A 288358-nucleotide genomic window follows, 5' to 3' on the forward strand; every position below is an offset into this window, starting at 1 on the left:
ACAACTGCCAAAATAGCTGTTGACATCTCAGAACCATCCTAAAAATAGGTCAGATGGGCAAACAAATAAGTGAAGTTAGACAAACACGTGTCAGCGAGCTGACCTTTAAAGCTTCTGAGGAATATTTGCATTATCATTTCATAAAGATTACATATTACTGTACAATACAGTCAATCACTCACCACAAGTCACAAGTAATTTCACTGTACAATTACAGACACCATGACTGGATGTTCATTGTTTATTGGTTTGATTCAGAACTACTATATTTTTAGAGAAAAATTGGTCTTGCCCATACACTGGGCCCAAATATAGCAACAAATTATGTTCCAGATGTGGCACCCACTTATGGCCATGACATAGCCATATCTCAGCCAACTGCATGACCATAGCTGGCTCTATTCTGGCCCTGTGTTGGAAAAGTTTCAGCACTCTATTTTGGTTTTTGGCAGTGTAAAGTCAAAGGTTTACTTGAAGCTGACATCTGGAACCAGTGCTGAAACTTGTCTGGTCCAGCTGGCCAGAATAGGGTCAGCTACGGTCATACAGTTGGCTGAGATATGGCAATATCATGGGCCATAAGTGGCCCACATGTGGACCATAATTCATTGATAATAATGTATCTGGGCTAAGTGTGAGTGGGCTGTCACTGGGCCAGACCAATTTTGCCATGTGAGCCAAAACAGTGGCCACGTCATTCCTTCTCTCCTGACAGAGCCATGAGCTTGAGCCCCGACCAAACGAGTGGTTGCATGCTCTGCCCTCAGTGGCCATTTCAGACCTGTACCCGGAATTGCCCCAACCCATGCCATGGTAGCAGTGGCATCAGCAAAAGGCCCTGACCCCAGGAGAGGTCCCAGCCATGCACCTGGAGGTGGCAGCAGGCCCAGGAATCTATTGCAAGGAAGCCAAAATAGCGGTAATACTTTCAAACTTGTTGGAGTTATACAAAAGATCCAGTCCAGCAAATAATGAGAAACAGCAATCTAACTGAGCATAAATCAGGGATTATGCATCTTGATGTTGGGAACTTTGTCAACAGGGATAAGATACACATCTCCAACATGTTTTTATCATTATGTGTACATTTATTCACACCTATTAACCAAAATAAGATGTACAATATGCACCCTGTGCAATCTGTTACAACGAGGGCCAAACACCATCTCAAGCCCACAATAAAGCTAATCACAGTCTTTGAAATGAGTGTTTATCCTCATGTGGCCACTTCCAGATTGTACTGTCTTACAGGGCATCTTCATTTGGCCTGGTTTGATTTGGTCAGTGAATCTGGGAAGCACTGCTAAAGAACCTTACATATCTTGCACCTCCTGTAACACTGAGGAGAGAACGCCCCAGAGAGCTGCTCCAGATGTACTTCTTTAATTGAACCCGGTACAGCTCACTGTGTCACATGTCGTCTTGGAGAGACTTGTGTGAAATCTCATGAATTTCTTAGCTCTGGGGAAATCAATGATGTTCCTTCTCATCTTCTTCAAGAAAATGTCTCAGCAATACGTCTCTGAAGCAGTTCATCAACCCGGATGGTTCAATTGCTACTTTACCGTTGGCACGTACGATACGTCTCAGCGTCTTTCCTCCTTTATTCCTTCTTAATCTCCTTCACCAAGTCTGCTCTGTACGAGGTAGTATTCAATTTAAATGCAACATGCTGTGTAATGTCTGTGCGCTGCTGGCATTTCTATTCAGGTTCTCTGAACTTCACATCAGCCAACAGATGACGGTGCTCCATCTTTATTCATGTGTCTTGCCACCAATTTGGCCCCCCTACCGCTCTGCCACCCACCCTCTCCTCTTACTCCTCCTCCCGCTGCCTGTTATGTGTCTGAGACAAAAGGTTGTGACCTTTTCAAATCATCAAGACTTCCTGTGAGCCTGTTTTTATAGCTCATCAGACGAGCAATACAGAGATCACTTTCCCTCTCACCGCACTCGGTTACGTTTCTCAGCAGGAGAACCAGCTCCAATGAGTAATGTTAAAATGAATGTTTGTCCTTGAGATGCTGTAATTCCTCAAAGACATTTTCCTTGCAGAGTTAATTAATGGAGCATGTTAGTGATTAAAGTGTCAATGTTGCTTCATTAACCCTTTCAGGCTTAATTTGTGTACAGTAAATCATCGTAATAACTGCAGTAACACTGAAGGCTCTGACCCCCACAGAATGCTGCCTGGTGTGAGGAGGGACCAGGAGGCCGTGTTTTCATCATTTTCCACATTGATTTCTTTCACATATTTACCCACTGAGATAGCAGGTATCAAGTTTTTCTGGTATTCAAATACAATATGTTACTGTCATTTAGTAAATCATTGTCCCATTCAGAGTAAGATAGAATATAAAGCAGGGTATGCTTTAGGGCGTGGCTACCTTGTGATTGACAGGTCATTCTCAGTGAGTCTGTCAAACTGTCAAACTAGGCAGTGCTGATCAAATATGGATCCAGATTCTGTTACTGCTCAAATCTTTTCACAAACACATGTTAGTGTACCGTTAATAATGTGTGATATGATAGGTTGACACTTGGTCTCTACCAACTCCTGAGGGAAATATCTGTCTCTTCCTGATAAATGCTCCACTCTGTTCACCAAGTAGTGTCAACTGTGTCCGTCTGCAGTTATTTGCTTTAACTTACTGCTCTTAACACAGAAGAGAGGAAGAGGAAGGCCAGAGAGGTTCAACAGTTTTAAGGTGGTAAAACAAAGTATGTATCCAGAAAGAAAATCACAAGAGGACCTTTGACTCAACAGTTAAATCATTTAGAAATATTTATAGCAGATGCAGTTTGGGCACTGATGATTCAGCCTCTTTGGGGCTCTTTTCAGTGCCTCATGTTGCTGTCTGAACTCAAAGTGCTGATTGCCAGACCTCTTTCATTGCTGACAAATACTGCTAATTGGCAATCAGAAGCACCTACAGCTCAAGGGTTATTTAAAGTTCTTTTCCATTAGGTGTATTCTTTCGGCTTCAGCTATTTTCACAACTCAAACCTGGAAAAATCAGATGGATGAGGAAATATAAAGTAAGATCCTGTCTAAAGAAAACAAATTACTCCCTCTGGAGTCCAGCTGTCACTGACAGCTGATTCTCATCATTTTTAGCCATGTGTGCCTTTAGAAATGGCAATGTCGGCCAGTCTATTGGGCGGTCCACCACTTTGGTCGCAACTGCATTACCTCAACAACTATTATTTCTCCATGCTAAGATGCTGACATATAGCACTGAACTAAAAGCACTGCTGTGCCTGGATAACAACTTATCGACTGATAAACACACAAAATGCTGATTTTTTTCCCCTTAAGGTCCAGTGTGTGGGATTTGATTATAAGCAGTGAGATTGCAGATGGAGACCAACTTGTCTCACTCTCCCCTTCCAAGCTGGTAGGAGAAACTATGGTAGCTGCAAAATTGTGTATTGGCAAGAATATGGCGATAAGAAATGTATCAAGATATGATATACTGTGATACTCTACAGCGATATATTGAGATTTATTTATTTTTAATCTAAAATTAATTCTCACAGTAATTGTCTTAGAAAAAACTTTTTTATGCAACCAGAAAAGTAGGATTTTTATTTATAACATTCGCTGTAACATCCAACATCACTTCCCTTAGTTTACAAAAAATTATTTGAAAAAATTGCAATACGATATTTTTTCAATATTTTCTTACACATTTGCTGCAAAACTTATAAAAAACATGAAAGGCCCAATCTAGAGCTAGTGTTTGATTTGTCCCTTCTAGGCTACTGTAGAAACATTATCGATTCTTATTGAAAACATAACTATGAATATTATATTCCATTTCTGCCAATAGATCCTCCTAAATGTTACACACGGGACCTTTAAAGAATACAACAGAGAGCTGCACAGTCATTCTGTGGCACCAGCATTCCACTTCCAAAATAGAATGCATAATGGATATTACTGTATCATACATATTTAATATACAAAATCTGTTATGACACTAACAATTGATAGCACCATCTGTAAAGAGGAGGAGGAGGAGGAGAACAGTACAGAGACACAGAAGCTCAGGTTGTCTCCAAGTTTTTAATTAATAGTCAGGCAAGCAGGGTTTAACTCAGGAGACTCCAGCAATAATAATTTGGTAACTTCGAACTGTAAGACTCCACTGAAGTATTACCTCTAAAAATTCAAAGATACAATTTCTTTGTAATGCCATTGCCTGTCAAGCAGGATATGTTAAGACTACTCAGTCTGTGAAGAGAGCCAAGTGTTTAGAGAAGTTGTTATAGAGGTGAGACGAGAGCTCCAGAGCGTGACATAGGATCAGCACCTTGAATAATGCTCGTGACTGCGTCTTAGTAATCTTCCACCCTTGTATGCACATGTACATTTACAAAGTACAATCGGATCACTAAACACAAAAGCAAATAAGAAAATAAACATGAGAGACTGGTGATTTCTGCATAGCTATTAGTCAGTTATGGATTGTAACAGCAAGCTTCTTAATACAAATTAAAACAAGAATTGAAACTAATAAAAACTGAACTAAACTAAAAGTCAACATTCTTAAACAATAACAAACTATACTGAAACCAGCAAAGTAACTCTGGAAACTAAAATGAACAGCAAAACTATAATAACTTTATAAATTAAATTAGTGGTAGAACAACATGGACGTTCTCTCACTAAAATGATGATAAGTGATGAGTAGGATGATCTCTTTAGAAATTTAAAAACAGCGGCACTTGAGCAGGTAACAGAAACCCAGAGGGGCCACAAATGGAGCGAGGCCTGAGAGCTAGTTCAGGCAGTCAACTCGAGCTGCGCTGATATACACACATGACCTGCCTCACTCCATAATCACTAACCAAGCGCACCCTTCCAATCTGGCGGTCTATTTAAACTGCACAATTTCCCTCTGCTCTGTCAATGCAGCTGTTGCCCTGCATCTGTATTGCTGCCTACAGCGCTGTAATCCCCACCACCACCCCAGCATCCACCTGTAGGCTCCGACTGGGGGTTAAGGTATTTGCTCATCACTCCCCAATATCTCTATGGAAACATATCTGTGGAGAGTGATGAGGTCGGAGTCTAGACACCAAAATCTAAATATGCTATACTGCTGTAATAAACATTTCAAACAGGAGGTGTCAGACTGAACTAAGCGAATGGAACAATTAACTCATAATAAATTGCAGGTTTAGGAATCTAGCTTATTTGTTTGTTTCGGTGAGATGGAACAGGATACACAAAACAAATCTTTTAATTTAAGCATTAAAAAACCTTTACCTTTATTGGCAGGGTGGCTAAGTGGTTAGCACGGGTTCTCTGGTTTTCCCCACCATCAAAACATGTACATAAAAACAAAGATTCTTTTAACAGGACCTAGAGCAGAGAGAGACACAATCAATGCTGGGTGACCTTACCTAAAACATTAAAATGAACTTGGGTGTGATTTTAAATTCTGATTTAAATTTAAATTCTCATTTTAGCAAAGTATTTAATTAATTGTTAATTAATTTTTTCATCTTAGGAGTATTGCCAAAGTCAGACCTTTTTTTAGTCAGAAGGATGCTGAAACACTCACTCATGTTATTATCACCAATCGTTTAGATTACTGTACTTTTTAAGGGGTTATCTAAAAGGTCCATAAGAAAACTACAGCTAGTTCAGAACGCTATAAAGTATAAAAGTACTGGTTTGAGTGCCTTCTGTTTTTATGCCCCTAAACTGTGGAACTCACTGTCTCTGGATATTAGAATCAGTGTTTTTAAAATGAAATGAAAAACCTTTTTTAAAAAGCTTTTCAATCTGGTTTTTTTTTCTTACTTTGGAGTAATGTTCGTTTTAGGTTTTAATGTATGTTTTTTATTTATTTTATTGGTAACACTTTATAATGAGTACACACTATTAAGCATTAGTTAAGCATTAATAAATACTGAATTCATCATTTAGAACGCATTTTTCTGACATGAATACACATAAGTATGTAGTTTATAAACAGTTAAAAATGTTTATTCATCATTGATAAGCACATTAGTTATGGATTAGTAAATACTGAATTCATCATTTATAAAGCATGATTCTGCTGTAAATAGTCATTACTATGTGGTTTATAATCACAGTTATAAATGTTTTACATATAAATATGTTCTATATCCCTTTGTGTTGTGTCTCTCCTTCGTCTGTTAAGATAACTGAACATGTTGTGAGTCTTGAGGCATTGCCAGCCTTTAAATCTCATTTGTAAATGCTTAATAAGCCATAGATAGTGCTCACTTTAGATGAGCTTACACAAAATACTTAATTAACAAGTAGTAAGTGCTTCGTAACTGCCTCAATTCATGAATTCCTGCATTAATAACTGTTTGTAGGACATCCATTGGAAATGAATTTGTGAGTTTTTTATGGAACATCTGCTAACACAGTCACTAATCATTAATACATGTCTGAATAGTGGATGTGGAAGTGCATGCAGAAATGTACATCTAAATAGTTTGTTCATCATTTACATACACTTTCTAAATGATATTACAAACCACTGACAAATCCTAAATAACTAGTTAGTAAGTGATGTAATACTTGATTTAGAAATGCTGAATACATCATATATAAAATATGAAAATGCAATCATTAGCACGTTATAGATGAGCTTATTAATGAAGAGTAAAACATTTATAACTGTGATTATAGACGACATACTAATGTGTATTCATGTCAGAAAAATGCGTTCTAAATGATGAATTCAGTATTTATTAATGCTTAACTAATGCTTAATAGTGTGTACTCATTATAAAGTGTTACCATTTTATTTTGTTATTTTAAAGATGTTTTACATTTTATTGTTTTTATTGTATACATTTTTTACCTTGCACAATTTTATTCATGCTTGTTTATATTGTTTTTATGCGTTGTTTTAATTTTTTATGTGAAGAGCTTTGGGCTGCATGTTTGTATGAAAGATACTATATAAATACATTTGAGTTGAGTTAAGTTGAGTAAGTTAAATGTAAATTAAATATTTTACTATACGTTGTACTGTGCATGATTGTATATGTGATAATAAAGTTGATTTTTCTATTCTTCTATTGTTACTTATTATTCACTTTCAGGAGAAGGGATTGTTGGGTGGGGTGGGAGGGATATACAGTAGTTTTGGGCCGTTGAAGTTGTTTGGGAAGTAACTACTGTAAGAGGTCACAAAATAAAGTAACAAATAAATAAATATAAACAAAATACAGAGTTACAAAAATAACTGAGAATGGAGCCAAACACAGAGACTGGTCCTGGTCCCTTACTGTGCTCTGTAGTTAACTAATACAGCCAATCCTTCATACCTTCATACCAACGTTTATTAAACAGCTCAGTGCATCCTCCAGAGACACTACATGCATCCGCACTAAATTATTCAAAGCACTGGTTTTACAGCATATGGCCAACGCAGTTTTTCCCACCATCCCTCTGTCCTATTTTCTATTGCTGTTTCTTTATGTGTTGGACCTGAGTGTGCTGCTAATTGAAATAAATCAACTCAATTTAGTTCAGCTCTACCACACCAGTCCATGGAGTTGGTTGGACATTATGGAGCTGAAGGGAGAGTGACAGAGAGTGTGTGTGTGTGTGTGTGTGTGTGTGTGTGTGTGTGTGTGTGTGTGTGTGTGTGTGTGTGTTAATGAATAAATGAATCAGAAGGGGCCCGGACAGTTGCTAAGAGCCAAGATTGGAAATCACTCCCTCATAAATCATGCAGCTGTTTCATTCTGGTGACAGGCACTGGACGCCTGTTAGCCCACATCACACCCTCACTCAAAGCTCAGACCTTCGCTGTTCTTACTAAACTCAGGAAAAGGTGGGAGAATAAAAGTGGTTTGAAGACCACATTTAAAAGAGTTTACAGCCATGTCAACAAAAACACTTTATTTTATGGTTCCCATAGTTTCCTAAAATGTCCTAGTGAGGAACTGATATTCAACTGTAAATTCATGGAAAGGTTTCTGGAAAGGACTATATAAGTTGGGTCTAATTTAAGAAAGTCAGTGTTCAATTGGTTTCTCCTAAATAATTCATTCAAATTAACAGCTGGTGTAACCCGTTGTTGGCCGGTGTACAGCAGACCAGCTGAGCATGCAAAATGTAGTTTGTGTACAGGCAAGCAGGCTATTTTTAACAGATTTGACTGAAGATCTGGAAAGACAACTTTTTTGGGACTCAAAACACAAGGTTTAGGACTTGTTCTTACCCTCTGTTTGAGTGCATGTAAACTAGAGAGAACCGATACTTTGGTTTCAAGTCGATGCAGAATTGCTGAAAACGTGATGGTAGCCTACTGGTTTTTCTACAGTACTGCAGGTACCAGGGATTCATGATTTGCTTGCCATACTAGCAGCTTCCTAGAAACAAAGGGATAAAAAAGGAGTAATGTGAAAATAAGAATGTTTCTCCTAAAGTAACTTTTTAATTGGTGACTCAAGGATTAATAAAATAATCTGTGGACCAACTTCTGCAGGTGTGCAGAGTAGTAAAAGTATCATGGTAATGGAAATGAAATATGTCCAAAATAAAACTGTAAGAAATCTTCCCCTTCAGAGTGTGAGCTTGGAACAGCCAGCTGACATTACTCTGAGGACCTTGAAGGCTTGAGGAATCATCTCATCATTAATATATGATGGAGCTGTGCCATGTGGTACTGTATATGTGATGAGAAGGATTTTAAAATAAATCCTGAATTTGAACAGAAGCCAAATATGAAATCCAAGACTAATAAGGGCTCATTTTGAAATGCAATTAGAACAACTTACATTGCCATTTAGTTTGGAGGACTTGTGTTTTTGACCGGATGCATTGCTATGTCTAATGATATGTAGTTTTATATTTTCATCCTGCCATGCTGTTGCCACAGTGATATGTTCTTTCTCTGAAGTCTCTGGAGTGTGAACCTATAGTGATGTCACCCATTGGTTTGTGGACTACAATTTTAAAGCCTTGAGTTCAGCATCAGTTTGCCCTCGTCTGTAGCAGGAAACAAATGGCGACTTTCTTGGTCACACACATTCTCATATTACAAAAAACAGTACACTAAAATATGTTTCTAATTATGTACTGTCAGTGGTTATAAACCTGGTTAAGTGTGTACATTGACAAAAAAGCCGCTCTGAATCTGCCCTCATGAAGACATTTATTTGTGGAAATCAGGTTTCTCTAATTCCCTACCCCAGTTTTGGAAGCTGGGTTTCTCATTTGCATGATATTTAAGAGAATAGGTTACTGCAGAACGCTGACCGTAACGGGTATTGAAGAGCTTTGTTTGTTTCTTTCCCAACTACGTCCAAAAACACAAACAGCTCTTATCATATTACTAGACTTACCACACAACACTGTTCAATAACTTTTTAACTCTGAGCCTAATCTTAATCCTCCTAATTCTGATATAAAACTCTAAAGTGCTCATCCTAGCTCTGTAAGAATGTCCTCACATTACAGTATTGTCTAATCCATGTGATGACATTTTGTCCCCACAAGGAAAAAAAGGACAGACGCATATGTTTCCAGTGATCGCTCCTACCCGTGTCCGCCTGCCTGCCTACCCTCTACAGTAATTACATCGAGTCAGAGCAAACTCAGAGGGAATCTTGGCTGGGAAAAGAAGAAGCTGTTTGAGTTTTCCATTTCAAGGTCAGCCAGTGAGGGCTGAGTGAAAATCGAGGCAGTCTTGCAGAGAAGTACTGTGGGGGAAAGAGAGCAGGTGACCCTCTGAGCACTGGGACCACTTAGTAATGAAACACTGCGTGCCTTCGAGGCCCATTTCAGCTGGGAGTCATCCAAGCTTAGCAGCAGAGGTGTTACATTGAAGGATTCTCTGCATAACTGTCTGTATTCGTATTTGGAGCAGATCTGATGAAGGTGTGGGTGTGCAGCAGCATGCTTTTCTGCTACTGAAAGTGTGTGTGATGGCCATGTGACTGCTCAGGCCACCCAGACTACCTCATATTGGGCACTTTATGGACTGTCTCAAAGAGTGTCCCCAGCCATGCATGAAATAGAGACAGCTGCTGACAAAGCAGAAAGAGTGAAGATGGAGCCTTGTTACATTTTCTGATTGAAATAATTCAACAGAGGAGAGAATATAAGTTTGTTTGGCTTCAAGAGGTGAGGATGATGTTCAGCTCTGCACAAGCACAAACAACATTGGGTTTCTGAGGCTTTGTCAGAGTGCAGAGCAGCAGTTTGCTACTTAACAGCAGCAGATTTCTGCCATCACATCCAACTATTGATTCAATTCTCCCTGTTTTCTGCATACTCTTTTGTGCTTTGGACATGGAAATGGCCACAGCATAAATAACTGAATTTCAAGTAGATTCATAAGGATTAATCAAAATCTATCATTTCTTTCCTACTTCTCTCAATGATGACCAAAGTTTGATTCCTCCAGTCCCAGGCCAACTATTATCCTATTATTAAGACTCTTATAACTTCAAACACAGTAAAAATGATGAGATATTTGTAGAGCTGGCCTCTAATAGTTGACTTAACCGTAAGTCGATGAACTGTTCATTAGTTGGATAGTCGCAAAAAACAAAAATGTCAAAAATAGTTACCAGAACTTCAGTATCAGGAGGTTACTTACCTACTGTCACTAGCTACATAGTGGTCCTATTAGCTGACTGTGCCTGGACTGGGAGCTGGAAGGACAGGGGGAGTTTAAACACTACTAGCGTAGGAGTGAGGGACCCAGCGGCTCCGACCAGGACTCTGACTGTGGGGATGAAGACACGGTGGATTCAGGCAGGGTCAGGAGAGGCATAAAACAGAGGAAGAGGGGTCAGTTTGTAGCAAGTAAAGTTGTAAGTAACTTAACTTTATACAAAGTTATTTATTGTGTGTGAACAAAAAGACTTGTGTGACATTACACTGTGTTGAAATAAATTAACTAACTAACTCCTTGCTGGTTGTTCTGACACATTCAGAATCATTACTGCTTTTTCTGTTAGTATTTAACAGGCAGCTGTCCACAAAAAAAGTATAATTTCCACATTAAAAGCCTTAATAAGTCATCTCCTCCTACCTCATTAAAACTTCCACAATATCTGAATATGCAAATGTTGTTCATTTCATGCACACTGTACAAGTTGCATACTGGACCAGGACTGACTTCCTAACTATTGTGATGTCACAATTCATGCTGGTAGTCCCCGCCCCTTAAAATCAGATTTTCAATGAGCACAGAGAAACTTTCCACTTTCAGCAGAAATATGTGAAAAAACAAATTTGAGAACTTTGTAGGAGTAAAGGTTCAACGCCTTGGACTATTATTTACAGCAGAATCATAAACAATGAATAACAGGGGCAGTCTTCCTTACTTTATACCCACATGATGACTGAATCACTATAGCAACAAGAAAGGATGCAGAACTCATAAGGAGTAAGGATGTAGGTTGACGGTAATATACATCATCAGTTCATGCAGAGGTTTGACTCAAACAGTGTGAACAAGGGAATGATTGAGAGATAAACAAGTGAGGGCAGAGCAGGATTATATGACTGAAATAGCTTTAACTCTTCATTGTTTTTGGCATTAAAATATCATGGATTAATGTGTCTATTTAAATTCTATATTCCTGGTTTTGCTGGTGAATCAGAGGCATGCAGTGGTGGGTGGCAGCTGTTGTGCCTACACTTGTGGAAACAAAACAATGAGACTAAGCAGAAAGCTGTCACAACATCATTGTGAACTGGAGAAGTCTGTCAGTCAGTGTCACTTTGTTACTTTATTTATTTATTCAGCATACACTGATTAACGTCACATGTGCCAGATTTAGCCTAAAGGCTGATTTACATCTGCAGTTGAAAACAGACAAAACAACATCAAAGCACACGGCATTAATGAACAACAGCTTAATAAAAGCTCTTGTATAACAGCACATGTGATAACTGTGATTTTACACCAGATGAGACTGAACATCACAAAGGCATTCACACAAACAAATTATATATTGTCTTTGTTGATGCAACTTTTGACAAGCTTAAAAGTGTTTGTGCGCATTCAAGTTGCATAAAACAGAAACAGCTTTTATTGATATTATTGCTATTACTATTAGTCATACTATTATCTATGTCTATTATGTGTTTAAACTGTGAAATCTTAACTTAAGGTGGAGAATTCAAAAAGTCCTCCTGGGTTTTCTGCCTCTCCCCGCATTGTATACTATTTGTTATTGTTGTCATTTCTATGTATTTTTGAAACTGCAATGAATAAATGAATACAATGTTCTATTGATTGTGACATTTTCAGGATGACAAAATAAACACAAGTTAGCTTTGGATACAGTTTTGAACCAACCATAAAGATACTGGATATTGACAACATAAAATCTGCCCCCATGACCATGTATGGATGTCATTTGAACCATCATTACATATGGACTGACTTTGAACGGTGCAGATTCACTTAACATCCAAGCCAAGACATGGCTGTCCTCTTATTCTCCTTCACTGAGAATTACTATATTTTCCTCATCAGATTTTATTGTCTCACCTGGTAACTTAAAGCCCTGTTATGTAACTTTTCTATCTTAAAATAAGAGCTTCACTATGATTTTGATGCTACACTGAGTTGTGACAGGGTGAGTGGTGCCTCTGTTATTCCCACTGTTCTTGCATTGATTTCACCCACTTACTAAAGTATTTTAATTTTATCTTGAGCCCTGTTTAAGCGGCATAAGAAAGCCGTATGTGTCACGCTGGGAACACACAGGCCAGACACAGGCAGCAGAAAAAAGCCCCTCCCTGCAGATCCTTTTCAACAACACTGTTGCAGAAGATCCATGAACACATAATTCATGTTATTATAAAGATCAGCTGTATGTGTGACCACAAATGAGCCGAGGAGGAGAAACCCTTGTTGACTGGTGTGAAGAAATGCACTTCAGATATACACAACCAAGCTCGACAGTTCGCCCTGATGCGCAAATTAACAAAGAATGGGGCAGGAAAAATCTGCTCCGTGCTCCATCCAAAATCCTCATGCTCCATTCCAGTCACATGCTCTCCTGCAGACAGAAGGCGAGCTGGTCTTCTTGCTGTTGAACCATTCAGTAATATTAACCACTTTCTATGTCTGCTGTTGTTGCACTTGCTTGATGTTGGTTGGCTGTGTTAGCAAAGTTGTTAAGTAGTTTTTGATCATAAGTAGTGCTGTCAAACGATTAAAATATTTAATCACAATTAATCACACATATTTATCTATTCTAAATGTCCCTTGATTTCTTTTTGTCCCATTATTTTTTCTCATTTTAATGCTCTTATCTACATGGAAAAGTGGATCGGCTTGCTTTGTGCAAATGTTGTTTTTATTGAAAAATCATCCATTGTCGCCTGGCTTTGACGAGGGGGCGGATAATTCGCATCAGCTGTGTGTTTGGCCATCAAGTGGTATTTCAGACTGGACGTGCTGCGATGATAGCTCAGTTCACAATGACATAACACACAGATCACTTTGGTCTTGTCAATGGAACCATTTGGCAACTTTTTAAAAGTAAACTTTCCATTCAGAATATTATTGGCATCCATTTCGGCGTCTCGCGCTCGCCATCCACTCAAAACGTAACGTCTACTACTCTTAAACAAGTGTGTGCGGTGTGCCCGTTGTTTTGTTTCTGGTCTAGCTAGATCCGGTGTGGTTTTGAAGTTTTTCTAACATTACTAGTTGTTGCAACAGCATGTGAAAAAAACTACAAAGTGTGCTAGGCCAAAAAGAACGTTAATCTCTATCTAAAAAAAATTGACGCTGTTGAAATGGGTTTGCGTTAACGCCGTTAATAACGCATTTAACTGACAGCACTAATCATAAGTAAAGTAATCATAACAAACATAGAGCTGTCCATATTCACCACAGTGGGATTACACTCTAAAACCGAGGGGCACCAAATCCAACAAATGCCAAATCTTACATAATGTTGCTTTAAAACAGCCTGCCCCCACCAACAATGTGCTGAGTTGCAGGGCTGTTTTCAGTGGTTCTTAATACTCAATAGTGTCTGACTTCCTCATTCTCTCTGTGGTTCTCTGCTCCAAGCCCCACATGAGAATCTTTAAAAATGACACACCGATATATAGTTTCATTTAAAAAAGAGGCTCAGTCAATTTTTTAAACAGTTGGACATTTTTCTGCAAACTTCGCTGGAATGAGGGGAAAACGCGCACTTATGGTGCTATCCATTTGTCTCGTGAACTCAGAACCCGAGTTGGAAAGTGTAAATCTCGCAGCTATCTCGCGACATTTCACCGAGACACACCCCCTTTTGGTCGGAATATCAGCTTGGGGTACCTCAGGGTACCCTGAGCTGGACAGCTCGACGGGGTACGGGGCACGTACGACCCGCAAAACAAAGATGGCAGCGCCCATATTGAGATGTATTTTCTTTGTATTTGTACTACGTTGGTTGTTTTAATGTTGATTTTAAATACTCCTACACACTTGTTTACATTGCTGCTTTAGTCCGGTCACCAATGTATGCATTGCACGGTGTTGTTGTGCGTGCAATACAATGTAAAGTTTTGTTTTCGAGCTGGTTTGCTAAATAGGCTAACGTAGCTAACAATAACACTAGCCTGCCACTGCCCCTGGTGGCCCCTGGTGGCCCCTGGTGGCTCGAGAAAAACACAGCCACAGCACTTTTGAAAACACAATTGAAATAGGCGAAAATGGCAATAATGGACTTACTTGCAATGTTAGTGTTTCTGTAGAAAAACATTATTATTTCACATTGAGCTTGTTTAGAAGAGCCACAAACAATAACAACACAGCACACGACTCGTAATGCCCAAAGACAAACTGGAACGCTATAAGTGGTACAAGCCAGGCAATGACGTCACGTTCTCGCGGCAGAACAACTCGGGCTCCGAGTTCACAAGACAAATGGATAGCACCATTAGTATTGGGACTATTTTCAGCGGAGGATTAATATAACAGAGCTCTATGCCATAGAAAAATAGGCCATAACAGGCTTTGGATACACAGACAACACAATACTCAGTAGGATCGACTCATCCATTCAATCAGGTCTGATTTCAGTATTCCACCAACCTGCCTGCTGATGGACAGCGAACAAAGAAAATAACGCAGTTACTCATGACTTTGAAATTGAAATTAATTCTCTTGTATGCAGAATTCTTGAAGAGAACAAGATCATTTCAGAGGGAATTAAATAAAACAGACAGCTGTCAACCTGGAGACATGGTGGACAGTGAAGAAACACACCTCTTATTAAATATTCAGTGTATTTCAGTACAGGGTATAAGTTGAATACATTAGAATTAATATGGCATGATTTCATGGAGGCTCAGGTGGAGATGCCCCGCTACGCTCTGACACCGTGTTTTCTGGATTGAACCCTGAAGAAATCTGAGCTTGCAAATATTTGATTAGATTCATGCATGTAATGATTATGTTGTCTTCACCCTTGACCCTCATCCTACTGACTGAGGTACCCGCAGACCACAGAGGTATTAGTTTTTGTCCCATCTCACATGTGCTTTATTCTATCGTTCCATCATTCCAATGTTTCATGACTTTGTCTATCAATTTGTTCCTAATGACTTCATATCATTTATACTATCATTCAGAAGCACCCAATTCTGCCTATGCAGTTTTAATAGATAGAATAGATTTATTTCAATTCAATTTCAATTCAGTTTTATTTGTGTAGCGCCAATTGATAACAAAAGTTATCTCAGGACACTTTTCAAATAGAGCCAGTCTACACTGTACTCCTTATAAAATTATTCACAGAGACCCAACAGTTCCCACATTGAGCAAGCACTTGAAGTGGTGGCAAGGAAAAACTTCCTTTTTATTGAGTTCATGTTTGCCATAGGTCCTCATTTAAAGTATTACACACTATCAAGGATAGGGGTACTGTGTCAGTCATTTTGAAAGAGGCAGACAGATTTCCTCATGCTCTGTCAACAACCCTAAATACTACTCTTCCTGAGGTAATACAAAGTCAGAAATACAATACATCATTTCAGAAAAAAATGTATGACTATCAAATTCAATGTTTCTGTTCTAATTTCCAAGATAAGACTGTAAAATAGTGTGTCATGCATATGATTGACATGCAGTCATAGCATGATGAGGAGACAAACTTACAAATCCAACTATACTCCTACTCTGCCTCTGATCGGCTTTCCCTGATATTCTGACCTCAACCTATAGACTATATATTTAAAAATGAATAGTTCTGGCCGTCGTGATCTTGGCAGTCCTGACCCCGCCGGCTCCCGTTTAATGCAGACATGGGCAAAGACGTTGGGCATGGGCAGATGAGCGATTGGCTGATTGAAGTCTGGTTACTGGAAACAACTGGCTGTGAAGGCGCACCTGTCACTCAAAGTGGCCATGTCCTTAAATGTGCATAACTTTAAACATTAATATAATTTAAATGTGGGAATTCTATAAAAATTAACACCTTGTACAGTTTTCATTAACAGAGTATTTCGCTACGGAGACCAAAAGTTTTTTTTGCACTAGGTTGTAAACATGTTTATTTCTGCTGTAAAGTTCGGCATGTTAATATAGGGCCTTACAGAGATTGACTCACTGCTGGAGCCAGCCTCAAGTGGCTGTTAGATGAACTGCAGGTTTTGTTATTTCATGTTGGCTTCATTTGCCAGTCATTGAGAATGCTGCTTGCCCTAATTAATGTTACTCCTCATACCTAAACCTAACCAACCCAACAAAGACACAGAGTACTAGCCAATCAGAGGCGGAATAGGGCAAGTCAAGCCTTCACCGTTTAAGGATTCATAATGTTATAATCAGGATATGGTGCAAGTGTGGAGAAAAGCACAAATGCAACCATTGTTGAGGCTACAGAGGGACAGAATAGTAATATTGTGTTTTTTTCCAGAAAACATTCTTCACTTAACTAATAAAAGTGTGTGTTTAACATTTTGCTATGGTAATCAGTTGGTAGTCCTTGTATGTTAAATATGTTGGTTGGATAAGGGTTCAATTAGTAATCTTTGCGTGTCCACCTACAGTACTATTAGTTATAATAATGGCATTCAGTGATTGGATGTTAAGAAATTCATTCAAGATTCATTCATCATTCAAGATCAATGGTTTACATGCCTGATGAGACTTGCCAAGGGAAACTGGACAAACATAAGATACAGTAAAGATGAATATAGATGAACTGGCCTTCTTCCAGTTCATGAATCTTTTCCCAGTTCTCAGCAATTAATTGAGTACAATATTATTATTAATGCTAGTAAAAAAAAAAGACAAGAGTTGTAATAATTTGGGAATCCTCTTTTAAGTGGATCATTTATCATTCTATTAAATTTGGTCCTTTATTGAGTGGCTTAGGATGTTTCTCTCTTTACTAACACCTTAATTCTGCAGGATCTCCATGTTATGTGAGTGCTGGAGTTATGAATTATTGTAAAAGGCCTCCGAAAGGCCACCTAAACACTCCAGTGGGAGCTGGATCCCGAGGAGCTCAGAGGTGCTGCTGCTTTCTCCCTTTTCTTGCTGTCTGCACAAATTAAACCATTCAGACATGCCTTATTAAAAAGCTATTTCTGTTCCAGCCTCCTCTACTCTGCCACTTGAAATATTCACTAATTTCTTGTACGGCGGGGGACATCCTTCCTCCAGACAATTTTCATATCAGCCACAACTGCAGACATGACAGAACAAAGTGATGAAAAATATAGAAATAGACAATATTGTATATTTAAACAACACATCCACCAGTTAAGTAGTTACAGCCCAGACTCACGCAAAAGTTTGTGATAGTCGATCCACTAGAGTTTCACATTTTGCATGAAAGAGGTGAAAACTACACACATAGGAGGTGCAAAATAAAGAGCAACAAAGTCCATGTATGGAGGGGAAGAGGGTGGACGGATGGGGCAAACAAACAGGACTTTCACCAAGGAGACTGCTGTTTGAGTTCATTTAAGAAACGTACTTAACATAAGGTAGGAAGGCGAGTGGTGTTCAGTTTGTTTCAATCTACAAACTCACTGTTATATAGGGCTGCCCCCTAATTGTCAACTTAACCGCTGATAAGAGTCTTTGTCAACTCAACGCCCTTCCTTTAGTCGGATAGTCGCAGAAAAAAACATAACCATGTTACACTCCGTTTGTGTTCATTTTAAAGTTGGAAGTTATTTATTCTGTGTTTTGAACAACAAGACTGTGTGATGATTTAACAGGTGACTGTTTAAATATATAAATTAAAATAATTAAATTAATATCATAAATGTGTAACAGCTAGTCGACTATTGGCTTTAACTGCTAGTCCACTAGGTAAATCTTTAGTCGGGGACAGCCCTAGTTGGAAGCCACTAAATCCTACACACTGGATCTTTAATGTATGTGGAGAGTGGGAGAGATTTAAGATATGGTCTTGGGGGAGAGGGAGCACCTTGGCTGCATTTAGCTCAGTATTTTAGTTTGACATCAGCTGTATCAAAATCCTCTTTCCACCCACTTTCCCTCCGCCTGCAATTAGCACTGTCAAAGTTAGTGACTGTGGATGACCATGTCTTGGCGGGCCCTTTGGGTAACTACAATTCACCTGTGTCTTAAAGGTAAATGTACTATGCATTCATTATCTATGTATTCATTATCTATGTGTATGCAATTCAGCCTGTTCAAAATATGAAGGTTTTATTTACAAACGGATATATCCATTTTTTTTTTTTTTAACTGATGTTTTTCTGTGCACTACTAGTAATATCTATCAGATATAAATGTTGGGTTTGTTCTGATATCTGTTGGTGTTGGTTTATTTATTTCAAAAATGGCTTTCACCTGTTTTTGCAAATAAACTCTTTAAATATACACAGACACAGAAGCTTGCTAAACACCTACACACCTACACATGTTGGGTGTGAGATTGATTACAAAGCAATTAGAGTTTGAATGAGTGTTTAATGACACCGTTAATGACACATGATTTATTCACCGTTATTAGGCGTTATCTTGTGGGGGGCAGTAGGATATGAGACCAGCCTGAACTCCAGTGCAGACTGGGGAAATTACAAAACCAACCACAACAGCAAGCATTCAGCTCCTCCCAAAGACAACTCAACTGATCCTCAAACTTCACATCATGACTGAGGTGCAATAATAGCCAACTATTGTTAGAATATAACATAACATATTAACATAGCTGCCTCTAGGGAAAGTAAGTGCCTCAAAAACTGAATGAAATGACCGTGAATTTGATAAAATTTACATTCAGTGTCAGGTCTGCCATTTCTCAATTTCTAGCCAACATTTCTGTATGTTTGGGCATACTACACAGACTTCTTCCAAAAACAATGCAACATATAATCCTTTGCATTCACACAATTTAGTTAACATTTTGCGCATGGTACTATAATGTGTATTAGCTTACTGAACTCCTCTGGCACGATGATATCGGCAATTTCTCCCAATATGACTTGACACAAATGCCAGTATGAGGGTGCGTGAGCCGGAGATGATGTCACCATGCCTGTGAGCCCAAATGAGGGACAAGCATGGATGCAATAGATAGCAAAGTTGCTGTCTGCAAAAAAAAAAAAGAAACAGGTGCCAGTGAAAACTACTCATGATAAAACCCTTAAAATAGGTTAACTCCAACATAGGAAACACCTGGGGGTGGCTGTGGCTCAGGAGGTAGAGGTTGGTGGTTCAGTCCCCGGTTCCTCCCGCTGCACATTGAAGTGTCCTTGAACCCCAAAAAAAGTATAAGTTTCTATTTGTGATGGTTGAAAGTGAAGAGTGCTATGTAAGTGCAGTCCATTTACCCAATGTTCTCTGCAATTAGGCTGAGAAAATACAGTATGTGCATATATCAGCATCAGCCAAAATTAGCTGGAAAATATCAGCAAAAATCCAAGTCCAGCCCACAGGAAGTGGAATATCAGCAAAAATCCAAGTCCAGCCCACAGGAAGTGGAAGAAACTGAAAGACAGACAGAAGAAGGGCAGAACTTAACAAATCCTCAAAAATCTTTTTGTTTGGCTCTGTTATAATTAGCTGAAAATCATCTTTCTTTATAGATCATTTCTTTTGATAGGTTGATTATGTTTTCATATGCTTAAGTTTGTTAGATGTTTGACTTTATTGCTGGTCTACTTTCCCCTCGTGTTGTACTACAGCTTGTCTATGTGTGTACTTAACCCCTATATATGTCATTTGGAAGACGGATCTGTTTAGTTATGCTGTGTGAGGCTGAAGCCTTCGTTTTTTTACTGCTTAGTTGACCTCATTTAACTTTTGTTGCTTCTATTTTCTAGTTTCTTTAGATTTATCTTCTTTTGTCATTTTGTTCTACTTTATTAAAATAACTTTTCCTATTTACACCTTTGTCCTTCTGCCCTTTTCTGCTTTTTCTGTCCTTGACAGTTACATAACTTTCTAACAAACAATATATGCACCTTGTGTTTAGGGTGCATGGAGAAATTTAAAACATTTTAGTCCTATTTAGAACACTTGACCCCCGGGCTTCCGTAGATTTTATATTCTTCTATGTAATTGCTAGCATCAGTTTAAGATTTTTCAGATGTCTCATTAGTAATTTATGATATTTCTCTGTTGCCAGTATTCAGTTTTACAATCTGTTGTGGCTACTCAACAGTAACTTTATGTTTTGTAACACACTCAAACCATATTTTCCACACCAAGCCTGGCAGGGTTTGTCAGCAAGTATGGAAAAACACTCGACAGTGGTCATTATTGCCAGTTTATGTCTTAATGGTAAAAAGTAACAAGTATTCACTCACTCGCTCAGCACTGCAGAATGTGTACCTGATACTGATCCCGTAGATGTATTATCTTTTAACCTGCTTCTAGTCAACTGTCCGGCGAGACAGAGGAGCAATGAACTGTTTATCTACCCCACTCACACATATTACTACAGCATTTTTCATATTTTCCATCATCCAGTCACAAGAGGCCTTTCTCTGGAGGATGCTTACACACTCTGAAGAGCGCCGACACACACACCCAGCCATTCTGCATCTGTCTCAGAAATGCTGAGTTGTCCTTTCCCTTCCAGTGGTGTGTATGTGTGTGAGGGCAGAGGGTTAATCTTGTTGGCTGTGAATGCTACTGCTGCCCCCCCCCCGGGACGAGCTGCCAGGCATGACAGCAAAGACCGTGTGTGTGTGTGTGTGTGTGTGTGTGTGTGAGTTGTTTGAGAGCGACTGCAAGACACAGAGTTCAATTTGAACTCAGTCATTGCTTTGCAGTAAATGGGAGGCAATCCATGAACTGCTGGTTTTATCAGTTTTTCTTCGCAGTTAGTCCTAGGGGTGAAAGCAGATTGAAGTTCTTGCCGGTACTATTAAACACTTCATATTGTTCTCTTCTCACCCCCAGCTTCATACATCCCTGAATACACATGTTTCACAACACCTCTATGGTGCAGAAAGAAATTAGAAACACTTGACAACATGTACGGCTGATTTAGGCCTATTTAAATGGTTTAAGTGCCACACCCTTATGGGAACAACGAATCAAACGCGCCCTTCAGAGCACTGTGTGTGTTTAGGAAGTAAAGAGACACATATGCACCGTTAGTATGCCAGAGTTAAAGCCACTGAAGCTGCATTGCTCGTTTGACCCGCTGTCTGAGTAGTTGGAATAAAACTGAAGATCATGAAACATCACAACTTATTCAGAATCTAATAAAAGCATATTGTGATTATTTAGATAGATAGATAGATAGATAGATAGATAGATAGATAGATAGATAGATAGATAGATAGATAGATAGATAGATAGATAGATAGATAGATAGATAGATAGATAGATAGATAGACTTTATTAATCCCTGAAGGGAAATTGGGTCGTCATAGCAGCCAGGTACATTTAAATACAATAAAATACAATAGAATAAAATACAACAATAGAATACAATTTTTAGACAGAAAAGATTTTTAAAAAAAAGATAAATAGTTAGGTAAGGTGCAAAGAAGTTGTAGTTGCAAGATTGTGGTAATCAGAATCAGAATCAGATATACTTTAATAATCCCGTGGGGAAATTACTTGTGGGGGGAACAGTACTGATGATAGTGTTATTGTTAATAACAGTATATAATAATAATAATAATAATAATAATAATAATAATATGTATATATAATATGATGTCTGAACAGATGTACATGTATACACATAGATATTATACAATAGTATTGATATAATGTAAACATGTGTCATATATTCAGCCTGTGCAAGGTGTGCATACATACATACTGTAATATAATAATAATATAAGTTCACATATATATATACACAAGATATGATATGATATAAAGCATATGTATAATAGATACTTGACTATACGAGAAGATATACATACAATAGATAATATATTATATATTGTAATATAATAATAATGTAATATAATAATAACAATATAATTATTGTTAATATAATAATAATAGATTGTATAAATATTATATATAATATCAACATGGTTTATATTGACACATATTACATATGAGTATATGTTCCACAGGTAGATTTAGTCCAGTTCTGTGATAGTGGATCAAACAGAGGCAGATGAGTTATACAGTCTTATAACAGTGGGGAGGAACGATCTCCTGTATCGTTCCTTAGAGCAGCGTGGTTGAATGAGTCTGTTGCTGAAGCTGCTCTTTAGCTTGTCCAGTGTTGTGTGGAGGGGGTGGGAGGGATTGCCAGCAGTTTTGCCAGCATCCTCTCCTCCACAACCTCCTCCAGGGTGACAAGCTTAGAGCCAACAACAGACTCAGCCTTTTTGATGAGTTTGTTCAGTCTTTTGGCGTCCTTTGCCTTGATGCCCGCACCCCAGGACACCGCAGCAAAGAAGATGGTGCTCGCCACAACAGACTGATAGAACATCTGTAGCATCCTGTTTTTGACAGAGACTGCGATTGCGATATGATCATTTTTGCAATCACAATTTTAATTTTCACTGAAAAAAACGATAAAAATTGTGATGATTTGACATTTGTTGGGGTCTATACCAAATAATCATGTTTTTTTTTTACATCTGGAGAGGATATGCAGGCCAGAGGATCTTTGCAGAACTACAGTACTTCATTATAATGCTGATTGTCATACATCTGACCTTTATAAATAAATTGCGATTGTTGCGATTGTTTCTTGCGATTTAAATAATATTGAGATTAAGTGTATACAGTATTATTGGAGTATTAATGAGAGTAAACCAGAGTATTGAGAGAGGTAAAAGGAGAGCTAAAAGTTGGGTAAATTAAGAAAACAAGCAGAAGAAACTGTAACAAGCTGCATGCGCACAATATGATTAATATGTGATTATTTTGTCATTTGGGAGATTTGTGCATTTGTGACTGTCAGAAACCCACAGCACTGATAAGACAGGCAGCAGCAGCAGAAGTTGACGTTAGTCTGCAGTAACTAACAGTTTTGAAAAGGCAATGGGTATTCATGCACAGATTGAGGTTAAAACTATATAAAAAATATATAATTTAACATTCGGATTAATAGTTGGGTTGCAGGATGCTGGAAAAGGGTGAAGTGTCTCCTCATTATAGGACATTGTGCATGCACGAGGCACAGCAGTATTGATTATTGAAATTTCTAACACATCGACAGGAACGGTCAGGACCTAATGTTAATTAATGTTCTGTGTTCTGTGGTCTCCAGGTTCATACACAGAAAACAGCCATCCTAAATAAATCCTGAACTTCAGAAAAATAATATTTCAGAAGCTAAAAGTAATTTTTTGTACAAATACCGTGCAATCTGCAACTACAACGGTACGTGCCACTAAATCCTACACACTGTTTTTATAATTATGAACAATATTTGCTGCAGTGACATTAATGTGCCATGGAAACATTCAAAATTACTAAGAGCAGCCACTCTTATCATTAAAGTAGAAAATACAAAAATGCCCTGCACAAAGAAACAACCTGGAAAGTTTGTGGTGCCCAAAATAACTTAGAAGGTAATATAGGGCACGGTACAGTGGGTCTGGAGAAAATCATTAGTTTAGGAGGATGATTTAGGCTTCATGAAGATTTGGACAATCTGCGCAGTTCCCATTAGCAGGGATTAAAAACCCACAAAACTACGGGACATTTTTGCAAGTATTTATTTCTCTGCCACACCCCACCATGGAAATATGTACCGACAACAAAGCATGCAGTTTGTGAACTGGGACAGAGACATTCATTATTTTTTTCTTTCCTATGGCAAAATGAACGAATGAAGGAATTGCTGTCGTAATTAAAGTGAATGGTGTGCCTCGACTAAACATACAGCATAACATCAGTGTAGAAACAAAAGCAGCAGGTGGGTAAGCAATCTGGGATGTGTGATCTGGAATGTGTAAAATTGTGTGATTATAGTGATGTTGCTATAAAATTGAAGGTAGAAAGGTAAAATTATAGGTTCAATTTTTTGTATAATTCATTAATAATCAAAGGCAACCGCAACAGGCAAGCATCCTCTTTCACTGTGTGATTTATATGGTACTACAATAACCATGCATATTAAATCTAACTCACCCAATTCTTTATTCTTTGCAATAGATCTGGATGCAACAGCCTCTGTTATGGTGAGTTGTCTCATCTGTTAGTAGAAAAGAAACTGACTTTGTTTGTTTGTTTACGGCACGCACTGCAAAACAGCTTACCTCCACTTTCATGCAGATCATCAGGGAATCTCCTTGCACCCACAGGAAACTACTGTAATTGGTCAAATTTGCGTAAAAAGTTAAGAAGTTATATGACAAAATTGCGAGGTTGCACAGAATTCACAGGGATTGGTTGAATTTGGGTTAAATCACAGCTTTGCAACTCCCTGGAGGGACTGATAGAAGGCTTAACTATTAGCCTGGGTGGAGGTCTGCGCTCTCAGCATGCCTTTCTAGTTTATCATGTTTTTTTCTGCATGGATGAAGCAACATTTCTCATCACTTTTACTACAATGAGAAAAAGTGCTTAATGCTTCATTCACTCAGGACTTTCAGGACTTCATGTGAGATGTGTTTGGATCATAGCACAGTAAACACAGCCTGTACAGGATTCTACAGCTGTAGCAATATAAATGTGCCCCTCAAGAGTTCCCAAGTGCAAATCTTACATTCTCATAATGTTCTTTTACATTTCCGGCAATGTGGCTCCCCCCCCTCTGTACTGTAATGCATTTAACATGGACTCCTGAGATAGTCAGTGGGACTGAAGGCTAGGAGCAGGTTGATATCCCTGAAGAGAGGCAGAAACTCTGGAAAATGCAGCTTTGAAATTTGTGAAACAAGTCCCCCCCGTCTCAAGGCTAGATGTGATCACTTCAAAGACAAGGCTGTACCCCCATTCACTCTGTGGGGAGTTAAATATGCCCTCTGAGAAAGAAAGACAGAGAGACCGTAATGAAATAAAGCCACCCAAGGGGAAAAAGTTAATCTGCCGCCATACCTCTGCTATTCCACTTCCATTAGCTTCCTCTTACTCCCGAGATCCCCTGGGTGCGGCTTCACTGAGATGTGTGTATTATTTCATTCAACACTGGAAAGATGGATGACGATCCAAGCATTGCTAAGTGGTCATAAATTGCACTACTACAAGGCTATATATAATAAGTCTTGTCGTATTATTTCAGATCACAGAGAATCCCTCACGGTTTCTCAAACCCATGGTGCTAAAATTCATAATAACCAGAGCAATTAGACTAAATTGACTCAATGTCAGTTCATACCTTTTTAAAGATATTTTTTTCAATTTATCAACCATAAAAACTTTATCATTTGACCCCAGTGGTGGTCCAACCTGAAGGTTGTGTCTGTGTGAGCAGGGTTTTCATATAGTGCAGGCGTGTGTAAGACTGGGACTCAAACTGTGCTCAGTTCAATATCTATTTTCCTTGGGCTTAGACTGTTAAGGGGATGTTTCCTTCCCAGCATTATTACCCACTGCCACTTTTTACAGGCACCGCAGAGCACAGCAGCTGCACAGATTAGTAGGGCTGCAGATAAAAAAAAGGTTGATACCAGTACCTATACCAGTACCCTCAAAGTACCAGAACCAGTTCTTCATTCAACACCTGGTGTCAAAAAAACCATTGGGCTTGTAAACACAGTGGAGCGGTCCACCCTGACGTTTTCTCCAGGCTTAATGAGGAGCTTTATTTGTTTCTCGTATTCTCATTTTTTCCTAAAGCACTCCTTCTGCACTGGCGTGTAGTGCAGCCATACTTTTGAACATTTTGGTGGCATCTTGGCACGCTGAACTGCCAGCTCCGTCAAGAACACCTTTCTTCACTTCACCACCAGATGTGTATGTAGCTGCTAGCTGTAGCTGTAAATTGAAGAATGCTTGTGGAGGGTGGCTGCAAGCGAAACCATACAAATAGTCTTTTATCTGGGTACAAAAAGGATCTATGCAGGTCTTGTGTGAGTGGAGAAGTTTCAATGCTACTAGGTACTGGGTTATTTTGATTGATACCATAAAGCAGCGCTATTCAATTATATATCCAATTTGGCCAGTTTTGGAAAACCAGGAAATGAATGGGCCAGATATTTTCAGTAGCGTAGTTAGGACCTTTTTTAGTTTGAAGTCAAGACAGTTTGGTGTTTTTCAATGTGGTGCCTCCCAATATTATATTCTTTAAAATCATATTCATTGCAAATTAAACACACTGGTTTGGTGATTGGAGATGGCAGTAAGATAAACAAGTACTTGCCAGTCCAGGCAGGCTTAAACTGACATGTTTATTTGGGTTGTTTACTAGGGGCACCACTCAGTTTGCTCATGCTACAGGCTGTGTGTGTCTGTATGCTTGCGAACGTGTAATACCTGGTGCAAACTTATGTGCATCGTCCCTGAGCTGGAAATAAATATCATTGCAGCTATTGAAGTGGATGTGAATTATTCAACATGGCCCAGATAGCAGTCCCATCATTTGCTCACCAGGATTGGGCAATATGAGTCAAATATGAGGCAAAAAAAACTAAATCACATGTCCCAATAACACCTGCTGCTGTGCCTATGCAAATAGCCTTATCGTCCAGCTAAAGCAAGCCATACCTGGCTCCATACAGACAGCTGGATTTCTGATTTCAATAGCACAATAACAGTGTGATGTTGGAATATAAAGTAGCATCCCTCCCTAGGGCAATCCCCATTAACATAGCTCTGACTGCGGTTAAAGTTGGTGCAGAGAAGAAACTGGGTTGAATCATTGCAGGAATTCCATTATCTCACTTTAGGTTCATCAAACATGTATGTTGAAGTTTGATACTGCAGCGATTTATTATTGCATTTTCCTAAAAGTTGGGAATCAGATAAAAAAACAGAATGGTCAAAAGAAGCAGAGGACAATGGAATGGAAGCATGGCCTTGCTCTGGACCAAACTGTTGGACAGAGGGACAAATGTCTAACAAGTCTAAAACTATCATGGAGATTTACATAACTGGTGTGTTAATTATCAACCAGTTCTCTAATATTTTTATAGTGATAACAACATGGATATTCAGTCACAGAGGTTGATGTAAACAGATGAACCCAATTAAGACTGGAACTGGAATATGAGCAGTAGAGGGATTAGTCTGGCCTCCATTCATGAAACACTATCTGTACCGCTGTGTTCATCCTGTGGCTCCAGACTGGCCTCAGCTAACTGCTGTTGCTGCTATCAGTCCTGAACAACATGGACTCCACACAGTGCCCAAACACTGAGAGGGAGGGAGGGAGGCAGGGAGGGAGGGAGGCAGTGGGGGACAAATGAAGAGCAGAAATAAAAGAAAAAGGAAAAAAGAATTGTGGTAAAATTGGCCAGAGGATGGTGTTAGAGTGAATTAATAATAATTATACTAATAACAGTACATCACATTACCTCTTCAAATAAAAACTCTAGGGTCATGGGATTACAGCTTTGACAATTAGTCAATTAAGCAATTAGTCGGGAAAGAGAGGGGATGACATGAAGCCAAGGGCCACGGTTGGATCCAAACCCATGGACGCTGCAGACACGACTCAGCCTTGGTATATGGGGCACCAGCTCTACCAGGTGAGCTATCTGGTTGCCCCAGTTGATAACTATTTTGATAATTGTTTTGAGTCATTTTGAAGAGAAAATAGTACATGTCTGTACTAAATCTAATCCAGGATATTTCCCTCCATACCACAAATGTTAACTTTATGTAAGCACCATGCATCACCAAAGTCAGAGGGATTCATCGTATGACAACCATGGATGTCTGCACTAAACTGTATGCCATTTTATTTAAAATAGTAGTAAAAGATCATTAAAAACGTTGACTGGCTGCCTGCAGTGAATGAAAGGTCAGGAGATGATCAGAGTCAGTGGAATTCTACCTCTGCGGACCTTGAATGCCTGTACCAACTCTTAAAGACAATCAATCCAATCAGTCTGGCCAACATTGCCATAAACCCATTTCCCCCATATACTAGGAGAGGAGGGGGGGGAAGTGGGGATATAAAGGGAAGGAGATATGTGGGTGGATAGAGGTGTAGGAAGAGAAGGTAGCAGATAGAGGAGATGCTGGATATAAAATAGAAAGGGAGTGATTCACAGGAAGAACTGGTGAACTGAAATTGCCAATCAGCAGGAATTCTTCCCTCTCATCAGGAGGGAGTGATGTAACTATGTACCACACACGCACAAAGTACCACACAAGGTTGCAGTGTGGGTGTGTGTTAGTGTCTGCTTACTAGCTTTTAGATTGATTAGTTACCTGCTCTCAGCTTTGGAAAGATTTGTTATTTTGGATTAATGATGAGAGGGCTGAAGGCAGGAATGGGACTGTAATAAACAGCTTGATGAACTGGGTTTAATGGTTGAAGATGACATGGGGGGTGAGATACCACTTCCTCGGGGGTGGAAGAAGGTGCTGGAACGTGGGGTATGGAAGAGGAAGTGTTAATGAAATCACAACAGCATCCGACACATTATCTCCCCCTCTTCCCATCTACTCTCCCTTTCCAGCACCCAAAGCAACAATGGCTGGGTGCTGGCTGCTTCTGATGTTCTTCTTTTTAGATTACAGCTTTAAAACAGTTCCTCCAGGTCAATTTTAAATGGATTTAGCTGTGTTTTGTTGCTAATTGACCAATCCTAAGCAATCCCTACCTGCCTCGTTTACTGTTGCTATGTCAGACAACTTGTTGTCAACAATATGGCAACCTATGTCATTCATTTATACCATTTATTATTCAGATTTACATGGTAGCTGATGTTAGTTACTTTGATGATCATGTTACCTTTGGGCAGATGAGTGAGGGTACTGATGAAGGGTCTCCTGCACTGCTTAATCCACTCTTGGCATTAGATTTCCATCAGGAGAGACTTAATTGAAAAAGAGGCTTAAAGAGTAATTCAGTGAAGTGATTTGTCATTAGGCACAATAGGAAGTTGAAGAACCTGACATCCTTCTTTTAAGGGTAAAGCTGATTTCTAGATAAATACATAATATGGTAATTAGTCACAAATAAAAGGGAATGTGTTTTTTATTTTATTTATTAAGAGTCAAGGAACTAGTGAGCTAGACCTGAAATGATCAGGATTCAATAAGGAAAAGAATGAAATAAATATAGTTAGTGATAACCAAAAACATGACTTGGTCAGCAGTGACCAACATAAATGAGGTTAGCCTTCCTATATGGCCATAAAATAGCGCCGCCTATTCCTGTAGGGTGAAGGCAATCTGCTCTTGCAGCCCCAGAAAGTAGGCAGGTTAACAAAACCAAATCCCTGCTCATTACAAAAACCAGCCAGCCAGCAGTTCAGTGAAGTAAGCATGTAAATCTCATCATTACCCCTCATAGGTAAAGGAGCAGATGCCATTATTGATGACAAAATAGCTGGTTGTGGTGTGTGTCTGGGTCCCACCCACCTTAGATTAGCCTCTATGTCAGAAACTCTGGCCCCAGGTAGACAGTGGCTGATGATGCTGGTCAGACACTGCAGGTAACAGAGTACCCTGTTAGTAGCGTGCTTTGTTTAACCCTGACGATGGAGGTAGAAGAGGCACGCAAGCCAACAGGACTACCAACGGGTCTGCCTAGGTTCCAAACCAGTTTGCAGTAGGTGACTGCAGAGAGGGTAACACAACCGATTGCTTGATCTTGCGAGCCTTCCCACCCCACCACACAAAGATAAACTCTGCATCAACTGTCCGTGAGGCTTTGTGCTATCACCAACGGGTTTGCTATCAAGCCTGTAGCTAAAACTATCTGGTGTGCCTAAGGTATTATTAGCAAAGATGAGCTGTTCTAACTAAAGGAGACACCCAACAGTCAACAGAAAGCACCGACACTCAGATAGATTAGAGATTGTATCTTTTTATTGTGAACGCAAGAGAGAGGACTTTCTAAGCACAGTGAGCAGTTTCCGAGTCTGTCCCTCAGGAATTTCCCATCCTACTTATAGTGAAAACCAAGACAAAAACAAAACTTACATAAGCCATAGGAGCTGCTTGGCTGTCACATAATTCTAAAACAAGTCTAACAAGAGTAGTACTAATTGGCACTACATACACACACACATACGCTTTGCTAAGACAGCTCAAGGTGAAAAATGATACCAGTATCAGTTCCCCGTTCTCCCACATCAAAGCACACTCACATTCTTTTCATATGACAAGCACTCAGTAAGATCTAAATTAAGCTTTAAGTACTTTTTGATTAACTGTTACAATATTAAACATTTAAGTCACAATTTATTTCCTACATGGGACACCACAAACACACACACAGACACACAATGACATGAAAACACATTTAAGAAATACTTAATACTTAAAAAGAGACAAAGGTAGCTTATCTCAGAAATGACAGCACATACTAAAAAGCATGTAGGGGTAAAACGTGTATTTGTAATGTTTGAAATAAAATAAAGGGCCCACTGCATTAGTCTGTTGCCTTATGACTCACAAAAAATAACTGAGTTTTCTGTATGGGTAAAAGGACAGCACAATTTATTTTAGCCTTTGCTGTTGAACTTTTTGATGAATTACTAAGAACGTTTTCCTCCTCTCAAGGAGTCTCCCCCACACACTGTAATTACAGGCCCGCTCACGAAGGTGACGTTACGTAAGTCTACACTGGCAGCCCACTACACAGGAAGACAAACGGGTTTCCCATTTGTACATTCACATTCTCCTGCTGGAGGTTCTTCCAGGACTTCAGTTAAACCTCCACAACGATCCAAACTGGGTCTGGTTTTGGACTGCACTTTTTAAGCCTCGAATTCACCATATTGTTTTTTTGCAGCCAGCATTGGTGACGTCCTGCAGGCCATTAGAAAGAATGCAGGTTTAAGACACTTCTGCATTGGCTTCACTTCCCAGACCCAGAAGCTCTGTCCATTATATATACTGTCAGTGGGTCCACCAGAAGCATCCTGGGGGACTCCTTTGCATGGCTGGACTGTCAGGACATCTAACCGTCTGTGAGTGACTAGGAGTCAGCCCTTACTCAAACTGTAACACCTAAGAGACAGACAATCCCAGTTTCAATGTACATGTTCCATACAATATTATAAGGACTTTTTTCCGCTTGTAATTTTCTGTGATTTAATAACTGATACTAGAAAAGGTCATAGTGGATAAAAAATAAAAACACAAGAGCACTGTAACTTAACATTCACTCAACATTTGGCTTTCATTCAAAGACGTGATGTTCTGACAGAAAAGGCTCTAGTGGACGGTCACAGTTTTAGTCCCAGCTGGTGCTGTTATAAAATGAGACATTAACATTATCTGTGATGTGTCATAAATATTCATAACACAAAGTTAGCCCCTGCAGCTATGAACTAATACACATTTATGGCTCTGATGGTTGAGTGAAACACTAAGATTGATCACCAGGGCTGAAATTACCCTGAGTAAATAATTTAACAATAGAAATAATTCAGTGCCATGTCATGTATACAGTAGGCACTGTCTCTATTGGCTTTTTTGTTTCACCATGTGTAGCAAGAATGCCTTAAAAGATCCAGTGTGTAATATTTAGGAGGATCTGTAGGTAGAACCGCCATATTTCTACAGTAGCCTAGAAAGGACAAACCAAACTCTGGCCCTAGATAAGGCATTTTGCAATTTTTGTGTGTTTCCCGGCCACCGTAGTTTCTCCTTCATACAACACCGCTATGCCACTAAATCCTACATACTGGTGCAGCAAGGATTTGGACAGGCCATTTATATGCCCCTTCCTGCATAGCACTAAGCAGTCGCTGGCGTCACACCTTCTGGCCTGGGTAAGCTGTTGCCCTCCTGCTGCTGGAACGCACCATGTCTTGATTTTGGTTGTAAAATGCAGCAACAAACACTGGGAATTCCAGCCACCTACAGGACATACGCCCCCCTTACTCACTCGACAATATCTGGGGCAATGAGGCTGGATCATTATACGGAAATGCAGCACAAGTCTCAAACTAAGCGGGGTTGAGGTTGCTTTTATTGTGTTGGAAGAAAAAAATTGTCTTAGGTTAAAGGAACAATTAATAAATAAAGAACTTGTAAACACACTACTCACAAAAAACATAGCAGTTAAAAATGTAAGAATGACGCCTCTCCTCTCAACACAGACAAAATACAGCTTCATAATTTACAAGCATAGAAGAACCAATCTCACGTGTTATCCCTCCCTTTGCTCATTTTCATAACAATCAGTACATTTCATAATGCAAAGTGTTTTGTATTTTATTTTTTTGTATTATTTCCCCTGCAGGTGTACAGTTTTAATTTCACTATAATAAATGGGCACAGTAACTATTATAGGGGTACAAAGTCCTCACCACCATGAGATCTTATTGGCTCCTCTTTATAGGGCCCACTGATTATTCATTTTTGCAAGAGCTGGAATATCTTCGATATGAGTAATCCACTCATTTACAGCAGAGTGTTACATATATATACAGTATATACCGATGCAGTCGCATTTATAACGCTGAAACTGATTTCTGACTCATAAATCTTTATACCCCTAGGTGTGGTTGAAATACATCTGCTTCTTTAAACGATACTGTTCACTGACAATAATGATAAAATAATGAAATACTGAAATTTGAAATGAAAAAGGAATGGTGCAGTAAATTTCCATAATATTTTGGTATTTGATGTGGTCTGATTTGATATTGTGCATATAAGCATATTATTAAGTATGTATGATTTTTATAAACAAAAAAACCTCTCTGATCAATATTTACAGAAATAATCTGCTCAACAGGCATACAAATACCTCATCGACCAAATACCTCGGCTCACATTCAAACAGAACAGTGAAATCATCTTCTCCACGTCAGCTACGCCTCGTCTTTAAACTTCAGGTCCACAAAACAGTCTTATTAGTTTTTAATAGGTGCTTCATCAAATCCATCATCACCTCCAACATAACAGCCTTGTTTGGTGCTCGGAGTAACATTCATCTCAACACTCTGAACGAGATCATCAGAATTAGCAGAATAATCATTGGTCTGGACCTGGAACCATTACGCAGCATCAACGGCAGATGGGCTAAAATGAAAAGCTGCAAATAGCCTCGCACTTCACACACACACACACACACACACACACACACACACACACACACACACACACACACACACACACACACACACACACACACACACACACACACACACACACACACACACACTATACAACTAATACAGGCACTTACCTTCAGGCCGCAGATACAGGTCACTTCCATTTAAGACTAAGTGGGACATGTTGAGCTTTGTGCCTACCTCCATCAGACTCATTAATGCCTAAACTGGTCTGGGATCATCACCCAATTTATTATTTATTTATGGACATTTCTAGGTACACCTAACCCTACTGGTGGCATTTTAAATATTTGTAAACATTTTAAACATTTGAGATTGCACTGTATGTATGTTGTTTACTCTTTGGTGATGTGCTCTGTTTACACTGTCACACACAAGCCTCAGTCTGACAAAGAATAAAAGACGGACTGTAAATAAGGCTAAATGAACACAGTTTGACGTCCATACAGTCACACACAACAAACTACAGTGTGGCCTGTCCTTACTACAATAACCAGCAGGCACTGCGGTCTACAACACAAATAACAACAAAAAGGCCAGATATCAGCATCTTTAACAGCCTTTTAACATGAAACAACTTTCCATCCAGCAGCTGTCAACACTGACACAATACAGCTAGCTGGCTAACGCACTGCACCAGTCAGAGAGACAAAACCCGCCTGCTCTTTTGATTGAAACTGACTGAAGAAGCTTGTTCCACTTTTTCCACTTCTATAGTTTGTCAGCGAGGGAAACAGAAATACAGCCGTATGATAGCTTTTAAAGCTCCCGGTGTTTCATGCAGACAAATACAGTCAGAGCAGCGGAGGCCTTATTAAAGGGTACTACAGGGTGGAATCAACGACAATACTAACAGGCCACAGCGCCCCCTCTGGTACTGTTTGCTGCGTACCGTTGAGAACCAGGTGGGTGAGCATGCCCATTGCCCTCCAATTGACAGTATATAATTAGTGGACAGACTGTGGAAGTAACTTACACCTGCATTCTTTCTAATGACCACAAGGGGCAGCTCCATGGGCTGCAAAAGGGAAGTCTGATACTATTGATTCTTAGCTTACTTCTCATTTGATTTATGAGCTCAGTAAACAGTTTCCTGATGCGTTTATGGTCTCAGGCTCTAGTTTCAGTCTTCTTCCATACAGCATGATGTTCATTTAGTAACTGATGGTCCCATTTAGAGTAAAATAGACCATAAAGCAGGGTATGCTTTAGGGCGGGGCTACCTTGTGATTGACAGGTCATTCTCAGTGAGTCCGTCCAGCTCAACGCACCAAACTCAGATCAAACTGTCAAACTAGGCAGTGCTGATCAGATATGGATCCAGATTGTGTTACTGCGTTGACTCGACAGTGGGGTCCATCAGCCATTACATGAAAACACTGTACATTTCTTAATACAACTTTATTTGCACTTCATTTAATTCTCCATTGTTTGTTGTAAATGAGTTCTACATTGTAAGTATTTAGTGGTTAGCAAAACCTGCCTTTGAATTGATCTTTATGACAACATCAGGATGACATAAAGAGCAGAATATTGTCACAAAATATCAGGATTCATCATCTAGCCATTGAATTAGTACATTAACCTGTATGATGCAAAAACAGATAATATTTCATAGCAGGAAAAACACAACTAATGACATTAATGATGGCAGTATTCCAATAGGCCACTATTAGTCGTATTAGTTCCACCTGGGCTGTTTCTACTATGGTCAAAATGTCTGCAGTAAAAAAGAATGACAAACCCAGGTGAAACCATTGAATGACTTTGGAATGTAAACATAGCCAGAGTTCCTGGACCACCACTCTGGTTTAGTAGCTACTCATTATCCTCATATAGGACTTCATCTATGAGCACATCGTTGTCGTCGACAGGGATTTCCTGACACAGCTGCTCTTTGTAGGCCAAGGCGATGGTGTAGGGCTTTCCTTTTGGGTGTCGGATGCAGCGCTCCAAATAGGTGTCATAGAAACCCTTTCCCCGTCCCAGACGCCTCCCCAACTGGTCAAACCCCAGGCCTGGCATCAAGATTAGGTCGAGGCCTCCTGGATGAAGAGAGTTGGTAGTGTAATCAGTGTTAATGGTCCGGAAAATGTCTGCCTTTGCCTGTTAATAAGAACTAACAGTCAGACATGTATTTTATGTCTACAGACATCAGGTAAAGGTCCAGTCTGTCTAAAAACACCCTTGCCTCACCCTCCCCTTCCAAGCCTGTAGGAGAAACTACGATGGACACAAAACTCTAAGGCCCTATCTACAGCCAGTGCTTGGTTTTTCCATTTTGGGCTACTGTAAAAACATGGCGGTTCAATGTGGCAGACTCCATTGAAGCCAACCGCTGGCATCTGTGGATTAAAACAGCTGGTTCTAAGTAGGGATGTCACCATACCTGAAAGTTAGTAGTAAATGCCAATACCAATGAAATTCCATGATTCTCGAAACCAATTTTTTTGCCCCCGATCCCCATTTAATACTGATTAAATACCTTTTCCTTAATGTTTTTATACATAATATATTTAGATTAATATAACCTATACATATATATTATACTAAATAAGTTATAAACAAAGTAGGCTATAAAATAGCCTAACAAACTTTATTTTTTAATCTTGTCGATCTTGTAGCTGTCCAGAGGGAATTTCTCTCTCCCTTCAGAGTTTGTTGCTTCAGTGCATCTTTCACCTGATTTACCTGAATGAACTGGATTCTGCTGACTGTTTATTTTCCTCATCTCTACATCTGCTGTGCAGATTACATTAATAAAATACTCGTAGTTGCTTTTTGTCTGTGGCGTGGTGAGTGTGCTCCTCCCTATCGCTCTCTGTCTTGCATCTGACCAGCAGCATGAGCTCATACACACACACACATCACCTGTACAGCTGCACTTGTCACTGTCTTTGACATGTTTTTCTTCTTCCTGTGGCATTTAACAACTACAATATTTGTATGCGTACATGCTACCCTGTCAGGTCTGGAAGAATTGCATCCTTGGTACCTTCGGTACCTATGGTACTGTAGAAAAACGAGTACCGTCAAGTTTTCAAAATGTTGACATCGGTAGTATTGGTTCTCGTGACATCCCTAGTTTTAAGGTGAGGTGAATATACACTAATGAAAACATACCTATGAATATTATATTTAATTTCTGACAATAGAATCTGGACCTTTAATACTTTATGAGAGAGAGTGAGTAAATTAACACGTGTGGATATATAAACAAACTTTATTATAATTATTAACCACACACGATATGTATATTACAAATTAAACCTTCAATGCACAACATGAGATATAAAAGCCTACAGTCTAGAGTTAAATATTAAAATCACAGAGGAAATTAGGAAAACGTGGTGTTTGTTTTCAAAAGTAAGAGTGAATCAGGTCTTTGATCAGGTGACAGCCAGGCGTTTCCCATTATGCCCTTGGTCTTGCAGTCAGTAGAGAGCAACTGCGGTGCCTGGCTCTTAAAACTGCGGCCACTTCAGTCTCGTGAGGTTATCGTTGCCCATGTGTACACAACGTCAAAGCAAGTCGACATCAAGGCAGACATAAATTTAACCCAACATGCATTGTGTAGAGATCACTGGTGATGGATTCTGCACAGATCTGGCTCATCTTGAACTGATAAAAGACTCGACTTGACTTGGTATTCATGACTTGAGACCTTACTTAAACTAGAGACAGGTGACTTAAAGGGCTTAAATTTGCTTTTAAATACTTTTCTAGATAGAGTTTTGTTTGGTTTTGATCTGATAAGTGTTACTATTTATTTAACAGTTTTTCTTTTTAACAGAAATAATTAATAGCAGTAGTTTCTATTTTCCTGCAGTAGCAGCCTACTAATCAAGAAAACTGTACAAGTGTACATAAAAAGAAATAATTAGTGAATGAGAATGGTATTTCAGAGAGCAGCAGTGGGGAGATTATGACAGGACTCTGACAGGTTGAACTGACCGAATTAGTGCTGTGGAAATCGTACTGCTGTAATGCTAAATTTCCCTCCTGGTGATCAATCAATAAGATCTTATCTAAGACATGTGCTGCAGTAGTTCACAGCCATGTGCAGTGATAGAAGCAGAGCAGATCAGAGCCCATATTTATCTGTTTTAGAGTAGGAAATCAGTCCTAACTAGTCAGCAGGTTCTCAGGGAAGCAAATGTGGTCCTTGTGTTCAGGCAGAGACATGCATGCACAATGCATGGAAGTAAAGATTTTCATTGATCACTACGAAGCTTATCACAAGATACCATGTCAGCAAAAAGCTGTTCATCTTTTGACAGAAAGTGCTGTTCTCTCAACATAAAATGAGCTCCTCACAACATTGCAGTGAGAAAATGGAGCTTTGAAACAATTATTCTATTCTATTAAAAAATAAAAATATTCTCAGTTTTTAATGTAATACTGATGCATCTATATGACCTACATACGCAACAAGACCATCAGTGAGAAAATTACCTATTCTTATATAGCTATTCTTAATGCTTGCCACATGGTCAGATTCCCCTTGAATTCAATAAAACGAGGCAGCAGAAACACTACCGCTTTTGACCACAGGGGCTGCCAGAATCAACACAAAATTAAAGTTCCTTGTAGCTGCTTTAAATAAATACTCACATGTAGATGAATTTGTAAGTATAACCAACAATTTATGAAATAATTGAAGAAATTATCAAAATTCAACTCATATTTTATTATTTATATCTGAATTTTATTGGAAATCATTTTATATCTTTATTTTAACATGCCCCTTTTTAAAAGTGTTTTAATTTCAAATCAACATTATACCTTTTATTTCATAACAATATTTTCATGACAGTGTTGTTGTCACCACCCTCTCACCTTTTAGCCAATCACATGCCCCTGCCTGTGGCAAACAAAAGAACCATAACTATCTTCATCCATTAGGAAGACTTTTCATGATCGACTGTTTTTAATTTTAATATGCATGAATAATTACAGTTTGGAGTCTGTTGTCCTTAAGCAATATATATACACTTTAATCGTTCATTGTTATTGTTATCGCGGGTCTGAACAAAAACATCAATCAGAGCCAAGAAAGATAGCTGATTGTTGAGTTTCTTTCTCAGGTTGTCAAATACAGAAGCTTTGCAAGTTGGGAATGAGACTCAATCAACTATCTTCAAGCCTCCATACTTAGTGTCTTTCTATCTTTCTTGGCTCTGATTGGTTGTTTCCACTCAGCCCTGGGGGATTCTTGCAAATGTCATTAGGAGCACTAGGAGGAGCCAGAGGAACCTGATTGTTTCACAGTAATAATGACAAAAAGTTATTTTCACAAAATGTACCTACTGCAGTTTTAATGTGATATTTACATAATTACATTTTATTAATTTTATTTACCTAAAACATTACCTGTATTATTAATGACTGAAATGAAATCATGAAATAATGACTTTACAAACAGAATATCAGTGAATGCAAATTCAGATAATCTCAGCAGGATCTACGGTACAAATACAGAATGCAGGTTTTTAATAAATGTATATTGTAAACAGATTATTGTAAAGGGGGAACATAAAGAGAAACTTACAACACTGCTGCAGTGGCAGAGTTTACTGTGAACCCTTATTTTATTATTTGGACAGCTCATATACGGACAAATACAAACTCCAGATGAGCTAAAGTCTCCACAGAGCTGTAAAATCTGACTGACAGATGATCCAGCTGTGCTGCTGTCATCAGAAACGGATGTCGCTTTAAATGACGGTTCAGAGGAAAGGATGTATCATTTCTCTAAAGATGTGTTTCCTCTCTCCTCGCGTCTGCAAAAGATGCAAGGCGAGGGGAACGTGGATGCAATTAAGGGAATCGGCATGTACCGTCTGTCTGATCTTCACAGGGTTGTGTGTCTGTGTTTGAGGAACATCTTTTCAGTCGAAACACTGCCGAGGTAACTCTAAATTAAGCAGCTACATCAGCTGCTGCCGTTAACACTGTCACTTCACTCTTACACCGAGTAATAAAGCAAGCTCACAACTTCACCCAGCTCATTAGCCAGCTCAGCTAAGTAAACATAAGGAGATTTCCGTTTCTGAGACTGTGTACAGCGTTTATTTACAGCAGCAGCCTCTAGTTGGTGGATAAATTTGGTAGCAGTTGTTGAGCTTTATGCCCAAGACGAAAGGGGCACGTGATTGGCTGAAAAGTGAGAGGGCGGTGACGACACCACTGTCATAGAAATCCTTTTCTGAAATAAAGAGTGACTTTATGGAGGGGTGCCCTGGTAGCTCACCTGGTGGAGCTGGCGTCCCATGTACCAGGGCTTATTTGTTTAGTACTTATTCATTCATTTATTTGTTTAAAATGACCCATGGTGGAGTTATATTCCTACTTACTGTGTACACTGTGTGACATTCCAGTTGGAGTGAGTGGCAGTGAGTTAGACAGTGGAAGAGAAGATTAATGTCATGTTTTCAGTGGAGAACATTAGTGCTACGTGTGGAATATTGCATGTGCACATATTGTCTTATTGGTAAATATTACAAAATTTAAGCTGTTTATTCATTTTGGAATCTTATTATTGCATACATGACCTAGATAGCTCACAAGTGCATGATGGGACCAGAAAGGATAGCCCATTTGCAGAAAGTACATTAGAGCTGCAATGATTAATTGATCACAGAAAAAAGAACAACTGTCAATGTGTTTGATCGTTTCAGCTCCTCGTATGTGAGAATCTGCTGCTTCTCCTCGTCTCAACATTACAGTGAATTGAATATCTTTGGGGTTTTGGACTGTTGTTCCGACAAAACAAGACATTTTGCGACATCACTTTGGGTCCTGGGAAATACTAGGATTTAGCTACAAATACACAAGGTTAAATACGAGGTCAAAGGTCAGACATTTAGTGGCCTTTTGCGTGGCACTTAACCCAACTGTAGCCAGTCATTAGCTCTGTGATCACCATGATCAGACCTGATCCTCCAGAGGAATCTCATACAGGAATACTGACGTTTTAATAAATGCAGAGGTCAGATGAACGCACTGTATGGACGAGTAACCGTGCATACAGTTATTCCCCTGATGACGGTGGGTAAATCTCTTTAGAGGAACCACAGCTCCACCTGCTGGTCAATCTGTTATTTTGTTGTGCTTCCAAAAGAAGACACATCAGAACTACAGCTGATAAAAAATCCTGTTATGATAATAGTGAGTGTGTGTGTGTGTGTGTTAGCTGAAGAGGCTGATACTTGGAATGGAATCTGTCAATTACAATAAAAATAAATAAGACCTCATGTTTTGACCATTAGGTATACAAGCCCACACTGAATTCATCACAAATGGAACATTAGACAAAAGACTCAATATTAGGTCGAAGTGAACTTCAGTGACACCTGCTTGTATTTTCTTCAATATGTTTCTCCAAAGAAAGGAGAAAGGGACACCTGGAAAACGTTGTTTTGTTTGAGGAAACTGTCCTATTTCCACATTGACAAAACCTTGTTTTATTGTGCTTTTACTGAATCAATTGTATCTTTTTCTTTTGTGTCATGATTTGGAAACCTCTCCCTAAAGAACAGAAACTCCCTCAATCAGATTGTTAAATGGTCTAGTAGGCTGACTGGTGAGTCATGAACCCAGAATCCCTGTACAGCAGACAGTTACAGTGGATAACCAGCTCCATTTTAAATGACGGCTCCCACCCTTTGCACAGCTTCTTCTTTCTGGACAGAGGTCTATAGTCCCAAGATGTAGAACAAAGCGGTATGAAATCTAACCCTGTTTTCACCTGCATGTTTCCCTTATATATTCTAGTGGTTGCTTATTTCAGTAGTTTTTTTTATTGATCTCTCTTTGTAAGTCCTCATTTGTAGAGCCTGGAGCACTTTCACCTTTTATCTTTATCATGTTTGTATCATGTTTGTCTATTGGCCGAGTTGTTTGTTGTTTTTATATTTCTGTCAAGAAGAATGCCTTGTCTTTTACTGCAAACCAAATCTACCTGTGGGCACAGATGAAGTAACCTTAACCTTGGTGAGACAACAACATCAATAGCTAATTATCTTACAGGGTTTTGTAGGGATGCTCTGATCATGTTTTTCTTTTGTTCACTCAACCCATGTCCTACTCCTTTACTATTGAAAACTGCATCGCAATTAACAAAGCAACGTATTAGCAGAATGTCATGAAACAGAGCTTTAAATGCAGTTTAGAGGTGTGGTTCACTTGCATAATGTTTGGATCAATTATCGTAACAGCTGCACAGTTCACTTGTAGTATAATCTCTCAGGAAAGTGTACACTTCCACCATTCCAAAGGGGCACAACGGTATTTTGTTGACAGCAAATCTGGAGCAATTGGAGGGATCAGAAATGTGGATATAGCCATCAAAGATTACCTCAATCAGCCCTGATCCTGGTCCAGCAAATCTGCTTCGGACATCTTTACAACCAGATTAATTTATGTAGTTTATTTGAATAATTTACAATTATTTGTAAAAGTGAGAATGCACCGTCTGTTAGGTTCGGCAGAACACTGTGAGCACAGATATGGAACATGTTGCACAGCTCTTTGAATGAATCCAAACAGTGAAAACAATAAGTGCAGGAATGTTGTGTACAACCAGAGATTTGGATGAATTACTTTCTGTGAATATTACATCATAAGAAGTTTTCTGACACCCCTTAAAAGAAAGAGAAAGCCTCATGACCCCCAGGGGAGAAACACTGGACTAGATAATCTCGTGTGTGTGTGTGTGTGTATGCTCACCTGCAGCCAGTGCTTCCTCTCTGCTGTTGTCATCTTCAGCAGGCTGTTGGATGTTCCAGGATGTCAGAGGCAGTGACTCCATGTCCTGCAGACTGTTGAGCTCTAACATGTCCATGTGGCTGCTGCTGCTCTCATACCTGGGAATGAAGCAGCTTTTACCCGCTTTAAACACGTCTTTGATGATTTCCTTAGTGCACACTTCGTCGTTCATGCTGAGGAACACTGCAATCCGCTTACAGGACACATACTTGGGGTGTCTGAACAGCTACAAGACGGAACAGAAAGTTAAAATCAGTGACATTATCAGAGCACAGAAATCCAAACAATTACTGATATTAACTGTTGCAAAGTTTGGCTTGTTACTTTTAGTCAGCTAAATATATGACATGATTCTTAGTTGATAACAAATGTACTTTCATGTAGTATAGTTCATCTGTTCTAAGGTATATTCTGACATTAAGACTGAGAATTACATATCATACAAAACAACTTGTGCAATTGTAATTAAGGGGGAAAATATTATTACTGATTTTGAATGTAATGTGAACAACGTATGCTCTGTTGTTAACTTTATTCTATTTTATTAGACACATTTGATATCGACATCTTTTAAGTTGCTTTTATTTGAAATTGAATACTATTTTGTCCCTCTTAAACATGGATGTAATAAACAATGCATTTTAAATGTATTCTGAGATGTTTGTCTGAAGAAGTCTGAGACCAAATAGAATCTTACATTTTTATTTGCTTCTAATATTTCACTTTCTGATCCATCTAGTATTTTCATGTTTGTTTGTTTGTCTTTTTTGGCTGTATGTTGGTATATTATTATAAATAAAACAACAACACTGTAAAACCAAATAAGTTCATTTAATTCAAAAAATTCTTAAAACTGATTACATTGATAATTTTAAGCAAAGCTAACTCAATTTTGTAAGTTAAAAAGACATTCTTGATTCAAGTAGCTTTATAATTTTAAATGACACCGACTTAATTCTGACATTTTGATTTGTATTGTGAAAAAGAAATACATAGTAAAAGGTACTTCCTCAGGAATGGGTTTTTGAGTTTGTGTTACTATATATATATAATATATGTAATCCGTTTCAACAATTTTTCTGAGTTAAAATAACTTACCACATTGGCCTGGGCTATCTCTACATGGGTCTCTACATGGCATACATAAGGATCGATAAGGAGCATGTTGAATCTACAGTTATCAAGGCCAAACTCAATTTGAAAAATGGGACTTTTTAAGAGTTAATTGAATTATTTGCAGTTACAAAACAGCTCGGACTTAAGTTAAAGCTTTGATAAGTGTAGCTAGGTTTAAACCTTTCTATTCGGCATGGTGTATAAACACCAAAATCCCTTTATTTCAATGAACTTCAACCCACTTTCAGCTGGCTGACAGACCGTTCTACTGAGAAACCACCGAAGGAAAGCAACATTTGATCTAAACAAGAGCTTTATGTTACAGTAGGAGCACGCCGAATTGAAAAAACTCGATTTATGAATTCATAAAAGATATTTGGTCACATTCAAACACTGTCTGTAACCATGTCCAAGGCAGTGAATGTAAAAAAAAGACGTTTTGTTGTAGTTTACGTTGACGTTATGATGACCCGCGTGTGGCGGTAAGAAGGAAATGTTGATGCAGTCTGGTTGTGTACACTGTTAATGGCTGTAGTCTATATTACTTGGTCATAGCTCACAAAGCAGTCGGTTTCAACTGTCCCTTACCTTCTGTGAAACGACTAGAGACTGTCGTTGTTTCTCTTCGTCAGTCAACGCTGCAACCCGCCGCTTTATTTCTCTCCTCAGGGCCTGCTTTGCTGCCCGCAGGGCGGCCATTCTGCCTTTAATAACTTTAAAATGAAGATTTGAAAAGGAGCTCTGTTAACGTCAGTGTGCTCTCTAACGTTATACGTGTTTGCTTCGGCTGTCACTGTGCAAGGAACAACTTCCAAGTCTCTAACGGGTTTTTTGCTTCGTGCAACTTTGCCGTAGTTAAACATTAACAAATATATCAACAAGACAGGCGCCGAGAACAGTAATATGCCCGTAGCTCCACCGTTAACCCTGTAAATGACGGTAAACGGTCCGGTGAAGACTCCACACATGACCACACACCGTAGTACCACTACTGCGCATGTCTGTGGCGTCAGTGTCAGCCGCATGCCGGAAGTTCAGGAAGTAAAATCCAAATGTGTCATTTCTGAACCAAATAACCAAAAGCACTGTTTATTGACTGCATTTGGTGAGACTCTTAACTAATCAGAATTCAAACTATATCTGAACTGTGCTCCATTAATGAACCTGCTGTTTCATTAAGTACATTCGAATCTGCCTCTTTCTCTTTAACACCAGGCTATAATCAGTACCTGAACTACACTTTTGCTGAGTCATTTCACAGGCTGCTTTTCATTAACTTTCAGAGGTCTGGATTAGGGTGGATGCTATAGACAGCATGCCATTGGCTGTGCAGCGGGAGGTGGGCCTGTCCAGAGTTAAACATCTGGAAGTGCTTGCTGCTGCTGCTGCTGCTGCTCAGACTCTCTGTAACTCAGTCAGGTTGAGTGGAATCCCACTGCAGAAGAGAAGATGTCGTTCATAAAAGTAGATGCAACGTCTGATTTCTCCTTCCACAACCTCCCATATGGAATATTCTCCACACCTGATAATGTAAGTATTTATGAGAGAACTTTTCATTGACACATGCAGCATAGTGGCGTCAAGTCAGACACATGGAGGACTAAAACTTTTCCATAGGTTTGGTCTTTGAGGAAAAAGATGATGTCTGTTGGGAACATTCACAACCATAGTTTGATGAAGTGTGTACTGAGAGATTTCTGCCAAGTGTGTTGAAGTGTGTATAGTAGGTTTGAGGGCACTGAGGATCCTGGGCCTCTCCACTCTCATCAGGAAACCCAGTACAAATACCCACAATCAATTAACATTATATAATGCAACAAAATGAAAATGATTTAAGGGAGAAGGTAAAATCATATGACTGCAAAAATACTCAGGAAAACACAAGTACTGCTCTACTTAAGATGATAGTTAAAGTGTCCTATGGATCACCTGTAGATGTGTCAGGCTGTGTCTTATTTCCCCAGGTCAAGCATCGCATCGGTGTTGCCATTGGAGACCAGATACTGGACCTGAGTGTGATCTTGTCTTTGTTCCGAGGGCCTGTGATGTCCAAACACCAGGATGTCTTCGACCAGGTAATCAGGGAAGACGCTCCACAACTCAGTTTTTCTTTTTAGCCTCACATGATCATCGTATGTACTGTGCAACATCATAGTATTAGTATCATCATTATCATATTATCATATTATACTGTTCAAACAAAATTCCAGTAACGTTCCAGCCACTTCAACTACATTTGTGACTTAGGTTCAGAGGCTCCTGGGTGAACGGGTTGAGTGAAGGGGGTATATGACAGGGTTATACAGAACAGTTCCAACACCTATTACATGCTAAATCTGGTAAAGCAGCCATAGGCAGGGGTGAAAAAGTCCTCAGATACTCATTTACAAGAAAAAGGCTTGCATTTATAATTTTACTTAATAGAAGTGACAAAGCAACAAAATATAAAAGTAACCAAAATAAAAGTACTCATAATACAGAATGTCCCTTTGCTGTATTTTTATATATTAAAGCTGCAGTAGGTAACTTTTATGAATATAACTTTTTGTCATGAAACTTTCTCTATATCCTGACAGTAGTACACGAGACAGATAACCTGTGAAAATATCAGGTTCCTCTGGCTCCTCCTAGAACTTCTAATGGCATTTGCAAGAATCCACCGGGCCTGAACGAAAACAACCAATCAGAGCCCCTATATATATATGTATTCCACCACTGATAACTGGTAGATGTACATACTTGTGAAAATAAGGCCCCCAGGAGCAGGACAACTCCTAGAGGCAGTGATAACCTTAAATGCAGACTGACTGGCCGAACACATCGATTAGAACAAGAACAGCTGTAGAGCAATGAAAAAACTCCAACGCATCAGAGATTCTTCAAAGCTAGATATAGATATATACTGATATTGTCTTTGTATTATTCATGTGTGCAGGTCAGCCAGGTTGAACCAGATTATATACTCTAATGCCATGTTAGACACACAAATATCCTATTACTAATGGTGTGTTTACAGAAATTTCAGTCATTTTGCATTCTAGAAATATATCAGCTAATCAGCCTAGGAAGGGCTGCTTTATGTGTCATATCTTAATTGTTTTCTGTTCTCCCTACAAGCCCACACTGAATGCTTTCATGGATCTTGGTTATGAGGCCTGGAGGGAGACCAGGAAGACCTTGCAATTGTTGCTGTCAGCCAATGAGAGCACGCTGAGAGATGATGTCAGCCTCCGGAGCAGGTCAGTCTGTCTGTGGATGCAGAAGTCTATAGTGCACAGGCTTACACAGTCTTTATTAGGCTACTGCGTTGTGTGGTCATGTTCTGGTCACACCCCAATCAAACCACCTTCTGTGACCTAATGGAAAGGGGTGTGGCCAGAAGTTCTGCATAATAGAATACAATAGAAAGCTTAAAGATCCCCTCCAAACATGTGTTAAGACATTTGTACAAATAGTTTTTCCACAAAAAAAAGTATAATTTCCACATTAAAACTCTCTGATTATGCAGATGTTTCTAAAGTTTTCCTCCTGGACACAAGATGTCTCCTCCTTCACTGTAAAGTCCATTCTCAGTGGATGTGCACTGGTGGCTTCAAGTTTCTACATCACACTGTACAAGTTGCACACTGGACCAGGACTGACTTCCTAACTGTTTGTGATGTCATAAATCCTGCTGGTAGGCCCCGCCCCTTAAAATCAGATTTTTAATGAGCACAGAGAAACTTTCCATTTCCAGCAGATGAATGTGAAAACATCCTTCTAGTGTCAAACTCTGCACAGACAGCATTCAAACAGCACACTATAGGGACAGGAAGAAACACTAATTTGGAGGGGGACTTTAAAAGTTTCCAGTCATGCTTTCCTTGCACTTTATATTGCTGCTTGATATTCTTTATCAGTGTCATCCACCTCTTATGGAAATATTTCACTGATGATGTAATAGAAACAGTAGGAATAACATTAAAATATTAAAAGGGTAATATAAAGTGTTGGGATTGCTATTACAAACATTTTGGACACTTTCTTGGGAGAAAATGGCTGCCATCATATTGTCTAGTCTATAAAAACAGATGGAATTTAAAAGAAAAAATGAGATTTGTCATTTGTGTCCCTGTGTCTCATGAATGGTAAACAAACTATTAGAAGAAATAGACATTTAAACATTCAAAGTAAAGGCTGTTTCTGCTGCCAGAGCATGTGGGACAACTGCAGACAGTCTAACTGTGTGAAGGAAGAAAATAAAAAAACTAAGGCCAGTGTTAAAAACAGAAAGGAGACCAGGCTGTGCCAAAAAACATTTCTTTCAAGTCTGGGATTGTGGTAAACAATGTGATTTTACTGATCTATAAAATTGTCTCTGTTGCTATTCATTTCCTGGCGGTCGCGTAATTGTAAGGCAGTTTGTACTGAATAGTGCACTCTGAAGCGCACAAAATAAATCTAACTCTGACATAATGTCATTGTCATTGAAATGCTCTGGAAAATAACTTCTTGTTGAGTGGAAACCCAGCTTTAAATCTCCAAAAGGTCCTCCCTTGAGACAACTTATTTCATGAGAGGTTTTTGTCTTTCTGTCCTTGTTTCTGCAGAGCGTTTGTCCACCAGAGTGCAGCCACCATGCACCTGCCTGCAGACATCGGTGAGCCTCTCTTGAGGGTGAAAAACACTGTCTCCAAAATGGATATCCCATCACACCTGATGAATAATGCATTTGTTAGAGTCGATGAAGCTTTCCTTTTCAAGACTTGTCTAACCTTTTGACATCCAGAGATTGTTTAATGTGGCTGTTTGTCACTCTGTGTTAATGTCAACAGCTGCCAAGGGTATTGTTTTCACTTGGGACACTACACTAATTTTTACAAAATCCCAGTTTAGTCCCGCTCACTTTTATAGTTTTACATTACGATTTAACTCTGAAAAAAAGTTCTAAACACTACAGACAAATGGAGTCTAGGTGTCAATTTGTCACATAAAAAAATAAGTCCCCAAAAGCAGCAAGTGCTCTGGGGACTTTTCCTACCCCTCTGGGTTTTGCCTGCACACCAAACTGGGAAAACCATTTCTTTATGGACCTGGCTTTGTGCACAGGGGCATTGTCATGTTTAAACAGTGAAGAGCCAAACACATACTGTTGACACAAAGTTGGAAGAACACCCTAACCCTAAAATATCACTGTTTGCTGTAGCATTAAAGGACCAGTGTATAGGATTTAGTGGCATCTAGCAGTTTAGTTGCAGATTGCAATTCACTTGCTTCACCCTCTCTTTCTAAGGGTGATGGTGGCTGCAAATGGCACAAAAAACACGTTCTGGGCTACTGTAGAAACATGGCGGTTCAACATGGCGGCTGTAGATAAAAACAGCTCATTCTTAGGTAATGGAAACACAATTCCTATATTCAGGTGATTATACACTAATGAAAACATACCTGAATATTATATTCCATTTCTGACAATAGATCCACTTGAATGTTACACACTGGGCCTTTAAGAGTTCCCTTCATTGGAAATAAGCTCAAACTAGGAAAAACAGACCCATACCAAAAGTACACCAAAGTATTTAGATAGAGGTGTCCATATGCTGTTGGCCATATGGTTTGAATTATATATTATTGTCAGTTTTCCTTTGTAAGACTGTTTTTCTCGTGTGTAATTTTCTTACTGGGTTGGAAGATCTAAATGCAGGGAATAGCTTTCACATAGTTAGTGGGTTTGAGGCATATGAGCACCAGGGGGCACTGTTTAACAACATATTACATGTCTGTTACTTATGACTTGGCTCACTCAGTCAGGTCTGTGCTGATCGACCTCACTAATGAAAGAAGGGTACAGGCAATAGATGTGAATATTTCAGCTTTATCCTCTTATGAACTCTCCTCTCTGTTTTTCACAGGCGATTACACCGACTTCTACTCCTCCAGAGATCACGCCACCAACGTTGGCATCATGTTCCGCGGGAAGGAGAATGCTCTGATGCCAAACTGGTACGCTATCACTCAAACCAGACACTAACATCTGTTGATAGAATGAACAAAAAGGCGTACAGAGAGGCCTTCCCAGTGCCAGGGGAAGATATTGAGAGACAGCTTGAAACAAATTGTTCAAGGCTCTCTGCAAACAGTGATATGTGGAGGGACACTACAAGGTTTCTCTAATTGATTTGGGCCTCAGAGCGTCAGTGTGCATTTAAACGCTGCAGCGGGGCTCTGGGAGCATCCCTGCAGCATGCCTCAGTCACACAGCACAGACAGCCTTCATTTATTCTCAGGCCCTCGTGGGAGGAATGCTAAGGTGGCCCAGGGCAGCGCTGTCTCCCTCTGAGTCTGACACGCTGCACTCTGGTTAAGCAGGTGATTGGCAGGCTGATCTTCCAGGCTGTCAGAGTCTCTCCCCATGTCAAATCTCAGGGATCAGAATAGTTTTCAGCAATAGTTCTTTGACGATGAACATGTTTGTGTATTATAGATAAGGAAACCACTATATATTACTCAATTCAGTTTTTTACAGTAGAGTTCTTCATGGGACCAAAATTAGGACCTAGTCTGAGATAGTCGAAGCCAACCCTTTCAAAGTCAGGTTTACATGTTTTCTAATTCAGTACATATTTGTACCTGCAAGTGACCACAACAACAGTCACAAACTCAAAAACTCGGTTGTTAGAGGGGTTGTTCCCTTCCCAGAGATCACCTGGGCAGCACTGGGACACCCTACATAGTGCTCTTTTTTATCTGTGCTCATCTTCATTACAATATGACTGATAAAGCTGCAGTGGGTAATGACCATGACCAGACCATGGTAAATATTGCTACAATAAAAATATCATCCCTGTCCAGTGAAATCCCATTCCTATTCAATATACACAGTTTGTAGACTAACAATGATCTAGGCACAGTGTCCCACATGAAAACTGAGCTGTGTTTCCCCACAGTGGTTGTCTGTCTGTTGTGCTAACTTGAGTATTGTGTTTATGCAGGCTGAGGCTCCCAGTGGGATACCATGGTAGAGCATCATCAGTGGTTGTTTCTGGGACGCCCATTCGCCGCCCCTCAGGCCAGATGAGACCTGACCAGAGTAAGATCCTTACCAGTATTGGGCTCTATCATTCACATCATAACATTTATTTCTTGTTACTAATTTGAGAAACTTTGCTCATCAGTTTTTTACGAACACATCTTCAAGACCGCAATGGACAGTTTCAAAAACTAAAGCTCCAAATCGGATTTTTTTTTTTTATTCCATACATTCCTTTTCCTTGTCAAAACATGATACACAACATACATTACCCACAATGCAACCTGACTGCCAACAGTTCAGTTGGAGATTTGGGTGTGTTATGCTAGTAATGGCTAATGTAGCCTGGATATATAATATACCCTCAAGCAAAGATAAGGAGGTCTGGTAAGGTGAATCTGTTTCCTATATCAAGGAAATCAAACTGCACTTAATGATTGGCACAGTTACAAAGTAGCCTTAATACTACCTTGACACCTGGTCAGCTAGTAGGGACCGCACACTTTATGGTAGGAAAAAAAAGCAGGAATAGAGCTTGCCTTTAGCTATTGAAAAGGGGGGAAACAAAACATTGACCTAGTATGCATGGTATTTCCAAACCTCATATCAGGTGATATCCAAGTGTGGGTTGCTGATTTGGTGTGATGGGTTGAGAGTAATCTCCAACCTGTTGGCCTTTAAAACCCTTTCAAAATCACAATGTTAAATGTTTTGTCCTTATGTCAAAGCTGTTTAAAGAACTTGGAGATGAGCTTTTCAAATGTGATACGTTTCAACAGTGATACTTTTAAATTCCTAAGATAGTGTACTGTGAGAAGATTACAACTAATTCTGGAATTAATCAATGCAGCTGTTGCACCTAAATGTAATAGTTTACCTTGTGTGAACCCGCTTTTTGCCCACAAACGTGAAGTGATGTCACTATTTGAATAGATGTTGACCAGATTTTGCTCTACAATGTGAAAGTACACTACCTCGTACAGCTGGTAATAACCATGTTTCCCGTGTACTTTCTCTTAGCGAGACCTCCAGTGTTTGGCCACTCGAAGCAGTTGGACATTGAGCTGGAGATGGTGATTATAGTATTTACTTAATCTAACCACATTTGTAATGTTTAAATAGATGTTGAAATAACTTCATTTCAACATCTGTGTTGTCTGAGAGAAAGGCCTGAGTTGCCCTTTGTTAGACTGTGTGACATTCAGTATTGCACAACAGCCTCGGTATTTCACTGCTGTTATATTTCTTCTTTACTCTGATTAGGCCTTCTTTGTTGGGAGACGGACTCAGCTGGGGGAGCCAATTCCCATCAATAAAGCCCACGAGCACATTTTTGGCATGGTGCTCATGAACGACTGGAGCGGTAAGAGCCTCTGCACAACACACCAACATAATCCTCGTTGTATGTGCTTGTAGATTGTTTTGTGGTTCTCCTACACATCCTGGCAAACCTGGGATTATGTGATATGCCATTTCCAGTCTAAAAAAACAAACAAAATGTCAATGAAAGCAGGGATTTAACATGTAGGACGGATGTTGGTACCAGTAAAGTTTGTGTGACTGTTCTGATGTTTGAACCCGTTCTGTGGTGAAGCTGATGCTACGCTGCCAAATCTACAGCTCTAATTAGCAGTGACGTTTCACTTAGAGCCACACTTGTTCCTTAATTTAGTCCTGCATTATACATGTTGATGCAGTCGCTTTAGATTTAGTCAGATGGAAATGGTTTTAGATTAAATGGCAGTCGGCCCCCATCATAACATGAGTGGGAATATGTATTATTGATTTAGTTGGAAATCTCTGGAGAGGACATGCGTGGGGCTTTTGCTCTTGACTGTCATTTCCTCTAATATCCCCTCTTTACTCCTGCCTCAGCCATACTGTATCCTGTTCCTCCATCTCTGCCAGCAGAGGTAGATAAAAGCCGACATTACAAGAAAATATTAATCATATTTTTTAGAATTGAATATAATATAATAGAAAGAGATTGTGTTGTTTTAGGTCGGTGGTTCCCAACCTTTTCCTTAAGCAACCCCTTTTCTATCTCTGAGTAAACTGACAAAGTGACATATTTAGAGAACAGCTGATAAACTGTACAATGAACCCAAACAGTGAACACAGTAACTGCAGGAAGTTGGTGTATAACCAGAGATTTGGATGAATCTTCAGCAGATTAACTCCTGTGAATATTGAGATGAGATTTCATGATGAAATTAACTTTTTATTCAATTCTCTGTCTGTATTATGTATTTTTATCAATCATCCATACTGTCTGTGGCGAGATAATAGATATAGTGAAATGTGTCATCACAATAGTCATCCTTAAACATTCTCTGATTGGGCTCATTTCTAGTAATTATTGAAAATATCTAGTGGAATTAAACAGTGTCTCATTTTGCCTTGGACCTTCTCAGAAAACCCCACTCTGCATCCACCTGCATAATTCATCAGCAGTCTGAGAGGAGCAGGGAATGTGTGATGTCAGATGTGGAGTGATTTGATGCTAGAGTTGTCTTACAGTGCGGCTGAGAGCAGTGATGGCTGCGAGCTAATGCGCAGGGAGAGAGCAGTCCAATCTGAAACAACTGGAGGGCTGACTACTTAAGATGGAGTTTTGCTGAGGTTGAAATAAAATTACTGGTCTGCAAAACTTTGCCAGGAACAAAATGTTCCTTCAAAATCTGCTCAGAGGTTTTTGTGACTGATTTATACTTTGATCTGCAAAACACACCAATCCAAAGGATAATCAGTAGAAACCAGACTAAAAATGAATATCCACGTCCTAACACTTAAATAAGACAAATACAAACCAATGGAACAAATAATAATCTGTCCACTTACTCCATTAATAAGCCCAGGGTGTAACTAAAAGTGAAACCTTTAACTTCAGCTACAATACCTAAAGCAACGTGATTGGCTTGCTATTTATAGCTATTGCTAACTTAACCGCGGGATGAGTACGTGTTGAAAACATGATATCTAGGCAAAGCCATTAAATCATATGTGTTACTTTATGTTATACTTTCTTTTTTTAAATCAATCAAAATTTCTGTGTTCAATTTGACAGCATTTGACACCAAGCTGGGGTGGCAGCTGTGGTGTAATCCCAGCTTGAAAATGTATTTGTTCCTTTCCATTTACTGTTTCTTCCATCCTCCCTATTTTTACTGTTACATGTCAGCCCAGCCTTTCTGTCAATATGGCAGCACTCTGTAATCTACTGTAGTACACTGCCTGAAGCTCTGCCACAGCCTGACTGACTGTGATTTAAGAGGTCATTTAGAGCGTGCAGCGAGTGGCATTTCAACACAACTAGTTTTTATTTTCTTGTATTAGTCCTCTGGCAGAGACCACATGAGCCCTGTGTGTGTAGAAAGCACAGCAGCAGCTATTACTGCTTTATGGCTCACCACAGAGTGAAGTGTGAGAAGGAATACAAAAGTGGTATTCTCATTAAGGACTGAGGTTACACTCTCAGCTCCTATATGACTGTTGCTGCATATACAGCACAAGCTATATGTGGCGTACAGTCCACAAGTCCACTCACATATACTGTATATGAGATTTTTGTTTGTTTATGAAGACTGTGTATATTTTGATGCCAGAATTAACATATTCTTGCTTTTACAATGTGTCTGTGACATCTTCAAAACAAATGAATCAAGGACATCTGAGGAAATGAAAGAAAACTCAAGGTATCATTCTTGTGGAAGTGAAATGTGTGGCCACAGTTGCTGCTGTTCACAGTCTCACGTTAACACAGATGTGTGTGTGTATTCTTCCAGATAAAATCTAAATTCTAAATGGAAATTAAAGCATTATTAAAATTCATCAATTAATCTCTTCCTTTTAAAATCCCTATAATGATACTCACGTAAACCTTTTGGGAAATAAAGGCTAAGCATCAGAAAACTGCAGCCAGTATATCTTTACTCACAGCTGTACTCATATGGCACAGGCAGAATCACATAATTACAATTAGATCATAATATCATAAAGAGAATGGAAAAAATGAAATATCCATGGAGGAACTATATTACATAATACAGATGCTTTGGATTGGTGGCTTGAAGAGAGTGGATTACATCAGTTGCAATCAGCAACTTCACCACTAGATGCCACTAAATCCTACACACTTCTCCTTTAATGTTGCTTGAATTGAAATGGTAATTTTTGTATCTATTACGGAGTCCACCATGTTGAACCGCCATGTTTCTACAGTAGCCCAAAAAGGACAAACCAAGCACTGGCTCTAGATGGGGCATTCCTAAATCCTATACACTGGTCCTTTAATAGAAAGATTGTTTTATCTCTTCTTTCATAAGGTTTCATAATATGTCTTTAAAAATATGATACTTTGAAGTATTAGGTGAACTGTGTTTTGATTTGTTACATGCAGATTATAAATTTATTAGATACAAAGATATCCATCATACATTACCCTTAAAATATCCAGTGAATGGGAAGTTAGAATTTTGCCTTTAGTGTGTCTCCTATGTAAAACATTCTCCAGACTGAATATTTCAAGATCATCCCATCATACTCGTGCACTGATACTTTGTACAGTAGGCCCCACTTGTTGTTGTTTTTTTACCACAGCACAGTGTGAGGCATTCTTCAGTCTGTGACAGTTCTGCTGAATGTGCAGCTCGAAAGCAAACTGACACTGCTTTCATTTTGTACTTGCTGAAGCCCTCAGGAGATCAGTGCAGAGCTCACCACAGGCTCTCCATGAATATTTGCCATCCAAATGTCTGCCATACGACTGCACGCTAAGTTAAATGCCCCCCTTTCTTCCTCTTCCCCTCTGTTCTCAGTGGTGCACAGTGGTGTAATTGAAAAGTAATTTCTTGAAGGCTCACAGTGGGTGAGGGGAAGGCTCGGCCAATGAGCCTTGTCCGTGTGTGAGGACAGAAGAAGAAGATGATGAGAGCAGACTGGTATTAAAGCTCTTACAGTGCGAGATCATCTCTCTGTTGGCTTCATTAGCTTCACAGTGGAAGAGATCTGTGGGAACACTGGCGTGGATGAGGACACTGCCAGTATGGAGCTTTTGAAAGTTACATGACCCTACCCCATAGTACATATAACTGTATCCAGTATGAAATAATACTACTTCATAAATCTATTTAACCACATTTGAGAGTGTATGTTTTACACCACTACAATACAACCAAATTATTAGTTACTAGCTTAATTGGGATAGGACTGCCTAAAGGTCCAGTGTGTAACATTCAGAAATGGAATATAGTATTCATTACCTCAGACTGAGGTTGTCAAATACAGAGCAGCGTTCAATTAGTTGCAATCTGCAACTTAACTGCTAGATACTAAAGCTTTCAGATTACAATGCATAATCCATACATTTATTTAACATGTTAAAGAATACTTAAATATGATCTAATAAAGTACATTTGCAGAGTCATATTGGTGTACCCTCCACATACAAAAGGTCTATTTTCATCCAGCTGAATAATTCACTATATCGTCCACCATCTCAGTAATCTGTGAATCTTTTTTCTCTAAAACCAGTATTGATATTGGTCTAAAATATTCCAAATTGGTAGGGCTCTAGTGCTAACCCCTTGTTTTCCCTAAAAATGCGGAAAAAATCTACGAGTGCAGTAAAAGCACATCAGCATTTTCTCAGTGTAAATCATTTTTTATTTTAAATCAGGTTTTAGTTTACTTTATAATTCTAGTGCAGTGACACAAAAATTGTAGACCTGCACTAACCTTGCATACCCAACAGCGTAAAAAATGCACTAAAATACACAAAATTGCTCAAGGTGTTCAGGTACCTGTGCCTGTGTCAAGCCTGTGTCCTGTTAACTGTCATCTTTGGTTTATCTGTTGCAAAGCAGAGGCTAATGTCTGTTGGAGACTGGATAGGTTACAGATGTGCACTACCGGCACTACCATTACCTTCAGTGGTTGGAAAACTTGCCTTGGGTAAAGGTGGACACTGAATAGATGTGGCTACTAGGTTTGTCTTGACTTTACACATTATCATGTACATTTTTTTGTTTACTATGCGTAGCAGAAAGGTTCAAGTCACCCTGATTCCTGCTCTGGGCTCTTGGTAGTTTTAATGCTACCTTTTACTCTGATACCAAACTTTTTGGCCTCCCTTTCATTGCCTGACAATAAATAATTACCTTTACAGAACCCCTACCCACTTACTTATGCAGTGATATTTCTGTTCATTCTCAGCCAGGGACATCCAGGCATGGGAGTACGTTCCTCTGGGCCCTTTCCTGGGGAAGAACTTCGGGACAACCATCTCACCCTGGGTGGTCCCCATGGAGGCACTGTTACCCTTTGCACAGCCCAACACCCTCCAGGTTAGTACAGTAGTCTTAACTTACACCAGTTAAGAGAAGCATCCAAGGTCCAGGTCACCTTTTGTGTGTTTGCGTTACCTGAAGGCTACTGTAGGTTCTCCTACACGCTATGAAAGGGAGAGTTGAGGGGAGGGGTATTCAGTTAGTAGCAATCTGCAACCTTTCTCTAACTATGCCACTAAATCCTACACACTGGTCTTTTAAGTACAACACCCCTGCAGCTAAGTATGATATAGTGCAGTTGAAGCTGATGGATGTTGAACTGAGCAAAGGAAAACACAGCTCAGCCCGAGGAGAGTCTGATAATGCAGAACTGAGCCTGACAAGCTAAGTCTAAAATCTATATCTGTACATAAAGAGAACAATGTGGCCTTTCCTCTGGTGCAATCTGCAGCACAAACACATGAGGACTTAAAGCTGCAGTACGTAACTTTTATTAAATTAATTTTTTGTCATATTTGCTGAATCTTTCACTATATCCTGACAGTAGAACGAGAGACAGTAATCTGTGAAATAATCAGAGTCGAGAAACATAGAAAGATGCTTTAGGTTAGTTGATTGTTGAGTCTCATTTCCAGGTTGTCAAATACTTGCTTTGGGTTCTGGGAATCAACTATCTTTCTTGGCTCTGATTGGTTGTTTTTGTTCAGGCCCCATGGATTCTTGCAAATACTGTCTCTGCATGTTTGTTCTGGTGTGTGCACTGAACATAAGAACCTCCTTTGACCTCATTTTGTCTCTGTCCCTGCAGGATCCGGAGCCCCTCCCCTACCTGCAGCACCAGGATGCTTACACGTTCAACATTAACTTGTTTGTGTCACTAAAAGGTACTGTACACCAAGTGACTGTCATCCAATCAACTGTAATGATTTCACTGTGTATTTGTGTAGGCAAACACACACACACACACACACACACACACACACACACACACACACACACACACACACACACACACTGCTAAGACACACTGTACACAGACATGGTGTGACAAGCAGGTACGTGGAGGGGCATAAACCTATTTAGTCAGTTTATCTTCCAGTATCAACTTGTACAGTGTGATGTAGAAACTTGAAGCCACCAGCGCACATCCACTGAGAATGGACTTTACAGTGAAGGAGGAGACATCTTGTGTCCAGCAGCCCAACAATTTAGCATATTCATAGATTGTGGAATTTTTAATGAAGTACAATGAGTAGTTTGCTATAACCCACTACTATGTGTCAGGAGTACTGCGTTATGTTATGAAGTGAAGTCAATATGAGTAACCTTCTGCTGTTTGCTCTTTAAGGACAGGACATGGCTGAGGCAGCAACCATCTGCAGGTCTAACTTTAAGGTAAGAACCTTGTCTGCTGTGCCACACCCACTCTAACACTGTTCTGCATATAGAAGCTTTTTGGTATTGTACAGGTCAGTCATTTATAGTGTTTGCTGCTGTGACTTCATCTGACCTGAACTTTGTGATGATATTCTTCAAGTTTTTGTCTATTTTTATTAAAAATGAAGTTTGGTTGCAGACAACAATTAGCAACAGGAAACAAAGCAGAAAGTTGGCACCAATAACTCGAAAGTTTAATAAGCAAACACCAACCCCATCGTAAAACGTAACACATATATGACATACAACATACATCACACCAAACCAATACATACTTACACATACAGGGCACAATTTTTAAAAAACAACAACACTGTAAAACTAAAACTGTACGCCTTGTGGTTAGTCTATAAAATTATGAATTATTAAATAAGGTGCACTGTAAAACCTGATGAGTTAGTTCAACTCAAATTGTTTGAGAAAACCGATTGCCTTAAACCGTTAAGGTTTATTAACTCAAACAATGTAAGAATTTAGAAATGTAATTCTGACTGCCCTTATTAAGTGAACAATTTTATGTGACTAAAAACAAATCTTTACACTTAAAGAATTAATGTATACTTGGACATATGATGACTTTTAAAAATAAACCAAAATTGAAAATTCCTTAGTTATCCAGCATTATAGCACTGATCATGGTCAGTGGGGCTTACATTTTTGGAATGATCTTACAACTTAAAGAAATTAGTAAATGGAACAAACCAATACTGAAAATACTGCACAAATTCAAGTGCACTAAACTACAACTAAGTCATTACTTCAACAATTCATTTTTTAATTAAATGTATGGAATTGAGTGACTCCACATTTTGGGGAGGATGAAGTTATGTTAACGTACTTCTTTTATCTAGGTATGCGGTTAGGTTTCACAGTGTGCGGTGCGTCTCTTTGACCCTGGTCCCTTGCTCTATAAATGTTCACACACAGGTTCAAAGTTAAAAAAATAAATAAATGTAATTAATTAATTAAAAATTTAGCTTTTTCCCTCCCACCATGTTAATTTTACTACAGTCCATAACTATTTTTTGGAGGACTGGGTAGGTTGTTAAGCTAGGGCTATTCTTATTTTGTCAATTTTATATTATCAAGTAATTCATGGTTAATAAGTTACCTCTCACAGCCCCCTGAGACCATCAGTATTAAAAACCTAAAAGATTTAACTCTCAGTGCTGCCTTGTTTATGCAAATGGTGGACCAGTGTGAAGTCCTAGTCTGTCCCCCTTCTCTCATATTCTTCCATTATTATCTCTGCCTCTCTCTCTGTCTCTAGTACATGTACTGGACCATGAAGCAGCAGCTCGCCCATCACACAGTCAACGGCTGCAACGTCAGACCGGGAGACCTGCTGGCTTCTGGTACCATCAGTGGACCTGTAAGTGTTCAATTGTGTATCTGTGTATGTGAAGACATTCTATTGGACATAGGACAGACCTGAAATTTTATGCTAACAATGTTGAATATTTAGTATACTGTAAGGCTGATCTAGAAAATATTGAATTAAAGCTTCAATTTTTATTATTTTAATTTATTATTTTTATTTCTTTATATTTTAAATATAGGCTATATTCCTGGCTTTGCACATATTATGTCCTTGCTTTTATTTATTGTTGTCACGGTCTCTTTTAACCCCTCTTTCCTTTTCTTTCTCCTGTAAAGCAGTTTGTTACTTGACTTGTAAACTGACCAGTTTCATGTTGGATGATGCATACTATTGCCAACAGATTATCTATAAAAGAGGCAATGCTGGTGTGCCTCTCTGTCTCGTGTTGTGTGACAATGCCTGTACTGTGTGTACTGTATCCCAACAGGATCCAGAGAGTTTTGGCTCCATGCTGGAGCTGTCGTGGAGGGGATCAAAGAACATCGATCTGGGAGGCGGAGAAACCAGAACCTTCCTGAAGGATGGAGATGAAGTCACCATCACAGGTGAGTCTGAACCATGAGCACCACCACCAGATCACTGGGTAGTTCACTGGAAGCACTGGCTATGTATATGAGACCATCATTGGCGATTTCTATATATTTATTCTTAATGCCTGCCACCGGCAAATTAATAAATTAATAAATCTTTAATTCACCGAGTTAGGTGAGAAAATGTCCTGGCTCTATGTCTCAACTGGCAGCTGCAAAATGGACTGCAATGGCTGCAAGGTAATCCTTGAGTCCAGTACGCCTGTCAAAGTATGTCCACTAAAGATGGATTTAAATTTAAAATTGAATTTAAGATCTTACTAGTTACTTTTAGAGCACAGAGAGGTCTGGCCCCGAGTTATATTGCCAACCATTTAACTCTTTATGAGCCAGAACGTCTTGAAACCTCTTGGTTGTTCCACAGTCCAGACTTAAGACTATAGCAGACTAAACTAGGCTAACTCAGTCTGTTTCATCTTTTACTTACCTTCTGAAATAACACTGTAATCAGGCTTTTATGTGTGTTATGTTTATATTGGCACAATATTTCCCATGTATCCTTGTTAATTATTTTATCTTTTATTTTATGACGGGTTTTTTTTTGTCTGTTATATTTTTAATCTCTTGTAACAGTATCTCTGATTGTTGATGTTGTTTTTGGTTGTATCTGTTAACCTCAAAATTGCCTTTAATCTTTATAACTCCAGTAACGTCCCATCTCTTTCTCTGTCCAGGTTACTGTGAAGGAGATGGATACAGGGTGGGATTCGGACCCTGTGTGGGGACCATCCTCCCTGCCCTGCAGCACTGAAACACACTTACAGTACTGTTACATAGTGTTTATGTGAGCATGGATAGTGGAAGCTTTGACGTTCACTCTCCATGAATGAAGACGAGTGTTGAGCCTTTCTCAGATTCAGCTGATGCGGTCTCAGAGCTCTGTTGTTGTGCAGTTTTATGGCCTTGTTATTAACATCCTCTGCAATATTCATCCTGCAGAGGGATTCTCCCACATCACGTCACAGCGTTACTGTTGTACCAGGATCAGTATTATTGATGTTTTATGTGTGTCGGCTCCTGATTTATAATAAAAACATCAATTTTTAATCCCATCGTGTTTGTGTGTTTATTTGTGTGTTTGTTTTCCTGTTTACTCACTGTGCTCACCTGATGAGTCTCCAAATTTAGGCTAAAGTTTGGCAATGGAAAAACTGGCTATTCTCAAAAAGATCCCTTGACCTCTGACCTGAATGGAATTTGATTATATTGATTATGTGTTTTCATTAGTGTATAATAAATAAAGTAAGAATTATTGTGCTTCCGTTAGCTTAGAATGAGCTGTTTATATCTACAGATGTGGCGGGTCACCTTCCATGGAGTCTGCCATGTTTCCTCAGGAGCCCAGAACAGGCAAACCAAACACTGGCTCTTATTACCCATTATGGGTCTCGCACTTGTGCTTGGAAAAATGGCTTGACAGCGCCCCCTAAAGAGCACCGCCAACAGCACGTTTCACCAATATAGATGAAAATCGGTACACATGTAACCAGACGTACAAAGAAGCCTCTTGGACCTATACCCATCCCCTTGCTCGTGAAAAGAAAAAGTAAAGATGGTTTTTGGAAAATGCCTTATTTTCACAGGTAAGAAAACAAAAGGTAATTTTGATCTGATTTATTTAGACCTAATTGACATTAAATTTTCATTGCCTGGTCTATACATGATATGCTGGGTGCATAAGACAACCACAGTACACCCCGGCGTGCACGGACTAAAAGGGCCCAATCATTGCTGCTTGCAGCTTTAATTCTGCATATTATTTACCATGGCTAATATACAGTATATGACATATAAATTGGTCAAATATAGTTATGGGATTAAAGACCAGTTGTCTGTGTATTACTTTGGTTGTAGGGTGTAAAAGCAAAGCACTTCACTACAATCTACACCTAATGGACATCACACTACCTTCAAACAGGAGCATAAGGCACAAATATTGACTAGTAGCGTGTGCTGAACACAAAACTTCAAGTTTAAAAAATAAAAAAACACTTCTGCCATATTGCAACTGTCATATAGTACCGACTTTCATCTGGGGTGCCTTTGGTAGCTAACCTAGCAGAGCTGGTGCCCCATGTACCAAGGTCCTTGCTGCAGCGGAAAATAAACTTGCAACTGGACTTGAACACAATAACAATAACTTGTGGCTTAATTCAGACTTGACTTGAATTACTTGATTTATTCTAATTTTGAGGAGGTGGTTATGTTTTACATCTACAGGAATAGTTTAACTCTATCAAAAATTACGGACTGAAATTTGAAGAAAAATGGTTTGAAAACATTTAGTCAAAGCCAAAATGGACCTATATGCAGAACAGAACAGAATTTTGGCCCTGGATTATACATGACATCTCGTTTAAATCTAGGAGTCAAAGATGTTTGCACTGTATTCTTCTTCCTGACCACCAGGGTGTCCAGGTGATCATAATGTAAACAGCAGTAACAAGATAGGGCTAATAATATGGTTTCATCTTTACATAAAAAGTTCCACATTTGAGAAACAGTGTCCAGATTCCTTGATAGATGTGGAAACAAAAGTCTCTGATTTCCTGTTGTTAATTCATTTCGTCCAGAGGTGACATTAGCCAGGAGCAGCCTGTACCATTGAACCAACAACCCATTGAAATGAACGTATTGAACAGTCTAAGTGTAAATCTTCGAACTTAAAACAAACTATTTATCAAAACAAAGATTGCAAAACAGTCCTGTCAGTCCCCTGTGTCTTTCCTGACATCCATTTGTGGTGTCCACTGCTGCTCAGTGCTTATGGAACTCCATGAAGCAGTTCTTTACGGGAGTGAAGCACAGGTATGTGACACATTTTGTGCACTAGACTTTCTCTATACCCTTGCATCCAGGGTATTTGCACCTGCCCTTTTTCTCCACCCAAATAGGCCAGTGGTCAGTGTTGTCCTGACGCACAGGTGGTGATGGCACTGTTAAAGTAGGGCCTCTCTGTCTCTTCTCAGCCAGGTCTCCATTGGTTGATGGTCTTCCCCTTTTCGCATGCATTTTTTCCATCCCAGATTCTTGGCCTTTTCTATTGCTTCTGGAAGAGGAACTGAAAAACAAGCACACTTGCTAAGCATTCAATAAAAAAAAAGAATAATTAATTTTAAATTGCATTTTACAGTACACTATCTTATACTGTACTAAAAATACCTGTCTCTGTACTTTCACCTTCACTGCCCTCATCCTCATCCTGATTCTCACTCTCATCCTCCTCATCAGTCTCACTTTCTCCTGACAAGTATTCTTGCAGCTCATCATCATCTTTACCTAACTCTAATAATGTTCAACTGGAAGAGTTATTTCTACCCTCTTCTTCCTTAAAGGGGCATAGAATGAGGCTGAGTTCATTCTGAAAATGGAAGAAATGTGTGGAAATTATAAGCAAATAAGACAGGCAAAGTTCACTATAGTAGTAACTATGGCCTACAGAGTATAGGAATAGCCTGAACTTTACTGCAACCAGCATCAAATATATCTTTGTTAAATTGTTAAGATCAAAACAAAATTATGATGAATGGTATGCTTTTGAACATATACCTTAACACACATTACCAATATCTCATGCTGCCATGCTGATTCCATAATGGTTCACTGTTGCCTCAAGGCAACATATGCAATTTTCCATAAATGGTATGTTGTTGCCTGAGGGCAACAGTTGCATTTTAACAAGTTTCCATTATTTAATTAAACTGCATGAATCAAAAATGAAGGTTTACTCACCTGTTAGTAGGAATATATTTTTTCCCAGATGGAAAAGGGCCAGGAAATTACTTTTTGTGGCGCAAAATGGCGAAGCACTCACTCACAGGCGGTCAGTCTCTGTAACCTCGCGCAGCAGCCTGCAGTCAGAGCAGAGAGGAGACACACACCACTCCGCATCCAGGCTGTAAATGAATCGTGCATGCGCATGGCCGCCGCCGTTCCCGCTCTGGCTCACAGAGCGGGGTTTAAATGTAAATGTTTCTTCACTCACTCTGCACTCTCACACAAAAAATACAACACTGCGCGTAGCTCCATTCACTCTAGTCTAGTCTCTTGCCAAGTTCGCTTGTGCCAGCTCTCGCTACTCTATCTATTATCAATCTCGATATCATTTTCTTATACTCCAAAACCCAAACAGTCTTTTATATAAAAAAATCTGCATTGCCTGTAAAATCGTTATTTTGTTTGTTATTAATTTTGTTTTGTTTGTATTAAAGATCGTGCCTAAGTCCCAACTGATTAGCCCCCGATACTAGTCTCTCAACATAGCCACACACACACACACACACACACACACACACACACACACTCGTTACATCATAGCCTAAACTTTATTGAAATCACAACTAATCCACATCCAAATTATTTCAAAACCAACACAAATGGAGAGATTTCTAGTGAGGACCAACAAGGCAACCGACGCACCACCAGCTGCAAAAAAGCTTCGAAGGTACGATGAAGCATACCTGCAGTTTGGGTTTACAGTCACAGCTGATCTGAGACCTCAGTGTGTCGTGTGTGCTGAGGTGCTGGCAAACGACAGCATGAAGCCCTGTAAACTAAAAAGGCACCTCGAAACAAAGCATGCTGGCATTAAGGACAAACCGGCTGAATATTTTAAAAGAAAGCTTGATGGCCTCCAACAGCAACAGGCAACCATGTCAGCGCACAGCACTGTGTCTAAACAGTGTTTGGAGGCATCGTATGTAGTGGCCAAAAGAATAGCCAAACTGGGTAAACCGCATACAATTGCAGAGACTCTCATTTTGCCGGCTGCGCAAAAGAATAATGATAGGAGATAGTGCAGCAGCCAAACTCGGTGCAGTACCACTGTCCAATGACACAGTCGCTAGGAGAATTTCAGACATGTCTAATGATATCAGAGAGCAACTGATGTCATTCATAAAAAAGAGTCCTTACTACGCGCTGCAGCTGGACGAATCCACTGATATTGCTGGGCAGGCACAGCTCCTCACCTATGTCAGGTATCTGCGGGACAAGACGATTGAGGAGGATGTCCTGTTTTGCCGGCCTCTTCAGTCGCACACTACAGGAGAAGCCATCTTCAATGTCCTTGATGTTTTTATCTGTGAAAATGGTTTGGCTTGGGACCGATGCGTTGGCCTATGCACGGATGGTGCCCGGGCAATGACGGGCCGCGAGCGGCCTAGCTGCTCACGTTCAGCAAGTAGCTCCACTTGTGAAATGGACACATTGCATGGTCCATCGCGAAGCACTAGCTGCTAAAAAAATGCCGGTTCTCTTTGACTCCGTGCTGAACCAATCCGTGAAAATGATAAATCTCATCAAATCACGGCCACTAAACTCTCGCTTGTTTGGGGTCTTCTGCCAGGAGATGGGGTCAGGCACGAACAGCCTTGACTGTTAGGGTTTTGAGCTGCGAGAGGAGGTGAAGTGGTTTTTGACAGAAATCAAATCAGATCTGGCGAAGCATCTGGATGACACTATGGGCTTGCGTCTCTGTCCTATTTGGTCGTATATTTGACCCTTGAAGTCCTCGCCTGGCTTTGCAAGGCCGCGAAACTCAATTCCTCGACAAGTGGCCTTCACACAAAACTACCCGCATGGCCGCATTAGTCAAGGGGACATGTTCCCCAGCCGTTGCAGACTTTATCACGGATGCAGGCACGTCAGGAGGTTCTCTCTTTTTAATTACCAAAAAAAAAAGAAGTGGTTTTACCCTGTAACACCCTGTTAAAATCAAATCGTGATCTTTTGCCATTCTAAAAAGCAATCTGTTATATTTTATCTTATGTTTTACCACATTTACATAGTCATTGGGGCCTATTGTTCAGTCTCACAATGCTATTGGATGGTCGAAATTTGTTTATAAGTCCCGCCTTGAATGGCCTGAACTCACTCAACCTCTCAGGAGGTTTCTTCGAACAACATCTCTTTGTTTCATTGGACTAAATTCATCAGATTCTAGTAAAAAATGTCTTTACATTTTTTGGTTGTTATTACAATGTACAGAGCATGTACATATGTAGTTATTGTGAATAGATTCATCAAATTTCATTTAGAGCTTGTTATATATTTGTTGCAATCTACAACACTGGGTGAGTGTGGTAGTCAAAATAGCAGGCTTTTGCAGTGGGCCCAAACAGGTTGCATTCCCTCCACTACACCACTGCCTCTAACAAAGTATTTTCTTTATACATGGACAGTATACATTCTAACCTTGTGTTGTGTTCTGGTCAAATTTGACTGATTTAAAAGTTTTATCTCTAAAAATGTAGTTAATTTGACCAGACTGACCTAAAATTCCATGACTTGTCCACAAAGAGGATACCAACAGACAATTCAGTTCTGGGAAAGGAAAATGTTCCTGAATGTGGGGATATAAGTGGGGTATGCATGTTTCCTTTTAGTATGATAATTAGAGAGCACAAAACGCAGTATTGTTATGTCAAGGCAGTATTGTTTGACTAAATGGCTGGGATGGGAGCATATTTCTTTTAGCATGATAAGTAGAGAGCATAACAAGCTGTCAAGGCAGTGAAAGTATCCTATCAAGGGGAAATCAGCAGCATCAAGCAATATAGCAAGGCAAGCAAAACCCATGGGATCAAAGTGTGGGTGAGAACTGGAATCTCGGCATGATGTGACGTCTACCAAGGCAATGTCAATGGAATACGAGCCAAATCTGAACTGGATTGTCAGGATGTGTGATAAGCTGCTTCCACACATCCAGAAGGTCAGAACTACAAAAGTATGCAGACAACTACTCACCTGTGTTCCATTATTAGTGAAACTCCTGATCGGGAATTCATTACGTGGGAACACCAGGCAGGTGCGCCACCCAACTGTAACCAAGACGAGAGAGCTAAAAAAGGGGAGAGAAGCAGACGTCAGAGTGGAGGGAATCACAACATCTGTGCTATCAAATGGTAGACAACAGGGCCGCACACATCCTTGCTGGACCGAACCGTGCCAGCCACCAGAACCACATGAAGTGAGAGGCCTTACATTGTTGGGCCTACAACAAGTACATGGGAGGTATGGATTTGTGGACTCATTTACAGCCAAAATAAGTTCCCCATCAAATCCCGTCGCTGGTACATGTATATCTTCTGGCACACCATCATCCTCGCTGTGGTCAATGCCTGGCTCCTCTACAAGCGGACTGCAAAGCCCAAGATGTCTAGCAAAGAGACAAGAACAGGAGACAGTTTCAGGCACAACTAGCATCCTCTCCATCCTGGTAAACACAACACTTCGAACTCCAAGAAGGATGACCATCTTCAGGCAAAGGGAGCCCAGCATCACAGATAGTGACATCAGAAAGCCCTCAATGCTCAAAGAGACCACCAAGAGATGTGCACACCTCCCATTGGATGTACGCAAGGACCTAGTTGCACATTTCCCAGTGAGACAGGGGGACGCTGCAGACACTGCAAAAAGGAACACCAACACGCAATGCAGCAAGTGTATTCGCCTTTCTTTTCAGAGGACAAGAACTTTTTGGGACTTTCACTAACAATAAAGTCAGTCAAAAAAAAAAAGGAAGAAGAAGTTGCTAGAAAAAGCTAGAGTTTTATCCTGTTTAACAGTTTTTTAATAAATGACTTCATAAAAATATGACTAATGTGTGATTATTATTAATGTTATATACCTTTATGGGGCTAAGTAAGCAATCAACCCGCAAATTAACCCGTAGTTGTTCTGAATTGTTGTTCAGACAACATGAGTACAAATACAGAAATTCTGCTCCCACCTAAGCCCAATGTTGCAATATTACAACATTTCTCTATAAACTTACATAAACATTATTTTTTAAAAACTCTTTAATTTCTGCATCAAAGGCCTACTACAACAACATCTGAAAGAAAAATATTTTTTTAAAGGTTTTTCTATATTTGGGTCTTACAGGGTTAAGGAGGATTATCGCTTTTTTGCGTGGGTTCGAGATCCATTTGTGTGCACAGCAAACGAGCTGTCAATCGATATGCAGGAACAGCTCATTGAGCTGAAGAGTGACAGTAGGCTGAAGGAAGTCTTTACCTCATGCCCTCTTTCGTCATTCTGGGCCGCACTGATGCAGGAATACCCTCAACTCTGTGACGTCGCCTTGAAGATTCTCCTCCCTTTCGCGTCGACATATTTGTGTGAGGCAGGATTCTCAAAAATGACTGCACTCAAAACAAAGTACTGCAATCGTGCACAAATCGAGGATGATTTGAGGCTATGTTTATCAGACATTGCTCCAAGAATTGAGGATCTTTGCAAGGCAAAGCAGGCTCAGGTCTCGCATTAACATCGCCTACCTGCAAGCTTCTGTCAAAAATGCAGATGATATGCCTACTATTAGGCCTAGTAATAACACTACTAAACACACACTAATAAAGAATAAATTCATATCAGAGGTCTGGTGCCAATTCCCAATTATAGCAATAGCCTAGTAATGATAATAGACCTACTGATGATAATAATAATAATAATAATAATAATAATAATAATAACAACAATAAAGCATGTAACCTCATATAATTATATAGCAATAGCCTAGTAATGATAATAGGCCTACTACTACTCATAATAATAATAATAATAATAATAATGCCTGCAAGCTCACATTAGAAGTCTGGTGCTACTGCCAATTATAACAATAGCCTAGTAATGATAATAGGCCTATACCTACTGCTACTGGTGATAATAATAATAATAATAATAATAATAATAATAATGTGGCCCTAAAAATAATAGCCTAGCCTAGGGCTATCTATCTATCTATCTATCTATGCAAGGTGGTGTAGTGGGGGTGGCAAGCCAGGTTTGGGGGGGGGCCCAGCTTGCAAAAGGTTGAGAACCCCTGCCATAGAGGGTTAACATCATCAAACTCTTATATTTTGATTCCTCTAGCGGCAGAACATTTTTATTGCCTGCTTACATCTCTGGAGGTGGTGGAGGTGGAGACAGAGTCTGCTTAAATTCAATTTCAATTCAGTTATAGTTCTCTCAGGACACTTTTCATATACAACAGGAGGCACAGACAGGACTATTTTGTTTAATTTTACACTTTTAAATAATAAAATGTAGCCTGTTAAATATTTACTATATACCAGTACACTGTATAGTATATAGTAATGTATGTTTCATTATGGAGGTCGCATCGGACCACCCTTGGTACAGACACGCGTACACGCCCGCATTAATATATGTATATTAATATATGTGAAAGTATTCAACACAAGGGCTATAGAGACAACCAGGGTTCTACATTAACACCCGCCAACCCGCCAAATGCGGGTTAAAAAAAAACAAAAAACTTACAAGCCAGTTTGGCCGGTGATGCATGAGGCAATCATGTCAGTCAGAGCCGCTCTACTGTTCTCGCTCCCTGGGCAGTACTGACTACACTTCCCATGAACACTGTTGTGATGCTACTCTTATTTATTCTCATGTACAGCACTTTGGTCAACTTTGGTTGTTTTAAAGTGCTTAACAAATAAAGTTGGATTGGATTGGATTGGATACGTGATGACGTATAAGACGCCCATTGGCTGGGCGCGCGGGCAGTGCAACCAACCAGCGCGAGAAACTATGGAACACAAAGAAGAAGAAGAAGAAGAAAAAGAATGAATGAACAGAGCAGAAACTATCAAAAGAAGGGAGGGAGCTATCTAAAGTAAATTAAAAAGTAGCCTAAACTTAAACTAAATGCGGCGGTGGTTGGTTGGACAGACGTCTGGGGGCGAGAAGAGGAAGGAGGCAGGGGATGAGATTGAGAATATCAACAACAATGCGTGCGAAACGAAAAAAAGAAAGTTCAATGCCAAATGGCTGACGGGTCGTGAATGGCTTGTGTTTGATCACGAAAATGTCGTCATGTTTTGTAAGGACTGCCGCATGTACACAAAAAAAAAAACAAAACAAACAATTTCGTGCTGGGAACTAATAATTTTAAAGTCGAGGCTGTAAAGGACCATGTATGTGTATGTATTGTACTTGGATTATGTTAATAAAATCCAAAATGTAAAAATAATTCATTCAGCAGCACTCATCTGTTTTATCTAAACTCTCTTATTTTCACTGGAAAAAAATTGGCTAGTGGAAATTCTGATTGGTAACTTTAGAAAGTAACCAGCCAAATTGGCTGGTGATCAAAAAAGTTAATTTAGAACCCTGGATGCAATATACATAAGCCTGCCAATGCAAACCTCTGAAAATAAGATTTCAAACAATTCCGTCACAGTCGAGCCCTGAATACAACGGAGCAGCAAACAGCAGCAACAGAAGGCAACAGACACTGTGCACGCTTCGGCCTGCTCAGATCACGAAATCACACAGCCAGTTACCAACACTGGTGTAATGATGAATCAGCAGTGTTCCTATTGTTGGAGCATCATAGATGTAAACTATGAAGAGCCAAGATTTGTGCTTCAACCACCAAATTAATTAAATTTGTAAAAGCCAACAGAGTGGGAAATCATGCACTTACCATAGAACTTCACAGTCTCGTTTCCCTTCAGGTTGTGACTCAGAACGTGGACGTTTAGGGAGCAAAAAACGATCCATTTTGGTGTATTTTACTCTGCTAAATTTCCGCTATCAAAAACAAGCTGCCATGCATTAAAGTCAAAGGTTCACCGGGCGCTGCGCCCATTGGTCAAAGAAGATCACATGTTTGCGCCTCATGTTTTTTTAGACTAAAATATATTTTCTTAGTTATTATTTTAATTTCCATTTTTAAACAACATGAAAAAGACTATTCAAACATGACATTAAAATATAAATATAGAAAGTCACAGACATTTCTTGGGGGTGCTGGGCGGGTGCTATGGCTATTATAGGGGGAGCTACAGCACCACCTAGCTCCTCCCCGGCGCCACCACTGTGTACAGCACTGATAATGCCACTACCAGCACGTTATGTCCGTTTCTGGGCATTTAACGACTGCATTGCATTTTAGGGATACACTTGTTTGTTTACATTCATATCTTACAGCCACCACAAGCACACAACGACAACTCAAACACAAATCAAGAGAGAAAAATTAAATAAAGAAAAGCTACCATGATTATCAGCTGTTAGCTGTAAACACACAGCAGTACTGTTAGCTAGGTTATTGCCTACTCAAGCGTATTGTTCACTTGGAAAAAAAAACAAAACACGGTTTTAGTTTAGTTTTTGGTTTGAATCATTTTTTCAGTTTTTCTGACTAATTTTTTTCCCCTGTTTTTCCTGAGTAATTCTTTTCCTTGTTTTTCTAGTCATTTTTTCTGTTTTTTGTGGTAATTTTTCCCCCCGTTTTTTGGAGTCATTTTTTTCCTGAATTATTGAGATACTTCGAACTCCCGCGAGAACCTCCAACCTGCAGTGACTCCCATGAACCTATGGTGACTCCTGCCCGCACATACATGCCCCATCTTCAACTTCATTTTGCTATAAATATATTTCTATGTCTAGCAGATCTGAATGGGCTTTTCTTCTGAACAACCACAAAGTCCTCAGGTTCCTGCGTAGAGTCGACAAACTAATGATAATACCATCTATATGACTTAAAGACAGGACTATCTCCCAGTGTGTTTGCTTCCGTTAAATCGAGCTCTCAATAAAGGAATGAATGTGTCTGTTGCTTTAAATGATCTCTAAACTCAGAAAAAAAAATAGTCAGAAAAACAGAAAAAATAAATTATTCAGAAAATCAGGAAAAAATTTGTCCGAAAAACCAACCATAAAACAAACCAAAAAATAAATGTCCAACTGAATGCAATACGCTTCTGTAATTTACAACTATTTCCTGACTAAAATTAGCAAGGTGAATAGCCCGCCAGTGAGTGTAACTTTTTGTCCGTGTCTGTCTGTGCGGTTCAGTTTGTTATTTACTACTTATTAATAAAAAACTAGTTACTAACATTATTTTATTTTCTATTTGTTTTATATTAAGACTTATGGATTTTGTTCCAACACCCCTGTTTTGTACAGCACAATGAAACACCTGTGGGGTGGGGGTCCCAACGATCCCAATGTCGTACTTTTCTTCACACACACGGGAGCAAAAACAGCTAGCTAACGTTAGCTAGCCAATGACGTGACGCAATTTTTTTGTGTTCCTGTGGTTTAGTTAAATTTAAAAAGGTTAAAATTTGAAAATAAACTCTGATCAATTTTGATAGAATATTCAGGGGATAATGGTAAAAATGTCAATGTGGTGTAACCAAACAAACTTTGTACCAAATACTTAAACCATTTATAATTCATAATATAAATTTAAAAAAGTATTTATTTTAAAAAATGTGTTTGAGATCTTCACATCAAGGCCATGTGCTTACATAGGTGTCCATCATAATGCCTGTTAAATTTGAATTTGAATTGAAAAGTCAAATGGTGGAACCGGTTACACCATTTGACTTTTATTACATTCCTTTTGGTTAGAGGCTGATTTAGTCAAATATCAGAATTTTTTGATGCGGATTAAAGATGTAATGTGAACTAACTTACTATGTGGAACTATTTTTAAGTGTTAAGTGTTATATTTATGGCGATTTATCCACAACTTTATTGTCAAAGCTATGGAAGGTTAGGATGAAATCATTATTTTGCATGGCTTTAATATTTTTGAAATGTTTAGCTTTAATACATATACATAATACATAATTAATACATATTTGTATTCCATTTACTTTCAACTTTAAGCAATATATAATAGTGCTGTCAAACTATTAAAATATGTAATCGCGATTAATCGCATTAATGTTATAGTTAACTCGCAATTCATTTTTTTCTATTCTAAATGTCCCTTGATTTCTTTTTGTCCCATTATTTTTTCTCATTTTAATGCTCTTATCTACATAGAAAAGTGGATCGGCTTGCTTTGTGCAAATGTTTTTAAAAGTAAACTTTCCATTCAGAATATTTTCCATCCATTTCGGTGTCTCGCGCTCGCCATCCACTCAAAACGTAATGTCTACTACTCTCAAACAAGTGTGTGCGGTGTGCCTGTTGTTTTGTTTCTGGTCTAACTAGATCCGGTGTGGTGTTGTAGTTTTTCTAACGTTACTAGTTGTTACAACAGCATGTGAAAAAAACTACAAAGTGTGCTAGGCCAAAAAGAACTCCAATAATATGATTAACGTTAGTCAAAGATTAAAATTTATGATCTGTAAAATTACATTTATTAACTTTCCATTGTTTCATAATTATTGTAATATAATAGAGCCTCTTTCCCCCCAATAGATGCCATTATCAAGCAAAGAAAAAGTGGTTCGTCACAGAGCACAAGTCAATGCAGATCCTGCAGCAAGGGCCATTTACCTTGCCAAAAGGCACGAAAGGTGGTTGTACATACACACACACACACACACACACACACACAAAAGACACTACTGACACACACACAGACAGAGACAACAACACACACACACACACACACACACACACACACACACACACACAGAGAGACACATACTGACACACACACACACAGACAGACAGACACACACACACACACACACACACACAGACACACACACACACACACACAACACATACACACACACACACACAGACAGACAGACACACACACACACACATTTCCAGTGAAATAGTGTCTTCTGAAAGTCAGAGTAATGTAGTGAGTATTTAGTTATCAAAGGAGAAAAAGAGAGGGAAAGACTAAAGGTACTCCAATAGCTGAGCTTTCCAAATCAAAGCAGGGGAAGTTGAGGCAAAAGTGGAGAAAGTATCAGCGACCACAGAGAACACAAAAGGGTGCTTGCTGATGTTCTCAACTTAACCCCACCATCTATGGACACATCAGATGAGCAAATTCAGCATCTTGAAAATCCTGAGCCCATGCATAATCATCTGGACGATCATGACTATGAGCAGCCAGTTGTAGAGGGGCCGCAAGCATTCTCAACTACTACTACTAAAGAAAGGGAAGGAAAGAAAGAACAAATACTATAGCTCAATTCAATTCAATTTTATTTGTATAGCGCAAATTCATAATAGAAGTTATCTCAGGACACTTTTCAAATAGAGCAGGTCTAGACCGAACTCTACAACATTTATAACATCTCCTCCAGCTCAGTGCTGGAGGAAAGGGAAAGGCTGAGGTCTGAACTTTGCAAAGTTAAAAGGGAACTCCAGGCAGCAAAACAAAAGACAAAACAGATACAGAGGAAACTGGATTGGCAAAAGAAAAAAAAGAAAATGGTCAGTGAAAAGAGCAATATGAAAAACAAAAAGAAAGCCTCACAAAAGAGAAGAGAGGAAGTGGCCAGCTTTCTCTGTAGGGATGAGAATAGCCGCATGTTATCAGGCAAAAAGGACACAATAACAAAAAATAAAATCAAGCAGCAAAGGAGAGTACTGCTGCACTCACTTAAGGACCTCCATGCACAGTACAATTCAACAGCTATGAGACACCTCAGACGGTCTTACAGACAATTTGTCAGATACTGCCCTTTTTTTTATTACACCTGCAAAAGACTACGTGTGCTTGTATTGACCATGAAAACATTAAGCTACTTGCTGACAAACTGTACCACAAAGGCATTCTCCTTACCAACAGAATCTCAGAATTGCTAGCAACTATTGCATGTGACACGACCAACGAGAAATACATGTATCGCACTTGTGCGAAGTGCTGCTACAATGAGATTGAATTCGAAGGACCTCTGGAGGATACTGTTCTAACATGGCAGCAGTGGTCCAGGGTAGTCACATCTGAAGAAGGCAAAACCTTAGCTAACTGTGCAAAAGTCATACAAAGTGGAAAGTGTGATGATCAGCTGGCTTTGCTTAACAAGAAGCTAGACTCTCTAACTAAGCACCAATTCAACTGGCTCCACCAGGTCAAAACATTCAGAGAGCTGAAAGAAACACTACGAGAGGATGAATCTGCATTCATGTAGACTTCTCTGAGAACTATGGCTGGAAGCTCAGCAGTGAAATTCAGGCGTTCCACTTCAGCAGCAAGCAGGTTACAATCCACACAAGTGTGGTGTATACGGCCTTGTCATCCTTTTCCTATGCCACTCTCTGCTTCTCCCCTCCTCAGTGAGAAGGCACATGGGAAAGGAGCTCCTGATGGAGTGGGAGGGGCTGTTAAGCGTACTGCAGACACAGCAGTCCAAAGAGGCACCGACTTAAAGACAGCTGAGGAACTTTACAACTTCCTGAAGGATCAGCCCTTAAGCATCAAGTACTTTTGGATATCCGAGGAAGCCATTGTCAAGTACGATGAATCAGTCCCAACAAATGTCCCAGGTACCGTATTTTCCGCACTAATAGGGTGCACTGGATTATAAGGCGCCCTGTCAATGAATGGTCTATTTTTGAACTTTTTTCATATATAAAGCGCACCGGACTATAAGGCGCATTAAGCGAAACAAAACAGTCAGATAAGTCAGTCCGTCAAACTTTATTAAACACGTTCACAATAACTCCCAACCTTGTTCAGTTGTAACACGTAAAAAAAAACACAGTCTGATACTGCTAAATCAAACGTTAGCGTATTCACAATAACTCTCAAAATTGTTCAGTTATAACACGTAAAATACAACACAACATACAACATTCTCTCGCAGCTGCTCTATTCCCATGTTCTACTGCGTGACTGATAGCCTTGAAGTCCGCATCGTAAGCGTGTCTCTTGACAGGTGCCATTTTGGGGTCTTTATACACACACACTGTAATATCATGGTGAAGCACGTGTATTACTCCGCGACGCTCCTGACTACGGTAGCCATAACAACCAGAATTAATCCATATATAAGGCGCTCCGGATTATAAGGCGCACTGTTGTTTTTTGAGAAAATTAAAGGCTTTAAAGTGCGCGTTATAGTGCGGAAAATACGGTACACTGAAAATCCATCAAGTGACCTCTGAAGAGCCAGCTGTGATTCAGTGGAGGGAAATCTCATGTTTCTGTGCAAGACCTGATATCTGCAAGTGCTATGATCCAAGCCCAGCAGATTTCCGCAACCTATCAGAAGATCTCCCTTCAACATCTACCAACTGTCAGCAGGATCTGAAAGGCAAGTTCATTCTGGTCAGATATGAAAGTAAGCCTTTCGTGGGACAGGTCATCCAGGTGGTGGGTGAAAAAGTGGAAGTGAGCTACAAAGCAACAGCTGGTTGAGAAGAATGTCTTCACCTGGCCTCATCGACCTGACATCCTATTCTATTATGAGTCTGATGTGCTGCACCAAATCTCTGAGCCAGAACCTTTGAACTCACGTCATTCAAAACTCATGACAGACGACTGGAAACAATTCCAAGCACACACAGCCTGAACATGCAGGTGTTCTGTCACACTGACACAGACTGGACAGGAATAGGACATAACAAAACATTTCAAACCACACACACACAGCCATAAACACCCAATTCTAAAACTTCTGACATGTTTTAACACAAATTCATTACAGTCAGATGTTCTTCTTTTCACAATAGAAAACATGAGTTCACATTATTTTTGTAAGTTTGTTTTTGTAAATGATTTCATAAAAGAACTGAAGTTCACATGATTTTTGTTGCCATGTTTGTTTCCTAAACTGATTCTTAAATTAATTAACAATAGAAAACACCCAATTCTTGTTGTTGATGTTTTCAATGACCATGTTCAATTGACCTTGTTGACTGTCATGCTTGATTTGTAGTGCCAGTTTCTTCTGTAAAAGCAACATGGTCAGGTGGTGTAACTGGTTTGTGTCAATTGGTGTGACCAGTATTCTTCATAAAAATATTATAATTTACAGGAAAATGGGGGAATAAGATGTAATCCTGTATTGCAATGTACTACCATATTTTTTAAGAGTTTATACATCATTTTTCAAATGTTATTTAGAAAACACCAAGGGTTTTCAGCATTTGTCCTGGTCTATAATGCAAATACACATTAAAATTTTATTTTAAAATAATCCTAATAAAATCTATTTTCAAGTAATATATTAAAATTAAGTAACTGTTTTTATAATTACACTTGCATACATTCTAGGTGGAAATAGATATTTAATATTTGTCCTTTTGTTGTGGTTACACCACTTTACATTTTCAGGGGCAATCCGTCTTTCCTTTTGTAAAAAATGGTTCAAAAGCTATTTGAAATTACATGAAACCAACAGAAATACAAAATATACATTTTGGCAAACCTGATGCAAGCTTTTAAAACTATTTATTAAAACATTTTTGAATTGCTCATAATGAAAACTCTTATTTGTCACTGACCCGTAAATCAAATTGTAAGAGCTGTTCATATGCTGGAAACAGGTTTGGTTATAGTCAGATAGCTAAGATATATTTTACGGGAGCTGGTTAAAATAGCTTTTTTAATTATGTGACTTAAAAGCAGCTAGCTAAAGCTATGGGCTGGTTTCTGGGCTGTTCTAACGTTATGACACAATGGGCTGCAAAAATGTTATGCTTTATGAAATGTCACAGAGTTAATAAAAGTGCTTAATGTTGCTTCACTTCAAGTGACTGCCTACCTATAAAAATGTCTCTCCTCCAGCGCTGCCAGCAACTCCGGTGAGAAAGGACGCCTCTCTGCGCTGTTATGGCGGCATCGGATAACTAACAGTAGGCTAGTGTTGCTTTCGAAAATTATGACTAAATATCATCGTCAACGAACCTTTATTAGTGATGGAAACGAGACGAGACGCAACGTAAGTGGTGGTGGTCGTGATGAAAACTATACTATCAAATATATAATGCAATATTGTTGACGAATAAAAACAGTTTGACACAAAGACTAGACTAAAACTAAAATTAAAACAGGCCGCCAAAAACAACAATACAGTGGGCCAACCCAAAGTTGACACATATGAGAAGTTTGAAATAGGGCATACCATGGTGGAAGAAATGCTTCTTGATGCTTGTCAGACACTATAAACATAACACCGATGCTCTCAGGCTGACAGCAGCAAGCTGTACGTGTACTATCTGGGTAAGAGTCCTGTCCTGGAAGTAAGCCTTGTGTGGCCATTTTGATCAGATTCACATTAAATTTTCATGGCGTGATCTACACTTGATATGCAGATGTATAAGATGACTGCAGCACGCCTCAGCGCCCGCAGACTGCGAGGGCCCGATTATTGCTGCTTGCAGCTTTGATTTATTTTGTAAAAACAACAACAAAACATTAAGGAACAGCTTTGACAGCTTAGCTTCTTAATGCGATGCAGAAATGTCTAATTGTCATCTGCAGTGTGCACTGTATGAGTTAAAAACATCTGGACTTGGTATCGGGAGATACTTAATATCAAATGACTCGGATCGGGGGCTAAAAAACCTAGATCAGGACATCCTTAATTTTAAATCAACAATGTAAATAATTGAGAAACGGTACAGCACCGTAGATATCTTTAAGGGTGAGAGATTACTCGGGCTGCTGTAATTATGCAGAACAGTCTGACTCAGGTTTAAACAGAAGAGAGGTGATGAATAAATAATCAGCGAGGATAAAAACCATCTCTGCTGCCAGTAACAGTGGATCAAACAGTTCTCACTGTGGCAGCTGAGCTGTTTGGATCTTTCACACTGTGTTTCTGTCTCTCTACATTATGGACACGGATGTGCTGTAATGCACTGATAGACCTGCATGGACTTACTGAAAGCCATCAGTACTCGAAATGTGAATTTTATTGCCGCATTAGCTCAGTGTGTTGACAGCTGTGTGTGTGTTTTTCTAATGCATTTGTGCTGCAGCTGTATTTACATGCTTAAGGAACTTGTTTGCATGTTGTCGCTGTTTCCTGTCAGCGTCTGTGAGTTGGAGAATTGATCATGTCCTGCAGCAGCTCTGGGGAGTCCAGAAACATCTGGAACCACTCAGTTTAATGAGCATCAAACTACAACAGTGGCACAGCTGGGACAACCTTTTTTGGCGGGGGGGTTGAAGAAAAAAAAATTAACAATAAACTAAAATATAACTACCTGTGCCTTCTGCCTTCTCTATTTACCTTATTAGTTTTTTTTTTGTTTTTTTTTTTATTTTACTTTATTATTTTGTTTTTTTTTTTTTTTTTTTTTTTTTTTTTTTTTTTTTTTTTTTTTTTTTCTTAATTTTTTTTTTTGTTTGGTTGTTTTTTTTTTTTCCCTCCTTTCTTTTTTTTTATATTTTTTTTTTCTGATCTCCCGGGTGTGTTGTATAAAGAGGGGGGGGGTGGAGTGAGGAACCAGAGGATTAACCCTGGGTTTTCAACAGCTATAACCTGCAGGTTATGTTCGAGATAAAAGATCAACTCTATAAAAGCACCGCCTATTGACCAATCGGTTCTCTTCGAAACTGGAATCACCATACGTGACGTCGGTGCATGGATATGGAGAGGGTCTTTGACGATTGCAAGAGTGTTCAGAAACCAACAAAACCCTCTGTGTCAACTTCTTGAGCTGTATGTTGCCAGTACGACACTTCAGAGTCGTGAGCTTACAGCCCCACAGACTGTATGCATTGCTTTGTGGTTCTTTTATTTATGCTGTGGAGACTCTGAGCAAAAGCACAGTCTGCAGTGGCATCCAAGGTGGCACATGCTCTAACGGAGCTACTGGTTCCCTTTTGTCATGTTCCTTGACCACCTGTCCCCACAAAAGAATTTTATGAAATAGCAGGTACAGTAGACAGTAGTAGTATAAAGTATAAATAATGTCTATGATGTGTGCTGTTGTATATTAAATGCAGCCTACTCTACTTTGCTTGCACAATGCATTTTTAGGGTCCGAGCACTGACCGTGCGAAGGCCCTATTGTAATGCAAGGAATTATTAGTATTTTCTGCAATAATGTATTTGGAGGCTGCAACACCGAACACAGCCATCTAAAGTCATTCACATTGCCGTGGTGTTAAATTTTGATGTACCGCCAGAAAACACAAATTTGAGTGTACATAGTCCAATCGGCTCCAAACTTCACTTGACTGATAAGAGTCCTGCCCTGAACACATCTATGTGATAATATTCAATAATGCCCGCGGCATTGTTCCGACCATTCACCATGAACCCGGAAGTAAGTTCAGCATACAATGTCCAATCTAAACCAAAACGTCATATGTTTGATAAAAGTAGTAGTAGTAGTAGTAGTAGTAACAGGAAGTACTCATAACTACAGTGTAAACTTTAATGTAAATGCCTAAACAAAGGAAGTTAAAGGAAAACCTGAATAAGAGACAGCATTTAAGAGACAGCATTTAATATTACAGAATACAAATTTGGATAACTATGTAATTTGTACTGTTATAAATGGAGTTGTCATGCAGGAACAGAATTTCAATTCAGTTTTATTTGTATAGTGCCAGATCATAACAGAAGTTATCACAGACAGACAATTTTAAACAGAGTAGGTCTCTCAGGTAGAGACAGAAAGATCTAGACTGAGACAGAAAGAGATGAACAGCAACATCAATAGTAACAATAACAACTACAATAGGATAAATATGAGTGATAATGATAATGATGATGAAAATGACAATGTAAACAGCCATAACAATTATGATGATAATAACAATAATATTAACAGCGGGTGTCAAGCAGGACCACAGCAGCAGGCACAACCAGGATCCATGAGAACCTGCAAGACAAAAAGACACAAAAACTGCTGGGAAGAAGCTAACGTGTTAGTAATCAGAATCAGAGATACTTTAATAATCCCAGGGGGAAATTATTTTTGTTACAAACTCCAGATATACAGACAACATATATTATACAAACAACATATATTAAGAACAAAATATAAATATATATACAAACATATATAAAACATGACATTTAGGATTTTTTCCCCCTAGTTTTGAGTAAAAAATATGGGCTTTCATGTAAATGCCAAAAAAATCAGCAGGACACCGCAGGGAATTGAACCCCATCCCAGTAAACCAGGAGTACCATTACCGGTATCTTTTGCTTTCTGACACTACATGAAGGTAAAGCAAAACCTGCACTAGCAACAGCATATAAGTGACAGCATTTCACAGGACAATTGTACTTTATGTTGTTCACCAATTGTGGATAATTTTGCAATTTGTACAGTTTTGAGTGGGGTTAATGTTTGAGATATATTTTATTAGTAAATGCTGTTGTAATACAGGAAAAGAAACCTTTTCTTTTATTATTTTATTTACCACACGTTGAAAATAACAAACAAATATCTGAAAGAACCCACAGACAAACAATATAGTTAACATACAACGAAAACAGATTAAACATGGATATAATGCAATATATCTATATCAATATATATATACATATAATTTTATATAAAAGGATCATTAACGATACACAAATCACAATGAACATAATGGGACTGATCAGATCACATGCACTTAAGTCCTAGATGGTCACTGAAATATGTCGGCAAGACAACAGACTGTACATTATAATGTGTTGTTTTTACATACACATGATCAATTAATGTCCCTCTCGCTGTCATAGATTGATTTACAAGCTGAATATACTGCTTGTTTGTTATAAATTTGTAGATTGTTGATGATTTCAAAATGTCATCATTAAAATCCCCATGAAAGCAATTGTGTTACATTTTGGATCGAGCCAATCAAGTCATTTGCCTAGACATGCCATGGGATAACATGGTGGCCGATAAATGACTGCTACAAGTATGTCTTTTACATGCCAACGCCACCATGTTGTTGGCCTTGTAATTCTCTCAATGTTGGGTTGCTGCTGCTGTAAGATAAACTTCATGGATGATTATGAAAACTATAACCATCTATCTTTACAGCTTCAAATGAGGAAACTGCAGGCAGCCATGTTTCTGTAACAGCAATACAGTTAAGCTGTACATGCTGTGTACACAATGCCAAATCTGATACATGATGACTTCAATTTTGGACATTCATCAAAAACATATTAAAGGTGTGTGTACCAAAGTTATGCCTTGTCATATTTTCGCCCAAGAAGGAAAGCATGTTTTCAATTGCATCCTTAATATTGTCTTTACAATAAATAGCCTTCTGTTAAAAATCCTCAACAGCTAAACCTAATAAAGTCCTAACCCGACTTTAAGCCACATACGGCTGCCCAGGTGTAAATATTCTTTTAAGGGACACTACAGCTTTGTCTACAGTAAGACCTTGTACCTTATGTACTGTACAAGCCCACGCAAGTTTAACAGGAAATTGCCGACGCATTCCACCTTTATTTGTGACCCTCTCCTCCTCAGGTTCAATGCCTGTGGAACCCATGTCAACCAATACAGTATTTGTACAGCGTTTCCTCCTCTGTGCAACAACTTCAGGTTCATTCAATTTAACATAAACCATGTGAGGAAACTTACATACCCCATTAACCAGACCATCTGCCACATCTATATTTTTAATCAACATCACACAGGCATCTTTCCCCAGAAGCAGCGTTTCATGTAAACATGTATTATATGTTTTATTATTAACATAATCCTGGGCATCTATATCCACATATTCTGGACAAATCTCAAACAGCTGATGAAGATTATGCTCATTTATTTGGTATTTGTTGGAAATATATGCAAAGCTGAGCTGACTTCACCGGTTTAACAATGTTCTAATATCTCAGTGTCATTGTCTAGCATCAGGATCCCCCTTGACTGAGTCCTTACCCTGTTTAACAACTCTGCAAACACATTATCTTTTTGCCTAACTATTGTTTTCAATTCCACAACTGTGAACGGACTAGACCACAAGTTAATACCGGCATCATCAACATACAGGGGTTTCCCTTTTACCGGAGGTAACTGGAAGAAATCACCAACAGCAATGACGCTTACATTTCCTAATGGAGAAAAGTCACCAGTTTGTTTAATTTGTCTCAGTCGACCATGAATGTATACCCACAAATTGGGATCAACCATAGATATTTCATCAATTATCAATATCTGCAGATCACTATATTTAGAACGCAAAGAAATTAACTTTTCTTCACCCTTCACTCTTACAGGTGTGTATGGTAAGTGAACATCTTTGCCAATGCTAAATGTATTGTGAATAGTTGCTGTTGCATGTAAATGCCCCATAGGAGCTGTTAACAAAACACAAATACTGTCCGGATGATGACAAACTGTTGACAATAACCTGGTTGACTCATATTGGATGGCTTTTTCCTGTCCCTGCTCCGCCATGATCTTATCTAAGCACCACTGTCGAATCCGATAAAAAACAGACAGCTGTGTCTCATTCAGAGATCTAATCAAAGCCAAACCATCACTCCTGGACATTATATTATTTTTCTTTTCTAAATGTGCTACTTGTTGACTACTTACTGCTAAATCTGGAATATTGTCCTCATGTTCTTCCACTATCTGTTCCCTGTCGTTCCCTTCCTGTTCACACTGTAAACGCTCTAAATCTTGCTCTGGACACAGCTCGCACCAGGCATCTTCCATCACACCACTAGTATCAATCATATTTTGAATGTTAGACAATTCATCTGCTTCAATTTCAAACCTGTTTCTGTTCAAATCGAGAACTGACTTAACCAAATGTCTCGATCCATCACTAAACCTCACAAAACCATTCTTATAAAACTGTTCAAATGTTTCACAGTTCTGAGGTTTTAGCTGTGTATCTACACGATATGGCAAAAACAGCTGCATAATACTCTGATAAAATAATTCAGGACTTTTTGTCTCAGAAAAACGGACATAACGAACAACTGCAGGCTGTGTTCTTATTCTTTTAGTGATAAAACCATAGTCATTGTTCAGTTTAATCTGGGTCTTGGATTTTTCATTTTTATTCAAAACACGATACTCTGACGCAAACATTGCCACTAAAAGTACTATCGTTTGGCCTATTCTTAAAACGATCAACAAAACTAGTCATCCACATGTTGTCTGGAGAAAGATGTTGCCCTTTGCCTCAACACATTTAAAGGCAAACTCATTTTAACTACATTGCCCCCTGCTGGTACAAACACAACTTTCCTTGAACATTCCTTCAAATGCATATTTGTTAACCTATAAATGGCTTCCTGAGCACACATGTCTCTGTTATGTAGATAAACACTACCTAGATTTTTCAATGCATCTTTTGCACTAACATTTCCATCTTTAGATGCTTCTCTTTGGGCATTCCCCAACAATAATCCCATGTCCCTTTATCTTTATAAGATATAAGAAATGATGTAAACTATACATGCATTTGCATCAACAACATACTGTATGTCCATATTTGCATTCCAACATTTTAACAGTGGCTTGCTATATTGATTTACCCAAACCTCATTAATCTCCCTTTTCAGCACGTGTCTTTCGACCAAAGTGTTTATATGCAGCCTCAAAAGTTGTTTGACTTATACCTAAACTTCTAAACAAATCTTCCACGCTATCATAGTTGCTATTTTCATCTGAAATCGCCTTCTTGATTGCTGTCAAAATGTTACAAAGTGCTTACTTTCCATTTGATTTGAATCTTTCTGACCCTGATTTACACATGCACATTTTCTTATCTACCTGACACTTTGCTATCTTCATCACTTTTGTCAGGACATATGAAAGTTCTAGCAAAACTGTGTTTTTCTTTTTACAAGTTTTTGAATGTCACTTGAATGTAGCTGCACAGATGTCACAATGTCCAATAATGTGTCATCATCTTACGGTAATTCACATACACACTTATATAAAAAGCAAGCATTCTCGCAGGAGTGACAGGATTGTGCCACAACAAATCACACCTATCTGTCCACTCTAAGTCTGCGGGCCCTATCTTGCCGATCTGAAACGAAACGAACGCAAAACGCAAGTAGCTTTGTGGGCAGATCTCGGCGCTGTTGCTATTCTGCCGGCAGGATAAATGACTCTTGCGCCCGGCGCAAATCTATAATGGGTTGGTCTGAAGTAGCTACATTAGTCATAGGTGTGGTTTGGGCGTAACGTGCAATAAACCAATCAGAGCGTCATCTCACATTCCCTTTAAAAGCAGGCGCGCTTGTTCCATGGTGGATTGCTATTATAATGGCGGATTGGCCAGGCGCCATGCTGGAGCGGGAGCTGTCCGGGATGCGGTAAAGTATTAATGCCCGTCTTGACCGGGTGGCGATGTTGCTGCTGCCTCTCAGGCGCAATCCCCTCAAGTCTGCGCCCTTAAAATAGCATCTGAATAAGCGCCACTGACTTTAGACTAGGTTTTTCCTGGTCTGTGGCGGAATTGTTTTCTGAAACAGCAACATAGCACCAGGGAACGTTTGCGCCGGAACACGCCTCCTCTTTTCGCTGAACCGCCCCCCGGAGCGCAAGTTCATTCCCTAATTTAAGGACGTGTGTCGCTGGAGGGAAAATTCCAATGTGTGTCGAGTGCAAAATAGGAATTATACAAGCGCCAGTGTACAAAGTCAATTGCGCTGAGTGCCAGATAGAGCCCTGCAAGTGTCTCTGTCCTACCTTCCTGTTTCAAAATACTATTAAGAAGATTTTTCCACCGCATATCAGCTGAAGAAAATGAACAAAACCACGTGGGGACATCAAGCTGATGAACACAAGCTAGCAAATCACGCTGCACCCCCTGCCAAAATGATGTGGTACCTCTAAAAGGTAGACCCTTTTCTCCTTGAAGGAAAACTATGGGGGACATAGCACAGAACAAGTGGAACTCATAGAACACATTTCTGATGTTTTTTTTTTTAAATGTCAAATATTTGTTTTGTGACACATAAGTCACAATGGGCGTTTATGGTAAATACATATTTTATTAATACCTTAATAATTTGACATATTTTTTTGTTTATATTTCTTCAGATATACTTTAAATTGAACATCAGGGCATATATTAATTCAAATAACTGAAACAGTGAAATTAATTGAGTGGCCTGTTAACTTTTTTGTTATTGTGACACAGACGTCACATCAGATTTTCCATGACGACTTTAAGGTTAAAAGCCCGATATGACGTATACGTCACAGAAATATTTTTTCGGATTCAAATATATTCAGATATAATAATAGCGCCACCTACTGGAAACAGGAAGTAAGCGCTGCATGGCGATTTTGATCTGATTTACGTGAAATTTTCAAGTTCTGGTCCGCACATGTTACGCCGGCATGTGACGCAGCCGCAGCACGCCCCGATGCGCACCAAGTGCGAGGGCCCTTTCATCCCTGCTTGCAGCTTTAATTGTTTCAAATGTCCCAAAGTTCAACAAAACAATATTTCCAGCAACCCAATGGGCCGTTGTCTGTCTAGCCGTAGTGTATCAGAGGTATAGCACCCTACTGCATTCAAAAGGAGAGAGTAATTAGTCTAGGAACACCAGCTGTGAAAATCAACTCATCATCTTCGCACCGCTCTCCCTCCTGCAGCTGAATGTTAACCAGGCCGACCTCCACACATATATATTTGGCAATAGACTGGCTGCACAGCAGACATTTTGGCATGCCATAGCAAGAAACTCAGGTGTATTAATGATAGCTGCATTCCACGAGGTCCTGCTGTTGTGCATGCTGGTTCACTTAATGGAACTGAACCATTGTTACTGTCATTAAGTCCACCTGTGTTTTTCTGGCTTTGACAAATCAAATTGTCTGCTGTGCAACCAGTCCATTCACACACGTGTTTTTTAAGCTACGTGTATGTGATGTTTGTGAACCACTGTAACCTTCCCTTTTGGGAATACAACTAAACTATCTATCTAAAGGGCAACTGAGGATACATGCAGACTGGACCTATACAATACCTTACAATGTTATCTTGTGAAAGTATTGTTAACCCCAAATGCTTTTGCATGCTTTACTTGTGACCATCACGGCATGGTCACCAGCATTTAGGCACAGTGGCCTGGGTCCGTCCATGACTTCAGGATCTTCAGGGTGTCTGCACTGTGCCACAGATTTGAACAGGCTATGGCAACTAGCATATTATTTATGTTCTTTAAATTGCATTTTTTGATGCTGATCATGGCAATATTCCTTTTTATCTTTTGGGCTGTTCAATGGAGTGCTGCTGGGTGACAGTGGGATATGCCTGCTAGCCCTTTCTGAAGACCGCTTATCCTGACCCTGATGCAGATCCACAAACTTGATTGCCCTACCAAAACCAGGGTCCGACTAGAAATTACCTTACTCAAAGCCTACTTCAGCTGTTTGCGAGGACCCCATCACCATAGACCACCCAAAAGGCAGGGCTATGAGAGAGGCCATCACACAGCAGTTTTTTGCATAAATACACAAAGAGCCTTTTTTCTGTTCAATTATCTTTTGTTTTCCTGCTCCTGGTAATATGTGTTTTTGAATGGAAATAAATTGTAACTAAATTACCTTCTTGTCACACTACAGTTTCTCCACCTCGAGTTTTACTTTTGTTTATTAACATTTTTCTGTATTCAAAAATAATTAGTTCCAATGTCCTCTTATACAGAGACCTCACACTGTCTGCAACCTGAGACAAATAAATCACATTATTCGGTTGCTTTAACACTTCTCTTAGCAAGGCTCACTTAAAGAAATGTGCAAATGTCACACTGACTGCCCTGTTTAAATTAAGGTTGATTCATTACCACTTGTGATCTTCTTGGCCGTAAAGTGGAGGCTAAGATTTTACTCTTCCTGCAAAATTATCATCATAGCAATGGAAGCGATTGGTTCATTTTAGGATAGCGAACACTCGAAGCCTTTAGTCCCGTTTGCAGACCACCACCATTAGCCAGTAATTAAAACGCAATTATAGCCAAGTGCCCCCACTCACCAAGAAGGGGAAAATGCATGCAATTGGTAACAAAGGACTAAAGTGTAAATGGGACACGTCTATTTAATCTGCGATCAGCAACCACAGGTGTGTATAGCACCTGGGGGAAGTTTGCCCTCAGGGTTGTCTACCAGAAATATTTACTACTTGGTTCCCATTAACTGTAGCTAAAGTAAATACATGTTAATCCCACAATATTTATATAATTGTGTTTTATTAGCAACTCAGTAGTTTAACACTGACTCACTGACATATACACTATACAAACGTGGCCTGTTGGAAGCTATCACTTCCACCAGAGTCTGAAGAGACGCCCCCTTCCACCCCTTCCATTAAGGGCCGACCCTCATTATTGCTGAGGGCCATCTCCTCAGGACGAGCATACTCCTGTGTAGGAGGGCTGCCTCCTGTCTTCTTCATGTTATTTTTTTCCCCTTTGGCTGCAAGCAGTATGAAAAGCCATTCAATCAGACACCCACTGTAGCTCTAACTTCCCTCTTTTAATTATGTTTTTATATTTATTTTCTATTTTTTCCTAAATCCATAACACACTGCCAGGGTTGCAGTTGAGAGAATAAGGCTGAAACTTTCGTATATGCCATAAGAATCTAAGCAGCACATTAATTTAATTGAGCACACAAATGTAATTATAGTCAGATCTGCTCTAATGATAGGGCAGTGACATTATAAGCCTATTAACTCATTCACACAGTCGGCAATTTCTTGCCAGCTGTTCTTCTTGCTTTTGGCAGCTGCCACTGTGTTGCTTTTGGTCTGGATTGTGTGTTTAAAGGTCCAGTGTGTAACATTTAGGAGGATCTATTGTCGGAAATGGAATATAATATTCATAGGTAGGTATTAGTGTATAATCACCTGAATATAAGAATCACTGAGGTTTTGTTACCTTAGAATGAGCTGTTTTTACCTCTTCGCTTAAGCCCGCCATGTTGAACCGCCATGTTTCTACAGTAGCCCAGAACGACAAACCAAACACTGGCTCTATTTAGGACCTTTGGTGTTTTTCCGTAGAAAGACATGAGACACACAGGTAATAAAAAGCAAGACGTTCCACGGCGCACACGTGCTGCAGATGTGGTCAGTGTGTCCAGGCTGTTACACAGTCATTTAATTAGACAGTAGAGTGTGAGATAGTCCAGTGTGGGATTGTGTCTTCCACATTACAAACCTTGCTGGGTGCTTCCCATTAAAAAGCTATGGTAAACAAGTGAACATTGAAGTTAACCAGGCTTGAAGTCTTTTCTCCCGTAAAACCAAAACATGCTGTGTGAGCAAGATTGTTCGAGTTTTTGAGTGTGGCATCTTCTTCCACCTCAGGCTGGTGTACCAAGTCATATATGGGGTGAATTACGGCACCCTTTGCCTTGTGGAAAACATTCACTCTAACTATGATAGTTAGCTGTAGTGTTTTGATTTGTTTTTCTCCATCGGCCACATAGCTGGGGCAGCAGTGAGACCATTCTGGCTGCACTCAAAGAGCAGACTGAGGAGGCAGAGCTGGAGAACATACTGCACAAGTGGGATAAAGAGGCTTCGCTGGCTGCTTGCTCAGGAGAGCATTCACACTCTGCTAACCAAAGGACCACATCAGAGGCTGCTGTAGCCTCCAGATGGCTGTGGATCATAAGCCCCTCTTCTCATTCTTCAGTTTGTACATCCTCAGTTCCTTTCCTCCTCTCCTGGCGTCTTGGTCCCTACCTCTTGAGATGCGAGCGGAGGAAGCGAGGAAGACACACAAGGAGAGACGAGTCGTGGCAGGTATTAGGTATTCTCATAACAAAATGAGACCTGACTGTTTTCGGGGGTCATTTTAAAGCGATGTCAGTTAAATATGGTGTGTGGCACAGCTGCATCATCCGTCCATTGTCACGCCTCTTTTATACGTCACAGCTGTCGAAAAGACTTCCACAAAGGATACACCTGTACATCCTCAGTCATTGCTCCTCAGGAAGGCCTCCTCTCTCCTCAAGATGCATTTTAGGAATAGAGACATCCTTCAAGGCGGCACACTGAGATCAATTGCAGGCAGGAAGATGGAGGAGAGAGGCACAAAATAGAGAAATGAGAGGAGACCAAATACTGATGGGCCACATGTCTGGGTCTGATAAACCCTTGCTGGGTCGCCTAGATGAGGGTGGCACCTGTCTGTTGTCCCACAAGCATATGAGCCACCTCTGTCTCTCTTCTGCCTCTCCCTGTTTTCTCCTCCTCCTCTTCTCTTTTAAAGGTTCTCTGTACTGATCCTTCCCCCTCCTAGGATCTCTCGGCTGTCAGTGCCTCATTTCCAGACTTTTTTGAATGAATCTGGATCTTTGTTTTCCAGGTGATTTTTCTTGTTTTTTCTGGAGAAGAGGTCATATGGCTCAGGTCCTATCTGTTTCGTGGCACCTGAAGTGGTTGTACATTGTCCTAGATTCATATTCTTTACATATGTTGGGTCTCTGTAAATAATGTTATAAGGAGTATGGTCTAGACCTGCTCTATTTAAAAAGTGTCCTGAGAAGGAATGTTGGTCTTTTCTGTACTGTGAAAATCTGTTGCAAGTCTGTCTTGGAGGTGGGATCCCTACTAAAGGGTTTTTCTCGGGTTAGGTTTTTGCTCGAGGTTCTGGATCAAGAAAGTAAGTAAATGCAGTATGTTGCTGGATAGTGGGTTATGAAGCCCCTTGAGGCACATTTGTGATTTAGGGCTATAAATAAAACCAAATATTATGCAATCTGTCAATGGCTTAACTTGAAAAAAACATCAACATAGGGTTACCCAGTCACACCAGAGGTGCAAGCCTGACATTGTGCCCACGGTTGCAGATGAAGAATGCTGCTACTAAAACAGCTGTGAGATTCACTGCGGAGTCCGCTGCCTTGATTCTTTTAGTTCTGTGCCCGAATTTTAACTAAATGTTACCTCAAAACATACTTCTTCAAATTCAAGCCAAAAACATTAAAACAAAGCAGAATCATACATGTTAAGTTGTTAAATCCGTAACTAAATCTCTAGGATAAATCTCTAGTAGGCCAATAAGATGTTGAGTCCAAGACAAAGTAATATTTAGACATGATTCTGCATGATGTGTTGTTGCAGTGGATATTAGTGCAGTGTGTGTGTGTGTGTGTGTGTGTGTGTGTGTGTGTTCAAGACGGAGCAGGTGGATTCCCCGCTGTGAAGCTGGCTCCCTGCAGGCTGTGAAGGTCAGCAGGGGCAGAGGAGAGTGTGGGGCAGAGTCGGAGATGAAAGCAGGAAGAAAACTCAGTGAATCGGGAAAATGTCAAGGGTTGAAGAATCCTTGAAGATCTGCCTGCTGACTGTAGGTTGCTCTGTCTGCTAGCGTTTGGTTTATCTCAACCAACCAGAGAGGGAGAAGAACATCCATTTCATATTGATGCTTAGCAGATAACACACACGTCAGGCAGCATCCATAGCTACATAGTGCTGTCATCTATGGCAATTTCTTTGCAGTATTTTTGTTTAAATTCTTTGTTTTTAGGTTTTTTGAGGGCCTATTCTCAGTGGTTATGGCCCATAACTCTACTATTTTGGTTCACTCTGAACACTGCCATCAACTACACTACATACACTTCTAGCAGCAGCAGGCAGCTCTTTTCAGAAAAGGGACTATAGGTGGAAAATATCAATTTACTAAAACCTGGTACATCTCAAACTTTTATAAAAGGTTAATGTTATTTGTGCATTGTCTTTGTTCAAATAAAGAAACTGACACTTGCTCTGCAGGACCAGCTGACAGACACAGTTAGCAACTAACTTGTGAAGCAATTAGCAGCTAAAGAGCCAGATTTAGAGCTAAAAGGAGAGGGAATACTAGACATATGCTCATCAGAAATACACTCCAATGAATTCTAATGTTGCTCTGACCCCATTTTTAATTTGCCACTTCATGCATCTTGAACCCATTAGCTAGCTATCAACAAATCATCTGTCCATGCATCCAAGATTCTTTAGAGACAGATGGAATACTGATAAACTCCTTGAGGTAGAGACGTTGATGTCACTCAAAGACAGTTCTTTACCCGTCCCAAGTGTGTGCCTCTACGGAGTCTGTCCCCTGTGACAATGGCAGCTGAAGGGACACTGAGATTAGCCATTGTTCTAAAATCAAAGTCAAAAACAGAACAGAAACCAAGATCACTCCCCACACACAACCACCTGGTGTCACATGACCATGAGGCAACATGATACCAGCATGATACCAGCTCAGCCAGGTCCATTCACTGGTGTGGTTGAAAGCTCAACAAAATCTAGAAAGTTGACCTTGAGTTGAGATTATTTTGTCTCACACACACTGAATCCAATCTCCAGAATGAACGTTCGTGCTCAGTGTATGGGCTGTAATGGATGAGTCTAAAGAAATGCCTGTCTTCTGTACCTAGTATCTCCTGACGACAGTGAGAAAGGAAGGTGAAGTGAGGAGAAGCTGAGAGCTCTATAAATGTTCCCTGAACTGTAGTGCCAGCACCCACTGCACATCGATGGTGTCCACATGTCTGTGGACACAGAGAGCAGAAATCGAGCTCAGAGGGCAGATCTGCTGATGCAGGAGAAACTTAAAAATGCCCAATTATACAAGTACTGATTTCCATTAATAACAGCAGAGAGATCTGTGAACTAGGAGCCGTTCTAGGGTCAGAGGTGGTCCTGGGGATTAACCCATAAATCCTTGAGTGAGGCTGGGTCATGTGCCAATCAATAAATATTGTAATAGAAATAAAAGCTGTATGAATTATTAGTATTACTTCAAACTCCCAGTTAACTGTCAAAAAACAGCTCCAGCCTTTTTTGACATATATGGAAATAAATAAAAACTAATGATATTTGAAGTATAAGAATTTTATATAACATAATTACAGTCATAATAAATGTAATAATTATGTGACATAATGTGGTTACTGCAGTTGAATTGTGTTGATGTTTGAGTGGGGATTTGTATTATTAGTTTCATATATAATAATAATAATAATAATAAATACATTTCTAATAAGAAATTAGAGTTAATAAATGAATGGTTATCATCACCTGCCAATGAATGAACAAGCTAGCTAATGCTATGTTCTGAGGCGGTGCTCTCCCAAGGCACTCGTTGGTTAGGGCGGTTAAGCGGTCAGGTGACTTCAGTCATTACAAAGGGCCAGGGGGTGTCTGTCACGTGCCTCAGTCATACAATATCCAGGACTTTCTAACATAGTTTTTATGTTTTATAATGTACATGTTCAGGTAAGCATACAAGCTGAGCAAGAGTTCGAGTTCTACAATCTGAGCATTGTGGGGGTCTTTAAAATAAATAGTTTGTATATAATATATGTAAATAAATAATAGCCTAACAGGTGCGCTTTCTGTGAGAAGGAGATATTGCATAGTCTATCACTTCCACACATACATACCGCAGCCGACTTGGGAGTGAGACCCGATTTTTCTGGACCTCCACTCTTCCCAGCCTCCAGCCCGACCCTAGCTTCCATCCTGGGCCTCAGCATCACGTTCTTTCTCAGCCCTTACAATAAATACCTTTTTTTTCTCTTAAATCCCTGTCCCCTGCAGGGTCTGCACTTGGTTCACAAGACCAGCCCTAACACTACCAATGCTTATGGATAGCAGGTTCAATTAATAACAGGAGAGATTCTGATGTCAATCTAGGTAGAAAACTAAATTTAATTTTGTCACTTGTTGGAGCTTAGAAACATTGCTGACTGAAAGCGGACGTTAGCCTGGAGCTGGCCTTTACTGTGGGAATGAAATTATAAGTAACCTCTGAATGCAATTTGCAATCCAAACCAACTACTGCACCAGTTTGACCAAAGCAAGACGGTCTATGATCTGTCTGACAGAGTGCTGCAGAGAAATGAGCGATGGCTGAAATGGATGGTTGCACTTTCTTCTATTCGAGGCTCTGTGATGGAAAATGAAGCACTCCCTGGAAAACAGCTGGCAGATTATTAACCAGTGGAAGCAGTTGATTCTCTCATCAGGCTGGCAGATTGTGAAAATGAGACATGCACTGAACACCTTATTGAGCCTTATTTCCAAATGTGCTTGGCACTTATAGGTGGGAGCTTTCTGTTTAGTCAGCCTGTAAAAAGCCTCTAATGAAACGTTGTGCAAGTTTATCCTGTTTCTTTATTATGATATTTTGTCTCACTATCGTCTGCTGATATATACTGGTTTTCATTCTTTACTCATGTCCTGGTGCTGTCGTTACCAATGAAAATGATTAGGGGATACGGGGTAAGAAAGGGAGAGGGTATTCATTTTATTTTGCCTGCAGGGTAGGTTATACTTTACTGGGAGAGCAGGGGAGAGTCTTTGTTTTTCATCTTGAATATTTGACTTCTTCCTTCCTTTACACCGAAAAGACAACTTTCACCACATCATGGTTTATATACAGTGCTGCTCAAAAGTTTGTGAAGCGTGAGTCTGCCTCTCGGTGAACCGATGGAGATCAAATGGCTTTTTTTTTTTTTTTTTTTACAATTTATAGCTTTACCCAGACAAATGAGCTGTTACCGTCCTCCAGAGGTCCTCTGAGATTTATGTTCCTCTCGGCAAGGGCTGCACTATATGGGAAAAACATCATATTGCAAATGTGATATGATTCACAATTATTGTGGGAATGATCATTTTTGTATCACAAATTTAAATTTCACTGAAAAAAAAGCTTTTAAAATCATGATAATGTGACATTTGTTAGGGTTTGTACCAAACAAACATGCTTTCTTAAAATTGGAGAACAAGATTTGTAGGTCAGGGTTCTTTGCAGCACTACAGTACAGTTATAATGCTGTTTGTTACCTTATTGCACTTGACCACATTGTTATTGATTGTGCCTACTCTCAGCATGACTGACCTTTACAGGTTCTAAACTGACCTGGTTTGATCTGATTCAGTCAGTGCTGTCCACTTTCTTCTCATGTCGTTGGTTAATTTTGCCAACACTTTTTAGCAACCTGATTGTATTTACCTGCTTGTTTTAAGCAATGCTGTTCACTAACTTCTGCCTTTACAAAAATACAAAATATATGAATAATATTTTTTGTCTTTTTACTACACTTTTGATTTCCTTAGAAAGAGTTTATGGAATTGATTAAATAAGGAAATAATGGTAAAACAACAGAAAACTCTAAGGGGGGGGGGGGGGTTCACATAGTTTCAGGCAGCACTGTATCTGCACTTACTGTCATAGTCAGAGGACAATAGGTCTGTCTCTGTACCTGGGTTTTATTCATGTGTACAGTGGTTACATGAATTTGAAGATTTAAGGTTTATGATGAAGAATCCGAAGTAATGCATTTGTTAGAGGCAGTGGCGGATTGCTCTAGTGGGTATTTCATGATTGCACCAAAACAAACTACAGTGTGTGTGTGTGTGCGTGTGTGTGTGTGTGTGTGTGTGTGTGTGTGTGTGTGTTCATCATAATGAAGGAATAAGGTATCCGGTCCAACAGTGGGGCATATTGATGTGTTTTTAATAGTTCTGGACAACAATGGAGCTCTTTGGCACAGATATATCAGCCTTTGTACACACACACAGTTGTTAGGATGAGTTAATTGCTGGTTTGGGTCTGACCATGGGATTTGATGACTATAATAACAAGTATAGAATATGGCCAGCCTTATCTGTCAAAAGAATGATGGTGTATTTTTTCACATTCGATGGAGTTCCAATCTTTGTGCTATGTTAAACTAGTCGTAGTCTTATAGTATGTCAGTACTGCACAGAGAGAGAGCAAATTGATTTCGATCTGAAATGGCAACCAATGTGTTTTCCAAAATGTCAAAGAGTTTGTTTGTAGTAGATGTTTACCCCTTCAGCCTCTGGTTTTAGTAAAATGTCAGCAAGGCAACAAACCTGAGTTGGATATTTCGGTCCTCTTTTAACCTCAGACTGAATACCCTCCAAACACATCATCCATTCCACCCGGGCTGTTTTAGAGCTTTGGAGAACCCGTGTCAGTGAAATTAGTCAGATGATTCCTGCCCTCCAACACCCACAGAGATTTCAGGCTTCACCCCTCCCTTCCTTCTGTACTCCAGCGAATTTAGAGGACAATTTCACACCTGAGAGGGAACCATGTGACGATGTGTCTGAGATAGCATCAGCAAGGATCCTGAGTCACTGTGGGTTTGTCAGTCACACTGTGGGGAAAGGTTTTCTCAGCCCTGATGGTGCAGGATTAGACAACCAGACACCTGACAGGCCAGTGCATTGTGGGATTCCAGAGGGGAATCCAATGTAGGTACAGATTACACAAGCATGCTGACACTTTTTGGGAATAAATGTGTCAAAAAGAACATAATCACACAATTACAAACTGCAAATGTTAACATTTAACAACATCAACCAAAGCTGAATGAAAGAGTATATAAGGATAAGATAAGATGTACCTTTATTAACAGCAGCATAGGGCAATGTAGCGCAAAAGAAAGAGTACAGAAGTGGAGGTACAACAAAATAAAATATTACAAAATATAATAGAAAATATAAGACTATAAATTAAAGTATATACACTATGCAATATTCAACTAAGAACGGTGTGTTAAATAAATAAAAATAAATCTATAAATGCCATCCTACGTTCATCTTGTTTGTGAGTAAATTATTTATCCATTCGCACATTTTCTGTCATGTTGTTGAAAAAAGGAAATTAAACACGTCTCTGCCAACAGCGAACATACGGATTGTAATACACCATTTAAACCGCAGAACATCAAAATCAATACTCATTTTCATCTGAAGCGTTGGTCGATTATGGGCTGTATTACAATCGCTGCATTCTTCCTCCTGACTGGCCTCTGATCAAAAGCCACATCTCCCATCTCTCCCCATCCAAGAATCCCAACAGTTCACTCAAGATGGAAATGTAGTGTAGAGCTTCCAAATGGATTGGGAATTTAAGGGGAAAATGCTAATGAAATGTGGCATTTGTGAGCTTAATGCACAAACATAAAGCTTCACAGACAACAGTGGACCTTGAAGGATACGCAGACAATTTGTGAAGCTGACCTCAGTACTATAACACAAGTTATATGTTTATTATGGGGTTTTTTTGGTTGGATACTTTAAAAATCTAGCTGTCTGTTAGTTAGTTTAGTTAGTTAGTTTCTCCAACATTACCTGACTTGTGTTGCTTAAAGCTCCAGTGTGTAACATTTAGGAGGATTTATCGGCAGAAATGGAATACAATATTCATAGGTTTGTCTGTTTTGTGCTACTGTAGAAACATTGTGATTCAACATGGTCGGCCTACCCCGTCTGTGATAAGAACAGCTCATTCTGAGGTAACGAAAACACAATGATTCCTATATTCATGTGATTATACACTAATGAAAACCTACCTAACACTGGCTCTAGATAGGGCCTTTTTTTTTGCAAGTTTCCCAGCCACCGTAGTTTCCGTTCTCATTCCCAGGTCCTCAAATACTTGAACGGTGTTCAGGGAATTACAATCTGCAACTTCACTGCTAGATGGCACTAAATCCTACACACTCCTCCTTTTAATGTTTGAATTCAATTGGTCATTGGTCCAAACATCTACCGAGGGACAACAGTTGAGCCTGTATGGGATCAATTACAACCCTGTCCAATCAAGTTTGGATGAGCGACTGAATACAGTACACTTGAACTTTACAATAATTTAAAAGTGTGAAAGTTGAAATTTCAAACAGAAGAATATTCAAGAATTCAAGGTTATTTTATTATCATTTACAATTCAAAGTTGTAGAATTAAATTTAGATATAGCTCCCTTTCTGCTACTTTTAAAAACAAAACAAAAATTGATTAATGAGTGAAATAAAAAGAATTACTAATTTGTGTGATGAATGGCACTGGCATCGTGACAGAACTGGAGCTGGGTGAAGGGCTAATATAAACGGGCTCAGCAGCTTCAATGGACATAGTTAATGGCAGAGGCGAAGAGACCTAAGAGGACATTGACAGAGGAAGCTAAGAAGGGAAAAGGAGAGAGTAAATGTGGGACTGGCTTTTAGTGGTTGGGGAGAGCTTGGTGAAATAAAAGGCTGCAGACGGACGGCGAGCTGGTCTTCTTGCTGTTGGACCATTCAGTAATATTAACCGCTTGCTATATCTGCTGTTGTTGCACTTGCTTGATGTTGGTTGGCTGTCTTAGCAAAGTTTTTGGCTCGCTAGTTTTTAATCGTAAGTAAAGAAATCATAAGAAACATAGAGCTGTCCATATTCACCACAGTGGGACTGCAGTCTGAAACAGGGGGCACTGAAATTGCAACACATGCCAAATCTTACATAGTCCATAGGTTTAATTTCAAAACTAGGCATTGAGTTGCTTATTAAATTAATAAATTAATAGAGAGTATTATGGAAATTCTTTACTTCATACCACTCTGTCCTATTCACTTCAGTAGGGGCCCACAGCTCATTTGTTTTGGGGCCCCCTACAAGCTGAATCCAGCCCTGAGATTGTTATTCTCAAGATGTGTCATTACCTTGTTTTATGCAGTATTACACCAGACTACAAACAGCCACATCACACTCACACTCTGCTCACAGTTTGTGTTCGCTCTGTTCAATATTACTTCATTACCCACATCGGAATTGCAACATCACATCTTTTTCATGGTTGACTGCAGGGTGATTCTATTAATGTAACTGTACCTTGAGCATGTCACACTTCCTGCACTGCAACATAATGTTTCCAGTGAATATAATCCTGGCCACATTATGTTGTATAAAGTTGCATTAAGTTGGATTTTTGTGGTCAGATTGTGTCACAGGTTCTGGTTGCTCCTAGGGGTGGCTGCAGGGTTGGAACGGTACAGGAGAACTTTATTTTTATTTATTTTTTTGTCACTGGAGGGCACCGAAAGCAAAAGTCCATCACACACACGCACACACCCTCTCTGACAGGACTTCAGCCAGACTCAGACGTTTCAGGCAGTGGTCTTCGCTACTGCTCCAAGACTCACTGCCAAGACAGATGCACACTCTTAACTGGCTGATCCACAGCTGTCAATGTGGCTCTGCATCCCCTTTGAAGCACAGACATGCCCCAACTGCCACAAATATCTAACATTGTGAGCCCTGGTTTTTCAAAGCATAGTAAAAAGATGTTAACATCAAAAATTGTATAATACTGTCATTTCAGCAAGTGTATCTAGCAACTATTTTTACTGGGTTTTTTTTTACTTAGAAACCTTTTGCTGAATCAAGTTTCATCATTTTTCCATCTCCTAAATCGCCAATAAATGTGGAAGTTCTACTATGAGGCTGTTGATCATTGGCCAGTCAGGTGGAATGCAGCCTATAATTGACCAACTCCTCAGATGAAAATGAGAATTGATTCTGATGTTCTGCAGCTTCAGTGATGTATTACAGTCCTTACTTTTGCTGTTGGCAGAGACATCTTTAATTTCCTTTTTCAATAACATAACAGAAAAATGTGAAACAATGAATCATTTCCTCACAAACAACTAGATGAATATACATTTATACTTATCAAACAGTCAAAACTGTTAACTGAAATGTACATATTAAAATGGAAAATGAGACACACTGAAAGAGCCAAATAAAACAATGACATTCAGCATATCATGGTTTACACTAATGGTTGCCAATGGGGGGTCGGGCCAAAGCTTCACAGGGGTTCTCGAGGCCTGAAAACTTAAAGAAATATACTCAGTGGGCCTATATCTCAGCATTTAGTTCGTGAAGAAAACTGAATGAAATTATAATATTTAAGTTTAGATTATTTTTTAAGATCTAAAAATTGAAGACCTAAACATAAACTAATAGACTAATAGATCTCATCAGGCATTAGAAAAGTTCAGGCAACCAAAGAGCTAATAGAACAGTAAGTATATCTGTCAAAAAAGAAGCCTATAAAGTATGCATGATTGTTAAAAATGAGAATATACATAATACAAACAGAATTGTATAAAAATATCAGGAAAACTGATCTCAATATTCACAGCAAATAATCTGCTCAAAATGTATCCAAATCTCTGGTTTAACACAAACTTCCTGCAGTTACTGTGTTCACTGTTTGGGTTCATTGTATAGTGTATCACTGTACAATGAACAGTACTTTCTGTACTGTTCTCTTGTGTTATGCATTGAATATAATATTAAATATCCATAAAATATGTCACTATGTCAGGCTTTAGTCAGTGAGTTTACTCACTGATAGAAAAGGGCTCCCTTAAGGACAAAGGTTGATTGATTGACACTATCCTATGAATTAGGCTCATTGTAGGGTTTACACTGAGATTTTAAACTAAACACTGCTAAATGACTGATTGTTTGATTGTTGCAGTCTCTTGTACAAAACACACCTCAAAGGCAATCAGAAACGATAATCACAATTAGCTTGGTGTTGTGTTGTGTGTATTGTATCTTTGACACTTCAAGAAAAACATTAATATATTACAATATCAGTTTGCATGCATAGCCCTGTATGGATCCTATGAAGTAGAAGCTGTGACCATCTGGAGTCCCAGGTCAAGGTCTGCTTTACCATGATGACTGGCCCAGTTGAGTGAGCCTCAGGCTTAGAGCACTGTCCTGGTTGATGACATTTGACCTCCTCCAGTGGAGGCTGGGAGCGCTGTTTGTCTGATGTTCACAGACAGCTGATGTTGTCTGTTTCTGGTGTTCATTCAGTCGCTGTTTCACTGATGTTATACACCACTCAAGACATCTTCTTGTAACTTTGAAAACTCCAGCCACATTTATGTCTGAAAAAGACAACATCAGCTGTCTGTGAACATCAACATCAACTTGGAAGGGCTATTTCTTAATGTCACTTTTCATCACAGTATTTGCCTGTTAGTACAGTGGTTGCCTGCTCATTGAGAACAAAGAAACAATTAGGTTATGACGTTAAGGCTCTGCCACACCAAACCGGCATCAAAAGCCAGCTGTTACATGGTAAATGGACCTGTACTTGTATAGTGGCTTTCTAGTCTTCCGACCACTCAAAGCGCTTTTATACTACATGCCACATTCACCATTTCAATTCAGGGTTCGGTTTCTTGCTCAACATGTGGCAGGAGGAGCTGGGGATCAAACGAACAACCTTACGATTAGTGGACACATCCACTGAGAATGGACTTTACAGTGAAGTAGGAGACGTCTTGTGTCCAGCAGGAAAACTTTAAAAACAACATTTGCATATTTAGATTTAAATGTGGATATTGTACTTTTTTTAGCAGAAAAAACATGTCTTAATACATGTCTGGAAGGGATCTTGAATATTAAACCCTCTCTCACTGTCGCCTGAAGATGTCCTTCTTTTGGCCATATAGCATATATATCTTATATATATATATATAACTTTACCTCCAAGAAGGTAGTAGTAGTTCCGGCCAACAAAAGGTCAGTTATAACACTGACTGAGGCTTTCTCCATAAATGTGAATATCTAATTTCTTATAACACAGGCATTGTAATAAGGGACACCTGCTAGCCCTGACACACACAGTGCAGTTCACAAAGATCAGGGATTTGCTGTGAAATATTCACTCATGCAGAATTTTCACCAAGATGTAAATGCCAGAGAGATGTTAGCAGGAGGCAGATGCATACTGAATGCTGTAAACGGTGCCCTGTGCCCCCTTAAGCATGCTCGACATGAGAGGAAGGCCGACCTTTCACAGACAGGGCTGAAGTAGACAGCAGGCTGCCAACTCAGAGCCAAGGTTAGAGCCAAGAGAGAAACAGAACACAATTTAACTGTCATGGCAAATTAAATCACTGTTTTACATTCTCACAATGTAGACCTCATTATCATAATATACTCTATGTACCTTCAACTTGACCTTCAAAGCCCTGTGGATGGTTGAATGTGCAGAATATGCCCTTGACTCCGAGCACGACTAGAGATTTTCATCTCTGTACCAATTGGCCTATTATGTGAGACAGAAGTTGATGTAAAAGGCCTTAGGGCTGGCAGCCGGTTCCCCGCGGATAAGCTCTGAATGAAATTTCATCAGGCTTCTGGTGTGACCCAATTACATGTCCAAAATAATGTGAGATTAGCTTCCAGTTTCATTTATGTTCCGTTATAAAGCACACAAAAGACAGGTACTGTTGGCAGTTTTGTAATTCACAATCATCTTTATTGTACTGCAGTCCAGGCTTTTATGGGTGTGAAGCACCTCGAGGATCCAAAAAAGTCCTCTCTCACTAACTTGTTCTTACATGTGCTAGCTATTTGCCCGCAGTGGTTGCTTCAGTGGTCTTTAGACACAACACGGATATATCCCTTACGTTCCCACTGAATCCGGCTGCATCGCGGTTACAATGTGGCTACAATACCGCTCAGTCAAGGCTCTGCTGCAGCCTCAATGCCCACTGAAGGTACCAGCAAGTGTTTGTTCTTCAGCAGACACATTTACTACATTTAGAGGTGGTCACAGATGTTTGGTGGCTGTCCTTTATTCAGTTAAATAACCTGATAACTAACCGACCGGCAGTTGTACTACAGAATTCATCTTGTCAGGCTTCAAGCTATGTGCATTTTGTCCGGACCACACCGGTTTGGACCAATAAGCACCTTTTGAGAAACTACTGGCAGCTATGGCATGAGCTACGGGTGTGGTTGATTAGGTGTGTTTGAGAAGTTTGCTCCAAAACAACAATGGAGGCTGCTAAAGAGATTGGCGTAGATGCTGCTAGCATCAGTCCTATCAGAACTGGAGAGTATTTCTTAATTGAAAGAGCAAAAAACGGTACCGAATGCTTTACTGATGATGTAAAAGATGTTTTCACTCTCCTTCCGACTATCTTTAGTAAAAGTTTGACTACATTATATGGTTCATTGATCTGATTGGTTGAAGTTCACCCATGATAAACAGTGATAGACAGATGTTTAGATCTAATCACCTGTAATTTTTGAAAGTGCCAGCCCTTTTCCAAACTTTTCCAATGATGACTTCCCAGATGGTTCTGTGTAACCATCAAGCACCGTCAGGATACTTGACTACAGCAGAGAAATATTTAAACACATATTTTTCTCTCATCTCAGCTCTCCATCCTCAGGAAATGGAAATGCATCTATGTCAACGTCCAATAAACAGAGGCATTTTTACACATTCACAGTTAATTAGGAAGGCGAGTTGCTCCAGCAACAATAGAGCTGGAGCATAAAAATAGTGGAGCAGAGAACAGAGCTGTGTATGTAGCCAGAACGCGATGCAGCCGTGTCCAGTGGGCATTGGGCAATGCATTTCAGTCTTCTCCACTCTGCAGTACTGCAAAACTAGGGTGCTTCACCACATGATTAGACAGCATATTAAATAGGTTATTTAATAACCTCCACTCAATTTTTAAGTCAAGCGTATCAGTAAACTGCTGGCTTCCACACTGACCCCCACCACCATGCACCTTCACTGTTTTTCCTTGATATCTGAGATTCCCGGAAAAGGAATAAGCACAGCTATTTAACCCTTCTGCCTTAAGAGAAGCATAATGTGCTGTTTTACCATCCAAAATATGTTAATTTGTCCAAGGAATTCCAGGTAAAGGGACTCAGGGGCTGATGTGGAACTCAGCATTGTGCTAAATGGCTCTTCTGTGATTTACTGTAAGCATAGGCACTTCAGAACATGCAACTGACTGTCATTTCATGATTAATGCTGTCTAGGCAGATACATAAGTCAGAGACAGATTCAATTAACAGCAACAAGAATACCTCAGTTTGTTCTAAACTATTGGCTGAAACAGGCAAAGCAAACAAGGCCAATTTATGAACAGAAGCAGGGTGTAATAGTTCATACTGCTGTGAGCCATAACGTATCGGACATAACGTATCGGACAACATGAGATGATTTTGTAGTTTTGCCTTTGTATGTGTGTGCATTTTTTACAGCAACAGGAGAGGACATGCTGTGGCAGTAGCACATAATCAAGCATGACTGCTACTCCAAAGGCTAAAAGGCTACAGATTGTCTGAGCGTTAATGCTCAATAGGTTTACTCAGACACTGAATCTCAGGCAAATACAAGTCGATCAAGTCCTTTAAGAAAGTCATAATTCTTTATAAAACATACAAAATCTAGCTTACAATGAAATCAACTGACAAAGGCCTCCCTACATTTTACTGATATCTTGTATGATTTAAAGGGACACTCCAGTGATTTGGTATTGCACTTGCATAAACAGAAGCACAGGCTGAAAAACCTAGTATGGATCAAGCTCCAAAAACCCAGGATCCTACACTTCCCATAAGGCAATTTAATAGCGTATTTCGATAGACCCATCCTCCATGTTTCAAAGCCCATCTTAAGATAAGATAATCCTTTATTGATCCCCCAGACGGGAAATTTGGGATATAATCCTGATGCCATCGTCAGGGTTATTTTCTCCCTGACTTAACAGAACTCCTTCAGAGCCACATGAGAAATTACAGAATGACACCAGAACTTTTAGGTTCTGTTCCAGAAGTAAGAAGCACTGGAGCATTACCCGACTCAACATTAAGTGGTGCAGTTCATTCAGTTTGTCCACACAAGGAAGACAATTCAAAATACACCATATTGGGTTAAAAATCATCGTTATGTGTCTGTGGCTAATTTTGACATGTCTGTAATAACAGCAGGGAAGAGAGGGCTGAATGGTGTAGGTGTTTTTAGACGGTAGTGATTAAAGCTAGTTGGAAATAAATAAATTCAAAGAGTGTCGGTAGATATTTGGCAAAAAAACAACTTACAATGACTTAAAGCACAAGTAGCTTTCATTTTGTGTTAATTCTGGCGGCCCCTGTGGACAAAAACAGCAGCACCACCGTCTTGTTTAATTGATCTCAAGGGGAATCCAGCCCAGTGTCAGCATTAGGAATACAGAAATAGCCAGAAATCTTCTTGCTGACTATTTTTTGTTTATGTAAGTCATACAGAGACATCGGTATGAAATTGAGACTGTTTCATAACCAGTTAAAAATTCACAATCCTGAAACTTACTTTCAGTACTTTCGTAGGTATTCATTTATCTTAGAATATGGATACTAAAGCCCAAGAACATGTTAATCAAACTAACTCAATCATAGATTGAATTGAGTTACAGAGGCTAGTAATACAGCAGCTAGCTTGGAGGTGACATTGGACTTGCTATATGACTGAAAGGCTGACTACTATTCCCTATGACTAGCAAACTGATTTCGACACATAAAATCAATGGAGTGCCCCTTTAAAATGGCCATGTAATGGAAATCCTCAAGTTCTGGTTCTGGTTTTTGCTCAGTTTAATCTTTAAGTTCACATTAAATGTTTGAGTGATTGTTTCATCTGTTTCTTGTAAATTGTGGAATGCCCTTAAAGCTCCATGCCACACTGCCATCCACTGTGTACAGCAAAACCATAGTCTCCATTTGTACACTTTATCAACCACAACTGTATGCTAATGCCTACAGTATATTGTCAACACATAATGGCCAACTTGATCAAAGTGGCCAATCTCTTCAAAGCTTGTGTGTATTCCATGATAGGATGGTTCTGGTTTCTCACAACCTGGGTCTTATTTTCATAGTTATGATCAGCTATACTATTAATACACCAATAGAAAAACAGAAATGATAATGGTTGTAATGAAATATCACAAAAAAGTCCAGAACAGTGAGCTAAGCAATAAGTAAAGTTTTAAATAAGTTAATGTCATGACTTTGCCATCCTGGGAAAGAAATATTGCTGTACTGTAGGTTAAAGCTGAAGCAGGAAGTAGTTGTAGAAACTGTGATGGATGTTTGCACTTTCTAACAGACAGTAAAGCTGATCATTTTCTTGTTCTTTAGCGTGATTCGCCATGTTCCCAGATCTCAGCAATCAACTTGCTCCTATGCTAATATTACTGATCTCAGTGATTACAAAAACTACCATGAATCAGGTTGTAATAAACCAGAATTATGTTTCTAGTTAGGCTAACAAGTAACACCATTAATTTCAGACACTTTTTCCCCCTCATTGGGCCACTTCCATTCTTTGTTCTATTTTACAATCGTGTGACCAAGACTTTACCAGTTTTGTGACTTCTCCTCTTCGTGTTTATCTTTCGCTAATTCGTCACTCCAGTCTGTACAGATGTAAAGGGAAAGTGCGATCAGTCGAGGATGGCAGCCACTTGCCATTACTGATTGTGTCTGTTTGTCCAACGGGAATGTAAGGCAGCCCTAGGGCTCCTGAAGACATCTCTAGGTAGATACAAAAAGCCAAGTTTATGTGCTTTACTCTGTAGTTGTAATAGTGTCCCTTCCATCAATGCAATCCCAGCAGCTCCCCACTTTCTTTCTCCTCCTAGTCAATCCATGAGTGGATAAAACAATCTTTATATTTCGTCCTCCCAATATGCTTCTTACCATACATGTAGATTTTCATGTTCATGCCTGTATGTATTTCTGTACTGTGAACCGAAATGTTCTGTATAGTACCAGAGAGGGTGTTTCTACCTTTACCATGGCAGAATGCTCTGTGGGACTATAAAGAACCCTTATAGAACCCTATAAAGAACTGTTTCAGGAAGTATCAAGAACCCAAGAATGTGTATTCAAGAAAAAAGAAGTTCTGTGCCGGGAAGTGTGAGTGTGAGTGTGTGAGTGTTTCTCCATCATTTTAGAACTAACTGAAATGCTCTAAAGTGGAACTCTTAAAAGAAAATATTTAACATGTTTTTTTTAATTTTGGAAGTGATTGGATTGTGATTTTGTAATTATGCCTCACTACTGAACCCTTGAAGAATCTTTTTCTTGTGTGTAGACTTTGCTGGTTTGTCAAGTACAGTTGCCTGGAGAGGACACACATAATGCAGATGTACTGTACATGTCAATCGTCGAGGTGCTGCTCCTCCCATGTAGAGGTGGGGATCGCGCTGTAGGGGTCCATGATGACCTTTGCGCAGCGGATGATCATGGCCACCAGCAGCAGGCAGAGGAAGGCGATGCAGGCCAGAGTCAGGCCCTGGTCCACGTCCACAAACGCTGGCTCCGTAGTGCCCTCCACCTCCATGACTGCTGCTGTCTGCTGCTGCTGCTGTCCTCAGACACACTCACACACCCTGCTACCATCCTGAAGACCTGACTGGAGATAAGCAGAGAGAGGAAGAACATGTCATATGTTAATGTAGTGGACAGGGACTAAAGCCACAATAATATCACAGAAGCCAACATAAAAAGGCCAGCATGCCTGAGGTCACATCACAGCTTTATGTGTCTTTCCCTCAAATGTGACTGGTGGTTTCCAGTCAGAGTATGTAAGAGGAGTACTCTGGGTTCTCTATCTGTCTCACATCCTCAGAAAAAAACATGCTCCGGTTCTTATCATAGAACATTTGAATCTGAATGCTGCATTATACAGTCCTTCCAGAAAAATCCAGAGTTTTTTTGTGATTGTTGCGGATAAAGATCCTTGATTATGCGGCACGTTTTCTTAAAAAATGGATGGAATATGCGGGATATTTATGCAATTTTATGTGATGAAATTGCGGGAACTTGCAAAAACTGCGGTCTGATGAAAAAGAGAGAAAAAAAGTGATTCCCCAACACCCTGTTCTCACTAGGCTACTAACTTAATGTAAAGAGTCATTTCTTATTACTTCCTATGATAAGCAAGCATACTACATTACAGAAAGTGCTGGGAATATTTAAGTTCTCATCTTGTTTTATTTCAGACCTTAATAAACACATGGCTCAAACTTACAAAACATTGATGAGTCAAACAAGTTCTGTAGCTTTACAAAAGGAATATGCTACAACTTCTGTAAAAATGAATAAATAAAAAAAAATAAAATAAAATGTGTGCTTCCTGTTTTACAGAGGTAACTATACAAAACAGACATCTTCTGTTAAAATAAGTGCTTCCAATGCACAAAGTGCAATCTCTTACTGTAACGTAAATTTACATACTACTAATATACTTACAACTGTAAGGTTTTTGAAACTAGTATGATTTAACCCACTGGTAACAAAAAAGTGCAATCTTACAACTGTAAAGTTTTATCAACTCCTGAATGAAACTACAACAGTCCACTGTGAAAATGAAAACTATAACTGCGTAGCCTCTAACACTGGCCAATCATTCGCCATCCTCATCCTCCATCCCCTCTCCCTCAACGTCCATCATTATGGCTTCATCGCGGGGTTTGCAGCTTTTCAATGATGTTCACGTCGCGTAATTACGTCACTTCATAACGTTCCCATGGCAACAGGGGAAAATGGCTGCTTTTGTGTGAAGTAAACGCAACATTTTTCACCTTTCTGCTAAGATATATGTGACTTATGAATTATGAATTATTATGAAATAATGCAAGCCCCACATATTTTGCGCGTATTTGAAAAATCCCCCCGCATAAATATGTGGACTTTGGCTGATTATGTATTGAATTATGCGATCACATAATCACGTTTTTCTGGAGGGACTGATTATAGTCTTTTAGAATGGGTTGTGAGGAGGTAGAATGAAAAGCCAAATTTAATGGCAATATGAATGCATATAAAGGAGGTGTAATGGTAGGCCTATATTATCATAAAACATTCAGCACAGTTTCACCCAGTAAATAAAATAACTACATATAATTAGTCTAACACAGCAACAGCGCTGACCCAGAAAGCTTTGACAGTGTTTCCATTGTTGACTGATTGCTAAACTATTTTAACTGAGAATGAGAAGCCCAAGCTTGAAGAGCCTCATTTAAATATTAGTATTTGTTCATTTATAGCACTGGGGGCAATTGTGGCTCAGGTGGTAGAGCGGGTCTTGCAATCAGAGGGTCGCTGGTTTGATTCCCAGCTGCCCCAGCCCAATCGAATTGCTTGTGGGCTAGATACTGAACCCCAAATTGCTCCTGATGGTTGGTGTGTGAGCGTGTATGTGCTGTGTGTATGGGTGAGCTTATCATGAGCACTTGGGATAGGTGGTGTCAGTATATCCAGGAAAGCCAACCATCCTCGGAACCCGCTCTAGCTTGGTTGACAGTCTCACAAGCCTGTGATTATTCTAGAGTTCATAATAGCTCATTTTATACAAGAAATGGTCTATAATGAAATGACTACTTTGGAGACAAACATCATCAAACATGAATTACTGGTCTCACTGAATCCACAGTCTCAGCTTTTATTCTGTTCAATTCCAATACTGTTTATGGACTCCAGTATGCAGAAATATTCCGTGTGATCCAGTATATACACAAGGCAAAAATAACACATTCATTCTGCATCTCAGTCTAAAAAAAATCTGTGATGAGTTAGTGTCTGTATGGGAGCTGTCATTTTGCATGCCTTACATCATAGCTTTCTGCTTTCACAAAACTGTTCCTGGTCACAGGGTGTTAGGTGTTGGGCTGATAAGATTTCAGGATATTGCTGACTTGTCCTGGCTGACTTTGGCTCATATACTGTATTTCCTCAAATAGAAGCTATATTTTATATTATATATAGGCTGCCTCTATTTACCTCAATTGCAGAGAGTAACAGGCCTATAGAAGGCTTATATTAAGTCCCTGTTCGAAACGTATATTTGGTCACATTTTATTATGAAGCCTCCTTGTTTTCTGATCCGCTCCTGTTTGCACTGTTCGGGACCGGCTTTTAAGTTTTAACTTCTTTTTTTTCATAGCAAACCTGGCATAATGACAAAGTTCATAATACACTTAAGTTTTTTGTATCAAAAAGCTAGACACTTAAAAAATACATTTCAGTTCTTGACTCCAGCTGTCCTTCCTTCTTTCCTTCCATAGTAAACTGATTCAGGATAAAGAATTAAATGCAGGCTTTGTAGAAAAATGTAGTCTACTTCATAGATACATTTACAAACTGATATACTGAATAAACAGCCTAAAGACTTGGATTGGATAAAAATGAGTGCTGTCAAACGATTAAAATATTTAATTGCAATTAATCACATTAATGTCATAGTTAACTCGCAATTAATCACACATGTTTATCTATTCGAAATGGCTCTTGATTTCTTTTTGTCCCATTATTTTTTCTCATTTTAATGCTCTTATCAACATGGAAAAGTGGATCGGCTTGCTTTGTGCAAATGTTGTTTTTATTGAAAACAGCACATAACGTTACTGTAGTGTTCAATTTCACACTAACATTCTCACTTGGAGCAAATAATCTCTCACACAGTGTAACGCTGTCCATCAATAAAAGGGTGAAAAAAATACTAGACCCTCGTCCTCCACAACGTTAACAGGCCTACATGCAGTGGCCACCCATTTAGCTATGGCTGCGGTAAGTTTGTTCTTAGTTGTGGTATTCATGTGCTTCTGTCTGAAGTCATCCATTGTTGCCTGGCTTGGACGAGGGGGCGGAGAACTGGCATCAGCTGTGTGTTTGGCCATCAAGTGGTATTTCAGACTGGACGTGCTGCGATGATAGCTCAGTTCACAACGACAAAAACACAGATCACTTTGGTCTTGTCAATGGAACCATTTGGCAACTTTTTAAAAGTAAACTTTCCATTCAGAATATTATTGGCATCCATTTTGGCGTCTCGCGCTCGCCATCCACTCAAAACGTAACGTCTACTACTCTTAAACAAGTGTGTGCAGTGTGCCTGTTGTTTTATTTCTGGTCTAGCTAGATCCGGTGTGGTGTTGTAGTTTTTCTAACATTACTAGTTGTTGCAACAGCATGTGAAAAAAACTACAAAGTGTGCTAGGCCAAAAAGAACGTTAATCTCGCGATAAAAAAATGACACCGTTAAAATGGGTTTGCATTAACGCCGTTAATAACACGTTTAACTGACAGCACTAATAAAAATTAAAGGATTCTTTAAAAACAGATGCACTTCAATTTAAAGCTCACAGTACAAACTAACAAACAATAAAAATGAATATAAAACACACGTTCCTCAACCCTTCGGCTGGTGAAACTTCAGTGAGTGTCTCTGTGGACAGCAAGAGAACAGTAGAGACTCTCTGTGAGAAGCTGATCTGACGACATAAAGGACCATGAATATTCAGAGTGCATGCAAGTGTCGAAAAGCAGAGGAATGCCTTGTTGTTTTATGTTAATTTATCTTAACCAGAGAGCTCCAAAAATCCATTCTCTGCTGCACAGAGATAAGCTACATTATCCTGAGTGAGAAACTAAAGGGAGAAGTGAAGGGAGCCGGGCAGAGGTGGTTTCACCTTCACTGCTGTTGTTTTTTTGTCCTCCTGCTTTGTCCTGGCTTACAAAAGATTAATACATTTTTAAAAATGTAGCAATGACTGGAGCACAGCAGGAATGAGAGGACCTCTGGAGAGCATGCTGGAAATACAGGATATTCAGTCAGGTGGACATGCAAGGGGTGACTGAGATATGCACAGCTTGCTTTAGTTTGTTCGAAGCATACTGACGCCTTTAATAAGGTATGTTTGAGAGTCTGAGTTGCTTACTCAAAAAATACTTCTTCTAAATCATTGAAAGTATTTCCACTGGATGAATTTGTTTCTGATGGCATTCAGTAATTATGTTGGTCGGACTTAATTTACTTGATTATTTCAACTTAATTTAGTATGGTTGATTCAACTTACTTACTAGGGCCTGACTTTAATTTAATTGGGTTGGTCAAACTCATTTTATGGTTGTAATATTACACTAGTAGATTAAGTTGACCCAACAGAATTTCTTAATCCTGAAAGAAAGTAATTTATTCACATTGAAATAAGTTCCATTACTTAATTGTAGTAAACGTAAATTCAAAGAAGAACTTTTGAGTGTCAAAAGAAATGATCTGTTCTGGTTGGAGATGTGTTGATGTAATGTCCAGGCAACATGAAGCAATCCTGTAATAAACATAAACACAATAGATTTAACATGTTCTGGTTGTTGTTGTTTTTTTTAATGTAGAAGAAGCAGTGATATTGGTATCAAAGTACACTGGACTATTGCCTTAATTGTATATCCTGCATTTATTACTATTATTTGTAAATTCATTATTCAAAAATCCAGGTTATGATTAGAATGTTGAAATGTTTTAGACAAAGGGTAAATTATATAAATATATCTTTCATCAAACTTCTCCCTGACGCATGGGGATATTCGGCCTCACATGAATGGACTAAACAATTAAAATGTGTTCATGGCTGAAGTACTGTAACTTACAAAACTAAGTTAGTGCCATTTAAAATTAAAGTAAAAAGTAAAAACTACTTAAATAAGAATCTTTTAAAATCTTTTTTTAACTTACAAAACTGAGTTTGTGTGACTTAAAAGTTTGGATGTAATCCTTTTCAACAATTTTTTGGAGTTAAAATAACTTATTGCATTACACAGGATGGTGAATCTGAAAACAGATCAAATCTAAAATGTTTTCTCTGTGACTTGTATCTGACTAGCTTAGTTGTGGTTTAGAACACGTCCTACTAAATTGAGATTGGAGGAGAGGAAAGGAGGATGGTGATGGACTGGCTTGCATTTCATTTTTCTTTTTCATTTCTAACACAGACTGAATGAATATTAGGTAGGGAGGACTACATAAAGGGGTTTATAGTAAAACTCAGCTAACCTCCATGACATACTTGAAGCGAGCTGTGACGTTTGAAGATCATTCTCTTTTAGAAGACTCACTGATGCTCTGCGACCATACTACGCTCAGTTGAAAGGCCTAGAAACTGAGGAGGACTCTAGAGGAATGAGGATATAATCAGGTTTAATAATATCAGAGCCATCAAAAAGCTCTTTCATTCCTGTTCTCAGAGAATTAAAGTAGATGGGTCAGGGCACATATGTAACTGCAATGTCCATGGTTTGATTCCCTCTAGGGACCTTTATACAATGCCCAGTATTCTCTATCCTCACTGTCACATACCAAATTAAGGTCCAAAGGACTTTACACACAAACTTCAGTGATGGATTATTAGATCGCTGGAACAACCCAAACATTTCATTTATTTATTTAGAGCCTCAGTGGTTCTTGTATTTGAAAGAGAGAGAGAGAGTAGGGGAGAAAAAAGAAAAAGAAAGGGTTTGGGGGAGAGATGTGAAAATGCAAAAGAAGGAATGAACAGATAATGTGTGCTTAAGGACTTTTTGTGCGAAAATGAGATGAGTTTGAGGCGTGGTCTTTTGTTCCCGAACCCAGTTTCTGTGTAGAGTTGATCAGTCTGTGGCACCTCATATCCTGAATGATCTGTATATTTTTCAACTACTGTGCCCAAAACCAGTGTCGAAAATTGTTATAGCTGTTTTTTTATGTTCTTGTGAACATATTTAAAAGCTGCATGGCCCTGGAACACAAAGTAAGTTCAGTGGTTTATCCAGCTAAATTTGGGATTAAGTCACAAAGCAGCTCGTTTTTAAATGGTTTACTGTGTGCTCCAGAGCTCCACAGATACAACTGTTAAGATGACCTTTTGTTGTCAAGTTCCTTTGTTGATCACCAGAGGGAAATTCATTCTCTGCATCTGACCCATTCTAATAGGAGCAGTGGGCAGCCACCATGCTGCACCCGAGGATCAACTCCAGATCAGAGCCAGTACGTTGATCAAGGGAACTGACAGGACAATTAACCTAACATCCACCCATTAAGTATCGAACAGAGAGTTTTATATTAGAATCATCAGAAAAATCAGTAGTACCAGTATTTTATCTGCATAATTATTACATAACCTATGTCTATTATTTATTTCTATGTTGTGTATTTTTTACCCTACTGAATTTTACTTCATTTGCCTCTGCAACCACTTTATTTGCCCATGTGGATCAGTAGTGTCACACCATCTGATTGAAATAAGCCTATCAGAGGCTTTTAAAGCTTTTTAAGCCGTGCCTCGAGTGTAGTAATCACTGGGGTTAACAGAACCAGCTGATAGTCAGCTCTATGGGACCAGTGTTGGGATGCACCCCTGGGTAGACTGTCATCACCAGTAAATACTCCAAAATGCATCTCACATTAACTAAGTTTTTACTCAGTATCAGAAGACAGTCCAAACAGCAAATACAATCAGATTGCTTTAGTCCCTCTGTGGCAGTCTGATATTAATGCTGCTTTAATACTGGGAAAACTTCCAAGCATTGTCTACATAAGACAGAGGTAGTAATGTATGCACAAGAAAAAGAAAAGTCAGAAGAGTGAAGGAGCCACTCTTGTGTCATGTGGTGATCAATGGTAATGGCTCTCCTGTGGACTTGTAATTAAACTGATGAATGGGCGTCATGATGCAGTGATTCTGCTCAGATCACTAGGCAGGGACACATGGGAGACTTCCAGTGACTTATAGGTTTGGCACGGAACGCTTTTGGCCGGGTGAGGAAATGATTATTCTCTTTCCTGGATGTTTGTTTTTTTGTTGTTGTTCTCAGGGCATGTAATCCCTCATCTCCGTCTGACAGACAAGAAGCAGCTGTTCTTACTCTGAGACTGTGTAGCAGTAGAGGCGCTTGAGGTGGTGAACCCACAGAGAGTTATCATTAATTACAGGGAGATTGGATAGCAAAAGTGTACATACCATATATAAAGATAAACTAATTTACAGAATGAATACAGAAAGAAGGGTTGCAGTTGTCTTATACAAAATAAACGTGAATATTGTACTTTTTACTCTATATTATGTTTATGACAGCTAAGGTTACCAGTCTAGCTGTAAGGTAGGTCCAGTGTGTTTAGGGATTTAGTGGCATATCCTGACCTAATGGATCCACTGGTACCCACCATGTCATCTAGCATGTCATTTTTCAAAGGGATCCCTCGACCTCTGATATCAGATATCTGAAGGAAAATGGGTTCTATGGGTACCCACAAGTCTCCCCTTTACAAACATGCCCACTTTATGCCAATGCCATGCAGATTGGGACAAAAAACATGCAGTTTTTTCCGCACAACATGCAGTATGTGATGTAGTATAAGTGTGTTATTTTCACGTATTTGAATATTTCTGCATACTGGGGTCCATACACAGCACTGAAACTGCATACATTAGGAATGACTGGAAAGATGAGACACACATACTTCATGCCAACCCTGCATAAGTAAGTGCCAGACTTGTGCCACCCCAGTCAAAGAAGTCTGCACATGCCCCTGGCCAGGAAACCGGGGTTCGTGTCCTGTGTGAAACCAAAAGTCAACGCTCACTCATTTAAAGTGACTTGTGACATGTGACTTGTTGTCAGTAATGGCAACATGTACTAATCTTAACCCAAATCATGATCTTTTCCTAGCCAAGTAGTTTTGTTGCCTAAACCTAACCAAACTGTGACTGTTTCACAATGTTAACCACGTGTTAAAAAGGCATCTCATACAGATGCTAAAGGGAACCTCATGCTTCTGTATGTGGAGCGTGACAAAGGAAGGTCAGTGACAACCTAGGATTAGAACTTTCTGAGTAATCTGTAATAATGTAATACAAAATAATCCAACAAAAGCAATGTTGCTGAATACTGAGTACCTTACTTTAAATAGTTCAAGTATTTGAACTTGTAATCGAGTACATTGTTGTATTGCTACTTTTACTTGAGTGAAGGGTATGAATACTTCTCCCAGCACTCCGATTAGGAATGATTTACATGAGTTATATCTAAACATCATACAGTATTGTATCTATAGCATTATAGGCCCTCAATGGACCCATAATGATCGATCATAGTGATTCCACCTTATTAAGTGCAGGAAGGCATAACTGCTCTTATTTTACTGCTTAATGTGCTTCTCATGTGTTTCAAGCTTTTCTTGCTGTTTTGTTTCTGAACCATGAATTTTACTGCACCTCAAGATATTTAAATGCAAAAATTCTACTCTAATAACGTTAAAGTAGATTTGCAAGTGAGAGCCCCTCAACTTGCTCCAAGCCTTGAATTGATTTTTGAAATTATAGGCACCGTCTTCAATACATGCAAAGTAAGTTTATGTTGTAATTTTTCATGTAATTCAGTGTGATTGGAAAATTGCTGACGCGTCAATCCAAGCCGAGGTAAGATTGTGAAGCAGGAAGTCAATTTGGCGGCAGAGGCTGTAGAAGAGAAATGGAGAGAGAGCAAACTGGTGAAGTTGAGTGCTCTGGGCTGAGATAAATGCTGTCTGTCTGTGTTATCACTTAAGCTGTAATATATGGTGACACCCAACCAACAGCCCTCCTATAATTGACTGAGGTGATTAACAAGCCGCAATCACGGTGAGTACTTTACCTCAAACACACACACACACACACACACACACACACACACACACACACACACACACACACAACACTACAGTGATAAAGTCCTTTCTCCGGAAGTGGAGGATGGAGATTGTGTCAGCTGGGCACAGACAGAGCTGGAAATGAAGTCTGGCTTTAATGCACAGCTGTGAAACTGTTCCTTCAGACCAAACTCAATCAAGCCTGCAGTGGTTGAAGGAGTATTCAGATATTTTACCTCAGTAAAAGAAGAAATATTACCAAGTAACAATACATAAAAATGTGTAAATGTCCTGGATTCAAACACATAAAAAAGTATTACCAGCAAAATGTGATCAAAGTAACTAAGTAAGTAGTAGTAGTAGTATTGGTTGGCTCGTTTCAGCATGTTATTAGTATATTTTTATTTTAATGTTTTTCTTGTTCAGTATTTTTTTATTATTAGTAGTAGCAACAATTCTCAACACAAAATTCATATTTGTACACCATGTCAGTTATAATCATGTACAACCCCCCACCCTTAACCTGAGGGAAAACAGACAATACATAAAAAAGTGACACCTACAAAACACAAAAATAGGAAATACATCAGATGTTCATATTCACATGAGCCAACATACGTCACATACACTCTCACTCACAGGAAGCAACGCTGTAAGACATATCTCATTACTAGAAGCAGTCACAGATCCACCATATAAATCTTGAATATACATACATACATTGTCTATAGTCTCAATTCAGCATTGATACATTCATATACTTCTGCAGCCCAATTTAAAATTCTTCTTCTATATTACTTAAGACTGGCCACCAGGTAGCATAAATTGGGTTATTTTTATTGATGTATTACCATGTAAGCAGCAGGTAATGTTGTTGCTGATCAGCTAATTTTTAACTGCTTTATACTGTTGTGTAGTTTAACCTTACAATGTCCAACTTATCATATTTCATCAAATGTTTTTTTAAAGGTTGTAAAAATCACTGGCATTGTGGGTAGTAACTACAGCTGTCAGTTAAATGTAGGGATGAAAAAGTACTTTTTTTATGTAGTGTAATTGAAGTCTAAAGTAGCGTAAAAGGGAAATACTCAATTCAAGTAAAAGAACCTCAGAACTTGAGTACTACTCAGGTAAATGTAATTAGGTACATTTCACTTCTTGCATAATGTTAGCTAACCGACAGCAAACTAACTAGCTTGCCAGCTGGCTGAACTTTGTTAACACTGCAGACGTAGTGACATAATGACGTGGCTCTATGGTGGCTCTCTAGTCTCTGGAAAAGCAAAGATCTTTGAAGTTGAACCAAGTAGAAAGGAGGTGACAGGGTACAGCTGAGGCTGATGGGAAAGTTGTTTGTTCTGCAGGTATTTAATCAAAAACCAATGTATGGGACAAATTGAAATGTGGGGAAGATCAAAAAAAGATTGGTCCTTCCCACGGGTATCAAAATGTTATCCTCATGCTGGTGCCAGAGCAAAGGCAACACCACAGCACAATACCATTCATCTTCTTAGGGAACATGAATGTCTACCAAATCTTATGGAAATCCATCCAATATTTGTCAAAATATTTCAGTCTATACCAAATTAGTGGAAAAACCAACAGACACTGCCATCCCCTAGTGTGGCTAAAAAAAAATACTAATATACTCTGATTCAGTGTGCTCTGAAAAGCAATAAACAGACGACAAACCTGTTTGGGATAGATAAGATAACAATTTGTCACATTTACTTACTCTTTTATCCATCTTTTCTCAAAACCTCTTATCCTATTTAAGAGAGTTTATTACAGCCACAGCCGGCACCCGCCTCATGTAACCAACCATTTTAGTGCTTTGTATGTATGCCAAGTACAATTGTGTGGTCCCCAGAGTGAGACTGGTCCCATCCCACTTACTGGTTGGCATCCTCAAGATCCCAAATGGAGCAGTCCCAAGCTGTCCAATCTGGGAAATACAACTGTTGGGTTATATATAGGTAATATATATATATATATATATATATATATATATATATATATACTCTGCCATCTTGTCAGTGCAGCATGGCTGTGATTTAACCTTCCAATTTTGTCAATTTGACCCATTTTTGCTTTTGAGTTGTGTAAAAGTGTCTAAAGTAAAAAGACCTGTTCCAGGTTTTACTTAGTACAGAAGTCAGGGTTACTCAGCTAGCTTCGGGAAATACCCCGCTTTCATGTACATAAATAGTTGCACAAAATAAAAATCTCTTTGTTACAACTGGTCGAATGGTTCTGGTTGTCTGGGTAAAATGAGCTGCCTCACACTTTACAAGAGATTTTGCCAAAGACAGACACTAAAAAAAGCTGCATCAGACTGAAAGGCTGAAACATGCTGCTAAAGAAGGGACTTCTGCAGTTGTTTTTATGTTTGTTGGTTGTATAAAGTAAAACTTGAACATCATGTATAGTTGGCTATGTCAGTACAGGAGCTATGTATTTATTTGTGTAGTGTTCCTCAAAGCCACAGGGGGTGTTGTACTGTACTGTATTGTAAAGGCTGACCTCAAGTAACTTAAGTTTATGTCATTCATGTCACAGGTGTTGCTAATCTGGAAGAGGAGCAAACAATTTTGAATTGTGCTCAGACAATGTGGCTGTATCATTTGTTTTATTATTTTATGTTAACACTTATTGGAAGACTTATTGACAGACTTTGGAGGACATGTAAGAAAATGAACATTTATGTAACGTATTGGTTAAGACTGGATCGCTTTTACACATTTTAAACAATTAGACCCATTAGCAGCCATAAAGTATAGGACTTAGTCACTACATTTAAAGCTGCAGTAGGTGACTTTCATAAAAATAACTTTTTGTCATATTTTTCAGAAACTTTTACTTTGATAGGGTTATTAGAGTTACAAAAAACAAGGTCCTTTTGTATCGCCTTTTTTATTTTTTGGTCAAATAAAAAAATGACATGACATTCAAGTAAAGCTAACTTTCTCTCATTTGTCATAATAAATAATTACTTTTAATAATTGATTAGATGAACACTACATAAACATACTAACAACAAATAATTTATATTACTCACTTTTCATTAGTTATTGTGTTATGTATTGATAAATATTAGATAGATTTCACCCAATTTCTTTTAGTATGTCATAGCTGTTAAATGTAGGTATTATTTACTCTAAACATGTGGTGAAATCTACTCAAATAAAGAGTGAAAATTGTTACCTCACATTCATTGAATAATCTATATGTTCTTTACAGTGTACCTACCTGGGGACTGGACCAGGCATAGTTGTTTAGTGAAAGTACACATAAATACATAACTTAGGAGCAGGGGGGCTGAAGGTAGTTTGGTTTGGACAGGGAAGACAGAGGTTTTATTTATTTGATTTACTATTTTGTTTCCTTTTAGTCAGTTAGTTTGTATTTGTAAAGCTCTGCCTAGAAGTCCTCTTTTCATTCAATTTATTTATTTTATTTAAGTGGTGCCCACAGGCCCTTTCTCTGTAGCTCCTCTTTTGTTTCTGTGTCATTTGTAAATCTAAGTCCCTTGAAAAAAATAACTCTATGTTACCAAATCCATTTTATTTTGCTTCCATTTCCCCTAGAAAGCTGGGTCGTAACAGGGTTCCTGAAATCTATCCCAGCATGAATTGGGGCTGGACCTAGCGTATACCACCCTGTTCACAGACAAGATAGATAGATAGATAGATAGATAGAGTGTTATATTAATCCCAAAGGTAAAATTGCAGTGTTACATCTGCTACTTAAATAACAAATGTATATCATATGAATCATATATTGCATTATTTTATATATAATAATGAATATAAACCTGGAAAACATATAAGGGTAGGTGAGAAACAAGTACAATTAAACGACTAAATTGTATAAAACATTTTTGTATAGAGTACCATAAAAAGCACTCTATTAATAAAATGTATTATTATTATGATTACAATAACTACAATAGGCCAAATAAAGTATACAACTATATAAATTAGAATATAAGAAAAAACTGAGAATAGAGACTAAAGACTGCACTATTACTTTAATATGCACTGATTATAAGCCGTGCAGTGATATTCACACTCACATTCACACATACAGGAAATTTGGAGAATCCAGTTCAGCTTCAACTGTATGTGTTTGTGCTGTGTCTGGTATTTTTCTTACTGCGGCAAAAAAGCACCACCAATGGTCAGTGTATAAACCTGTTCTGTTCAGTTGTGAGTAAAGTTTTGTCTGAGAACAAAGAAATTGCACAGTTCTGCAAAACTGTTCAGATGTGACCTTTCAGAGCGTGACCCTTTGTTTGGAGAAATGCAAAAAGGACATTAACTGATATTAAAATGTAGTTCAAAGTCCACCACAGCCAGGCTCCTTTGGGTGCTGCAGTAATCTGCTCCCCCCTGTCTAGTTCTCTTGTGATTCACAGGGTTGAAAATTTGTGGCCAGCGCTCCCATTCATCACAGCCCATCTGCCAGCCTGGGGAGAGGAAAAGAAATAAGGATTGGGGGAAGTATGGAAATATGCCTTCTCTGCTTTAGAATACTGAAGAGAAAGAGAGCGGTTCGAGTAAGACTGACAGGAAATTGATCTCTGACAGTACTGTATTTATACAGCAACAAACTGTTAATGAGATACAGCAAATAAACCTGAGTATAAACACAACAAATAAATCTAATAAAAGCTATACATAAGCAGGGCACACACTTTTACTTTCTCTGACTGTGTGGAAAGTTTCCATATCACAGGTGATGAAGGAAGGCATTGTAAAGCACTTTAGATGAGAAATACAGTCCATTTACCATAACCTCAGAGGAAAGTACAACCCTCCCAAATAAACAGTCAAAAGTTAAGAAATCAGAAGAACAGCAGAACATGGGCCGTAACGCTGCTGCCCTGACTTCAGAATGATGTCAGCCCTATCATTCTTCTTTTTACTTAAAAATACTGCAGGGGTGGGTGTGGTTACTATTGAGCTGCAGGAGGCAGAGAAGTGTGAAGACGGCTTGTGAGCAGCGCCAAGTTAGCTGGTTTTCACAGCTGGTGCTCGTTGACTAATTATTACTAACTTCTTTCAAACCCAGTAACATACTGACCTCTGATGGCTGCAGTGCACGCTATGAACAGACAGACACAGTGGCCCATCAGAGTTTGTCACTGGAAATATTATAACTGTTGTTGGTGCTATGGTTAACACAGTGACACCATTTGTTGGGTTAACAATGGCATACAGGGAAAACCAAGCTCTGCAGATTAGTAATTAATCATATATAATATAAATCAAAATTAATTTAAATTAAAGCTGCAGTAGGTAGTGCCCCTAATGGCATTCGCAAGAATCCACCGGGCCTGAACGAAAAAACGCCAATCAGAGCCAAGAAAGATATAAAGCGGCTTTGGGTTGGTGGCTTGATTGTTGAGTCTGATTCCCAGGGTTCCAAAGCTTCTGTATTTGACACCCTGGGAATGAGACTAAACAATAAACTTGGCACTGATTGGTTGTTTTCGTTCAGGCCCAGACATTAGGAGCCAGAGGAGGAACCAGATGAACCTGATTTTTTCACAGATTATCTGTCTCATGTTCTTTTTTTTTTTTTTTCAGGGTTTTTGACTAACATGACTTTATTGGATAGGACAGCTGAAGATTGACAGGAAAGGTGGGTAGAGAGAGAGGGATGCCACGCAGCAAAGGGCCACAGGTCGGCTTCGAACCCGGGCCGCTGCAGCAACTCGTATATGGGTCGCCAGCTCTAACGACTGAGCTAACGGGGCGCCCATCTGTCTCATGTTCTATTGTCAGGATATAGTGAAAGTTTCAGCAAATATGATTTTTTTTAACCCTTATAAAAACTACCTACTGCAGCTTTAATATTAAAGTTACTTGGGGCATCACCCCTAAAGAAGAGTAACAATAGCCAATAACTGATTGATTCAGTCTCATAAAACACACTGAACTATTAATTTGGAACTGATTAATAATTAAATGAATAATTACAACCAAAATCACCAGATCAATAGCTTAAGTGGGAGAATTTCAAAGTTAACAGAAAGTGACCCATCATAAAAAAAATCGCAGTTAAATCGCACAGATGAATTTTTAAAGGTCTCCTTGGTCCCAAAAACACATCATTGTTTGTAACCAGACTGTTATGTGAGATTGTGAGCTGAGGGAACTCACAGTGTCAGCGGGACCTGATACAAATACACCCATTGATTTTATTTTGTTCTAGGTCTAGCTCCTGTTAATGCCCATCCCCCAAAAACCAACCAGCAGTCTGAGGATGAGGGTTTGGGTGCTATTGGGTGATATGATGAAATCGAGGAGAATTTCTTAAAAAAACACATCCTCTTATAAATTGTATCAGTCAATTCGATTATTGCTGTAATTATACATTTTGTGTTTAAAAAATAGCAGTGCTCTCTATTCTCAAAGGAAGAAGAATGTCAACCCCATCAAAATGAAGCTGGTGGACCTCTCTGTTTTGCAAATAAAATGGTATATGAACTAAGTTTAGTTTTACAGATAGCCTTGTTTTCTGTAAAAAAAATAATAAAGTGGGGCAAAGTGAATGTTTAAATGTATAAATTACAAAAATAAGAATGGTGGGACAAGTGTTAATGTGAATAAGAAGTAGAGGACGTATAGCTAGAGACACAGCCCACATCTGCTGTATTTGCCACATTCACTGACTCCTCATTGTGTTAAGCAGAGCCAGATGGGAGGAGAGAGAACCCTTGAGCAGAGCTGGTGTCATTCTCAGTCTGCCCCCAGCCCCTATTTCCACCCCCTTCTCCTGCCCACTCTCTGTTTGCTCTGCACTCCGGGGGCCTTCCAAGTCGGCCTTTCACTCTCCCTCGCTCTTTTCTTCTTCGGGCTGAACACGGCTCAAGTGGGAGCTGGGGAAGAAAATGACAAAGCCAGCCCTGTAATTCCCACAAACGAGGCTTCAGCGGAAAAGGCTACAGTACTTCAGTCCAGCAGGAGTACAGAGTAGATAATAGACCTACAGGGAGGTCTGCTGCAGCTCTACAGCCTCCACATGTCTCAGCCTCTGATAACTGTCACTAAAGTCGCAGGTACCGACTCCCACTGAATGAATACCCACCTTTGGTGCTCCTGTTTCCTTCCTGTTTATTAAAATTTGGATCTTTTTCTCATAGTTCTGGCCATCAATGCTATTGGTAATACTTTTACACATTATAAACATTGTGCACCAAGTTAATAGTTGAGATCGGGTAACATGGTGACATCACTTGAAGTTGGTTTGCACACTACGTGACTGATTAGAGACGGGGATCACACACTACAAGATCTTTCACAATAAGTTTCATCATTATCAGGAAAGTAGTTAAAAAGCACACACACAAAGGGTATGAAAAACTATTTATAGCACACTGCTGTTAGAACAGTTGGCTTATAATTAGCCTGATCAGCCAGCATCAGTTACCAATGCAAACATAATAAAGAATTAATCAAACCAATAACTAACAGTGTTTTTGGGCTGTTACCAAAGTAACTATGCAGTTTGCTGCTTCCTGTCTGGTGCTGGAGAGAGACTGCTCTCACTGGCTGTAGCTTGCATGGCTCACTGACACCACCAGATACTTAGCCTGGTAGATATCTTTTGGCCGTCTGCGAGGCATTGGCAAGCTCTCTGACTGCATATTCGAACAGTTCACACATGGCAATCATCCTCACAGGACCGAACCAATTTGCCTCTGGCATTTGTCAGCAATCTCAGTAAGTAGAGAATCACGACTCAATGATGTAATGTGAACTCGGCCCTATGGGTCATTTACAACATGTTCAAACTCCTACTGTATATCAGCTTTCATGAGTCTATTTTTTGTCCTGTAAGAGTTCATTTCTGTGTTACCCAGAAGTATATTGCACATAATGGGAACATGACAAAAAGTGTTGTCCTTGCTCTTGAGTTAAGGTTAGGGGATTAGGGAATTTAGGACCCTCGGAACATAGGGTTATAGGGCTAGGGTTGGTGGTTAGGTTAAGGGACTATAATCAGCACTCCAAGAGTCATGAAATTCCACTGGCACAAGTTTTCATTTTGGTAATGGTTGCTCTTTTTTAGTTTAGGGAACAGTTCCCAAACACATTTCAAGCCCATATGAAAAAATATGTAGAAATCAACTAATTCATTTCAATAAAAAAAGGGGAGGAGGGGATGCACATATGTGAAATAAATAGATAAAACACCTTTAAAATTAAGAAGTGGTTCTAGTCTGGTTAAGATAAAATGGTAGTGTTAGGTTCAGAGTGGGCTAGGGAACTTAGGACCCTAGACATAGGGACAGGAGTAAGGTTAGATACGCTCAGGGTCAGGGTTAGAACATAGAACATAAATATACTCATGAACAGAGAGTGTCGGAGCACCCTCCTCGTCTTCCAGTACAGTTAGTTTTGGGGTTTGTGGTCATTTTGAGACTCGGTTTCTAAAGTTTGCAGTCTGCCATGCTGATGCTACTGCTGGAAAACCAAAGTGCAGAGATTCGACTGAGAAAATGCGAGCATTTCAAAAGATGAATTTGAGATACTAAGTCATTACTTTAAAATGCTTTGTCAACATTTCTCATTATAAAGAGTTACAGAATCTTTTTTTCTTCATCACACTGGCGGAAATGGGCTTCCATAGAAGACATGTATGGATAAGCAGGCAAAATAGCTGGATGTTTGATGACCTTTTCCAGCACATTCGTCATGATGTAAAAGCACACATTAAAGTAGTGCACATTTATCAAACAATGAACTTTGTGTCATTCCTTTAATTACATCTGAAAGTTATTTCCTTCACTACAGCCTACACAGCTGTGGCCACGATTAAAGACCGAGCAATGATGACTTCTGCACATACTAATCTTAATTAGCGGTATTTACTCTCATATCCAGATTGTTGTAACAGTTGCATAAGTACTTGTACTGAGCAGCTATGAAAAATGGACAAGTAGCCCATTAAAAATGCACAGACATGTGATGATTGATTTTTTTGGATGAGAACTGAAAGTTCCATAATGATACTGGGGCAGTGTGAATGACACTGTAGAGGCAGTATGGAAAACACAACCACAGTCAGAGTGGACATTTGAGCATTCAGGGAGCTGACTCAGAAGATTTATTTTTAAAGTTGCCTCAAATTGATTCCTCTTGGTATCTGTAAAGAAGATGTGAATGAACAATAGTCCCTACAGGTCCATTGCCAATGTTCAACCACTTCTGTGTAGGAAGACTTTTTGATCATGTCTAAGTGAAGGAAAGAACTGTTAATCAGTTACTGTCCAGTCTGATTAAACTTAAACATTAGTCTGTCTCGTGGAGTGCCATGTTGAGACTATAAAGCTGGACTTTACAAGAATACAAGATATTCAGGCCAAATTAGTCTGAATCCAAGCTTGTCCTAACTTGGTTACAGTATTTAGCACAGAATATCTACTAAAAAGAGCAGGTTACAAACAACAAATTTCACACCTGTTTTTGCAGGAATCTGGGCTGAACAACACTGCTGTCTGGATGGACCGGAGCAGGCAAATGAAGACAAGAGAGAGCGTTTCAATGGAAAGTTAGATCAGGTGGGCTGAGAGCATGGGGGCATCAAAGTACAGTCTCTAAGGGTTGATTTATACTCTATCAGAATGAATTTGTTTTAGCTGTTCTGAATGGCTGCACTCAAAGGTGGAGGGAAACGCTGGGATGCAATATTGGTTAAGATGGGGATAAGTAAAATAATGGGCACACATTTGACAATGGACAGTCTTTCCTGGAAGGCATTCATAGTGTTGCACTCAGTTATTCTTATGAAAAGTGCTACAAATGTGAAGTTGGTGCAAATAATGGATCATTGGTTTTGGGAAGTTAGAGAAATGATCAGACACGACCCCCCTCTAATCCAAAGTCGGAAAGATGTGGGGGGAAGCTATTTGTCCAACTGACAAGCACTGCTGAAGAAGCATTCTGGCTCCTTAAGTGGGTCACTTGTACACACTAAAGCCCCTTTTAAACTGGACATAAAACCCACTAACACCTGTCTTCAGTGGGAAAGGGAACAATAGGCATTTATTCCAGAGTCTAATGACTCTGCAGCAGTCATGGGCATTTTGTCAGCTCAGATCAGCTCTGATGGAAACATGACAGCAACGTGGACACCCAAATTTTTGCCCCTTTTCTGGTGACACACATTGAAGTTCTACATTATTCATTGTTTTTTACAGTCTATGGCAGGGGTAGGAAACTTGCAGCTGGAGCCTTATCTCCAGTGGTTCCCTGCAGCTTTGACAAAACAAATATACAGAAATTAATCATTATTTTTTAACATTTTCATTTATCATTGTTGAAGGCCAGTGAAAAAAAACCAACATGTTTTAACAAATGTACGTCGTACATTACGTCCGGACCTGATGCCTTTTCCTCTATATTTTGCCAAACATCAAGAGTCTCCCTAGCTTGGCTAGCTATGGATTCCTGATCCAAAAAACTAAAAGTCTTTGAGAAAAACAGGGTTTGGACTGATTTGTTTGTTTAACCACCAACGCTGCTGGCTTACCAGTATGCTTGGTCTGCTGAAAGAAATTAGCATTATAAAGGGTCAAACATGTGTTGCGGCTCCAGACAGATTTTCTTTTTTTGTGACCAAAAATGTCTCTTTTGACAGTGAGATGCAACACTGGGAAGACAGCAAGGTGAGAGAGCTTCTCCTGATTCGAGAGGAAGAGGAAATAAGGAGTCAGATAAGTGCACTGGTGAGATACGTTGGTTTGGCTATGCAAGACTACTGGTGTTGTGAGACAGACAGATGTACAGCAACATATCGAAAATGCTGAGTGAAAGAAGCATTGCTCGTAAGGAGTCAATTGCCTATTTTCAGCAGGTTTACCATAGATTAAAAACCTCCATATATGCACCAATTCTGATGTAAAAGGGTAAGTGATGGAGAAACCCTGCATATTTTCCCATCTCAATATGCCAAATCACTGCAGTGTGGTTGTGAGATTGTCTCATTCAAAAAATTGTCAGATGCGGTCCCCCCAGTTTTGCTTTCAGAAAGGGGATTTCAAATGCTGTTAGATGATCTGACAAGCACTTTGTTCCAATCATACTGAAGGCTTCAAAAGAGTACGCCTTGTCTTAAACATCATAGTATTAACAACAACACGACAACAACCCCCGGGGTTCAGGATCCAGAAACCCTGCAGCTCCCTCTGAGCAGGTAAAAAATAAACTGCGGCAACCCTGTGCTCCAGGAAATGCCCCAGTTTTAACAAAGATCTATGTGGTGCAACAGCACTACAGAGTTCTGCTGAGCTACTTAGGCTCCTGTTATTAACAAACACACTGAGGAGAGAGAGAGAGAGAGAGAGAGAGAGAGACAAAGAGACCACAGCCTAGCTTCTCAGACTGGTACTGTGTAATATAAAGCTGCAGTGTAGTAGTGTGTAAACAATGTTTTTTTTTCTTACATCCTGGATTACATCCTAATATAACACTTACATTATAAACCTTATACTTTGCAACTGTACTTAAAGGTCCAGTGTGTAACATTTAGGAGGATCTATTGGCAGAAATGGAATATAATATTCATAGGTATATTTTCATGTGTATAATCACCTAAAATAAAAATAAGGTTTTCATTGCCCTAGCAGTAGCCTTTTATATGACAGACACTACTGATTGGCTACCATGGAGTCTACCATGTGGAACTGCCACGTTTAGCCCAGAATGGACATGGCGCCTGTGGTGCAGAGGCAGAGCATCCCCTAATCGGGAGGTTGTTGGTTTGATCCCCGGCTCCTCCTGCCGCATGTCGAAGTATCCTTGAGCAAGATACTGAACTCCAAAGTGCCCCTGATGCTGTGCATGTGTGTGAATGTGTATGTATGCGTTAGTGTGTGAATGTGTGTTAAAGGGCAAATGTGGCATGTAATGTAAAAGCTCTTTGAGTGGTCAGAAGACTAGAAAGGCACTATACAAGTACAGGTCCATTTACCATTTACAAACCAAACACTGGCTCTAGACAAACTGTGTTCTTTTGCGTGTTTTGTTGGCACCATAGTTTCTCCTACATAGTTGGAAGGGGAAGGTGAAGCGAGGGAGTTGCAACTCAACACTACACTGTTAGATGCCAATAAATGCTACACACTGGATCTTAAATTATGGTCAAGGCCAATAAACAGCAAGGACTCAGTAATAGGACACAACCACAGAGAAACATCAGGACTTTTTTGTGATTTTGTGATTGTGTGAATGTGTGTGTATACCACATACAGCCCTGCTGCCAAACACAAGGCTGTGACATCAAACCATCCTGCAGTGTGAATGATCATACAGGAGGATACAGACTTGCATATTAACTACAACTGCATATGCATTGTGCAACCCTGTCTCTTAGAAATTACACCATTCTATTACTAAACTGTTCTTCCCAATTACATTGTAGTGGTAAACTTAATCACTGCCTGGATTATGTTTAGAGGCACCATTTTCTTTTAAATGTAATGTACTAAAACAAACAGTGATCTGTCCCTAACATTTACCAAGTGCTGTCAGTGTCTAATCATAACCATAAAAATGTTCAATAATGCTGTTGCTGAGACAAGCAGATATCCTATTATGTTAATAGAAAATCCAGCTGGCATCACGCTTCCTTCAAAACATATTTGTTCTTGCAGACGACCACCCACCTAGAGCCGAAGGATCTGTCCTAGGTTTCTGCCTTTTAACAGGCAGTGTTTCCTTGCCCCCGTCGCCAAGTGCTTGCTCATGGTGGTACTGTTGGGTCTCTGTAAATAATGTTATAAGGAGTTCAGTCTAGACCTGCTCTATTTGAAAAGTGTCCTGAGATAACTTCTGTTATGAATTGGTGCTATACAAATAAAATTGAATTGAATTGAATTAAATCAGTTAAATCAATGCATTTTCTAAGAGATGGTGTCAATGTCTGTGGATTTTGCGGTGAAAAACTGCTAAACCATGACAGTAAAAGACCGTTAAACGATAAATGGTTTAATTCAGTTTTAGTAACAATGAAACACCATAAATGTATATATCAGCCAAAACAGTATTTTTGACAGTTTTTTTTTGGGGGGGGAATTACTCCACTGTAAAATACACTGGCACCGTGTTTGTCACAAAAATATACCGTAATATATATACAAGCCATCACTGTAATTTTTGCATTTATTTTTTGTAAAAAAAAATACTTTTTCTCACTGTTAAACGTAATGGCCACCGCCATGTTGGATGTACTGCTTCTTCTGCTTCCCGGCTAAACTAAATATCAGCAAGGAGGTGACCTAAGGCGGGGCGAAAAAGGGAAAAATAATATATGAGGAAGAGACAGTAAGGGCCTTTTGCAGATTCAGTGTGACAGCTGTTGCAGGTGGTTCCACATACAGTGCCTACAAATGGACACAGCAGAGCTGCAAAATAAGAACATTTTTGTCATGATTACTGCATCATTATTGAAGTATAATGAAAATGCTTCACCCATAGCCTGGAAATATTGAGCAATATGTTTTTACAGTAGCTCAAATATAAGAAAATATGGAATCTGGAGGTATAAATATGGGACTTTGATTCGTAGATTTCTCCAAATTGGTGCAGTAAAAATGCTTGATATTAAGTATTCTTGTAGTCTTAGATGTGCATAAGTAAGATATACCATCCATAGCCAGGAATTATTGAGCAATATGTTTTTACAGTAGCTCAAATATATGAAAATATGCCACTTGGAGGTACAAATATGGACTTTTATTGTTGAATTTCTCCAAATTGGTGCAGTAAAAATGCTTGATATTAAGTATGCTTGTAGTCATATGTGTAAAAGTCAAATATACAGTATCAGTAGCCAGGAAACATTAAGCAATATGTTTTTACAGTACCTCAAATATGGTCAAATATGCAATCTCTGGAGGCATTAATATGGGACTTTTATTTTGGCATTTCTCCACACTGGTGCAGTAAAGATACTTATATAAAGTATTTTTTATTCATCATGGGCGCATGAAACACTTTAATGTAACATATTTTATTTTAAATGTAGGTTCAAATTATAGCTTACTGTTCTTAATACCTTTATTTTGAAAACAGGAAGTAAATACGCTGTTTCTCCACATTTACCATAATGCTGAGAATATTTGTACACTATAAATTTAAGTGCGGCTGATTTGACCACGGAGATCGGACTCACGGCTGGATTGACCGCAGTTTACTAGTCTACTGTTTCTTCTACACAGCACCGTCCTGTAAATGACAACATCCGGTCTCAGAATATGAAAAAACAGGCCTTTTTTCTGTTTCTGTTTTCTAGTGATTTTATTTTTTGTTATATGAAATAGAAAATGAAAATCGAATCATTTTTTTAATTTCGCTCATCCCTTTTTGACCATGAAACAGAAAAACGCCTTGTATTTCAATTTTAATTTTTGTATTTTAAAACAAAAATCAAATAACCACTCGTTTTCTGTTTTTTAATACCCGTTTCTGAAAGGAAAATCCAATGACCCAAACATACACGGACCCCCTTAGCCTCTGTGAGCCACTAGATTAGCTAAAATTACAACACAGGTACCACACGGAAACTTGTACGAACTGTCGTATCTTTGCTCCAGCAGACTCTCTGTACTTCAGTGTGGCGGTGTGGACAGGGAGAGGGTGACAGCACATGCTCGTGTGTGTAGCATGTAGGGTCCGTGTAGCTCTGGCTGTGTCTGACTTTTTAAAATGGACAGCTGCGGTGCTGCCTTTCTGGAGTGTCTCTGGGCTGGGCAGAGTGGACAGGACGGGCTGCCCTTCAACAGAGACAAGCATTTCTTTGCCTGGAAAATGCAGCTTACAATCCACTGTAACACAGCACATAATACAGCCTGACTCAAACTATTGAGTCAACACTCAAGCTGTTATATGTAGTTTTGTCAATAAAGTTTGTAAAAAAAAAAAAAAAAAAAAAGCTGTCATATGCTGTTGAGGCTTTTTGTAATACAGAAGTGGGTATGGTTTAATGTAAATTGGGTTGTAAAAATGATAGGTGCTGTCAGGAAGGGGTTAAATAAGGTTAAGCTAAATTTTGATGCTATAGAAACAGCTATGGCCATTTTCTTTCAAGATATTTTTTTGGGCTTTTAACCCTTATTTGAGAGAGACAGCTGAAGATTGACAGGAAGGTGGGGGAATGACATGCAACCACTAACTAGAGACCGAGAGCATTTAGTGGATGGATGGTTGACGATAAAGGAGTTTCTAAGCAATTTACATAAGAGAAGTGCTCCCCATCCAGATTTATCCAAATGCTTTTGATACCAAATCACAATATTTCTCTGGTGTTTCCCAAGGTCTTGGTGTCTTAATGAGGCATTTTGAAGTGAACCTTTTTTATCCATTTTCAGCTGGTCGAAAATGGTTACATTTGTCATGTCCATCGTATACTTATATCATAATATGCTAAAGTTTTATACACTCTAAACTTGAATTGGTGACTGGACAATGTTTATTACATATTTATGAATAAGAATTAATCTTCAGGTTCCCAACTTTTACATTATATATACCATTTCTGTGTGGAATACTGTTGACCTGCTATCTCTACCTAAAAAAAAAACCTAAAATGTTCAGTTATTCAACTATATAGAGGGGTGGAGTTGAATGTTAAAGAACTGAGCTGGTAAGTTGGCAACTTATTTAAAATATATTTTAAAATATATACATCAGATCAGATATACATCAGTCTCAAACCTCAAACTATTGTTTTCCTTCCAATAGGCCAAGCCAAACATCTCCAAAGGTCCTGAAATTGAGTCGTGACATTATTGTCTCAATTCAGCATTGTCCTCCTTCAGCGTGGACCTGTTTCTGCATTCAGTCATAACGTTTATGGTAAGTAATCCCACACGAACAAGTTTTTCCTAACTTACTGCTGCTGTAGAGTGACACTGGTGGGGCATTTGTTCAATAGGATGTGTGGTTTGATTATAAAATAGAAGTAACAACTAGAACTTACTCTAAAATGCTTGATATGCTCTTGCTCTATAATGATGTTTAAACTTACTGTATTCCCCAGACAGAGAGTGAGAGAGAGACTGACAACACTCATAGACAAGAGAGGGGCATGTAAAGTATGGACTGAAGAGAGCCAACGACTACCACGTTCACCATGCCACTGCACATGCAACAAAAGTCCTGTGAGTAATGGCCAATAACTTTTTTTTTTATTAAATTTGTTTGGTTTTCAAAGATTTTGCCATAGTAGGCCATCATGGCAAAATGTACCCAGCAGAAACACTGTGTGATTGTTCTCTCTGCTCTCTCTCTCTGATGCTGGTGTTAGGTCCTGGGATCCTGATCTGCAATAACTCATTCCACCGAACCTGGCGGGATCCTCAATGTTCACATACTGCTCCCTTGCCTCAACAACTACAGGAAGACAGCACCGTGGGAACATCTTGACAGCTTGTTTATCTATTAAGGTCACTTTTATGCCGATGAACTGTGGACTTTTGTCTGCCTATGGACTGTGGGAGGAAGTCAGGGCAACCCTGGTAATTCTATTCAAGCACATTCATTTCATTACTCTCAAACATCCAGCTGAGCTGTAAGTATCATACTGAGGACTGATGTATTTTTATTTTAGTTATTTAAAATTATTAATTATATTATTATATTAAAACACTGTCACATTTCATGGCAAAACCTTAGTTTTTGTGTGCCATTTCAAGGGAATTTATACAGAATAAAGTAGTATTTTATATTAGATACTGTTAATTGTACAGTATAACACTAATATTTCATGCTAAAACCTTTATTTTATGGTTATTCATATGGTACTTTTATGTCATATATTGCAAAACAGTGTTTCTTTTGATGGAAAAAAACTTGTTTTACACGGTAAAATGTGGAATAAAGTGCCGACATTACTGTAATAGTAGAAAAAGTTCCACTGTATTTATTACAGTGAAATTCTGGCAACCACAGCTGCCAGTTTTTTACCGTTGAAACAACTATTTTTTCCCCTAAAGTATACGGTGAAACACAGTCATATTTAATGGAAAACCTTTATTTATATGATATTTTAAGGGAATTTATACAGAATAAAGTTGTATTTTATATTAGATACTGTTAATTGTACAGTAAAACACTGTAATATTTCTTGGTAAAATCTTTATTTTATATAGTATTTTCATGTCAATTTTGAAACAAAACAGTGTTTCTTTTGATGGAAAAAATATGTATTTATACGGTAAAATATGGAATAAAATACCAACATTACCTGTAAAATCAACAGTACAAATATCCTTTTATCGTAATAGCAGAAAAAGTTCTACCGTATTTATTACGGTAAAATTCTGGCAACCACAGCTGCCGGTTTTTTACCGTAAAAATAACAATATTTTTACAGTAAAACACTAATATTCAATGGCAAAATATTTAATTTATGCGGCATTCATACGGTATTTTCTTGTCAATTATATGGCAAAACAGCGTTTCTTTTGATGGAAAAACCTATATTTATACGGTAAAATATGGAATAAAATGGCAATCTTAAACGTGAAATCAACAGTGCTAATATCCTTTTACCGTAGTATTAGAAAATGTTATACCGTATTTATTACGGTAAAGTTCTGGCAACCACAGCTGCCGTTTTTTTACCGTAAAAACTGCGGGTTTTTTGTGTATGTTGCTTACAATATACCGTTATGTAGGCGATCACCATCATTGGCACTTTTTGCCGCACCAAGTCAAACCGTGCTGCACTAATCTGTGTTCCCTTTACCAGTTACCAGAAAACACCAGAGATGGACAATCGGGCCAAGTTGGGCCAAAGCATGCCCGATCCCCTCCAATCAAACAGGCGTGTGTTCCGAGACTCAGCTCATATCTGTACACTTTGGTAGCTTCTAAATGAACCGCTGTGGTTTCAGGTTTAGTTTCTGTCCTGCATCCCTGTTTGTGCTTTCAGATATCTGCTTTATTTTACTGGTTCACGTTCATGTTCGCTTTCAGCTGTATAGGAGTCGTGTTAAGTTACTTCTGATGATGTGTGAATGTGAAAATGAAATGCATTTATCACTGAATTAGCAGAGCTTATTTAGCAGATTTTCTTCAATAAAACCAGTTTACATACTGCTGTAAGGAAAGGGTCTGTGTTTATTTGTGCTTTAGGACATAACTGCTGTGAAACAATCTTTATTTTACTGGTTCACATTCATGTTTGCTTTGTCTGCCTACCACATTTATAAGGAGATGGAGTCCTGTAAAAGCCCTGCTAATAAAATGACCATTATTAATCCATGACATTTTTTCAAACCCCCAAATGTTGGACTGTTCCCTTAAGATCCGGTCAGTTTTACAGTCACAGCTATCAGACACCACAGAGAGGGAAATAAAAGGCTGAGTCACCTGAGGTCACCTGAAGACTTGACTGTCTTTTAAAAAGTGCTTTTACATTTCCAGAGGACACAGGCACAAATATACACTAGTACACACATACAGCAGAGCACAGTATATTGTGACATGCGATGAGAAGCGTGAGCGGTGACACTAAGAATGACTCATCCAGTGACAGACAGAAACCGAGACAGTGGGGTGTGACCTACACGGTCCAAAAGTTCAACTCCACACTGCGGATCTATTCCACAGAAAACTTGCTTGTAGCATTTGATCGTTTACAGTAAAAACTTGATGAAATACTTAACTAGTGAACTTCATAAAAACTGAATAAAATCTTTACTGGAATCTTGTGATCTTCTATATGCTGCAGTGCAAAAGTTTCAGTATGTACATTTATTGATACAAAGAGTCAAACTGACTACTAAATTAGAATTTAAATATTAATACACAATGCATATTCATGTCTTTTATTAAAACACAGTAACTGATATCTTCATTACACTGAATAGTATTATACAGCCTTTAGCTTTGTCCCAGTTCAGGTAATGGATCTGTCTTTGGATGGACTTGTGTGTCTTCATTGCTGAAGATTCAACAGCTCCCATATAACTTCATTCATTTGACTCAGAACATTTGTTGGCTGTCAGAAAGAACAAACAGTGCAGTTTATGTCTGGCCCTGGTATTGCTATTCTCATTGTGCTTTCTCAATGATCCATGTCAGCTGACATATATAACAGCTAAAATGTCTAAATATGATGTAGTCACTTAATATTTTCAGACATTATGAATGCCCAGTAAAACAACTGAAGCGATACAGAGGGCTGCAAGAGTTTACAGCAGAAAATGTCACATTCACAAAGAATTTCCAATATGTCGATACAGAAATTAGTTTTACTTGCAGAGTGACACCACCTGCATGAACCACTGAGAGTTGAGATATTTACGAAGGTCAGAAAAGGTTTTGTGCTTGTTCTAAAGGTAAAGCTATATCAATCAAAGTGCACTTAGTTTACAGACAGCAACTCCAGACCACAAATGTATTCATATGGACAATTCTTTAATCCCAGTCAGATCTTAGTCGTTAGTTAGACAGAGTCCATCTAAATAACTTTGTTGTTTGGGGTCAGTGTGCAGGCGTTACTCTTATCATCAGTGCTGTTTTCCAATAGCCTTGCACTGAGGGTCATTTAGGCAGGGTGCCACCAGCTGGAGAGACTCCAAAATAATGTTCTCTTTACATTGCACTAAAGCCCCGATGCTAAGGAGCATCTACAGTGCTGACTCTAAAGGGAGAGTGCTGCATTCCCTGTCATATGATTATTCGCTAAAACTATGGCTGCAGTTTATGTTGGAACCAGGTCTACATTTGCACTGCAGAGAATCATGTGACCATGCAGATTACATCATAATATGATCCACACCAGGATAAGACTCATGACTGGTATTCAGATTATATGTGTGCATGCAGGTGCACCCTTAAATCAAATCAGGTAAAAGTCAGTCAGTCAATTGGATTAACAAAATCTAAACTAAGGATCTTAATTCTGTGGATTGACTCGGGCCAAAAAAAAAAAAATTTGATTAGCAGGTATCAGCTATAAATCCAGAGGCTCCTGGAGTGACATTTGTCATTCCTGGAACCCTCTTGTGCTCTGTTAAAACACTAACCACACAGAGCTGTGAGTGAGTGCCTCACCGAGTCATTAAATGGGAATCTAAGATCAGTAGTATTATATTTGTCATAAAATATCATAATGAAAAGAATAATTCTCTCAGGGGTGCCACTCTGGCCTAAGGCATTAAAATGTCCACAAACGTCCTTGCTTGCACCTCATATGCATATAATTACACTCTTTTTAATGTCTTCCAAGTAATATGTATAATACTGCAAACCAGAAGCACTGACTTATGACCCTACATTCCCATTATGTGCTATATAATAGTAGAACTTTTTAAACAAGGCATGCCTTTGCTGCATATATTCAATGAGTCTTTATCTTTTTAGTAAAACATGGTTCCAGACAGTTGGACCAGTGTGTAGAATTTAGTGGCATCTAGTGGTGAAGTTGAAGATTGCAACCAACTGACCAAACCTTCCATCCTTCCAAAAACGCGTAGGAGAAACTACGGTGGCCTCGAAACTCGCCAAAACCACAAAGTGCCCTATCTACAGCCAGTGTTTGGTCTGTCCATTCTGGGCTACTGTAGAAACATGTTGGTTCAACATGGTGAACTCCGCAGAAGAGGACCTGCTCCCACTGTAGATAAAAACAGCTCATTCTAAGGTAACTAAAACACAATGATTCCTATATTCAGGTGATTATACACTAATGAAAACATACCTATGAATATTATATTCCATTTCTGACAATAGATCCTCCTAAATGTTACACACAAATAATAATAAATTCCACTGCAGCCAACGTTAGAAGCATCTTTCAAGTAGGGAGAAATGTAGAGAAATAATACCAAGAAAAGGAATACAGTGCAGTCTAATAAGTGTCAGGATAGTGACTCATATTCGATCTGTGCTCCAACACAGGACTGCAAGGTTTTAATACAAACTCTAAGGGTGTCTCCTTGCATCCAGTGAATAGTGCTCCTAAATATATGTTCAAAAAGAGCTAGTGTTGTCTGGCCATAGCTGCTCCAAATGACACACAATGTGATGTGACAATCATTTCAATATTGGGATATCAGTAAGTCAGTCAGTCTATTCAACCAAGTGATTTCATTTACTGTTGGAAAACATTGTTGTTTTTCTCTCCTTATATATTATACTAATTTAGAGATCTTAGAATGAACTGGACCTGACCCCACACTAGTCAGATTTAGAGTGACTGTCTCTTCGTCACTGTCATCCAGGAACTCTAAAGGCAGTACCGATGATGGCAATCATGTCTAAATAGGCCATTGATCCCGATGGAGTGACAGTGTGTGTCTGCAAGCAGTCCTCTCAACTATCACTCTTATCACTGATGACCCTGGACATCCCTCCCTCGCCACAGGCAAAGAAATCGCCCTGACAAACAGCAGGCAGCCACACTAGGTGTTGTGGAAGTCATTCACACCTCACCAGAAGTCCAGGGTACCTCTTATGTGCGCTTATTGCAAGATGATATACTGTATCACTTCTACTGCTACCACTGTAAAAATACCAACACTACAGCAACTAGTACTTGTACTACTATACTGCTAAGTGACAGCATCAGTCCTTTCAACAAATACCACAAAACATCATATGTTTACCTTCAAGTGAGGTTGGGAGCAAAGGAGGAAGCAAAGGAGGGCAGTGTTTCTATAGAGCTCAACAAAATGTCTGACTTTAAGATGGGAGACCACTGTTCATGTCATGATTTGACAATGTTGGTTCCTTTTAACCATGACCACGGTTGTTCCGCAACCTTAACCAAGTGGTTAGTAGGTCAAAATTTGTCAGTGCACAGTAGAGAAATTGGAGACATTGTTCAATTGTTACACTTTGCATTAATTAATTCAAATTAATTGTTATACTAATTTAACCACAGTCTTTTAGTTGGTGCACAGTCATCCTTAGAAAATGAATAGAAAAGGGCTGTAACTTTCGAAAAATACATGGCAGTTGATTGGCTGAACCATCTGTCACTTTCACGGGCTAACTTCAACCAATCGCATCAATGACAGTAGTAAGCCAGTCGGGAGAAAAGTTCTTATTTTCCATTAAGAAAAGCCTTCAGCGCCGTACTTTATTCTTCTTTTAATGAAGAAATAGTCTTCAGTTCTGATAGAACTGATGCTAGCAGCTATGCTAACCTCTTTAGCAGCCACCATTGTTGTTTTTGAACAAACAATCACTTCTCGCTGCATCACTAGGAACTAGTAGTTCCTCAAAGGACACTGATTGGTCCAAACCAGCTTGAAGCCTATGGATTCCGACATGATCTTGTGATCTTGCGAATCCAGCTGCCTTGCAAGGTAAGGTCAGCTTTCCTCTGTACAGGACATTAAGTTGGTATGCGACTTCCTTATCAGCCTCTGTGACCAGTGAAGTAGTGACAAATCATACAGTTCATTATACAGTAGGTTAATCAAACTGCATCACATCCATCATATCAGACATCGACTACTAAATGGATCAGATCCCAGTTAGACCAACATCAGCTGTAACATCAAGTCCAAGGCTCCTGTGTCTACAAATATAATGCATTGCCTGCTACATATCGAGTCCATTTCAAAGTTGGAAAGGATAATATTTTTCATATATGAGTGAATTTACTACCTCATTCTACATTCTCCCAGCTAGAAGCACACACTGATTGGATGATTCTAACCAGCGCCATTCACTGGATTAAAATAAAGTGTTTTTTACCTCTCCTGACATCATGATAGATGGTGAATATAAAATTTATTTTCGCTGGAATGTTTTCTGCAGGATTTTCTCCAGACCATACTTTACTACACACGCCGCCTCGTCGGTTTCTGTGCCAGCCCCCTCAACCAAGATATTAAGACTTTTATTGTTTAAGCAATTTATTGGTTTAAATTCTGAATGCGATGAAGTCAAATATTTCAAATGGAAGTCTGAGATTTGCTTCTGGCAATGTTTATAGTCTGACTTCCTCCAATGCAGACATACATATACACAAAACCCACATATTGGTACTTCCTAAAGCTGGGAAACCATGTTGTTTTTGTTTATAACATATATCTCTGTCTTCTGTTTCAGATGAGTCACAGTGTGCAGAGGAGACATAGTGCACTGAGGCAAAAATGTTTGGATGTGGATTTGTTGAGGTGATACCTAAACATTAGATGATGACAGATGACAATGATCCTCTAAAACAACATTAAGGGTTAGTTCTTGATTAATACAAATTGGGTCCTCAGCAGGTTAATTGGTGAGATCCAGGAACATGTTGACTGCTACAAAACAAGACAAGTTAAGAAAAATCAGACAGATGGGAGACAAACCTCTACGGTGGTAAAATTATTATGCAAATTGTTGTAAAAATCCATCACAGCTTACCTGACAAAGCTCATCCAGAGCCACTGAAGACATTACACAGCTGTTTTCACAGACTGAGTATTAGTAATCATTACACAGATCTACATGTCTAAAATCTCCTTTAAAGCCTCATTATGTAACTTTTCTACCTTAAAACAGCTTCAAAATTGATGCTACACTGCCTCTGTCATTCCTCTGCGCTCTGTACGCCTGTTTTTGGCACTGTGTAACTTCTGTCTCTGGGTCGGAGCAAGTACGTAACTCTTTACTGCAGTAAGTCACACACCACCAACTATGGTGAATTTTGGTGAAACTGAATCATATTTTATGGAGAAAATGTTTTCTGGTTTTCCCTCTGATGTCCTCCAGCTGCTTTGCCTCAACTCTGTGATTTACAGAGTTTCCTGATGGACAGTAAAGTAACTGCTGTTAGCTAGTTAGCTTAGCTGTATTGCCCTGGATGCCATTGGGTGCTCAGAACACTGAGTTTTCAGGCCTGGAATTGGGGCGGGGAATGCTGATGGAGAGCAGTGCCTGCATCGTAACCTAACCCTAACCATTGCTTTAAGATAGATCTAATGAACGCTCTTTGGGCTGCTACTGTGGCATTACAAACTGATACCATACACTGGCAAACAAAGTATTGGTTTAACTTTAATGACATTAAAAAACACTGTTCTCACATCGATATCGACCACGCAGTGAACAGACTTCCAAGCATCCTCACAGCTCTGAATGATGACTTCCATTATTGCTTTGTGCTTTATCTCTGTACCAAACACAAACAAGAAAAGACACACTGCATTGCATGTCTTGTTTGAGGTCAGGATCGACCTTTACTTGAACTAGTGCATTAATCATTATGAACTGAAATAAAGTGGTAAAGCAGTGAGCTGCTAGAATGGCAACAGATAAACTGTCTTCACTCAGTCTCTATCCACTTTTCTAAGCCTTCTAAAGCCAGCATGTTTCCTTTTAAAAAAGGCTTTAAATGAAGCAGATAATGTAGTGGGCTGTGTAAAAGGAAATTTAATGATGCTGCGCAGAGTGAGAAACTAAAGTGCAGACACTGCAATGATATAACAGTTGAATTCAAACTCTGACATTCAAAATTGGCTCTGTTGCTACAGTTGCTTCAGTCATCTTTCACTCCAGCCATCCTGTGGAATGTACATTATTTCATCAGGATCTAGTTCAGGGATAGATAACCTGCGACTCTGGACATACAGCTCTTTAGTCCCTCTCCTGTGGCTCGCTGGAGAAAAGTGATTCTTATATTTTCCAGTTGTAAAACTGTGTAGCCATTACACACTGAATACTCTTTACATTTTGTCATCTAAAATGTGGGTCTTTGCGTCATTTCCTCTATATTTCGCTGAACCAACTTTAGGTCAAGTCACAGCACCAGTGGTGCCAGGATGAGTTTGGAAGTAGGGGGACATTCAGCTTTGGATGATATAATATGCTAGTCAGGTTCTTTTCATTCTTAGCCTAGCCTATCATTTTTGGTCAGCTAAAATATGGTGAGAAATCAGTGGCTAGGAAACCCATAATCCTTTGGAGCTTGTGGTTGTACAGTTTCATTACACTGTGATTATCCTAGAGGTCACAATTGCTCATTTTATACATACAAAGAACTGCATGGTTTTTGCCCAGAACTGCATGGGTTTAGCAGAAAGTGGGATTGTTTGTAAAGACTTGTGGGTACCCATAGAGCCCATTTTCATTCAGATATCTTGAGGTCAGAGGTCAAAGGATCTCTGTTTGTCCATCACAAACATTTTGTCTAACCTTGGAGTGTTATTTTGCCTTCGTCCCGACAAGCTAGCATGACATGGTTGGTACCAATGGATGCGTTAGGTCTAGTTTCATACAATACCAGCATCTTCACTCTAGCTTTAAACTGCCACAGCCTCTGAAAGACATTAATGACGACTGTGGACGTATTGGTAAACTCAGATTACTATAACACTTGAAAGTGGGGGGAGAAAAAGTCTCCTTGTCCCCATTATTCTGGCGCCATTGCTCAGCGCTGTCATCAGCCTGAAAGAAAAACTACAAAGTTTCAAGACAGAAACTCGTCACGACACAAACATCAGACATTCACCATAACTTTATAAGCTGATAATGTGTCAGTGTGTCCACTGGCACCAAATGGGCAAATATTAGTGATAATGCATTAGATCAGAAAACCCTTTGTTGTTTTCATAGGCAATGACAATCAATGAATTTTAAGAAAAAATAAATAAAATAAAATATAATCATTAGCACCAGCACTAACTGAATTTAGAACATTTATTATTTATTAAGCAGGCTAATTACTCTAATTTGAGCATATACAGTGATGTGTTTCTGTTGTCCCACTGGCACTGAGCAATCAGCAGAAAGTTGCCTGAAGATACCTCTGTGAAATCAACACCTCCCTCTTTTCTACAGCTTAGGAACAATTGTCTGATCCAGTCAAGGATTTGCCAGTCCAGCCCAGAAGAGTACAATTACAATTACAGTTACAGTTGCTATTGATTCCACTCAACTGCACAAATCTAATAACCTCGAAGCACATCTGAACATTATACACACTTGTCACAGCCTCTTAGATATCTGCTAGAAAATCCCCACACAGACACTTCAGAACATCAATGACTGTAATGATCCAGCACAGCCTGTATCACACTATGCACTGACAAACAGAGAACTGTTGCCTGTGCAGTGCAGAGAAAGAAGAGCACCAGCCAGAGAGAGAGAAGAATCTGAGGGCTCCTTACCTGCTTCCCTCACATCCTGCACGGCTGCTGAAGGTAGGACGGCTCCTGGTCCGCACTGAGGAACCGCTACGAAAGAGAGGGAGGAGAGGGAGGCAGGTGAGGAGTCGAGGGAGGGTGGCAAGTTAATGGAAAGCTTGAGAGAGGGAGGGCAGATGGGAGGAAGGGGGCAAATGGATGGAGAGTGGGGGGTGACTGGTGGCTGCTGCATCCCCTCTCTGCATACTGAGCCCCACAAACAGAGCAGGAGCAGAGTGCTGCACACATTCCTGCTCCTTCTCCACTCTCACTCGCTGTGTGTGCAGCCGTGTTGTGTGCGTAAGGCATCATTTCTGCTTAACTCAGTGAAACGTGTGTGTGGTCCTGTACTTACACATTTGAAAAAGACAATAAATCCCATGTTGAGAATCTTTACTTCTACACAGAGATATTTGGAATGATATTTTTAGTTTAGACAAAGCTTAGGTTTCATTAAGGTAAAGTTTAAACCTGATTAAAGGATAAGTCTGGCAATATTTTTCTTATTCTCAACAAATCCCATGAAAAGACGTAAACAATCAATGAACTGATCCTGCTAACAAGTGTTGTGTGTATTTCAATCCGGAGAGACAAGTTAATGAAGTAAAGATAATTGTTTATTAAAACATGATATGTGATTAAGTCTTGACAAAAAGACTTAGATGCTTAGACTCTACTGGGAGATTTTTGGGACAGGGAGGTGTCTGTCCTGAACAGCAGCGAGATAAATCCCTTCATGGAGTCCAGGCACTGCTGGTGGTGGCTGTGCTGAGGCTGAAATAATGAAGCTGATGAATGTGCGAAGACTGGGCGGTGATGGGGACTCAGAGCAGAATGAATGAACTAAAGGCAGATAGAGAGAGTATGATCTGTAAAAAGATAGCAGCAAGACGATAGAGTCGCTGTGCTATTGAATAGATGTGACCAACTGATGAAAACAGCTGACTGACAGCCACTGATAATGACAGCAAGGAAGTTATGTGTGAGAAATGAACTACAGGTTTATATGCTGACTGAACTTTTACTACAGCTTCATTCCTCTGTGCCATAGAGCTCCATTGTTGTCCAAAAACTATATTAACATTTTTACATCAACTAGCCACACTGTTGCACTGGGTACCTTGCACTTTTACCTATCTGGGTGTCTCGGTTTCGGTAATTAGCACAGATTAAGGGTTGAACCTGTCAAATGGAATTGTGTTATGTTGTGCATTGGTGTAAAGTCACACAGATACATAAGATCTTGAAAAAAGATTGAAATGTTTTTTTTTTTTTTCTTTGATCAATTTTATGTGTTTCTCATCTCTCCTCCAGACTGCACTTGTCATCCTCAGGTTTGGACCAAGAACTTGCCAAACAAGCCCACACCCATTTGGACTCCTTTTATGGTCAAGTTCCTGGGGGGATATGCCAAGTGTGATATGGATGAGGGGGAGGTTTAGGAGATGTTTGGAAGATATGCTGATTTTGAGCACATTGAAATCAAGTTTACTCTTTTAAAATGTGTAGCACTGTTTTTCCACTGTTAACTTATAAGAATGATCTATTGGGTGTTGGATAGATTTCTGCTATAAGTTAATTGATTTACTAATTGTTATTTCCTGGGGTAGGAGGAGCTCATGGCAATATAAGCAGGAGTTGGAGCTTCTCCCAAGTTTCAGATGATGTTGGTGAGTTGGCCACAGTGATTGTAGTCCCCCTGGTTATTTTTCATTTAAAAAATAAATACGCTGCACTCATCTACTGCTGTAAAGAAAAAGGGAAAATAAAGAATTTGTACTGATAAAAAGTTGAAAGGTCCCTTGCTTTCTGCCTTCACCACTCAACCAACTTTAAGGGCTCATTCTAAGGTAACAAAAACATGAAGATTCTTATTTTCAGGTGATGATACACTAATGAAAACATACCTATGAATATTATATTCCATTTCTGACAATAGATCCTCCTAAATATTACACACTGGACCTTTAAGTATAGCTAGGATCAAATGCACAGAAATACAGTACTCTCCAAGGTGATGGTACGTTTGTATACAGACAGTATGCAGAAGATTGCAGACTTTGACAGGTTTTATTTGCATTTTTATATGATCTGATGCAACATGATATAATATTATATACAGATCTGGATACAGATCCATAAACTTGTATACCATAGGATCTTTCTGGATACAGCTCCTTTTTGTCCATTTAGGGAATTATTGAGCCTCTTTATAAAATTAAACTATAGACTTGTCACCCATTTTAATAGACTTGTTTTTTAGTAGGAACCAGTGGGTTTTGAGCTGAGAGCCGCAGACAGAGAACTGAAGTCAGAAAATCAGAAAGAAAGTACTGAAAGACGGACTTAAATATTGTTGTTTGGGTCTTTTTATGGGATTTGATGAATATAAAATAGGACTTGGTTTAGACCAAAACAAAGCTCAAATGAATATTGGCATTAAATTCAAGAAGCACTACTCTGTACACGTGGGCCATGTCTGCTGGATGAGTCCCAAAAGCTCCAGTCTAGCTATATGCTAATTCAATTGTAAATGTGTGTGGCAATATGCAGCTCTAGAGCTAACTATCAGCTGAAATGAAGTTGGTGCTGCTTTATTACCTCATAAATGATCTCATGTGCGTGTATGTTGCACATTCCTGAATGGATTTGCTCAATCAAATTTCTACACATCAGAACTGAAGCAAGATAGTATTCCAACATAGAAAACACATTGTACGCACTGCACAAAGAGTGGGAGGAGCCGGGGATTACTAGAGGCCCAGCAACTCATTTTTGCCACAGGGCCACCCAGCAGGTTCATCTGGCCATGGCTGGGAGGACATTTTGTAACTGGGGGTGCTGTTTGGTGCTATAAGAAAAATCAGGGCGTGGTTAACTTTAAAGCATAGTATAGATAAGGAACTGAATAAAAAAGAATACAATATCAATATTGTACTAGAATATTACAGTATAAACATATAGATGAAGCACAAAGCAAAGAACAAAAATAGCTAGTTAAAAAAGAAAATGATTATTATTTTGGCTTTTTTCAAGATGATCAAACTCACTTTCTAATAAGCCATCCTTTAAGGCGTTGTAAGCTGTAAATAATTTATAGACGGTTAATAGATAATTTACTAATGCTGTATTCCTCTGTTTATCCTCAACAAGGACACACACTGCTTTTTAGCTCTTTAATTCTTCTGGTGGACCCTCTGATGGACCTCTTCTGAAAAAATCCTGTGAAAAATCTGGACCAAAATCAATTTATTTACAGTTCGTAACATCTACAACTGCAGGCTTAATGGCTTATTATAAAGTTTTTATTTACCACCCTTTATAACTGCAGTCCCGGATAAAAGGTTTAAACATCATCCAGAGAGATTTCTTACAACCTGCCAAAGGTTGCTGTTATTATTATTGTTTTAATGCTGTATTAGCAATGAATAAAGCCCAGTGATGGAAGGCAAACATCAGTCAGTTTCTATGTCACATTTAATCATATAAGGTGAAATCACAGTGAAATGTAATTAATTAATTAAATTAAATAATTGATTACATTTAGTCAAGTAAACTTTCCCTTGAGTATATCCCTTTGTAATTCTTCTCTGCTACAGAAGGAGATATTGCTCTTTACCTCCACATTTATTTGACAGTGAAATAAAATCCGTTCCACCTCGACCTGTTCCAACATTAAGGCCCTGCATAATGCATCAGTAATGAGGATTCAGTTATATAAAGTAGATTGGCAATCTGCAGTAGCCTACAGACAGTGATAAGCCCTTTATAAACTGTGACTTTACATAAAGTGCATTCAAAAGGAAACTGTTATGCACACATATAGTAACATGTTTTTATCTACAGGTAGAGACTGTCTGTTTAGCAAACTGTGTGGATTATTAGAGCTCAGGATGAGACACTGGGGTTTGACTGCCCCAGTATCTCACCAGTAAACACACAGCAACTGGGCAGCTTTTAGTGGGAGGAGTATATACCATATTAGAAAGTGAACATATCTTAACCCAAACAACTTTATAAACAGGCAGACTAAACTTAAATCAGTATCGTTACATACACAGCGCCATGTTTACATTACATTCATCACTGCACCAGCCACCCTGTATAACATTAATTTATTCAAGCAACCCTAAAATCTCGCGGTGCTACCATTCAGACATCTTGCATTTTATTAAGTCTGCTCTTGGGGAACATTTTCATTAAACACACAGCACATATACATATTCTGCTCAGAAACAGGCTTTTGTTGGTCGTCTGAATCCAGATTAGGTTTCCTCCGCGTGCTAACGGATGTGAGGCGGTTGGTTGGACCGAGCCTCGCGTGCCAATCCCGCGGACTTTACACCGTCTCTCACGGGGGCTCTCTAGCCGTATTGTGCGTCATCTCCATCGCTGCCGTTTTGTTATCTTTTTCTCCGCTGAGGAAACATGGCAACTCCCGCCGCGGTCAACCCGTCCGGTAAGTCGGTGTGCAGTGTGTTGGTGGAAAGTGAATGCTGTGCTAATGTTATCTAGAATATAGGAAAAACAAAGCAGGGTTTCGTTTAGACTGTTGCTGAAGAGGGCTGAAGCGGCGACAGGCCGCCGAAGCCTGGCTCCAGCATCCTTCCCCCTTCCCCCACCGAACCGCCGTCCACAACGCCGCTATTCTTCACGGCTGTGCGGCCAATTTATACGCCCGAATGTAAAAACGACTTGTTTGCTGTGAAATGATATGCATTAACGCCGCTTTGGTGTCGCTTTTATGCTCCTGTGTCTGTCGGTGAAGCTAAGCTAATGCGTTCATTTAGCCGACCCGTTGCTTTCCTCACTGTGATACAAAAGGTTATTTTGCATATCGTTGCCCTACAGCATTGCCCTTCATATACTGTGTGTTAACACCGGAGGCATTTTAACATTCGTTGTCCAAAAAGGGAAGCAGGCTGACGGCATCACTCATATTTCTGTTCCTCGCCTGTTGATTCCTTATTGCACAGAAAGGGTTTATTCGCCCGGTATTTCACTGACAGAGCGAGACCCTGTTTAAAAATCTGCCAGTGTAATAACGTTGTGGCGTTTCCTATTGGCCTGAGGTACACACCGGTCCGAGCATAACTAAAATATTCCCTTAAAAGCAATCTGCAACCCGTCATCTATCCACTTCGATACAAAGTAACGCGTATTAAATGATGAGCTGAACTTTGAGTATCCATGTCCCTGGTGTTGACTCTGTTCTTCGGTTGGCAGGGAAGAATTGTATAAATCAGTTGTAAAAGTTTGGGGATTGAATTGAAAAACGTGATAATTAGTGGTTCAAATGTTTGCCGATGTGCTTGAACTCGATGTTAGAAAGTAGCAAGTGTGTTGTGAAGCTGTCAGCGTTATGTGTGTGTCTGGTTAAACAAAGAAAGTGTAAATTGTTAAATGTTTAAATGGAGTGTGGCGTGATGTTCTCCCAGTGCTGAGTGTTTGAGGGTGATTCTGCTCACATGAATTCACTAGGACGGGTTTGAACCGCGAACAGCATGAACATCAGTTCAATTTGAATTTCTATGTACCATAATACAATCAGTTTGTTTCTTGCCTCCAGATAGGCAATATAACCTCAGTAAATGAAGTTTAACAAATGTACCGTAACCATCTTGCTGTCATCACTTTGTTTCTAATGAGCTTGATAATTATTCAAAGAATGCAGTTCATCATTTTAATATGGCCTGAGTCAACTGCCTTGGCAATTAATCAAATCAGTTCCAGTTGAATTAAGTCATTTCACACAATGCACTGTAGCATGTCTGTGAATGTGATTCAAAGTAGTTGTCACTGTTCGGCATTATTAGAAAAAAGTTAGGGATGCACAATATATATTGGTGCTTATAAGTTATCGGTTGATAATGGGAAATTGACATTGATATGTTGATAATACAGTTATAGCCATTCAAATATTGGTTGAAAAATCTTTTATTTTGAATTCTAATGCAAAAGGGTTGATATGCTTTATGTTCTATGAAAGCCAATATGTTTGTGAAGTTTTTTATGTACTTCACAAGAAAAACTAAAGGAACATTTGAAGAGTCGGAACTGTTGTTTGTTTTTGTGTAAACAACAATAGTTTGTCAGAGCTGTGGAAACATAAGTCACCCCTCTTTGCTAACTACAGTTTAACCTTTCTTACCTTACCAACAGTTTGTTGTCGCCTATTAAATTAACCGCTAACTATTTTGATAATCAATTAATCAGAAAAAATCTCAAAATTCTCTGATTTCGGTTTCTCAAATTAATTTTTTTCACAATTTCCTGACGTTTTATGGATCAAACAAGTAATCGATTAGTTGAGAAAATGATTGACAAATGAACCAATAAAAAAAAAGAGCTGCAGACGCGACCAGAAAGCTCACCTGGTGGAGTTGGCGCTCTATGTGCAGGGGCTGGGTCCCTGCTGCAGTGGTCACAGGTTTGAGTCCCCACCTGTGGCCTTTTGCTGCATGCCTTTGAATTTGTGCCAAAAACACAAATGTACTATCAAAAAAATCTCTACCCCTTATCCTGAATATCTTTAGCTATCCTATCTAAAAAAGGGAAAAAAGAGCCATGTTTGCATAAAATTCCGGTTATGAACTTCTTTTTAAAATATAAATGTGTGAAATGATTGGTTATCTTATCGTATTGACCACGAGAAGCAGGTATTTATAAGTTATCTGTATTGGATATTTAAAAAAAAAATCCTGGTATGAAACCTGGCAGCTTTTTGCTTCCAGCCTCTCAAAATACGACTTTATGAGTATCTGGGTAAGAGAAAATAACACCAAAAGGAGCTGTCCAAATGGGGAACGGGTGGCAAAGTAATTATTCTGGTGTAAAGGACAGAGTCTCTGAGCTTCTGTGCCCTCCTTATGAAAACAGGTCAACCATACTCTACCTCACGCTCTGTGTCACTTCATTGGCAATGTAAATGAAAAGGGAATATAAATAAAGAATTGGTGGGTTATTAGCACCTTGGCTGCATACAAAGTGTTGAGATGAGGCGTTGTTAGAATGAACAATGAACAGATGAGAAAATAACCCCTGTCAGGTTAAAGAAGGGCACTGTGGGAAGAAATACGTCCTCTTTGTCTTGTCTGTCAGTCAGTCATCGCAGGTGAGAGTCACATCTTTAACCCTCCATGCCAGGGACAAACCTATGGCTTTATGGTCCCCTGCATGTTGGGCTTGCTGTGATGTAATGACCCACTCGTGCAGTGAGCTACGTGCAGCTCCTCTATCCGCTGATGATACCCAGTTAGAAGAATTAAGTCATGCCTAACGCTGCCGCTGTTGCCGCTGTAGCCAGAGGAGGACAAAGTTAGCCAGCTGATCTGTGATCAGCCTTACCGCTTCCCCTGGCTTGGCGCTATAGGCAGGTGCGTTGACCTCAGCCCAGATACCCAGGGACGGGGATGTGGGAATGCTGTGTCACTGCAGGATTATCTCCAGCTGGCCGTCACTCAGATCCAATTGGGGTAAGAGCATGTGAAACATGGCAAGTGAAATGATCTAATGAGAAAACGTGTTCAGAGAGGACACAGGTGATTCAGGGCCACAAAGTACACAGATCAAACTGCAGTATGTATAGACAACTGTCAAAGTACAGATTTTTCAGTCATTTTCAGCAATATTAATATTATATAATTAATTAAGAAAATGAGCTATTTTTGTCATAAATCAAACAAACATGCCCTAAATGATCTGCTTCCAGCTTGTAAATTGTGAGGATTTGCTTCTTTTCTTTGTTTTATATCACTGTGAACTGAATTTATTTTAGTTTGGAATGTTGGTTCAACAAAACAATACATTGAAACACATCACCTTGGGCTTTGGGCAATTTTAACAGGCATTCTTCACTTCTGACATTCTACTGACTAAACAGTCAATTGATTAATTGGACAAACAATTAAAACAAAAAAATGTTTACTCAATTGTCACTTGCAGCCCCTGTTTTGTCAATTTTGTATTGTATTTACTTTGGACAAAGCTCTGGTTTGTACATTTTAGGAGTTTATTTATTTAAATTGCAAATAGGATTTTTTATAGAGAAAGCAGCAAAGTTGGGAATAGAAGACAGACACAGTTTATAAATTAGCTAAAAAGACAACATGGCAACACAGATTATCCATGACAAGCTAAAACTGGCTGTTCAATCTATTAGTAGTAGTAGTCTAGTAGCAATAAGCCACAATTTATTAGAAAATTAAGCATTACCAACAATTCACACAGTGACATTAACTCTGAAATTGTTCTTGACATGATGACCACACTGTTAGAATGGCTGTGTGTAATTGTGTGATTTCATCTCTTTTCAATCAGCTGAACTGCTTGGTTGGGAAATTCAAAGCGTAGCGTAGTTACTTTTAATTTTTAAAGTATTTGCCAAATAAGTTTACTGTGTAAAATACCACAAAATAATGTTGAACTCCTGTTAAAATGCCCAGAGTCTAATGTGATGTCTTGAAACAGTTTATTTGGTCTGACCAACAGTCCAACCCCCCCAATCCAGGGAATCTGTGTGTATTCATACCAGTAGTTTGGTTCATTTGATCCAGACCAAAGACATGATACATTGTTTTATTTAGTGGTGGTCGGGTTCCTGGTCCCACTGACTTTGTTATTTGCTATAGAGTAGCTCACTTTGGTGATTGTCATCTTGCATCATCAGGACCCACAGCATCCACTTCCACTGACTGACACATCATACAGCGCTTTGATGCTTCTGATGTGTGTACTTATGTTCTTTGGTGTCACAGAGAGCTCACAAAGAAATAAGGTGAGCTAATGATTATAAGCATTATTTGACTGCAAATTGACAGCGTGTTATGAATTCTAACTAACAGGTAGAGACAGGATGAAGAAGGACAGTAATGATTTGGGGCTTCTTACTGTGGTACTGCTGTCACACACTCTTTAATGGACTAATAAACTGACTATTATTTGATTTATTAGGACTTTAGCCTTTGAAATCGAGCTGAAAACACAAATGTACCAGCACTAAATACTGGTGGTCGGTCCACTTGCTTTCGCTCCACAAATGAAACCACTCCAGGGTTTGACTGGACGAAAGCCGAGACCACCCTTTCCTGGCAATCCCAGCCAGCTTGTCTTTTCTCCTATCCGAGTGCGATTGCTGTGTTCACATATGCCGACGCACATATAAGAAACCCTCCTGGTGTCAACACCTGAGCTCCAAATGAGTCACGTGTGAATACACCCTAAAATAATGTGAATTAGTGCACACCAGAAATGTGTGGGTTTAGTGGAGAAAATAGTGGAGAAATAATTAAGGATAAATTGCATCAGAATTTTTCTGAATTCATCCTACTGATTTTATGCCTAGTTCTATTTGTTTGCATTTAATTGGTGAAGTTTTTGTCCAAAAGAAACTTGTTTCTTCTTCTGTTTGTGTGTGTATTCTATTGGGAGTACTAATTGACCTTTTCTGAATGATAAATGTGCCTGAGGCTGTTTGATAGACTGGTGGATGGGGAAAAGACTGGAGGGAAAAAAGAAAGGTTGACAGGGAAGAGAGAGAGAGAATAGAAACAACCTTGTCTGAGGGAGAGCAGTGATTGAAAAGGAGAAAGTATGCAACGTTCCCCCCGGTCTCCCAACAGTCTCATTAATGCGTTTGACCTCGGGGCTTTTTAGCTCTGGCTGTCTGAAGATGCATATGTGACTGAGTTAAAAGCAGGCTTCTGATCGTCCGTAGCTGCACTAAAGAAATCCTGAAACACTCGCCATGCCTTTAAAGGAATGTAGAGATCGTCAGCCCCAGTAATAGCACGCTGGAAGACTGTTGGCCCTGCTGCTCCATGCTACCACTTCAGCTTTACAGTGACACGAGTCTACTGTTGTGATACAGTAGTAAAGATGTGCCCTTTTTTATCATTCATCATAATACCGGTATAAAACATGATGAAGAAAAATTGTCATCACTTAATAGTACTTGTCAAGTTCTCCCTAGGTTTTGCCTCAGCTGCTGCCCAAACTTGAAAATGGCCTGGATCACTCCTAAAAGACGCAGAGGGACAACTCAATCTTCTTGTCTGTTTTTATTTTCAGTCTTCGGCCAAACATTTGTTTAATGTTGCAATATATCTCTGGTAGATAGATTTAGATAGATAGGTTAATAACCTTAAAAGAAACAAAAATGTACAAAAGATGCAATTATTTCCCATATAATGCAATTATGCAACAAAATCACTTCTTTTAATAAATTAAAGATTTAATTCTGATTTATACTTTTCTTAATTCTCTCATTTAAACAAAATCACTTATTTAAATAAATGACACATTTAAAATTTTCTACTAATTTAACTCTTCTTAACTAGACTCAAGTTATCATTCACAGGAGTTAATGAAGTAACAAAGTAAACCATAAATTAAGCAAATTAGGCTGATGATTTGACTAAACATTTCAAATTGTTCTTAACATTACATTAATAAACTCAAAATGATCACATCAAAATCTAGTATTCAATATTAAATAATCATATTCATTCATTCATTCATTCATTCATTCTCACCAGTGGCATCCTTTGGTTGATCCTTGAGCTGAGTTCTTGAATCTCACGTCTGACCTGCTGCCTTCCCTTTGTTTGGCCAAGACGCCAACTTTTTCCCACAGGTGGTTGTAATTAATGAATGACGTTTTGTCGTTATTTTTTCTTTTTCCGTCAGCAGTGTGCCGGTTTAATCACTCCGCCGGAAACTGAAAGTGAAACTTAGCGTAGTTTCCTCCAGCTGCTTTCTTGACTGTTGAGTTTGAACTCAACAGTACTAGTACACCATGGCTACATACAACAGTAACAAATGGCTATAAGGGAATCTACGGGCTGCTGGCTCTGCTGTGGAGGAGTCAGTTGCAAAAAATGGAATAACTGGAGTTCTGTGGAAGTGGTTGGATAATGTCAACCCTTTATAGAGAGAAAGAACAGAGGTCCTACACAACAAACTCTGTCATCAAGTAACTATATTGGCCGCGGTGCTCGGTGCAGGTGACAATTAATCGGTCATCACATTGTTTGTTTCCATTGCAGTAATTAATCAGAGCAGCATGTTAGACTTAAAGAGTAACTAAACCCCCAAACCACTTTATTTCGGCTGAAACCTCTGTATATGGGTATTTAGTAGTGTTGCTAGTTGATTCAGGTTCAAGTCTGGACATTTTAGTGCTATAAATATGTAGAGCAACCCCCCTCCACTGGTTGAAACCCTGCTATTGCAGTTGAATTAAGTATTGGACCTAGAGGCAGGTGACATATGAGGCTGCGACTTTGGTCACCAGCCAACCCCTCTGACTCTGTGCTTCCATCACGGACACAGAGAGTCTGACCGCAGCTGTTCATGGCTGGTTAGCTCAGTTAGCGCTGACCAGCTCTATTCCTGCTACTGAGCGGTCTGTCACTTTAGACGGCGTTACCTCCTGCCTCACACACTGTCCTATATGATTCTCTCTGCTTCATTTCTAAGATTTGCTGGGAGGGAGAGAGTTAGCAGAATTTAGGTTAGTTACACTTTAAATACAGCAGGTAGCCAGAAACACGACCCCCAGTGAATGATAATGCAGTCGCTCCGTAGCTGCTGGACATGTAAGCAATCAACTTAAATGTTCACAACTCGTTCACGCTGTATCCCAGTGGCCAAAAAAATCAATTATTGCAGGTTTAGGTGGAAAATATGTTAAAGGTAGTAATAGTTCTCTTTAGTTTTTTTGAAGTGGGGTTGTATGAGGGGCTTATCTATAGTCAGTTTATTTCCTACAGTAGATGGCAGTGAGCAGGCCCCCCAGCTTGGAGAATCAGACAGGGGTTATTGCAAAGATGTGGAGCAGCACAGGACAGGGTCTGCAGAAAAACATGTTTTAGACACATATATATGTATGTATATGCTATTAAGAATATTTGTGATGAGATCAGCTGTTTGGGTCAGAAAGTTGTGAGATCAGACTGAAATCAAACACATCATGTTTCTAATGGTTTCAAAGATGGTGCGTGCTTAACCCTGACCCAAACAACTGCTCTATGGCATAATATAGTAAGAGTTAAATAACTAAATGCATTGTTCTTCATTCAAGCATCAATTTTCCATGCCACATTAAAATTCAATCACAGCACAGACAACAAAGTGCAGAGACATAGTGCGATCCATTGTTGTTCAGCACTGGGCAGCATAGACCTGCCAATATTAACATTTGTTGAAATTTTTTTTTTACAGACACTGTAGCCTTGACACAATCAATGTGCTGTAGATTTGTAACATTGTTGCAACATCAGCACCACTTTGATAAAACACCCCAAACAGAGGAAGGTCCTTCTCTCTGAGAAATAACAGGTTCAGCACAGTGACACAGACTGCAGGCTGCTCTCACACACTGTCTGCAAATCTTCTAAAAGTCATCTCTCTGTATCTACACAGGATATGCAGGAAATTGCACTTTTGGATCATTTTGTGTTCTCAGAATTTATCAGGAAATGTAGGACTTTCTGAAAAAGCCAATGTATTACTTTATGGCCCAGGTGTAACACTGAATGGTGAAGAGCACCATTGGCTGTACATTAGTTGTGTAATAGAGTGCCTGTTTAGACTGTTAGGACAGAGGCAGCAGTGTGTGCTGTTCCTGCTGGGCTCAATGACCACTCTGATTGTCAGATGAAGCTGTCTCTTAATCAGATGAAGCTAGTTTAGAGCCCTGTGTTACTCATAAACACTTCATGAATGAATGATGGAAGACTGCTCCTTGATTGAGTATGTGTGTTTCTCTGGAAGCGGAGATGGCCGGGGGAATGCACACTGTATCAAATATTAACTATGTTACTTGGTGCACTGGGGCATACCGGAGGGTTTGTTTGGCCTATCCATTGCATCTAGCTGAATGAGTGAGTGAGTGAATAGAGCGGAGAGATGGAGAGGAAGACAGCAAGGCAAACAGAATGGATTCGTGGATGAGCGAGGAGCAAAGTAGTGGCGTGGTAGTGAGAGAGAAAGAGAGGTAAATATGAGAGGAAGATGGAGGTTGAAGTGGCACGTAGCATAATTCCTCTCAGCCATAATGACACACAGCACAGTGGCTTCATGTTGAATGGAACAGCAAGCATGTATTTTACTGGCTTCATTACTGAATAAAAGCTTTCTCAAGGGCCTGTGCAGGAATATCTATTTATTTCTAAATCATTGTCAGATAGAATCTGGTATCCAGGCTGCTAACAAGAGCCCCAGGCTACACCATGTAGGTCTGTGTAGATTGATGGCTCTACAGATCCCAGTCCTCTTATGGAATATGGTGCTGACAAGACTAAAATAGACTTTCAGAACCAGCGGCTTGTCCCAGTAAATTTAACCCAATTATTCTGTAATTTAAGGTGTGATTGACAAATCATTCATTATAAGTCATGTTTCAAGCAGAAATGTCAGAATTTGCTGGTTCTAGCCTCACAGCTTTGTAATTAAGTAAGTTGAGTTGAATATATTTGGGCAAAATGAGCCAAGCTCTCATATTGTCAATATTTCCACTATTCTCTAATTCATTTTGTGGACATATTGATTAATCCACAAAATATTCAATAGATTAAAGGTGGGGTAAGCGATTCCAGGTAATGTAATTCTAATCCAACAGACTTTTTTACAAATACAGTGAACATCTCCTCACGGTCTGCTAGCTTTCTGCTCTTTGTGTGCAACCCTGGCTCTGTAAACTGGAAACAAACAGAGTGGATCGGACCGAGCCACACAACACTAACTTGTTATTGTGTTTGGTAACGTTAATGACTTGCCCACAGTTTGCCAAGATATGCTGCTGTTGTGATGTTAGGTATAGCAGCAGGAGAGTTGTGAGTTTCGCAGTCTGGAGCTGGCGTGCCGGCTCTGGGAAATAACAGCAGCCACAATAGTGACAGTTTGCTAACCCAAAACGTAGCTACAGTTAGTTAGATTACTTGCTGTGTTGTTGCTCACTCTCTATTATGGTATTTGACATGGTACTGGATTTCTCCAGAATCACTTACACCGTCTTTGAGCTATAATGAACAGAGTGGTTGGTTGCAGCCGTGATCTGTACATTTGCTTGTTGGGAATGTACTTTTGTCCCAAGTGGATTGGTTGATTGGATTGGTATTTGGAGCTGATGAATTTTTTATAGTTTCAAACATTGTTTACATTTTTTTTGTCTTCTTCTCTGCATTGTTTGGCACATTTCTACATTTTTGTGACTTTAAACCATCTGCAGGAATATGAAACTCCACAGGGAACCTTTAAGACATGAGAAATGTAAATCATAATATATATAAATCTAATTTTCATTGATTGGCAGTGGTGGTGTACAGATACATCAGCAGGGCTTCCACTTATATCTTTTACATCAGTTTCAATATTTGTCAGATGAAACATGCTTCAGAAGAGCTGCTGAAAACAATACAATGAAAATATTTATAATATTTATCGATATGGGAAACACTGCATGTTTAATGGTAGTCCTATGTGACAGATACTCCTGCTAACCCTATGCTGGTCTCCTGTTGCTGTTGTATCTTCCAGAGATGGGCAGCGAGTTGCCGGGGACAGTAGCGATGCCGGGAGCAGTTGGGGCGGGCCAGGTGAGAATGGGAGGAGCTGTGCCAGGCCGCGGGGGCAAGAGGAGATCAGGAGGGTAAGTATCTTCATCGCTGACCTTGACTCAGCATCATTGCTGACCTGCTGTGGAAATTGTCCACACACACACCTACACCTAATTTTTTCACATAGTGTCAAGCTGTTCAGACCATCATAAATCTTACAGCATATCTTGTATGCTGTTATGAGGGATTCCTACATCAATCAACCTAATGTCTGTCTTATTAGTGCACATTCTGAATCATGGATTATGCAGTATGGGCCTCATATTTGGAAACTATGTTTCTGATTTACAGTGAAAAGTCCTTCTATGTAGTTTTTTTTTTACATTTTGCAGAACTAAGCAGACACCAAAGAGTAATGGGAGACAATTCAAATCTTGAAACAGAGATACAACAAAGTTTTCCACTTTTCTCCAAATTGACCTGTTTGTAATTACAAAGCAGAATAGGAACTCTTGAAGTTCCTGAACTTTTGTAGTTTATTTCCACTAGGAAAGGGACCTTAACACTGCACTACACAATTCACTGGTGTATTAACTTCTTTTTTTTCCACTGTCTGCATGTTATTAAACCTAACCCAAGCTGATGTTGCGTAAACTTAAAAAGATTCAGGTGCTGCATTAAGTCTGTCTGTCTATCCTACTGACAGGGCACTTTGTGATGGTGCCAAAAAATGCAGGCACCGGGCGGGGCTGTGATACTTGCCAGTCCACATTGAGTTTTAAACAATCACAGAACATGTGGATTAATGCGCCAGTGCAAAAAATCATTGTCCAATTCATTAAAGAATGTTTTATTCCTATATTGTTGCTGCAGTATTTTATGTCATAGATTCTAATCAGTTTTTGTTCCACATAAGTGATTTTTATTTCTACATATATATAAATTTTAACTAGTGCTGTCGGTTAAACGTGTTATTAACGGCGCTAACGCAAACCCATTTTAACGGCGTCATTTTTTTATCGCGAGATTAATGTTTTTTTTGGCTTAGCACACTTTGTAGTTTTTTTCACATAACTACAACACCACATCGGATCTAGCAAGACTGGAAACAAAACAACAGGCACACCGCACGCACTTATTTAAGAGTAGTAGACGTTACGTTTTGAGTGGATGGCGAGCACGAGACGCCGAAATGTATAATATATATATAATATTATATATAATATTCTGAATGGAAAGTTTACTTTTAAAAAGTTGCCAAATGGTTCCATGGACAAGACCAAAGTGATCTGTGTGTTTTGTCGTTGTGAACTGAGCTATCATCGCAGCACGTCCAGTCTGAAATACCACTTGATGGCCAAACACACAGCTGATGCGAATTATCCGCCCCCTCGTCAAAGCCAGGCGACAATGGATGATTTTCAATAAAAACAACATTTGCTCAAAGCAAGCCGATCCACTTTTCCATGTTGATAAGAGCATTAAAATGAGAAAAAATAATGGGACAAAAAAAATCAAGGGTCATTTAGAATAGATAAAAATGTGCGATTAATTGCGAGTTAACTATGACATTAATGCGATTAATCACAATTAAATATTTTAATTGTTTGACAGCACTAATTTTTACGTATCTGTAAGAGCACAGTTGGAGAGAGCCTGAGATCTAAAAACTTTATTGCCAATGACTGCTTCACTGGAATTGTTGTGTACATAATACAAACTTGAATTTAATGCCAATGGTTGAAGCGCTAATTGTGACAGTATTGTTTTCTGACACCTAGCAACAGGACGGTCTGTGTCTTTTTCAAGTGTTAAACTCAGTGGGGATGTTTAAAGATTGTCCTCTTCATCCACTCTTTTGTCTGTCATTGGAAAAAGAAAAAACAAAAAGCAGTGTGGTGGAGAGCTTTTAGAAAATGTTTGTTATGAATGGAACCCCATTTGACATGCAATTTTTAGATTCTGCTTTAGTTTTGCAATAAAGGAATGGGTTTGATAAACATGGGGGCTGCTTAAGTCTAGCATTTTGTGTGTATGGGGGGGCATTGTACATGAGTTCAGTACCTTGTAAATATAATCCTCAGGGGCCAAAGCAATGCATTTAACCAATGCACATGCATTATGCCTACATAAACATGAATAAATAATACAGACCTGGATCTAGGCAAATGTGTGTGTGTGTGTGTGTGTGTGTGTGTGTGTGTGTGTGTGTGTGTGTGTGTGTGTGTGTGAGATGAGGCAGGTTGTAGTTGAGTTGAGGATCCTAAGACAACAACAGACACACAGCTCCCATGGTGCATGAAGCCGTCAGTTAGATCATGCATACAAACTGAGTAGTGAGAGCAGCTTAGGTGTGGGGGAGGGGGCTTTAGTCAACACACCGTACAAGGCATTTACATAGATGTAAACATCCAGGTTAGAGTCGGCGCTCTCCAAGAAGGTGATTTCTGAAATTGAATGCAAAAATAAACCTGGTTTTCTTCATCTGGGTAGGGGATTAAGGAAACCTGATTTTCCCAGCTAGATTTCTGGCTAGTGTTAGTTATCAAATAACAGGCTAGTTTTCAGGAACTTGAATGGCTTTGAAAAACAACTGTTTTATTCGCCTTGCTCTCAAAAATTGCAGCAAACTGCAACAAAGAGTTGGAGTTTCACCCATGTCCTCTAACGCCACCCAACTAAACTCCTGTTTCCAGTGTAGTTGACTGCTTGCTTGGCCTTCAGCTCATAATCTTTAAAATTCTATAACATGTATTTATTTATTATTAATCCGCCGCTATTCCACATCTGCACTGAGCATGTGCAACTCTGAACCCTCCTTAGTCAAGTCTACAGTCAGTTCCGGAGAAAACGATGTGTTGAATTATTTTTTACCAATGGGGGTGAGTTGAGTTGAGTTGCTAGGTTTGCCGCCAGCAAATGGCATTTTACTTTCAGCAGGCAATCGGCAATCCTTCTTGTTAGGCCCTGTGTGCGCATGACTAAAGACTGTAAACAGGCAAAGAAACAGCTGAGTGAATGATAAACGATAAAGTTACTCCATCCACTATCCAACTGAAACTAGCACAAGGTAGTCTCTAGAAGTCGCTAGTTTCCACTGTTGAACATTTGTTATGTTCAGACATCATACTTGTGAAATTCAGACACATTGGTGTTTGGACGTAAAGCTCTGCTCCGTCTCTCTGTCTGTCCTCTCTGCACTGTGAGCCATCCTTGCAACAATAAGGTCAAGGGTAGGGGAGCAATCGGATTATTGATGTGCTGCGTGTATAGAACCGAGGCCTCATCTGTTCCCAGTGTAGCTGCAAGAAGAGAGGGACTGTCAGTGTTTTACATGGGATTGTTTTCTGCTAAAATTGATCTATTTGCACTCAATAAACAAAGAGAGATTTAGTCAAGTTAGCTAGCAGTATAATTTGTTCATTTGGTGAAATTTGAATTGGTCTTTCACCATTCTGTTTGTATCATGGTACAATATCTGTGGGTGTGTTGGACCACGGTGGGCAACATTGCTGGTTTATTGTCATGTTGGATTGGCTTGGACACTCCTAGTATGTGCTCATTTTATCCACTAATGGTGTCTCAATTGATTTTCCACACCGTGCATTATGTCATAATATATGTTGACATTGTGATATAGAATTATTCCTACTGAGAGAGAGAATCTTTTCTATTTTCCCACCTGTAGCACTGAGCCAAGCTATGAACAACTGTGACCATTCAGGCCTTCCTGACTTACGGCTCGTTGATGCAGTCAGTTGTTTTAGCTGGAACAGTTGTGATGACTGCTGTATGCGTATAATGTGGCAGACTTGTTAAGAATATTTTTGGAGTTAAAAAGCTAAACAAGATGAGGATGAGTCATGGTAGCCCGCCAGTGAATTTCCCCATTTAAACCTCTGAACCTCTCAACAAGTGGCTCTATAATAGTAATCCAGCTTGATGGTTTCTCTGAACATTTCCATGTTAATAATCCTCTGTCTACTTGAGGACAATGTATGCAGAGGCACAAACAGGGCGTGCATCGCGCCGCTCCATGTCACGCAGCTCTGCCTTCCATTTCCATCGCCCTTTCTGTTTCCATTACAGTCAGGTTTGCAGTTTATTTTACAAGGCCGTGTTTGTAAAATGTCGCGGCCCACCATGCAGTTCCCATACTGCGATGCTTTTTGTACAGTGTTTGCATGTATTAATAATGTTCTTCTACAAGACTCTCAAAATACTTTAAAGCCACACAGTTCCTTCCTGGTCAGATTTACCTTCCTGTCTATTGCATGTCTGTTACTCAGTTGTTTTTCTCAGATGCACTGATGTTAGCTTTTTAACCCATCATCATGACACCATGGCTAACTCTTGTCACAGATAGCTGATTTCTAGGGCTGACCCAAATGCTTCAAAGCTTTAACCATTGCCATGGTAACTGACATGCAAATCAGTATTCGAATGCTGCTTTCCCCCCCCCCTCAAGACAGGTCAGAACCTGATCCCAGTCATCTTGAGCGGAGACTGTTGTCCTCGGCTGGTAGCAAACTCTTAGTTTTGCATCCCTGCCTCACCAACCCCTACAGAGTGCATATCAGGGTGCATAACTCTCTCATATGAACTCATATATGAATCAGGTCCCGATGTTGTTCGGCGTTGCCCTCTAGTTCAGGTGAAATTTGTGTTAAGGTATTTTTCAAGATTGTAGTTTCACTGTATATCACAGTATTTAGTTTTTGTATGACAGTTCCTTTATGTAGGTTTATAGTGGCTTATTCTACTGTATATATGTATATACTGAAGGCTGTGATTACCATAGGGTTCCCCCTCAAAATGATACAATATATGAAAGAATCAAAATGTTGCACAAGAAATAAATAAGTTGCAGCAGTTGTTTCAGGAAAATAAAAACCGTTATACCAGTTCAACCGGTGTATCACCCAGAACTAGGTGTAGGGCGGAGCCTGGATAGAACATGCTGGAGTTAAACTATAAGTTAGACTGGAGTAATAATGACTGTTTTCATGTATATACGTTTTCATACATTTTCATACATTTCCGCTTACTACATGTATTTGGACGTATCTGCAATATCTAAGCTAAGATGGAGGTATCCGTGCTGTAATGAGGAGCGACCCACTGTCGGCCAGATAAACACAATAATGTATCGGTCTATGTGTCAGCAGACACAACTTCGTCACTTTGCAGCAGCAGAACCAAATGAGGAAGTCTAAACATCTAAACTGATGTCTGCCGTCTGCCGCTGTCTAAAGTTATCACTGTGGATATAATGTGGAAATTAGTCACAAGAGAGCCGTCAGCTCTCAGTCTACTAGAAATTGTAACTGTGTTTCCTGTGGTTGTTCCTCAGAATGGACTTTGATGACGAAGACGGAGAGGGACCTAGCAAATTTTCAAGGTGAGACCACTGAAAGCAGATTGCACCGGTGCTGTCTGAAATGTTTTAGAACTAGTTCACAAAGTCCCACAGTTCCTGATTCAGGGTATCTGCAGGTACGATAAATTAAAGATAGTGAAATGGACATTCACTGCACTCTTTGAATTAAAAAATGGGTTAATAATACAGTATGCATACACCTTACCAAACTGTGACATAGCATGAAAAAGGTCTTAAAAAGTCCAGATTTGTCTTTGCGAACCCTGCAGATACCCTATGTTTGTAACATTGACTGCTGCATGGACACCTCATTACTTACTTTTGATTTCCCTCCATTAAAAAATGTCTGTTATCTGTTATGTATTCATTTTTTTTAAAAGAGGGACTAAAGTCCTTCTCTGTCACTGCATCTCAACCGTCCTCTCATATTTAATTTTTTCTCAACTTGTTTTCCTTTTCTTTCTTCTCACATTGTGTAGTGTGTAAGTCTGTAGGACGTACAGTGAGTGCTTTATTTCTGAGCTGACAACAGTGGATTTGTTGCTGTAGTGACAGTGGGGAGGAGGAGCTGCTCTCTGCTGATCACAGGAGGAACTGCACTCTTAATAATGGACAGTAGCATTACATGTATGATTTATCTGGCTGCAGGAAAGCTTCACATTCATACTGTGAAAGGGTTTGCCACTGTGCATACACTTTATATACATGCTATTCCCATAAAATAGATAGTTCACTGCTGTTTCCCATAGCCAGGAGCTTTAATTTGCCCTGCCTTTCAGTATGTGACACACAGCTGCAATAGCTGACCCAAACCACAGTGTTTTTGGGGATTGGGGGGAGGGGTTGTGGTGCACTTAGCATAGATTACATTTCATGCTACAATTTCTAAATTTAGTGATATTTGCCTTTTCTTACTCTGCACTGTTTTTAAGTTAGGAGTGACTCTATCATTTTCCAACTAGTGTCCCTGTACTGTAATGGACAGGTGAAAGAACAGTCAGTCTGGGTCTTTTCAGGGTTAGTTATGGATACTTTTATTATTGGCTACATTTATAATTCAATTCAATTCAATTCAATTCAATTCAATTTTATTTGTATGGCGCCAATTCATAACAGAAGTTATCTCAGGACACTTTTCAAATAGAGCAGGTCTAGACCGAACTCTTTAACATTAATTACAGAGACCCAACAGTACCACCATGAGCAAGCACTTGGCGACAAGGGCAAGGAAAAACTGCCTGTTAAAAGGCAGAAACCTAGGACAGATCCTCCGGCTCTAGGTGGGTGGTCGTCTGTCTCGACCAGTTGGGGTGGGTGAGAGAGAGAGAGAGAGAGAGAGAGGTGCATATGCAGCAGTTCTGCTATAACTAGGGATGTGTATTTCCATCACTGAGGCAGATGTGATATGCATCTCAATGCATTGCTACGATCCCATACATTAAAGATACAATACAATTCACCCTTATTCGACATGATTTTATTCAACACGATACGATCCAAAGAATATGATGCTATGCAATACATAATGGTACAAATAGTTTGATTGTATTTCTTAGGTTCTTCTTAAGCAGCTTGAGAAACAGTTTAGAGAGGAGGACTCAATCTAAATATAAAATGATTGGTCACATTTCTAAATGATGAAGGCATAGGGCTTCTACTAATAATTATATACAAATAAATAGGATTTTACTGATGTGTCATCCCAAATTGTATCTGATACACACTAATCACATCTTGAACTTTTCTACCGGTGCACCATCCCTAGCTGACACTGGTTCTGATATGGAAACAAATAATAGATATACTAGTTTGATCTATCAAATAAACTGAATACTTAATTGTGACATTTAACCACTGCTGAATACTTGTAGTGGTAAAATGTTGAAATTTGATAGCACTGAAATATTTGACTTTGATAACCATCCTTCTGAATTTATAGTTTGAATCCGTGTCTTTGACATTTTCTGTAGGTAATAGATGTAGGAAATATGGTTTTCAGATTCAAATATTGCTATATATATATATGTATGCTGTAAATTCAGTGTGGTATGTACATTTCAACATTAAATATTCATTAGTGATTACGTTTTGCAATCAGGTATTCAGTTGCTCATGAGACTCAGATTTCAATTGCTGTTATTGGCTTCCATAGTACAGTAGGGCAACAACATGAGTGCTCAAACAATTAGAGAGGTTGTAAGTAAACCTAGTTTGTTTAACTCGGGTTAACTTATTTCACTTATTTCCCTATATGTCAATTATGCTCTTGTCATATTACCTTATTCACTTTACTGTTGTTAGAGTCCATTCATTTGTTAGTTAAGATAAAATATATGAATTACCACAAATCTCAAAATAAAACCCAGAATGTAAGAAATCATAGGGTTTAGCTTTCCTTACTCAGAGTAGAACAGGAAACCTTTATCACTGCACCAGCCATTTGCACCCTGTTTTGTCCAGTTTTACCCATGTTGTTACTATAAAACTTGAACCATCTGCTCTGTACATTAATATGTGACAACCATTGCATGTGAGGAATGTGAATAGTGAAGCTGCTATGTGATACCATCCACCTGCATATGTGTACGTTGTGTTACATGCTGCGTCCTCTCTTCTCTGTAGGTATGATGATGATCAGATTCCTGGTGGAGATAAGGAGAGATACGCAAGGTAGGCCTAGCCAGCTGGGGCCGCAGAGGATTTTCCGTTGACTCAGGGATCAACAGACTGTACAACCTGCCCACTTTACCCATGTTCTGATCCCAATAAACTGAAATACTAACAAAAGCAAATCAGGATAGGGTTAATATGCCAATATATTAGATTAGCATTGGTATATTACAACTTATTTATTGGCCTGTTAGTGTTGATTATTAAATATATTGAAAGTTTTTCAAACCACTATTTATTTATTTATTTATTTTGTCAGTATGCTTTATATCAGATGTCTGGCCACAGAAACCATTCATTCCACTGTGGCGAGGGAGTTCATTTAACACATGTACAGATCACTTTAAGTGTTTTTCTGTGCCAAAATGACTTGATTTCACTCATAGGAGGATTTGAAAGATTATAGCTCACCCAATCTTTTTTTGTACCACTTGAAATGCCTTTAAAGAGCCCATACAACCCACTAAACGCAGCTTTCCACTTGCCAAAAAGTGACTACATCTCCTTCCTTGTCACAACATTTTTTTTTTTCGTCTCAAAATGACTTGATTTCCCTCATGGGGGTTATATTTTAAAGCTTATAGCTCTTACTACTTTTACCAGTTGAAATACTTGGTGAAAGGTGATTACAAGTAGGATTGGGCGCTAGAAAAGCTGAGATAAAATGGTAAATTGTGTGACCTTGTACATACAGCAAATTACACCAACCAAAAACTAATCTCTTCCTTACCAATCTTATGGTAGTCTTTTAGGAACGGCCCACTTTCCAAAATAAGCACAGCAGGGTTGGTTGAGTTAGCTTAACTCACCAGATGATGTTTGTATCAGATGCCAGATGACGACGTACAGGGCTGTATTGGATAAACGAGGGAACAAGGACCTGTGTTGCATGGTGTTACTTTGGCCACTTAAAGCCTCTTTTAGACTCAAATGAGTGATTCAGTTCCAAAAAGACAGAATGATGATGTATATTGTTAATTCTGCCAAAAAAATGTGTCAATAAAAAACCTGAAGCATCAACATCCAGAGTATAAACACTCACAGTGCCAAACAGCAGCAATTAGACACATCCCCTGGAACAGTGTTACACACAGACAAACACCCCAGCAACAAACTGCAACATTACCAGCAGGATTGTACCCTATGGGCAATAAATGAACAAGTAAATAAACACATTAGATGTCGCCATTTCTCTTTTTAAATGGTAAAACATGAACATCATTGACCCAAGATATAAGCCGCCTGGCTGCAAGCATGTCACATTGCAGAGTTTCATTTTTGTATAATTAATTTATGTAAATAGATTCTGTCTTTACAGCTCAAACAATTCTTGGTCATTTTCAGGTACTGAGTCTACTACCAGAGAACTGTAAGCTTAAGGGAAGCTTAAAGTTCAAGATAAATATTAACTTGTTACACAGTATGACAAAACTGAGTATAGCACTGTGCAATATCAGTAAAACGTTAAATGATTAAAACGTGTGTCATCTTACAATAATTGTATTCTTTTTAAGTTGAAATTTAAGGTATTTGATCTTATGTACAATTAAAAACAGGTTTAAAAAAAATACAGACTGCACATCACAAACTCAAAGCAACAAAAGTTAGTACACCTTCCATTTGCAGTTGAGAAAGATTCCATGAGCAAGGTTATAAAATAACTCCCACAGCTTCCACCAAAGCTTTTTCAATTTTGGCCTGTGTGTTGTGTCTAATGCAACATGTCTCCACATGGTAAGGAACGATTAAGAAACCAGATTGTGAGGCTCCATGAAGATGGGAGAGGGTACAAGAGCATCAGTGGGCTACTGAACATGAGCCGAAATGCTGTTACAGGGAATGCTCGGGCAAGAAAACATCAAGGGACAGTGTCCAAGAAGAAATCCGTTGCTCGCATGTCGGCACAAAACTGCAAAATTAAACTTGGAAACAGAACACAAAAAGAAGCCTGATGAATGTTGGCAGCACATTCTTTGGTTTTTTGGAAACCAAAATAAATTTGTTTGGACCAGCATGTTTGGCATGGACTTGGCCAGGACTAACTGCATTGTGCCGACTGTAAAACATGGAGATGGGAGTTTGCTGATATTAGGGCTGCAGTTTAAAAAAAGGAAGGGGAGGTGACATTTATAGATATACCCAAATAATGGAATAAATGAAAAGGTGACTCCAAGTCTCAGGACAAGGATTTTCCAGCATGACAAGAGTTTTGAAAGAGGGAACTATGACCTGGCCAAGCATGTCCCCTGATTTGAATCCGATAGAACACCTTTTGGGTATTTTAAAGCAGAAGGTACAATAAGAAAACAACGGCAGCAAAGAGCAGCTGGAAAGAATCATCTGAGAAGAATGGCTGAACTTCTCTCTACAGATATGTGCAAGACTGGTATCAGCCCTGCCCAGGAGGATGGATCTGTCATCAACAATAGATACGGTTAAACAAAATGTTAAAACGATAAAATAATGGAATGTCACTAATCAAGGGTGTTCTGGCTTTTGTTGCAGATGGTTCTTAAATATGGAGCTTTAATTGTAGTTTAATTAGTGAGACATTTCTCAATTTTAAATCATTCTTTGGTTCTGGCTGAAAAACTAAATGATATTAAAAGGACAGGATTTAATTAACATTTTAGTGACATCGGACAGGGTTGCACTCAGTTTTGTTATATGTATTGACTGATGTGAAAATATTGTGCTATCATTGTTTTGCTGCATGTGTCGGTCTATTAAACCTGCTGAATCCCTGATGGAGCTGCTAACACAGCAATATTACAATATTCTGTCACTTCTAAGGAGATGTATTGGTAAAATAATTCCTCCAGCATTTTAATTTCGACTCAAACTGATCATAAGTTGCAGTGTAACAGATCCTGTGGTGAAGCATAGTCAGAAGACAGGAGAGAGGAAGCATCACAGCTGTTGATCATTTGTTCAAGCCAGGCTGGCTAGTGGTTTCCAGTCAGTACCGTCTCCTAGCGTCTCACTGCTCTTTCCTCTATTTTAGAGAGAACCACAGTGAGATTGAGCGACGCCGGCGCAACAAAATGACCCAATACATCACCGAGCTGTCAGACATGGTCCCTACCTGCAGCGCCCTGGCCCGAAAACCTGATAAGCTGACCATCCTGCGTATGGCTGTCTCCCATATGAAGTCCATGAGAGGCACTGGCAACACGTCCACTGATGGGGCCTACAAGCCCTCCTTTCTCACTGAGCAGGTACTGTACTGTCAGAGAGCCAGAGCTCTATCATAGAGGACATAAGAATAGAAAACATATCCTTCATCGTTGCACCTTTTCTTGTTTTTAGCCCACTGACTCACAGTGGCAAAGAGATTTGCTTTAATATCAAAGAAAATTAAAGCTGCAAGCAGCGATGAACGGGCCCTCGCACTCCACGCAACTCGGGGTGTGCTGCGGCCGCGTCACGTGCCTGCGTAACACGTGCAGACCGCAACATGAAAATTTCACGTAAATCAGATCAAAATCACCACGCAGCGCTTACTTCCTGTTGCCAGTAGGTGGCACTATGAATATATCTGAATATTGTCATGTAGACGTGTTCAGGGCAAACATTTGAAGTTTCATTGAGATCGGATCATGTTCGGAACATCCTTTTTCATGGCGAATCATTGAAATTGGACCCCATGCCACGGGTACGCCGTTCGACGGAATATCGTAAATAGCACAACTTATAATCGTGAATGTCTTTAGATTGCGCTGAATAAATTTGAAGTTGATCCAATAAATTCCCTAGGAGGAGTTCGTTCAAATACATCGTGTGCAAATCGCCGGAAATGACCACGGAATGGTCGACTTCCTGTTGGGTTTCAGGTTATGGGTCCAAGAGGCTTTTTTGCTTGTCCCATCATGATACACATGCATGGCAATTTTCATACGACATGTCGGTCATACGTGTCTTTGGGGATGATTCTCGGGGGTGTGGCTAAGCCATTTTGCAGCGCCCATCTACGGGACCAAGACAATACCTCAGCCTTCGCCACGACTGAATTTTGTGCAAAGTTTCATGAGTTTTCGGGGATGTTTAGCCCCCCAAAAAGTGTTCAAATGTTAACAGAAAAGCAGATTTTTGCCATGTCGCCATGGCAACAAGGTCCCACGCAATCATCTTCATCGTCCTAAGGAAATTCTGACAGAATTGGACCCCTAGAAAATACGAAATTTTTCGCCACGACTGACATGTGCGCCGCGTTTCATGAGTTTTCGAGCATGTTGCTGCCTCCAAATATGCGATCGAAGTGGCAGAAAAATTATAATAAGTCCTTCCATTACAATAGGGCCTTCACACGGTCAATGCTCGGGTCCTAATAATTGTGGAAATGCTCGGTTTGGAGGCCAGAGGAACATTTCCCATCAATCCCCCAAAACCCTGGGACTCCCTACCTGAATATAGGTAAAGGCTTCAGTGTTTCACACAGGTGGAGAATTTACTTGTGGTGGTTGGTGGTGCGGTGTGTTCTACTGACTGCAGTAGGGTGACCTAGTATTTATGTCACAGATTGTTTTGTTTTGTTGTTTTTTTATGGTGACAGTATGATATCACAGTATTACCACTATTATATTATTATTCTGTTATCCCTTTTAGTGAATCTATCTGAAGATATTCAGTATGTGTATGCCGTAAGTGTTTATTGGCTCCAAATTGGAATGAAAAAGAGGTATGTGCCTACATGTGTTTTGGGAGGAGTAGCCTCACAGTATAAATAAAAAAAAACATCCATTAGTTAATTGTTCACGGATGGTGTGGTGTTCTCGGATGGTTAAAAAATAAAAATAAAAAATGCTGAAAGGAAGAAAGAAGACCTGCCTTCGGTTCAGTTATTGCAGTGCTGGTATATTCCTCTGATAGAACTTTACAACAAAAGCACAACAGTAACAGGGCCACAAGCTCAATGTAACTCCATCCTTTTCAAGATTCAGTGTAGTGCATGTTAAAAGTGGACTGTACTTACTGGAGCAGTCGGTGAGCTAAGTAACTAAAGCTGATCACTACATTTTTCCAGGAAACTGGAACAGTTTTGACAATGGGAGACCTGGAAAATGACTCCCTGGGTAGATCACTACCTACTAATCTAGAGAGTGGTTTGAGACACACCCTGAGACAAATCAGAGTCCTCATTTGTCATGATTATACACACTGAAGGCCATAGCCAGTGTGTAATCCACAGCCTGTTTTGTAATGATTCAGCAAGCTCAGTATCTGTCTTTTCTTTTACTCAGGTTTTGAGTTGAAGGTAATGAAGCTAGTGGTCCTTCAACATTATCTGACTCTTACACTTAGCAATTATGGCTAATTAGTGAATGTATTACAGCATACTGCTGATTATAAATAGGCCACCTCCTACATTTTAACTGTTTCCTCCTGTCTCTGTGTTTGTGTACCTTTCTGCTCTCTGCAGGAACTGAAGCATCTGATCCTGGAGGCGGCAGACGGCTTCCTGTTTGTGGTCGCCGCCGAGACGGGCCGGGTGATCTATGTGTCGGACTCTGTGACACCGGTGCTGAACCATCCCCAGTCGGAGTGGTTTGGCAGCACTCTGTACGAGCAGGTCCACCCTGACGATGTGGACAAGCTGAGGGAACAGCTCAGCACTTCAGAAAACTCCATGACAGGTAGAGGAAGCACCATCACAACAAATTCTCTACCGGCTAAACATTTTTCTCTTTTTTTCTGTTTTTGTTTATTGGTTTGTAAAAGGTCACAGGAGCTGGACTTGTCCTTATATGCTGTCCTGTCAGACACACAAGTCCTACCTTTTAGACTGTGCTCGCTATTTTTTAATATCAAAGTCTTTCCTTTGTCACATTGGTGTTCTCATACTCAGTCAGTTAGTTACTATAGTACTGCCCTGCACAGGACAAAAAGGTGAGCCCTAGCTCATCCCTGGCCTGTGGTGTTCAAAAGCCCTAACCCAACCCCAGCCTGACAAAGTCTGACCCAAGACCGACCCCAAAACTAATCGGACTTTAAGCTCTCTCTGAACATGCTAAACACATGACTGTCGGTGGCACAAGTACCAGTGTCACCGACAGTCATGCTTATAAAGATTCATGCAGAGAGAAGCATAGGCGTGCAGCAGAGAATATGGCCAAGCTATGTGATCCAGCAGTAAATCAGTAGTCTAAACAAAGACTTATGGCCTATCTTTCTTTGATGTTAAATAACTTTACAGAAACTGAATCTGTTGAATAGTGTACAGTCACAGTCATCATTCACTGTTTATTAGCGAGTGCTGTGAAGAGATGTCCTCCTGTCCTCCATTGTCCTCCTTGCTTTGCTATAAACGCATATGACTAACCTCCCAGATACACAATTCCCCATGATTCTGTCTTCACATCTGCGCGTAGATGCAGATGCATACATGTAACACACTGAAAGGAGAGAGCCCAAAAAAAAAGGGCCGCTGAATCCGTCCAGAAGAACGTGTCGGGACCCATCAGGTCTTATGCCACAGCGACTTTGTTCTCTTCTTGTGCTGCTGTTGATTCTTCATCATTGTGCTTGCATGTTGGGACCATTGTTTAGCTATTTTGCTATTTTGTAACAGTGAGTGATGACATGATTAACTGTGCTGCAGTGCCAGCAGTGATATTTCCATCTGTCAGAATGATAGACTGTGTTTGGAATCGACCTTTTTGGCAGCAGACATTTTGACTCGTCGTGGCAGGAAAAGGACAGGTTAATGATGGCTCAGCAGCCATTTTGACATGAAATCGTAGCATAAACACAGGTGATACTAATTCAAGTTGATACTAATTGAGGTTTCCTTCGAAGAGATTCAGGGTGCTGTTATTGTGCATGTTGGCTCGCTGGAAAGGCTCTAAATGGAATGGAAGCTTAATTAGTGTCATTGCACACCTGTGTTTACACTACTGTGTTATGTCAAAATGGATGCTGCTTTTTACACTCTGAATCTACTTTTTTGTTATTCTCTGGTATGTTTAGGGAGGCATAATCTCCACAGGCAGCTGCTTAAATCACACAAATCTCTCCTTTTGTCCATATGTTGTGAACTTATATTAGGTACACCTAGCTAAATCTAATAGGAAAAGACAAGACTACATAAATTGGTAGTCCAAAGGATTTACTAGAAATGTATTAGACCTCTTTCTGTGGTCAGCCCTGAACCTGATCAGCCCCTCTACAGTGCTGTGCCTTTGTGCCTAATCTACTAGTACCTGGATACAGCTAATCTCTCCTGGTCTAACTGCTCAATTCGATGGACAGTTTAAATCAGGACATTTGAATTTGATGTCCGCCCGTATTCATTTGAGCCAGAATGAACGGATGAAAGGCTCCTGGAGGTGTGGCTTTTAAAGACGTGGATGTTCAACAGGTAGAGAGGATCTAGTGCACAGGCCCCACTGGCCGTGTTGTTCTCTCCTAGGGCAAGCTGCCTCAAAATAAAAACAAAACACCAGTGTTCCTTTTCATGTGTTTTAAATCCCTGCAATCTAGAGTAATGCTTTTTTCTTCTTGCAGCTTAGACAGGAAGCATCAGGCCTCCACCTCTCTTTAATCTGATGTGTTCCACAAAAATGATTCTTGATTAAGGAGCTTTTGCTGGTAATATTAAGTTACACTAACTTATTGTCATAAGTTAGAGAAATATTCCTGATTAAGTACTTTTTGTTTTCACACAAATTACAAAATTAGGTCAGTGTCACTTAAAATTAAGTGACTTGATCAAGAATGTTTGTTTTACTTAAAGTTTTCAATGTAATCAGTTTCAAGTATTTTTTGTTAAATTAACTTATATCCTCCTATGGAGTGATTTCTCCTGTGTTTAATCCTCTTCTCCATATCTTGTATCTCTCATGTTGCACGATAATTCTAAATGCATGAGGGTATTGTGTTAGGAGGCACTGAGGCAAGTGACATTTTTAAAATATCGGCCACTAGAGGGCAACATTGTATCGTCAAACATCTTCCTCTGCACGGTCCTCTGGAGGCTCCGCAGCATGTCAGCGGAGCCTCTTGAGTTTGTATGTCAGTCTTTCCGTCTGACCCCAGAGGCCCTCTGAACCACACTGAGTACCCAGCAGTGGCATGTAATCCACGTAACACAGTAATCTCCATGTAGAGCTGTGACAGATGAAAATACACACACAACACAAGCACATACACAGCCTTTGAAGTACCAGCATTTCTCAGAGTTAAGTTTCATTCAGTGGAACTAAAGCAGTATGTTTTGGAGATTCTTTCTCCTTCTTCTGCTGGGCACTGTTTGGACTTTGTTGTGTGCCTGTTGAACGACTGCATGTTTTTCCCGGCTTGCTGACGTGGAAGGACTGAAAAACATTAATCAGCCAGAAGTGATTCCTGCACACCAGTTGTTGCTGTCTGTTGTTTGTTGAGGGAATAATAATTGATCCATTTGCTATTTTGGAATCTTTTGGGGGGCATTAATGGTGTGATTATCTGTGCATTGACCTTTTCTAGTACTTGATGTGTGCTTCTAATGTCCTTTAGAACTCAAAATAGTCTCTGTTCTAAGCCTGGTGGAAAAAGCCTATAAAGTACATTTCTGGCCATTATGACACATTAAAATCTCATCTCATCATTATTTCGGTGGAGTACGACCTCCTTCAGCAAGGAAGGCAGGTTTTAAAGTAGGTTTCTCAGACTGGCAGTGGTAAGGATGTTATTAGCCTAGCTTAGGAATAAGACTTTGCCCCTAGTTATCATTACATAGAATTGTTTCTCTAAAGACCATGCCATTTGTCTGGCTTAAAAAGCAGTTTGTTTAGATTGGTGATAGTATTCTGGTAGAATAGGATGAGGGTCATGTACAAAGGGATGATAAGAGGATGAGGAGAGGGATGATAAGGGTAATTTGCATAGGGAAGAACAGATGCTAATTAGAGTTATCGAGAGACATCTCGATGAGCTTGTTGCTTCATTGCCCCCCCTGCAGTTCTTGTAATAGAAGAAGAATTACTTAGATGGAAGTATTAACCCTGGCACGCTTGACTATTTCTGTCAATAGCATGGATTAACAGATACAGTCGGTGAGCCAGTGTTCTTTAAACTGGCGTGATAATGACAACTTTAATGGCAATCCCAGTGTTGTTTATAAAATGTGTACTTATATTAAATTGTTCAGCCATAGAAAAGCACAGCCAAAACAAGAAACCAATGGTACATAAACAATACAAGCAAGCAAGCAAAAGCACATAGGACAAAAACAATAAAGTAAGAAAAACAGTACAGTTTTTATATCCAGCATGTAAGTTCACACAGGCGGAAAATAGTTTGAGTGAGAGAGAATAGCATGTGCTTGTTATGTTTGTTTTCTGTGTTCTTTGGGCAAATTGTTGATGATGTAATCGGGTCTGTTATGTGTTCACCACGGTCATCAGCCCTCTCCTTGAAACAACATCATCAGTCGGCTGTTTGCGTGTTAAGTTCCAGTAAGCTTCATATTTGTGAGATGCTGAGAATTCCTTTGCCATCTGGAAAAGATCAGTCCTGTTCTAATAATGGTGGAGACTGTGATTGTGCAGGTTAGAGTAACAGAGCCAAGCTGTGGCGTCTCACCTTCCTTTCCTCTTCCATCCTGCACAAGGTCAACCTCAATGTTAGGGCTGCTTCAAATGTCTGTCGTCGTATTTTATGACACCATCAGCCTAAAAAGAAAATCCTTGAAAAAAATCCTCAATCTGAATAAAGTGATTCATTGGATTAAATGAGTTAGTCTATAAATGTAGAATGAGTAGGATTTATCGGTTGCTATGCGAGAGCAGCGGTGGTTGAGTGAGCTAGAGAGTGAATGAAGAGCAGGAGCGTCGTTAGCAAGAACAAAGCAGTGAATTGGAGAAATGAAACATTATCTTCTCATTGTTTAATAGTTGTTAACATTCTAAAGCACAAACAAACATGGCCACACCTCTGCACAACCCTGTGGGAGGGAGCCATATTGCACAGACCTGCAGCTCTTTATACATCATGACACAGACAGAGAGCAGAGGAGAGACAGAGACAGTCATGTAACCTGGTCTCTGTGTTTTTGTAGTCCCCACATTATAACATTATAACATTATAACATTATAACATTGATTTGAATGAATGAAGCCTCTAAGCTTCAAACTGTTTGGTACCGCCCTACTTAATATAATCTCTAATCCCATCCCACACCACTTTAACCATGTGATCAAGGAACACAAAGGCCCTTATGGTCCATGAAGGAGCGTTTCTGTGTCCCCTGGCAAAATGGGAATGGTTGCGTTCAAACTGTAGGCCAAAGTGACCCAAATCAGATTTTTGTGCTCAAATGTGACTCAGATCAGATTTTTGACATTGTGAACAGCACAAGCCACATGCAATCTGATGTTTGGCCACTTTCATATGTATATTCATTTTTTATGTGAATTTTATGGCACTCCAGATCAGGATCTTCTTGTGGGTCACTTCAGGACCGTGACCTGTTCACACTGGAATCTGATATGGGCCACATTTAACAAATAATCAGATCTGAGCAGTAAATCAGAATTGAGCACTAATGCTTGCAGTGCGCACAGCCTAATTGAACTCAAAAGAAGTCCCAGTAAGAAAATGGTTAGGAACTATTTATCATATGTTTCACTGTCAGCACTTCTGTACAAAAGCCTAAAATTGGAGTGGCAAATAAAGACATGAAGGGTCATTCTGAACTCTCTGTGTTATTGAGATCTCAGTGTTGGGTTGGAGCAGCTTTCCTCTGGCAGGTCCAGTGATCAGCTGTCTCTTTGAGCCTTCACAGGAATTTCTCTCCTTTCATTTCTGTGTCAGTGCCAGTAAATAGAGTTGGTTGAGGAAATGACTGTGCACTTAGCTCACACGAATGGCAGTTTGATGTTAGTCACAGTCTGTTAAATTGGGCCCATAAGGGCCTTTCATTGTAAGTTTATTAAACACCACTTCTGAGATGATGGATATGATGCAGTTTGAATAAATACTGCAGTATAATAAAACTAATATGAAGGAATGATGTTACCCTGGATTTATTCTGATTGGATATTTTAATTATATCTGAACAGGGAGCGGTACAGGGAGCGGTGTATTGGGACTCTAAACAATCAGGTTGGGGTGCACAAATTAAGTCGATGACAATGAAATAAGAATATTTGGGATGGGGATCTCTAAGTGTGGCTGTGCGCAACAGTGACACCATCAGTCAGTCATGTGATCAACTCTGTGGAACATGACAATGATCTTTGACCCGGATTTTATGGATTGCTAATATTGGCAAAAAACATAATTATCAACCAAATAACAGCCATAAAATAAAGCTAAAGTTATTTTTAATCTAAAATAAATGGGATCTTATTATTATTATTAGCATTCTTATTTAGGTATACTTACCTAAATTCTGTTTCACATACAGCGTGACTCTGAGCTGTGACAACAGTATACAAAGAGGGCTGCCATATACACAAAATTGCACCTCCTGTTTCTCATACTGTAATAAATGAATCTCAGGGCGTTTTCACACCTGCCTTGTTTAGTTCGGTTGAATCGAACCCTGGAGCGTTTGCCCCCTTGGTGCAGTTCGTTTGGGAAGGTGTGAACACATCAATCGCACTCAGGTGCGGACCAAAACAACCGGACTGAGACCTTGTTGAAGAGGTGGTCTCGGTCCGGTACCAAACAAACTCTGGTACGGTTCGTTTGTGGTGAGAACACGATCCAACCTCGATCCGACCCAACTGTAGGAAGCATTGGGCCTGTTATGGACTAAACCACCTCCCGTAGCCAGCTCCGCTGTGCATGCTGTGTTAAAGACCACAGGCGTAACGTTACCTGATGGATCTTCGGAAATATTTTCGGCTGATGAGCATGTCACAGTTCAGGAGGATTAATGCAAGCCTCCACCTGAACTGTCTTGATATGCGTTGTCGGCGACTCCAGTGCATCATGACATAATTTTCCAGCCTCAGCCTTGCCTCAGTTTCAAACTGTACCGTTTGCCTACAGTGATAAGTGCAAACTATGTAATACATGATGACCAGGGCCAAGAGCAACCCGCATAGTTGTCCCTCCATTGTAAAATTGAAAAGTGGCGCTCTGGAGTCTGCTCTTCTTTGTTTACTTCCGGGAGTTTTCCCGCAAGGAAATTCTGACCAATTAGAGAGCAGTTTCCTCGCGCATCACACATTTTGGTCCGCTTGTAAATGCTGCCCTGTGAACACAAACCAAACTCGAGGCCATATGCAACATTGTAACAAGTTGGTCCCTGATTCGGACCAGAGCAAACGAACTATAGGTGTGAAAACGCCCTCAGACTTCCAATGTCTTCATCATATCAGGTACTGACTGTCTCATACAATGATATTCAGACATTCATTGGCCAGCTAGAACAAATATCCAACAGGGCACGAGGCTTATATCAGGAGGGTACCAAATTACTGGCAAGTGGAAACGTAGTCAGGCACAGGAAAAGTGAAACCATCAGTGGTATGCTCCCCAGGAGAACATTTTAAGAAACAAAATACAAAAGGAATGCATTCTCTGTGCTTTCCTAATAATCTAAAGCCTGGTCCTTGTGACTACAACCACAAGGAGAAATCACTTAAGTGTAAATATACAAGGAAACATTTTATATTGAATGCATCCAGAGTACTCCAGCCCGTCCCTCCTCCAGTGCCAGTCAGAAGAAGGTGTCTCTTCTTCCTCCTAAACGGGCTCATTGGGTAGGTGTGTAGACTAACCTTTTTAGGCCCATCTTTTCCTAAATGATCCACTGTGGTGTCGTGCTCAGCAGCACCATCAGCCTGGCAGGGTGTAGCATTAAGAGGAGGGCTAGTAGTAGCCAGTAGACACTGACAGCAGCTCATTTTTGCATCACAAATTACATTTTCACAAAAGAAAGATAAATAGTATAAAAATATAGTGATAAAACATTTGTTGGGGCCTATACCAAACAAACATGTTTTCTTCCATCTGGAGAACAGGATTTGTAGGCTGGGGCACATCTGCAGCACTATAGTACTTCATTATAATGCTGTTTCTCATATTTGACCTTTATCAAAAAAATGCAGCCTCTGCGATTTGCATATTGCACTTGGCCATACTGCAATTGTATAATAATATTTGGCCTTTGGATGTGAACTTGTTACTGTTGAGCCAGTCTTTTAGTTTTCAAAATGTAAAATTCAAGCTCAACTTGTAAAACGTTACATAACAGCATTCTGTCTTTACAATGGCTTTCCCATTATCACAGTCATGAAAAAACACAGCTTTTATATGCTTTTATAGAAGTGAGGCACAGTGAATGAAATAGGGCTATGAACTTAGAAGTGAAGTAAGGAGTAACTGGCTGTTGGTTGTGAATAAGTATTTACTGGTCTACATGTTCATGTTATCTGTGCCGTCATTTTAATTTGACTTTCCGTTTGTGTGTCAACAGGACGGATTCTGGACCTGAAGACAGGAACAGTGAAGAAGGAGGGACAGCAGTCCTCCATGAGGATGTGCATGGGCTCCAGACGCTCCTTCATCTGCCGCATGAGGTGTGTGTGACTGTGTGACTATTTGGTGTGTGTTTTTATTTCTATCCATTGACTTGGTGGAAGTGTTTTTTTAAAGACCCAGGCCAACGTTGAGCAGTCTAACCACTACCCTAAGTGTCATAAGTGTTGCATTATCTTGTGTTATTTAAACTCAACACGCTGCCTTTCCAAAAATATAAAAATATATTCTGTGTTTCAACATTAAAATGTGCTACACAGAATCCTGAAATATTTCCATCAGGGATGAGTCCAGTCACACATTTTAATTCTAACAAAGCTTGCAGAACCATAAGCTCTGGATATGTCATTTTTCAGCAGTGAATCATTCTGTCAGTAACAGATTTAGATAATGACTAATTAAAAGAAATTAGATGTGGATAGATTAAAGCATGTTGAAAACAAATGGAGCCTCTGATATGAGGTCACTTCAGCTTTTGTAACAGTGAATTTGAATCAATCGACAGGCCAGCAGCCTGAACTGGTACACAATGGTAAACAGCAGGGGTCCAAGTAATGTGACGGGCAGTCAGCAGTATGTAGCTCACAAAGCGACAACCATTAGACGTTCACAAAGACGTGAATGGCAGTTTTCTTTCATTCAGCTGCTGCACACACGGAACAGTCAAGAGTCCTGCTGAGCTGTTTCTAATTAGCCCCTACAGACACTTTTACAATGGTGTTTCACTTGTGATTGATTGTGGTGTTCAGGCTATTATTCTCACAATTAATCATAATATGCAGACCTGTTGGGGGGGGGTTACAGTTAGGGAGATTGTTGTAATGATGTGAAAATATACAGTATATATTTATAGAACAATATGAAAAATGCAGGGATGATGGCCTGAACCATTTAATCTGATAGTTTGTACCCTATACTGGAGCTCTCAGTACATGGCTCATTGCTGTTATGCTCTATGGTGGTAACTATTATCACCCAGCAGGTAACACTGACAACAGTGACAAGTTCTTGCGCTCCAGTGGGATCAGGTGGGTCGGCTCATAAACTGCGAAACAACCAAAAGACATCCTGCAAACTGTATTTAAATTACAGGTGATCTGTACTTTTTGATGTACAGAATCACAGACACAGACATCCTCTGTGCTGCCGGGTTGTAAGACCTGTGTGAAGCATCCACTTAGCTTTAGATGTAGCTTCTTTGCACAGTGTTCGCATGCATCCTGGAAAACCTGAAAATTTAGAGACTAGATTGCCAGTCATGAAAACACCTGGAAAATGATTGAACGTAGGTGCGTATTTTGTTGAATGAACGATAAACTGTATTTACCGGGGTTTACCCGGACGCTAACTTGTGAACACTTTCTGTAAAATGAAATAAATTCTACATGATTTGAATTTGTACTTAGGGGCTGTGATCAAACTAATGTAGTCAATTTGCCCTGTCCTGCAAGGCATGTGTCTCTCTGGAATCATACTGTTAACTGCCATTTTGCCAAAAAAACACACTTTTTCAGAGCTGGCAACAGTACAAACATTTTTTACTCAAGTAGAAATACAGATTCTTGTGTATAGGCTCTGAAATGTACTCCGTGTGTAAAAGTAAGAAATACTCATCATGTTCTGTCATGCATGATGATGTAGGGAAGATGGGAATGATGCAAAATAATAATCATAAATTGATCATTCTCCTCAAATGCATTAGAAGTTACATAACAAGCCCGTTTTGAAAATGTAAAAAAACTACTTAAGTAAAGTAAGACGTATTTGTCTCTGCCTCTGCCTTTTATTAAACTCCTTCAAAGTCTTGAGGATGTAAACTACAACTTGACTGGCTGCGGGAGGCATCAACTGCGAGGTGGTGGTTCTAGGTTATTGTCCATTGGTACATGGATGTAATGACTGGCCAATAAAACCAGCAGGATACTTCTAGTTAAGCTGTTAATCTGATAGATGGCTGTAGTTATTTTACTTTAAATTAGAAATGTCTCTCCTCTGCAGTTTAGAAGGTGCCTGTATTTTCTTGACTAGAATTGATAGAGTTCAGATGCGCTTGACAGCGAAAGTCATGTTCTGTAACGGTGGCTTAATACCACACAGCAACAGTACAAAATATGACTCATGCCTGCTTTTTAAATTGAGATGTTCATGGACCCATAACCTATTTCACACCACATGAACCTCACACCATATGCCTTTCTATCCTGACGTGATAGCATTAATACTTTTGCTCCCCAGAGGTTTTGGTTAAATGACTGATGTTTCCATACATCATAGATAATTAGACTTAACAGGCTTTCCATCTATATTCTAATAATTATTGCCGTCTGTTGGATGTCACCCCAGTCCATAGCTTCTGACCCTTTACAAACCCACTTTCTTGCTAAATTGGTCTCTTTGCGTGTGCTCTGTCAGGATATCACAGTTTGCCCCACAGTCCTCATTACTACAAACTACATCAAAGCAGCTTTGAATGCTTGAAGGGCTTGGAAAAGCTCATGTTTAGTAACAAATAACACACCTTTTACATTTTTTTCCTGACACGCTGTGGTTTGTGTGTTAGTCCCAGAGTGTGTGGAATCACTTGGGGCTGCTTTAGCCTTGTTTTGTCTGGATCCGTCACAAAGGCCTGCAATTTTTTTGCACGAGAGCCGGAACGTGTTAGGAATTTATCGGACTGGCACGTTCTTCTGTTCTGTTGCTATTCCAGGCTCTGCATAATTCAAACAACATGCTGCTGGGACACTCCGAATGGGACTGCAAGCAAACAGAAACGCAACCACTTCTGTGACACGTACATAAACAAGGCAGAGAGAAACACAGCATGAGCAGCAGGCTAACATTTCAAGGAAGCCATTATTAGATCCAGGCAGGTTTATGTAACGTTCAAGCACAAGACTGGCCTTTCCACAGAAAAACACCCGCTGACTGTAGTCCAAGTCAACGGCTGCCTGCAGTGTTCCGACTCCACTCTGTAAGCTGTTTGTGGTTCAGTCTATTCACTGAGCAAAGGTGACATGTAATCAGGCCTCTTCATGCCGTGGTCTGGGTGAATACTCATTTCTGATTGGCTGCAGGTTGTCCATTAATTTCTGATGTAGGACACCTACTAAGTAGTTCCAGTGAAACTGTCTGTTTACATTTCTGAATTAATGAGCTCAAATGAACTAAATGAAAACTAAATCTGAATATCTGAATATATAAATATATCTCACAGCAGTGAGTGTAGTCTTTCAGTGGCTCATCCTCTGAACACTACAGGATGGAGACCCTTTCTATAAGCAATCCTCCCACACCCCATCCACTATTCAGCACACTACTTCAGGCTGCAGCCATCAGTACACATCGTTGGTGAAAATCTTGATTGATTTGGGGACAGTGACATGGCTGATAGCTAGCTTGTCTTGTTGTTAAACATACTGTTAAATTATATTTACTGTTTGTTGACTGTACACAGTGTTACTGACTCATAACATTAAGTCTCTGCCTCATAAGCCAAATTTTCTTCAGTATAATCAAATCTTCTATTGAGCAAAAAAATATGCCAAGGGTTCTTCTGCCAAGATAGTTTTGCTTGGCTATAATTCTTAAAACTAGAATAAAAATCTAGCCACTGAAAGACTGTAATGGGCTTTAAAACTAGAAAAGTGCCAAAAATTGAAGCAAGTTGTGCCTATTCCAAACAATGAAAACTCGCGTACTATTAAAGGTGGAAGTATTTTGTTCACTTTACTGAGCTGAATTTAAGAATTTGTAGCTTAATCTAAGCTTAATAATTTGCAAAAAAAAACTTACAATAAGACACAATGTCTTCAAACAGCATAATGAAAAGAAGTGACTTTGTCTTCAATGAAGGCACCAGAAGCATTCTTATTTTTAGCATTTTTCATTAAAACAATGGAAAACTAAACAGCTTCATTTCACTGAGACAAGACAACTTAAGTTGTTGTGCAAGTCTCTTAAAATAGGTAAAATAATCTTGTTCTACTCTACTGGGATAGTCTTCAAACCATTGTTGGAACTTACTCGTTAACGGTTAAATCAAGCTCAATATTAGCATATTAAGACACAGTTAGATACATTTTTTTAAAACAAGATTGCTTTGCTGAAGGTTGATTCCCTGCTTTCCGTGGTCACATATCTTTGGAATTTGGACAGATGTTTTAATAAAACAAGCAATTTGAGTAATTGAACAGTCTACAGTTCATTTCTGTGAACTGACAACAGAGAACATGGGCAACTGCAACTGACCTCTACACTGGAGTGAAGTACTTAGTTGCAGCACAAACAAAAAAAGAAATGAGATGGTACCGCTGTTGGACCAAAGACCAACACTCTCTTAGTGGAACATATCAGAACTGTGGTCAAGTTACAAAATCTTACAAAACATTTCAATAAAGAAGGGACCATGTGAGGATGGATATGTGTGGATATTGTTTGTATGTGCTGGGATTAGCAGCCAGCTGTTGGCATTTTATACCACCATGTGGAGTGTAATGTCTGCTGTTGTCTTTATTTTGTGTTTTTATGCAGGTGCGGTAGTGCTCCTCTGGATCACATCTCCCTAAACCGTCTGTCCAACATGAGGAAGAGATACAGGTACAGGAACTTCTTCTCTAAGCATGGTTATCATTTAGATCATTCCTTCTGCCTCACCCTCTCTCTATCTCTCCTCCTTTTCCCTCCTTCCCCAACATCCATTAACATGCTGGGGAACAGGTTCCTGTGAGTTTTCAAAATACTGTTCCAGTCTGGGTCAGCTGGTATTAACAGTCAGCAGATACAATCGTATACTGTGGGTTATGTAAAGGCCAAGTGTGTGGGATTTAGTGGCATCTAGTGGTGTAGTTGCAGATTGCAACCCCCCAACCTCATCTGGGCTAGTGACAGATCAATCGGCTGAGTAATCAGGCCAATAATCTAGTATTCTGACGTTACTGATGCCTTTGGCCCGTCAGTGTGGCTGCCCTGCAACAAATTTTAATGCTTAGGGAAGGTGGGAAAAAGTTTGTTTGGAGCCCTGTACTATTACTTTGATGCCTCCTGCTGTAAACATCGCCTAAATGTCCTCAGTTACCATCAGCTTTTCTAAATGTTAACACGTTTCTCCTGATTGACAGCTAATCTAACCCAAAACCGTTACTGGCTAGCATTAAATATGTTACAATGTATAAATGAATGCAGTTGAGTGGCGTTGCTTCTGCCATACTGTACCCTGCTCTCCCTTAAATAAAATAGAATAGAATAGGATAGAACTTTATTGTCCAGCCGAGGCCGGACAATCACCTTTGGTCTCACCAGAACAGATAAAAACATCCCATTACATCAATTAGAGGTGGGCGATATATATCGTTTGCGATAATATCGTCATTGTTGTTTTGACGATACATACAGCGTACAACATGCCTTTCTGCGCAGAAGGGAAAGAAATAACATGTTACTGGCTAACATAACCATGTATATTAGAAGTGCATGACTTTTCCTTGTTGTGATATTGGCATTATATATCTAAAAACTAGGGATGCTCGATATTGGCTTTTCTGCCGATATCCGATATTCCGATATTGTCCAACTCTCAATTTCCGATACCGATATCACCCGATACCGATATATGCAGGCTTTTTACACCAAAACTGTTGTTAGGTAACAACATAACAGAGCTCCTATTGTGGAATGAACACATTATGCCTAATTTTATTGTGATGCCCCACTGGATGCATAAATGCAACATGGCTTTCCAAATGTAAACACTGTCTGTGCAAAATAAGAGAACAACTTCAACTTTCATTGTATTAATACTGAAAAGAGCGCTAACACTAATCGCTAGCTGCGCGCTAGCTTTGGTTAATGTGTTTAATTGTATTATTCACCTGAAGGAGTGCTAATGTAAATTCTAAACCAATTGTTAGTTTGGTTAAGGAACAGCTCATAGCAGGGTCAAATATTTAAGGTACATTGCACTTATTTTGTGTTAATATTAAAATCATTCAGCTTTAAATTGTTTGCTTGTTAGCCACGGTTAGCAACCAACCAGTCTAGCGTGTAGCTGTTGTTGTTATACGTCATCTAGCGCGTGCCGGTAAATGTCCCATGCTGCGTTCATGCAGGCTCGGAAATGCTGAAGCCTACAGAACAAACATCGGTTATAAAAACCTGACGCCGATAATTCCCGATATTACATTTTATAGTGAATATCGGCCGATAATATCGGAGGGCTAATATTATCGGACATCCCTACTAAAAACCCATATTTGGTGACTAATCTGGGCCTCATCCAATTATATTCACAAAGTCCCTATCTAAAAACAACAAAACAGGCAGTATGGGCCAATGCGGTTCTGGCTCACTAACCTCCCATTCTATTTTCAATTTTGATTTCCACCCAGACCATTTACAGTTTCCTCACTTTTATTTACACTCTGTTTAGACTTTTTTATGTTAACACAGAAAATGAAGCAGAAATAAGCCATGTACAAAGATATTTTCGTGACATGAACAGATACAGATTTGCATTAGCCCACTAACACCCAGTAAGTAAAGGTGCTTCTAACCTAAAAGCCATGACTTGAAGAGAGATATGAAACCAACAATGTTACGTTTTGACCTGTGTTGTTTTTGAGTCCTTCCACAGCTGTGTCTGAGTAGCTAACATGCTGCTGTGTCTGTGTGTGTTTGATTGACAGGAATGGCCTTGGACCCTCAAAAGAAGGAGAGGCTCAGTACTCTGTGGTGCATTGCACTGGCTACATCAAAGCCTGGCCTCCCGCAGGTAAACAAACACACACACACTCGATGCTCTCATCTTTTTCCCCACTCAACCCAAACTTCACCTCACTGCATGAAACCCCGCCCGGAGTAAATGCGGCCCAGTCTAACCTAAAGCAGCTGTGGGCTCTGTGCAGCTCTGGATCGGGACCTGGGTTCAACCACAGATCCACAACAGCATGTGTGGTTCTGGAACCCATCCAGTGTGAGTGAGTGGAGCAGCAGGATTCAAAGCAGCTTTTTGGAAAGTCCGTGGCTCTCCCATGAGCCTGTGTTCAGATACAGTGGAAAGTAAACGTTTCATATCTTTGTCTGGTGTGACTTTGCCTGCTGGAGTGTTTTTGCAGTCTGTCTTTTGGGTGATGGATTTCCCAACTGACAGTACGGATGTTTGCTGTAACAACAAGCCTGTGTGTGGAGTGTGTCTCACCTACCAGGAACTTCCCAGGAGCTCCTGGTGTTCCTCTGGCTCTGCTCTCATCCCCGCTCCTGTCTCTGTACACTCAGGAAGGGGACTCTTCTATACTTCCTCTAAATATCACACTGCAAAAACAGCCCTTCTAGAAACAAGCCAAATATTCTTTAATATAATCACATTTTCTTGTATTGAGCCAATTAGGCTTGGCTGGAATTCTTAAAACTAGTACTGAAAAAATGCCAATAATTTAAGCAAGTTGGGTTTATTGCAAACAATGAAAACTAAATCATTTAAGATGGACTTTCTTAACATATGTATTTTGGTCACTTTTTTGAGCTGAATTTAAGAATGTGTACCTTAAAGCTGCAAGTAACGTTTTGTCATATTTGCTGAAATTTTCACTGTTTCACAGATAATCTGTGAAAAAATCTGGTTCCTCTGGCTCCTCCTAGTGCAACCAATCAGAGCTAAGAAAGATAGTCTTATTTCCAGCGTCAAATACAGACTTTATATCTTTCTTGGCTCTGATTGGTTGTTTTTTTCAGGCCCGGTGGATTCTTACAAATACCATTAGGAGCACTAGGAAGAGCCAGAGGAACCTGATTGTTTCACAGATTACCGGTGTCAGGATATAGTGAAAGTTTCAGCAAATATGACAAAAGCAATATTTTTTTGGGAAATGACCTTCTGCAGTTTTAATCTAAGATTAATAATTAGGGGGAAAAAATCTTACTATAAGACACAATTTCTTCAATTAGCATAATAAAAATAAGTGACTTTGTCTTAAATGAAGGCACCAGAAGCATTTTTATTTTTATAGTTATATATAGTTTTAGTTATTAAAACAATGAAAAACTAAACAGCTGCTTCATTTCCAACACTGGGACAAGACTACTTGCTCTTAAACTGAGAAATTGTCCAAGTGGTCTTCCTCTTCATATAAGGAAAATAATCTTGTTCCTCTGTTTGGATATTATGTAAACCATTGTTGGAAGTTTTTAAGCTCAATATTAGCTGTAATGTCTTATTTAGACAAAATTGAAACAAGATAACCTTTCTAACCCAAAACATGCTTGACAAGTTTATTTTTCTTTTTAGAAAAATACTTATTTCCCAGAAACAAGGCTTTTTTTACTTTCTTGAGATTCCTCTTTTGCAGAGCACTTTATGCCCCAAAATGCAACTGCAGGACCGCAGTCATCGCATTTGCTATGGAGGGAAAATGGAGTGGATGTTTGCAGAAATTGTCACTCTCCTTGACTCGCATATTGTGATTCCATGCTTACCCTGAAATTAGGTCTGATGATACACAGTCAAAAATCTATCTTTGGGGAAATGAAACGCTCACCCCCTGTGTGTTTGAAACTTAGATGTAAAAGGTTTGTAGTTTGCTCCTTTATGATGAACCGCAGCTGTGGTCAGCCAGAATACACATTTGTTACAGAACATTCCAATACTGACACTGTTTCACTGTGATAAGATGTTACCTGGCCCCACCTTTTTACTGACCTGCAGACCAAAATCCAAACCCCATAAACTTAGTCCTCACCCATCTGAAGACAAAAAAAAAGCTTAATTGTTTACTTGTTTTAAAGCTTGCAAGTTTATTTTCTTTACTACTTCACTACTATTTACTTTGCTAGCTGTTTTGGGGTTAAATTGATGTAGTGTCAGTGAACTGACTTGAACTGAATGCACAGACTGTTCACCATTGAACAAAGTCAGGTCACCTTGCTCAGAATCCTTTTAAATCACACTCCTTTTGTCAACAAATTCAATTCAGTTCAGTTCAGTTTTATTTATATAATGCCAAGACATAACAGAAATGATCTTAGGACATGTTTCATACAGAGATGCACAACAGCAGTAATAGGAGTAATCAGGAGAGACTTTGCTTTGAATGAGCAAATAATTGACACGTGCTCAGTATAAGAGAAATGTCAAAAGTCTTTGGCATCTATACCCCATCGTGACTTCATTGTATTTGAAGGGGTCAGTGAAGCTGTGTTTAGTATAGGCTAGACACTGGCAGTGTTGATGAGGAGTGGATGTCAGATGAGCTCAACCTCAACACTAGATATGATGAAGTGGAGGTGAACGGGGTGGAGGAGCACTGAAATGACAGCTGAAAGCAGCAGAGAGGAGAACGGATTTAAAGTTTGATAGCAGCTACATGATCAGCTGCAGGAGATTGTGGCTAAGTCTGACTAGTTTAGCTGATTAAGAAAGGGAGTGAGAGATTTGTGAATAAATGAGTCTTCATGCTTGAACCTCCACTGAGCTTTATTAACACACAACTATAATAAAAATAGAAATATGACTACTACTACAATAATAATAATAATAAATAATGATAATGATCCTCGATCTAGGTAGGCACGCCTTCCATCCATGGGAACTTAAGAAATAAGTGAAGTTGGTAACATTAATGAGACATTAATGTGGACGGGGAGAGGAGGAGTCCCCCAGCAGTCTAAGCCTATAGCAGCATAACTAAGGGATGGTTCAAGACTCACCTGAGCTGTCAGTGAGCCACACTGTTACACTGGCTGACATGTTCGTTCATTACCATTAACACACACACTGTAGTTTATTTTGTCACACATTAATTGAGATCACATATCACTAGAGCACTAAATGTGGATTAATCCATCGCTGAAAATAGTCCCACACAAGCGCATAATTTCCTCCTGTTTGGGTTACAACCAGCTGAGTCTTTTGTATTTATTTATTTAAACTGTGTGTCTTTGAGCTGCTGTTAAATATTTATGTCTTCAGTAGGAACCAATGGGCTTGGGGTTGAGAATCCCAGACAGGGTAGGGAATTCCTAAAGTATTAAAAGATAGACTAATGCATTGTTGGTTTAGGTCTTCAGGGGAGTTGTTGACAATAAGACAAAACTAGAACAATACAGACCTACTGTATTAGCTGAGACCTCCATGCATGATTCGTCCAAATCTTAGAAAAACTTATTGATTAGGACTGATAGATTTCACTCTCAGATATCTTTTTAGCTGTTATATACTGTGTACTAATGTAAGGAAACTCTCATACCGTGTACCAGTATAACTGGAGTGGATCTAAGGCACACCAGTTGTAAGAATCCCCAAGGCCTTGGACGTACTCTCTGACTGCAACAGAAACACACACACACACTCAAGTGGGGTGATGGAACTGGACAGCCTCAAGTAAAAGAAGACTAAATCGCCTCACATAACTTTGAGCTCATGCTGGAATATTTCCAGGTATAACACAAACACACATACACCATGTGTGTTTTGAAATTATTGACACATGTTTCACTTCCTTGTACTAAAAATACCCCTTTGGAATGTTCTGGACACAATACTGCTGGCGAAGGGTCATCAGGCAAGACACACGCACACACTCATAAATCGCAGATGGATAAGGGAGAGACACGAGCTGCAGACACACATACGTTGCGCACTAAGGCACCCGTACAGCTGCTGCTGACTGAACTGTGCTAGAGGAGAGGAATGTAGCCATGAATGAGGACAGAGTCATGGTTTTGTTTTTATGTGGCGGCTCCTCTCTTTCAGCCCTATGGGGAATCGCCATTGTTAACTGGTGAGGAATTTCAGCAAAATAGATGTAGCTGCTCTGTGAGTAAACGTGATTACAGACCGTCTATATATTTTTATAGACTGTTCCCTGAGGCCTTTGGAGGGGCTGTGGATGCTCTTTGGTTTCTCTAGGATCATCCATGTTTTTGAGGGTCACTGTAAAATCCTTATATTCTGGGTTTAAGGTCCAGTGTGTAACATTGATGAGGATCTAGAATTGGAATATAATATTCATAGATATGTTATCGTTAGAATGAGCCGTTTTTCTCTACGGAGGGAGCGGGTCCTCTTCTACAGAGTCCTCCATGTGTACTAGCTAGCATAATCAATCAAGAATTGCATTTAATAATCATAGAACAGTTATATTAGTAAAAAAAAATTACTAATTAAATACAATTTCACGTTGTTTTCATAGGTACTCAAGATAATAATAGATATTCATTAATGGCCTGGAATGTAAACATCTTGGTCCTCTGATGAACAGTGTATGGTCTCAGACATTGAAGTGTGTTTAACTTTCAGTTTTTTTCTAAAGTTGATGTTGAAGCAGCTGATAACTGAACAGCTTCTTCCCCATTTCTGAGACATTGTTAAAAAGTCAAGGAAAAATAGAAAATTCTGTACACTAGCATTCAGATGCTCACATATCGTAGGGAGACGCCACCACAATCAAACTTCCCAAATTTGTGTATACCTTTGAATATTATATTCAATTTTTGCCAATATATCCTCCTAAATGTTACACACTGGACCTTTAAATAAAAGCAATCATATTCCAATATCACAATGTGAGAAATGTGATTTAATGTAAACCCATCCAGCTAGTTGAAAATGCAGTCAGTGACACGATGTCTGGAAGTGTACAATGCTGCTGCTACTGTGAGTGAAACTTACTGAGATACATTATGTTTGATGGTAGAAGTTGGAATTGATTTGTCTGCATGTATCTGTTTTCCCCCTCCCTCTTGTACTGAATTATTTGTATTAGACTGAGGGAGAGCAGGTTTGAATATATTTTTTGAATGATTCTGGTATTGTGGCTAAAATCCATCTTGCGTCGTGGAGGCTTAATGGTAAATACATGCTTTATAAATCATTGTAGAGGAGCGGTGGCCATGTCAGCCAGTAGATTACCTCTCACTGCTGCACAGTTCAGGTAGCAAATGGAAAAGTAAGTGGTTACACTTTATGAGAAATGTCTGTTAAATGTCTCTGTCTCTGACACTCTTTCCCTCAGGTATGACTATACCAGATGAAGACACAGAGGCGGGTCAGACTGGAAAATACTGCCTAGTGGCCATCGGAAGACTGCAGGTGCCCCACTTTGATTTCACAATAAAACACTAAACCTTTAGTATCAAAGTGTCCATATTAAACCAGCATCATTCGCTTCTCATCTGTCCCTCTGTCAGAGAGTATGTTTTAAACAATCAACACATTTTTGCTAAATATACTGCATCCATCTCAGCCTCTGAGGAAAGGGGCAATAATTGGACAAGCTGTGAATTTAGTCATATTTTACACACAACTCAAGTGGAGGAGTGGATTTGCTGCAGGAGTGGGTTGAGGGGTTTTCAATTTGATTGGTTATTTTTTTATGGAAACTTGTCACTGTTGGTATCAATCATAACTGACAGAAATTCAAGCTCGCCATAGTGTTTGTTACTGAAAAGATTTTGGAAAAGCGCTTTGAGTGGTCGGAAGACTAGAAAGGCGTTATACAAGTACAAGTACAGGTCCATTTACCATTTACCGTTTACACTAATTGGATAATTCCAACGGGCACAGCTGCATTGCGTTCCAGATGCAACATGGCCGCTGAAACTGATCGCTGCCGTTCTAAACAACCAGCAGCAGTGAGTTTCATTGGCGCTCCAGAAGCAACTAACTACACCAACATGCCCAGTGGAATGGAGGAAATGTACTTATATTTATTAATTATGGACCATTACTTATTCACTCATTGAATTACTGTCACTTTGATTTCCTCATTTAAAGACACATTTCTTTACATCCTATTTGTATTTTCATTTATTTATTTTATCAATAGATTTGTTTTTATTCATTTCCTTTTCATTTCCCTCATTCTTGATGGGTAAACACTATTATTATCTGAACCACAGCAGCAAAAATCTATCATCGATGCTATGGTTTCCACTATCACTTAATCAGAAATGTTTCTGAAACAGCTCGCAGCTTCAGTGAGTTGACACTGTGTCACTATTGATAGTCGCAGACCAAGTACGGATACTTTTTTATACTTTTTTCAAAAATCCTCGAAATTTCGGTTACAATTTCCCAAACTTTTGGATGGAAACACAGCTATTAATATAGTATTATTTGTACCTCATCTCTCCTTGTCTTAAATACCCTCAGGTGACCAGCTCTCCAGTCTCTATGGATATGAACGGCCTGTCGGTGCCCACAGAGTTCCTGTCACGTCACAACTCGGATGGTGTCATCACTTTTGTCGACCCGCGCTGCATCAACGTCATTGGTTATCAGCCTCAGGTCAGTGGGGGATTCATAATTCATGGTGTCATCATCTGTTTTTAAGTTTCATTTGAGGGTAATTTACATTGTCCTCACATGTTCATATCCACAGTAAACTGTCAGGAATGATCTTTCGTGGGGTTTTGATTAAAGCTGCAGTAGGTAACTTTTATGAAAACAACTTTTTTGTCATATCTGCTGAAACTTTCACTATATCCTGACATTAGAACATGATACAGATAATCTGTGAAAATCAGGTTCCTCTGGCTCCTCCTAGTGCTCCTAATGACATTTGTAAGAATCCACCAGGCCTGAACGAAAACAACCAATGAAAGCCAACCTGATCCGATTATCTGTCTCATGTTCTACTGTCAGGAGGATATAGTGAAAGTTTATTTTTTATAAAAGTTACTACTGCAGCTTTAAGTTTTGTCCTTGTTCTATTTTAAAGTGGTATCTCATCTTTTTAGTTCAACAGCAAAGAGAACCATGCCTTCACCTGAAACAGGCTTATATTAGAGTATATTATAAATTCCTTATAATTATAAGTTTCCTCATTCTGATGAATATTTGATCCAATGTAAGTATGAAGCTTCACTGTTTCTCCATTTTTTGTTGTCTTGATAAATTCAGTGCAATGGATATTTCCACACACTAATTCCATCAGTATAACAACAGAGTCAAGTCATACTCAGATTTCTCTCATTCAAACAGAACAACATCTTTCATTCACTAATACAAAACTAGGCGCTTAAACTTTGAAACTTCTTGGATTGCTGCTAACACCTGTGAAACTCAACACTTCCTGCATATTTGTTTCACATTAAAAGCCTTCCAGTTACTCAAAGGCATAATCCCTCCCCTTCCTGGTAGGCTTGTGAAACATCTACAGGAAGTGTTGCGTTTCAATGGCGGTAACTTAGGAACGATCAAAAGAACGTCAAAATGGAATTAATTTGTTGTATTTTTGTGAAAGAAATGTGAGAGCAGCAGAGCAGTGAGTATGTTTCCTACCTGGCTTTCATTAGCAACCAACCTTTACTTGTTCTATAACTAAAGGCAGATATTACGCTTATATTAGTGTGATCAGACTAGTTCCAAAATATATCACTGTTTAGACCAAACATAAAAGAAATATGCAAAAAATGTGTCCAGTTCCACAACATGACCACCTGCCAGTTGTCAGAGGCTTCATGTGTGAATTACAAACACTTGTTTTCAATGACTTTGACCCCCTAACTTTAAGATAATTCACTGGCTCTGTTGCAGTACCCCAGTCACGCTATGGTCCCAGATGAACTCCTCATGTTCCACACGAGGAGCAAATTCCATGACTCCGCAGTACTTTGCATTATCAGCTATGCACACGAGTTAGTGTGTTGACAGTGGAAATAAGCAGACCAAGATGAAAAACAATTGTTGCCTGCACTGGTATGTCAAACACATTCCTGTGGCCAGTCAGCTTGTGCCTTTGTTGACCGGTTTCTCCCATTACTCAACAAGACACCTCGGAAACAGAGTCATGCTGTTATATTATCATTCATAACAAACACGTCCTGTTTGGAGGAGAAACTTGTTATTTTCCTGCAGAGCATTTTTTTTCTTTTACTGCAACACATTTATCTTTCTTCTAAAATTAGATATCTGGCATTTCATTTATTATCACCTGCAATGAAACATCCACAATTACCTCTCACCTTTAAGGAAACCTGCATTTAATATCTGAGTTTATCTGAGATGAAAACAGAAATACTGAGTTGGAACTCAGTTGTTGGTTAATTAACCACAAAATAGTATTCAGAGCAACGCAGCATCATCTGTGATCTCCATTAGTTTGTTTAGTGTATACTCTGACTGTGCCAGCCTTTGCTTTTACTAACAACTACTACTACTGTCTCTTCCGATATGTAGATGTAAGATCTGTTTTTGACTACCGGTTTATTTAATAGACAAAAACAATCTGTGGACATTGTAATCCTACTGTAGGATGCATTATGGAATATGATATATGTTTTTTTGTGTTGTTTGGTCAAACAAACTGGTTAACCTACTGTTATACTGTCCTGTAGGACCTGCTGGGGAAAGATATCCTGGAGTTCTGCCATCCTGAGGACCAGAGTCACCTGAGAGAAAGTTTCCAACAGGTAAGACGGGACTGTAGCTGTTAACTGGACCGAAAGGCTCCCTTTTTTTGAGTCAGGTACAAAAAGCAACAGCTAGGTCATAGAGTTAAAGTTTAAGAGATGGGAAAAAATTAATAATTATAAAAATTATAAAGCAAAATTAATGTACACAAATGATGTGCAAAGCCAGTAAATGAGTTAGTACAACTCTATATAACACAAAAACCAGAGTTACAATTGCGTTTTTTTAGTCCCAACCTAACATGCCAGGGCCCACCTGGAGAACAATGTATGTAGCCCTGGGCCCTGAATCTTAGTTTAAAAGACTCTATGAATAATGTTTACACTATTGTAAGAGGATTTTATCAGTATTAAATTACACCAGTAAATATCACTCCTAATGGGGACAATGGTACTTAAAGAACTACTGTCTGCTATATTGACCTTCAGCCTGCTCTTGTTCAGTGTTATAAGAGAAAGTGTTTGCTCACATATTTATGTCCAAAGAGCTGTCATCACAATGCTTTTCAATAAGCTCCAATTGCATCTGCTCCTTCCACATCAACAGAGGCTCTGAGAACAGGTTAATGTCCTTCTCAAAGGCTGCAAAATCTTGAGTGCTGGTTCAATTCTGTAAACAGTGAAGGTCCGTGGAGTTACTGTCACTGATTGGCCTTCAAAGTCAAAGTTTCACAACAAATAATGCCATGTTGCATATATTTGCAACAAAAGCCCGTCTTTTCTTTGCAAGCTTTTGATCAGTGTGGAGGGAGGTCTGCCAACCACTGAGGGTTGCGCAGTTCAACATTGCTGTGACCTTTTTCTTTTAATTTTATAACACAGAGAATAGACCCGCTCCACAACTGTCCCATGTCTGAACCTGCACACAGCTAAATGTTAGATTGCGTCAGTTTCCAGCAAGAAAGCCGAAACCCCCGACGATTAAGTGCTCTTGATCTGATGAGATCAATGAAGGTTAAATAAATCTGTAAAGGCATATCTAATCTTAATCTTAATCTTAATCTTAGTCCTGTGACTGGTATTCCCATATGGTTATAGTGATTCAGTGTAGAAACTGCATTTTTACATAGTCAGCAGGCCACATTAAAGCTCTGTCACCTCCTCTCTTGAACTTGGAGTGGGGCACAACCAGGAACCCTTGACCTGATGACCTGGAAGGTCTGAAAGACCCGTGTAGGATTAACAGCTCACTCATATATGGAGGAGCAAGAGCCACATTGTGTAACACCTTAAAATAATTAGAAGGATTTTAAATGTAATCATACATTTAACGGAAAGCCAGTGTAGCAAAGCCAGCACTGGGGTAATATTATGCTATGCTTTTTGTTAGCGCTTACAGGTTCAAACTAATCTGATAAAGTGAAGCACTGAAATGCTGACTAAACCTGTGAACTAAGAGAATAGCCTTCAACACCACCTTCACTAAACTGCCCACTGTTGTGCTATTAGGCTGTGTGGGAGGAAGAAAGCAAAATGACAGACTTCATTGTCAGCTATATTAAGTCTAGACTGCACAACGCAGATTTATTATATGGTACATTAGAATGCTAAGAGGGACCTTTAAAGTGTTTGGATAGTCATAAAAAAGACTAGATACCATATTAGATTAGATTTAGATACATTTAAGATGTAGAGATCATTAAATCAAACCCAGGTCAAACCCAGAAGCACCAGGAATGTTTTCCTTCTCTGCTCACTGTGGAAACTTCTGGCTCTCATCCAGCTCTCTCTCTCACACACACACACACACACACACACACAATCCATCAGCACTTTAGTTGTTCAAGTATATATATAAGTGGCTCGTCTCTTAGCAGACGTGCTACCTACTTTAGTTTGACTGACAGGAGTACTGGCAGGCTGAATGATTAGGTTCACTGATTATGCTTTTTGCATATGTCTGCAAGTATTTAGCCCTCTTAATCACCAATATAGTTCATTCTGATTATAAATGGGTCAGCTGCAATTGTCTAACATGTTACATAACCTTGTGTAATACTCACAACTTGATTAGGTTATTTAAATGGATATATAGATAATATAATACATCTATTTTATTTGATCTGGTTTATTTAATCAAGGTAGTTGTTTAATTTCATCTGGCAAACTTAGTAAAATTGGTTTATGGACATTTGTTTATTTTATTCACTTCATTTTTTTATTTTGTTATAATGTTTTGTTCTATATTATTTTATCTGTTATTTTTATTGTTATTAATATTTGATTTTGTATCCCTTATCAATTTTATTTGTTTACTTTATCTTGTCATCCTGATCTATTTTATCTAGTATGTGGTCTGGCTTTTATTTAACTGTTTCCTTTTAAATCTATTTTAATTGTAACAAATTTCATCTTTGTTTAATTTATTTTATCTAGTTTTTATTTCACTCTGTTACCATCTACACTTGTTCTGTCTTGATATCGGCTCGTCAGTGGTCTTTGAACCACTTTGAACTGAACTGGCATGAATGAAAGGTGCTGTACAAATACAGTTTGAATGATTGGTTATGTATTCAGAGAAACCCCAGAATCTTCTCTATTTATTAGGGCTGTGTATTGGCAAGAATCTGGTGATATGATACGTATCACGATACAGGGTTTACGATTCAATATATTGTGATTTCTTTATTTATTTTTAGATCTAATTTTAGAAAAAATGTGATAGTATAAAGAACACACTAACATATAAATATAAGATTTCTACCATATAAAAACAATTTGTCAGCAAAACAGCATCATTCTGACCGTATTGTCGTAGCTGAACTCAACCAGAACAACATTTTCCTTCCCTCCTCATCCCTTCTGTCTGTCTGTGTGAAGCATCCTCAGCAGTTTATTTCAGTCATTTTAGATATGTTTCACATTGGGAAGAACGTTCATTACTCAGACTGACAGTCAGTGAAGTGAACCGGGAACCGGGAGCACAGTATTGGGACCAGCATCCTGCCACAGAGGGTACATGACACAGCAGAAAATGATATGATAGCTCTACCCAGAACTTAGAAACCACAGTTATCATAATGTCTTCAAATAGCTGCTAATTACACTCTTTAAGATTCTCCCTCCACCCAGATGAAACTGGCTTTTGTGACAAGTTGAAAATGAAAATGGATTTAATGGGTCCCCACTTTGTTCTTGGCTCAGTGAAGACCGCTCAGCTAAAAAAGTTTAATTTAGACTTGATTACATCATGGCTAATTGAATGTTTCACTCTCAGGTGAACACGCTGGATATTGTCAACTACAGATCTGAAGAAGCCTGGATTAGGAAGAAAAATACATAAAGCTGTTGCCACATTAGTTTCAATATCTGCTACTCTTTCCTCCTCCGGGCCCAGCTGGATAATTAAGACGTATTAGAAACAGCAACGTTGATCAGTGGTTCTCCTCCCTCTGCAGGTGGTGAAGTTGAAGGGTCAGGTTCTGTCGGTAATGTATCGCTTCCGAATGAAGAACAGGGAGTGGATGCTGATCCGAACCAGCAGCTTCACCTTCCAGAACCCATACTCTGATGAGATAGAGTACATCATCTGCACCAACACCAATGTCAAGTAGGTTCTTACTCACACACACACACACACATACACACACACCATTTTAAATCAAGCACCAAATGGTGAGGTCAGCCGCTGATGCTGGATGGCGAGGCTTTGCTCGCAGTTGCCGCCCCAGTTCTTTCCAAAAGTGTTGTATGTGCTTGAGGTCAGGCTCTGTGCAGGCCAGTCATGTTCTTTCACAGCAAACTGGGGAAAACATTCTTTACAGGCCTGGCTATGTGCCCTGGGGCATCAAACAGTAAAGGGCCTTCTCAAAGCTGCTGCCACTAAGTTGGAAGCTCATTGTTGTCTAAAATATCAGCATATGCTGTAGCATTTCAATTTCCCTTAGTGGAACTGAGACCCAAACACAGCCAGACGAAAAGTACACAAAATAAGACCAGGGTTTCCACCAACATTTTGTGGCATATTGTATTTTTTTATTTAGTCTTATTCTTGGAAGTGTAGACATATTTTTTCTGTAATGCTCATGGTGTGGTGTGATCTCCATCATTATGTGTAAAGACCACTTTTCGTGCACGATAAAGGTTGCAAAAGATGACATTCTTTCAATAAATCAACAGCTTATCAACTTTGACAGCTTGATACAATAGCTGCAAGGCTGTCATTTCCATGTAATATTGCATGTAGATTCATCAATACTGAGGTAGCTTGTTTCTAATGAGATTTCCACTATGCAACACACATTATGTAAAATAAGAAACTGCAAAGACAGAAGATTAATCAAACCTAGAGGGTTTGATCAATTCCTTTCAATAAACGTCACTGAGATTTATTGATATCAGTAATTGAAAGGGCCACAGTGGTGGAGATAAGGTAAGACTACTCCTGAGAAGCAACTTAAGTCAACAGAGTTTAGAGGGCTTTGCTGTGATCATTTTAGAAGTGTGTGGCTCTCTATCTATAGAGTCCCCGCGGCCCTGTGTTTTCTTATTTTTCTGTGTTTGGGATGTTTCTGGTCGTCAACCTTTGGGCAGTGCGCAGGAGGTCAGGACTCTAAAAAAACATAGCGACCAACATCGCTGTCTCCGTCTGTCTCCTCTGCTCTCTGTCTGTTTCATGGATGTATATAAAAAGCTGCCGGTCCTTGTGTCTGTCAGCCTTCACACAATGTAGCTCTTTCCCGCAGGGTTGTGCGGAGATGTGGGAGTGTTTATTTCTGCTTTAGAACCTAAATGCCACAAAACAATAATAAAACAACGTTTTGTTTCTCTCATTCATCCTTGTTCCCATTTGTCATTCACTCTCTCTCTCTGAGCCAGGGAGAAGTAACAAATCCTGCTCTTTTTGCCTTTCAGGTTTATTATATACAAGATGATCACTGCTTCTTGTGAAACAATGCCGAGAAAGGCATGCGACCAGTGTTATTGTCCCTTTAACCATGCCGTGGTCATATAAAGCTTGCAGCTGGGACAGAAAGCAGGAAGGGTAGAGGGTATTGCAGGTCTAAAATATAAAGTGAACTTGCAATACCACTAGCATGACATGACCACAGTTGTGGCTATGCTGTCACTTGTTCATGATATGATATGTGTAATTCTACACACGTTGTTTTAAGTGAATGTCATTCTCAGTAGATGTATAAATAAGTTTAACTCTAATTCAGTATATGCTTAAGGAGGAAATGAGGTTTACTGCCGTGTTTCTGCCCGAGATGTCAGTAACTCACATTTCTCACCTTGCTCTGCCTTACCTGCAGAGTCAGGAATAATATTCCCTTTAAAAGAAGCAGGGTGAGTCCCCAGACAGTTCAAGGCAGCAGGGATAATATTTACCTACTTTTATTGATTCCCATGTTGTTAACAAGGTGTTAACTGAAAGGTGTGGAGTCTCTCTGCCCTGCTGAGCTGCTTCTTGTTTGTCCTTGGTGAGTCTTGTACCTTGTTGGATAGTGGAGATCAGGCCGCACAGCCCAGCTCTGAAATACAAGTATATGCACAGGGCAGCAGACAACTTCACTACTTCAAGAACAGAGGATCTTTATCTCAGTATTACGGGAAAAAGTAGTCACTGTATTGTGACATGGGATGAGCAATAGTGAGGAAATCAAACATCACAATTTTTGGTGTTCTGAAAAGATATTTAAACAAGACCAATTATAAAATGATATGTAAAATGATTAGCCAATTGATGAATTGTTAGTCACTGGTGGATCAACACAATTATTCATTATTTAATTAAGGATTAATTAATCAATCAAAAATGCCAAACATCTATTGGTTCCTGCCTCTCATTTTCTGCTCTTTTTGTTCATCAGTTAACTTTTTTTTTTTTTTGTCTGTTTTATTAATGCAATTATGTTTTCATCTCCTGTTGGCAGAGAGTTAAAACCCAAACATATTACTGTCTGTCTGCACATTGGGTAACAACTATGAGTCACTTATAATTAGCTGTGAGGTTCCTGTATAGCCAGTGGCATGCAGAGGTGTTTGGCAGTAGGGGGCAGTGGTGTCACTGTTGAGTCAGTCGACTGTTAGGGAAGGGAACTGTGCATACATTGAGTGAATGGACACAGCCATTCCTGTGGGCACTGATCAACATGGATTCAGAGGCTGATTTCTCAGTCAGTGGACTTCAGTCTTCACCATGTCCTGTTCCTCCTGTGTCAGGGCTCCAGACTAACTTTTTGCATTGGTTGCACTGGTGCTCAAAACTTTTTTTTTTCAAATTTTTCACTGCGTTGCCTTTAACGCCATAAGGTCACCTTTTTACTGCTCTCCATAACTTTCATATAATGTGAATGATTTTAAAACAAGAACAAGGTGTAGAGAAATGCTTGTCTTTATTTGAAGCACAATTATATAGGAAAAGAAAAAGAAAGTGTTTAAAGTGCTTCACTGAACTGAAATTGAACATTTCAAACTCAAACATTTCAAGTAAAATAATTATTAATGATAATAATAATGATTACCACTACCTGCCGCTAAAAATGCAGCTGGGAGACACACAACACGGCATATCGTGTGTTTTTTAGACATGTTATGTTTTTTAAAGTTTCGATACAAAACGTTGTTGACCCGCTCATGAACGCACTATTTCCGGCCATATTCTGACCACACTCCTGACTGTACACGCAGTGCATTACGTTACGTCCTCTGTTGTACCACAGCCAGGGAAATTGTTTCAGCCAGTCCTGTCTGAAGGAATATATTTTTGCCTTTTTAATTTGTTTCTCGGAGCCGGATGCAGTCCGGGCTCTATCCCAGCCTCAGTTGTCTCCTCCTCTGGTTCCGAGTCTGATGCTGTCACCGAAGGACCGGGGCTTGGTATCTCACCAGGGACCGATGGCTCCGTGTCTTAACTGGATGGACTCTCAGTAGTGGGGATGGATGGGATTATAGTAGTAGGGCTGGTTGTAGGTTTGGATTTCTTAATAAAAAAACGTTCAATATTTCTGCCTCTCTTCATTTTCCCTCGTTTTGTTGCGTTTATTTTATTTTTCCGTTTCAGTTAATCAGCTACTCTCACGCTCAGGTCGCGCGTAATTTTTAAACACACGCAACTTAGCGCGGTGAACAGGACCACAGCCAATCAGAGGCAAAGACCCGCCAGAGCTCTGTCTCTTATTGGTTTAGAACACGATATGATCCTACCATGAGTGTGTGAGTTCAGTCACAGGAGAGAACAGAGAGATGATGCGCTTGCGAAATAAACTGTTATGTTTTCACCCGGGCAGCGGCAGGTGCACCAGTGCGACCTAGAAAAATGATTAGTCGCACTCTTAACAATTTTGGTCGCACTCTGGAGCCCTGTGTGTGTGCTCTCAGCTATCCTATTAGCTATATTATTGGATTAGCGATGTAAACATACAGCTAATAGCTTTTGGTACATGTGTACTACAGACATGAATCACTGCCAGCAGCATCTTCAGGCTGAAGTGGCAGTATTAACAGAAAATGTGTTAGATTTATGAGGTCACTATAAAAAAATGGATCTCATCTATCAGAACACCACAAAGTTCAGAAGCAGATGGCTTTCCCCAGTTCCTCACCGCATGATGAATACCTGTGTGTCGCCTCTGTGTGTACATGTGTATGTACACATGTTGCGTACATACACATGTATAAGGGAGTAGGCAACTCCCTTATACCGTTGAGCTCGTACATTAATGAGCTGTCTGTTGAATGTGCGCAAGAGCCGCTCAGTATGCGCAGTGAGCATCTGTGTGTACTCAGGTGGTTCATATTTGGAAAGCGCTCATGTGAGTGATGCACGCCAAACTCATACATCACAGAACTACTCTGATTTAGTTCCATGAGTTCAGTGGATACAGATTTGGTGAGTGCGTTTTATTACTCTTATTTACGCTTCCTCATGTCCTCGCTCGAAAGGAATATATGATTGCATACAATTAAATGCTGATTAACATTAACACCGGGAATATTACTGCTAATAATCGGCTAGTACAATTTATATATTTAAATGAATGCTGTAATGTTTTTAAATTGTTCTTACATAAGGGGTCCTGAGGGGTCCTTAAGACCTACGCTGTGGACCAAAGAGGTCTCTTCCTTGCGTCTCTCTGTCATGCCTTCGCTGGGAAGACCTAAGAAGCAAGGAGAGAAAGAGTCACTAGCATAATGAAAATCACCCAGTGACAATTTTACGTGATAAATAGTGCTATAAATGCATTTGCTAAAGCAGTAATGATATTGGCAATGAGGTATGAATAAAGGAGTTATATGTTGTCTGTAAATTGTCTTCAAGATAAACTCTCAGAGTCGTGATCAATTCTTTTAAACTATTCTTCCCAGCTTAAGAAGCATAATAGTTTCTTTATGAATATGTCTGAGAAGTGACAATATAATTGGCAAACTGTGTGATGTTTCATCACATCTGCTGTGATAAATACAGTTATAATATCTTGTTTTGCATTTTCCTAAATTGCAATGGAATTTTTCAGACCCTCTATGTGGTCTTCTCAGTAAGAAATTTTGTCATTTATCTGCAGTGTTTTTCTTATTTTGATTGTTTAATTGATTTTAAATTCAAATGAATTCACTACAGGCCCAGAGAGAGCTTTCTGCATATCAAACCACAAAATAGTATCAGTTGTTTAATCCCTGCTGCTCTGACAGCACCTTCATTTGAGTTATATCCCTAATGCTGGCACAGTTGTCACACTGCCTTTCAGTGTATAGTTAGAGAAAAGCCTTCTAGCCTGTTAGATTTCCTCTTCTCACTTGTCTTAGTCAGAAATGGTACGATTTGGTTGCTTAATGGGACAATACAGCCAGCCCCATCAGTGAAATAGCTATTAGCTAGCTGTTGATTTAAAGCTAGGAATCAGTGGACACATCAGCAGCAGCTGATGTGTCCGGTTAACCCTAACCTCTGCAGAAGCTAATTTCCAGACGCGTTGGGCCTGTGGTGAATGTGAGCAGACTGTGGAGAATGAGTTGACAAACCTGTAATATCCTGCTGTGGCAGCATGCTCCTCTGCCCTCGCTGCTTTTGTCAAATCACATCTATCTACATGCTGGATGAACTGAGAATGCGTGGTCATGAGTGTACACACAAAATTACTTTTTGTGCCGCTCTGTGGTGCATTTAGGACGAATGAGTCTTGCAATGAAAGTACAACAGACATCTACGTTGTCATGGAACATTTTTAATTACATTTTAGTCTGTGCTGTGGCCAAATTAATGTTACAGTTAAAGGAAAACTGCAGTCAGTTCGGAAAGCAGAAAGATTGGCTGTGGTGAGACCATCCAAGCGAACTAACAAGGAGTGTCTTTTAAACAATGACCACCTATGGCTGACCACCATTTGTGAGCAAGTTCTGTCCTGTATGGTGAAAAAAAATCCTGGAAAACAATTTCTTAAAAAGAGTGGGAACCCTTAGTAGTCATTGTTTTTATACATATATGTATATATATAAATATTTGCAGCAAGGTCATATATAGGAAAACTGTTGCTGCACACGAATGGCCTCTATAAATAAATCATCATAATAGGAGCATACACTGAGCAGATTTCAAATCATCATCACAAATTGTTCTTAAACTTTCACAGCTGTGTAGCTTTTGTTGTCTTTTACACCTCAGTGGCATCATGTATTTATGCATCAGAAGTGCTCATAACGGTTTGTTGAAATTGTTGTAGTTTCTTCCTGGAAGCATAGCTTAATGCAGGTTAAAGCAGGGGAGTCCAGAGTGAGTTATTGTTGCGAGACAGAGGTGCCTGCATGCTTCTCTTCTCTTGCTTCCCCTTCAGTTCACTCCAACAGTTTGAAGGAGGTGTCCTGTCCAGTGATATTAAGCATATTTTGGTGGATACTTCATATTTTATATGCTTCAGAAATGGTCAGAAAGATGTTTTAATTCTAGAATCATAAATTTGTAGATACATTTTTTATACATCATCATAAATTCCTGGTGCCTACTTCTGCACATAGATGAAACTAATATATCAGCAAGAATGATAGAAAAGTACAGAGTGGGGAAGCGTTCTCTCATAGAACTAAACAAATAGCCCACTTTGTGCTTTTTGATGAATAGAAAATTGAAGAGTCTGCTGTGAGAGCTCTTAAACTCCTCATGTAGACTATTTTGGTCTTGAAGTCAAGTGGTCCAAAGCTATTACAGCAGCAGGGTATCTTATTCCTGAAACCTTTCACATAAATGTACTTCCAGCCCAGTGCTTTCAGAACAGGCCAGCTATTCTAACTCAAATCCTCAGGTTTTGTGTGTGCACTCATTCTATGTCTACCTTGCGCGGTAGCTGGATTCACAAAATCACAAAATCACAAGACCAGACAACAGTCAGTCTTGCCTGACTTCAAATTATGTGTTGTGTTCAAACCATCGTGGTTCGGACCAATCAGCTTGCTTTGCGGAATTACGTGCAGCAATTGACTATTTGTTTAACAACAACAATGGCAGCTCCTAAAGAGGTTACAGAGATGCTGCTAGCATCAGTTATATCAGAACAAAGAAGAGCAAATAACTAGCTTACTGATTCTGTGATCTGATTGGATGAAGTTCACCAGATGGTTCATCCAATCAACCTGCCAAGTCAACTTCCCAGATGGTTCGGTGTTACAAACCATCTGGCGCATCAGGTTAATTCTGTGTGCCACTAACAAATGGAGCGTGAGATTGACAGGTGGATCAGTACAGGCTTGGTAATGCAGGCATTGTCTGCTGTGGTATAGAGGGAGGTGAGCATGAAGTGGAAGCTCTCAATTAACAAGTTGATCTACCTTTCAACCCAGACCTGTGGTCATGGCCAGAAGAATGAGATTATGGACACTAGTAGCAGAAAAGGTTAGGGTTAGAGTTTAACTCACAGGATGTCTGGGCTCAGAACACTCCACACAAAGTGCTTTTCAGACTGTTTTTAAGTGTGAAAACCCCTCCCCTACACCTTTCCTATGGGCTGCATCCAACTATTTTTGCAAGTTTTTTACACCAACAGTCCAACAAGCATGGCCACCTTATGCTTTGATCAGCAAGGTATGAGGAGGTGTGTAAGTAGACAAGGTTTAAACAAACTCTATTTTGTTTCTCATTCTTCACACAACTACTTTTTACTGTCACTTGTCATGTGTACAACAGAGTTCAACTCCATGTGTGCTGAAAATGTGTGCCATTATTCCCATTTATATGATAAATCAACTCTAACTATAAAGGCTGGGATTTCACTCAGTTGCTGTTCAGAACAGGTATAAATACTTCTGCCTTTAGACATGGTCAGACAACACTTTGTACCACCCAGTTCATTTGAAGCTTGCCTCTGCCTTTAGGGACAGGATAAGGAGCTCAGACATCCAGACAGAGCTCAGAGTAGCTGCGTCTTCATATTGACAGGAACCAGTTGAGTTGGTTCAGGTATCAGATTAGGATGCCTCCCTGTGGAGGTATTCCAGATACATTTAACTGAGAGGAGACCCAGGATCTGACTCAGAACATGCTGGAGGGTTTACATATCCCATCTGGTTGAGGAATGTCTTCGGATCCCAGAGAAGGACACAGCAAAATGAAGGTCACCTTGGTTACTTTATAGTACATAGTCTGTTGCCCTTACAACCTGGACTCAAACAAACGGCACAGAGTGGATTGATGGACTAACAAATAGATCCAATGCAATTGTGGAGCACATTGTAATGCACAGCTACTAACCATCTATGGCCTAAGACCCTGGTCAGAAATTGTGTTTGCAGGTTTTTGCTTGTCATTGGGTTTATATAAAGGTTCAATACTAGATACAAATCTAGCTGCATCTATATCTAAGGGCAATTTTTTGTATGCTATTATATGCCAAGTGAAAGTAATTGTAGGGCTGGGCGATATGGCTTAAAAATAAAATCTCAGATTTTTTTCACACCAAACCCGATTTACGATTTGAATCGATTTTTTTGTAGACTGTTTTTTAGCGGGTGTTTGTGGGCTGTGGTCTTGTATATCTCGCAGAGAGCAACATTTCTCCCACTCGGCTGCATGCCTCTGCTTGAGGTGCTGGAATAAATTGGTCGTACTGCTACCTTTGGTTGCAACAGCTTTCAAACAAACTTTGCAGTGGGTCGTGGTTTGTTGGCCACAAAACCAAACCTGTTCCAAACAACCGACAACACTGTGCCTTTTTTGGGGACGAGCTCATCCTGGCTTGCCATGTTGTGTTTATCTGTGGAGAGGCAGGGGGAGGGGTCAGCGCACTCTGACCTACGGGAGCCCAAAGGGAGCGCCGGTGTTGTGGATGTTCAAGAGAAAACCGATTTTAACTAAAAATAAATCATGTTTAACTACAAATTCGAATTAATCGATAAAATCGATTTATCGCCCAGCCCTAAGTAATTGTATAAAATTGACTTTGCTATTGTGTTTAACCTGACACAAAAGTGCTGTGCAGATATACTCGCTGTCATTAGCAAATCCACTAATAGAGACACTTCCCTTCAGATCAACTGAACTAGATGAAAACAGTTTACATAAATGGCCATAGATGGTGCTGTGACCAAGCCCTCAGAGGGCAGCGTGTCTGTGGAGGAAGTTTTGATCTGATAACAACTGCTCTTGACTTGGAGAGCACATAAATAACCTCCATGTTTCCCATGAAGACAGTCTAAAGAATTACTTTTCATTCCATGTGAATACCCTTTGCTGCGTTCACACTCACACACACCTGGAAGCCTGTTGCTATACAGACTGTGCTGATTGATATTTCCCTCCACCACCAAGCTCTCCCGGCCCCAGTTCTCAGCTTTTTAGTACCATCCTTACTCATGGTACCTCTTGCCTTATGCTTTTGCCATATCTCAGTGATTTAGTAAGTGCTGTTTCTGTTCTGGTCTGTATTGTTGTGGATCTCTCACTGCTGCTGCTTGAAATATTACGGCACAGCCTTTTCTACCATTATGAACATGGTCTTCCTTTATAATTGTAGTACATTGCTCAGATTTACTCTGAAGAGTAGCTTAGAATGTCTTATTGTCAGTGCTAGATATAGGCCTTCATTCTGATATATTACTCCTTATTCCAAAGGATGCATCCACACCTAGATCGTTAGGTGCCTTTCAAATGAACTCTGAAAGATTTTCCTGTTAATTTTGGTTATTTTGGGCTGGTGTGAGCAACAATTGCAGTCTGCTATTTGATGAACAAACAGACAGACAGACTTTTTGAAAGGGGTCACAGTCTGGTGCAAGTCCAGTCTGCTGTGGTTCATTTGTGGTGACAAAGCAAAGAGGATCAACTGGATTATGTGATAGTACATGATAAAATGATGATAGCTTGAATTTAAAAGATAAACTACTAATAAATCTCATCACAAGGTCCATTCAGTTAGCCCAGCATCACCAGATTTAATTTGCAAATGCATCTGCCAGAGTCAATGAGACATAATGAGCTCGGCAGGTTCCTCTGGTTCCCAGGCTACCATTCAGTAGCTGTTCTGTAACTTTTGATCATATCACATCATCTTCATCATCAGATGACGATCCACAGGAATTGTAAATGTTCAAAGGACTTATTGGTCCTGAAAAAAATATTTTTGAACAACTGGAATTCTATGACAACTAGGCAGAATCCATCTGCTGATGAAGATCATGTGATATGATCGAAATCTCTAAAAGGACTTTGTGGTGAGATTGTTATCTCAACGATTGTTTCTGAGGTAAAAAAAAAAAAAAAAGACCTGTTAAAACAGCTGATCATTAGAACTGTCAAGAGAGCAATCTTGTATCATATCTAAAAGACAACATATACAGATCTAAATAACAACCACACAGTAGAACACGCCTCTCTTTTGTCCGGTTTCTACCTGTCTGTCATCATTCATGTCATATGAAGTTCAGCATTCAGACTGATAATGCCCATGATCGGTTATTTTATGCCGAGCTGTTTGTGACACCTAAGTTCACCCATGATAGACAAGACCTGTGTCAAGATAAACACATCGTGCTCAGTGAAGTGCAGTGAAGTGCCCCACTGTCTTAGTCACTCACTGCAGTTTGATTTCCACATGTGGCTTAGCTGTTGATGCAGGATCACATCACCAAAACTGGCCAATGAATGAGTCACCTGTCAGGCCGTGTCACTTCATGTTTATAGCTCTTGGTTTGTTTGTAATAAGTCAGCAGGAACACAAAGCAGGCCAAAACTATGTAAAAAAGCAAAAATGTTGGGTATTTATTTCTTCTTGTCTTCTGGATAAATGTATGTAATAAAAGCTGCCTTAAATGTCTCCAACTGAAGTAGATCCGGTAAATTACTGGTGTACATTGCTTGTCTGTAGGACACTGGTGTGAATGTTTGGATCACATTCTATACAAATGTACATGATGTTCTTCTCCTTACACTTACCCTTGTTCTTCTCCGACTTTATCTGGGTTTATTGTGGTGTCAGTGGGTATGTCAGTGTCTTTTGCCCCAAGGAACACACATCTAAAGGAATTGTATGCCTGTGTCAGTTTGCTGATTGTGGTGTGTTTTGCAGGCAGCTACAACAGCAACAGCAGGCAGAACTGGAGGTTCACCAGAGAGATGGACTGACTGCCTACGATCTTTCCCAGGTAACCATCTGCTTTAGAGCAAGGCTAACAGCAGGTCATGTAAAGTAATCCTTGTCTGTATATGGTATCATTTTTACACTTGTAATATGTCCTGTTTATGTGTGTTGACCCCCGGAAGAGTAGCTGCTACCTTAGTGGCAGCTAATGGGGATCCAAGAATACACAGAAAATGACTTTTTTTTGTCCTTACACATGGTATTGTGCAGTTTATTGCTAAATGAACACTACCAGGAGCAGGATTAGTAACAGTACAACAAAATCCCATTTTCTTTTTTCTTGGCTACTTGGCTAATAAGCTGACCACTGCTAATCCATTGTACTTTTGTGTCTATGCTGGCATGTGGATTATTTGTGTTCATGTTTTTTGATCAAATCGTGCCTGACATCAACCTGTATGCCCTCCTCATTCAACCCCACTGTCAGGTGCCTGTCGCCAGTGTCAGCAGTGGAGTCCATGAGGCAGGGAAGAACATCGACAAGACAGAAGCCCTGTTCTCCCAGGAAAGAGACCCTCGCTTTGCTGAGATGTACACCAGCATCTCCGGCTGTACGAAACACACACACAAACACACAATCATCTGCATACACCGCATACATACATACATCTTGACAGTTTTTGACGAGGTCTAGCTTTATATTTTATATTCACCTGTCTCCTTTCTGTTATTTCAATAATGCTGACCCTGGTCTCTCTCTCTGTGTGTGTGTGTGTGTGTGTGTGTGTGTGTGTGTGTGTGTGTGTGTGTAGCGGGAGATAAGAAGATGATGGTTCCCTCCTCTACAGCTGGAGGACAGCAGCTCTACTCGCAGAGCTCTCCCTTCCAGCAGGGACACTCTGGCAAAAGCTTCAGGTACGTGTCATTGATGTGTGTTAGTGCATGTAGCGCTCAGCAGCTTACATCCATCACTCAACCACTGCTGTGATAGTAGTGTCTCTCTAGAGAAAAGTGGAGCCAGACTGAGCTTCTCTTTGTTTGTTTGTGTGTATGTGTGTGTCCTTGTGCACACAGTTCCTCTGTGATCCATGTCCCCGGCGTGAACGACATCCAGCCATCAGGCTCATCCAATCAGAATCTAGCTCAGATCACCAGACAGCTCAACCCAGGCCAGGTGGCATGGTCAGGCAACCGACCCCCCTTCTCTGGACAGGTAACACACACCCACACACACACACACACACACACACACACACACACACACAAGTTAACACACAAGCAGACAGTGTTTATTATTGTGAAACCATTGCCTTTTGTATCAACAATAAAGTTGGCAATCTCCATGGTTGCCATGATTTCCAAACTCATTTTCTCTGCTCCTCTGTAACCCAGACTCCCATCTCTGGTGCCCGTTAACAGTATCTTGCTAAGAGAATGTGCTGAGCATATGCTTCTTCACAGGCTCATCTGTCTTCCACACACACTGCTGCACTTGTCAGGTCATTCCACCAGACTGAATTCTTTGTTGTTCAATAACCTCTAAATGCACCACAGTAACTTGAGCCAGATGATATGAGTTGAAAAGAAGGTTGGATGTTTTCACCACTTCTATAAACACAGAAGACATTAAGAGCTAACATCATACAGGTTTCAATGATAACAAGTAGTTCATAAGTGCAGTTGCCCAATATTGGAAAAGCCCATTTGCCCAAACTATTACTTAAAAACAATGAGATGTTTTGGAAGAAGTCTGTGCCATTAAGTTAACGTGTTGTTTTTGACCCTTAACAAGCCCCCAAAATGTGTTTTGGTCTGATGTCTTTGCAACAGCTGGATGCTTGGATTACAAGAGTAAAGTAAATCAGTCTGTAGGCGGTGAATTGCAGCAACCCAGTCTGTATATTATGTATTGAAATCCTCAAAATCCAGTAAAAGCCTGGCAAATGATAGCTGCTGTTGCTGTAAAATCTCTTAACAAAACTGCGATCCAAACAATAACCCAAACTAAACACATGCATTTTCTTCAAGCACACAGAGATACACTGAGGATAATTTGCATCTGTTTTTGTTTTTGTAAATTATAAAAGTAGTTCCCCTACAAAATGGTTCCAGAAGTGTTTTTTTCTTCAGGCTGTATTACCATTTCAGTTTTTTCTTTCCACAGTGTCTTCAGTGCTGCTTAATACAGAAACATGGGACTCTCCCAGATAATGTAATGATCATATAGATTTATGTTAGGACCACCTGTTTCTGAGAAATCATGTTGCATTTTGGCATGGCGGGCGGCTCCGCAATACCCATACCCTTAGAATGGACAATAATAATGAATCAGAGCAGAAGCAAATTAAAACTTCTTTGTTGCAGTTGTTAACAAAATGTGGCACATAACTAATAATAAAAGTGAATTGATTCAACCTGCAGATTATTTTCCACCTGCCGTTAGTTGTGCACCTGACAGAATTCCAAGTTCAGTGATTGGATTGGATTAGTTTCTTGCTGAAATGCACCTTGGCAGTTCTTCTCCCAAGTGGAATGTAGTTTTAAGTACATTTTGTGAAAGTATAGTGGGTGTTTGGGTGTGCCAACGCAAGGGCTGTGTGAAACACTTGTCCAGTGTTTGCAAATCAAATACTCAAAACCATAAACTGTAATTGTACTGTAAACTTGAGCTTGAGCCTCCTTAAGCTTTCCGAATGAATTTCAGTTTTACATATATAATTTCAAACGCTTCCTAAATTAGCCTCCTGAATAAGTTATCCTAGCTAAATGTGAAGGAATTGATATACCTGAATGTGGAAGCTTCTTTTACATTGCTTGCTAGCAACATTTACTGCAGCTGACTACCTGTTAGAAATTACACGAACACAGTAGCAGTAGTAGTGGATCAGACTCATTTGGCAGAGCACATTTGTCAAACAGGAAAGAGTCTCATTTTGTAATTTGGCCAGCTAATGGAAATTTCCAGGAGCTGGCCACATGTTGATGTGTCACAGTGTCAGATCATTTTTCATGCGTATAAGAATGAATATTAACTCATTTAACTTAATAACAAAGAATGTTCAACTTTGAAAATACAATCTTTGCTCATTTCATGTCTAAGGAAGGCATGACATGAGAGTACTGACCTGTCAACCCTGTGTTGTATTATAGTGAGATGAATAACAGTTACAACCCTGATATGCTGTATCTGTGCTCACCAGTCCAGTAAAGCCCAGTCCAGTCCATTTGGTATTGGTTCCGGCCACAGCTACCAGACGGACCCGGCCTCCTACAGTCCCCTGTCATCCCCAGCCACTTCCTCCCCCAGCGGCAATGCCTACTCAGGACTGACGAACCGCAGCACAGCTTTTGGTGAGCACACATTTCTTACCGGCTGATACATACACATGAGGTACAGGATAGTTATTTGTTGTGGAAGTGTCTGTGTGTCTGTCTTTCTGTCTGTAAACATAATTACTGAGGAACCATGTGTAATAGAAATCTACTTACAACTCACAATATTGCAAATACAAAATGACATCTAAAGTAATCAAATAAATTCCATTGCTATACATTACATCAGACGAACCTTTGGATGTGTAACACGTTTTGTTAGCTTAAAATGCCAACTGTCTTGAGTCATTCATTTAGAAAAGAGAATTTAAAATGATAACCATATGATTGTATCAGCATGATAAGATTCTGTGGCAGCTTGACAACATCACTAGCCATGTTTCCAATGTACTTATTTTTATGCACATTTTGAAATATTGCATTAGAGAAGGTTGATGGAAACGGCAACATTAAAAAAACTCCCTCAATTCTGCAAAAAAATGGATAATTCTGAATCCTTTCTGATATTACGGACATTTAACTCTCAGGACTGATGGGCTGTTTGCGCTCCGACAGTCTCCTCATCGCTCCCATGGCTCTATAATACATCCATGATCGCTGCACACAGATCTGGTAGAACCTTCCTCACATTAATACATGAAACAGAAATATCATATTTCCATCCTGTTTTCTGCATTGTTTTCCACCATTTGAGGTTCAACTGGTATTCTTTTAATTACCTCATCTTGTTGCGCCCTCTTCTACTGGTTTTGGCAACACCTACTGCTTATTTCGATGAACCAACTCCTATTCATTTGCTAAATTGGGCTTAGATGGAAACACAGCTCCTGTTTTGGAAATGATATACCAAGGAGAATGAGCATTACAGCAGAAAAATGTCTCTTTCTCTCCATGCTGTCACAATCTGCAGTGGACAGTGAGTTGATGTAGCTGAGGCAGCGAAGAAAGGGTCGAGAGGGAAATAGTTTGAAGACAGTGAATATTGTTGCAGAAGCCTTTGCATTGTGGAAGCCACGAAAGGAAGAAAACATGATGCAGAGGTTGCAGTGCTTCTTCCAGATAGGCAATATACTCACAAATGATAAATTCAGCCAGCCTCTCAGATATATGACCCTTATTTTGTTACAAACACACCAGCCTTGTGTGTGTTTGTTGTGAGGCAGGGCAGGTAGTGACCTCGCCATATCCAACAACAAATAATACTGCAACAGAATCAGCAGTCCTGTACTAACACACTAACCTGCCAGCTGCTTCATGTGCAGGGTTCCCACATGCCATAGAAAACCTGGAAATTGGTTGAAATGATGAAACATCTTGGAAATAATTTATATTGTCCTGAAAATTTTTATTTTAGGACTCAGATTGCCCACGTAAACCAGTTTGAGACTTGAATATAAAATAAGTTTTCTGTGTGGTCACAGCTTAGCAACAGCCTGAGAAATTGTCCTAAATGCAACTCTGGATGTTCTGGAGTCTGTGTTATAGTTTAACCATCATTAGTGTGACCTGATGTGGAAAGCAGAGTAGACTACAAATGTGAGCTTCCATGAGCTTGACCATTTTAAAACAGTCAGTCAGTCAGTTTGTGTATGTCACAAGTTGTAATCTCAGAACGGTCCAAAATGTTTCCACTTCTGCTTTCCATTAGAAGGCACCATTAATGCTCCTTCAGTCAGTCAGATATGTAGCAGCGCTCAGGTGCTCTCTTGTAAAATTAGCATTGGCAGGCACTTTATTTTTTATGTCAAAGATACGCCACAGTGATTAAATCCCCTGCACCAAACCACCTCAGTGGGCTGCTGAGCTTAGAAAGATCCTTTATCATTAGCTGTTTAAGCATGCCAGTAATATCAATCATACTATACTGTATAGAAGGTCTCCATACAGTGTGGATCTGAATATAATGAAAACCCATCAAACCTTGCCAAAGGGAGAAGAACAAAAAGAATGTTGGTATCTTCAGACCTCAGCTGAGACCCGGTTACAGTTGCCATGTATTCACTTCAATTAAGAAAGCAATTTCCTTGCTTTCAAGCCTTACTGGCTTATTTTTGTCCTGGTACAGAGGTAATTACATGGATGGGAGGCAAAGCAGACAGAGCCAAAGTCCGTCATTAACAGTTCCATCCACCATTAATGTACATCATTCTGGATGGCCTTCAGAGCTTTTTTCTCACCTCACACTGCGTTAACCGCCTTTTTATAAGTGTCATGAATAACACAGCAAGGTTCATGCATCTGATAAGTGCTTCTGAACACTACTTAAAAAGTCCTTTTCCACTGATAGACTGGCACAAAAAGTTGCCTGTGTTGCCTGCATGCTAGAGTGTTCTCACAAAATAGCAAAATGCTGAGCATCATTAAATTCCTATTGAATCCCTGCCTGCTTGGAAACCCAGTAGCACTATCTGACAGTGGCTCTCATCATGTGAATGGGGGTTCATGTGCTGTCACATTCACAAACTGACTGGAGGAAAGGGATTTTATCATTTCCATTAAATCTGTACATAAATGCATCATTGTGGCAAAGAAATATTAGAGGTCTACAGATTGTCCTGTTCTGATCTGTATTCAGAAAAACTAACATAAATAGTAAGGGCGGGCAGCCAATATTATTTTATATATAATATATTATAATATATATGTTTGTTACTTTTAGTAAAACTCCTGTTATGGGCTGATCAGACAGAGACGGATCACTACAGATGCGGTCACTTCACGCGTCAGACAAAACAGCCAATGTGCTTGTGGAGCGGGGCTTTTTTATCGAAAAGAAATTCAGACTGAATTTGATCTCTTTCCGTTGCCCTCACTCTCAGTAACCTACATAAAACGATTAGAATTCTCCCTTTCCCTCTCACGTGGTCCGTCGCTCTCACATGTACTGGTGTATAAACAGGAAGGAAGTGGTAAAGTAGTAAAGCCTGCCTCTTGCTGGACTTGATAGGCTGCCTGGGCCAAATGTCACATTGATGATTGGCGAGACTCCATGCCTTGTGCAGAAAAGTTGGGGTTTGTTTTAACTTTTATGGTCATCTAAAAACCACTAGTGCATGACAGCTGCCTCACTGACCTGCTGCAGTGTAGACCAGGCTCAAGAGAAGAGAGCCCACCAGACGCACTGTTGCTGGTGATCCCTCGCCTAGAATGTTGGGTTATTTACATGCCAATCATTTTATTTATGGGAATGATGAAGTGCTGGGTGTGCCAAGCAAATACATATATAATTGTTGAGCTTTTTAAGTCTTAAGTCAATTAATAAATTGATCCCTCGCAGCTTGGGTTTGGAGACGAGAAAATTGTAAAAGCCTGTGTTACAAACAGAGGCTGTGGAGGTTGAAAGACGTAGCTGTTTAACAGGCAAGGTGGGTTCAACAAAGAATTTAGTGATTTTGGAGTTTACTTCGTATAAACTTGTAATACAAACATTTACAGATACGTTGTTAAAGACTAAATGGTGCAGGTCGACCTCAGAAACTCAATAAGTGCTTTATCCCCAGAGCACACATTCATTTACACAACCTTGCACACACACTCCAGCATTTCATCCTCACTGCACATTCATTTTGAAGGCATTAGCTTTTAATCCCCTAGAAGTTGAACTCTGACTGATGTTCCACACTAATAAAAACATGTTCTAAAAGGAATCATTACAGTTTGATTTGACAGTGTGCTTTACGTAGGTGAATTTGTACAATTCATAGTGCAGTTAAATAATGAAATACCTAACAGCAAACCAATAACATTAGTAGGTCTTTCTTCAGTTTGTCCCTCTCGTGGATCTGATATGAGAACCAGAGCCAGCCACCTGCAGCCATGGCAGCTCTTCATTACGTGCACATACAGATTCATGTCACAGTTTACAGGACAGTCGTAACCCAAGACAGCTCACGTTGCCAGCTATCATCTATGTTATTTTTTGAGTATTTGTTGCATGGATGTTCTAATCTGATTTCTCACGATGCAGACATTAATGTACAGTCCAGCCCTAATTCACACTGAGCCAATTTTTATGGCCATATCCACTCAACAGTTGTGGAGACTAGAGCTGAAACAATTGGTTGATAAATTGATGAGCAGAAAATGTACCAGTTGAAATTGTTGATGGTGCCAGATTTCACTGTTTCCAGCTCTTTTCCCACGTATCCATTTTAGCCCCTCATTCAGATAAACCTTGGTTAGAGGCAAAATGTAGTAAACTGCAGTCAAATTTCCCATAAACTATGACCACCTACCTGTAATGAACCCTGCATCATCAAAAAAAGAGGAGTAAAACTGGCCAAAATGGGTCAATACTTGACCTTCTTGTAAGTGATATGACTGTTTGCTTGAGCAATGTCTTGGAAAGTCCTAGAAAATGATTTCTTAACGAGTGGGAACGCTGTTTGGTTTTTGGAATGTTGGTTACAAAAACTTGGCTTTTGGACACCGAACAGCATTTTTTGCTTTTTTTATACCACATGAATCAATTAATTGACAAAAATAATTGGTTTGGCAGATGTATTGTTGAAAGTAAGAGTTGCAGCCCTAGATGAGTAAGTTTCGCTCTGAACCAATGTGGTGGACCGCCCAACTGTCCAAAATCTCGGCGTGGCTGACAATGGAATCACAGAAGGCAAAAGGCTGAGAATCCTTTAGTGTGTGTTCAGCCGGTGATGGCTCATCAGCCAGCTGCTCAGGACTTCTGCTGTTTGTTGTCCACATGGCTGCAGGAATGAAGCACGTCCAGCATGCAATGGCTACTTGATGGCCTTTTAATGGACACACACATTAGCCAAATGGATTATCTCTCTCTCTCTCTCTCTCTCTCTCTCTCTCTCTCTCTCTCTCTCTCTCCACTGCCTCATTTATTTATTCTTTATTTCTTCTCTTTTGTTCTCTCGGGCTGATTATCTAACTTTGATTGTTACATTGCATCCATTTTTACTCTCTCGGCCGCTCCCTCCCTCTTTCTTCCTCTGCCTGTCGGACCATTTGAAGGATGAAGTTAGTCACAGCCAGTGCCATTCAGTATTCACTAATGATAATCTCTTGTTTTTTCCTTATCTTGTCCGCTTTCCACTCCATGTATAAACAACCAGCCCTCTATGTGTTTGGTTAATTACTTTTGCGTCTTCATTTTTTACAAGGGCTCTCTTTCCTCCCTCCATCAGCGGCTCAGCCTCATGTTGGTGTGTGCGTGGAGACAAAATGAGCATTCTGTTTATTATTGTGAAATGGCAAGAATGTTCCTCTGCATCGGGAGGCAGACAGCTTATCAGTCTTCTTTGCTGTAATGTACTCAGTAGACTCTCAAAACAGCCTCGCAGGGAGAGTGTGTGTGTATGTGTGCTCATATCCGTAGATTTATATTTCGTGTAGCAGTGTGTAGCTGCGGCTCAGCCTTGTCAGTCAGGGATGTAGCTGTTGGTGTATGAGTGAGAGAGTTACACAAAGAAAGTCATAAAGCCTACACTGCCGTTGCTATCAGATGGGCTTTTTATGGAAATTTAAGCGACCATAAATTCTGAAATAGTGGTTAGGTATTTTCTTAAACTGCCATCACTAGCCTTTATTTGACACAGACTTATATTAGAGACAGGCCTTTATTGCTCATTATTCCTGTTTATTTTGGAATAATTGATTATATTTTAATAAGAAGCCTCACTGTTTTCTGTTCTGCTCCTGTTTTAACTTGCTAATGATGCAAATCGAACTTTTTTGGGCCCTAATTGGCATCTGCATTCTTTAACATTCAGTGTCTGCCAATACAGAGTCTAATCTGATATTATTGCAACAGAAGGTATTTAGTGTTGATTAAATATGTATCTGGCACATAAATATAAAAATAACAGGTGTAGCTACTAGATTCACAAGCTACTTTTAACCAAATCCTAAGGTTTAAAACTGTTGATTGATACGTTTCAATTATTAATACTTTATGAATGCATTTTAAGAATGCAACTCCTGAAATTAAAGTGACACAATCAGCTAAAGAGAAGACTCTCACTCTGAGGGAGTGGTTGGAACTAGAACTCTGTAAATAGTTCTCTTACTTCTGTGATCAAAAACTCTGAAGCTCAATTTTAGATGATACTGTATGATCAGCCACCAGTGCCATCTTTCTTTTTGACCACTTAAAAATGAGAAGCTTCTACATTAAAGCTGCAGTAGGTAACTTTTAGAAAAATAACTTTCTCCTCACAACATGCAGTACTACTTTGCCACTCTTTGTATATATATATTTTACGCTACTGCCAATGAAACTCAACACTGGATGCATATGGTTCACCATGGTTTAACAAAACTTAGCAAGTGATTGAAAACAGTAAAAGTCTAAAGTCTGACTGTTATTGTACTGATGGAGTTAGCACTGTGGAGAATTTATCAAGGCAACAGATAAACATGGAAAAAGTATAAACATCAAATTGAAACATGGGGCCGATTAGAAAATAGAGACATCTCACAAAATATGAAAAAAAGGGGTCATTAGAAATAAAGCCTCTACTTATATACAAGGATAACCTGACTGAATACGAACAACTGCAGATCACATAATCTGGTGGGTCATAGAATATGTTGTAACACCTGTAGGAAAGTAAGTCATAATTATGAGATACAGAGCTCATAGTTATGAGATAAAGTCTCCATTTTTCCTTTAGTGAGTGCTATGTGTTTCCATAGAAACAGTGTTAAGCCATTAAAACCCAGTTTAATACACTCACTACTGCAAATTCTACTGCTACTGCTATTAGTGTCATGCTATGATTAATAATATTAACCCTAGGTTTTTAACAGTGCTTAAATGAAATGTTTGATGTTTTGAACAAAGTTAAACCGTCTGCACTTCCATCCACCTAAGGTGTACTGAGTGCACAGGCAACCATGTTGAATATTTGACAGATCCTTCAGGGTGTCGGGGCCTTCGACAGCCGGCACAGCATGAAAGAGAAGTGTCATCCTTCACAGAAAGGGATGTATCTAATAGTTGTGTCATAACTATGACAACTGCACCAGCTGCTAACGTGAGAGAAAAACTAACCCCCTACTACTCCTGTGGCGGACTGAGATTCAGCATCATATGTTTATATTAGAGAATGTGAGCAGCGACAGTTTGATAGAGCTCCATCAAAAGCTCAAAAACTATCATGCTACCAGATTCCCTACTGCGAAATATGAGAGAATTAGTATTAGATCGGATTAGATTAGATTGGATTGGATCTGTGGTTTTCTAGGTATTATTATAAAATATAGCTGTAGACCAAACCAACGTATGCTTTAAAATACCTACCGTACCTTAGCACTGAAACCCAGGATCTTACTTCACTAGTAATTACTCTTTACTGTTACAGTTACTGCAATTGCTGCTGCCACTACAAATATTTAATCATTTGTTTTGTCTGACATGCCTTCCAAAAGAGACTCATGAGAATGAGAATATAAATAAAATATAATATCTCCAGACAGTGAACGTTTGTGTTTGCTCAATAATTGACCGAAACAATTCATTTTCAAAGTTTCAACAAGTTATTAAAATTTTTCACGATTCATTTTGTGTTAGTTAACTCATTGCTTAAGTCGTGTACCTAAACAATTACTATCATATAATTCAGACAACGCTGCGTTTCACCGGCCTCCTGTCAGTGGCGTCATATCCCCTTTGTGCCTGCGTCAGCGTTGTGGTTGTCTGTCAGAAGCTGTCATACATTGACTGTTTATCCAGTCTGAAGCCACATTGTTACCATCCACTGTTTAGATCTTGGTGCTTTTAACTCTATATACTCCCATGATCCCACACTACTTCACCATGTCATTCATCTTTGTCTTTTGTTATTGTTTTGACGTGAGAGACCCTGTAGTATCAGAAATGACATACTGTATGTTTAAGAATGAAGTGTGAATAAGTTGCCTGTACTGAATACATAATAAATAAAATAAATAAAAATAAAAAGTCATTTAAAATTTAAAATCATATGTAATCAGTCTGCACCGCTTTCACTGAGGACACTAGGAGGGTGTCTGTTTTTGAAGATCTGGTCTCACGTTACGAGTGTAACCCTGTGTGTGTCTCCAGATGTGTCGGGGGAAAGCAGTCAGAGTGGAGCCCAGTTCCAGGGTCGTCCCAGTGAGGTCTGGTCCCAGTGGCAGAACCAGCATCACTCCCAGCAGGCCGGAGAACAGCACACACACCCCAACCCCAGCCAGACAGAAGTCTTCCAGGTAACACACACACACATACACACTGAGACATACTCCTGCAGTGTGTGAGAGTGTCTTCCAGCTGCTGGCTGCCGACCAGTGTACACAGATATGTAATATGTCTGATATTGTCTCTGCAGGACATGTTACCCATGGCTGGAGATCCCACCCAGGGAACGGCCAACTACAACATCGAGGACTTCGCTGATCTCGGCATGTTCCCACCCTTCTCTGAGTAAAACCCCCCCCCTCTCTCTCCACCACTCTCCCTCTCAGAACTGGACTGATGTTTGCATTCATCTCTCATGTTGTCTCATTTTTTCTTTATTGCTGGATCACCAACACGCAGCTGATGTGCAGCACGGTGAATGTCTGGGTGCACTCGTCATTCGCACACACACAAACACACCGTCCACTAATGTTTGGGCTCCGAGGCCTGCAGTCTGTATCTGTGAACATACACATACCTCATCTCTGCAAAGAGGAACCCTGCTGTCAGAGCGGGGAACATCAGATCAACCTGTATGAGCTCTTTGTCTGTCCCCACACTGATGGACATTGTCTCAAGACTGTGACTTCCAGCTCACTGAAACTGCGGAGCTCTCTGCAGTCAGCATAACTAGAGGAGGAGGGTCAGGTGATTATAGCTGTATTTGTCAGTGTCCAAGATTTTAAACCTTTTCCCCCTTTCAAATTTGTCAAAAGATCTTCATCCTCATGACGTAACTCAGCAGTAGTTCATGTCTGCAAGCAAGTACACACACAACCCCGTCTGTACAGTAGTATATCAGGGTTAACTTCCAGGGTGGGATAATTGCTCCATTCACACACACACATTCATACACTGATGGCAGTGGTTGCCATGCAAGGTGCCAACTGCTCACCAGAACGGAATTCATACACAGTCACACAACGATGCACAGCAATTTGGGGTTCAGTATCTTGCTCACGGATACTTCGACATGCAGCGAGAGGAGCCGGGTATCGAACTGCCAACCTGCCGATTAGTGGACGACCCGCTCTACCTCTGAGCCACAGCTGCCCCTTAAGCAAGCAGTAACCTCCGCCAATGCGGAGGTAACAAAACCTGCAGTTCCTCTAACAGCCACTAGAGGCTGGCTCCAGCAGTCTCCATAAGGCCCCATATTAAAATGCCCAACTTTACAGCAGAAATAAACCTGTTTACAGCCTGGTACAAAAAGCACTTTTGGTCTCTATAGCTAATTTCGCCGTTCACAGCTGGCTGTTTTCAGTAAGCAGGCTTCATTCAGTCCGCCTCAGCTCCACCCACGCTCCACCTCTTTACCAGATTTTGGATTAGCCGGGAGTCAGCGGAGTCAGGACTACCAAGATGGCGACAGCCAGAACCGACCACTCTGAGCTTCACAACGGCTCTTCACACACCTATGGCTGATGTCACCAGCCTTTGTCCATTTTTAATCACACAGTCCCAATTTAAAGACTAGCCCAGATAGTCTCTGCAAGCACACTGTCTGTCCCCTGATTCCTGTTCTCAAGTTGTTATATTCAGACTTTTTAATATGATTATTAACACTCTGCTGTTAGTTTGACCTAAATATTGATCACTAACTAAACAGGAAATATGTTATTAAATCATTCAACGTTTCAGTCTTATCAATGGTGTCAATGTAGAGCTGACACATTTAATCTAACTGTAAAAAGACCAAGTAACACCCTCGTAATTAATCATTACTTATCTGTGGAGGAATTTAGGCCCACACCACTCCAAAGCTGTCAGACTTCTTGCTCAACTGTGACTGAGGAGAACAATATTGCCAAACATTTACCGGCTCCATGTGAGAGAATGTGTGTACTGCACCTCCACACAGTTTAGGCCTGTAGAGCAGACAGTGAGTGTGAGCAGCACATCATCACACACTGCTGTAGGTGCCATCACAGTCTCACAGGAACAGTCCCTTTACTTACAAGCATGATTATTTGAGATGTTCACACTGGGTCATACATTTGACCTACGTGTATGGGTGCATACACAGAGGCTGCTTCAGTGTTGTTAGGGAATGTTATTGGTGCCGATTTAAGAGCAAGACTGGTTTACCCAAAGTTCAACATGTTGACATCCATTCATGAATAGTTGTATCAGTGTGCTCTGTGCATATAAATTCACAATGAGAGAGGGAACACAGAACAAAGTGGAACACACCACACTATGAGTCAGAGGTGGCAATACACTTATTGTGCGTCCTTTTGACAGGCAGAGGCAGAATAACTTCATCATAGTCTATCATTGCCTGTCATTTGAATTACATTGTTTGAATGATAATGAAACATATAGCCTATTTAATCACATTTCATTTTCAAAAACAACTCAATAGCATTTAATATACAGAACTTACAGAGGATGCATTTATAAGAGCATGGAGAGAAAAGCCACTGTGCGGTCCCTTTTCATGCCAACACCACACGAGGCAGATGAATGATTTTTAGCTCCTTGCTGCCACTTGCTTCCTCCGTAACATTAGCTGTATTCATCAACCACATCAAACACACTTTTTGAAGGAACTTTGGACACTCTGCTGCCGTGATATTTTGCGATAGCTAGGCTATGAAGCGATGTGATGGCTAAAGCTAGCTAGACAATGAGATCATGCATGTGAGATCAAAGACAAGACTACTCGACAGTAGCTCATTAATATGCACACACCAACTGGACAGGGGGGTCTACTACAGGTGGCAGTGACAGCGGTAACGTTACAGTACATCACCGTCCTGACAACCTGTAAAAACGACCAATAGCCGGAGCGCCCTGGTAGCTCATCTGGTTGAGTCCTTCCTGCAGTGACCCATCTTCGATTCCAACCTGCAGCTCCTTGCTGCATGTCATCCCCCCTCTCTCTCACCTGACCTTCCTGTCATTCTCCAGCTGCTCTATCATAATAAAGGCAATAAAAAGCCCCAAAAAAGACAGACAGACAGACAGCCTTGAGATTTTTCCATCTTGTTAAAATAATTCAGTCAGCGACTGAACCAGATATTTGGTTAACGCAACCCCTGCTATGAGTCAGCTGAAGGCTTTATGCATTGAATCTTAATGAATGTGTGCAAGACTGCATCTCAGCCCAGACAGGATGTCACTTACTCACAGTACAGTAAGACCAGTAGGATCAATAAACCAGTAATGGACCAATCACCTCCTCTGGTAACTCCTGCAGTGACTGTAGAGCATCAGTCGACAACGATGCACATACATGTTCACACACACGCAGTGGGATTTATGCGTGTTACAGATGTACACCTCCGTCTACCTGTTGCAGCCTCTTGCACGCCATCGCTGACTCTGCCAAACAGCAGGTGGAGAGGAGGAGATGCTCCTCTCCACCTGCTGCTGCCCACTCTCCAGCAACCTTACTGTGTAACCTGTATGTAGTGATGCCCTGACGTGAGCATAGAAGGACTCTGTGTATACATGAAAAAAATACAAAAAAAACTCATCGCAGACAGTTGCTAAGCTAAGGCTTAAAGTGCACTTCATGAAGCTAACTGCTAATCTCACCAGCCTGCTTTAAAAGGGAGAAACCGCCATACCGTCCAAGCAAAACGCAGTATTTACTAGTGTATTCGGTGTTCTTCAGCTCTGGCTACTTGACTTTATTACTTTATAATCTTTTCAACTATGAAGAGACTGAATAATACTTTCTAGCGGGGGAGCTTTTACATGATAGATTGTATAATGTCTCTGACAGACGGAGGGGAGAACCTCGTACAGACAGTCCTTTTGCTAAAGATCTTAAATCGATGTTCTTTTGTAAATAATGTGATTTTTATGTCGACTCGTGTTACTTTCACACAGTACATGTTTTGTGTAGGTTTTAATGATATTGTGTGCAATGTGAGTACATATTTAACTATTGGTATTTAGTTAGTCTGTTAATTGTACATTGAGTTCTAGACCTGTATAAAATTGTGTAAATGTGACCCATTATTTTTGTGTAACAAATTGTGCTTGTGACAATAAATTCTTATTGGTTACGTGGCTTCCATTCAAAGTTTTAGTCCTCCGTTATTCAGGCATGTTTCAAATTCATAACTGTACAGAAAGAGAGTGAGGTTAAGCGGGCTTCAACTGACTGTGTGGGTGTTGCATTTCACTCACTGTACATTACGCACCACTCTTATAACTTTTTCAATTTTTTTTCCAGTGTTCTCCAGTTGTGCATTTGACCACTTAGTTTTTATACCAGACACAAATCCATCTATTGACAACATTTAGAGACAACTGCAGACTTTATGGATTGTTGTACAAAACCCTTTATTAATGATTGGTGAACAATATTTCTAATTTTTGATTATGGTTCATTAGAAAGGGAATAATATAGACATTTGTTGCTTTAAGCATTTGAACAAATGACTGATGCTGTCAAACAGAGCCAGCTGTGGTGCCAGAACATAAGAATGTCCTTCCTCATTGATAGGTAGTTAGATCGATGTGAGGAAGACACTGAGCTGCTGTCAGGGTGAAATATTCAAGGACGTGTCTATCCAAAATGAAAAAACTGAGCTATAATTTAGAAAGAATGCCAAGACAGCGTGAAGACATATTCCTGTTTGTTTTGTTGAGGAAGTTTCCATCAGTCTTACTGGACTGAACTCATCCTCATAACTGCTGTTTGGTTGCAGCCAGAGTGTCAGACCCTGAACAGTTCTGTCAGCAGGTTACATGTGTTTGTGTTGCCAAAGCACTCAGCGGACTTATCACATGTAAACATATGAACGTAAGTAACATCAAGTTTGAACACGCATGCATGGTCTCCATGGTTAAAGGCCCACAGTGAACGTGTGTGTGTGATGTAGTGTGTGTGGTGCTGCCTCCTCCTCAATGAATGCTGGGACAAAATCCCTTTAATCACTACTGAATGATCACAAGTAGCAGAGGACTCTTGGCAACCCAAGTATCACACCAAAGCGTGTGGCAGTACGTACGCTGGTCCATTACACTTTCAAAATAAAGCTTGCTGAAGTTGCAGTTTTGTTAGGTTTAGGTAAGCAAACAACTTGGTTGGATTTATTAATAATATTAATAATAATAATACATTTTATTTGTAAGCGCTTTTCTGAATACTCAAAGACACTTTACATTAAATCATAAAAGCAGCGAAAACTACATCAAATAGTAAAAACACTAAAAATACATCGGACTAAGCTAAACATTAAAAACAATTTTAAAAAGGTGAGTTTTTGTCATTGATTTGAACGCTGGAAGGTCGGTGCAGTCACAGATTTGTTTGGGGAGAGAGTTCCAGAGGGAGGGGGCAGCTACAGAGAAGGCTCTGTCACCCCAGGTTCGGTGCTTGGTCCTGGGTGGTTTGCATCAGATGAGCGGAGGCTACGGGATGGGTTGTGGTGGTGGAGCAGGACAGCGAGGTAAGAAGGGGCCTGGATATGGAGGGCTTTGTGTGTGAGGAGGAGGATTTTGAATTTGGGAAAAGATCATACCTGACAAACCACCGTTGAGTATTCAGGGTTCCCACACGTACTGGAAATATTTGAAATTTAGGGACACCCCTGGAAAGGTCTTGAAAAACGATTTCTTAAAAAGAGGGGAACCCTGGTTTTGGTTTCAGACAGGATGTGGTCTCCATGGTTAAAGTCCTGTGTTTGCTTGACCCATCCATTCACATGACCTCCTCTAAATGTTGACTCTGGCCCTCTTTGTACTGCTGGTACTGCTCCTTCATACGCATCTCTACTTTTTACGTCTGGACGTTTACACTGACACATTATCCTCTAGTGTCCATTATTGTTGCTAGTCCGTCCATTACATGCTTTGTCGTGAGACTGGGCTGGTCTCAGATGATGTCTGTTCAAAGTCTAGTCACGTCAAATTTTATTTATATAGTTCAATATCACAAATCACAAGTTTGCCTCAAGGGGCTTCACAATCTGGGGAGCATATGACACCTTAGACCTTTGATTCAGATCAGGAAAAACTTTAACAGGGAAACAACTGTAAGAAACCCCAGGAAGAGCAGCCAAAGAGAATCCCTCTCCTAGGACAGACAGACATGCAATAGATGTTATATGTACAGAATACACCAGCATAGTGATATTACAGTATGGACAAAATGTCAAAATTATAGAGAAATTGTAAACATATACAAAGAATATGGGTCCGGGACAACGTTGAGCAACTTCAGGTGCTACCAAACAAATAGGACCTGAGCCACATGACCTCCCTCCACCATGGAAACCTGGAAGAGGACAAGCCAGTACCTGAAATGGGCCAGTACTCACTGGTACTCAGTACCTGTACTTCTGAATTTTGTCCAGGAGGTGGCGTACTGCGCACCCCTAAACCCCACGTAACACTTGATTTTTTTTCCCTTACATCCTGCTAAGACCCGCACTACTCGTCCTCTGATTGGCTAGTATTCATTGCCTTTGTTAGAGATAAGGTGTGAGCTCATTAGGGTTAGAAAATAATTTCAGGGTCTAGCCAATCAGAGTACGCTGCATAACTGAATCTCCATGTAAACACACTAGCTTAACACTGAGAAAACAGCACTGAAAATGTCCTTGTTAAAATAGACAAAAATAAAAAAGGTTTAGGGTTGTGCTGAATTAGGGCACCTTTTTTGGTCCAATTCACTTAAATGACCATGAAAAACAAAAGATTCTATTGGGAGAGCGAAACGCAGCAAACACAGCTGCACAATAGCTGACTGCATGTCACAAACTGAGGGGCACGTAATCCAAACATCATTACTTATTGACACTGGCAATAATGGTTTCTCACATTCATGCCATTAAAGTATATTAAATTGAAAAATTGACAATTGAAATCGAATGGAATTGAATGAGAGAGAAGAGGGCCGAATCTCCTGGAGGAGGCACCAACCACCAGGGGGGAGAGAGAGAGAGAGAGAGAGAGAGAGAGAGAGAGAGAGAGAGAGAGAAGTCCCAGGATTGCCGATAGTCCAGCACAGAGAATCCTGAGTGAAAACAGGAGACAAGGAGGAGAAACCAGGGAGAGAGAGAGAGAGAGAGAGAGAGAGAGAGAGAGAGAGGGAGGCACACATGCTTCCGTCATCAGTTCAATGTCCTCAGTTAGCCCAAGCCATACCCAGAGTATTCTCCTGTAATGTTGCACCGATGCAACTGTCCAGAGGGTGACACAATAATGTAAGACCTTGGCATCTCTTGTCATGACAGTAGCTGAAACATGGTGCTACTAACTCCTCCCTTCACCCGGTGAGTTAGTTGGATTTAATGCATCAACTGGTATTGAAGTCCCACCCATACACCCAGCTGACTCAATCAGCAGGGCTCAGCTGTCAAAAACACAAAATGTGTTTGACGTGTATTTTGACTTTTTAGTTTGGCCCATCTGCTAACATGGAGGCAGCAGGCTTTCTGACCTATACTGCAGTCAGCCACCAGAAGGCGATCAAGATGTCCATGTCCTCCATCTTTTATACGTCGATGGTTCCATCCATCCATCATCATCGATGGTCGCCAGCTCTCCTACAGTTACACTCCCTATGAATAGGCAGTGAAGTTCGGGCTGTATCTGTTGCACTGAGAGGTTTTTCTAGCACCACACATTTTTTTTTAGCATAGTGGTTATGTTTACCACAGGTGCGACATGTAACTCCATATACTGGAAAATGACGTGGCTGATGCACTTTTCCACACACAATGGAGCCTGTGGTGTGTGTGTGCTCTCAGTCAGTTCACTGACCTTTATGGCTGTGTTTGGGACCATGTGTCCTTTTCTGCTGAATGGCATGTATTGTCCTGTTTTGCTGGAGTTTGTCACCATCCATGGCCAGTATCTAAGACTTGGCTATTTCAGCTGCCCTGCATATGTCCATGGTTTCATCCAAGGTGAGGTTTGGCTCTCTCAGCAGTCGCTCCTTAAGGTGTTGATCAGTAATTCTGAACACAGTTTTGTCCCTTATCATGTGACTTTCTGATCCCCCAAACTCATGATCTTTGCTTTTGTGTGCCCAGAACTATTCAATATAATGTTTTTCCTCACATTGCCAGACAAGAGTAATGGTGATGGCAACTTAAACCACTTAATTCCAGTTTTTTTGCCAATACTCCAATGTTAGATTCAGTCTTGCATTAACCTTGTCCATGTCCAGCTAACACCTTCTACCCTCTCTGGGAGCTAGCGTTAGCTGTGTTAACATGCAAACTTGTCAATTATCTTTTGTAACTCACAGCAAAGTACCAGAGAGACCAAGCCCTCTTCTGACACCATGTAAAAGCTTTCCTTATGACAGGAACCATCAGGAACCACATGGGAGATATAAAACATGGACAGGAGGCTGACTGGACATCGTTGAGCTAACTTCATTGCTGACATGTCGTGTACATGAGTGATACTGTTTTTGTAGTGACAACATGGCGGTCGTTTTAAGGTAATGAAAACACAATGATTCTTATATTCAGGTTTTTATACACTTATAAAAACATACATATTAATATAATATTCCATTTCTGACAAGAGATCCTCCTAAATGTTACACACTGGACCTTTAATAGTCAACATTCAGAGTCCTGGTGACATTGTGACAGTGAAGACGACAAAAAGGTAAAACTACGTCTGAGCAGGTACTGGATGTTGGTTCTCAACTTGGTTTTGACCTGAACAGCATTTGTGATGTTCTAAAAAACATAGCTTGTATACTTTTGTCCTGTAGTATTTAATATCATCACCCACTCAGTCTGTATCAGCTCCATATAAGCTATGAAAACTTTTCTAAAGCCTGTCAAATATGCGTGGAATGCCAAAGCTCAGATCTGTTTTTCTCATAAACACAAACTGGCAGCTCTTGGCATCTCTCCTGCTTGGCACTTGAACACCTTTCTTCAGTCTCGGCTCTTGAACAAACTGGTAGGTGATTTGAAAAGAAATAGTTTCCCACATTCCTTCCTGACATGACATGCACTCCGATTAGCCTCTTAAATTCCCCTCTGACATTTGCTAAGCTCTGCAGCATTTGTGATGGACTGGCAGGGAGGGGAGATGGGAACATTTCATTCTCAGGATGTCTTCATTCTGCATCTACATGCTGCCGTCGTCTGGCTCCGCTCCACGTTTCCTGCCTGATTGTCATTAGCTGATAACTGTCGAGATGGTGTTTATTTGAAAAAGTCCCAACTCAAGTGTTGTAAATAGCGTTCGAATGGCATCTGGTCTGTTTACAGCGCCTCGCCTCGGGCCCCGAAACCATCACCGAGACGCTCTGCTGTGCTGCGTGTGTCGGAGAGTGTGTGTGTGTGTGTGAGATAGTGTTCAATTTGCATAAGCCACTGAGATGTTATGCAGTTTGTGGTTATGTGTGCGTGCATTGTGGTTGGCGGAGCATAGCTGCATGCTTGTCTGCAGTCAGTGTGTCTCCATGCTGACAGGTCTATCTTAAATCATGCTGCTGTGAATCTCCTCAAAACACAGTGACAAAAGTATTCAAACCACAGAGAGAAAAAAACAACACTGCGCCGATCAAAACCACTGCCTGTTTACCTGCAGTTGCACACTCAAAACAACTGTATTCCACCCAGCTCCATCCTCGCTCCATATTCCCATCATGTCCAGGCAGCGCTCCATGCTCACAGTGTGTAAATGGGGCTGGATATGAAAGCTGAGTGTAATCTGTCTGACCACAGGGCCTCTGGAGACCATAGGTGCTGTTTGGAATGACGTGGTGCCACAGTTTTCAGTTCAGAGTTCAAGTCCCCAAGTGTTGTGGATGGAAATTAACAATAAATATAGTCCAGAACAGAAACATATAGGGTTGTGACAAATTGGGGGCTCGTCCGGGATGTGACATCTCTTTAATGTTTTCTACCATAAAGCCCGTTGTCTGCCTCATTGGTGATAGAAATCTTTCTCATCTTATGTGAATCAGTTTATGAGATGGAAACGGAAGTGAAGGAGGCAACTTCATCAAGAGAACAGTCGACATTTGCCACCACTAGTTTTTTGACGTTGGTTTGGTGTGTCAGGGCCTTAACCGTACTGACTAAGGCTGAGTGAGTACTCTGCTGAAATGAGTAAAATGTGTCAATATCCATACTCATAAATATAGCTACTTTTATTTTAAAAAGAAAATATTCTGTAAATAGTTCTCTAAAAAAGTAGCTTTTTTATGGAAGTGTTGCGGCTTAAAATGCCTGTTTTCATGACTGCTTTATTAAAAACAGCAACATGGTGCAGATTTCATGGGGATGGTTGAATTTGCATTCATTGTTTGGATCACAACATCTTGCAAACTTGCTGAAGGGACTGACAAAAATAACTCGTGTCAATTTCAGGCTTAAATGAACATCATCTGGTTAGTCCCGCCCACTTACGATTTAAGCACCAGCCATGTCCTATTTAAGCCCCTCCCATTTACAGTATGGATTTGAAAACAGATAATTAGATTTGTTGAACAGATACAGATAATGGTGTACTAACTCATCCTTACTGACCAATACAGATAATATGACACTACTTAGACTACAATGACATTTACAGGAACTGTACAGCCTTCAACACTTCCCTCTTCACACATTGGTGTACAAATAACTACGTCCAGTTTAATGCCAACGAAAGAACGTGGTGTGTCATAAAGAAGGCTCAAAAAAGCAGGGCTTATTGTGAAAGGCCTGTCTTGAAACCAAACAAACTTCACCAGGATTTATCTACTTCATAAAGCTGTTAAAAGTTTGCATACACTGTTATGGAAGAGGCATCTATATCATTGCTTCTGCAGTTGTTCTTTTTCTGTGACCAGATGATTGGGATACATCCATGTCACAAACAACCAAGTCAGTTGGGGGTTTTTTATTATTCTTTTGTGGGTCTTCTGAAAACGTGATCAAATCATACAACATATACATAGAGCAATTTGTCCAATCAGTCATTTCAAATAGCAACTTTTCTATCAGTTTGGGAGACTTTAAAAGACTTTCACAGCATCAACATACTTGTCCCTCTTTTATGCTCACAAACATGGTGACACTATCTTCGGCTCGCACTCCTTCAAGCATTTAGCCGAATTAACGGTATAATTCAAGTGGCATTTTATCATGTCATATCGGAAGAAACTGCCAATGTAGACGTTTAATTTTGAAACCTTTATTGGCCAATGGCAAGCCAATATCATTGTGCATCCCAAATTGTAACCACTAAGAAATATATACTTTATGGATCCAGATAACAGTCCAACCCATGGGCGCTGGGAGTTGGTGAGGGGGCTGCAGCAACCCCTATATATATGAAAAAACCATATATAAATGTTTCAATATATGACTTTCTCCTTTTTTTACTGGGATTTGCATATGTATACTGATATTTGTGGACAGAAACAAATCACACTAACAAAATAATCAAATAACAAATTATCCTGGCCATTCAAATTAATGCAAAAACTATAAAGGTCATCCATTTAGCATTTAGTATGTCATTATATAGACTGATTTTCTCTCAGCAACCCAAACTCTGACTGACTTGCAGCATCAACGCTCTAACCACTCAAGGTACTTGGTTTTGGTTTTGTTTTGGTCTATATGTTGAATGTGTAATAAAGTGTTGATTCCCCCAACCTTCCACTTGTGGGCCACCCAGAGAGGTTTAATCTGGTTTAATCTAGGAGGTTTAGAGATCCTGCCACTGACAAATTTACTCTTAAAAACTTTTGGTTTCTCTGAATAATCCCTCACTGTCAACAGCTCTCAGTATTTTCTACCTTCAGCAGCAATTATTTTTGAGTGAAAACTGTAGTTAAAAATGAAAAGCCTGTGCTCCCTCTGTGACTGCACATGCAGGGTTGGACAAGCTTTGACTGAGTGATAGCAATTATGCTATTACAAAGTGCTGCTAATGTAGCGCAGCAGTCGTCGGCCTGTAGACTGAAGCCATCATAAAACAGCATTGGTTACTTGTTTCTCTCCACGTCCTCAAAGCTTTAAGAGCTAATTGGCTGTGATTAACAGGCCTCCTGTCAAAGGACTGATGGTTGAAGAAAAGCAACAAAGCCTGGCCTTGCTCACTTTGTTCTGACGCCTCCTTCAAAGCTCTGAGTCTCTTTTGTTCAGCTGACTGCTCCTCAGGCCTCCAATTACACCCAGTGTTACTGACTCCCATCATCAGCTTCATTATAGAGTGGGTCCCTGATAATGGCTTTCTGAACTGACAACTGTGAGGCTGTCAAAAGAAATTTTTTCCTTTTTAGCTTCTGACCCTGCTGAAACTGACCGCTGTCACATGTGGTATCACAGAAATGCTGATCAAGTGGAGGTTTTAGCTCATCAGAGTCCATGAATGATGCACTGCCTTGGACACCAGCTGGAGACTAAGTGGACCTGCCATGTGGACTGGTACTTTAACCATGCCTTTTGTCACTCAGTGTGTGTGTGTGTGTGTGTGTCTGTGTGTGTGTTTGTGTGTGTGGCTCTGTCTAGGCCAATCAGGCTGCCTGGGAACAGGTGTGTGAGTTGGCACAACCAAAGGGAGTCCAGTAACCCATCTGTCCCTCTGTTCACACGCTGTCCGCCCACGCTGCAGATGGTTGATGAGCTTTTCTGAACTTTGTGCTAGATGCTGTTGGTGCAATTGTCAGATCATGAAAGCACAACACTATTTTCAGTCATCAAATTTCTATTTGCTGGGTTATGTTATGTTAGAACAGCATGATGTCCACTGCTCTGCTCTGAGTCCTATTTTCAGTAGTTGTCCTATAGTTCGGTAGTTGTTAAGAAGGTTAAAGTTGGATTTGTACATCTGCTGTAAGGATTTAGGGTACACCATAGCTGATGCACCTCCTCAAAAAGACAACTACATGACAGGGCTACGGCCGCTACGGAGACACCATGTGGGGACTGCAGTAAGTGTAATTGGTATGTCAATTGGCAGTAAGTTTCTGATGCCCCAGTGGTAGTATGGACAAAAGACACAGTGAGCAGCTGATGCTATCACCACAAACCCTCTCATGGGGGACTGGGTTTAACTCACTCAAACAAATACAATGGCAAGATCCCACTTTAAGACACTAGTGACATACTGTGGGAGCCTCACAAACTCACCCTGCTCCGATAACACAGTGGCTGTTTGTGTCAGCTCCTTTGTTAATCACGGCTCATGAGTCACATCCCATTGTGTGTATGCTGTGTGCCCACACAGTCTGCAAAGTTTAGACTCTCACCTGCTCAGTATGAAACCTTCAGTCATTATCACACACCTCTCTGACCAGGTCTGTAAAGTACATGCAGTCTGGTGGAGGTAATGGGCTTTCAGTGTAATTATAACTCAATTAGCTGTTACCGTATGAAGGCATTCCATTTGCTAAATAGCCCACTCAGCTTAATAATCTGACTAAAGATAATGATGCTCATCTTGTGATATTCACTGATAGAGCTCTGGCCTGCCATGTCAATGTATGTCTTGAATGGTAACACTACATATGAAAACAGTTCTAATGTGTCATACCGACTTCAAAGACCACACTTAACAGCACTTAGTAGCTTCTCCTAGTCAGCCCACACATCTTCTTTAAATAAATGCTCGCTGTTTGCATTTTGCCCTCATTTGGAGCCCTTTCTGGCAGCAGGAAATTAAAAGGCAACTTCATTTCCACTACGTATGTTTTCTCACCATATTTATTTCTTACAGCAGGTGCGTTCAGAAAACCTTCACCCAGCACTTTAGAGGCGTTTTGCAATTCTTCTGTTTTCCTCTTGGCACTATTTAAATATATAAATTAAATCTGATCTTTGACATTGTTCTGTATTTCTCTTTCTTTTCTTTTTTAGGTGTGGCATAATTACAGATATGATTCTGTGCTTTAAAATAAGTAATGGCATCAGAGTAGGAAAGCAGGAGCTGTATGACATACTGAACATATATAACTTTTCTTTAAAAGGTCCAATGTGTAACATTTAGGAGGATCTATTGTCAGAAATTGAATATGATATTCATAGGTATGTTTTCATTAGCGTATAATGATTTTTCATTGAAAACAGCTATCTGCTGCTTGGAACAAGGTTCACTAGAGCCTATTGTGATAAGTAGTCACGTAATCCATTGTTGATTAGGCCACAGTGCTTATTGATCACAGCTGCTTTGAACACAAACCTCAGGTTAAGGAGGGTTGGAAAAGGTTGTTGGACTCCAGTGGAGGCACTGAGAACGGAAACTCCGCTCCCCTGCCTCTTTCACGTGCCATAGGTCCCTCAGAACACACCGTCATTGTTGCTTATAGAAATGAACTTAGATTCACAACGGCAAATGCCCTCCTCTCATTGTCAGTGTGTGATGCAGAGGAGACATTGAGCTGCGTGTCTTCAGTGAGTCAGATATATTTGCCTTCCCTCTGCTGTTGATCTAACTCAGTCTGATGACAAAGAAACGTTGTTATTGGTATGTGTGACTGCTGTGAACAAGAACAGAAAGTGAGTGTGCTCTATTGTGACCGTAAGCCGAGCTATTTATGTGAAGCTACTTTTATTGCAGCATCTGGCCAACTTGGCTTTTATCTTATTATGCTAATACAGGAGGCTGGGGTTATAGCAATAAAAGCTGATTTACTTTCACTATGTTGTAGACTGAGGGATGGGCAAACAGTTGAGAGGGGAGGGTGTGAGTGTGGAAATGGGAGACATCATGGTCACACACCTGCTGACAGGATGATGACGGTAAACGGCACTGAATCACATTACAGGACAATGTGCTTTCATGTTTTAGCTCGACTGCACCAGCTCGGTCAGTGGCCCTGTGCTTCAAAATATAACACTGTTGGGCACTTTCAAAATAAAGCTTGTGTGGTAGTTTTCTTTGGTTATTTCCTGTTTTATTTTGCAGTTCTCCTCCTTCCTTTGGTTCACTTCCTGTCTTTGTCTGTTTTCCCTCCAGTTTTGATGGTTTGCCCCGCCCTGAGTGTTTTTACCTGTGTCTTGTGTGTCTGTGTTTAGTCTTTGAGTTTCTTTGTTTCATTTGCTAGTTTCGTCCTTGATCGCATGTTGTTGTGTGCCTGCTCCATCGGTTTCCTCAAGTTTGTATGGACTATTTCCTCAGTTTTGGGATTTTCTTCCTGGTTTGTTGGATTTTGGCTGTTGACTTTGATTTGATTGTCTCGGACTACTGCATTAGTTTGCATTTGGGTTAAAGTTTCTCGTGTACCTATACTCAGTTTCCACACACGTGACAACCTTTAGACATAAAAGCTACTTGGTTAAGTTTAGGAAAAACTGTCATTTCAAATAAATTGTTTACTTTTGATTTCACATGGGACACCAACAGCGGTCTCCTGGGTTCAAGTCCTGTGTTTGTTTGAGCCATCCATCCACCCCACCACCTCCTTATGTGGACTAACTTGCTCTTTTTACTACATCTCCTGACTTTGACGACGGGCGGGTCCAGAACAGGGGCCACTGACTTATGCTTCAGTATTTGACAACTTGGGAGGGAGACTGGGTTATTATATATATCGTCATAAGCCTGTATATTCTTGCCTTCAAGGGAGTCATACAAAAACTCAGGAATGGTCCTTTTTTAAAATTTTTGAAACACTATTATTCAGGTTATGTACAGAGTTATTTCTTGGATGGGTACAGTCACCTCCTGAGGTCTCTGCTGGTTACCTGGCAACCTGACGGCGACAACCAGAAAATCACTGCCCCTGTTAGAACTAGTGCAGTACCGCCCATAAAACCACACAAGTACGACAGCACACCCAGTGTCCTAGAAATTACAATTCTATATGACTTAACTGTTTGCCCAATTAGGCTGGGATGGTAAATATAATTTGTTTTGTTGGATGAATGAATGAATGAATGAATGAATGAAGAACTAAATTTATGTACCATGTTGGATGTGGTTGGGGTGGATGGTGGGTGTTTAAAGTGTGTTCTGAGACAAGACAAGTGTCCTAGTGTGCATTGAACAAATACAAAGAGAAGTGTCAGATTGTTTTGTTTGTGAGAGGCTGTATGGTCTGATCTGGATTTCTGTCTCACCATTTGTTGAAGATTTAAGAACAAGGAAACTGTCTAAAGATTGGAGTCTTTGTATGGACGTTTTCATTTTTACTGTCTGCTTGAGCCCGGTCGGAAAGTACTCTTATGTTGCCTAACCTTTGTCATGACATCAAAGCAGACCATATTTCAGCATCCTTTATTATATTGTAGCATTGTCTTGATTTGGTACTGTCAGATGGCTGAGAGGTTTACTCTGTTTCTGAATAGGTTTTCATGCTGTTTGCTTGTAGAAAGCCCTTTTTACAAATAGATATTAATTTTCTTTATAACATTTGTACATGAAGAACAAAATGCTGTCCAATGGTTCAACCAGACTGACAACTGAAAGGGCAGAAAGAGCTCTCTGAGCAACAGTTAAATAAGAACATCAGAAATCCCAGTGTTTGGTAAAAGGAACTGGAAGCTTAGCATCAAAATCTGTATTTAAACAGGAACTTGTGCACAATAATGCCTAGTCCGGGGTTAGCACTAGAATATCAAACTGACAAGTCACAGTTTAAACCTGTTCAATCATGAGTAGACTGCAGAGGGCCCAAAGAAAAACAGATTCCCAAAATGTTTAGAACCCAGTTGCACTGTTGTAGATCAATACATCTAGTGTCACTTATGCTTTTCTGGACTGGAAAACAAAGTCCAAATGGAAGGTTATGGTTGGAAATAATTACAACTGTATTCTCTCCTGTCATTCAGCACTGTGGGGACATCGATTAAATTACATTTTAATCATTTCATTATTCTTCTTTTGGGGCCAAAATTATTTCAAATGTAAATAATAGATTCGGTGTACTCTAAAAATTAATTTAGTAGATTTGTTATCACCACTTAATTAAATTCATGGTTGCAAGATAAATGTTCCAATTTATTGAATTAGACAAACCTTTTAATTTGCAAACTTTATTTGTATGATTTCTGTTGACATAAATAATGTGGAATTAGTTGGAACAAGTAAATGTTTAGGCTACCAATTATTAATTAAGTGGTAAAATAGAAAATACCTTTTGATTGTAGAAGAAAAGCTACTCCCCCTAACTGAATGTAGTACATTTGTTAAACATAATTTCATTATAAATTGTCATACTTAGCAGTAGTGTATCTATGATCTCATCTAATGCAATATTATATATATTCTTTCTAATATTACTTACTTACTATGAGAGTGGTTAGTAAGGAATTACATCTTGCATGGCTCTTCATACTTAACTAATTGTCCCTCAATAGGAAATTTTGACATGTGTGTATGTTTTCAATTGCAAGCGTCAAATTAACTCTGCAGCTCTTCCAAGTACGTTGTTCCCTGCAGAGTCTCCTGTTTATTTGTTGAAATGAAAGACAAATTGTGGGCAAATTTTATTCTAATAATTGTTGCCAAAGTCATGTATAAATCCAAATAACTTTCAATCCTTAATGCATTGTGTTCATGCAGGAGGACTAAAACTATGTTTGTAATGAAATCCTTGGGCTGTGACATGGCCGCTCAGGACTGCTGAGACTAAACATTAATAGAGGAATGTAAATATATTCTGCTTATGTTGAGAATATGCAGCTTGCTTTGATTCTTACTGCTGGTTTGAATTGCAGATTAAATCTCCCGAGTCACAACTACCACTGCTGTGTATGTGAGCAAAGAACCAGAATTCAAATGCTGCCATGTGAAAATATTGTGTTTCATTGTTAAATCAAATATGTGGCTCCGAAATGACTGCTCGGCAGATATTTGATATGGTGAATGTTTCTCTTGATTTCAGCTTTTATTTTATCAGTCTTCTTGAGATCATGATCTGAGGTTCAGGACTGAGCCGGGAACAGAAAACATCCATAAGAATAACAAAGGAACACAGTCGAGTCTGCTGTTTCCCAACCATCAGATAGCATGCTGAGGCCTTTATCCACAATGTATCAACATTAATTAACATTAGCACATTTTCCTTGCCTTCCTAGCCATAGACATAGACGCCGCATCTACTGCTGCCGCCCACTAGAGCGGTGTGCCTACAGAGCGGCCATCTTGGAACAGGGCTAGAAGAGGCAGCGGTGCATCAACCTACGAAGGAAAGAGGTACTCCTCAATCTCAAGGGAGAATTATTCGCTGAATTTTGGACCGATTTCCAACATATTGATTTGTTAAAAACGTCACACATGTAGCTATGATACAGGGTGCTTGGATGTTTTAAAAATGCTGGTTTTACTACCCAAATACAAATTCTACTTAATGTTATCAGCAGACGAGCTTCTGACAGAAGATTTGTGAATGAAAAGATGCCGGACTTCTGTGCCGCGTATGGATGCTTTAATGAGCGGAGCATACAAACCAGATCTCGTGGGAGACAGCAGATCCTATGTCTACAATAATAATAATAATAATAATAATAATAACAATGATGATGATAGTGACATAATTATAATAATAACAATAATAATATTAATATAATAATATCTACAGTCGATATATAGTATATGTATATATGTCTATGTTCCTAGCAACCAGGGGTGGATCTAGAGGGGTGGCACGGGGTGGCAGCTGCCACCCCTAATAAATGTCAGCCCACCCCATTTGGGTGTCAAATGCTGTCAAACTTAACTTGATAATTTAGAAAATAACAATCATTTATTTAATTACGTGTTATGGCCACATTTTAAGTTAATATTGTACTTGTATAGTGGCTTTCTAGTCCTCCAACCACTCAAAGCGCTTTTACACTACATGCCACATTCACCCTTTACAGTCATGGCAAAGGCCATCAGAACTCATTAACACACCGAAGCACAACATCAGGAGTGTGTGGGGTTCAGTATCTTGCTCAAGGACACTTCAACATGCAGCAGGAGGAGCAGGGGAATGAACCGCCAACCTTCTGACTAGTGGTCACTCTACCTCCTGAGCCACAGCCGCTTCTATATTACTAAATTGTTTTCATAATTACCTGCCTGGATTATGTTCACAGACAACATTTTTTTAAACACTACATTTATATAATGCAGTCACAATTAGGTGATTGAGGTGGATAGTGGGTGTACAAAGTCCAGGACCATCACACCAGAGTCCGATTAAGGTTAGGAAAGGACAGTGATTTTGGTTAAAAGTTAATAAAACATCTCAAGTCTCAAGTCACTGCTGACTTTTGAATAATGCTGGAGTCTCTGCATTATAGTATTACAGGACTACCTATTTTGGTGGAAAACAAATACGTATAATGTCTTCAGAGCTAACATAAGTGTCAAAGCACACTAGAGGTCCTATGTACAGTATGTCCCTAAATAACACTTACTAGGTAAGACCAGGCAAGTGACATTTACTTAATTAAGTCAAACAACATTGCACAGTCAGCACTTGATAATCCTGTCCACACCCAAAACGACTACATTTTAAATCTGAATGAAGTTTTATAACTAGGTTCGGGAACGAAGACCACGTCTTGCACTCATCTCATTTCCGCTTAAAACTTACTTAAGCACACCTTATCCGGTCACTCCTTCCCATGATTGGCGTCAGACAAGAAACACAAAAAAACGTATACCTCCAACCACGGAGAACGAGCTCACCCTCAACCCTTCAGATAGCGACATATTTCAAGACGAATGGCAAACTCCCGAAATCTTAGAGTCCTCCTCTGCGCTTATCATTCCTTAACGTCAGCCACCTCGGCTCTGCTCAACAATCCACGTGCCCCGACGCTCCCAGCCTTCATCCACCGACAACTCCAACACAAAGCGAAACTTCTCCAACTTTTTACGCACTTCCAGGAAAGCACCACTCTTCCTCACCAAGCTTCACCGCTTCAGGTTCGCGATGATGACCTCACAGCACATCCATCCTCATCAACCCTCTCAGAGGGCCAGGTCGTATCGAACCCAGTACCTGCCATTTCAGCTTCTCACCAATCTTATTCTTTACCACAAACAACATGAGCACATGCATCCCTCCATCCCAGCATCCTTTTCCCTTCTCTCATTTCTTATTCACCGGACTTCCCCGTCCTGTCTTCTTTGGCTGCCTCCACTCCTCCCATTCCAACACTGACCTTCTTAGCCACACAGAGCGTGCCCACAACTACAATCCATGGCAACGCTACCAGCCATTTTCCTCCTGTTTATTTATATGTAGCTGGTGTTTCTTGTCTTTCATTTGACGCACCTCCTTCTTTTTTTTTCCACAGGTCCCCACATAGCCCAATCATGGGCTTTCCCACCCATCCTCCCATGCATGATAATTTCACTCTAGCCTCTGCATTACCTCCAGTGCGCCCAGTCATATCCTCCCTACCATCCCCCGTGTCACCCACTCTCAGACAACAAATTCTCACCTCTCACTACGTCAACCTCGCCCATTCCCCAGTCCACCGTTCCCTACATTCGGAATCAGTCCACCACCGTCACCACCAGGAAATACTCAAGAAAAGACTCACAGATGCACTAAACAACAACTTCTCTCGATGCTCAGCCTAGCTTCAGCCCAGCATCAATTCATTACCCGAGCCTTTTGCGTCCCAGGTTGCAAAAACATAATCGCCGCCACTCTCCTTCTCGTTATAGAAATTCAGACAATTGGCACTAGCCTCCGATGCTGTTCCATCTCCAGTCCCACCGTCTTCAGTCACCATCTTCTATTGACTCCCCAGACGGACAATCTGGTTGCTGATATTTTTCGCTCAACGTCCTTGATCAGGAATGTCCCTAGAGCCGTACTAGGGGCGTTCCATCTGCATCCGAGCCACCTCCACTGCTTCCAGGCAGGGAATCCCAGATAACGTCACTAAACTCTTTGTCACATGGTCTTCTCGAGCATGTCTCATGTACATCCGTATTGACCTAAACCATATCAATATTCAATCATATTCTTTGGGGGGCTCTCTACAAGAGATACAAAGAGACGGTTCTCCCAATCAGAGTCTCACAACCCACTCGGTTCCCTCTTATCTCACCGAATCCCTCCGTCCATTCATCCATCCACCAACAAACCCACCTTTCTTCCATCCGTTCATCCCCAATCCTTCCTTCTGATACCCCTTCATTCCTCAACCTTCATCATTCAACCTTCAACCCTTCATCCCTCAACCTTCATCCCTTCATCCCTCAAACCTTCATCCCTTGACCCTCATCCCTCAACCCTTTCCCGATCCACATTTATTCATTACATGCAATAAGCCTTTCTAAATTCCGTTCATTGCCGTGGTCCTTGTTAGTGAATATAAGATTATTGCTGTGAAATAGTTTTTGCGAGCAGGGTGTGAGGTGTAAATGAATCATAAATGAGAAGCTGAAATCCTCAGCAGTCTATCAGTAAGTTTAGTTTTGTAATCAAGAGCTGAACTATACAAATAATGCATACATATTAATCATTAAAGCTGCTGTAATCTTTGAACATTTTGATGTTTGAACAGAAACAGAGCTTATTTTCTCTGTGTTCAGTGGTGAATAATTGAGGCTATCTTCTTGTCAGTTCTGAATTATGGTTATGTTGTCTATAGACACGCCTCTGCTTCCAACCCCAGATTCAGTTTATCACTCCGTCCTACCATTTATTACTGCTGACAGTTATTCCACTCATCATTGCATCTGGTATGACAAGGTTTCTGTGGGCATCTCTAAAAGTAGAACGTGACAGGCTTTGGTTTCTATTTATTTATATATCACCTCCTTACTGCATGGTCCTGAAGTCATTATTTGACTTGTTCAAGTGATTGGCTAACGCTCAAGGTCCCATGTGCAAACACAAAATTTGGAGAAAATGCTTTTAGTTTTTGTGCTACACACACTTGGAACATCTGAAACTACTAATTTATTCTGTTCTAACTGTACTCCCAATATCCTTGATCCCCTCAGTGATTCCTTGAGATTTAAATACAGGTTGAATGAATGAATGAATGAATGAATGAATGAATGAATGAAATCAACATCACAAGGTAGTTCATGTATTTTGTCATTATACAACACAAGGTTGCCCAGCAAAAAGAAAGTTGTAGTCCCCTCATGCTACACACATAGAACATAACAGTTAATGAAGTTAGGATGACATAAAATAAACAATATTTACAGTTATATATATGTGTGATATATATATATATATATATATATATATAAATATATATATACACACACACTGGACCTTTAAGACTGACAGTTCAGATCTTTTGTAATTTAATTTGATAAATTAATTTTGGCAGCAAGTCGAACAATTTGAGTACCAGGTTTAACAACATGCCTGAAAACAGAACCCAAACGCCCCCAAATAATGTTTTCCCTTAAAAAGTCTGTTTCCTGATAGTTCCTGAAGGCTTAGACTTGTAAGGATCACTTTGTTTTGTGAGTACTGCTTACTTAATATATCTCAGATCTTTAAGTTGTCTGAATTGACATTTTATAGTCAACCTAACTAATGATTTTGAGTTAACTATAGTCAAGTTTACTGCCATGACATGAGTTATTTTTAGCTCAATTCACAATGACCTGTAGAATATGACATGCCCACTTTGGTTCCTAAGGTACACTTGCTATTTTTGGGTTCCAGTTGGGAACAAACTTTTTCAGGTTCTGAACCAATTTATTTTTGCCAAATTGCTCTCAACGGTTCAAAAGTAGGTGTGTGAACCAGAATGGAGCTGGTTCTCTGTTGGTGGAAAAGGCCTATCAGAGACTAGCTGGTGAACATAGGGGAACTAAAGATATTTTTTCAGGAGTTGGTGGAGACTAAAACAGATGTAAAAGGAAGTAAATGTTGGACTTATTCCCATAAAAAAGACTCAAAGAGTGAAAATGTTTGTTGCACTGGAAATTATACTTTAGGACTTTTTACATTTTTGCAAAAACTAACAACGTATGAAGCAATCAAACCTAGCTTGTAACTGGAAATGAATGGACATAAGATTTGATAAAAAGCTAGTTAACTGGAGGAAGATGAATTTCTATGTATTTGTGCTCAGACAGTCCCACTCCTCCAGCAGATGGCATTGATGAATACCAACTTGTGCTTTTCCACTCAAAAGCCAGTTTAGATGTGAGGCAGACAGTAAGGTTCAGATGTACTCTCATAGTGCTGTAGTAACTGGCCTGCAGCCAGCCTCTGGCTCTTAGCCGTCCCTGCCTCCAGATAAAGTCTGCGGGGAATCCAACATCCTGCCCTCCACTGTCCCGCCTGGGAAACATCCTCAGCTGGATCTCATCTCTAAAAGCATTCTCTTCAGATATAATTTCCCCTCAGGCACTGACTGAGTGTCAGTCTGTGAGCAAAACACCTCGAGACAGTTGAACCTAAACAGGCCTGAGATCTGTCAGTGGATTTATGTCATAATTGACCCTCAGGACCCCTGAGTCATGACCCTTTCTGCTGAATTTGCAGCGTTCAGCAGGGTTCATAAACAGATTATTCCTCCCTACGCTAAGGAGGCTAAATAGCACTCCAAAGTTAAGCTAAATTGTGGCGTTGGAAAAACTGGCAAGGTCATTTTCAAAGCGGTCCTTTGACCTCTGACTTCAAGATATCTGAATGAAAATGATAATCCCATGCAGTTTTGGGCACAACTATGAAGTTTTTTGCATGTAGTATAAATTACTTTTGTCTAGTATATTTCAATATTTCTGCACACTGGCATCCCTAAACAGTATTGATTTTGCATAAATTAGGTATGACTGAAACTGGGACACATACTTAATGCCACCCCTGCATAAGTCAGTTCCCCAGTTGTGCCACCCCAGTCAAAAAAGTCTGGACACGCCCCTGCAGACCTGGCAACATTTCTGCTGCACTTTCAACACAGCACAAGTTTGAATTGATGATTAAGGTGAAAACGACGAGAGCACAAGGTAAACATAGAGAGAGAAAATAGAATTATGATCTCAGTTGTCGTCTCTTATGCATGAATAAAATCAGTTTAATAAATTATGAAACACTGTTAAGGAGCCAATTCGACATAAAGGAGATTCTTGACAACAAAAATCAACTACATTTCTCGTTATAACAAAATTTTCTAATTTCTACAAAATCCTTTTCACATTATAGGAGACATGTTTTAATATATTTTTCTTATTAATTATTATTATAATATCATTACATAAAAACATAACTGAACCTAAATGAGAATACTGAGGGCAAGAATAGAACTGCCATGTTTAAAGGAACTGTCTAATATTAAATGATTTTATTTCATTTAGAGCAAATGTATTCAGTTAATAAAGAGCAAATCCGTCCTGGTGGCAGGTTATTCATCATAATTATGGAGAAATAGCCAGTTTTCTTGCTGATTGTCTTGTTTGTTTATAGGTCATACAGATGCATCAGTATAGTTAGAGACTGTTATACATACCATATTGTTAGACATATAATTAATTCATTATTATTGTTATGTATTTTTTTCTTTTTTTAGTCTGAAGTGCAGTATTTCTTGGTTTTCACTGTGAAGAACCACTGTTGTGGGACCCATTATTCCAGGGGTCAGCAACCTTTACTTTTAAAAGAGCCAGTCTGTCTGGAGCCACAAAACATATTTGAGCCTTATAACGCAAAGTTGTCCACTGGCAAGCCAGCAGGTTGGTGGTTAAAGCAAACAAATCTGTCCACCAATATTAAATATTTTTTCCACTGAAACTTTTCTTTTTTGTGGTAGTCTCCATAGGTAGTCTAGCTAGGGAGAATCGAGACTAGTAGCCACCGCTGTTAAGGTTTGTTAACAAAAGGTGCCAGGTCAGGATTTAAGGTATGGCGTACATTTAAGCTGACAAACAACTTTTTTCATTTGCACATCATTTTTCATATATTTTTTTTGTCCGAGCCACAGGCAGCCACTGCAGATTGCCTGCCTACTCGTGTATTATACTGATATAATAAAGTGAATAGGCATAAAACAAACAAAATACTTTTATTTGAAAGTTTATCTTTAAATATCCGTACCAGTTCTCACTTAGTAACAAAGGCGTGGAATATCAGGGTTGACTTTTGCCTGGTGTTCATCATTATAGGGAAAAAGTAGTGACCCTTTTCTGTCATCCTACCCAATCATTTAGTTTTTTCAGCTACACTCGCATGGACGCAATGGGGACAAAAAAGAGAAAAAAGACAGTTCAGTTCCACATTTAAATGAATCATTGGGCGATAAGGTGAAAGGTTGAATATGATTGGACTGTCATGTTGGCAGGTTCATGATACCATATTCTCTTGTTTTCTCCTGATTTAAACTGTGTGTCTGACAGGCCTATAGAAACATGTCTGTGCAGAGGCTTTTATCCACACTCTGCTAAAGAATACATTTGTAAGGGTGAGACATCTTAGGTTAGGTATCCGATTCATAAATATTCTACTTATGCTTGGAAAAACATAACTTTACCCTATCTGCTCCAAATATCAGACATATGGTGCTGAGCGATTGGCACTTTTTTCTGCTGTATTTGTATTGGAAGCTTGGCACGGACTCCATCTCTCGCAGTCTGTTAGAGTTGAACACATTAGACTATCTGGTAATGGCTTTCCTCCTCCAGGCTATGACAAATACTGCCGACTCCTGTCTCCATATGGTTATTAGTGACAGCACTGAAATGTGTGTATGGAGCCGATCCTCTTCTCCCTCTCAGGTGGGTTTGAAGTGCTTCAGCTAGGCTATCTAAGGATACATGCTTCTGCTGTTATTGAAATATAGTAATGACATCCTGTATTCTGCATTTTGAGTGTGCTGCCTGGTCTCAGCGTTGTTGTGAAGCAACCCAGTCTCCATCTACAACTTTTTTGCATTAACAAATGTGTTTTCTAAGTAGCATACAGTAATGCTGCCAGAATTATATATGTGGACCATAACAAAGCTTTTTACTTAGTACTGTGTATTACCCAATATGGGCAATCCAGAGGCTGAACGCCAGATATCTGATGTTTGGGCAATTAAAAGTTGGTTAAAGGATAACTTATTGTCAACTGTTATGGTGACAAGTTATTCACCACATTATTTATCAGTGTTGATTGGTTGCCAATCTATTACCTAATATAGGCCAGCAGGAGGGTGACGCCCATAGTGAAATATGAATGTAGTCTCCGTGATGTCACCCATAGGTTTCTGAAGAGCCGCTGTGAGCTCAGTATGGTCGGCTCTGGCCCATCCCGACCGTCAAGATGGTGAAAAAAGGCCAAAGAAGCGGAATGTGGGTGGAGCCGAGGCAGGCTGAATGAATCTTGGTTGCTGAAAACAGCCACCTGTCACTCAAAGAGGCCGCGGCCTTAAATAATGTTAAGCCTTAATGTAATTTAAACAGGTGAGTTCTATTAAAATCCACCCCTACAGTTATAGACACAGTTGTGTGTACAGTTGACATAACGTGAAAGTTAGCTATAGAGACTAAAACCAAGGTGTAAACATGTTTATTTCTGCTGTAAAGTTGGACATTTATTATGGAGGTTGACTCACTGCTGGAGCCAGAGCAAGAGTAGAGGAAGACGCGATGAGAGCATTGGGTTGTGTTTTGGGCAAGGCCTGCATCCTTTTCTGTGTTGGAATAGATCAAATCCAAATCAAACAAAAAAAGGTCCTAGATGTAGAACTACACTATTATGACAGGAGGCCAACGGCGGTTTTCAGAAAAATAGGGCTAGTATATTTAAAATGAAAGACAATACTGGCATAATATTAAACAGATCATAACGAGTACAAGAATTTCTCAAATTACCAAAAATGGTTTACTATGGAAACATTTGGAAAATAAATAAGCTAATTACTTAAGAAGAATTTTCAGCTTGAAATGATCACATTAATTCATAGAGAATGTAAAGAATGGACCTTCTTCACAGCAGCCATTTTGAAATGAAATAGTAGGTTAAACACAGGTGTTACCAGTGATACTGATTAAGGTTCAGTTCCATTCAGGTCAGACAGTCAAGGTGCTGCTATTGTGCATGTTGGCTCACTGGAAAGACTCTGCTACACTAAAGAACAGAACCTTAAAGTCTGTGTAAAGCAAAAATAAATATTTCTGAGTTTCTCACACCAAAGAAAAAGGCGTTATTAACCATCCTGCCAAATTTGAATGATTAAATCTCCAAGTATATAAAATTAGGTTTCAAAAATGGGAGAAATGAACATTGTTGAGACGCTGGGATCGTGTCCGCTCTCACCTGTCAAAGAACGTTACTGTACCATAACAGAGCCAAAGTGGATGCCAACAGCTTCATTAGATTCACTCAGCACTACATGTTAGAGCGACCAGAGCCAGAATCTGACCCAGAGTCAGAGGACTGCCCCAGGATCAGCCTCTTCCTCTCAGCCTGCTACAGAATGCTCATGTGTTTCTCCTATTTCTGCTAGTTAGCAATATGTATTACTGACTAGCATAAACAGTCAGGCTATCAATAAATAACAGACAAATATATTTGGACAGTTTGAAATAGTATTTGTCTGTATAGTCACAGCTCAGCCTATAGCAGCCAGCCGCTGCACTCCACCATGTAAACATTAATTCATCTATTTATATTTCTGTTTTGAGAGTGACATGACGGGACACAGCGAGCTTTGTGTCATACAACTAGTGTGGGAAATGAGCACTAGAGCTAACATGGTTTCCTCACTTCTTAGCTCCTCTCAACAGAGAGCAGAGACAGGAGAGAGCGGGACGAGGACAGGGTGTGGGAGTCTCATTCACTAATGGGATGTCCTCGCCTAGTCTGCTGCCTTTTGGAAGAAAAGTTAGAACCCACGCACGCACTGCATCCATCTATTATCAGAGTGGGACATGATTAACACTCATTAAATACAGCTTCATCAATATTACTATGGGAGAGTCAAATTATAAGATTTACAAAACATTATATTTATCCTATTTGCAGTATCTAGAAGAATTGTAAAACAAATAACAAAAATAACAAAGACTTATTTTTATATCAAAACTCGCCAATCCACAAACTTCCATAAAACTAAAGACAATCAAATCAACCAGACTGCCTCAGAGCCTGCTTCTTCCACATTATCCACATCAGTTATTACTGTATTACACTTTAAAGGACCAGTGTGATTAAATGGCATCTGGAGCTGCAGACTGCAAACATTTGCATACAGTGTGCAGGAGAAACTACAGTTATTGAATTAAAGTTATTTTAAATATAATTTTTTGGTGCAGGCATTTAATATGAAGTAACGTTTGTAAAGTCTAAAATGCGACCAGATAAAACAATGAATAAAATAAATAGAGATTTAAAAAAATCCTAATCAAACAATAGACAAACCGGATGTCCGGTTCAGCCGGAAGCTTGTCTCCGCTCCAGAGAAATGGCTGTTCTCTTTCTTACAATGCACTAGCAATAAACCTCGACGTGTAGCAGGTGATGAGTTACAGGAGCGGACTTGCTGCACCGAGGCCGGTCGCTGCCCCGCGTTATGCTGCAGAATAAGAACACTTCATCTCTAATCTACATGAGCGAGGAGTTTTCTTGTTAGCTAGCTGCTAGCCGGCTAGCGCGTTAGCCGCAAAGCCGAGCACCTGTCAGCCAGCGCCGTTCGGTACAGCCCGTTAACGGCAGACACATAAGAGCTGCAGCCCGGAGACAGCAGCCTCTCCGTTTCAATAGCAGACAGTTCATTGGTAACCCCGCGCCTAAATGCCCGAACAAGGACCCAGAATGAATGGGTTTTCTCTCGGCGAACTATGCTGGCTGTTCTGTTGTCCACCGTGTCCCAGTCGCATCGCGGCCAAGCTAGCTTTCCTCCCCCCGGAGCCCACGTACTCCGTGCACACCGATGCTAACGGGGTAACTAGCTTACATTTAACCGAGCGGGCGGACTGGCAGTACTCCCAGCGAGAGCTCGATGCAGTGGAGGTGTTTAGCACCAGGAGCAGCCGGGGTAACCGGGTCGGCTGTATGTTTGTGCGCTGCGCCCCGAACAGCCGGTACACGCTCCTGTTCTCCCACGGTAACGCCGTGGACCTGGGACAGATGTGCAGTTTTTACATCGGCCTCGGCTCCAGGATCAACTGCAACGTGTTCTCCTACGATTACTCAGGGTACGGAGTCAGCACCGGCAAGCCCTCAGAGAAGAACCTGTATGCGGACATCGAGGCGGCCTGGCAGGTTCTGAGGAACAAGTGAGTAAGAACCGAGAGAGTTCTGTGGATCAGCACATGGCCATTGTTTGGTGTTCATGTAGCTAGCCCTAATAGGTCTTCTTATTGATGATGATGATGATGATGATGATGCACACTAAATATGAAGAATCTCTCATTTTAAACAATTCTGTGACGTACAGGTGGCTGTGGAAGCTGTTACACATATGAATATAATGGTAATTTATAATGACAAGTTATTAGCTGTAAATAATTTGGAATCAGACAAGAACTTCAAAAACCTTTCACACAAGCACAGTTTCTATGATGCAGTACATAACCTGTACTGTGCCAAAAGCTGATTTAAGATCTTTATTAATTAGCCTTTGATTACACCTTTTGATCATTCTTTTAAAGGACCAGTGTGTAGGATTTAGCGGCATCTAGTGGTTAAGTTGCAGATTGCAACCAACTGAATACCACTTGCCTTCCAAGTGTGTAGGAGAAACTGAGGTTGAAGACGCAAAAGGCCATATCTAGAGCCAGTGGTGTGGTTTGTCCGTTCTGGGCTCCTGTAGAAACATGGCGGCCTTCGCAGAAGAGGACCCACTGCCTCTGTAGATAAAAACAGCTCATTCTAAGGGAACAAAAACACAATGATTCTAATATTCAGGTGAGTATACACTAATGAAAACACACCTATGAATATTATATTCCATTTCTGACAATAGATCATCCTAAATGTTACACACTGGACCTTTCATTTACAATTTTTTTTTCTAATTCCTCTGGTTAACAGCGACGGGATGGATTGCCAAGAGATTTAATTAATGGTCCCCAGAGGATGAATCCTACTGCGATTGGTGTTTCTGACTCTTTCTTTAGCACCACCAGCAAATCAAAATTTTCAGCACACACATTCCCCCAACTTTACATCTAGTGCTATCATTTGGTCAGCATTTCAGTCAGATACTTAAGTTTATGACCAAATACCAGCCTCAGCTGTACTTTGTGTTTGATGCTAATTAGCAAAGTTTAGCTTGCATGGCTGTAGACTCTTAGTTTGTCTCCTCTTCAACATCAATTTTCTTGTCAGGTGCAGAAATTATGCCTGAAGTGTTACTTTTGAATCTAATGTCAGTCTAATTTGCCATATCTTCAGAGTTGGGAACTTTATCAGCTCAGGGTGCTCAGAGCAATCCTTCAAAAATGTAAGACATGCTGTGCATGTAAAGAGCTCGGGTGTCTAGCCTACATAAATGCTTCAGATCCATTGGGATCGATTTGAAAAAGGGGCCCTCCACTGCTATAAAGTGGATCAGTGTGTTGAGAATGGTGTTTTAGGACAAAATGGTGAGATGCTCTTTGATTGACCACTGTTAAAGGTACAGGAAACTCCAAATCCTAATTTTGTAGCCTAATAGGTGGTAGAATTGTCCACAGTTGCTGTAAATTGCTTTTCCCACATCCTTCTATCCTAGTTCAGTTGCTGCCTTTAAGCCTGTTTGGCTCTGTTCCATGATTGGCAGTCATTAGTCTTATTAGCATTGACAGGAGGTGACTTCTAAGCTTCTGTGAAGTGCACTGTACAATGTAAAGTACAAAGCAAGACTGTTACAGCAGAAACTTACATTTAGTGGATCCTTCTTAAAATTTCTACGGCGCTTATTCCGAATAACAGAAGAAGATTTTTGTGCAGAATGACCTTCTCTCTCTGGTACACACAGGGCGCATTATTTTTGTCATTTTTAGCATTTTTGAGATGATTTGTGTATTGATACTCGGGTTGTAGATGCCCTGCAGTTGTTCAAACAGCTTGTCTTTTGGCTTCATTTTGAGTGAAGCTAGTGTTTTAATCACTGTTTGTTTGGAGCTCATCTCTGTCTATCCTACAGTTCATGGGTGTCTTTTATTACCTTTTTATACTGTGTGTTGTTTGCATATTGCCATAGCAGCCTAGAGAGTATGGACCAGTTGTACCACCCATACCATCCTGGCATCTGGACTTCTGTGTGAAAAATGATAAAAATCACAGATCACTGATGTTTTCAATAGCACCAAATCACATGTGTTCCTATAAATATATATGGAAGAAACCTGATTCTAGATCAAGATTCCTCTAACTTTACAAAGCAAAGTATCATTTCCGCCAAATGTTCAAACTCAGAGAAATCTGTCATTTTATTCAGGTAACGCTGCGTTTCACCGGTCGCCTGTCAGTGGCGTCATATCCCCTCTGTGCCTGTGTCAGCGAGTGTCATACTTGACTGTTTATCCAGTAAGCCACATTTTACCCCACGTTTTTTTTTTAACCCAGATTAACCGGATGAAGGATTTTAGTCATCGGACATCTGGATCTTAAGTTATCAGAGAAACAAGCTGAGCTAACGTTAGCAGCAGCTCGGCTCGCAGCTCCTCCGGGACGTCCTTTGTCTGTCCAACAGTGTGGGAGAAACTCTGATTTTTAAGGTGGAATTGCTTTATTCAGTGTTTTTAGCGGTTTTAATCAGTGGGTCCATTTGAGCAGGAGACAATGGTGGTGAAGACAACAACTCCGAACCTACTTCACAATGTCATTAAACTATAGTGTTCATGTGAAAGACCCCCTATCGGCAGGAAATAAAAAAATTACGTTTTTAAAGGATAATTACAGCCTAAATTCCCTCCCTGCCAACATATTTTAAAAAAGCAACAGAGAATTGAGGAGTGAACTCCTGACTATGTAGTGTGTGAGGCAGAGGTGGTCAGTCCGTGTCAGGGGACATGTGGAAGACTGACCATCTCTCAGTGTAGCATGGTAAACAAGATGCTGTGACACTAACTATAAGACCCTTACTGTGTGGGGACCGGTGTTGAAGCTAAGCTAACTAAATTCTGTAATCCAAGCAGACCCATGCAGCTACTTTTGAGCAGAAAAAGCAGTTTTACACTAGAGGTGGGCGATATATATCGTTTGCGATAATATCGTCATTGTTGTTTTGACGATGTGCAAAATTCCATTATCGAGTATTTAAATGACTTCGCCAAAGATATTGAAACGCATGCGGAAACTCCTCACATCCACTTAATACACGGTGCAGTAACGCTCTCTACAGCATGGCAGGATTCAGTCACACGACTAGTGGGCCTACGGGATCACATGACGTGATCGCATGACCTCTCGCTAGCATCCTCCTTGCAACAGTTTAGCAGCGCGTTGTGATGGTAGAGAGAAAATGCAAACACCTCCAGTCCCTGAAGCTACCGGTACTTCAGATGATTTAGTGCCGAGACGTGGGTCTACCTCTCTGGCATGGAAATGGTTTCGAAAATACTTCTTTAGCGCAGCGCTCAGAGCGCTTCAAGTTGAAATCTGTTCAACTTTTAACACCGCTGGGTGCTCGGAAAATGAGATTTTGAGCTCTCAGCGCTTAAAAACGCGTGTGGTGGACACAAGCCCAAACTCAGACAATTCCAATCACATTTTAAAGGATATCGACTGATTATCGTTATCGCAAAAAATCCCAAAAAATAACGGATATTTTTTGCCCATTTTGCCCACCCCTCTTTTACATACAGTGTTTTGTTGGAAAAACTGTTCCAGTGCCAACAACAATGTATTTAATAATGTGAACAGTGCAAAATCATATTTTGCGGAGATCCTCTTTAATGATGGAAAGTGTTCTAACAAACTCCTTGCTGCATATGGGGCTTTAAGCAAGAAACAGCCCCAGTTCCACAGAGTACATGTTCACGCTTATCCTGATAATGAAAATTCAGTGCTATTTATTGCGATAAGTGATCATATCATATATAGTCCCATCCCGGGTCTAAAGCTCATCACATTGCCAACTGCTCTGGGTTGTCTAACTTTTTTGAGATTGGCTGTAAACTTCTGACCTTGCTGTCATATTATAATATAGGCCAAAGGCTGATTATAACTCTATATAGAATTAAGCAGACCTGTAGATTCTGCATTCTGAACACGCCTCAGATTAATGTTCCTTTTGACAGATAGTCTAAATGCCACCGAAAGGAAACAAAAAGCGTCTCTTCCCACCTAGAATGAAACCCTTTTATTGTTCCTTGACCCTTTGGAGAGCAACCTGCCCGAGCATAAAGCAGCGTTAATCATTAAGCACTCCTTGGGGGAGCCGAGCACCTGAGAAGGAGGTTTATGTTTATTCAATATCTTTTTAATTACATTTTGTGGAAAGTCATTAAGACTATGCCCTTAAACAGTAATTTTGTTTCATAGTGATAGTCCTGTTGCTCAGCCTCCAGGGCTCTGCTGATTTGGAGCAGCTTGAAAGACTTTGAAGAAAAAGATTTGTTTGCACAAAGATCAGCTGGATTGACATTTTGATAATTGCCAAATGAGTTTATTTTAATTTCAATTTCAAAATGTATTGTACTCATTCTTCCTCTTTGAAATTACACCTCCCCCACTATGCTCGATACACCCTCTGTTGCACTGTCCGGTAATGCCCCCAAACCCCCTGCGGTTTCTTCATTACCACAGTTTACGGAATATCTCTGTGGGTTAGAAAGAAATTTGAGTTGCAATAACAAACTAGGAGAGTGTGTCTTAAAATAGTAGGCTATAATCTAAAAAAAAAAGTGGCATAATCTGCCACCCCATCACCATTTGGGTTGGATATTCTTATAAGCCAATTTATATGAGCGTGATTTTCTTTCATTAGTGTTACACAACCCTCGTTCCATCAGTGTTAATGTGGGCTCTGTGGTTGGTTGAAAAGCAGGTCAGGCTAAGTTGCTCTTATAGAAAAGAAGCATGTAAATCTCTTCGTTCGGTCTTTGCTGGACTTCACTTTGTGTCTGACGTGGCTAGTGTTGGCAGAACACACTCTGCATTTATGATGTGTGATTTCCCAAATGGCCCAAGCCACACAATGCATACTTAGACTCATTTAAATCAACAGATGCATAATTTGTTTACCTGTGTTTCTCATTTTGACAAAGAAATAGAGTAGTAGCCAGATGACAAGTTTTCAGTGTACAGATGCCGACCATATTATCACTGTTGCTGCTGTTTACGTTCCCCCAGACGCAAATTCAAGAAATGTACTACAGAATTATTACTTTCTGGGTGTACTTGTATAGGTATATAAATAACTATAGGACTGCACCCTAATAGTCGAGTAAAGTCTTAGTTAACTCACTTTTTATTTGTTGGATATTCGCAGAAAAACAAGGGGCTGCAAGGACTGCAACGTTTCTATGATAACACAGCGCTGCTGCATGTGCTAATTGCTAATAAGCTATTGCTGTTATACTGGGCTGAAATAAATGAACTAAATGTTCAGGGTCCTTGCTTGTTGTTCTAATTATCTTAATCATTACCGCTTTTCCTGTTTCTGTTCAGTATTTAACAGGCAGCTGTTCAAATCTATATATTTCAATAATTAAATTAATATCAAACATTCAACCATCAGTCGACTGTTGGCTTTATCTACTGACTGCTAGTCGACTAGAAAAATCATTTTATTCTAACTGAAATTATTGTATATTCTGTGTGTGGGTGTGTGTGTATGCATGAATGGGCATACATTTCATTGTGCAACCCTGTGTTGATTAAACACCTTACTTTGGATACTTACTTTCTGGTACAGAATGATGGAGCAGTGCCATTGTTGTTGTTATTTCTGCTGTAGAGCTGGGATATACCATTTACTTGCAGGGTATGTGCTCAGTCCACATGAAACATTGAATTTTGTAATGTAACGCTGATCAGTAATATTAAAGAAATTTAAAAAGATTTTTGTGAATAAAATAACACCTTAGAAATGTCTGTTTCTGCCAATTCTGGGAATTAAATACCCGACAAGTCAAAGTGCTTCATCACACTGATGAAAATGCAGCATTGCCATAGCATTCAATTCATGTTGTGGAGACGGTAGGCATAGATTTTCTTCAAGAAGCAGATGAAGCACACACTCAGACATCATTAAACTTTTTTGTGTCTGTCTGCAGATACATAGTCGGGCCCAAAAGTCGATTATAAAACCTGTTTCATCATTTGGTAGTACAAGTTTACAAAATTACAGTCAAAGGCTTATCTCTCTTAAACTTTTAATTTGCTGTTTACCTTGTTCACAGCTTGCTGACTGTCTTCCGTGAGTAGTACATTTAGGAGAATCTAAATGATTCTAGCTGTTAAAAGGCATCCCAGAGTGCACCTTTGATGTTCCGGTGTGTTTGGCTTACTCTTTCTTCCTTTCTCTTTTGGGAGTAATGATGAGCTGTTTACTGCGTTTTGTTAATGATTGTGTTTTCATGCAGGGTTCTTCTAAAATCAATTTGCACTGGGCTTCATGTCCCAAAATATGGATGTTGTATTCATCCTTCATAATGTTGCCTCTGGCAATCCAGCTGAATGCCTCAGGCGTCAGTTTGGGCATAGCCTCCACATAGGCCTATTTACTCACCTTAATCCAAAGTGATTTGTATTGCCGGTTGTCGCTTTTCTCCTAAACCCTCTTTATACAATGCCCCATTAGGCTTCATTGAAGTAGCATGATCCAGATTTTATTTTATTTTTTATCACAATGGGCCTCATGCACCAAAATTAAATTTCTCTTCTCAACTACAGATGCACCAAATGTTCGTAACCACTTACTCAAATGTGCTGAATGAAGAATGACACCATAAATTCCAGCTGTCATTTTTTATTAGCATAGGTAACACCCCCTAAACACTATGTAAGGGCAGGTGGTGTGCCGTGTGCAAATACTCAAGCACATAGCCAAGAATTGGAGAAATGCCACCTAAAGAAAGCGATGGATGGATAGAGTATACTATATATATAATATAAAAATATCAATAGAAAAGTAAACACAAATAAATGAATTAAAATAGTATTATATAGTAGTCATTACAGAGTATACATCTCTCCCTTCTATCTAAGACTATCCGATGCATATCTAGTTACATGGGCTACAATACAACTCAGGGACAATGCATTTTAATATGGAATATTTGGTTGGGATTTGATGCAATTCTTAACATTTGTTTTATCTATAATATATTGATATACTGATGTTACATATGATGAGAAGCTGAACACACTCAATATCATCCAAGAGTTTTCATAGTTTTAACAGGGTTGAATGGAGCAATTGTACTTCTTTACCCCAAAAATGTAATAATCCAATCATTATAATTATTCTAAAATACATTCATGTTTTTTTTTAATGTTCCTCAAATAAAAACTGTATCTTTCCTTGCATTGGGCTAAAAATGAATGGACTGTGAAAACAAGATGTTTTGTTCTTTTGTTTGTAAGAGTGCTCGTAAAATGTTCTTATTTGAGAGAAGAGCAAAAATAAGAAAACATTGGTGCATCCCAGAAATCAGTGACTACTAACAAAATAAGAACAAATCCTTTTTTATACGTACAAAAAGTAGAGAAAATGTGTTTGTATATAATTTCTTGTGTGGGTTCCATTGTCTACTGAGTGAATTCTCGCCTACAAGAACTCCTATTTCTTTTATCTTCATTGAAAGGCTCTTGTGTCCTTGCAGAGACTGGCCTATTAGAGATAATAAGTTAGACGCTTGCATCCGGTTCCTGTTAAACTACACCTCAGGCTTTTTCCTTCAATATCAACAAAGTGTTTACTGAAGGAAAGGACCTGCCAGAGCTTTCAAAGATGCTCCTGTTTGCTCTATTGAAAGATGATTGGTGAGATTTTAAGCCAGTATTGAGACAGGGCTCCAATTGTTTTCAGGATGAAGGAAAGTTTTCTGTCTGTTTTGGTAGAGTGGATTGTTCCACAAAACTAATGTGATCCATTGCCTTGATCACTTGCCACGTCTTTAGTCTCAAAGCACTTAGGGGATTCATTATCTCCTGTGACGAACCCTCACTGTGTCTTACACAGGCTGACCTGTAAGTAGCATTTTTGAACTTGGGAAAACTTATACTGTTATTTCCATTTGGAGACTGTCCTGCCTTGGCTTTGACTTCATGGTTTTCGTGCCAGTCCTGATGTTTCCATGGAATTTCCAAACAGTATGTCTGGACAGGCCATTTTATATTGGCCTGAGTTTGCATACGGAAACATTGTTTTCCCTCTCTCTCTCATTCTGTCTCCCTCCCTCTGTATCTCATTTCTTTGGAATAAGTTTTCCCTTCACAGTTTGGGGTGTTTGGCGTCTCAAGTGTTTTCACTAAACATTGCGTTTCTGTTCCCTTAATTCCAAATAATGCCATCATCTCAGTGAAAAAAAACATTGATTTCTTCTAATCAAACATGTTTTGTTCCCTGGACTGCTTAAATAGCTCGTTAGCACTGCTAAAAAAAAATCCTAGAGGAAACACCGCTCAGCGTTAACAGACTTCGTCACTTTGAACAAAAATGCTGTAGGAATGTTACAATACACTCAACTCACGATCCAAGGGAGTGAATGTAAGTCTGTTTATAGTGTGCCTTTAGTTAGCCTTAAAAGTGTTTTGTTGGCCTAGTCTAATCTGCAGGAGTTTCTGATGGCTCTTGTAATGTGTTTTGTTGCCACGGAGGAAATAAATTCCTGATGAGTGAAAAGGAGTCCAAAGTGGTCCTCAATATCTTTACTGCTGAAATAGACCAGAACCGCATCATCTGTCACAACACTAAACAAATACTAAATGGATGTTGCCAGTGAGCTGTTATTCTCCAAATGACCTTGAAACAGCTCGCCAAGCCTTTGCCTGCTTTTCCTAATACCCAACTTTAAACATATTTGATTATAGGCCAGATCACAAGTCTTTAAAATAACAGGTCAGGTTGGGAACTGATTTAGGAATTTTTGGGGTAAAGGTTTGGTTCCAGAGCTTTGTGGCTGCAGGGCAGGTAGGGGTTTGCAAAATTGAATTCTGTATTTGGCATTTCAAGTCATTTCAACATGTTTTCAATTACCTTTCTTATTTTTTCATTGTGCACAGTATAAAAAATTGTTCTGCAGTATTATCTAGCTGATAGGTCTGCTCTGTTTTGGAAGAACATTGTACGGCACAGGACAGAAGCACATAAATGGAAAAATGACTTCTGGAAACACTGCGCTTATTTTTTGGAAATGAATCACGTTGCTGTGTGCCAGTTTAGTGACAACGTGAGAAAATAACCAAATTGGAGCCGAGTATGTAAATTAATTACCAGCTCAACACAAACACACCTGCTAGATTCTCGCTTGTGAGACGTAAAAGAGATCCCTCTGCTCCTGTGTGTGTGACTGAGGAGTTGAGACAACCAAGTGAATGCCAAGCTGAACATCTGTATGAACAGGGCCTACACCTGGCTCTGGGTGAACTTTAGTCATCTTTTTTGAGTGCGAGCAGTCTAACCACCAACTATCTGACTTCCTCTCTTTTGGAATAAAAAGCTGACTCTTGGCTTTGCATAATATTGTTGTAAACCGGACCATCCAGGGCCAGTGGTAATAAATACGGTGCTGAATCACTTCAGCTGGTTCTGTGGTCAAGCAGGCTGACTCGTGACTTTTTTCATCACCCTGTTTTTCTCTCTTTTATGTTTCTCCAGCATAATCTCTTCAGTAAAAACAGTCTGCAAGCACGCACATTTCATGATGAAGTCATTACTGATAAGGGGGCTCATGTAGTTCAGCTTGACCAGAAATCTGCCACGGCTTCAAAACGATCCTCACATTTGTGCTTCGACTGCTGCTCAGTGCTTCATGTGTAATGTTAGAGTTGGTAGCACAGTATATGCAGAACAGTTGCAGGGGGGCATTGAGTATTACTTTCTACCTCAGCGTTAATCCCTTGTTTTGCAGTGACCATAGTCTTATCTGTGGTTAACTTCAGTCACTCTGTCTTGTTGTGTGCATGATAGGGGTGGGCGATATGGGCAAAAAATAATATCTCGTTATTTTTTGGGGCGATAACGATAATCAGATGATATCCTTTAAAATATGATTGGAAATGTCTGAGTTAGGGGTTGTGTCCACCAAACGCGTTTTTAGGGCTGAGAGCGCTCAAAAACTCATTTTCCCGAGCGCCCAGCGCTGCGCTAAAAAAGTATTTTCGAAACCAAACCATTTCCATGCCAGAGAGGTAGACCCACGTCTTGGCACTAAATCATCTGAAGTACCGGTAGCTTCAGGGACTGGAGGTGCTTGCATTTTCTCTCTACCATCACAACGCGCTGCTAAACTGTTGCAAGGAGGATGCTAGCAAGAGGTCATGTGATCACGTCATGTGATCACGTAGGCCCACTAGTCGTGTGACTGAATCCTGCCGTGCTGTAGAGAGTGTTACTGCACCGTGTATTAAGTGGATGTGAGGAGTTTCTGCGTGCGTTTCAATATTTTTGGCGAAGTCATTTAAATACTCGATAATGGAAATTTGCACATCGTCAAAACAACAATGACGATATTAACGCAAACGATATATATCGCCCACCTCTAGTGCAGAGAGCTTGTAAGGTATGGCAGTGAACTGTATCAGGCTCCTGTTATGCATGTTTGATTGGTATAGGTGTAATGGCACGTGTATTCATCCCAAACCGTTTAGTACATGGCGATTTGGTATGCCAGAGGTTTTCCAAACTCGTTTTTTCGATCAGCGGAACGAGACAAAAACAGACAGGAAGTAGAGTCTTTTCTGCCCTTAGCGTCCAGACACTGGAGTCACTGCAGATTCGAACCGTTCCAAAAAAGAACTAATGCTAGAGTGTTTAACGGTGAGGATATGTGACAGGTAGAGAATACAGGATTTAAGCACGTGATCAGAGTCTTACGATGGAGCATTACTCATTCATTTGCGTTATTTACTTCTGTTTTTTATTTTTTCTTATTGACAATTAGTATTTGAGACTTTACAGTAAGAATTATGGCCAATGAGCTGCTGTTCAAAATAAGACAGAATAAATAAAATAAGACATTTTATTTTTTCCCCCTGCTCTACTGAAAACATACTAAACCATGACCCCGAAACAGCTGAAGCACATACCACACTGTGAATTTTGTCTACCATTACACTCCTAAGTGGTTAGGTGGCGGGGATTGGTGAACTTTTCCTTGCTTTGATAGCTTAACCTTTTGGAAATAAGCAAATATGGCAGAATGGTTTGTCATGTAAGAACGAGATAGAAACAGGCCTGAATTGAGAAGAGAGCTGTCACTTTAAGACAATTATTTTTGCAGCCTTACTGGCTGGACTATCCCTCTACTTGATCTCGGATTTAATGTACAGAAATATGTACAGTATTAGCTATAATCATGGTCAAAGTTATGAAGTCAGTCCCCAGTCCTAGCAGTGTGCCAGATGCATCAAAGTCCAGTGTTCTGTGAGTCAGCTGGCAGCCAGTGGGTACTTTGTCCATCCATGTGTGGGGTCATAATCTGCTATCAGGACGACTGCTCAGTTCAGTCGCTGCTTATCAGAGGCAGGATTTGTCCAGGCCAGCAGATTAGTCACACCCAAGCTGTTATCTGAAGAGCTCTTACGATGGCATCACTTCATAGGGCACATACAACCCAGCACCTCTTGTCCAAATCCTTTGTCATGGTCGTCTGTAAAGCAAGGGTCTAATCCTTCTGTGCATGTGTGCTGTGGCAGAGGGCTGCTGAACATTTCTGCCCAGCCTCTCTACATTCCCAGCACTGACAGCAGGGATGGGAGGGTTTGCTTAAAGCTTCCTCCCCACAATGTGAGTTCTGGCAAAGGAACACATAGTCCCAGATTCTCCCTCTTTCTCTGACAAGCCTGCTTTCTGTCAGTGCTGCCTTTCACCTAGCAGTACTTCAGAAGAGAAGCTGGGAAAATTCATGCCACTGTCCGGATCTCATAACAAATGGTTCTCTACTGTGCCCCACCCAGTGCATACCTGACACCAGGCATCCCCTTGGTCTCTGGAATGTTTTTCAATATGTAGTCATGCTTCTTAGGTTTGGTCCTGAAACTGAACCACTCACCACAGATTTGCAGATAGAATAGGAGGAGCTGTTTATTAACGCATGCTGCACCCAGTTGGTATCAGTCATTATCTACAGAACCTCCCTTCTCAACATGCAGTGGTTTCACTGAACAATGGATACATATTAATACACTTACATTAAACATTTAGTGACTTTATTAGTTCATAAACAGTTATCTTTGCCAAAACTTCCCAGCTTTTCCCAGCTTTTAACCATATTGCCAGTCTTCGTCCAAAAGTGTCATGTCAGTTTTATTTATAAAGCCCAGTATCACAAATCACAAATTTGCCTAAAGGGGCTTTGCAATCTGTACAACATTTGACACCCTCTATCCTTAGACTCTTGGTTTTAATCAGAAAAATAAAGTTAATCTTATTGTTTTCATTAACTGTCACTTCCTCATGTCTGCACTAACCACATGTCTGCACAAAATTTATAGCAACTTATTTGCCTCAATGAAACGTTTGCTCCAATATGGTTACAACATCTGTGCTGTAATTATGTGTTACATGTGTTAATCCAGTCAAGATGATTTTTAAAAGACGTATGTTGCTGCTAAATTGCCATTACAGGAAACTGGAGGTTCACTGCAGTCTTGAAGTTTTTCCTATATATGCTTGTGTTTTTGATAGGGATGCACCGATCCACATTTTTTCACTTCCGATCCAATCCCGATACCTGAATTTGGATATCGGCCAATACAGATACTATTCCGATACCAGAGCTCTGTTTGCTTTAATATTATTATCATTATTGTTGATTTTATATGAGGCTGAAATAAACTCCTCTCAACAGGCAAGTATGATATGTACGTATGTATGCATGTATGTCCCAAAAGGCAACTTGAGGTAAGTATAAGGTCAGAAAAGGAAGTAGAACAGGAAATCCTGTTAACAGAAAAAATCCCATTCTGAAAACAAATATGCAACTGTAAGGGTTTCAAAGTTATTGTCATGTAAATATTTATTAAATTCCCAAAATGTCAAATAATTGAAATATAAGAAAAGTGCAATAAGTGTAAACATCTTACACACACACACACACACTCACTCACTCACTCTAATCCCTTTAGCTTTCACGTTGTCTGCCTGGAGTTTACCTTGTTTTTGGAATGACTCCAGAAGTGATTCCTGACAGCTCCTTTTGTCTTTCTGCCCCCTGGCTAAAAAAATCCTTGTGCTCTTTCGTGTGGTACTTTTTTAAAAGTTTGATTACGTTCGCAGTGTTGTACGACGCGAGGGAGCTTCCGCCTCCCTGAATCACAGGGGCGTGTCTCATAACTCTGTGTTTCATTGAGCCGCACCTCCATTCAGGAAATCCATTCCACAGTTTGCAGCCAGCTAGCAGACTGGCCGGCAGGAATCACTTGTGGAGTCATTTCAGCAGACAACGTTAAAGCGCAGACATGGCTCATGGATTGGATATCTCCGCAGGTTGGATCGGGAAATTCCGATCTGTGAATTAGGCTGGTATCGGTCCCGATACCGATACTGGATCGGATCGGCCCCATCCCTAGTTTTTGACAATTCAGTGATTCACGAATAGATAATAGTGGTTCACCCACACACCGTATGTTACCATGAGTATAGTTTTGCTTTTTTATTCTCTGCTTTAAAATATATTTGAGCTATTGCGCTAGTTTGCTTAGCTGCACCTTAACATGAACAAACTGAGGTAGGATGTTGTATAAGATGGAAAAACCTCAGCAGTACAGTATCCAGTACATGTTAACCCCATTGTCCAAGCCGGCCCCTGCGTACTATGACACAAACACATCACTAGGGCTGCAACAAACAATTATTTTTCTCTTCGATTAATCTGTTGATCATTTTCTCCATCAATCGATTAGTTGTTTGGTCCATAATCTTGTCAAAAAAGGTCCACAATCCAAATATATTCAGTTAGCTGTCATAGAAGACAAAAGAAACTAGAAATTATGCACGTTTGAGAAGCTGGAATCAGAATTTTGAATTTTTTTCTTAGAAACAGAGCGATTAATCGGTATGTAAAAAGTTGTTCCATAAAATAAAAAATGTACCTAGGGCTTTGACTTGCTTCAAATTAGGTGCTTATTGGATCGTATAATTGTGCTTGAGGGCTGCGTCCAACAATTTACATAACTTTTCAAAACAGACAATCTGACATTCACTTACTTCCCGTCACCTTTTTGCATGTACAACCAAGTAGGGATGTCACGATACCAGAAATTTTGGAGTCGATACCAGCACCAGTGAAATTTCCACAATGCTCAAAAAACAAATACAAGAAATTCCATGTACTTCAACATAGATTGTTTTCATATCTCTCTATAAAAGCAAGAAATCTGTGTGTGTGTGTGTGTGTGGTGTGTGTGTGTGTCTGTGTGTGCCTCAAATATCTCTGCAGATCAGGATCAGACTGACCTGAGAGTTTCAACATGGCTGCTGTGTAGTTTAAGGATGTGCAACGTCGGCTTTGTTTGGACTGCAAAGATACCGTTAATAAATTATTTCATAAATGATTTACGAATTCCGCTAGCATTGTCAACCATAGCCACCATAGCCACGTGTGTACCAGAGCCAATCACTGCAGAGCCCACCCCCTTGACACACCTTAAGAAACACGCTGATTTAACGTTATACCTGCAGCGGCGCGAGCGGCTTTATACCTGCAGCGGGTTTTGCCGGCTGTTCGGTCCCGTTCTGTGCATCTAAACTGACTGAGACTCAACGAGTCCGGACCGAGGCTGTTCCGGCCCGAGGAGATCCGGATACGCGAGGACAACAAACTGGAATCAGAATCTGTGGATATTTGTCTGTAGCTAGCTGCCACACCTTCAAACACAACCTCATTTGGCCATCCATGAAAAAGCTACTTAACCTCCCACTTTTCTATAGCAATACATACTTCCTACGGGCACTGCACTAGTTTACTTAATTCACTATTTAACTTACTGTAATTTCCGGACTATAAGCCGCTACTTTTTCCACACGCTTTGAACCCTGCAGCTTAAACAATGATGCGGCTAATCTATAGATTTTTATAAACTCTCCTGGGGGGGGGGTGTTGGGGAGGGGAAGGGGGGGGGGGGGGGGGGGGGAAGAAAAAGAGAAGGGGGGGAGGGGTTTTTTTTTTTTTTTTTTTTTTTTTTTTTTTTTTTTTTTTTTTTTTTTTTTTTTTTTTTTTTTTTTTTTTCACCCCCCCCCTCTTATGGAAAACACAAGAAGAAATGCACATGATGCAGCTTTTACGTTAAAGGCAAGTAATCTGGCTGTCAGAGGCGCGCCTCCATCAATGAACGTGGCGGTATTTATTTCATTAAAAATTAAAAAAATCTTACTGTGTACCATCTTTCTGTGTAAATATCTCATGTTACAACGTGGACACCTGCGGCTTATAGACAAGTGCAGCCTATATATGTAAAATTTTTTCTTTTTCTTTTTAAATTTAGTTGGTGCGGCTTATATTCAGGTGCGCTCAATAGTCTGGAAATTACGGTAGAACTACTTCAATCTGCTCACCTTGCTTTTCCCTTCAGTACTGTTTTCTACACACAAACACACACCAGCTTGCCCCGCCTTGCCGCTTCCTGTTTCTATAATATAATATCTATAATATAAGTTTAAATAAAGTCGCACAAAAACAAAAGTTTTTTTTTTTTTTACCTGCAATTCTGTTTTCACAACAGCAGGTGAGCCATGTGTGAAGGAGGCTTGTTGTCAATGAGGTAGTCGATCTTAACCAACATTGTACCGAATGACATCTGCCTTACCTGGTTGTGTTCCCTGCTGTTCACTCTTGATTTACATGGTCAGTGCTTGTAAAATATCCACTGTCTCTGCGCCAGAGAACTTATTTCTCTGCAGAGCATGTGCGACTGTCACTAGACCGTACAGGAGGGGCAGCGTGAGGGGAGATTATCCACTAGTTTATTGATCACAGATACGGTAGAGATACATTTTCAGTTCATTATGAAATGATGCAGTGTTCTGTGGCGGCCCACCACGGTCTAATTTGTCGCGTCACAGTCTGTAATTAATGGCAAAACCTGCTTGTAGGCGTAAATGCTTCAGTACATACGGTCCTGTTGAAAAACTAGTACTGTCATGTTTTCAGAACTTTGGACATGGTAGCAAAGCATCTCTTCATGTGACATCCCATCAACCAAATGCAGCACAATGAATCCATCCGAGGATAGACTGTCCAAAAGTGTATGCTGTTATCCCGATTTTCTTTTTTGCAATTTTATCTGTCAAGATTAAAAAGACACCTAAAAAAAAAAAAAAAAAAAACATGTTCTTCAAGACATTTCAGGTAGGAGCAGGCTTTTGAAGTGTGGCCATTCCAAACAGATATAACACTGAGATGTGGTCCAGTGACACCTTGCATGACCTAGTTCATTTGAAGCATAATGAGGCATTATGCCTGATCACTGTCATCAGCTAAGCTGTGTCTGACCAATTCTGATGGGATCACACCTCTCTTGCACCTTTTCTCTGTGTTTTTATAAGGCACAAATTATATTGTGTCAGTGTTGAAGTTAGACCTCTGTCAAACCTGGCCTTCTCATTGTTTTGCTCTCAAATGTTACAGTATTAGATACAAGGAAGACTGCTGAAGGTGCTGTCCTCTATCCTGCCAACCACCACACATCCCGGTCTTTTCTTACCGCATATTCAGAACTTGAGTAAAAAGGGTGCTGTAAAATTGTTGGTACCCTTCTGTTTAACAAAGAAAAACCCACAATGGTCACTGAAATAACTTGAAACTGACAAAAGTAATTTACTGAAAATTAAATCAGACATTGCTTTTGAATTGTGGTTCATCAGAATCATTTTAAAAAACAAATTAATTAAACTGGCCTGGACAGAAATTATGGTACCCCTAGAAAAGATTGAAAATAATTTGACCATAGGGACAACTAAGGTGTGTCCTGTAATTAGCACCACAGGTGTCTTCAAACTTGTAATCAGTCAGCCTGCCTATTTAAAGGGTGAAACATAGTCTGTGCAGGGTACAATGAAATCTCAAGACTACCAAGGCATTCTGGAGCGAAATGTGCTGCCCAGTGTCAGAAAGCTTGGTCTCATTCGCAGGTCATGGGTCCTCCAACAGGATAATGACCCAAAACACACAGCTAAAAACACCAAAGAATGGCTAAGAGCAAAACATTGGACTATTCTGAAGTGGCCTATGAGCCCTGATCTAAATTCTGTTGAACATCTGTGGAAGGAGCTGAAACATGCAGTCTGGAGAAGGCACCAGCAGTTTGTTGGTTGTTGGCCAAAATACCTGTTGACAGGTGCAGAAGTCTCATTGAGAGAAGAAATCGCTTGATTGCAGTGACTGCTTCGAAAGGTTGTGCATCAAAATATTAAGTTCAGGGTACCATCATTTCTGTCCAGGCCATTCATTAGTTTGTTTTTTAAAATGATTCTGTTGAACCACAATTCAAAAGCAATGTCTGATTTTCATTAGTACATTTTCAGTACATTTTTATTTATTATTACTTTTGTCAGTTTCAAGTTATTTCAGTGACCATTGTGGGTTTTTCTTTCTTTAACGGAAGGGTACCAACAATTTTGTCCACGTGTGTGTATATGTGTTGATTTGGTGCAGATTAGATTGTGTTCTTGAAAGGAAAAATAGGCTTCTCTGTCTCAGATGACTCACTGTCTTGGGGTTATAGAGCCATGTCTGGTAACAGCTGCTGATTATCAGAGTATAATCTTCATCTTGACGCTGGAATGGTCTCTTCAATGTGATACGACACTCATCTCCTTTTGCACCCCCCTCACTCTCTTTACATCCTCCTATCTGTCAGAGGGCTGGCTTAAATTTCTCACACTGGTCTTTCCCATCCGTCCCACATTTGTGGTGCCTTTTATTGTACAGACCTGGAGATATCATGTCATCTGTGCTGAGGCATGTGCAGCCTCTGTGTGTAGACAGATATCAGCCTTTTATTAAAGATAGGATATCTACCAGTGAGTGCTGTCCACATCACATATTAATGACACAATGGACTGTGTGTAGGCCTACTAATATCATATTTGACTATGTGTAAAGTATTGCATTTTATTACAGTGATTATGTATGGTGAACTCCCTATGTGAATTGAATGTAGTATAACATTTAGATTCCATACATTAGTAGTGTTTGCTGGAGCAAAAAAAATATGCTGCTTTGTTGTTTTTATATAAAATGTATATAAAATTACTGAAATCACACATGCTCCACCACATAGGACTTCCTCCTTTTACTATTGTTTAAAAATATTGAGTTAGTCTGATAAAAGTCATCAAAGTTTGCTACCCAGCCTTACCACCCATTATTCTCTGTGCTTGCTGCGCTCTGTGATTAGGGTACTCCCAAGGTCTGGTTCCTGCCTCAGACAATGTGTCGCACATGGTCCAAAAGAAGAACTCAAAAGGCATCACTGAAAAGAATTCTCAATGTAACAGTGACAGTACAGAATTAATAACAGCAGCATACATTTTGAGTTGGTGTTCTGCAAACTCCAGCTTCAAGCTTCAGCAATTCTTTTGCAGAAATATTATCATATTTTACTCATCAGGTCGTATAAGAATCTGTGCCATATTGGGCCGTGTTTTGGTGCCCAACCCTAAAAATAGAGTGATCAAGAAAGAACACCCCTTTTTTTCACCAGGGCTGTGTCACTGGCAATAGAATTATATTATTTAAAGTGATAGTTATAGTACTACTTCAAAGCATTATTCTTATTCTTCACATCATTCTCAGAAATAGCCACTACATTCAAAAGAGGCAGTTTATTTTGTGATGACTGTATTGTTGGGTATTGTATTAATGACTAACTGCTGGTAAGTTACATCTGACATTTGAAGCTGAAGATATCAGATGATAAATGATCCTGCTGACAGCTGTGTCTCACTTTGGCTGCTAAGCTAATGTTATAGTTTCACTCTGAGACCGACAGAACAAGCTGCTGCTGCTCAGCTCTGAATGGTCCACAGATCCCAATTAAGGCGATTAAATCATCAATGTGACTGATGAATTTAAAGTACAACTGAAAGATTCTGAGTGTTGTTTACTGTACAGTAGTGCTAGCTGTCAGTCAGTACTTCAGTGCTGTCTGCCTAAAGAATACATGGCTATGTGACCTGCAGAGTCAGCAAACTGTAGATGAGAAGGCTGCTAACACTGATTCTTTCATTGATTTTATGGGGCACAGGGAGGTTGTAAAATTGAGACATTGTATGTTTTAAGGGAGTCATTGTCACACACAAATATAGACTTGCAGGTAATCTTCCCAGTGTTAAATGCATTTTTTGTTTTTAATTGCTTTTACTTGTTTCTTCAATGTAAAATCATTTTATAAATGAATCTGGCTCTGTGTTGTTTTACAGGTATGGTGTAACCCCTGAGAACATCATCCTGTACGGTCAGAGCATTGGCACCGTGCCCACCATCGACCTGGCTGCTCGCTATGAATGCGCCGCTGTCATCCTACACTCACCACTCATGTCAGGGCTACGAGTGGCCTTCCCTGATACACGGAAGACCTACTGCTTTGATGCCTTCCCCAGGTGAGTCTCACAAACACATCATCATTACATGCACACCACAGCAATAGTTACCTAGGCAACTAGCAACCGTATTTTAAAATCCAGTTGCCACTGTTGGCAGCCAGGCCAAAATGCCACATCCCTATCTAAGTATGCAGTTTTCCTGGCTAGCAGTGTTTTAGTCTTTGGTCTCCTTTTGAAAAAAGATATTAGTTTTAGTCAAATTTCAGTTTTTTGTTTGTAAAAAATGTAATCTAGTTTTTGTCAATTATTTTTTAGTCAAAGTTTTGTTATTCATTTTAAATATATCTGTCTTATTCTAATTATTTTGAGACTATTGTTGTTGCCATGTCTGTAGTCTACAGTTACCATGGTTACAGGTGTTCTTGTCTAATGTAAGGTTAGTGGGGAAGGCACTGTTAACTTTTTCTCTCACACAGTGTCCATGTCACTCTGCAGTAATACAGCAGACTAAATCTCCTCAGTAAAGTTGTCATTTCCAAACTCTGGAACTGTGGTGTTCCTTACCTCAACACCACAGTTCCCTGTTCTCTCATCTGCAGAGCAGCTAATCATTCACGCTGGATTCACTAACTTAATCACAAAAATACTGTGAGAAAACAACATAGGTGCTTCTTATTAGTGGTATGAGAAGCATCTTATATGTTTTGCACAGCGGAGGACACTGTTTTCCTGATTAGGAGCATGGCCAGATTATGTGATTCTGTTGATGTATGCCCATCATTGAATGAGACTTTGTGTTAATGAATGTATGCCCATCATTGAATGAGACTTTGTGTTAATGAATTAATTTGTCCATTCATCCGTCTTTCCCATTATCATTTAATTTGTATGCGTTGACAAAAAATGTAATGCATTTTTTCAGAGTTCTTTCTTCCAACGGTTACTTTTAATTTAGATGTCATTTTCATTGTGGGGAAAAGGGTTGTCAAAGATTATTTTGCCTGACAAAATGAAACCTGCTGTCTCAGGACGGGCATAGTCCTGATGTCACCTGCAAGCTAACCGCTATTGCTTAGTGTTGTAAATCAACTGTCTGTCAATGAGCATTTTCTTTTATTGGCCTTTATGAGTTGCTTGGGTTTAATATCTATTACATAGCTTATTATTGTAAGTTAAATAATGATTAATTTCTTAGCTCCTTGTAACCTGGTTTCTAGCATAGCCATAATTTCCACTAACACACTCTTCTCATGTCATCTCTGCGTTTTTTTAGCTGTAATCTCTGCTGTATAAAAACTCTTGTTGGTCTCTCTGCCCTGTTGTTGTTACAACCATTTCATGGCTGCTCTACTCGTCTATGGAGTGGTCTATTCTGTCGAGATGGTGGTGTTTTCATCCACAATTTCTTTTTTTTTATTATCACAATTCTATTCTTCTTCCATTTTCTGCCACTTATCTGTGGTAGCAGACAAAGCAAGTCCCTCCTTAGGGATCTAAAGGCATCCCCAGTCTGATGGAATATGTAATTCCTTCAGTGTGTTTCTGCGCCTTTTCCTCGACGTCTCCTCCCAGTTGGACATGCCTTGAATATCTCCACAGGGTTGCATCCAGGAAGTACCCTTGTCATACACCTGAACCACCACAACTGACTTGAAGGAGCAGCGGTTCTCCTCCGAGCTCTCTCCGGATGTCTGAGCACCTCACCCAGTCTCTAAGGGGGAACCCAGACTCCCTGCCAAGGAAACTCCTTTTGGCCACTCGTCTATGTCCTCAGTCTTCAGATCCCTATGGGTTGCAGTGTACTGCACATGTACCAGTAAATTGAGAGCTTCAAGTCTCTTGTAGCTGACAAATCGACATCATCATTATTGCACCTGTGCCAGACCTAGAAATTACATTAATTTGGAATCAGCTAATTATTTTTGGGGGAAACATAATGCTGACTGAATTATGTGTTCTGTTAACATAATAAGGAAATTTCACAAAAATGTTGATAGTTAACATATCATGAAAATGTATCAGTGTATCACTGACAAGTGTTTTCCACCACTTGTAGTGACTTAAAAGTCAACACTTAGGCAAAAGACTTTTTTTTATTAACATTTAACCAAAATCCCAATCTTTCCCTAACCTTAACCAAAGTGTTTTTTGTTGCAGGAGTCTAGATGCAAACCCTGGACAGTGGCTTGTAAAAAATGTTTTATTGCAAAACGCATGAAAATCTAAATGACTGGTCTCAATTATTTTTTTTTCTTTGGCAAGTGACCATTGTATAAGCGGGATAAGGACTTCTGAGGTGTCCATAATCAGGAATTAATGGACGTCCCTACATCGCCCATTAATTTCTGATAATGGATACCCCGTCAGACATTAAACCTTACCTGGATCATTTGATAGCCGAGCCCATAGTGTAAGTTCCCATACGTTTCTTGGTTCTTTAGCTTACTTAACACCTCTTATTGCTTGCACTATTCATTTTTCTTTTCTTGCTGCACAATGATCTGATGGATTTTGAACAATTGTTTACTCTGACTCTTACTAACCCTCCACACTATGGCCCAAGTGCCTATCCTTTACGCTTACTGTACTCATATGCGCCCCTGATTTGCATGTATGTGTGTAACAAAGACTTTTGTAATAGAGTTGAATAACTACTACAGACCATATTCAGACTGCAGGCTTTTGATTTATTTTTTAAGGGATGACTGATAAAAACCAACCAACTTGCAGCCATAGAATTTACAACCCAAATGCGCCAAAGTAATGGCTTTAATATGCAGAGGTTTCCATGGAACTGCTGTTCAATTACATTCATCTTGCCGCAGATGGTCTGTCTTATCACTCCTGCTTAGGAGTCAGCTAAGGGAGCATGCCTTTACTGCATATTAAGTATTGTCAAAGTAGAATATTGAGGTGGATTGATAATTTTAATCAGCTACTTCAGTTAAACCATCTGTAGTGATATAAAACATGGACGTTAGATAATCTAATGTAGCATATTTTCTCTGTCACACCCACTTTTTTTTGGAGGAAAGCAGTACTTCACATCTATACAGCTCAGTTGCTCATGGTGCTGTAAGTTAGGAAGTGTTTTAGTGCATTGGGGTGTTTTTAGGTAGCTGGTGACCAGTAAACAAAGGATGAGAAGTGAATGGCGCCTTATGTAGCTAATTCGATAGATATAAAATGCCTAGATTAGCCACTAATATGGCTATTATAGTCCCTAGCCAAAACTCCTCAGAGTGAGCATTTTTGGTCCTAGTTTCTTAACCCAGGAAATCTCTCCTATGTCAGCCAAAATTTAGGAGAGCTCCGGAAGAGTCATAACCTTTTTATTGATGGGGTTCAGGCTGAGATATTCCTTGAGAGGAGAGATGATTAAGGATTACTTGATGATCACGAGGCGATTGAAGATTAGTTATTTTTAGGGTTGACTTCGTGCAAGACCCAGAGGAGAACGCATGTTGTTTCTGCAGAAAACAATTACCTTACAGAAAACTTTTTGCAACTGGAAAAATGCAGCTGATTCTCAACTATTTGGGCAGGTGTTAAACTTATAATATGGGATTGATATCCATGTTGTCATCTCAAAGTGTGTTTCCCAAAATATGAATTCACTATTGTAAAACAAAACATCTGTGTGTAAAGCGTTTCTATAAAAATGAATACTTTCACAGTGGCATGGTCTTGAAGAAACAGATGTTATTGGGGAAATACACGCATTGGTTGTAAATTACATGAGGCAGGCGAAAAACTAGACAGAGACAACATCAAACTGGAACACAGCACGTAACAGCTCAGTGAAATGCTGCATACCTTCGCTGCAATTAATGTCGAAATACTGAAGCGTAATTATTCATGCTAGCCAAGTGTCAGTGCAGTTTGTTTAATCAAACTGGTAAATCAAGTAATGACTGGTGACTGCTTGTATCTACATGTTGAGAAGTCTTGCACATAGCTCCAAATGGTGTCTGTAGGAAGCAAACGGCAAAGAAGCAGTATTCATTTTGGCAGCTATTTGACATTTAGTCTTAGTTTTTAAATTAAAAATGCTTATTAATTTTAGGCACATTTTAGCCATTTGTATAGTTTTAGTCTAGTTTAGTCAATAACACCTCAAATCATTTTAAGCCAGTGTTAGATATAGATTGGTCATTACATTTTAGTTAAATTTTAGAAAGCCCAGTGGAGATAAATTAATAAATACACGCACAGTGCATACAAAACACTTTTTGCCTCTTTTTTTTTAAAAAGGCTAATAGGTGCAAAGATTAATTTTATGTCAGTTCAATAAAATGAACACTGCAAAGAAGTCAATAATTTGCCAACACTTAACTGTTATGAGCCTCACTCTTCTTGCTGTGTTCCAAGTACAAAATGAGCACATATTTTCGGCCATTTATTCTGCCCAACAGTTGTGGTGTCAGCATGAGCCACAGGTCCAGGTTTGACCAACACTGGTGCTTAGGCTACTTTGGAGCCAAGAAGTGGCGTTATGATGGTGTTGTTATCAAAGCATCATGCCACCGCACTGGGTTCATAATTAAGTTACACAAAGAATTACCGCTTGTGTGACCAAATTATGAACAGTGAGAGGATGTTAAAATGTAATGACTCTGCTGTGTCTCCACAGATTTGTAGTCTGCAGCGTTGCATGGTGAAGAATATTAAGTGTAGGTCTCAGGGAAGTGTTGCAAGATTGGATCCATTATCACATTAGTACATTTGGTCATGCTTGTCGAGGGATGTTTGTCTATCCCTTTCAGACAAATCAATATACATTTAGATAAAATTGAATATTTTATATTTCCACACACTGCAATTCAAAGTTGAGTTAACTCAAGACTGTGTCACAGTTTCATATTTTAGATTGTACATAAATTTGAGTTTATGGTTCTGCTGAATTGTAATGTGTTATACTGTCTGGTGTTTTCATTATTTTTTCCACCCCATTTATATCAATGAGGGTAGGCTAAAAAAAACGAACAAAAAAACGAAAAAGAAAATCAGGACTTATTGCAGGACTGTTGTATTAAAGGTCCATTGTGCAGGATTTAGTTGCATCTAGCGGGTGTAGTTGCTGATTGCATAGGCCTCACCTCACCCTCCCCAAGCGTACTTCCTGGATCCCCTATAGTAGGTGAAACTATAGTAGCTTCCAAACTCGAACGAAAATATAGAGCCAATGTTTGGTCTGTACCTTCTGGGCTACTGTAGAAACGTGGTGGACTCCATAGTAGAGTCCACACACCGTCACACAGTGATGACTGTGATTAGTTCTTGAATATGAATTGAAAGAAAATGAACAAAAGAGAGGACAGACTACAAAAAGACTACGAAAAGAAGCAGAGCTTAAGCACACCACTCACACAGGCAGGAGAAAAGAACAAACACACAGAGAGAGAGAGAGAGAGAGAGAGAGAGAGAGAGAGAGACAAGAGGTGAGGCTGAATCTCCTGGAGGACCAAGAGTTGGATCCAAACACGGGGACCGAGGTACAGACCGACCGAAGGTCCAGCACAGAGTAGCCTGAGTGCAAAATACAAGGAAGGGAAACCAGGGAGTTGGAGAGAGGCACACAGCTGCCCTTATGAGACACAGTATAGAAATGCAGTGGTTTTCAAAAAGTTGACAGTATTGTGGTCGACAGGACAAATATTGATTATAGTGCTAGGCTTAATAGATTCATTGAGACCAACCTCCCAAGTGCATAATGGTAACCTGTAGGATCTGAAGTAATCAGAAAACAAAGTGAAAGTTAGGGCAACAATCTGAGTTTTAAATTTGGATTTAAAGGCCCCAACAGAGTCAGACTGACACCAGCGGGAAGGTTATTCCAGAGGAAGGGGACACGATATGAAAAGGCCCTGGAGTTATTACCCTTAACTGGTGTTGGTGGTGACCCTCTTACCATTGCATGTTTTTAATTCTGCAGTTATTTTGTCACGGTTTCCTGCCTCTGAACTATAATTGTGTCTGAGTGGGAAGATAAGAGGTTGGGTGCCAAAGCTTCCCAGCTGGACCTGTATAGAAACCAGCACGAGCCTACTGCCAGCATATATCAGGAGCTCTCCAATCAAGTGTGATGCTGGGGTTTGGCCCACTTTTTGTTTTCTGTACATCACATACCAGTTGTTGAGTTTTTTTTCAAGGTTGTCTTTGGATAAACACTTGTCACAAGTACTACCTTGATTTGTTATTTACAATTTCTGTCAGAAAGAGATTCTTTTTGGTGTGAGCCAGTTTCTCCTATACAGGTAACCCTATGTTCCAAGCCTTGGAACAAGGCCCAAAACGAGATGTAATTAAAATCTAGGAATTTGGAATTTTCTTTCTAAATAATTCACTCAAAACTATTAATTGATTTATAGGTTGGGATTGATTTAATAGTGGACAACTAAATTATTTATCATTAATCTTGGCAGTTCTGTTTGCACTATGCTAACACCTGGTCTCCAAAGACAGAATTTTTCCCGCAAAATGCGTGACCAGCGAAGTACACAATCATCCTTTCTTAGCATGTTCCCTGCTATGATTAGATTTTGATAGTTAAAGCCTGTGTTTGGGGCAGAAAGCATTAGTAAATCTGACCTTGAGTCTTGTGTATAGGCTGGTTAGATTAGGCTGTGCTTGTCCGGCTGATGCACAATATTCAGTAGGCGGAACAGAGCGGCGGGGTAGCGAGGTATCCCACTGAGGAAGTTCATGGCTTCAGTGGCAACAAATTCTAATCATCAGTCAAATGCACGTTCAGCTATTCTCTTCAAAGCGCTGATGAAGACATCTGGGGATTGATGAGTCATTGGGAATATTCAGGGCTTCACTTGTACATAGTATTGAGAAATACATGTGATATGTATTGAAAGCTAATATACTCATCAAAAGGAAATCAGTAAATCAGTTGTTCCCGTCTTATACAGTGACCTTCAGCAGGTGGGGTTATGTGACTGTGTATTATAGAGCTACGATGCCTTCAGTACTGCTGATTTATTTATTTCTGACTGAATTTGCTGGTTTATCTAAAACAAATATACACCTGTATTATAGGAAAATATCTATTGATCTGAAATGTTTACCATACGACTTAAAAAGAGCTTAAAATCTTGAGTTGACAACACTATTTAAACTCACCTGAAGAGCCCATTTCCAGAGCTATGGAAGCTATGTCTTTTTTGCCATTGTTGGCCGTACAGTTCGGTTATTATTGCTCAATCTCGAGGGGGCGGAAGAGAAGAGAGAAGCTACTTAAGACGGGATGTAGAAGCAGGGGAGCCTTTTTTCAGGCGCAGCGACACTGGAAATGGGACAGTAGAGTGAAGTGATTTGGTGCGGCACATCCATGGGCACCGACTATACTGCACAGTAAACTGAAATAGGTTAAGATGTGTGACAATAAAGCATTATAGTATAGCACTGTAGTTCTGCAGAGATGCCCTGGTCTACAAATCTTGTTCTTCTGGTGTAAGAAACATGTTTTAACAGCACACAAGTTTCATCATCTTGATTTTAATAGTTTAGAATGATCATTCCCAATAATCATGATTCATACTGAAATCACTTTTTTTTTTTTTAAATACCATATGGTGGAGCCCTGGAGCCAGTACCCATCTAACCACCATTAGCATGGGGATTATACCTAGAAAATCATTTTTCACAAACCTCTTGCAGTTACTGAGTTCACTGTTTGGGTTCATTGTACAGTTTTGAATAAAATATGAAGTATCCATAAAATATGTCACATAGTGAGGGGATGTGATTGTGCTGAATGATAGAAAAGGGGTCCCCGAAGGAAAAACCACTGTCACTGGGAACCACTGTTATAAGCTGGTGACTGTACACCACTCTGTGACATCAATGTTCAAGTGTGTTTCTGTAGTCCAATTAGACCAACAAAGTGAAGAGTCTTCTTGACTGAAACCATCAGCTGATCCAGTCACGTCAGTTTAAGGAGCCAGTTTCTCTTAGCTAAACCAATTCAATATTCTTCGGTGACAAGTTCTGACTCAGGACCAGCTAAGGTGTTCAGAGTCAGAAGGCTGCAGCTCTTAATGAACATTTAATATCATCTACTCCCCATGTTAGAAGTTGTCATAGTTACAGGCTGTCAACATTAATTAGGCGATCACTAAAAACTGCACTTTTGTCAAAATGTAATTAGAGATCTACATGAAACCCTCAAGCTTTAGTCATTCAAAATGTAAGTTACTTGCAAATGCTGACAGCTGAAAGTAATTAGATTTATAAAGGAATCGAAAGAACTCTGATTTTAGGAGCAGATTATAGGCTTATTTAAGAGTCAGTATGTTTGCCAGTGTTACAGAGCTAATTCACTCCTCTGTCAGAGTTTGCCCTGTGTAGCTGTGAGCTCACATTCATTCCAATGTTTGGAGAGATTATGTGCATGTGTGACAGCCACGTCTGCCATAATTCAGTCCGTACACCCCAGCTGTGAAGTGCTCAGTAATAGTTTTATTCCATCTGGAATAAAGTTAGCTCACAATGATTTCCCTGCGTTAATCTTCCAACTAACCTCTATCTGAGCAGCAGGGCAGCATGGAGGCTGAGCTGCTGCACCTAGTTACAGGCGAGGATGATTAGTAAGGAATTTGTATGCACGGCGGGGACTGGGGGCTTTCCATCAAGGCCACAAGACAGAGCTGATCATCATGGACGCAACTCATGTACGTGTCTGACCACGTTTCCACTCATCAGCTTTTCTACACATTTTCACTTTTAGACTCAAAACATCTGAATAGGAACTAGGGGACAATTGAGCATTTTGAGATTTTAAGCATTGGTCCATGTCTGTGTTCTCGAGGCCTGATGTGATGTGCGTTGTTGTTTGAAATACTCATCATATACAGTCTCTGGAATTGGGGTGGCAGTAGCTCAGTCCGTAGGGACTTGGCTTGGAAACCAAGGTGTCGCTGGTTCAAGTCCGGCACGAACCACAGTATGGAGTGTGGACCAGTTCCACCTCCTGGGCACTGCTGAGGTTCCCTTGAGTAAAGCACCGATCCGCTCCCAGAACCCCACTAGTGGCAGCCCATCACTCCACCATCTCTCCACATTTGCATGTCTATAAGCCCTGTGTGTGCATGATTTATATTTTGGCCCTACGTGTATAAAAAAAAAAGTGTCAAAAAGAATTTCCCCCTTTGGGGATTAATAAAGGTAATCTTGTTAATCTTCTTATCTTCTTCTAGAAGTGTATGATTCAACGTTTTCCCATTGTTTAGTTACAAGAAAACAAACAAACATTTTTATAAGAATCTCAGTACATATCGAACCGCCACCCCAGGTATTGTGATCATGTTGAATCAGAGATAAGCATATGGTCCCAGCACTAGATAACAAGTGTTGTGTTGTAGTTTAGAGTAGTAATCTCTTTGTCTCTGTCTTCTCCATAGTATTGACAAGGTGTCCAAGGTGGCGTCCCCAGTGCTGGTGATCCACGGAACGGAGGACGAGGTGATCGACTTCTCCCACGGCCTGGCCATGTACGAGCGCTGCCCCCGTGCCGTCGAGCCCCTGTGGGTGGAGGGAGCCGGCCACAACGACATCGAACTGTACGCTCAGTACCTGGAGAGACTCAAGCAGTTCATCTCCTTCGAGCTCCCCACCTCCTGAGGGGAGCTCAGCACTCAGGCCGGGGTTCATCTCAACACACTCAAGAAGCCTCCCCCTTATCATCTCCCAACTTCCTCTCTTAGCATAGGGGCAGGACTGGTGTCAACTGATCACGCTGATCCCCCTCCCCCCCGTCCTTGGAGCCATTTCAGGGTGGGAATGTGTAGTGGACTGGAAGAGAGGAGGTGGTTTTAGAATGTTGAGGTGCAGCCGAGGGTAAGGCCAGTACCAGCCAGGTGTAAAGCCCAGGCTTAACATGTCCCCAGAACCTGGCTGGTGCTCTTACACATGGACACGGTTTGCCAACGAACCCGGGCCTAGACGGTGTTTGCACTCATTTCCCACTCCAGCTCTCAGCCTCCTTCCCCTCCTCCACTCACTCTGTCTCTTGCACCTTTTCTGTGTTAGTGTCTCCCACTGTGAGCTTCAGTCCGTCACATTTCCTCATTCTCCCTCTGTTTCTCCCACGATCCCTTGTTTTCCTTTTGACTGAGAGTCTGCAATGTTCAAGCTTGATTTTTGTATTCTTTTATACAAGGTGATGAAGTATCAATTTTGCACCACTAGATGAAATCGAAGTTTTTTACTTTTTCTGTATTTTTAAGTTACCATTCAGGGTTGATTAAACAATTGCACTTTTAATGTGCAGATATTTTCAGGTAATGATTTTTTCCATGTTTGGATATGTGTAGTTGATTTTTTTGTTATCAGCATTCCATGTTTTTTCTTAATTGCTTTTTTTTTTTTCAATGTGTGTACTTAAAAGCTGTTAACCAGAGTGCAACCCTGCACATCTGGCCTTTTGTAGCTGTGATCTTTGTAGTCCCGATGCACGATGCTCCCTCACACACAGGGAGCGCCAAACTCCATTTAGAACTCTAGCAATTTACCAAACGCCTTGCTCTGGCGAACACGCGTACAATTCTCGTTTAGTGTTTGATTACTTTTGAGCCACTGCTAAATTGTGGATGCAAACAGCGCCTTCAGTGCTTCGATAATATCAACATTCAGAATAGGGTCACAACAATTGTACAAAATGATACGAAATGAATGGAAGGCTGCGGTAAAGAGCAGTGTTAACCTAAAGTGTTCATTGAATTGTGATTGGTGGATCATCTATATGCACAATTGAATGCTAAATTTACCAGATGCCTAAATGATTTGTAAAATAGCTCAATGGGTCAGTAAGTGAACTACTCACCAACATAGGCTCAAATAGAATCAAACACATCCTGACACCCCAGGTGAAGCCACTGTTGAAAAAGTAATATTGCTCCCTAACCCACATCCTTATTTGGATTGTCATTTAGGCTACGTTCACACTGCAAGCCCACCTACCCGAAATGAACCTGAGACACTTCATCATAGACCCTGCTTCATTAAAAAGGATGGCCTATATTAGGCATACCAGTTAATCCTATGACTTTTGGGAGCAAGTGCTGTCCCTGTATTGTCAAGAAAAACTCCTGGTTTCTTAAAAGGAATGGGAACAGGTCTAGAACACATAAATCTAGAGTAACAAAGAAGTCACATGAAATCTGAAAAATAATCAGACCTTGATATGGTCTGCTATATTTGGACAGTGGCTCAAATCAGAACTGAATTGTCATTTGTAATGTAGTCTTATGAAAAAAAACAGATCTGAGTCACACGAGTAAAATAACTCGGATTTGTGCCTGCAGTGTGAACATAATCTTGTGTATGCATCAAATTCCTCCCTCCTTGTATCTGTAAAGTCACACCAGGCTGGGAAATTTGCCAAAAAGCAACCAGTATTCCAACTAGTAATACAGTAGCTTACCTCAATAGAGAGAGCAGCAGGCATCGGGACTGTGCTTCTGTTAACTGGAGATCATGCGGTAAGACTTGACTGCTGCTGCAAACAGAAGCAAACTTGACTCAGTACTGTAAAGTGAAGCCTGGGAGCATGGTGCTGGGTTCACCTGCAGACAGAAGTACTTGGAACTCGGCTCCGTTTGAAGGTGTCCGAGGTGGGCATGCTGTCGACGGGGTCTGGGCTCGTACTCCATTTTACCAGTCACTTACACTACAGGTAAAAAGCCTTACATTCGTGGACGTTTCACCCAGTCCCGTCGACTACAGCGGGGCTCTCGTAGTCTTCGGGGGGGCTGATAACTGCTGCTATTCATCAGAGGAATCAATCAGTCAATCACTGTGACAGCCAGACATTTCGGGGAAACGCGGCAAAACCAAATTCACCCTGACCACTGTCAGCCATGTTGTTCCTGCCCGCAGCAGGAGAGGAACCTTTTGCCAACACTTGTTGTCTACTGAGCCCCGTGACAGTTTGCTCTCATCCCAGCTCGAACTCCAAAGACACCCGAAGGAACCTCAAAGGGGAAGCGGAATGCTGTGGAAGGAAGCGACGCATGCAAATCACCTCATAGTTGTGGACATTTCAACTTGTATCTGAATCGTTTGTTCTTTCTCTCCCCTGCAAATGAATGAAAAAGTAAAAAAGTAAAGTAAAACAAGTAAAGTAAGACACTAAGTCAAACACTTAAAGCTAAACAGTCACACAAAAAAGAAGTACAACACTATCACACTGAGTGCTGAAAACATTTTCAGAGGATTGCGGTCGAGGGATATTTGCATAGCAACTTGTGGTGGTCGTTGGATTAATCCGTGTATTGCTGTGAAGTGCTCTGTCAGTTGGGTATTAGTGTTTTCTGATTCTAGCTAATGTTGGGCCGACGTTTTTGGATAACGAGCCCTCGATCATCTCTAGTATATTTCCTCTAGTTCCTCTTTTTGAAGGAAATGAAGATCCTGCTCTAGTCCTGATTATCGTTTTGATACTGACATTTTTACGAGGTTTTCCAGTCTAAATGTTGATAGATTTACACTGTCTCTGAAGCTGGTTTGTACGATAATCCTCTGTAATAGTATACTTCAATATCTTCTCTATACATATTAGCCCTCACGTGGGGCGGTCTAGTCTCATTGATTTTAACACTGGAATCACAATATGCAAATGAAAGGCAGATGAAGCTTGTAGAATCCGATTTCGGTAATAGCTTGTAAAAGTGATGAAAAAGCCTTAAACATGCCGTGAAACAGATTGTCATAAATGTGGTTGTTGTTGCAAGAAAGCAGCACAATGGATGTTTTAATGCTTATAATGGAATAAAGAATGCATGGAAGTGTGTCTGACTGTATTGTTTCTCTGGTAGAGAGCTTAAAGGTCTGTATTGTTATGTCACTCTTACTAGGCTACTAGGCCTGTTCACCCAAAATACTATTTTATGTATCCATGCAGTCAATTTGGGTTTTTTCGGTACAGTTTTTAGATATTGGTCTCTAAGATTTCTGCCTACCTATCTGGAGAGCTAGATACCATTATACTGCCATAGCAAACCACAGTAACTACAGTTTTGGTCAAACTTGACTGAAACTGAACTTCTAAATGTCTTTTTTTATCTATTTTCTGAGTTCAGTCTTGCTCCGTCTTAGAGAAAATGGAAAAATCGCCCCACTGTTCTGAAAACAAAACAGCAATTTTTTTGTGTTTGTTTTAGTAGTTGAACACTGAAGTGGCCCTCCTATGAGATTACAATACCAGCAGTGGCCCAAAGATGACGTGGGTTTGAGACCCCTGCTTTAAGGGTAGACTGGATACAAAATTTTACTTTTGGGAATTTTGGATATCTCTTTTTTTAGGAATAAAAGGTTCTTTAAATCATACTGTGAATGTTATCTGAACAAATCCCTCTGTAAAAACCTTCATAATATAAATAAGAATAAAACTGGAAGCTTTGGTGTATGTAAATGCTGCTGAAGTGGAGATGTCTGGCTCAGAGTTTGAGAAACACAAATTCATAAATATATATATATAGTAAAATTCATACATTTTGCAACTGGGGAATAGGGTGAAAAAAAAAAGGAAAAACTAATATCACCATGAAACTTCCCCAATTGATTACTTATATTAAGACAACAGATTTTTTTTTTAATGTTATGTTTAAATATGCAAATTAGGCTAAAACTAATGCTAACTTTAATAGAAATCTAGACACAAACAGACAAAGTGCAGTAAAATAATAAAAATGTGGATTTTAGGTATTTTCTTTCTTCTAGTCTGAAAGAAGAAAAAGCATAATCTCAGAGGTGCATGAAAAGGCAATGTTTTTGCCTGTGGTGTCTCGCCTAAAAGAATAGCGGCCTGTTTCCAACATGTCATCAGTGGTTTCCACCTCGAGCATCTGTGTCTGTTTTTGTGAAAGTCAGTGAGAACATTAAGTTTTAATGTACTCTGTGCTGGTTATAATACTTGTGTTGTCATTGGTTAGGAAAAAAATCACTTTCTCTAAAACCAGCACTGTTGAAATATAAAGATCAAAAAGAAAGTAGTTGTAATTCAGTTTATTCCCTAACTTGACAGCTTTTTTGCCTTCACTGTTAAGAGAGCTGGATATTGTTTGAATTCTGTTTAAATCAAGGGCATTGTGGGCGTTTCCTTACCAATAACAGACAAAGAATACTTACCTTCAACAAAATCCTTTTTTTTAAATTAAAAAACCTAATATTCAAAATGTTAAATGTTGTCTAAACACAAGCCACTGTACAAGAAGAATAAGTAAACAAGAACCAGAATCTGTCCAAGCTGGCATTAATGTCTGGACTGTACCAACATATAAAAGCAATATTACCTTTGATTTAGTTAAGCTTAAAGCCTTTGTTCCCTTTAATTGTAACCTTTGAAAAATGTATTACTGTGAATTAGAGATCTATTAAATAAGCCGTAAAGGGCAGTAGGAGAAATATGAAATGACTAATCTGTGCTAAGTTGGTTTTTTTTTAATGGGGAAAACAAACCCTCAGGCAAAATAAATTGACATTTTGTTGAAAGTGTAAAACAGGAAAAGATCTGGATTATATTCAGAGGTAATTAGAAACTTGTGCACCAATGATTCTAAGCACCAAGTTGTAGCAAGAACTGATACTGAAATTTCCTTCCAGCTCACTGTTGATTTCTGAGGTTGCTCTCACACCGGTAAATGAACTCAATCATTTATTGTGGGCCGAGAAAAAATGATACATTGTTACCTTTCTGTTCTGGTGTGATTCACGATGGCGAACCGAGAGCTGTAACCATGAGATTACACAGACTGACAGGTAAGTGATTGTTGAATTTATTTGCAGTTTTGGTGCTACATGCGAGTAATTTAAATTCTAATAACGCTACACTTTAATGCTTCTTTAATGTTTATTTATTATCTCTGGTGTTACCAAATAATGTGCATAAATACATAACCTATACAGATAACTTAAAGGTCGAGTGTGTAACATTGAGGAGGATCTATTGTCAGAAATGGAATATAATATATACATTGGTATGTTTTCATTAGTGTATAATCACCTGAAAATAAGAATCATTGTGTTTTTGTTACCTTAGAAGTAACTGTTTTTATCTACAGAGGGAGTCCATCATGTTGAACCGCCATGTTTCTACAGTAGCCCTGAACGGACAAACAAAACGCTGGCTCTAGATAGGGGCATTCTTGTTTTTCACGTGTTTCGCAGCCACCATAGTTTCTCCTTCACGCTTTGACAGGGAGTGTGAAGCGAGTGAGTTGCAATATGCGACAACACCGCTCGATGCCACTAAATCCTACACACTGGTCCTTTAAGATCCTTTCCTGACCATTTCACAATAAGCAGATAGATTTAATAGTAGTTAAACATTTTAAATCATGCTAAAATCGTGTATATATCATCAATAAATCCTGTAGTTGGTCTGTCACAAATGAACCACACCAGAGTTCATTTGGAAGCAGACCGAGACCCTGTTTCACAATTACAGTTAATGAGAGCCTGTGCTGGAGGAAGTTTTAAGTTCTACTCCAGCTGACGGACTGGAAAGCGGACTCTCTTCTGAGCAGTTAGATCTGTTGTTGTACTGTCTGTTATACTGTCCGTTATGCATGATATTCTTATGAAAAAGCAGAAAGAACTTGAACCAGCCGAGCAGACTGTAGGACTTAAAGGACCACTGTATAGGATTTGGTGCCATTTAGCGGTGTAGTTGCAGATTACGACCCCCTGGCTTACCCTTCAGATGCAAGTGTGTAGGAGAAACTACAGTGGCTGCGAAACACGCAAAAAACATGAATGCCCCTATCTAGAGCCAGTGTTTGGTTTGTCTGTTCTGGGCTACTGTAGAAACATGGAGGACTCTGTGGAAGAGGACCCACTCCCTCTGTGGATGAAAATGGCTCTAATGGTTTTCTTCAGCTGATTACACACTAATGAAAACATACCTATGAATATTATATTTCTGACAATGGATCCTCAACTGACACATGCTGGAGATGTCAGCATTCCACCCTTATGGCCATTCTAAAAAGCTATTGCAGCTGGGTTAATCTGCAAGACCTCCCTGGACAGTCCAACCCACGCAGGAAGAGGTATACACGCTGTCATAGACGAGCAGTTTGTCCTGCACCTGACGTCTGAAGATCTCGTCAGAGTATGGAAATTCATGTCCAATCAACAGCAATCAGCTGATCCTGATCTAGCATTAGCTGGAGACCTGGCACAGTCTGTTATTACTGCCACCACCAAAAAATGCAGAGAATGCAGAGAGGGCCTCTGGAAATAAGTTTTTCAGTTGAAGCCAGAGAGGTGCTGACAGGTGTGGCAGCCCAACAAAACGCTTTTCTTTTATAAAAAACAAAAAACATTTAGTACTGCCAGTGGGAAAATATTACAGCATCAGTGATGATAAGTTGGCTTCAGAGTTGGACCAGGTCCACTGGCTACTGAAAATAACAGCAGGAAAAGCATTCTGGAGGTTGTTTCACTTTCTTTTCATTCATGACGCATTTATGGATCTGTTTAAGCTGATATATACACCCATCAGTCATAACATTGTGACCACTGACAGGTGAAGTGAAAAACACTCATTATCTGGTTAACATGGTAACGCTTGTGTGCACTACTGTTTTTTACTCTATAAGGTCATCTTTATTCCTCGTGATACACTGTGGCAGCGCAACACCAGGAAGCTATCTGGCCTTTCTGGATGCTGTGTTGCAGCCTACCTATCATAGTAATACTTTTTGAGATGTGATAGAGATGTAGTATTTGTGTTATGTGATGTTTGTAGCTGGTCTATTGATTTTAAGGTCTGATGCAGTGTTTTGACTCAGTAGGTTTCTATCACTGTATATACTCTATATACATATTGTATTGATATTTATTGCAACTTCCCAACATATTGTATGAACGTAAATATGACGTAACATCCCGCCACCCACCGTCATCACGTTGATGACGTGCTGAGAGCGGGAGCTCAACGTACACGTCCCAAACAGATAAGATCACAACAATAGCATGTCTTCATAAACCAGCCTTGTTCGTCTTCATACAATATGTTGGGAAGTTGCAGTAAATATCAATACAATATGTTCTATATCCCTTTGTGTTGTGTCTCTCCTTCGTCTGTTAAGATAACTGAACATGTTGTGAGTCTCGAGGCATTGTCAGCCTTTATATCTCATTTGTAAATGCTTAATAAGCCATAGATAGTGCTCACTTTAGATGAGCTCGTGCAAAATACTTAATTAATGAGTAGTAAGTGCTTTGTAACTGTGGATTCCTGCATTAATAACTGTTTATAGGCCATCATTAGAAAATGAATTTGTTGTGAGTTTTTATAGAACATCTGCTAACAGTCACTAATCATTAATACATGTCTGAATAGTGGATGTGCAAGTGCATGCAGAAATGTACAGTACAATGAAGAGTAAAACATTTATAACTGTGATTATAAACCACATAGTAATGACTATTTACAGCAGAATCATGCTTTATAAATGATCAATTCAGTATTTACTAATCCATAACTAATGTGCTTATCAATGATGAATAAAACATTTTTAACTGTGTTTATAAACTACATACTAATGTGTATTCATGCGTTATAAATGATGAATTCATTATTTATTCATGCTTAACTAATGCTTAATAGTTTGTACTCATTATAAAGTGTTACCGAAAAGACTTTTGAAGATGGTTAGAACATAAAAAACATATAGTCACACCTTAAGTTAGCTAATAATAGTAAACTCTAGCTAACTAGCAAGATAGAATTTAATATGACCACTCTAACCCAAGCTCTGACTCATCTTCAATCTCTTTGATCCTTTCCAGTTTTCGCTTATTAATAGATCTATTTTAAATTCAATTCAATGCAATTCAATTTTATTTGTACAGCACCAATTCATAACAGAAGTTATCTCAGGACACTTTTCAAACAGACCAGGTCTAGACCCAACTCCTTATTAAAAATATAAATGCATCCACGAATGTCTCTAACTATCCTGCCATTAAAACTTTAAATGGAACCCATATCACTCTTGCTGAGTCATACAAATCCTTTTTTTGGCTTGACAGCAGACAGTCGAGATCTGACTCAAACACGAAGAATCAAACTAGTAAAACTACATTTCAGCCAACGTGTCTGCATAGGGATATTCTTCAGCACTGAAACCCGGTTTATCATGGTGCATTACGCTTTATCACTAATGACACAATTGGTACTCATCATTGCTCTGTGTATCATTACGTTGGATGGACTCCCTTACTGACAAGGAGGAATAATCACCTCATGATATTCATCTATAAAGCTCTACTGCTAAGGCCTAAAATGACCTCACATCTCTTCTCATTTAAATCTATGACTACAGAACACAATCCAATAAGTTCCATATGTTAGTACTGCTGGTATACACTGAATGAACTGCGTACTAGTGTTGGTCCTTCCCGATTTTAAAGCTCAAATGAATATTAATATCAATACAATATTGTCTGGAACTCTGTCTGAACCCAGGGCACTCCTGCTCCCAGATAGTGTCTTTTTTTCTTGAATAGGGAGATATTGATCGCAAATAGAGAAATATTTTGAACCCAGTATCTGAGGTTTCCACTGGTGATGGAATTCCAGGAGTATCATGTAGTTCAGAGATGTTTATTGCAGAGAGTACAGAGAATCGAGAATTCATATGTTGTAGTTGGAAGTATTCTCCCCAGCTTGGTGGAAACCGAACAATACTAAAAACCAAAAAGGGATCAATGTTATTGTCATGGTAGGTCAGTGACTGAGATCACAGAGGTCACAGACGGGTCAAGGTCGTTCAGTAAGAGCAATCGAGTGCAGATGCACAGAGCTCCTTTTTGGCCAAGCAGCACGTTTGTTTTTGACCGTTTCCTGGACCTGTAGACATTGGCTAGAGAAAAACATGCTTAAAGGAGACATATTATTCCCCTTTTCAGGTTCATAATTGTATTTTGTGGCTCTCCTACAATAGGTTTAGATGTTTTAATGTTCAAAAAACACATTATTTTTCTCATACTGCCTACAGCTGAGCACCTCTTTTCAACATTAGTCTAGCAGTTGTTTCTAGTGAAGAAACACCCAGTAAATGTACCAAAGTAATCAGAGTAATAGTATGATGATTACTGTAACCTCCCATCTGCTACATTCTTTATACACATTAGTTTACTGAGACCATGGAAACTTACCATAATGAGGCAGAAACCTGCCTGGAATACTTTATCTTGTACAACATGTCAACATAACTGAAGGAATTACTCTTCTAATAAAGTAACTTGTTTATGTGGTTTGAAAACTGCTAAGTAACCAACTGTTAACTGTACTGTATCCATATTTCAGTCTGATATTTTAACTTGAAAGTATTATTACCAAAGTTAACCTTCAGATACTTGTAAAAGCTGCAATTATGTTTTACGTTTTGTTTTATATATTATGATGTAATTTATCTTCCAACACAGTGTTAATTTTGGCGGCTATTTTAGATTTAGTCTTAGTCTTAGTCTTTAGACGAAAATACTTCGTCACATTTTAGTCACATTTCAGTCATTGTTTTCCTTCGTAGTTTAGTTTAGTTTTAGTCGACCAAAAGTCCTTACATTTTAGTCAACTTTTAGTCAAAATGTTTTCTCTTTTTAAACTAATTCAATTAGACTAATACAGGTATCGGAAATTGAAATGAAGGTGACAGGTTGTATCAAGTGTTGAAATTCGTAAAGCAACATTTCACTCTTAACACTTTTACCTGTAATATACATACTCCTTACCTTAGTTGGATATCTCTAGACTAGACTCTCCCATCTATGAGATGCTGCTGTGCTGTCCTTTCTGATCTACTAAGGTAGTAAGTGCATTACACATGGTGACATGGAGTAAAGACCATTCCACTAAGTCAAGAAACAAAACTTTCTATATTTGGCCAATGTGGTCATGTTTATTTTCTGGAACTTCAAAATGAACACACATATTCCCAAAGCAGAATTAGGCTACTGAATCTGATCTCGATTCAGTTTGAGGAAAGCGCTTCTCTCTAAAATGACTCTTGCTCTATTTCGACGACCACACGACTGAGGTCACCTGTAAGCAAATGCTTGAGATGCTGGCATTGCCAGAAGATCGAAGGCAAGAGGTTTTAGGCTCTGATAAACAGAACCCTGTGCAGCCCAAAAGTCAAGGGCAGTCTCTTCGTTTATAGGTTCTGACAGTTGCTCCTTGAATTTCTGCATTTCCTGCCTGACACAGGGCTATGAGAGGCTAGATCTAGATGCAGGGCTCCAGACTAACTTTTTGCATTGGTTGCACTGGTGCGCCTAACTTTTTTTTTTAGGTGCACCAGCACAAAATTTAGGTGCACCCAAATTCTTCATTGCGTCGCCTTTAACGCCATAAGGTCACCTTTTTATTGCTCTCCATAACTTTCATATAATGTAAATGATTTTTAAACAAGAACAAGGTGTAGAGAAATGCTTGTC

General features: G+C 39.7%; 5 protein-coding genes across 7 annotated transcripts; 3 read left to right on the forward strand and 2 right to left on the reverse strand.

The window, feature by feature from the left end:
• Positions 1-34933: 34933 nt before the first annotated feature.
• mthfs (5,10-methenyltetrahydrofolate synthetase (5-formyltetrahydrofolate cyclo-ligase)) lies at positions 34934-44411 on the reverse strand. The gene is made up of 3 exons (XM_051380095.1): positions 44021-44411; positions 42278-42542; positions 34934-35592 (listed from the first exon to the last, which is right to left on the reverse strand). The coding sequence occupies exons 1-3, from the start codon at positions 44129-44131 to the stop codon at positions 35366-35368; spliced, it is 603 nt and encodes a 200-aa protein (XP_051236055.1). The 5' UTR covers positions 44132-44411; the 3' UTR covers positions 34934-35365.
• A 322-nt stretch (positions 44412-44733) lies between these two features.
• On the forward strand, positions 44734-61183 carry fah (fumarylacetoacetate hydrolase (fumarylacetoacetase)). Its single transcript, XM_051380033.1, has 14 exons — positions 44734-44962; positions 45397-45507; positions 46550-46671; positions 48022-48071; positions 49324-49414; positions 50404-50501; positions 51462-51514; positions 51705-51804; positions 56655-56785; positions 57537-57612; positions 58077-58123; positions 59436-59537; positions 59974-60091; positions 60811-61183. Exons 1-14 carry the CDS (start codon positions 44882-44884, stop codon positions 60885-60887), a joined length of 1257 nt encoding a protein of 418 aa, XP_051235993.1. The 5' UTR covers positions 44734-44881; the 3' UTR covers positions 60888-61183.
• A 40658-nt stretch (positions 61184-101841) lies between these two features.
• On the reverse strand, positions 101842-142223 carry LOC127352017 (cortexin domain-containing 1-like). Its single transcript, XM_051380099.1, has 2 exons — positions 141975-142223; positions 101842-106819 (listed from the first exon to the last, which is right to left on the reverse strand). The coding sequence occupies exon 2, from the start codon at positions 106745-106747 to the stop codon at positions 106565-106567; it is 183 nt and encodes a 60-aa protein (XP_051236059.1). The 5' UTR covers positions 106748-106819; positions 141975-142223; the 3' UTR covers positions 101842-106564.
• A 3820-nt stretch (positions 142224-146043) lies between these two features.
• Positions 146044-223503, forward strand: arnt2 (aryl-hydrocarbon receptor nuclear translocator 2). Of its 3 annotated transcripts, none has more exons than XM_051380001.1 (20): positions 146044-146448; positions 156528-156639; positions 161901-161948; positions 164550-164597; positions 167602-167815; positions 170017-170230; positions 178006-178108; positions 182598-182663; positions 184748-184833; positions 190070-190146; positions 191209-191343; positions 193395-193469; positions 196868-197019; positions 207962-208037; positions 208461-208584; positions 208786-208888; positions 209048-209186; positions 211174-211324; positions 219360-219505; positions 219625-223503. In XM_051380001.1, the coding sequence occupies exons 1-20, from the start codon at positions 146418-146420 to the stop codon at positions 219721-219723; spliced, it is 2199 nt and encodes a 732-aa protein (XP_051235961.1). In that variant the 5' UTR covers positions 146044-146417; the 3' UTR covers positions 219724-223503. The 3 variants fall into 3 exon arrangements, with proteins under 3 accessions (XP_051235961.1, XP_051235960.1, XP_051235962.1); XM_051380000.1 differs by lacking the exon at positions 146044-146448 and adding an exon at positions 149395-149464; XM_051380002.1 differs by lacking the exons at positions 146044-146448; positions 164550-164597 and adding an exon at positions 149395-149464.
• A 24187-nt stretch (positions 223504-247690) lies between these two features.
• Positions 247691-280700, forward strand: abhd17c (abhydrolase domain containing 17C, depalmitoylase). Its single transcript, XM_051380061.1, has 3 exons — positions 247691-248534; positions 267779-267958; positions 277312-280700. The coding sequence occupies exons 1-3, from the start codon at positions 248050-248052 to the stop codon at positions 277529-277531; spliced, it is 885 nt and encodes a 294-aa protein (XP_051236021.1). The 5' UTR covers positions 247691-248049; the 3' UTR covers positions 277532-280700.
• Positions 280701-288358: the final 7658 nt, after the last annotated feature.

The sequence above is a fragment of the Dicentrarchus labrax genome, unplaced genomic scaffold (genome assembly GCF_905237075.1).
Source record: "Dicentrarchus labrax unplaced genomic scaffold, dlabrax2021, whole genome shotgun sequence".
Classification (NCBI taxonomy): Eukaryota; Metazoa; Chordata; class Actinopteri; family Moronidae; genus Dicentrarchus; species Dicentrarchus labrax.

What these genes read in the sequence shown, in the direction of transcription:
- mthfs (XM_051380095.1), bottom strand. Translation starts at nt 44,131, where the DNA reads ATGGCCGCCCTGCGGGCAGCAAAGCAGGCCCTGAGGAGAGAAATAAAG. An exon ending in CTCTAGTCGTTTCACAGAAG is followed by an intron (nt 42,543 to 44,020) that starts GTAAGGGACAGT and finishes TCCGTCTTGTAG; the next exon opens with CTGTTCAGACACCCCAAGTA. An exon ending in AGAGGAAGCACTGGCTGCAG is followed by an intron (nt 35,593 to 42,277) that starts GTGAGCATACAC and finishes CTCTTCATCCAG; the next exon opens with GAGGCCTCGACCTAATCTTG.
- fah (XM_051380033.1), top strand. Translation starts at nt 44,882, where the DNA reads ATGTCGTTCATAAAAGTAGATGCAACGTCTGATTTCTCCTTCCACAAC. An exon ending in GCACCTGCCTGCAGACATCG is followed by an intron (nt 48,072 to 49,323) that starts GTGAGCCTCTCT and finishes TGTTTTTCACAG; the next exon opens with GCGATTACACCGACTTCTAC. An exon ending in CTTGTTTGTGTCACTAAAAG is followed by an intron (nt 57,613 to 58,076) that starts GTACTGTACACC and finishes TTGCTCTTTAAG; the next exon opens with GACAGGACATGGCTGAGGCA.
- LOC127352017 (XM_051380099.1), bottom strand. Translation starts at nt 106,747, where the DNA reads ATGGAGGTGGAGGGCACTACGGAGCCAGCGTTTGTGGACGTGGACCAG.
- arnt2 (XM_051380000.1), top strand. Translation starts at nt 149,410, where the DNA reads ATGCTGTGTCACTGCAGGATTATCTCCAGCTGGCCGTCACTCAGATCC. An exon ending in TGCACCAACACCAATGTCAA is followed by an intron (nt 197,020 to 207,961) that starts GTAGGTTCTTAC and finishes TGTGTTTTGCAG; the next exon opens with GCAGCTACAACAGCAACAGC. An exon ending in GAACCGCAGCACAGCTTTTG is followed by an intron (nt 211,325 to 219,359) that starts GTGAGCACACAT and finishes GTGTGTCTCCAG; the next exon opens with ATGTGTCGGGGGAAAGCAGT.
- abhd17c (XM_051380061.1), top strand. Translation starts at nt 248,050, where the DNA reads ATGCCCGAACAAGGACCCAGAATGAATGGGTTTTCTCTCGGCGAACTA. An exon ending in TGGCAGGTTCTGAGGAACAA is followed by an intron (nt 248,535 to 267,778) that starts GTGAGTAAGAAC and finishes GTTGTTTTACAG; the next exon opens with GTATGGTGTAACCCCTGAGA. An exon ending in TGCTTTGATGCCTTCCCCAG is followed by an intron (nt 267,959 to 277,311) that starts GTGAGTCTCACA and finishes TCTTCTCCATAG; the next exon opens with TATTGACAAGGTGTCCAAGG.